The sequence below is a fragment of the Macaca nemestrina genome, chromosome X (assembly GCF_043159975.1).
Source record: "Macaca nemestrina isolate mMacNem1 chromosome X, mMacNem.hap1, whole genome shotgun sequence".
NCBI lineage: Eukaryota > Metazoa > Chordata > Mammalia > Primates > Cercopithecidae > Macaca > Macaca nemestrina.
In genome coordinates, this window is record NC_092145.1 from 70508404 (window position 1) to 70796761 (window position 288358).

The 288358-nt window shown below is 36.3% G+C and overlaps 1 protein-coding gene across 8 annotated transcripts; it reads left to right on the forward strand.

The window, feature by feature from the left end:
• Nucleotides 1-10419: 10419 nt before the first annotated feature.
• Nucleotides 10420-140713, forward strand: LOC105483642 (ribosomal protein S6 kinase A6). Of its 8 annotated transcripts, none has more exons than XM_011744598.3 (23): nt 10732-10796; nt 12445-12554; nt 34313-34372; nt 42191-42307; nt 49844-49925; nt 50907-50987; nt 52480-52559; nt 63149-63255; nt 63539-63576; nt 78453-78595; nt 81070-81140; nt 81378-81466; nt 82573-82631; nt 91157-91259; nt 91846-91976; nt 92398-92520; nt 93012-93101; nt 94244-94402; nt 96705-96866; nt 101065-101141; nt 102596-102713; nt 136997-137137; nt 137700-140713. In XM_011744598.3, the coding sequence occupies exons 2-23, from the start codon at nt 12474-12476 to the stop codon at nt 137823-137825; spliced, it is 2238 nt and encodes a 745-aa protein (XP_011742900.1). In that variant the 5' UTR covers nt 10732-10796; nt 12445-12473; the 3' UTR covers nt 137826-140713. The 8 variants fall into 8 exon arrangements, with proteins under 8 accessions (XP_011742905.1, XP_070944719.1, XP_011742896.1 ...); XM_071088617.1 differs by lacking the exon at nt 10732-10796 and adding an exon at nt 11220-11850; XM_071088618.1 differs by lacking the exon at nt 12445-12554 and having other exon boundaries at nt 10422-10796; nt 137036-137137.
• The last annotated feature ends 147645 nt before the right edge of the window (nt 140714-288358 follow it).

Here is a 288358-nt window from a genome sequence, read left to right on the forward strand (position 1 = left end):
GCAGATGATTCTGGACCAAATGTTGCAATAAGGGTATTTCCCAAATAGAAGAGTTATGCTGAAAGAACTTCGTAGCCAAATGTTGCTGGCAACAGGATGGTTAAGATCCTTTCCTTTATACACTATGCACCAAGTGAGCTGTTCTGGTTATAAAGAGTCCCAGCATTTGGGGACAAGAATCCGTGCCTTCCTTAGTCCAGTAGTTCCTGCCTTGACCCTACCCTTAAATATGACATAGTGAAAAAAGATTCTGAAAATTCTAACAGGAACTGGACAGGAGTCAAAGCAGGTGGAAGTTGTCACTTTGTTATCCTTTTGAGTCAAGTCAAACTCCTTGCAGGATCACATCTGAGCATGACACTAACAACTCAGGCTCAATGGGGAAAAGTACTGACAATGTAAACTGAGTTTTATATTCTGATATTTTAATCATAATTTTGTTTCTATAAATTATACCTTTTCATTTTATTTGGTTAGCTCCAGAGCAGACTAAAGCATGAAATAATCATAAATATGTTAGCTATAAGCAAATTCTTCCTCCCAATGATTGAAAAAAAAAAAAAGATGTGCCAGAGCACGCATCAGTGATAATACAGAGTTCATTTATATAAGACTTATAAAGTCAGCTTAAGTAAATGTTTTCTGGCAGCTTGATTTTTATCTCTGAAAACAAGGTGGAATTATTTATCATGATGAATTAATATTTCTAAATCAGAATCTTTATTCAAGTAAGTGGGACACACTATATACAATGTATCTAACTCTCATCTGTTCATTAGGTGTGTAAATCAAAATGCAGATTATTTTCGAAGTACAAGTAGAAAAGTAAAATTGTTTTTAAAATTGCAAGCATATTAGCATCTATGCTAGATGAAAATCATCTAATCTAAACAGAGCCCTGTGCTCCCGATAAAAGTTTGAGTGTTGCTTCTGATTAAGGTGAGATCAACAGTGCATTGTTACCTTTCCATAGTACACATGCAATGAATGGGTGATATTAATCAAGCCTGAGTAGACAGATAGTCGTATCAGAGTAAGACAATTAGGAGTGATAAGTATCATTATTTGAGAAGTTAACAGAGATGCAAGGATTGAATAAATAAATTCTAATGACTCCATACAATATGTTCTAAATAATTCCTTAGCATTTTTATTAAACATACTCAGCTGTTCTAGCACCACATGTTTATATGATATTCTATTGTAAGGGAAATGACAATCAGCACATATGATTATCACTGTTTATGTAAGAATGTGAACTTAGTCAAAAGCACCACGGACCATATGCCATGAGAGGTGAGTAGTTGGAGTTTAACATTCTCAGTAAAGTGAGATGGCCGCTTTGGAACAAACTTAGCTGCATATAATAAAAGACTAGAAGGCAGGTAAAACTGTCCAGAGGGCATAGTGGTAACTAGTAGGTGGTAATCCAAGTAGTATTAGGGAGGTAGTAGGTGAGTGTTCCCTGAAACCGAGGGTAGACTAAAAGTAGAAGGGCTGGGAGACAGGAGATCAGGGATGATATAAGGCATGAGTGAGAAGGGGACAAAGGGATGGGGGCTGGGCCTGGTATGAAGGGAATGAGGGTGTTAAGGAGAGGGTGCAAAGGAGGGAGAAGGGCAGTTTTATTGAGGGGGCAACAATGAGATAAGAGAGTCAATAGGGAGTGCAAAGGGGCTAATGGAGTCTGAATCCAGAGTGGGGAGAGAAGAAAGTGGGAAGGCAGAAGTGGGAGGGAATATGGAAAAGAATAAAGGGAGGTTGAAGGAGGTGGGATGTTGTGAAGGCAACCAGCTGGATATTACAATTAGATGTACTGCAAATAAAGGGAATGGATAGCATCTGTGGATAATTTAACTTCTATTAATTTAAGTCATTTATTTAATGCCCATTTCTTTGCTCCAGTGAATATAATCAATGTGGTGCCTCAAATTGTTTTTGGGTATAGGCAGGGTAAATAAATTATAAATGTAAAAATATATTAATAAATAATTCTCTTTCACTATTAATTTACTTTCCCCCCCAAAAAAGATGTATAATTAAGATTAAGCAACAGGATAACTTGCAATGGCATAAAGCCACCTGGTTGGTAGGGGTGTTCGTTACTGAACAGACTGGTATTATGGCTATCTTTTCTCTTTGAAGAAGTTTAAAATGTTGCTCTTTTTCTGAAACATGTTCATCTGCAAATTGTGATAATGTGAAAATGTAGTAATCAGAAACTCAGTAGCACAGACCCAAGTGATCATAAGGAACTCAAAATAGCAGCATTTGAGAAGCAGTATAACCTTTTACTTTAAGCAAGTGTTCTCAACATTAGTATTTGTTGTATCTACACATATGTTCATTTCTATGATACTGAACATGAATATTACATTTTAAATATATTACATTTCCCAAATATACGTTTTTATCACATATATTTTAAACACATTCCAAATAAAAGGAATCTAAGAGCACTCAAATAATGATTTCCACTCCTCTTGTATATGTTAACCGAATGTGAGTAAAATGTATTTAAGAAATGTAAGTCACTTTTCTGCCATTTACTAAAACAATCTAAGGTATGTTGTGGCCACCTCCAAATAACACATATAGATATTAAAATTTTCAAATTTGCATGTGCTTCTTTCTGAGAGTATTGATCAAAATCTGTTTAGGTGGAGCAATTGACCTTAGGGTATAGCATATCAAGACAATCACTCTGGACTCCCCATTTTCACAAGCTCTGCACTATTGCAGGGAATATGTTGCATAGATACTCTAGAATGACAGTACTCAGTATTTTCAAGGGAGGAAAAATCAGGTGAAATTATAGGCTATTGGTAAACAAGATATGAGATACTATTCTATAATTGGCACATAAACACTCCCACCCATAACAAAGGGAACCAGGGCTGGTTTGGTCACAAAGTTTCCTCACCTTTAAATATTCTCCTTGAACCTCGAAATGTCCTTTGCAAAATCTACTATTTGTACTTCTCTACCTTCAAGTCTTTTACCATTACCCTTCACTTTTGTTCATAATTTGTGCATTTATGTGTGTTTTTCCATACTTTTTGCTTGTTTGATGTCCTATTTTATAAGTGAGGTTTACTGAAGAATATTTTTTGTAGAATAAAACACATTTTTAGGATACAGTTATATGTTTTGATAAACACATACAATCATGTAACCACAACCACAGAACATTTGTATCAACCCCAAAACATGTGGCCCTTTGAACAAAACCCTTGCCTTTTATCTGCAACCCTTGACAACCACTAATCTGTTTTCTGGCCCTACAGTTTACATTTTCCTAAGATGTTATACAAATGATATCGTAGAATATCATAGAACACATGAAAAAAAAATACACCATTATAAAGTGGGATTTATCTCAGGGATTCAAGGATTTTTCAACATATGTAAATTTTTAAAAAGATACATCACATTAGCTGAATAAAGGACATAAACTATATGATCATCTGCATTTTAGATGGAGAAAATGTATTTAACAAAATTCAATATTAATTCATGATAAAACCTTCCAACAAATTAGACATAGAAGGAACATAACATAACAAAGGCCCTGTATGACAAACCCACAGCTAATATTATACTGAATGTGGAAGAGATGAAAGCCTTTTCTCCAAGAAATGTAACAAAACGAGGATGCCCACTTTTACCAGTCTTATTTAACAGAATATTATAAGTCCTAGACAGAGCATTCAGACAAGAGAAAGAAAGAAGGGGCATCAAAATTGGAAATGAGGAAGTCGAATTGTCTCTATTTGTAGTTGATATGATCATATATATAGAAAAGCCTAAAGGCTGGCTGGGAGCAGTGGCTCCCTCCTGTAATCCTAGCACTTTGGGAGGCCAAGGCGGCGGATCACCTGAGGTCGGGGGTTTGAGACCAGCCTGGCCAACATGGCGAAACCCCGTCTCTACTAAAAATACAAAAATTAGCCAGGCATGGTGGCGCATGCCTGTAATCCCAGCTACTCGGGAGGCTGAGGCAGGAGAATTGCGTGAACTTGGGAGGCAGAGGTTGCAGTGAGGCAAGATCATGCCACTGGACTCCAGCTTGGGGGACAGAATGAGACTCTATCTCAATTGGGAAGGGGGGAAGCCTAAAGGCTTCATCAATAAAGTCTTAGAAATGATTAAAATTTCAGTAAAGTTGCAGAATACAAAATCAATATTAAGAAATCAGTAGCATTTCTATGCACCAATTGTGAACTATCTGAAAAAGAAATCAAGAAAGCAATTCCATTTATAATATCTACAAAAAAATAAAGTACCTAGCAATAAATTTAATAAGGAGGAGAAGGAGCTCTACAACAAAAGCTAGAAAACACTGATAAAGTAAACTGAAGAGGACACAAACAAATGAAAATACATCTCATGTTTACAAATTGCAAGAATTAATATTATTAAAATGACCATACTATTCAAAGCAAGCTACGGATTGAATGTAATCCTTATTGAAATACCAATGATATTATTCACAGACATAGAAAATAAAAACAATTCTAAAATTTATATGGAACCACTAAAGACCCCAAATAGCCAAAGCAATACTCAACAAGAACAAAGCTGAAGGCATCACAAAACCTGACTTCAAAGTATGCTGCAAAGCTATAGTAACCCAAACAGCATGTTATTGGTATAAAAACAAACAGTAGACCAATGGAATAGATCAGCAAGTGGAGAAATAAATTCACATTTTAAAAATCAATTGATTTTTGACAAAGGTGCCAAGACCATCCATTTAAAAAAGGACACTCTCTTCAAAAGAGGGTGCTGGAAATACTGTATATCCATAATCCATATACAGAAGAGTGAAACTAGATCCTTATATTTCACCACATACAAAATTCAACTCAAAATGTGTTAGAGACTTAAAAATAAGACCAAAAACTATACAGCTACTAGAAAAAAATATAGAGGAAACACTTCATGACCTTGGTCAAGGCAAAGATTTTTATGGCAAAGACTTCAATAACACAGACAACAAAAACAAAAATAAAAAACAGGACTATAAAGCCTCTGCAAAGCAAAGGAAACAATTAACAGAGTGAAGAAACAAGCTTTAGAATGAGAGAAAACATTTTCAAGGTACTTATCCAACAAGGAATGAATATTTGCAATGTATAAGGAACTCAAGAGCAAACCGACAAACAGTCCCACTGAAAAATGGGCAAAGCATCTGAATGGACATTTTGCAAGAGAAGACATGCAAATGGCCAACTGGTATATGAAAAAAAAAATGCTCAACGTCACTAATCATCAGGGAAATGTAAATGAAAACCATAATGAGATGTCATCTTACCCCAGTTAGAATGGCTATTACAAAAATATAAAAATTAACAGATGCTGGTGAGGATGGAGAGAAGAGGGAACTCTTATTCACTGTTAGTGGAAATATAAATTAGTGCAGTCATGGAAAACAGTATGGAGGTTTCTCAAAAAATAAAAATAGAACTACCTTATGATCCAGCAATCTTACTGCTGGGTACTTACCAATTGAAAGGAAATTAGTATATCAAAGGGATACATGCACCCCTATTGTATTTCTTATTGTAGCGCTATTCACAATAGCCAAAATACAGAACCAACAAAAGTGTCCATCGATGGATTAACAGATAAAGAAAATACGGTGCATATATACAAAGGAGTACTACTATTAAGCCATAAAAAGACAAAATCCTGTGATTTTCAGCAACATGATGGAATTGGAAGCCATTATGTTAAGTGAAATAAGCAAAGGACAGAAAGACAAATAGTGCACATTCTCATTCATATATGGGAGCTAAAATTTTTATTTCTTGGGGGTAGAGAGTCCAGTGATGGTTTTCAGAAGCTAGGAGGGGTGGTGGTGTGAAGGGGTGTTGGTTAATGGGTACAAATATGCAGATAGATAAAGGGTATAAGTTCTAGTGTTCAATAGCACAATAGTGTGACTATAGTTAGTAATTTGTTGTATACTTCAAAGTAGCTAGAAGATTTGAAATGTTCCCAGTGCAGAGAAATGATGAGTCTTTGAGGTGATGGATATCCTAAATATGCTGATTTGATAATTAAACACTTTATGCATGTATCAAAATATTGTATGTACTGCATAAATATGTACAATTGTTATGTATCAATAAAAGCAAGAAAACATTTTTAAGATAAGTAATGTCTTTGTTGGACCTTCAAATAAGGGTAGGTTTTAATTTTGTTTTAATTAAATTTCCATTCGAGTATACTAGATCATACTCAAAGATGTAAATAGCAGGCAAGTTAGGTAGAAGCTGTCTTGCCTTTGGATAATTTTCATGGTTATATAAGATCAAGGTTTTTGAAAATGTCAAGAGATTATAAGATTATTTTGAACAACATTTACTTTTGAAACTTTTTATATAACATTTACTTTTAAAACCTTTCAAACCTAGTAGGTTGACTCACAAAACAATTTAGTATCCAAATGAACTTTGAATTACTAAATGCAGAATGAAAATAATGAAAGTAATTCTGAGTTTTAGTATGGAAAACCAACACTTGGTTTTAAACATCTCGTTTTGTATAAGGACTCTATCGTAGGCCTACTTGGAGAATATGTATACTCCCACATTGCTCCAAACTAGGCCAAAATATGTGCCCCTTTTATGTAATGGAGGTCCAAATGTTACTTGGGATATTGAAATAACCCTCCATTTTCTGTTTTTCAGAGACTCAAATTTACATAAATGTGTGGTCTCCCTTAATATTCAGAACCCTAGCAAGGGGTGGGACTCTAAGTCCAAAAAAGGCTCTCTTTTTGAAACCAGGCTTAGACTCAAATCATCTTATCTTCCAGGGAGCTATCCAGGGTACTAGACCATGTGTACCAAAGGTGTCATGACACCCTGGGCAAAAACTCTGCCTATTTCAATGTCTATCTATTTTCCTAATTTCAACCTGCTTATATCTGACTTATTGACCACACGTAACCTAGAAGTCTATCACCTGCCGCTTGTGTTCTCGGTCTAAACGAATACTCTGCCTCTCTGTTTCCCTTTCTCTGTCTCTCTTTCTCTCTATGGTACGTGTGAGATATATATATATATATATATATATATATATATATATATATATATATATATTCTCTTATCGACACCTCCAAATTTACCCATTTTCATAGTCTGATTCCTTAACAGGGCATCAGAATAAAAGGCATTTTAATTATGTTCAACTATATAGACTAGTAATTTGTTATTGGCATGCCAACTTTTCTTTGTATATAATGAGGTTTTAAAGTGACATGCCCTAGGGACATTTTCCCCACTATCTTGGCGATTAACATTTGGCTTCTTGTTAATTATGCAAATTTCTGCAGCCAGCTTGAATTTCTTCTTAGAAAATTGGTTTTTCTATTCTATCACATCGTCAGGTTGCAAATTTTCCAAACTTTCATGCTCTGCTTCCCTTTTAAACATAAGTTCCAAATCCAAATCGTCTCTTTGTGAATGCATAAAATTAAATGTTTCCAAGGGCACCCAAGTCACCTCTTGAATTCTTTGTTTTTTAGAAATTTTTTCCACCAGGTACCCTAACATATCTCTCTCAAGTTTAAAGTTCCACAGATCTCTAGGGCAGTGGCAAAATGCCACCAGTCTCTTTGTTAAAGCATAGCAAGAGTTACCTTTATTCCAGTTCCCAACAATTACTCATCTCCATCTGAGACCACCTCAGCCTGGACTTCATTGTATCACTATCAGCATTTTGGTCAAAGCCATCTAACAAGTCTCTAGAAAGTTTCAAACATTCCTACATCTTCCTGTCTTCTTCTGAGCCCTCCAAGCTGTTCCAACCTCTGCCTGTTACACAGTTTCAAAGTCGCTTCCACATTTTCAAGTATGTTTATAGCAGCACCCCACTACCTTGGTACCAATTTATTGTATTAGTCCGTTTTCATACTGCTACAAAGAACTGCTCAAGACTGGGTAATTTATTTAAAAAATAGAGGTTTAATTGACTCACAGTTCATCATGGCTGAGGAGCCCCAGGAAACTTACAATTAAGGCAAAGGAGAAGCAAGGTACCTTCTTCACCTGGCATCAGGAAGGAGAAGTGCCCAACAAAGGAAGAGCGCCTTATAAAACTGTCAGATCTTGTTAGAACTCACGCACTATCACAAGAACAGCATGGTGGAAACCATCCCCATGATTCACTTACCTCCACTTGGTCCCTCCCTTGACAAATGGGGATTATGGGGATTATGGGGATTACAATTAATAATGAGATTTGGGTGGGGACACGAAACCTAACCATATCAGGTCTGGATGGGATACGGGAATACCTAGAATGCTGAAAAAGAAAGAGGGTGGGACTGAACCTTGAAGTTCCAACAGGTAGCGATTGGGAAGAAGAGGGATGATCCAGTAAAGGAGACAGAAAGAAGTATAAGAGAAACAATGATGTAGGAGAAAAACAAATATTAGTTTGTTCCAGAGGCCAAGTAAAGAAAATGTTTAAAGAAAGAGTGAGTCATGAACTTCCATCAAATACCACCAAGTGTTCAAGCAAGCTGTCAATAACATGTTTTTGCTGACGGGAGAGATTCAGTAGAGAGAAAAAAAAAAATACATGATGTTAGTGGGGGGCACGGGTTGCAGAACAAAGCCTTTGAATAGGCAAGAGGAGCTGGAGGAGACCCAGCGCTCAAAAGGTTGGCCCTGCCGGGCGCAGCGGCTCACGCCTGTAATCCCAGCACTTTGAGAGGCTGAGGTGGGTGGATCACAAGGTCAGGAGTTCGATACCAGCCTGACTAACATGGTGAAAGCCCCTCTCTACTAAAAATACAACAATTAGCCAGGCATGGTGGCACACGCTTGTAATCCCAGCTACTCGGGAGGCTGAGTCAGAAGAATCGCTTGAACCCGGGAGGTGGAGGTTGTAGTGAGCTAAGATCGCGTCACTGCACTCCAGCCTGGGCAACAGAGAGAGACTCCATTTAAAAAAAAAAAAAAAAAAAAACCCAACATTGGTTGGACCTAGTTAATACTGTCAGTTCAGCCAAATATGAGTTTATGCGTGTGTGCGTGCACACACACACTCTCACACATTTTTACGATTTATAGCCCCGTGCACCCACTACTTTCAAAGCTTTGACTTTTAGAGAACCCTGTTCGTTAAGCTCACTTTCCCCTTGAGATTTTCAGCAGAGTAAGTGGGAGGACACTATCAGTTATCCTTGTTTGTAATTCAGTGCAATCTCTGTGGCCAGCTTTGCTTCATTAGCTCTTGAGACCAGATGATGAAATAAACGGAGGGCGTAGTTCAATAGCCCTAGGTGTAGAAGGGGAAAGGGGGTGGTGTGCCTTTTACGAAGAACGTTAGAAACCTCTCCAAGGTCCTGAGTTGGTTTAGCCGCTGTTACAGTTGCTCTTTTAAGTCTTTGAAGTGTCAAATGCGGAATAACTTTTAAACTTTCAGCTCTGAAGTGTTTTGATGAGAGGCATCTTGATCATCCCCCGTGTAATATTGTACTTTATCTCTGTTATATCGCCAGCTCCCAATACAGTGTGTGGCTTAGAGTAGCCAAGTAGTAAAGCTCGCTTTGAAGAAAGTAGTAAAAATTATGATTATTGTTACTACAGACGCAATATTCTCAGAGGGGACTGGAGGATGGGCAAGCTTCGGAATCATGCCTTTGTTGCCACAAGTGGAGTCCATTAAGTGGCATATGTTTGCCTGTGTGTGTGCATGTGTGAAGAAGAGTAGCATTGTGTGTCATCAATAGTGTGAGGGTAACCAGCGGGAGCATCCTGAGAGGGACAAGTGAGGTGGGGGGTAGGGAGGACAGGCATATTTATTCTTTTTTAAACGGGGGTTATCCTGCCTTTACCTCCTAGGAGGATAATGTATGATGTACTAAAATCCCCGCCCTAGTATTTGTCACTAAGTATTGAAATGGGCGTGGTTTGGCATATAAGACACCTGCTTTTCGTAAGCCCTGCAAAGAGATACTCTTGGAGTCCTACCCTGCCCCTGACTCCTCAAGTGCTCGGGAGGGTCCTCCAGTTCCAGCATCCTTTTTGAGAATCCTACCGCCCGCCAGCAGCGCTGCTCCGTGGACTTGAGAGGGCCTGCTGAGCATGTGTGAAGAGTGCTGCGCATGCTCCGTGGAGCGGGCCGGTTTACCGAGGCGCTACCAGGGGCTTTTACTACTCTTCAGCAGTCTCCTCAGCCCAGCACCCCCCCGCTCTATCCCACCACCCACCACGCGGTCCTCCGCATCCACCCCGCCCCTCTATCCCGCCCCCTTCACCCCAGGCTGGGGAATCTCCATTGACGTTTGGGTGACGCCGCTTTGCCGCCGCCGTGGGGGGGGTCCAGGCGCCGCACAGGTAACGCCGCCGCTGCCGCCATATTGACAGAGCAGGGAGCGGGGAGGGGACCCGAGAAAGCGGGGTGTTGGGGGGAGTCACCACCGAGCGGCCGTCGTGGTGGTGGCAGTGGTGAGCGCGAGCCGAGCGGCAGCTCTCGGAGAGGCAGCACAGAGTTGTCTTCTCTATGGGAATCACCGGGCGGCGGCGGCGGCGACCCCCTGCTCCCAGCCTCTGAGAGACCCGGCGGCGAGGGCAGCGGTCGCTGAAGGCGGGGCTGGGGGTCGCTGCGGCGGCGGCGAGCCAGTTCAATAGACAGGATGCGCGGCTGCGCCAGCGGTAGGCGGCAGCTCCTGTTCGAGTGCTCCTGAAGGGGAGATGCTACCATTCGCTCCTCAGGACGAGCCCTGGGACCGAGAAATGGAAGTGTTCAGCGGCGGCGGCGCGAGCAGCGGCGAGGTTAGTGTGGTGGCCGAGACGGGCTGGAGCCAACCCCCGCCTCCTTCCCCTCAAGACCTTGGCTGGGGACCGAGAGAGGAGAGGCGTGGGGCCGGGAAGCGGGCTCCCGGGCAAGCCCCCTAGATGCTGCCTCCACTGCCCTTTCGCTGGGGAGCGGGCGGGGATGAGACGGCGGGCTCGGGCATGCGGAGTGAGTGCAGCCTGGGCCCGGGCTCGGCCTTGGGCGGAGCGCCTGCCTGGCGGGCCACGCCAGAGTTGTTGTGACTAAGTTTCTTCACTTTCCGACCCGAAGGGGAACTGGGGGACTGGCGGGGTGCTGTGCCTGACTCCGCGCGTCCCTTTTTCTCCGCCGCGCCTAGTTTGCTGGCTGGGAACATTTTGGGGGACAGCTGCGGACTCCAGCTCGCTGTTGAACCCCGGGCGCTTTACGAACCCAGTGCAACAAACACACCAAGGTGACTAAGTAACTCTGGGGACATTTGCACATAGGCACGAGTGTTCCCTGGTAACAGCTTTCTCGTTTCTCTGTGGCTTGTTATGGTTCCTTGTAATGACCCATGTCGAGATACACTGGCGACCTATCTCCAGTCGCCAGGTTTCAGGTGATGTTCTACTGCTTCCTCTCAGGTCCCCTTGATTCTACTGCACTCTTGCTCCGCCCCTTCTCCTTTCCACAACCCCTGTCCCCGCCCCGTTGGTCTGTAAAAGAAGACGCAAAGTAAACCCCAGCCCTCATAAATAAGTCGAATCTTTGGTAAGACTTAGCGAGGTTCAACCAAAATATTTTGGTTCACCTCTCTTCCCACTCTTCTTACCTCTGAAACTGTTCTGGTTGGGCTTTGGTCAGCTGTGCAGTGAGAACTTAGATGTACACAGGTGCTTTGTTTTAATTGTTATAAAAGCGGGCAGCATTTAAACACAAAAACGTGTCTTTTGTGATAGAAAGTTGGATCCTTTTCTGATAACTTAATCGACTGCGTACTACTCCAGTAGAGGCCACCATACACCTCCTAAAAATAGTTGGTGAAATTGATTCACAGTAGGATATTTTGAGGTAAGACTCTCAATCCTCGACATCTAAAGGGTGCAACTTTTCTTCAAGTACTTGGTCCATTAAAAAAAAAATACACATTTGGCTGTTGTATGATTACCTTTTTTTTTTCTTTAAATTTTTTTGTTGTTTATCAACTAAACTGGGGTAAAGATTACATGCTAGAATAGGATGTGGTAAGGAATGTAGTGGAAATAAATTCAGAAATACCCTAAATCTGAACCCTCTATACTTATAGGAAATATTTTACTAGTAAACCAAGCAATTCCAATATACATTTTAATATTTTACATCTCGTAAGAACAAGATAAATGAATAGGTGTTCCTTTCTTGTTGAAATGTGGGAATGCTAACTGCACAATTGTCTAGCAAGTCTATTGAAGGGGAGAGGAACTTTGTTTTATTCATGTATGTAACTTACAGAACTTAGAGTTATAGGCATTTAGTTTATAAAAACAGTTAAATGCTTTGCCCTATAAGGATGGGATGGGAGGTGGGAAGCCTTTTGCATGCCTACTATTTTATTATTTCTGTTAACTTTGAATGTAGTATGTTTTAAATTGTAATTACCACATATGGTTTTTTTATTGTTTGCAGTATGTTTTAGGTATTGTAGAGATTTAACAATGGGTCTCTCTACCTCAGCAATTTGGAAAAATACTCGAGTGGAAATTGTTAATCCCTATGAAGTAAAACGAAAGGTGAAGGTAATGTGGTGAAGATAGTATTTCTGCCTTCTTTCTCTAAAACAGTTATGATTGGTTAGATTTAACCCTGCAAGTTACTTAATAAAAAATATTCTAGGTGAAAACTAAATGCTACATTTGAACAGACCCACTTAGTACTTAGAAGAGTTTGTTTGTTTTTAATTATATTCTTTTGATAAGAAGTAAACAAGTTTACTTTTGATAATTTATATTTATTTTAATTACAAATTTGTTGATGTTGGCTTTAGAAATGCTAATTTTGAGTACAAGGTCTACAACCCTCAATCGTGATAATTTTAGGACTAAGAGTGTTTTTGTTGTAGAATATATATTTTTAAAATGTGTTAGAATCCTTAAAGAAAATGTAGGTAAGAATCTGTTAACTTTAATGTCAAAAGAAATAATTTCCGTCCATTTCTGTGTGTGTTGAATCTGGTAAGATTAAAGATTATAGACAATACCATATATTTTGGAGTCTTTTTGTATCTTTTACCTGTCTTGCTTGCATGGACAGTTGTTAACCTTTGAATTACCATTCAGAAGTGTGTAAATTGGTTGTTTGAGACTCTTAACATGTTTTCCCACAGGAAAAACTTATCAAGGCTACTTACATTTTTAGATCAGTACACAATAGCGAGGTATAATGATGCCGAGCCTAACCACTGTTTGTAAAATTGTTCTATGGTGAAATGTGTCAGTTTTCAACCAATAATTAGCTTGATCCCAGTGAGAGGAGGAGAATGGGCCTGAGAAGGGGAAACCTGGAATCTTTTGGTTTCTGGGAAGAGAGTTCTTAGAAGAGGGGAAATAGGGTAAGCAAGAAACTGGTTGTGAGAGCTCTTGCAGGGACTGTCTCAATCAAGTCTACTGGGAATAGGAACTTCAAAGGGCATCACCCCTCATGCAGTCACAATTTTAGCTTTTGACTGGATTCTGTCAGGATCAAGAAAGAGATTTTACTTGAGATGGGATGGGTCATTCCTGGGCAAGGATCATAAAGAACAACCTATTTGACTAATGTGAACTTTTCATGATTTAATGCCATGCATGTTACAGTTTGTCCGCTTAGTTGTTTTTTGGTGAGGAACTAAGTGCTTCCTTATCGAGTTGATTATAGAATTTTCACATTTCATATCATAGTAAACATCTAGTACTTTTATATTATTTCTTTAGCAATGCTGTTTTTGTTTAAGCAAGTTAGTTTTTATTTATTTATTTATTTTTCAAGTCAGGGTCTTTCTATGTCATTGCCCATTGTCCAGGCTGGCCTCGAACTCCTGGACTCAAACAATCCTCATGCCTCAGGTTCTCGAGTAGCTGGGACTACAGGTGCTCAGAACCATGCCTGTCTAAGCAAATTAGTTTTGAGAGTATGTAGTTTACTGATAAAACCAATTTGGGAAAAACTTCTAGTTTTAATTAATTCTCATGAGACCCTATAGTGATAGAGGAAAGAACAGCTTTGAAGGCAGGTAAATCTGAGTTCTTGTCTGAGCTCCATGCCATACTCATGGTGTGACACAATCCACGTTACCTAACCTTTCTGAACCTCACTTTTTTTATCTATAAGTTGGAGAAAAAACCATCTTCAAGAGTTGTTTTGTAAAGAAAATTCAGTGCTGGGTTTAATAAACTTAGCAAGATGTTTTGCACATAGTCTCTAGTACACAATAGTTCCTTCTCTTTTCCCACAGCCATCATGCCTCTTTCCATGCCCCTAAACTCTGAACTATTGTTATCTATGTTAAAATCCTGGGATTCAGATAACCATGGCCATGACTTTCCGTTTCGTAAGCAGTTTTTCTTAAGAACCCTTCCTAAATTTGATCATTTCATCTAAGTATAGTGGTGTTCTCACTGTGAATGTTTGTAATCACAGATAGGGTGATCCAGGGATTAAATACAAAGTTATATTTAGAAACACTGGAAGGATAAGAATAGACAGATAATTTCATTTATTGTATCTGGCTGATGAGATGTTTCATTGAAAATTTTAATATTTTTAAAAATTCTGAACTCTTGTCATGGTAGGTATTGGTTCAATTCATGAAGCATTTATTGAGTACAAGGCAGTGCTGTACATAGTGCTGTAATGTGAAATGCTTACGTTACCCCCACAGGTTTACATTCAGGTAGTTAGACAGGCATGTATGGAAATTGTTATTGTAGAAGGCACAAGATTATCAACAATGGGGTGGTGGTGGTGGTGATGTGGTGGTGGTGGTTTAGGAATGGATCTGGTAAACCTTTGTGAAGGAGGTGGAATTTGAGCAGGGCATTAGAAAATGGTAATATTTTCACAGATGAAAGGAGCATATTTCACGTGGATGGGGACAATATAAGAAAAGGCATGGAAATGTTCTGAAAGAAGGAAGAGTCTGATACTGTTACAAGTCTGTGATATGGGAGGGGGGATATAGTGAGAAATAAGATAAGGAATGTATTGAAGGTAGGTTAGGCCCAGGTTGAATGGGACTTTTTAAGCAAGTTTAAGGGTTCAATTTTATCTCATAAATAGGAGTCACTGAAGGTTTTTGAGAATATGAGTGACATTAGATTTGTGCTTTGAAAAATAATTGATGGTAGTGAAGAATGGGGGAGATATGGAAGGTGGGGAATTCCAGCTAGGAGGCTATTGTGTTAGTAGAAGTAGTAGTGAGATTTTTGAACTAGTACAGAAAGGGTAGAAAAGAGATGACTGATGGGAGAGACCTGGCAGAGGTAGAATAGTTACAATTTGGTAAATGATTGGATGTTGGAAAGTAAGAAGAAATAACAAACAACTGAGATTAGAAGCGTCCTGGTAGGAATTAATTCAATGTAACAGGTATTTAATGCATGCCTGCCAATATAAGTCTCTATATTAGCCACTAGACTAATACAAAAATCAATAGATGTTTGTAGTATAGGGAGATAGAAAGCTAAAATGAACTCTCCCCTTTCTAATATTGTATTGAATAATAGCACTCCACTCTGAAGATTTCTGATCGTGCTTAGAATGCTTAAATTCTTTACTACCAAAGGTGAATACGCTTATTACTAGCTAAAACATTTTTTTATTCTTTTTAAATGGGCCTTAGGCCTGTAATTCTTGTTTCACCAATGTTCATCTTAAATAGTCAGCAGCCATGAGTACAGAGTCCTATTCTGAAAATAGTGACCATTACTTATTTCTGGAATGTAGAAAGAGAGCAGGGACATCTGTATTTTTTGTATGCTTTCACCAGGTTTATTTGGAATAGACAAGCAGGGAGGAGTCAGAGGACAGTGGCCCCTCCCTGCCACAGGTGCCTTCTCAGTTCCTCCAAATCAATCTTTCTTTAAACCAGTCTGATCTGGAAATATTCAGGTCAGTTCCTCGGGGCAGGGCCTCTGTATTTCCCTACCTTGATTAGTTCATCAAGAGAGCTAATCATTACCTCTGTGTTCCATAATAAGACCTACTGATAGTGTAGTTGCTTTTCTGGGCCATATTGTTTTAGTACCTACTCTCTCGTCTAGAATTTTGATGAGGAAATGCAAGATTTTTTTTCCTTCCTGTAATTTCTTTCTTGGTGCCACCATTGTATGTAGCAACACTTCTTAAGATTTGGTAAGCACTGGGAATCTTGAGGTATAAGCCTTTCAGTACTTTGTCAGATTTTGCTATGTAATGTTTATTCATTTATGTTATTTCCAAGGATTATTTACTGTTCCTGCCGATAATTTTTTTTGTGTGTGTGTATTTTCTTTATTTTTGTTTGTTTTTAGGTGGGAAAGGAGTTGAATGGGAGAGAGATTTAGAGAGCTGAGCTGAAGCTGGCTTTTGCAGATAAGAGATGTTTTCTAAATTGCCCTGGGAGACATTCTGTAACTGATTTCACTGCTAGATTTTAATCTGTATCTCTACTTTAGAAACATGTCCTGCTGTAATTTTGTGTGCACGTGTGTGTGTGTGTGTGTGTGTGTGTGTGTGTGTGAGAGAGAGAGAGAGAGAGAGAGATAGAGAGTGGGGAAGAGAAGAGACAGAGAAAGAGGGAGGGTGGAGTAGAGTGCATGTGTGTTACTTGTCATTTGCTTCATTTCACCAAGTATTTGAGATAGTATATGGGAAATATAATCTGATAACTATTTTGATATTGAGGATAAGGGAAAACAAAGTAGGAGATATATGAAAAGGCTGGAGGGTAGGGAGTGAAGAATAAAATAGAACACAAATAAGCAGGCCGTAAGGGTCTACGACATGTTTAAAATACAGTTGAATTATAAATTTGACCCTGAGTTTCCTTAGCTGGTTTTTCTCAACTCTGACTGTGTATTATGTGTTTACCTGGGGGTTTAAAAAAATTATCCATGCCAGTGTTCCACTCAGAGATTCACATTTAACTTATCTAGATTCCCCAGTTGCTTATGATGCACAGCCAGGGTTAAAAACCACAGCTCTAGGCCAAAGTAAAAAGAGAAATAGTCACATAGTTGTCACTATTCAATAGGAAAACAAAGAATATTAATTTTTAAGCTAGCAATTAGCTCTACAGTAAATTATCTTTGAATTGTGATATTTTTCTGTGTGTTTTATTTTGTTGTTGTTTTAAGATATGACTGGAGCCAAATGGGGTTGTTTGAACTGTCGTGTATGTTCTTGCTGTTTAGTTTTGAGGAATTTGCTTTTCCAGTAGCATTAAAAACAAAATTTTAGCACCGTAGCTAATTTGCATATAGTTTGACCATAAAACTAAGAGGTTAAATTACTTGTTCACCCATTTTAATAGCTAAGTAAGGAGATAGTGACTGTTTTGAATGACAAATATCCCATTACATCTCTAACAAAAAATTTCAAAACCCATGGGTAATTATTACTATGGATCCCTCTGCCTCTCCTGTAAAGTGATTAAAGACAAACTTTAAGAGGAAATATAGCAATTTAAACACCCAATACAAATTTTTTTAACCTGAAAAAATGTTGGAATCCATTCCATTTAAAAGTATCGAATCTTAAGGGAGAAAGAGATATAGCATTTATTGAGCATGAACTATGTACCAGCTAGTACTAGATGCATCATAGATTATCTCAGTTTTATTCACTCTTCGAAACATCTTGGTAAGACAGTTGTGTCTTTTTAACAGAATAGAAAGATACATGCAAGTTAGTGGGAAGTATGTCTGGAATTTGAAACTAGATTATTTTAAATTCATGCTTTTTCCTCTATACATTGCTATCTCCCCACTAAGGACAATATTGAAAATAAGGAGAGAATATAGATAAGTTGTTAGCAACCATATTAGATCAGCAGTCAGATGTGCTGATTCAATAGCCATGCCTGTCTATTTAAGTTAAATAAATGTCAACAAAATCCCAGCAAATCTGTTTTTTTGTTTTGTTTTGTAAACAGACAAGCATATTCTAAAATGTGTATGTAAAAGTACAAGACCTAGAAACTCTGGAACAGTTTTGAAAAAGAAGAATAAAATAAGGAATTACTCTATTGGATATTAAGTTTTACTATGTAACTATAATAAAGACAATGTGGTATCAATGGAAGAATAGATGCATAGATCAGTAGACCAGAATAGAGTACACAGAAATGGAGCCACACAAATACACTCAACTGAATTTTGAGAAAAAATGCAAAAACTAAAAAAATAAAGATGAAGATCAGTTTCTAAAATCTAAGGAAATTTTAGGGGGAAATTTGCTACCGTTTTCAAAAAAGCAGAACTTAAAATTTACACTTTCTGAAGATTCTGGGGAAATTATTACATAAAACATTTTTGCTATTTTCAATTACTACAGTTGAAATTAGTCATTAAGGCATAAGTGAAAATGGAACATGAATTATCCTAAAAATCATAAGCTTGATGAGAGTTGAGGTATAGGGATTTATTACTCTACTTAAAGGATCAGAGTGGACAAAACTTCAGAAAACAAAGGAGAAAAATGTCATATGAGGGGAAATGTGGACTGAATGTTAGGTTTCAAATGACTTTTAGTTTTTCTTAAATACAGCATCATGAGAGGGGTTTGGTGTATGTGTTAAAGAAATTGTACTAATTGAGAATAGTCAAAATTCAAAATTAAGGGAAATAGATAAACCATTAGGTCTGATTTGATAAAAAATATTTTGCATTCCTGATTGTTCACCTGGAGTAGATGCTGTGATAAATGAATGCTGTTGGAAACAATTCCATTTCAAACTTACATGGGCATATACAGAAAACCATATGTTGATTATAGAGACATATACAAGAATGACAGAACATATGTAAAATAATTTGTGTTTGATTTTGTACTTTATTTTACAGATGGAGAAGAGTAACTCTAGACCTGGCACAATCAAAACATTTATTGTGTTTATCATGTGTAGAGAAATTATGTTGGAATAAGTGAATACTTATAGAATCTCTTAAGGGAGGTCAGTCAATATGGATTTTCAAAAAAGACATGGTCATTCAGCAACTTCACATCTATAAACAATATTAATTTGATTTTATTTGGTCTTTATTCATGATGTTGTATATATCATTAGTTCTTTCTTTTTTATTGCTGTGCACTATTCTGTTATGTGAATGTACCACAGTTGATTTGTTCATTAATAAGTTGAAGGACATTTGGATTTGGGTTGTTACCAGTGTTTAGTGATTATGAATAAAGCCATTATACACATTTGTGTGAAAATTTCGGTTTGGACATAACTTTTCACTTATATTGGGTAAACACTTAGGAGTGAGGTTGGTGTATGAGAATTCCAGCTGCTCTGAATACTTGTTAGCACTTAGTGTTGTCAGATTAAGTGAAAAAAATTGGCTATTCTAATTGGAGTGTAGGGGTATCTAATTGTGATTTTAACTTGCATTTCCCTAATGACACATGTTGCTAAGCATATTTTCATATGCTTATTTGCCATCCGTATATATTCTCTGATGAGTTGTCTTTTCAAAATTTTTGAAATTGTTCAAATTGGGTTGTTTTCTTATTATTGAATTTTGAGAATTCTTTATATTCCAAATGCAAGTCCTTTATTAAATATCGATTTCCAAATATTTTTCCCATTCTGTGGTCTGTCTTTTCATTCTCTTAACAAAGAGTCGATGTTTTTCATCTTAGCAAAGTCCAGTTTATAAGTTTTTTTTTTCTTTTATGAATTGTGTTTTTGGTGTTGTATCTAAGAAATCCTAGCCTAATCCAAAGTTACAGAAATTTTCCCTTAAATTTTCTTCTAGAAGTTTTTTAGTTGTATGTCTTAATTTAGGTCTTTGATCCATTTCTAGTTAATTTTTGAATATGGTGGGTAGTGTGGTAGAAGTCTACTTTTTCCCACAGGTATGTCCAGTTGCTCTGCCACCATTTGTTGAAAAGACTACCTGTTCTCAATTGAATTGCCTTTGTACTATATCAAAACTCATTTTGTCACATATGTGTAGTTTTCATAATAATTTTAATGAATTAGTCCTGTGGAACTTCAGAATTGCACTTACTGAGCATAGATATATGGTGTTAATAAAATTAATTAACAAAATTAGTTAATGAATTCTTGAGGTTTCTGTATCGGGTTTAGTGAAATATTCTTTATTAAAAAACAAAATAATTTCTGTGGTATATTTTCTTTGCCGTCATTAATTTTCAAAACATTAAGTGACTATTCTTAGACCCTTTTATAGATGAGCAAACCTAATAGTGCTAGAAGTTTTGTGTGAACTTTCTCATTCTACAGTGATACTTCTCTGTTTATCTCCTCCCCCATATCTGTATATTACCCCTAACATTTTTTATGTAGCAGTTTGTGACCTGTTAGTTGCTTAGTACTAGACATGAAAACTACAAGACTGAATAAGCTTCAGTTCATATTCTAGAAACTATCTATTTGCCAAGAAAATGGGAGCCTGGATTGTTGGAGCTTTGTTAACCATCGTTAACATAGATTTAATTTTGCTCTTTTTAAATCAAATTATTTTGGCTTGGCATGGTGGCTCATGCCTGTAATTCCAGCACTTTGGGAGGCAGCATGAGAGGAATACTTGAGCCCAGGAGTTTGAGACCAGCCTGGGCAACATAGTGAGACCCTGTCTCTGAAAAGAATAAAAAATTAGCTGAGTGTGGTAGCGCATGCCTGTGGTCCCAGCTACTTGTGGAGCTGAGGTGGGAGGATCACTTGAGCCTGGGAAGTCAAAGCTGCTGTGAGCCATGACTAGGCCACTGCACTCCAGCCTGGGTTACAGAGCGAGACCTTGTCTCAAAAACAATTTATTTTAGTTTTTAAATTTGACAAATAGTAGTTGCATATTCCTTTTGGTTTTAAGACGAGAATGACATTCATTCTTTGAGAAACATTTTTAAACTACTTTCTTTAACCTTGGTTAATGATACTAAGTGCCTCATGCCTTCCTACGTGAAAGAGGAAATATGAGAATAACGTAGGTTGGGTTTGTATTGAGAATATTGTGCTAATTAAGTTGATTGTTAAACTTAAGGAAATATAAACAGTTGGTTAGCCATCTCAGATTCTTTAGAAATTCGGAATAGCATAGAGGATAAGGGCTGGTTCCCTAGAGCTAGAATGCCTGGAGTTTAAATTCTGGCTCTTTATTTATTTACTGCGTGACCTTGGACAAGTTACTTCTCTGTACTTTACTTGGTCGCTCTATCTGTAAAATGGGGATAACAATAGCATATAATATATATAAAGCACTTAGAAGAGTGTCTTTTCCATTGTAAGTACTCAGTAAATATTATTTTTAAATATATCACATCTGCAACCTGAGTTATTGAAGATTAACAGGCTTGGAAGTTAAAAAAATCAACTATTGTATAATGATATTTAAGTATATCTAATTATGCAGTTATTAGAATTTCATCTTATTTAAAGGTATTTATATACAAATACACATTTCTCCTTTTTGACCATCTGCTTCTACATGTGGCTTGAGTTTTGAAACATTTTATTCTTCCTTGATTAGCTGTAGTAAGGCTGCTTTTTCTTTTTTGTATTCATTTCTCAGGAGGATGGTACTGCTTTTACTGAGCTTATATTTTCTGTATTCACTGAGCTTCTGTTTTCTATAGTCTATTGACTTGTGATTTTCTCTGAGCAGTTTTTTGAGAGCAAAAATTTATTAATGGAAAAACCCCCACACATATCAGGTAGAATTTGACCTCAAGCTAAGGTTGTGTAATAGCTGTCTATTTTTGACCTTCTTCCACATAGAAACCCATTTTAGATTTTAAATTTTTTCCTTTATTCTCCATTGTTTATGAAGTGATGAAAGAATAGAGTAATATGGTGTAGGATGTTTAGGAACTGTGACTCACTGGGACAAACGAATTGCTTTATCTTGTCACTAGCTTGCTGTATGTTTTAAGGTAAATATTAATCAGTTCTTCACATATAAAATGTGAATTAACATGTTTATGATTGTTTTGAGAAGTAACACAATTGTACTTTATATATAATGTTTGTCAAGAATAATAAAGTTATTTTTCCTTTCAAAAAATAACTAAAGATTTAGGTTTTCTAGACAAAGTACTTCTTTAACCCTGATATATAACTCAGTAGACAATTTAAACTTAATTCATACCCCAAAGGCAGTATTTTAATGTGATTATATAGACTTCATATCTTGAAGAGGTTACAACAGTGAGAATTACTACCTCAGAATGTCATGTGTGTATGTAGGTTGTATATATATGGGACTTCATTTATACCACATGAATACTTATATTTTTGGAAAGTAAACTTCCCAAATTCATGTGTTGTAGCCCATATGAGACTGGCCAGACAGCCAGTGCCTTTGCATTGGGAACACTTTAGAGCTATTCAAAACCAATAAAGTCATTAGCTCTGATTTCAACTAAGCAGAGTAAACAAATTCCTGCCTGAATAGAAACTAGGGAGCTGCTTTTCTGTCATTGAAACAAGGTTGTAAAAACTCAAATGTTCTGGAAATACCTTCTAATGTTTATGTAATATTGATGTACTTAGTTTAACTCAGTAGTAACAGTAGTTACTCAGTGACTCAGTAGTAACTCAGTAGTAACTCAGTAGTAATAGTAGTAGTACAACTACTATTTTTAAAAAATAGTCCTTTTTAAAAGCATGATGATAATTGGATTTGTTTTAATTGGTTCTAAATATTATTTTGCATGCACTCACCAAATTATGATTAAATATGTATAAAGTGTTGTGTTACTAGATAGGGTTCATTTGGTTATTACTCTCAATTTCTGTCTTCATAACTGAAAACTAATTAACTGTGTATCTACCCATTTTTCCGTAATGCACAAAGAAATGTCTGAACTGAAGGACAAAATTTTATGTCACAAATACCAACAAATTTAGCCTTATAGAAAGATTTTAAGAAATATTTTGGTTGTTAATGTTTTAATTCCATACTCCTGTGGCATTATTCACAGATTCACTAATAGATCTTTCCCATTCTTTTGCTTTTCTAAAATATAATACCTGATTTCCTCCTACTCAAATAAGCTGTCAAGAAAGTAGAGCCTCGATATGTATGGCAGTTCAGTTTGTGCCATATTCTTGCTTTGCATAGCTCCCCTTACTCTTGGCTATGTAATAGCTAGCATATAAATGCTATGTAAATAGCTGTTAATAGAGATAATATTATTGCTATGTAATATCTAGCAATATAAATGCCATTTAAATAACTGTTAGTCGAGATAATTTAAAATACAGAGGAAGAGATATAACAGATAAATAATAGAATTTAAAGTGTAGAGGAGGATGTGCATAGTTATATGCAAATACTACATCATTTTATATACAAAACTTGAGCATCTGTGGATTTTGGCATCCACGAGAGGTCGTGGAACCAATGTCCTATGGATACTGAGGTTCATAATGTGATTGCCATGCAAGATATGAAATACAAAGAATTTCTAAGATTTTTTTCTTGAAAACAATTTTATGACTAACCCAAACAATATCTTTTAATGTGATTTTGAAAAAGCTGAATTCCTCTTTGCTGTTAGCATTTAAGAGTCAGAAATGAGAAGTAAAATGACTTACTGTAACTTCTTCATGAAATTATGTTTTAAAGTTGGTTTTAAACATTTTTAGTAAGAAAACTAATAAAAATCTAAGGAAAAATAATGGCCTTTACTTATTATTGAAGTTATTTTATAAATTTTATTCATTTAGATCCCAGATTTTAGTCATTCCATTTTGTAAATATTTTTCCAGTGTCTATTATGTTCCAGATATTATGCTAGGTACTGGGGTAACCAAGAGTAATATGATGTGATCCCTTTCCTCCAGGAGTTTACAGTCTGATAGAGAGATGGAACAGATACTTAACAAGTAACGCAGTGTTTATTGATAGAAGTCTGCGTAGGGTAAGGTGGAAGGAAAAAGGGAAAGTGTAACGTGAGTCTTGATAAAGATGAGTTGACATTCAAAAGGACAGGTAATTCAAAATGACAAATACTCCAAACATCATTCATATTTAACTTTGGACTTGGTTTTATGCCTTAATTTGAACATGGATATGTTTTATCAGCTAATACTTTTACAACAGAGCCTCATGATTGCATTTAAATACCTGACTAAAGTAATCGCTTGGAGGCTCTATACTCTTGTCCCATTCTGAGACTCTTTAAAAAAAAGACATCTCTTTTAAATTGATTTGAAACAGAATTGCCCTTCCTTAAGTCCTCCCTGAAGCAGTGACAATAATTAGGTGGGTATATTTCAAACCTTTTGAGGTACAAACTACAGGAATATTGTATAATTAGAAAGCCAGAAAGGATCAAAGTAGATAATTTAAAATGATTATTGTAGTTGTCATCGGATTTCTCATAAGCAGTATGTTGATAATATAATTTAAAAGTTCAAAAAGATTAAAGTGTTTTGGGGAAATGACCATAGATATTAATAAACCTTTGAAAATATTTGGTAGTATAAAAGACAGAGTACAAATTAAAATTTGCCTGGTGAATCCAAAAAAACAAACCAACTAAATCTTATTTTTGGAAATGTCTTGCTTAAAAGACTGTTAGATAAATTGATAAAGTATGTTATAGTAAAAATATACAAAGATACTTTTTTATTTCTCTCCAATTTGTATGTATTTCTTAAAGCAAGGAGTATGTTCATGAATATGTATGTACCTTTATGGGTTGGTTTGGTAGATTCATTTCACATTGACCAAAAGTGATTCTATCATAATTTTAAAAGTGATCTTTCCACAACGGTATGACATATCAAAACTAAACTAGGGCTGGGCACTGTGGCTCATGACTGTAATCCCTGTGCTTTGGGAAGCTGGGGCAGGAGGATTATTTGAGCCTAGGAGTTCGAGGTTACAATGAACTGTGATCGCACTGCCACTGCACTGCAGCCTAGGGCGACAGAGTGACATCCTATCTCAAAAAATAAATAAATGAAATAAAAAACTAAACTAAAACTATTGAGTCAATACTATTATGATAATGATATGGCAGTAAGTTTTGATTCACAGATTTATTATTCTCTATACAGGGATCATTATTCACCTCTGATGACTTATTAGCTAAAATGTTTTTATATGTTTTTTTCTGTGTTCTGTTTTTGTCAGAAAAATATTCCCCCATCAGGCATTTATTGAGCACATGTCAGACACTGTGCCAGCTGCTTTAGGAACATTGTATGAATCCTGACAATCCTAGGTTGCTTATTTTACAGATGAAGAAATCGCAACTAAGAAAGCTTAATAAACTTTTCAAAGGCAGTAAAAGTAGAGCTTTAGAGTTTGAATCTTGGTCTGCTTGACACTGAAGAATTGTTGTTTTCATGACATACTATGCCTGCCTAATGAATGAAACACAGCATCATTCCTCAAGGAGCTTTAAGTCTAGATGCACATGACAAGAAATTTACCTGATACAGTGTATTACTAATCTTATTTTTAGCATTACAATTTTAAATTGTCATATATGTAAATATATATATATATGAAACATAAAATTTACCATCTTAACCATTTTAAAGAAAACAGTTCAAAAGTGTTGAATACATTCACATTATTGTGCAGCCAATCTACAGTACTCTTTTTATCTTGCAAAACTGGAACTCTTTACATGTTACACAAAAGCTTTCCATTCTCCCCTTTCTGCCAGCCCTAGCAACCACCTTTCTACTTTCCATCTCTATGAATTTGACTATTCTAGATACCTTATATAAATGGAATCATATAGTATTTGTCATTTTATGACTGGCTTATTTCAATTCTTATAATATCATCATGGTTCATGTTGCAGTGTGCGTCAGAATTTCCTTTCTTTTTAAGGTCGAATGATATTCCATTGTATGTATATATCACATTTTGTTTAACTTGTCATCTGTCGATAAATACTTGGGTTGCTTTTACCTTTTGGCTATTTGTAAATAATGCTGCTATGAACATAGGTGTACAAATATCTTTTTGAGACCCTGCTTTTGATGTTTTGATTCTATACCCAGAAGTGGGATTACTAGGTCATATGGTAATTCTATTTTAAATTTTTAAGGAATTGCTATACTGGTTTTCATAGCAGCTATACCATTTTACGTTGTCACCAACAGTGCACAGAAGTTCCAATTTCTCCACATCCTTATGTATGGTGGAATTGTTTTGAAAAAGTAAATTCCAAGATATATTCTGCATTTAGTTTGCATTTCATCTTTCATGGCAACAAAGCCATGCTGTTGATAATTCATGTTGAGAGGGTTAGTTCTTAAGATATTAAGATATCCCTGATTGTTAAAGGAATATGAAGTTATGTTCTTGTGGTGATTCCTCAAGGATCTAGGACCAGAAATAGCATTTGACCTAGCAATCCCATTACTGGGTATATACCCAAAGGATTATAAATCATTCTATAAAGACACATGCACATGAATGTTTATTGCAGCACTATTTATTGCAGCATTATATGTAAACACTATATATAAATACACATGTTTGTTGCAGCACTATTTATTGCAGCAAACACTTGGAACTAACGCAAATGCCCATCAATGATAGACTGGATAAAGAAAATATGGCACATACATGCCATGAAATACTATGCAGACATAAAAAGAATGAGTTAATGTCCTTTGCAGGGACATGGATGAAGGTGGAAACCATCATCCTTAGCAAACTAACACAGGGACAGAAAACCAAACACCGCATGGTCTCACTCATAAGTGGGAGTTGAACAATGAGAACACGTGGACACAGGGAGGGGAACATCACGCACTGGGGTGTGTCAGGGGTTGGCGGGAAAAGGGCGGGGAGAACATTAGTACAAATACCTAATGCATGTGGGGCTTAAAACCTAGATGGTGAGTTAATAGGTGGAGCAAACTACCATGGCACATGTATACCTGTGTAACAAACCTGCATGTTCATCACATGTATCCCAGAACTTAAAAAAAAAAAAAAGAAATTATGTTCTCTATACTGTACTTAAGTTAGTGATTGATTTTTTTCAGAAAGCAGGATTAAAGGACAAAAATAGAACTGTTCAATTTTAAGTTTATTAAAACTAAAATTAAAAATTTGGCCCCACTTAAACATTTGTCCTAGGTCACTTACTGGTGTATAGTTTATAGTTTTATTTCTACCAGATGAGAACAAATATGTGAGTTTAATAAGAAAAGATCTGTTTTAAAACAATTAAACTGTAAAATATGTCTCTAGAAAGTCTGTTTCAGGGGAGAATTTTCTGTCATTGACACTTTTGATTGTATTAGCTAGTGCTGCAAAAAATTACCATAAATTTAGCAGCTTTACCAAGACACATTTATTATCTCACAGTTTCTATGGATCAGGAATCTGGGCATGGCTCAACTAGATCCTCTGCTTAGGGCCTCACAAAGCTGTGATCAACACATGGGTCAGCTTGGTCCTCTGCTTAGATTCCCACAAAAATGTAATCAAGGTTTGAGCTGTTCTGCATTGTTATATAGAGGCTTGACTGGGGGAAGAATCTACTTTTACACTCCCTCAGATTCTTGGTAGAGTTCCTTTCCTTGTGGTTGCAGGACTGAGGTCCCTGGCTTCCTGCTGAGTGTTGAGTGGAGGCTGCTTTCAACTCCTAGAGGCTGCCTGTAGTTCCTAGAGGATGGCCACAGTCCCTTGTTATGTGGACTGTCTCAACATGGTCACTTAATTACTTCAATCAAGCCAGCAAGGAGAGCCTCTAGAGTCTTATATGACATAGTGTAACCATATATGTAAAATCTTATCGCCTTTGCCATATTCTATTGGTTGGAATTCAGTGATAGGCCATGTTCACATTCAAGGGGATGGGGATTATAGAAGGGCGTAAACAGCAAGAGGTGAGGATCATGGGGACCCATCTTAGAGTGTCCAGCACATTGCTCAATTGGTAGGTTTCTTTCTGTGTTTTATTTTGTCCTGGGCTTAATATACAGGCATAGTTTTTTTTTTTTTTTTTTTTTTTTTTTTTTTTTTTTTTTTTTTTTTTTTTTTTAGCCTCTGAGCTGGAGTCTCACTCTGTTGCCCAGGTTGGAATGCAGTGGCGTGATCTTGGCTCACTGCAACCTCCACCTCCCAGGTTCAAGCAATTCTCCTATTCTCCTGCCTTAGCCTCCCCAGTAGCTGGGATTACAAGTGCACACTGCCACACCTGGCTAATTTTTGCATTTTTAGTAGAGATGGGGTTTCACTATGTTGGCCAGGTTGGTCTTGAACTCCTGACCTCAGGTGATCCACCTGCCTCGGCCCCCCAAAGTGTTGGGATTACAGACGTGAGCCACTATGCCCAGCCAGATCTTTATTTTAGGTAGATATCGACCCACCTTTATGTTTAGCTCTAATTTACTTATGTTATTTAAATAAAGTGAAAAAATTGAATAGAAGAACTCTTCTTTACAAAAGCTATCAGTGACTAATATGTAAATGTAAAGCTTATTTGAGAGATATTTTCTTTAGAATGTCACCTTCTTAAGTATATTTTTAACATTAGGTACTAAATAACTATAGTGGTGTTTTTTTTGTTGTTGTTGTTTTTGTTTTTTTTTTTTAGAAGGATTCTCACTGTGCCATCCAAGCTGGAGTGTTGTGGCACGATCTCGGCTCACTGAAACCTCCACCTCCTGGGTTCAAGCAGTTGTGCCTCAGTCTCCCATGTAGCTGGGATTACAGGCGTGTGCCATTGCGTACAGCTAAATTTTTATATTTTTAGTAGAGATGGGTTTCACCATGTTGGCTGGGCTGATCTCGAACTCCTCATTTCAGGTGATCCACCTGCCTTAGTCTCCCAAAGTGCTGGGATTACAGGCATGAGCCACTGTGCCTGGCCAATATTTTTTTTTAATAGGTTGATTTTGGAGATCCTGGAGAATACCTGAAAATATATAATCCGGTCAAATGTATTGTGGAAACTGCTGTCCTGTGTATGTTTTGTTAATCATTTACATCACCTATATTTATTCTCGCTTTCTGTCTAGTTCTTATTTGTGTATCTCTCTACTATCTTCTTCAGAAAGGTGTACCTCTCTACTTTATTCTTCAGAGGTGCACACAAATAAGGAAAAAGTAGATTTTATTCTTGTTAGATGTGGACCTACTTCTAAGTTTCAATATATCTTCCAGCACCAAGCTATTAGCTCTGTTAAATTCCTCCTTTTGTGTAACACTAAGGAACAGGTTTATGTATCATAGATAACAGTAAACTCTTTTACTAAACTATATGTATTCATATGTTCACTATCCCATACCACCTCCAATTCCAAGGATCTGAAAGGGATTTTTTTTTTTTTAATTTCTCAGTTCAGTTTTCCTTGATGAGTTGCTTTGATCAATAGTAGTAAGAAAGCAATAGATTCGAACTGCTATGCGATTTTCTGAGATCAGATGAGTACAGCAACTCAGTTTAGTATTTCTGTTTGTCCAGCATACTTGGAAGTGATTTAAGTCTTTTCTGATAAAATGTGAAAATAATATTTAAAGTATTATTCTCTAAGCCCTGGTATGAGAGTCTGTTCACTCGGATTTTGAAATATGTGAGTAAACTATTACTACCTTTATTATTGCTGGTAAACATTCCAGAATCATATGTAGATTTTTTTTTCTTACCATTTGGCACTAAAGGGGAAAGCAGCATGTCTGCTTATCTTTTTAAATTACAAATTTTATTTTTGAAATAAAGATTTATTGTCCCAGAGAATTCAGAAATTATTTTTGTTTTTATGTGGATGAAAATGATTTAAATTTTAGTAAATATCAATGAATATCCAGTGTGGTTCTCCGTAGGATGAATGTTCTTATACTGAAAACCTGGTACCTTGAGGGTAGATGAGATGGGAGTAATGGAGTGTTCTGTTTCTAAAGGCCATTTCTGACTGAAATAATTTCCAGGATAGAGTGATCTTCTTGACTCATTCACATTCATTTTATTTCTAGTTCCTTCAGACCCACAGCTTCATGATAAATTAGTCATAAGATGGTATGAATAGGAAGTAACCAGTAACTAAGGTAACAGAGGAAAGCAATATTTTTCTTTTTTTATGGATAATCCTCTTTCTATGCATAATCCTTTTTTCTATGGATAATTCTGAAAGTCATTTTATGGCAAAAATTTAATTATCACAATTCTGTCTTAATATTGATTTCTGCACTGTTTTTCTGAATGCTCTTCTTTCTATATGCTTACGATGAATCTGTCACAGTTTTTTTTTTTTTTTTTTTTAATCTCACATAATCTGTTTTGTTGAGCTAAGGTGGTAGATGATGTTATCATTTAATGAAATGGGAAACCCTGAAGAAAGAGCAGATATGAAGCAGGGGTCAAGAATTCCTTTTTGTATTGGTTATTTTTGAGAGACATCTGAGATAAACATGTGGAAATGTCAAATATGCAGTTGGATATATGGATCAGGAACTGAGAGTTAGTCACTGAGTAAACGTGAATCATGTTAGTAAATTAGCTGCCTGGGCAAAGAATGTGGAGTGGGATGCGAAGGTGATCCTAGTCCATTTCCTGAGGAATTACAGTGTTTCCAGGGTATTGAAAAAAAGCAGCAAAGGAAATTGGAGTAAAATAAAATGAGTGTATGGTGTTACAGAAGCTAAAGACTCAAATAGGAGAGTGGTCACCTGTGACATGCTGCAGAGAGATCAAATAAGATAATGACTGATGGATCTGTTAGCAAAGTAGACACCATTACTGACTTTATTGACCATTGCTGGTTTTCAATGAGATTTTTTTAGAATAAAGATGCTAGTTGAGTAAATAATGCTAATTTACTTTTTAATAAATTAGTTTCTAATTTTTCATATAGTAAAATTCGCTCTTTTTCATGTAGAGTTCTGAGATTAAAAAATGTATAGAGTTGTGTAACCATCACCACAATCCAGATAAAGAGTAGTTCGATAACCCACCCTCCCCAGCACACACACACACATACACACACTCTTCCCATGTGATGCCTCTTTGTAGTCAGCCTCTCCCCTATCCCTAACTCCTTGCACCCACTAATTTCTTCTCCTTTCCTTTTAGTTTTACCTTTTCCAGAATAACATATAAATGGAATCCTACAGAATGTAGCCTTTTGAATCTTGCTCCTTTTCTTTACAATGTGTTTGGGATTCATCCATGTTGTTGAATGTATCAATATATTATTCTTTTTAATTGCTGAGTGATATCTTCCTTTACCCCCAACCAGTTGAACCAATTATCTTAATTCTTTCCCTACAGTTTTGCTTTATTCAAAGTATCTTATACATGAAGTCATATAATATTTAGCCTTTTGGATTTGTCTTCTTTCAGTTAGCAGAAATGCTTTTAAGATTCATCGATGTTGTTACAAGTATCAACAGTTCTCTTCTTTTTATTGATGAGTAAAAAGTAGTATTCTATTTATCCACTCATCAGTTGAAGACCATCTTGATTGTTTCTGATTTATGACAATGATAAAGCTGCTGTAAAAATGTATGTACAGATTTGTGTCTTAATATGTTTCCAATGATTTCAGGTTAATGTTCTCTGTTTTCTGGTCTCCATGATTTCTTATGAGAAATCTGCAGTCTTTCAGTTTGGTGTTCCCCTTTGTGTAATGTGTGGTTTTTCTCTCACTCCTTTCAATATTTTTTACCAATTTTTCCTTTGGTTTAAAGTAGTTTACTTAAGACGTGTCTTGGGGTGGATTTCTTTAATTTTATTCTGTTTGGGGTTTACTGACCTTCTTGAAACTGTATTTTTTTTTTCCAAATTTGGAAAATGTTCAGCCATTATTTTTCTTGAAAATACAGCTTTAGTGAGATAAAATTCACATAGCATATAATTCACTCATTTAAAATATACAGTCCAATACTTTTTATTATATTCACAAATATATACAACTATCACAACAGTGAATTTTAAAAGTTCATCACATCAAAAAGGAACATTGTACCCTTTAGCTATGACCTGTGTCTCAACATACCTCACCCCTAACCAAACATTAGTCTGCGTTCTGTCTCTATACATTTCCCTGTTTTCATTATTTCATATGAATGGGATTGGCTTTATTTTGTTAAGTGATTTTTTCAGTATTACTCTGTTATTTTATGGGATGTTAATGACATGGATTTTAGAATGTCTGATAGTGTTTCATATGTCTCTGAGGCTCTGTTTATTTTTCATCATTTTCACTGTCTTCATATTGGATGACATCTGTTAATCTGTCTTAAACTTTATTTCCTCAGCCACCTCCATTCTTTTATTGAGCCTATCCATTATTTTTAAAATTTTTCATATATTATGATTTTTAGTTCTAGAATTACTTTTTTTTATAGTTTTTATTTCTCTGCTGAGAACCTTTTATCATTTCATTCAGGTGTGTTTATTTTTATCCAGAAAAGCATAGTTATAATACCTGCTTTAAGATTCTTGTCAGATAGTTCAACTTTGGAGCCATCTTGGAGTTGATACTTGTTGATGATTTGTTTGTTTGTTTCAGCAGGCAGTCTACCTAGTTAGGTTAACTCCAAAGTTATGTCTTGTCCTCTCTGGATAATGGTTCCAATGTTAATTCAGTTTTCGGAGAGTTTGGGTCAGCACTCTGCATGTGCCACTCATTGGATGTGCTAATTCAGTGGTTAGTCTGAGACGAGCAATTATAGGTATTGTAGTTCAGTACTCAAAGACTTTGTTATGTTTCTTTAGGCTTTTCTGCACACATACAGTTTGTTGTTGTGACCAGGACTTGTGTTGGTTCATATACAGAATTAGGGATCTGCTGTCTTCATTCTGTCGTCTCTGATTTCTTTCAGATTCTTCAATTCCCATGGGCCCTTTATTCTGTTCTGCTGGCCAGAAATATGAGTTTCTCTCAGAGTCTTAGCCTTTTATGCTGTAATATAACTTTACACTATTGGAGCTGCCTTTTGGATGAAGTAAAGAAGAGAGTGAAAAAAAAAATAACAGGGATTACCCTCACATTTTTCTTATAATAGGGACCTCTTTTCCTGCTTCCTCTGGCCAAAAAGATGGATTTTCTGTTGATCAGGGCTTGCCTTGGAGTTGGGCTCAGCATCAAAAAAGAGAAAGTGTGTACATGGAGAATCCTGGATTCTCCTTATGTTTACAGGCTCAAAAGTACGTCTTTTCCTGGTCCTTTGTATAGAAAATGGGATTTTCCTTGGAATTTTTGTTGATGTCTACTGTGTAATCTTGTGACTTATTCTCTCCTCGGGTCAAATTCAGGAGATAAAGGTGGAAAATAAACCTAGGGAATTCATCAGAGTTAGTTTTCAAATTTTGATTTTCCCTAATTAATTTGTTATTGTTTCATTTTAGGAATTCTTAGGTAGTTTCTTTTTGTATTCTATATAAGGATTTTAGTTTATAATCAGGGGAGAGATAGGCTTATGAGCTTATTTCATTTTGACTGTCACAAGAAACTCTAATTTACTTTTTAATTTTTTTTTCTGTTGACTTACAAATAGGCAGTGGTAAAAATCCTTTTTATCTAGGTCGTCTTCCTGTTACCTAATTTTCAAACATCTCAGGTCAGTGTTTGGCAGATTGTAAGGGTGCAGATAGGAAATATTTTAAGCTTTGCAGGCATAGGGTCTCTGTCACAACTTGTCAACTCTGCTGTTGTAGTGCAAAAGCAGCCATAGATAAGATGGAAAAAATGGGTCTGGCTGTGTTCTAGTAAAAGTTTTACAGAAACGGACAGGAGGTCAGATTTAGCTCGTGGGTTATAGTTTGTAGAACCTTGATCTAAGTCCTCTACTGTTTCTTGAATTAGTGGTTAAAAAGTGAGTAGTATTACCTACTGAGCTCTGCATGTTGAATTATTTTGTTTCCATGATTACTTATATCTTTCTCCTATAGTTTATTCTTTCTTCTTTATAGTATCTTATGATGTTTAATTAACTGAATGAAAGAGGAATTCACAACAGTGCAATTATATATAACTCTTCTTCTTATAATTTGCTTTGAATATACCCCCATGGTAGGTAGATTTCTGTGGCTTTTTTTTCCTTTCATAAATACTTGGTTGGGGACAATTTAATGAAAGTACATAGGTTATATACTTAGTGTATAGTTATCTGTTATTGCAGATCTGTAAACAATATGAAATTAAGCATAAAGCTCTGAAAATCAAAGTTTCTCAAGGAGAATCTGGGAACCATGTTAATAGTGTTCCTTTTCTAAGTACTTCTATGTGTCCTTTGTCCTTTTGTTTTTCAGTAAGTGTGGATCTTGTTAGATTGTGGAAGGAAATGCCTAGGGTTATATTTTTCTTAGTTATCACTCTTGTTTTAATACTCTTGAACCTCAATTTTTGAACAATGTTTTTCAGGTAAATGGTCTTAAAATGGTTGATGAGCCAATGGAAGAGGGAGAAGCAGATTCTTGTCATGTAAGTATTTATGTTAATTTATTAAGCCTCATTTTTAGCATATAAGGAAAAAGAATAAAGGGAAAGGAGAAAAGCTCCTATCAAGCAAACATATTCAGGTAAGTTGGTAATAGGCAAATGGAATTATTAATAACTCAACTGCAGTTTAAAATATAGGACAGGTTTTCCTGACAGAAATACTTATGCATGCATTTTTTAAAATAAACAGCTTTATTGAGACATAATTTACATGCTATTGAATTTTTAAGTGTAATGGATAAAATTTTCACTTGCCAGTGTATGAGTAACTGAATTATTATACTTAAATATAGAATCCTTTGAGAAGATTATCTTCAACCTCAGGGTAGAAAGGATATCTGACTTGGAAATACTGAACTATATAAGCATAACTTGAAATCATTTAAAATCCATTTCCTGGCTTTTAGAAAGGATTACATGTAAATTATTTCAGAAGTTTCTAACTAGTTTTAAAGACTGCTTAGCCATTGGACCATTCTATGTAATGCCTATATACTAGAGTCTTATTTTACAAGATCTAGTTTTACAGAGAGTATTCTTAAGACTTTTAGGGAGAGTCTGACTAAATCAGCATCTCCATTTGTGTTGTTATTTCATGGTTGTTATTTCTATAGATAGTTTCATAGAGTTACAGATTTTTTAAGCTGGGAAGAACCTCAGAGATATTATGTAATACTTCATTGTATGAAACCTGGAGAGTCTGTGATTTATACTAGGTGATAAAACTAGCTAGTAGCGGAATCAAGACTTAGGGCAGTGTGCTTCCTTTTCGGTCAGATATGTTGTGTAGACCCGAAGAAGTAGAAGATAAGGAAAACATTATCCTTTTTTTGTTTGGTTGTGGATGAAATCAACTTTGATGACCCCTCCACCAAAACTTGTTCATAATTGGAATTAGCTCAGTAGAAACCAGCAGAAGGATTTAAATTGGGTTTGTCTAAAACTATCCTTTGAAATGTTCTATGTAACTATTTCTGCAGATAGTAACCATGTAACAACACTTTTAATTTTGATTGACAAGATGAGAGATGCAATGTTGTCTTTGTAGCTTTTGCATTTTACTTAATATTAATAATATATTGTAATTTTGAGTATAATTAAATGTAAACTATCAAAACCATTATCTAGAGATTTGTCTACAGATCATACGGACTAATAGGCATAGTAATATTAATGTTGCCAGTTTATAAAAGATAAAGGAGTATAAGGAACTATTAAAGACAGTGGAGAAGGCTGCTTATTATATTTTAGCATTAATAAATTCACAAGGACATCATGCCTCACACCACAGGGGAACAGTGTGTGTGGTGCATAAACTCAAGGACACATACACAGGATGATTGGCAAATATTTACCTTTATAATTTTAACAGAAGATAAGTCAGGAAATTCAGTTTTCAGTGGAAAGGCAGTAAAAGTATACAGTGCTAGTTACTTATATGATCTACCTTATGCAATCAACTTCAGTGGCTAAAAGGTAGAGTGTGAAATTTTGGAGAGTAAAGGACCTAGAATCACTTCCAAGGATTTGATTTAGTTTGTGGCCTGAGTTATCTGGACTTGAAACCATGTACTTTGGGTGTGTGATGGTTAAAGTACTCAATTTGTGTTGATAAAACTATATGAGTGATTAAAAACACTATATATATTTATCCCTTAAAATTTTTAAATATATAGCTAGGATTTTTTTTTTCTTCGTGATTGCCGTGTTTTTTTTTTTTTTTGTGGTTGGCCTTTTTTTTTTTTTTTTTTAACCATTTTAAAATAGTGTAGGATTGTAGAGACTGCTCTGTGATGGTAAGTATTTGGTAACAGGCCGCTGGTAAACTATATCTAATACCACATTTCACCACCTAGTCTCCTGCTTCTTTCAATGTCAAGGTTAGAAAAAGTATGTTATGATTTGTGTCCTTTAGTAGTTGGCTGACATGAGTTAATTTTTTATTTGTTGTCAAAATAAGCATAGCTGTCTTATATTATATTTGGTAGTTTATGATCCATTTGTATTTTTTTTTAAACTCTACCCAGTATCTGTTTTTCCTGAAATAAAATACATATTTTTAATGCTATCAATATCTTTAAAATTTCAAAGAAGATTCAGTTAGCAATTAGATTCTTTGTTGATTACATTAGTGCAAGGTCAGCAACATGTTTAGTCTCTAAAGTGATTTATATTTTTATTATGCATAGATATAAGTGTCATAGTTATCTGAAAATGTATATTTTGAAAAACAAATCTGATATCCTGATAGTTTTAAGCCGTGAATTTCTTATTTTAAAAACTATTCTTGACATATATCTCTTAAGAATTATTTCAAAAATACTTTTTTACATGTGTGTTTTACTTAGACTCAGTGGAACCACGGGTAGGAACTATTTCAAGCTGAGAATGCCTGCTTCCTGTATGGTGTATATTTTTTTCCTCTATTTGTCTTTCTATTCTGATGCACATTTAGCCTTACTATGCTTCAGTATTTTTTCTCTTGCAATGCTGGTGTTTACTTCTAATTTCTATTCAGTTACTTAAAAAAGTGGAACCTTTGTCCTATAGGTATGCAAAACTCTCAGATGAATAATTATTGTTCAACTAAAAAATGTTGGTTAGCCACTATAAAGTGGAGTTATGCTGCACCATCAGGTATGCAAAGATAAGTGGTACAGAGGGTCTCTGACTCAGGATGGTTCAACTTATGAGTTTCAACTTTATAGTGATACAAAAGTGATATTCATTATGTTCCTCAACTTAAAATAGGATTATGTTTGGATAAACTCACTGTAAGCTGAAAGTGCATTTTCAACTTACAATAGGTTTATTGGGACAACACTGTCATAAGTCCAGGAACATCTGTACAAATAAGTTCAGTAACTTCAATTTTTATGGATGTTTTGTGGGTTTCAGAGTTCTCAGTTGATCCGTATGACTGAGATCTGAAGTAGAGTAGGTATTATTGCCAATTTGTAGATGAGGGAACTAAGGAGCTGACCCTCGTAAGTAGAATAAACCAAACCAAGTGGGAACTAGTTTGCCAGCATTCTTTGGTTTTCAGTCATCAATGCAAACTTTTACAAACCTAAGTCTTCTGCAGATACCTTCCATTGTGTACATAATTTTGATGTGCTTAGTTCACCCTCGTGGCATTTTGGCATTTATATTGATATTACCCTTAGCTTTCTTTCAAAGTTTGCTAATATTTGACATGGTTTTCACTGACCCGATATTATTCAGTGAATGAGAAGGGTATATCAAGCTGCTCTTCTGGGTCTTTGCATATATGTTTCAACAAATCCACAACTAAATGATTCTTGGATTTTTAGGGTGATCTTTTCAGCAAACTGGCCTGTGTACCTACAAATAAAGCAGATGTTTGAATAGATGAATGTTTTATTATTAAATAAGAATGAACAAGTTCAGGCTTTAAAAATACTTCTTTTGTTTTGATTTGTTTTCTGGAGGTTAGTTCCACAGTCATATGAAAACTGTTGTAATTGAGCTATAGTGTATTGCTATTAGGTTGTCATCAGCTTTTTCTCTTTTCAATTAACAGGTGATTTCATCTTCCTAAACAAATCAGTTATCAAATGAATGGAGCAATAGTAGATTTGACAGTTCATTTTGTACTTTAACAGTGTGTTTTCCCAGTGTTACAGCACTGTTGGCCCTCTGGATTAAAAAGATGATCACAGATTATAGAGGTCAGAGCATACTATTTTGGTTGTGGTTGAGCCTTCATACTTCTTCTATATATCACTGATTACTTTATGGTTGCGAAAAAATAATAAAACCTAATTCATAGTCTTCCTGGCCTCAGATTCAGATTTGTTATTTGATATAGAAAGACTAGGGGTCCTTATTTGGAGATTATTAAATCTTCATTTCACAGTAGCAACATTGTTTTCAAAGATCAACTAAGATTATGTACCGTGTGTAGGTTTGCTAGGGCTACCCTAACCAAATAACCACAGATGGGTGGCTTTAACAGCAGAAATTTATTTTCCCAAGATGCTGCATTCTGTAAGATTGAGATCAAGGTGTTGGCGGGGTTGGTTTTTCTGAATCGTCTCTCCTTAGCTTATAGATGAGTCTTCTCCCTGTGCCTTTACGTGGTCATTCCTCTGTGGGTGTAGGTATTCTGAATTCCTCCTCTTATAAGGATGTCAGTCATATTGGATTAGAACCCACCCATATGGCCTCATTTTACCTTCATTACTTCCTTAAGGGTCCTATCCCTAAATACAGTCATGTTCTGAGGTATTGGGAGTTAGGACTTTAATATATTAACTTTTAGGGGACATAATTTAGCCCATAGCATACTTGTAGCTTTTTGTTTCTTTGATGGATGTGATGTTTCTGACAAAGTTGTCTATCCTCAAATTCACAGTTTATTTCTGTATCCCCAGTGTGCAGCACAGTGTCTGATAATAGGATATGTGCTTAACGAATGTTGATTTGCTGGGTGAATAATAAGAGTGTATATATGGGAAGATAAGGTGATATAGCACAACTTTATCATATCAGGATAGGGAGATTTTTCAAGGATGATTTATTCTTAGGAAAAAAGAAATAAATAACTTGTAAGTACATTACCACCTATTTCAGGCTAGATTGTTGTTACTGTCAAGCTTTTGGAATGGTGCAGAACCTGAAGAAAGGGAGGTGGAGGGAAGAAAGAGAGTTTCAGTTGACAAAAAAGGACATTATAATAGTAAAAAATCAATAAACATAGCCTCGGGATGGCTGAGAAATTTTAGGCAATAGACAAGAATGGGGCAGGGAGCAGATGGAGTAAGACAGAATAAGTATTGGAAATGGCGACACAGGAGGGTATCACATACTTTGAGAGTAAAAAAGAGCTATTGGCATAGAAATGATAAAAGTAATAAGTCACTATATATAAACACATACACATATGTGTATATGTGTGTGTGCACACATGTATGCACATATGTGTATGTATTTGTGTGTATATCTATTATATATCTATATAACTATGAATCTTAGAAGCACCCAAATATTGTTTTTCAATCCTGGCCATGTGTCTGAATCAACTTGGGAGGCTTAAAAAATACACATGCTTACGTCCTCCTATAGTTCTACTGAACCACAATCTCTGAGGGTGGGACCCAAACAAGTGTAGTAAATAAATATTTCTGCTACAGGTGATTCTTATGGGCAACCAGGGCATTACAAATTGTCTGTGTGAAGGCACAGTAGTCATAATTCAGGGATATAATATGTAGTAGTTGTTGTCCTAGGAACATATGTCTTTATTTAAAAAGGCAAATGGCCAAGCATTAAGTTAATATTCAGGGGTTATTGTATCCTTTATTTGTGTTGAGTACAACACATACTCAGCACAGTGTAATAAAAATACTGACAGTGGATAATATGGAAAAAGTTTATATTCTTCACAGTGTATGGGAAGATTTGCTTATTTTATTTAGAAATATCGTTATCACAAAGTTAGTTATATTCAAAGCTGACACAATTTCATTAGCCAGAATCTCCTGTTTCCTTGTTTCCTTTATATATTTAAAAAAAGAAATTGTGGGGATATATATATTTTGTTTTGTAGACTGTATTTAAGAATAATTTTGAGATTTCTTATTAATTTTAACTTTAAAATCTTTCTTTTCTATTGTATATATTTAAGGTGTACAATGGGGTGTTTTCACATACATTGTAAAATTATTATTATTGTTAAGCAAATTAACATCCATCATCTCACAGTTGCCCTATTTGTTGGTGGTAAACACTATCTTCCTTTTAAAAAGTATGTATTTTTTCCTGTTTCTTTTATAACATTGAGCAGATTTCTTTGTCTTTCTCTGCTCTCATGAGATCAAAAAAGTATTGTGCTAAGCATTAGGAATAAAGAGATCAATGTGGTATAATACCTGAATTTAAGAAGCCCACAGTCCAGTGGGAAAGAAAGACACAGTAATTAGTTGTTAGGATACAGTGTAACATTTTATGTTGGCTGTCTCCTGGGAAAAGTGATTTTTCTCATCTAGTTGCATTTTCATATTGGGAACTTTTTAGGGTACTGCTGCTGAAAATTGAAAGATGTTGCATTTTAGAGAATGGGCATGTGTGGATTATTAATAAAAGGTAAAAGGGCATTGGACAAACATTTTCATTTGGAAAACCTGCTTAGGTTTGGTGAAACTAACTAGAGTACAATTCGTTTCCTAACTCTGAACACTTATAAAAAAACTGATGCCATTATGATCCATGCTTATAGTGATGATCTAAACATAAGCAGGGACCTGAAGTACCTTCTTGAACATAAAAAATACTATATTGTGTTCAATATAGAGTCACAGACATTGAGGGGACCTTAGAGACCCATGTAACAAAACCCCTTTGTCATGTGAGAAAACTGAAGGAGAGAGTGGTTTGTGATTTAGCTAAGGTTTCTTAGCTTATAGGCACATACAGGTATATTATACTTTAATATAGTCCGCAGATGTCAGCTAGAAAGCATATATATTTGCATTAAAAAAAGTTGTTGACTTTTTAAAACAGGGACCCTTTCAAACAGGGAAATTCACTTCCATAGCAGATTGATTTTAATTTAATTTTTGTTTTCAGAAAACATTTATAAATTGCCATCACTATTTAAAAGGGTCTGGTGGAATACTATTTTGATGTGTCAGAAACACATGATAAACTCTCAGAATCAGTTATTCGTCATTTCTTGTTGATTTGCTAGTGGTTCCTGACACCTACAATTAAAATTTCTTTGCCTAGGTAGCCCTCTTGAGATAGTGAATGTCTGACTACCTATATTCCATGGACCTTATTTTAGCTGCCATGAAGTCTCGCTCATTTGGGACCATGCTCTTGTTCACTTTGGCTACAATCACCATTGACTAATCAGTTAATTGAAGAGTGAATAGATTGAGAACATTGTTGGCATCCAGGCTAAAATTAGTATGCTCTAATGGAATGCTACCAAGATTTATAGACATTGTGATTAAGTAGTCATGTAAACTTAAATTCTGTGAGTCTTAGTTTTCTTCTTTATACAGTCAGAGAGTTGGATAAGATATCCCTTCCAACTCTGTTATTTTGTGATATACATCTGTCATCTTAGCTATTGTGCTTCTCTAGGGACTGGAATTAATTACAGCTTACTTGAATGTAGTCATCACAGCTGAGTGGAGTCCTGCATCAAGGGGAAGAACCACTCACTGGGTGGCATCCTTTCTGCTTCACCCAGGTGGTACGAAATCTGGCATATAATTTATATATAAAATTTCAGTAAACGGGACATAGCCTGGAAACATTTGTTTGGGCTGTGCAGATTTTGTTGGTCTATGCCAGGTTCTTTTTCATTGATGTGGTTAGTTGACCATTTAAACATTTAAAATAGTATAGTGAAATACTATTTAAAAGAGCTCTTGAGGTCACGTTTTTTGGTCATGCCCCACAATTTACAAGGTTTTTTCTTGACTTTTCCTGCCTCTACCTCATTAGTCACAGTCCAGTGAAGGGTCTTGAGACTGTTGTTAATAATTTTATTTTATTGCTTCCAAGCTGGAAGGGAAAGCTGAAGCATAGATTTCTTTTTACATTTTATTTACATGAAATTATGTAGTAGGGAAGGTGGTGGTAGTGCATCTGTATGTGCTGTATGTGTTAGAAAACAAGGAAATAAGGATACTGGTAGCCCATAAAACTCTCTGCTACACTGAGGAAGTTGGGTATATTATTCCTATTATGACTTCTGATTTTAAATGGAACTAATCAGAAGATGTTGAAAATGGATTCAAATATTGTTTGGATTTCTTTTTACAGGATGAAGGAGTTGTTAAAGAAATCCCTATTACTCATCATGTTAAAGAAGGCTATGAGAAAGCAGATCCTGCACAGTTTGAGTTGCTCAAGGTTCTTGGTCAGGGGTCATTTGGAAAGGTAATGAATACTTTTTTTTCCCCATTTGTTTCTCTTCTAAACATTTAGCGAAAAAAAAGTGAACACACACGTAGAAATCTGATTAATGATTTGTTTCTAAACTTCTGAAAGGATGCACACAAAGGTAATTCTTTAATTTTATTCCTTTCATTTCTGTTGTACTTTTATTACCATTTCTTTGTACTTCTCTATAACAATCAAGGTTTTCCAATTCCCTAGGCTTACTGATTTTTCTAGGGAAAAATATAGCATACTCTATTAGCTGCCTAAATCAAAGTAGCTTGATTTTTGTAAAAAATGGTATTCCTTTCTCCTTGCTCACATGCTGGCATGAATACAGCTTGTTCTCTCCTGGTAATTTAATCTACATTTCTTAGCTGTGTCACAGAAATCAGAATTTATATCTTAATTCATGTATGAATTTGTCTGTCATCTGTTAAAATAAAGTAGAACAAGGCTGTGTAAAGTAGAACGAGGGTAGTTACTGGGTGATATGTGGTTTGTGTCAAATTTAAGTCTTCAGAGAGCTTACATTTCAAGGCAGAAAGCAAAATTGGGTAAGATTAACTATTATAGTCATTACTAAAGTTGTTTATTAATCACTTAATAACATGGTTTTAGAAAAGAAGTGTATAGGTCTGGTTCCTAACCTTTATATACCTAACATCTAATACATGAAAAATATTACATACACATAGTAACAGCCTTGAGAAAAACAGCACCAACCACAATTTAAGGGGAGAAAGATGAAGAGAAACTACTAATTTCAAGTGGCTGAGATTTAGTTTTAAAGGGGGAAAATAAGGCAGTTGAACATAGATTATTTATAGTGCTCTGGAACATTTTAAAATAAATACATTTTAATTTTATTATTTTATTGGGTTTTAGAGATGGGGTCTTGCTCTGTCAGCCAGGCTGTAGTGCAGTGGCATGATTGTAGTTCACGATAGCCTTGAACTCCTGGGCTCAAGTGATCCTCCATCCCCAGCTTCCCAAGGAGCTGTTCCTACAGGCATGCACCACCACACCCAGCTAATTAAAAAAAAAATCTGGACACAAGGTTTTGCTGTGTTGCTCAGGCTGGTCTTGAACTCCTAGCCTTAAGTGATCTTACCACTTTAGCCTCCCAAGGAAAGACATTTATTGAATGCTCGGTGTGTTCACCAACAGTTGTATAAGCAGTATTAGTGACTATAAAATAGATGTCGTCTTAAAGAAACCTAATATTTATGCATTATAGAATATAAAGTGAAATATAAAGAAACATTTTTAGGGCACAAAAAGGACAAACTGAGATGAATTATGGCTTGGCAGTGAATTGGTACAGGAGATATATAAGACAAGGAGATGGGACTTGAACAGTGTTCTGAGGAGAGAAAAACTAGAAGGAACTGTTAATAGATTGGTGGTGGTGGTGGTGGTGGTGATCATGATGTCGGTGGGGAGTGTTTGTAGAACTGATCTCTAGAGTAGGCATGTATATTATATACAATTTTATTTTAGAGTTTCTAAAAGTGCAATATTCTTTTAACTATTTTGCACTTTATAGCTATTTTTATGGTGTTAATTTTAGAAGAACAGAGATGAAGTTGTTTTATATTCCAGATGCATAAATGCTTAAATATTTCACTTAAATAAAATATCACCAGGCAAACATTTCAAGCTATTAAAATTACCTACTTTGTCTTTTGGTGTATGTATTTACTCATACATGCTTTTGTTTATCTCCAGCTTTGTTCCAGAAAGGATTTAAGGCTTTCATAGATGAATACTAAATAAAATTAAAAATAAGTAGTGAAGATGATGGAAACAGAAAACGCAGAGCAGGAAAGATTAGATGAAGCCAGGAGTACACTCTGTTCACAAAAGCATGACATAAGGGTCTGTAAGTCTTTTTCTAGTAGGTCAAAAATTAAGACTTAAGTTTTCCAGCAGCCATTATAAAGAAGCTAATATATTTGAGTGTATTATAATTGACAGTATTTTAAAGGTGGAAACAGATTAAACAGACCAGAGAAATTTCTCTCATGGGTTTTCGTAAAGAAAATACTGTATAACATAATGAAATATATTCAGTAACATCTTCATGTTAAATATAGCAACATGCTGAAAAGTTGTCAATGTAGTCCTTAAATTCAGGGAAATCTCAGCTGTGTCTGTGCTGGGATTTAGTTTTAAGAAGAGTATCATTGAAACCTTTTAATTCCTAATATTAAAATACAAAATAGTGATCTTTATGTAGTTAATCAACCAAAGAAATATTAAGGAGGTGGCTTTTTTTCTCCCTAGGATGTGAACATACTTGCTTGTCAGTGTTACATCATTTGCGTAGGCATTGTGTAGGTGTGACTTGTTATATGCTGAACCTATTCAGGAATTTGGCCAAGACCGTGAATCAGATAAGTGTAGGAGCAATTCCAAGAGACTCTGAGCTGCAGAGTCTTAAGTTTTTCTTCAAAAGTTCTGTTGTTAAAATGCAGTAAATGGGATTTTAGCCCATATAAAGCCTTAAAACATTAAATGCTTTTATTGTCTATTTAACAGTGGGGGAACCCTGCTAAAGTCAACTTAAAATTGTAATTTAAGGAAGCATGCATTATTACCATGAAAGGTGCATGTAATATTCCGTCCTAAGCACACCAAGTATAATGCTATTAATGATCATTAATGTATGGGTTGAAAGGTATACTAAACAACTTACATTAATTATTTTAAAACACAAACACATGAAAATACCTTTGAAATTGTCTGATTAGTCATCGTTATATATCATGTGCCAAATAATATTTATACAAAACATACATTTTAACATTTGTGGATTATTAAAAAAAATTTGCTTTTGTGATAGTAAAGACTTTAACTACACTTAAAAATGAATTTTTGAAAATATTGAATACTTGTACTCTTAAATAAGTGATCGACTTTCAAGTGATAGTTTTTAAAAACATTTGCTTACATCTTAAAATTTCCTGAAGTTGGTTCTTTCTCTTCAATCAGCATTTAAATATGTGTGATCTTCTAGTTTACTACAATTACTGAATATTCTTATAGGAAAATATAAACGTCCGTGTGATTGAGAGAAAAGTACATTGGAGTAACTCACCCATTCTTCTGGACAATATCCCATGATTGGATTAGGGTGACTGAAAAGAAGCCTCTTTTATCAATATAGATACGGTTTTAGGTACAGTAGTTTGAAGCCATGCAACAACTTTTTTACTTTAATTATTTCTTTAAGCACCGTATCCCCAAATACAGTCATGTTCTGAGGTACTGGGAGTTAGGACTTTAACATATCAACTTTGAGGGGACATAATTTAGCCTGTAGCATACTTGTATTTGTTTCTTTAAAGGACATGATGTTTCTGACAAATTTCTCTGTCCCCAAGTTCACAGTTTATTTCTGTATTCCCCAGTGTGCAGCACAGTGTCTGATACAGAATATGTGCTTAATGAGTGTTAATTTGTTGATTGAATAACTGATGAGTACATATATGGGAAGATAAGGTGATATAGCACAACTTTATTATACCAGGTTAAGGAAATTTTTCAAGGATGATTTATCTTAGGAAAAAAGAAATAGATCACTGATAAGTATAATATCACCTTATTTCAAATTAGATTGTTACTACTGTTAAGCTTTTGGAATGGTGCAGAACCTGAAGAAAGTGAGGTGGAAGGAGGAGGGAGAATTTCAGATGACAAAAAAGACATTATAATAGTAAAGATCAATAAACATAGCCTTGGGAAGGTTGAGAAATGTTAGGCAATAGATAAGAATGGGGTGGAAAAAGAACTACTTTTGTAGTTGATTTTGGGAAGGGGGCAGTGAGATATGATATTTTCTCACGCTAGGAAAGTCACTCATAAGACCTGAAAAAAAAAAAAAAAACCAGATCAGATGATAAACAGGTTACTTCTCTAGACTGTGAATGATGCATCCTGTTAAATGCCATATTGGGATACTAGTGAATGTTAGAAGAAGTAGGGGGAAAAAGTGGCTCCTTAATGCAGCAATGTCTTCAGAAAAACTAGACTATCTCTTTCTTTCTTCCTTACTTGCCTCTTCTCACTCTTCATACTCCATTCTTTACAATCCCACTGAGGGCTATGTTTTGTAAGAGTGGTTCTGAAATTTTAGTCTGCATACCCCTGCACAATCCCAGGACCTTTTCAGGGAGTCCTCAAGTCAAAGCTACTTCACAATCATCCTAAGATACTATTTGTACAACTGCTGGCATGTTGGCCAATCAAGGCAGTGACTTCAAATGGTACCAGTAGTCATTGTATTCTTCATTTTCTTACATATACAGTTTAAGAATGTCCTTGATGAGACATTAACAGTTATTACATTTATTAAATCTCAGTCCTTGAATACCCTTTTTTTGAATAATCTGTGATGAAATAAGAAGTACATGTTAAGCCCTTTGGCCACATAACAAAATAGAATGATTGTCTCAAGGCAGAGGACTTGTGCAAACTTTTTGAGTTGTGAGCTGAACCAACCATTGTTTTCATGGATCACCACTTTTCCTTGAAAGGACAATAAACTGTGGTTACCTAAATATGCTTATTTGGTAGGTGTTTTCTCAAAAATGAATGGAGTGAGCCTGTTCATAGAAAAACAACTGATACTCTTTTTGTCAATGGTAGAAACTGAGCTTTCCAGCAAATAATTGAATTTAGGCAGATGTTTATTTGCCACATTGACGTTATCTTCTTAATGCAGCTATACTTCTTTTTATTATGCTTCACTTCATTGCACTTCACAGATATCCTTCACTTCATTGTGCTTCACAGATATTATGTATGTGTGTGAATATATATGTGTGTGTGTGTGTGTGTGTGTGTGTGTGTGTGTATATGTGTGTGTATGTGTATAGAAGGTTTGTGGTAACCCTGTGTTGAGTAAGACTTTGGGTGCCATTTTTCCTCCAGCATATGCTCACTTTCTGTCTCTGTCTCATATTTTGGTAATTCTTGCAGTGTTTTAAATGTTTTCCTTACTGTTACATCTGTTATGGTTCTTTGTGATCTGTGATCTTTGATGTTAGTGTTATCATTGTTTCAGGGTGCCGTGAACCACACACACATAAGACAGTGAGCTTCATTGATAACCGGTGTGTGTGTTCTGGCTGCTTTACTGACCAGCTGTTTCCCCATCTCTCTGTCTCCTTGGGCCCCTCTATTCCTTGACCTACAAGAATATTGAAATTGATCTAAATAGTAACTCTACAGTGGCCTTGGAGTGTTCAAGGGAAGGGAAGTGTTCTGCATTTCTTACTTTAAATCAACAGCTACAAATTATTAAGCTTGGTGAGGAAGGCATGTCAAAATCTGAGATAGGCTAAAAGCTAAGGTTCTTGTGCCAAACAGATAGCCAAGTTGTGAATGCAAGGGAATGTTCTTGAAAGAAATTAAAATTGCTACTCCAGCGAACATATGAATAATAAGAACATGAAACAGCTTTATTACTGATATGGAGAAAATTTTAGTGGTCTAAATAGAAGATCAAACCAGCCACAACACTCCCTCAAGCCAAAGCCTAGTCTAGAGCAATTCCCTAGCTCTCTTCAATTCTGTGAAGGCTGAGAGAGGTGAGGAAGCTACACAAGAAAAGTTTGAAGCTAGCAGGGGTTGGCTCATGATAAGGAAAGAAGCCATTTTTGTAACATAAAAGTTCAGGGTAATGCTACAGATGCTGATATAAAAGCTATAGCAGGTTAGCCAGAAGATCTAGCTAAGATAATTGATAAAGGTGGTTACACTAAACAACAGGTTTTAATTGTAGAAGCAGCAGCCTTCTATTGGAAGAAGATGCCATCTAGTCTTTCATAGCTAGAGCGAAGTCAGTGCCCAGCTTCATAGCTTCGAAGGACAGGCTGCCTCTCTTGATAGAGGCTAGTGATCCTGGAACCTTTAAGTTGAAGCCAGTGCTCATTTGCCATTCCAAAAATTCTAGGGCCCTTAAAAATTATGTTAAATCTACTATGCCTTTTGTCTATAAATAGAACAACAAAGCCTGAATGACAGCACATCTGTTTATAGCATGGTGTGCTGAGTATTTTAAACCCACTGTTGAGACCTACTGTTCAGGAAAAAAAAAAAAAAGACATTTTTCAGTATATTACTGCTCATTGGCAATACTCCTAGTTACCCAAGAGCCCTGATAGAGATGTACAAGGAGATTAATGTTGTTTTCATGCTTGCTATTACAATATCCATTCTGCAGCTCATGGAACAAAGAATAATTTTGACTTTCAAGTCCTATTGTTTAAGAAATACATTTTGTAAGGCTATAGTTGCTGTAGATGGTGATTGCTCTGATGAGTCTGGGCAAAGCAAATTGAAAACCTCTGGATGGGACTTGCTATTCTAGATGTCATTAAGAACATTTGTGATTCATGGGAGGAAGTCAAAATATCAACATTAACAGGAGTTTGGAAGAAGTTCATTCCAACCCTCATGGATGACTTGGAGGGGTTCAAGACATCATTGGAGGAAATCACTGCAGATGTGGTAGAAATAATAGCAAGACAACTAAAATTAGAAGTGATATACACCATGGAATACTATGCAGCCATAAAAAAGGATGAGTTTGTATCCTTTGTAGGGACATGAATGCAGCTGGAAACCATCATTCTCAGCAAACTATCGCAAGAACAGAAAACCAAACACCGCATGTTCTCACTCATAGGTGGGAACTGAACAATGAGATCACTTGGACTCGGGAAGGGGAACATCACACACCGGGGCCTATCATGGGGAGTGGGGAGGGGGGAAGGATTGCAAATGATGAACAAACTTCATCATTGTCTTATTTTAGGAAATTGCCACAGCCACCCTAACCTTCAGCATCCACCACCCTGATCACTCAGCTGCCATCAACATTGAGGCAAGACCCTCCACCAGCAATAAGATTATAGCTCACTGAAGACTCAGATGATCGTTAGCATTTTTTAGCAATAAAGCATATTTAATTAAGGTATATAGGGTCATAAGATTTGTTTGCTCTTTATTAAGGTAACAAAAAGTGGGCCTGGGTCTTAAAAGGAGGTATATAGCTCAAGTTTGTCTTTCATTGTGTTATTTATCTCTTACATCATTAAATTCTCCAAGTTCAGGACCAGGTCATCTATTTTAAAAATTTTCCTTTCTATAGTAGTACTTATATACATTATGATTTATTAAATCTAAGGAAAGTGAGAACATATTAATAATGTAAATTACAGCATAATTTACAGGAGAAAGTATAACTTTTTTCATTTTTTTTTTAATTGACAAATAGTTGTACATATTCATGGGGTACATAGTGAAGTTTCGATACATATAATGTATGGTGATCAGATCAGGGTAATTTTGCATCCTTCAACAAATCTCTCACTATCTCTCCTTTCCCTCTATGGGAAGGCATATGTTTATAAAATTAGAGAAAATGCAAGGATACAAGTGTATGCTGGTGTGTTTGTATAGAGCAAGAATGACTAGAAATGTGAATTTTCCTTTTTTTTTTTTTTTTGTTCAATTTTCTATTAGGTTTTTCTTGTTAGAAAGAAGACCGGTCCTGATGCTGGGCAACTCTATGCAATGAAGGTGTTAAAAAAAGCCTCTTTAAAAGGTAGAAAATTAGAAAGTTTATTAAAATAGAATTTGGCAAAGCGTATTTTAAGAAATATGCTGTGTATTACTTGCATAAGGTGAATAGATGTAGCTATTTTTAACATTGGTATTTGTGACAGTTTTTCTAGCCAGTAGGTAATATTACTAGATATTGATATTGGCATATGCCTTAACTTAGTGAGAGTGCACCCTAGTAAAAATTTGATGCTAGAAAAAGTGACATATTTCATTTAATTTAAGCTTATTAACTTAATTGGGCTATACTCTTTTCTTTCAAGATTCTTGACTTTTCCTTTTCTGTCTGTGTCAGTATTTTGAGAAAGCACAACCATTTGCACGCACTATCTTTTAGGGTCTGATAAAAATACTGCTTATGATCACTTTTAATCAGTAAACTCATTTGAACAATTAAAGACATCAATAGTCCAGGCATGGTGGCTCACACCTATAATCCTAGCACTTTGAGAGGCTGAGGCGGGCTGAACCCGTGAGCCCAGCCCAGGAGTTCAAGACCAGCCTGAGTAACCTGGTGAAACCCTGTCTCTACAAAAAATTCAAAAATGGGCCAGGTGTAGTGGCACGCACCTGTAGTTCCAGCTGCTTGGGAAGCTGAGATGGGAGGATTGCTTCAGCTTGGGAGGTGGAGGTTGCAGTGAGCTGAGATTTTGCCACTGCAGTCCAGCCTGGGCAAGAGAGCAATACCCTGTCTCACCACCAACAACAACCAAAAAAGATGAACACATAATAAATGCATATTCGCTACATACCTATTTATGCCACCTTAACCTGTCTCTAGATGTAATGAATATTTTTGCTTTCTGAGAATATGGTCATTATTATCTAGGAATATGAAAACTGCAAATTTAGGCATTTATGAAGTTACATTTTATATATTTATATTTGTTGTTTGGTAAATTATTGATGGACTCTTAATTGAAATGATATGAGAGTAAAAATTGTACCTTTATGTAATTTTTAGTTCGAGACAGAGTTCGGACAAAGATGGAGAGGGATATACTGGTGGAAGTAAATCATCCATTTATTGTCAAATTGCACTATGGTATGTAATCTTTCTTTTATTCTTTTATTTATTTTAATCCTTATTTATTAATATGGAATTAGAGAATTATGATTTCCTTTCACACAATACTATAACAGGAAATAAGTACTTTAGACTTATTTAGTATATTCAACTATGTAAAATGTATTTTTCTGAAATAAATACCAGTATTTAGTTATTTGTTGTATGTCCTTCATTTTTCCAAGTTGCTTAACTTGTTTAAAGTAACAAGATAGTGTTTTCCACTTACTTGTCTGGTAGTATTTATGTACTCTACTAGGCTGTAACTTCATAGTCTTAGACTATAAAGTATTGTGATAATTTACGTAAAACATTCAGTTGCTTGTTCATAATGACCACACTTATCTATTTCCTGGTTATATTCTAGAGGACCATGTAGTTATGTTAGTCTACTTGAGTTATTTTTTATACTTAATGGAAAAGAACTACTAGTAAGAAGCAGTAGATGTAATGGAAAGAACATGAGCTTTGGAGTTAGACATTTCTCAATTTGAATCATGGCTCCATTGCTAATTTAACATATGGATGAGATCAACTTTATCTATCTATCTATCTGTCTGTCTGTCTGTCTGTCTATCTATCTATCTATCTATCTATCTATCTATCTATCTATCTATCTATCTATCTATCTATCTTTCTATCTATCTATCTCAGATACAGTGTACTTTGTCACTTCCATTTTTCTATATTTAAAGTAGCAGTCGTTGATTTTATTCTTAGTGTAATTTCGACAAATGATGCATTAAAATATATACCCAATTATCACTATTAAAAACCGATAAGAAATTTCCACCCATTATTCTTTTACTCCTTGTTATACTAACAGAATAAAAAAAGTAACATCCAAAGACCTTCCCGAATCTGTAGTAGGTCAATCAGTAAATGCTTATTGTGTGCAAAAATAGTGTATTAAATTCAGTGGACACTCTTTGACCTCAAGAAATTTATAACCTACAGAGAGCACAGAGATGTAAAGAAATTAATTGTACAAATCAAAATTGAATAAGTACTATTAAAGAGGTATAAATATAATAAGATTTCAAAAGTAGCAGCAAGTAATTTCAGTGAAGAAGAGGTTAAGGAAGCTGTGGAAAAATGTGAAAAGGGAGACATCCTGGAAAGTTTAATAGAGGAAGTGGCATTTTTCTTCAGCTTTATAGAATTCGTAAATTTTCAGTAGGTTTGATAGGCTAAGTTTAGGCAATTGCAGTAGAACATGCTTCATAAATTAGGAAATTTTTGGTGGTAGAAGTTCTGTGTAAAGCCACATTCAGGGGTGATTATGTTCTGGGAAGGGGTTTATAGCTATTTCAACACTGGATTAAACACTGGGTTTAATTTTGAGATGTTATCCATTAATGGACCATGTGAGTAAATACTGTGAAATTCTAAACATATATTAATTTAAAAACATACTAAGCTTTTTAAGCCTTTGAGATTATCCTGTTACTACATTCTAATTTTTAATTAGCCTTTCAGACTGAAGGGAAACTGTACTTAATACTGGATTTTCTCAGGGGAGGAGATGTTTTCACAAGATTATCCAAAGAGGTAAGTAGCTGTACATTTTTACTGTATTTTCTTGAAACAAAACTAAGAAAAATATCACTTTTGTTCTTCCACTAATTACATTTTTCCTATTGAAATTTTAAATGGTAACTACTCTGTTTGTTTCATTGCATAGTATTTGGTAATGTGCCTGATAATGGCATTTTCTATCATCTCAATGTGCTCCTCATTTTCTTAGGCAGAAGAGCAATATGAATAACTGGATAAAGTAGATACGGGCAAGCCTAGGACTTTGGCTACTCAAGCTACCTAAACACCTCTGGGAGTAGTGTTTATTCATTTTAAAATAGCTTTATGGAGGTATAATTGACATACAATAAACTGTACATACTAAAGTATACAATTTTATAAGTTTTTACATTTGTATATAACTGTGAAACCATCATTACCATAAGAATAATTAGCATATCTGTCATTCCTTAAAGTTTTCTTGTGTCCCTTTGTGATACCGTCTTCCTGCCCTAACCCTGCTGAATCTGCTTTCTGTCACTATTTGGTTTGTATTTTCTAGGAGTTTATATAAATGGAATCATATAGTATATTCATTTTTTTTTGTCTGGCTTAACATAATTATTTTGAGATTCATCTATGTTGTATGTACTAAGTATTCATTTTTATTGATGGGTGGTATTACTGATTGTATGGATACGTCATGATTTGTTTATCATTCACCTGTTGATGGATTTTTGGGCCATTGCAGTTTTTGATATTACTAATAAAACTGCTGTAAACATTCATGTACAAGTGATTGTATCATATGTTTTCATTTCTCATGGGTAAATACCTAAGAGTATAATGACTGGGTCATGTGCTAGGTGTATGTTTAACTTTTAAAGACACTGCCAAACTGTTTTCCAAAGTGATTATATAAATTTTACATTCCCACCAGCAGCGTAAGAGAGTTTCAGTTGCTCCACATCCTTGCCAACATTTGGTATGGTCAGTCTTTTAAAATTTTTGAACATTAGATTAGTTTTTAGTGGTATCCCATTGTGGTTTTGAATTACGTCACACTAATGACTAATGATATTGAGCATCTTTTCATGAGCTCATTTGCCATCTATCCTCTTGGTAAAATGTCTGTTTAAATGTTTAGCCTGTTTTTTTAGTTGGAATGTTTGTTTTCTTATTGAGTTTTGAGAGTTCTTCATATATTTTGGATGTAAGTCCTTGATCATATATGTTATTTGGAAATATTTTCTTCTGGTCTATAGTATGTCTTTTCATTCTCTTAACACTGTATTGAAAAGCAGAAGTTCTTAATTTTGTGATAGTTTGCTAAGAATGATGGTTTCCAGCTGCATCCATGTCCCTACAAAGGACACAAACTCATCCTTTTTGATGGCTGCATAGTATTCCATGGTGTATATGTGCCACATTTTCTTAATCCAATCTGTCACTGATGGACATTTGGGTTGATTCCAAGTCTTTGCTATTGTGAATAGTGCTGCAATAAACATACGTGTGCATGTGTCTTTATAGCAGCATAATTTACAACTTAAAGTATAATAATAATAAATAAATTAAAAAAAAAGAAGTTCTTAATTTTGATGAAGTCTGATTTATAGGATTTTTTTCCTTTTATTAATTGTGTTTTTAGTGTTCTATATAAGGAATATCTGCCTAATTACAGGTAAAGATTTTCTGTTGTGTTTTCTAGAGGTTTTGTAGTTTGAATTTTACATCTAGATTTAGGATCCGTTTTGAGTTCATTTTAGTATATGGTTATAGGTATGTGCAGAAGTCCTTTTCTTTTGTTCACATAGATATCCAGTTGTTCTAGCATCATTGTTGGAAAAGTCTGTCTTTTCTTCCCTGAATCACCTTACATTTTTCTTGAAAACCAATTGATCATATATATGAAGGCCTATTTCTGGATATTCTATTCTGTTCATTGTTCCATTTGTCTATCTTTATTACAATTATACACTGTCTGAATTACTGTATCTTTATAATATGTCTTGAAGTGAGGTAGTGCAAATCCTTGAGCTTTGCTTTTCTTTTTGAAAGTTTAGCTCTTCTAGGTCCTTTGCATTTCCATATCAATTTTAAAATCAGCTTTTCACTTTGTACAAAAATGCCCTGCTGGGATATTGGTTGGGATTTTATTAAACATATAGGTCAATTTGCAGATAAGTTACATTTTAGTAATATTGAGTCTTTTAATTCATGAACATGATATCTTTCTCAGTTTATTTAGGTCATCTTTAATTTCTCACAGTATTGTTTTCAGTGTAATTCTTGCACTTCTTTTGTCAGATTTACCTCTAAGTAAATCCTGTTTTTAATGTTATTGTAAATAGAGTTGACTTCCTAATATCAGTTTTAAATTGGGTGGAAACACAGTCAATTTTTTGTGTATTGAGCTTGTTTCCCACAGTCTAGCCAAACTTAATACTTCTAGCAGCTTTTAGAAATAGATTTCAAAGGTTGAGAAAGATTTCTGTAACTGTTTTTTGAGAGTTTTATAAAAAATCAGAAATCAATTTTAGATTTATTCAAATGCTTTTTCTTCATTTATTGAGATTATAATTTTTTAATCTTACTTTGATGAATTACATTGATTGATAGATGTTGAACCAACCTTGCATTTATGGATGAACCCCACTTCATCTTGATGTATTAACCTTTTTATAAAGTTGGATGGTATTTGCTGAAAATTTGTTAAGAAGTTTTGCATCTATTTTTATGAGGGATATTTGTGATTTCCTTGTATTATTTTGTCTATTTTTGGTGTTAGAGTAATTCTGACTCCATAGAATGAGTTGGGTATAGTTTTTGCCTCTTTAACTTTCTAGGAAAGTTTGTGTAAATTCAATGATAAATTGCCCTTAAATGATTGATAGAATTCACCAGTGAAGGCATCTGAACCTGAAATTTTTCTTACGGGAAAGTATTTAACTACAAAATCAATTTATATAATAGACTTGCGTTGTTTCTTTTGGAGTGAGCTTTGATAACTTATGTCTTTTAAGGAATTTGTCTATTTCATCAAAATTACTAAATTTATTGGCATAAAAATGTTCATAATATTCCCTTATTGTCCTTTTTGTAGTTGTGGAATTGTTAGTGATGTCACTGCTCTCACTTTTGATGTTGGTAATTCATGTGTACTCTGTTTTTGTTCTGCTTAGCCTCACTAGAGATTTTATCAATTTTATTACTCTCAAAGAAACAACTTTTGGTTTCATTAATTTTTCTGTATTCTATTTCTGTTTTCTATTACATTGTTTTCTGCTTTAATCTTTTTTTCTGCTTATTTTGTGTTTCATTAGCTTTTCTTTTTCTGGTTTTTAAGATGGGAGCTGAAGTTATTAATTTGAGGCCTTTCTTCTTTTCTAATAACGTAGATGTTTTGTGTTATAAATTCCCCTCTGAGTACTGCCTTAGGGTCATCCCACAAGTTTTGATATGTGTCACTTTTATTTTCTCTCAGTTCAATGTACTTTATGATTTCCTTTCTATTTCTTTGACCCATTGGATATTTAGAAGTCCACTTAATTTACAAGTATTTGGGCATTCTTCCACATATCTTTCTATTGTTGATTTCTACCGTAATGTTGTTGTGGTCATAAGACATACATTGTATGACTTTAATTCTCTTAAACTTACTTTTATTTGCTTTATGCTTCAGAATATCATGTATCTTGGTAAATGTTGCATGTCCACTTGAGAAGAATGTGTATTCTGCTATTTTTGGGTGGTGGAAGGTTCTGTAAAGGTGGATTTTTAGTTGTTTCAAGTTGTTTGATAGTGACATTAAATTGCCTATATTCTTTCTAATTTTATGCCTATTCTACAAATTTTTGAGACAAGGATTGACACCTTTTACTTTAATTATGAATTTGTATATATCTTCTTGAATTTCTGTCAGTTTTTGTTTCATGTGTTTCAAAGTTCTGTTATTAGGTACATAAGCCTTTAGGGTTATTATTCCCTCTTGATGAATTGACCCCTTCATCATCATGAGATGACATGACTGACTTTGTCCCTGGTAATGTTCTTTTCTTCAAAATCTAATTTGATACTTATATGGTCACTCCAACTGTTTTCTAAAAAAGTATTGTTAGTTTGGTATATCTTTTTTCATATTTTAACTTTAGCCTATTTGTGTCTTTATATTTAATGTGTGGTACTTAAGGAAGCATAATTTCCTTGTTTTTAAATCCAGTCTGAGAGTGTGTCTTCTAATTGGGATATTAGACCTGTTACATTTTACGATTATTTTTGTAGTTGTATTTAAATCTACCATCTTGCTATTCGGGATTATTTTTGTCCCATTTGTTCTTTGTTCTTTTTTCCCTCTTCTCCTGGCTTCTTTTTAATTACTTTTTTTTTTTTTTTTTACAATTTCATTATTATCTCTGCTGTTGATTTATAAATATTATCCATAACACTTTATTGTGTAATTTAATAGTTGCCTTAGGATTTGTAGTATAAGTTTTAACTCAGAGGTCAGGAAAATATGGTCTTCAGGCTAAATTTGGCCACTTTTCTTTGTAAATAATGTTTCATTGGAACATAACCATACTCATTTGTTTAAGTATTGTCTGTTCCTTATGTTGTACTTCAATGGAATCATACTTGCATAGTCATTTTTACTGGATAGCAGGCATGGTGGATTTAATTTTCTTACATACTGGATACCTTTATTTTCATATAAGTAGCATTTAGCTTTTTTCTAGGATGCAGTTCATTGTCTTGTAAACACTTTGATCATTTTGGGCCTTGTATTTAAGCTTTAGTCATGTGGGACTAGGGAAGTATTTCGTTTAAGATTAATTTTTCCTCAGTAGTGAAGCATGTCCTTTCTTATACTCTAACAAACACTCTTTGAATTATGAGGCTTTTCACTCTCCCTTTTGGGAAGAGGAGCTATCTTAGTCGTTTGTGAGCTGAGTGGGCTCTTTCTTTTAATCTTTTAAGGTTTTTCTCTTCCTGGACTTGGGCTTGGGTAGTTTCCTCGGATCCATGTTTGACTATGTATATGTGTATATATATGTGTGTGTGTGTGTGTGTGTGTGTGTGTGTGTGTGTTTTGAGATGGAGTCTCAGTCTGTTGCCTCGGCTGGAGTGCAGTGGCGTGGTCTCAGCTCACTGCAACCTCTGCCTCCCGGCTTCAGGTGATTCTCCTGCCTCAGCCTCCTGCATAGTTGGGACTACAGGTGCACAATTAGCCTGGCTAATTCTTGTAATTTTAGTAGAGATGGGGTTTCACCATGTTGGCCAGGCTGGTCTCAAACTCCTGACCTCAAGTGATCTACCCGCCTTTGCCTCCGAAAATGCTGGGATTACAGGCATGAGCCCCAGTACCCGGCCCATGATTGACAATTTTTTTTATTGGATAGCAGGCATTGTGACATTTAGCTTGTTAAGGTGATGAACATTTTTGTATTTCTGTAACTATTATTGTTCTCTGTTCTGAGACATAAAACTAGTTTGATCCCTATAGGTCTTACTTTTAAAGTTTGTTAGATTGGACCAACACAGCTTTCAGTCAGGGGTTAATTTTGCTCCACTACTGAAGCAAAATCCTTCTGATTACTTTGTCTGATGTCCTATGAATTATGAGATTTTCTGCTCTGGCCGAAGGCAACAGGAACTATTCCTGGCCATGGTGAGTTCATCGATTGGTTCCTCTAACCTTTCATTCCTTTCCTGGTTTAGGGTAATGTCCTCACTCACATGTGCTGAATATTTCTCTGCTGAATGCTTGAAGGAGACTGTCTGCATATCTACAGAGTTCTCTTTGTGCAGTTTACTCTTCTCTAATACTCGATCCTGTGAATTTTGTCCTCCTTCTCCAAGACTCTCTATTCTGGCTTATCTACTCAGGAAGTCTTTCAGGCTCCACCTGACTTAGCCCTCCCTGTACTACCACTTGGAAACTCTTTCCAGGTAGTAAGCTAAGGCAGTTGTGGGGCATACTTCATTTGTTCCCTGTCTCTCAGTATTCAGTGTCCTTTGTTGCCTGATGTCCAGTGTCCTGAAAAGTATCATTTCATATGTTTTGTCCTGTGTTTTAGATTTTTCAGGCATGAGATTAAATCCTGTCTTTGTCTGCTTCATTTTTTCTTTAAGTAGTAGTCTGGGAGTAGCATTTTAATTGGGTGATAGTAGTTCAATGTCTTACTTCCAGAATTTACAGTGTAGAATGTGGGAGAGCTACTGTTGATTCCCAGAGCTTTGGAACTTGCTGTGATAAAGGAACAGTGTGTTTCTGGTATGCTAGCCAGTGCTTAAGTGGCTAAGGTCTCTGGCTTATATCTGTCTACCTCCAGTGTAGAATGTGCCATGCGTGAGCATAGGGTGTGTTATTGGTATATTATTAACTATAGAACATAAATCAATACGTGAAAGGGATTGTCTAGGACCCCCTTCTAAGGAGGGTCTTTAAAGGACCTTGTTAAAAACTGGTACCAAGGCATAGAAGGACAACAGTGTAATAAGGCTCCATTATTCATGATTTCTTGCGTTAGATTTTAGAAGTGTCACAAATATGTTTGAGAAATTCTTGTAGTCATTTCTAATTTTCTTTTAAACTCTTCAGACCTCCATTCTCGATGTGGGACTATCTAAACCCATACTAGCACAGAGATGCAGTCAGTAAGTTTTGATTCCTAAGTCTGGAATATTAGGTAAGAGCAAGCATTTTAAATGCATTACCCGAAAGATAATAAATTAGTACATTGATTGAGCAGCCTTTTAAAAAATGGTTCAATGGTTACTTCTGTAGACAGCTTATTAATAATCAGATGTTTGTTGGTTATACTTCACTTGTGTGTACAAAAAATTGTTAAATAATCCAAAATGAGGACATGTTTTTATACCTTAGAAAAAGACTTTTTAAGTATATTTTTGTATGTTTTAAAGAATTTTATAATGTATGTAATTTGTATTTTAAAGGGAAAGATACCCATCCAAATTTCCCTTCCTCAAAATGTACACACACACACACACACACACACACACACACACACAAATACACAGGTAAACAAAGAGAACTCTTAAGCTGTGCTTTATTTTGCTTATATCAAGAAAATGTAGTAGAATGAATGGCTGATTATTGTAACGCTGTCAGTTCTTCTAATTTTAATTTATTGGCTTAACAAAATTCCAAATAAAGCCACAATAGGGATTTTTGTTTGATGTTGACAGAATTATTTTATAGTTTCCTTGGAAAAATAAACAAATGCAAAGAAATAACATTTTTTGTTTGTTTGTTTGTTTTTTGAGACAGGGTCTTGCTCTATCAGCAGGCTGGAGTGCAGTGGCACTATCCTGGCTCATTGCAACCTCAACCTCCCAGGCTCAGGCAATCCTCATGCCTCAGCCTCCCGAGTAGCTTGGACTACAGAAGCATGCGCCACTATACCCGGCTACCTTTTTTTTCAGTAGAGATGAGATCTTGCTTTGTTGCCCAGGCTGTTCTCAAACTCCTGGGCTCCAGTGATCCTCATGCATTGGCCTCCCCAAATTCTCTTGTTTAAAACTTTATAAAGTGTGCATAAGCAAAACATTATAGTATCAACACGAGATTAGAAACATACTATATATCCCCAAAATATCCTGTTATAGATTACTTACCATATATCATTATGATAAAGGAAGAATCACAAATTGCGGCAAAGAGATTTTTCAATAAATAGTATTTGAGAAATCGCTTAAATATTTCAAAAAATCGTTTTAAAATGCCGTCTCTACCATATACAAAAATAAATCTTACTTACATAAAAGAGCTAAATCTTGAAAACCCAGCTAAATATTTTGTTGGCCATTGGATGGTGAATGTCTCCTTAAATCATCTATATATTTGACTAGCAAAAATTAAGGATTACTGAGCATAAAAAACTAGCACAAAATTGGATAAGTATTTGCAGCTAATATGATAGAAAACTGACATTTTTAATATTTAAGTGACTCGTGCCAATTGACAAAACAGTAAGTCAGTAATAGAAAATAAGCACAAACATTACTGATAATTCACAAAAAAAGTAGAAAGACTACTAAACATGAAAAACAGTGTTCAGCCTAAAAATCAAAACTTAAATTTAAAAAATAATGCCATTTTCGCACACCAAATTTGAAAAGGCTTTTACAGGGTATATTCCATGCTATCAAGGATGTGGTAAGACAAATGCTTTCATAAACTGCTGATGGGAGTGGAAATTACTATAACCTTTTTGGAAAATAATTTTGTTGTGTATGTCAGGAATCTTTGACTATTTATGCTCCTTGACCCAGCATTTCATTTTTTTAAAAAAATTCTTAATTCATTTTGAGAAAATAATCATAAATATCAGTAATATGTACATATGCATATTGCAGAGTTATTTCAAATAGTGAAAAACTGGAAATAACCTAAATGTCAAGAAGGGGAATGTTTAGGTAACTTACAGTAAATTGGTATGGTTATATTGTACAGCTATTGGAAACTATTTATAAATAAATTTTAAAGACATAGAATGCTTATTATATAATATCAACTGGGGATAAAGGAGGCCACTAAATAGTACTTATACGGTAGTCTGATTTCAACTCTATTAAAACACACATTCATAGACACATTCAAACACAGATATGCACAAAAAATTGAAAAGCAGATGACAAAATATTAAAAGTGCTTAGCTCAAGAGTACTGGAGTTTAGGATGATTTTCATTTTGTTGGGGGGGAGGGCGATTTATGAGTAGGACGATTAGTGGTTTGGAAAGCATTATTGGCAGTGAACCTAAAATTTGTTTTTAGAAAAGCAAACATTGCAGCATAGCATGTGGCAGAAGTGGCTTCTAGGGAAGAGTTCATTCTTATGGACAAGTATCCCTGAGTTCACATCTTGGGCCTCCTTCTTACTAGCTGTGTTATTTTGGACAAGTTACTTAATCACTCTGAGTTTCTTTCTCCATTTGCAAGATGTTCCTAATACCTACCTCATAGAGTTTGGAAGCTATAATAACATAATGATTGTACAGTGCCTGGCACATAATTTCTACTTAGTAATGTTTTATTTGCATCTATCATGAGGCTTTCCACCAAGACAACTTCATGACAAGGTGATAGGCTTGCATAACTATAACTAGGCAAAGTTTTTTCTAATTTAGTTCTAAATAGTTTTTATTTAGCCTTTTCTTATGTATTAGCTTTCAGAGAACTTTCTTATTATCCTTGGTTAGAAGTTGAATAGGCAACAGTTATTTTTATTCTTAATAAAAAGTCAAGTGAAAGTGATGTTTTTATACTTTTACCATTATAATATTCAAATTAATGCTCCCAAAACTTAGATAATAAACAATCTTTGTTTTTCTGTTGATCATTTTAAAAAGTAGTTAGCATATCAGAAGTTATTAACTGCTCATTCTCTGCAATTTTACTAGTAACCTGGATCTGCATTGTGAAATGCAGGGGCCCTGAATGGGCAAGCAGGTTGTAAGCTATTATGACATGTACTTTATGCAGTTTTGAGCCTTCTTAATAATCCAGAGGTTTCTTTATGAAAATAACCCATTTTGAGAAAAATATTTGATTTCACCAATCTGGAGTTCTTGCTAAACCTTAAAAATTACATCTCATGGCTGATTAGTGTCCAATTCTATGTGTAAATGAATACTCACTAGTGAATGGATTTAGATATAAATCTATAATAATAATACCTTAAGGTTGTTTAAAGTTTTTTATGTTTAATATGGTTTTAAGTTTAATATGGTTATATTAAAGTTTTTTAAAGTTTACAAAGCTTTTTTTCCACATAAACTGATTTGATTCTTACAACAACCTTGTTAGGTATATACAGCAGATATTATTGTTCTGTTTTACAGATTTAGAAACTGAGGCCCAAAGGGCTAAGTGACATGTCTGATATTACACTGCCAATTCTGATTCAAGTTCATTACTCTTCACTTCATCATAGCAGCCGTATTTCCAGGCACAAAATGATTGAGTAATACAGTGCCATTACACTCATATACATTACTAACAGAAGAGGCTTGGATCCACCCCTTAGGTCAGAGATGAGTTCACAATTGTGTGTAAGATAAGAGTTACTAAATTAACAACTTGTGGTAGTGTAGTAAAAGCTTTGGGTTTGTAGAGCCCCTAAAAGTGAAATTTCTGAGAAATGATAGTAGACAGTAAAAGAGAGAATGGTAGAAATAGTGGAATTCCCAGAGCTAAAACAAAATACCTTCTATATTTCAAATACCCTAAGGGTAACTGTATTATAGCAGAGTACTAAAATTAATATTGGTATTATGGGACTAAGTCACTTTCAAAAAGGTGAATCTTGTGCTGTGCATTTAGTGTGAGAAGACATACAAACAACATAATGTTTTGGAAAGATTTACATTAAAATGGTTAATATTGAAGAGACGCATTCTTAAAGAGTTTCGTTTCATTTATATAGAAATCTTATTTCTCTGGTATTGCCAATAATTATGCCAGTCAAATAAGAATTGACTATGCTTATTATCTTATTATTTTCCTAGATTTGTCTGTCTACTCATTTTGAAAGAAGTATTTTTAAATATACTGAATACTGAAAGAAAGATCAAATGATAATTCATTATTTTGTTCTAGGTTCTGTTTACAGAGGAAGATGTGAAATTCTACCTCGCAGAACTGGCCCTTGCTTTGGATCATCTGCACCAATTAGGAATTGTTTATAGAGACCTGAAGCCAGAAAAGTAAAGTTGTATTCTTCTTTTGTATTCATGTTGTCTGTGTTTCTGGAAGTACTTTTTGTCAAACTCTATTAGGTCTTTTAAATATTATAGGGAATTCTATATGAATTACATGAAACTTGTTTGTAAAAAGTAATCTTTGTAAGACATACATTGACTTTAAGTTAATCATTTAAATTTTTTAAATATATTAAATAGATACTGACCTTAGTTTTATGATTTTTATGTAAATGTTTTATGTAAAATATTTTATTCCATCTTGTTGAATGTGAATTTTGATTTACAGCATTTTGCTTGATGAAATAGGACATATCAAATTAACAGGTATGCAGATTTTCTTATTATACCCTTAGCTGCTTGATTCATATTTTTTATTATTTTAATATAAATTTGTCTAAGCCTGTTTTTTTCTCTTTCTGAATTTGATTTGCAATTTATTCGTCTCTTTAGTGAATTAAATGTTATTTGATGGTTAGACTGCTCTCAATATGTTCTAATTGTAATATTAAAAAATTGTACATTAGATACACTTATTGTAAATAATTAATGATAGTTTTTTAGGTAACAATACGTCATCTGAGTTTCAGTCTAGACAGAATGATGTATCACAAGTAGTCATCACATTTGAAATATAGTGACAACCTTCCCTCTGCCTTCCCTGACTCCTGGCAACCACTTATATGTTCTACATGTCTATAATTTTGTTATTTTGAGAATGATATAGAAATAGAATCATACAGTTGTCACACTACTGAGCATTTATCCTAGAAAAATAAAAACCTATGTTCACATAAAAGCCTATATATGAATGTTCATAACAACCCTACTTGTAATAGCCCGACTGGAAGTTACCTAAATGTTCTTCAAAAGGGGAATGAATAAATATAAATTGTCATACGTCCATGTGATGGCATGCTACTCAGCAGTAAAAAGGAAAGACCTGTTGAGACATCCAGCAACTTGGATGGATCTCAAGGGCATTGTGCTGAGTGAGCCAGTCTCAAAAGGTTACATGTGTTTTCAATAGATAGTAAATTCTGTATTTTATTATTTGAATGTTAGAACAGAGGTAAAATGAAGATGTGGTCTTTACAGATAATTTTAAATAGGTACAGTTTAAAGGTAAGTTGCTTTAAATTCCTGTGCATACTGCATCAATGCAAAAATAAAATATCAGTTACCTCAAAAGCGGACATAAATATGAAAAAGTTCAAATAAAGTTTAGTAACTCTTACTGAGTCACAGCCTGATTATCTTTTTCATGTACAAAAGAAATGATGTGGGTTCGAAGATATTTAAAGAGAAAAAGGAAAGGAAAATAACAATCGGGAACAGTAGAGTTTCGAGATTTTTATATAATACATAAATTTGTATTTTACAGCAATTAAAAAGATAATTAAAAATTAATTCCTCTTTTCATTTTTGCTTAATAAAGTATACCTGTTTTGTCAGAGGTGAGAAAGAGAGGTGGGAAAGAGTAGAAAAAAACCCTATTTTTCTCTCTCTACGTTAAGGTTAGTTACGTAAATAATGATGCCAAGTTGATTTGTATTTAGTATTCTCATTTTAATTCTGCTTTTGATAGATTTTAGAGACTTAAACTGTCTGAGGAGGGAAGAATAGATAGAATCAATATTAATTTATAAGCAAGGGACACAAAGCATGTAACAGGAAGAAATGTGATTCATAATTTTTTTGACAACTCAATTTATTTTCCTTGCAATGGCACAAACATTTCTGTTAAAGACTGTGTACAATAATAAATATTAGATAATTTACAGTTTTGTGATTATAACTTAGGTCAAGGTTTTATAATGACTACATTTATGGATTTACCCCGACAGCATTCCAATGAGGTTGGCTAAAGTATGACCACTCACAGCAAGTATTTTAACCCATTTATGCCGGAGGCTGCAACTTTTTGAATTTTTGCAGTCAGACTTTGATGATGACCTTGAGCAGTAGGATATAAATAACTCCCACATGCTTAGCGTTCCAATAATGGAACACTAGGCATAAATTGGTTTAAGAATTCTTTTATAATGTTTCTTTTATGTTCTTTATCTCTCTCTTTAATTTTTCTTGTTTACTTTCTTTCTTTCTTAACCTCCTGTGTATCTTTCCTCCCTGCTATACGTCTCTTCCTATCTCCTTCTTTCCTTCCATATTGAATAGTACAGTAAAAAATACCAGATTGATTGCTATTTGCTGTTGACACCAGGGAGCTGTGTACATGTTGTTATGATTTAGCAATGTCTCACCTAGGGAGGGTCTTTGCTAGCATTCTGTTTTCCAAGAATAATTGCAGGAGAATGACAATACTTTTTTTTTTTTTTTCCACCAGTCCACTTTAGAAATTCTCCAGACATGAGGAATGGACCTAATATCTGAAATGACAGGCTACTGTGAAATTACAATGGACTATAGAAAGTTTCGTGTTATAACTGTGCTTTGAGTCTGATTGGCCTCATTCTGAGTTTATGATTTTTATAGCGGATCAGTAGAATGAGAGTGGATGAGAGTGGATATCCCCAAATATCTACATCCTTGCTAATATATTATTTATATTATATATTATTATAAGATTTAAGTTTTTTTTTCTGAAATCCTGCATCCTTTTCATACTCTGTACAAAATCCCTCCCATAGTTTATATAAAAATAACTTTATAATATGACTTGCCTCTTTAGAAAAATTATTTAAATCATAATATCCCATTAAAAAGTATAGCTTGAATACAGAATCTATTTGAACTGTGATTAATCTGTTGCACTTTTTAAATTTTTTTTTTTTTAAGAGACAGAGTCTTACTCTGTCACCCAGGCTGGAGGGCTGTGGCATGATCACATCTTATCACAGCCTTTATTTAACTCCTAGGCTCAAGCCATCCTCCCACCCCAACCTTCTGAGTAGCTGGGACTTCAGGAACGTGCCACCACATCCAGCTATTTTTTTTGTAGAGACAGAGTCTTGCTATATTGCCCAGGCTGGTCTTGAACTCCTGGCCTCAAGCAATCCTCCTGCTACAGCTCCCCAAAGTGTTGGGGTAACAGTTGTGAGCCACTGTGCCCAGCCTATAATGTGTTTTCTGAGAGACGTAATTCAGAAGCAACTTCTACAAAGAGATGGAAGAAAAATATACAGTGGTCAGAGATGTAAATCACACAGTACTTAAGCTGAGTATTTAAGAGAAGAATGTATACTTGAGAAAATAATTCTATGTAGTTTTTATAGTTACTTGCAAACTAATCACTGAGATTGCTTTTATTTATAGTAAATATTCATCAAATTATTATATTCTGAGTGTGCTTTTAAAGTTTAAAGTCTTATAAAAGAGTCTTTTAGATTACAAAGATGTGAAACACTGACACTCAAACCTACCCCCCAAAATAACCCTTCCATTATATAGTTGAATTGTACATTTTCTTCTATTTTCAAATTAGTGATTTGGAAAAACCACTGTATAACATATGGCTTATCTAATCTTGTAGCTAGTTTTATAGTTGTACAATTTTTGTTAGTTGATTGCTGAACAAATTATACTTGTTAAATAACAGTTTAGTCAGAAATAGTATGGCAAAGGAACTCTGTGGATTGGCATAAATCTCTGAAAGGTTAACAGGTGAATAAGAAAATTCTTCTCTCCCCACTTCTCTGGAATGGCCAAAGAAACCAGTGTTCTTCTCCACAAGCTATGTTATATTCAGCTGAACTGACCTGGAAGACTAGATGTAATTATATTTACTTTTGTAAATGGAATGTGCAGAGTTTACAAGTTTCAATATACAGAGAAAGAACATAGTAGCACAGTGAAAAGATTTTTAAAGATTATACTGAAAGTTAAAATACATTAAGCTATTATCTCAGGATAAGTGATTTTTTAAATGAAAATATTGAGCAGAGTTAGAAAATCAGTTTTGAGGGGACCTAAAATTAAGAGTTAATGTTGATGTTTTGTTGTAAACGAGCAATATAGGGCTTATAGATTTTTAATTTTTAAAATGAAAGTATACTTTACATATGTTAAAACTCATCCTTCTGATGTCTTTTGGTGATGGAACTATCCTGTGTCTTGACTGCATCAATGTCAGTGTCCTGGCTGTGGTTATAGTACTATAGTTTTGCAAGATTTTAGCATGGGGGACACTGGATAAACAGAATCCCTGTAGTTTTTCATGTAACAGCATACGAATCTGCAATCATCTCAAAATATAAAGTTTAATTTTTAAAAATCACTTTTTTGTGTATAGTTCTGCAAGTTTCGACAAATGCGTACAGCCTTGTAACTATCACCAAAATAAAAATATGGAACAGTTCCATAACCCTCCTCCTCCAAATTCTCCCCTTATAAGTCAATCCTCCCTTTACCCCAAGCCAACTACCAGTCTACTTTCTGTTCCCGTATATATGCTTTTCCCACAATGTAATTATGAACAGAGGCATACAGTATACAGCCTTTTGAGACTGGCTTCATTTAATTAGCATAGGGCATTTGAGATTCATCCATATTGTTGGCTGTATCAATGAATATTTTTTTAAATTGCTAAGTAGTGTTTCATTTTATGGTGGTACCATAATTTGTTTATCCATTCCTCAATGAGGAGGCATTTGAGTTGTTTCCTCTTTTGGGCAATGATGAATAAAGCCACTGTAAACCTTCATGTATAGGTTTTTTGACCATAAATTTTTATTTCCTTTAAGTAAATACATAAGGAGTGAGATTAGTTGATCATATGTTGAGTGTATTTAACTAAGTGAGAAAACTTCAAACTGATTCCCAAAGTGGTTGTAATATTTCATATACCCACCCGCAATGTCTAGTGGATCTGTATCCTCACTAGCATTTTGTATTGTTAGTATTTTTTATTTTATCTATTCAAATAGGCATTAGGTAGAATTATCATGGTTTTATTTTGTATTTTTCTAAAACTAATGACACTAAGCACATTTTCATGTATTTATTTCTTTGAAGAAGTGTCTATTCAGATCTTTTGCCCATTAAAAAATGGATTGTTTGATTTTCAACCTATAATATTTTATATTTTTTAAATTTAAATTTTAATTTTGTAGGTACATACTTGTATATATTTATGTGTTGTATGAGATATTTTGATACAGGCATGCAGTGCCTAATAATCACATCAGGGTAAATGGGGTATATACATCATCTCAAGCATTTATCCTTTGTGTTACAAGCAATCCAGTCATATGCATTTAGTTATTTTAAAATGTATAATTATATTATTTTGGACTATACTCACCCTGTTGTGCTAGCTAATATTAAGTCTTATTTATTCTCTCCAACTGTTTTTCACACCCATTATCCATCCCCCATCCTCTAAGTCCCTTCCCCTTGTACCCTTCCTAGCCACTGGTAACCATCCTTCTACTCTCTATTTCCATGAGTTCAATTATTTTAATTTTCATCTTTCATAAATAAGTGAGAACATAAGTTTATTTTCCTGTGCCTGGCTTATTTCAGTTAACACAATGACCTCCAGTTCCACCCACAATGCAGATGAAAGGTTCTTACTCTTTTTTATGGATGAATAGTACTCTGTTGTGTTTAAGTGCCTCATTTTCTTTATCCATTTGTCTGTCAGTGGGCATTTAGATTGCTTTCTTACCATGGTTATTAAAAACAGTGCTGCAGCAAACATGGGAGTACAGATATCTCTTCATTGTACTGATTTCCTTTCTTTTACATATGTACCCAGCAGTGGGATTAATGGATCGTATGGTAGCTCTATTTTTAGTTTTTTTGAGGAACCTCTAAACTGTTCTCCATAGTGGTTGTGCAAATTTACATTCCCACCAACAGCGTATGAGATTTCCTTTTTCTCCGCATCCTCATCAGCATTTTTTTATTGCCTGACTTTTGAATAGAGGCCTCATTTTAGGGAGAAATTATATCTTACTGTAGTTTTGATTTGCTTTTCTCTGATGATCAGTGATGTTGAGCACCTTTTCATATGCCTGTTTGCCATTTGTATGCTTTCTTTTGAGAAATGTCTATTCAGATCTTGTGCTCATTTTTTAATTGGATTATTAGACTTTTTCCTGTAGAGTTGTTTGAGCTCCTTGTATATTCCTGTTATTAATCCCTTGTCAGATGGGCAGTTTGCAAATATTTTCCCTTATTCCGTGAATTGTCTCCTCATGTTATTGATTGTTTCCTTTGCCATGCAGAAGCTTTTTAACTTGATGTGATCCAGTTTGTACATATTTGCTTTGATCACCTGTGCTTGTGGGCTATTACTTAAGAAATCTTTGCCCAGTCCAATGTCCTGGCAAGTTTATCCAATGTTTTCTTGTAGTAGTTATATTGTTCAAGGTCTTAGATGTAAATTTTTAATCTATTTTGTTTTTATTTTTGTATATAGCAAGAGCTAGCAATATAGTTTCATTCATCTGTATATGCATATCCAGTTTTCCTAGCACCATTTACTGAACACGCCGTCCTTTACCCATTGTATGTTCTTGGCACCTTGTCAAAAAGGAATTTACTGTAGATACATGGATTTATCTCTGGGTTCTCGATTCCATTCCCCTGTCCTATGTTTCTGTTTTCATGACAGTACCATGTTACTATAGCTTTGTAGTATAATTTGAAGTCAATAATGTGATTCCTCCAGTTTTGTTCTTTTCTCATAGGTAGCTTTATCTATACTGGGTATTTTGTGGATCCATATAAATTTTAGGACTTTTTTTTCTATTTTTGTGTAGAATCTCATTCTATTTTGAAAGGTATTCTATTTTGAAAGGTATTGTGTTTAATCTGTAGATTGCTTTGGGTAGTATGGACAATTTGAACAATACTGATTCTTTCAATTCATGAACTTGGAATACCTTTCCATTTTTTGTGTGTCTTTCTCAATTTCTTGCATCATTTTAGTATGTTCCTTTTTACATGTCTTCTTTAATTTCTTTTTATCAATGTTTTGTAGTTTCATTGTAGAGATACTTTACTTCTTGTTTAATTACTAGGTATTTGATTTTCTTTTTAGCTATTATAAGTGGGATCACTTTCTGGATTTCATTTTCAGATTGTTCTCTGTCGGCCTGTAGAAATGCTACTGATTTTTGTATGTTCATTTTGTATCCTGCAACTTTGTTGAGTTTGTCAGTTCTAATAGTTTCTTGGAGGAGTCTTTTGGTTTTTCCAAATGTAAGATAATACCATCTGTAAAAAAGGATAATTTGACTTCTTCCTTTCTCACTTGGATACCCTTTATTTCTTTCTCTTGTCTGATTGCTCTGGTTAGGACTTGCAGTACTATGTTGATTAACAGTAGTGAAATCAGGCATCCTTGTTGTGTTCCGGGTCTCAGAGGAAAGGATGTCAGTTTTTCCCAATTCGTTATGGTACTAACAGTGGGTTTGTCATATATGGCTTTGATTATGTTGATGCATGTTCCTTCTATACCCAGTTTTTTGAGGTTTTTTTTTTTTTTTATCATGAAGAGATGTTGAATTTCATCAGGTGCTTTTTCAACATCAGTTGAAATCATCATGTGGTTTTTGTCCTTCATTTTGTTGGTATGATGTATCATATTATGTGATTTGCATATGGTGAACCATCCTTGCATACCTGGGACAAATCCCACTTGGTCTTGATGAACAGTCTTTTTGATGTATTATTGAATTCAATTTGCTAGTATCTTGTTGAGGATTTTTGCATTATTATTCATCAGAGATGTTGGCCTGTAGTTTTTTGTTGTTGTTGTATCTTTGTCTGGTTTGGGTATCAGGGTAATACTTGCCTCATAGAATGGGACTTTGGGAGTATTCCCTCCTGCTCTATTTTTTGTAATATTATGAGCAGGATTGGTATTAATTCTTCTTTAAATGTTTGGAGGAATGTAGCACTGAAGCCATCAGGCCCTGGGCTGTTCATTACTGAGAGACTTTTTATTATTGTGTTGATCTTACTACTTGTTATTGACCTCTTCAGGTTTTGGATTTCTTGGTAGGTTTTATGTGACAAGGAATTTGTCCATTTTCTTTAGATTTTCCCATTTATTGGCATGTAGTTGCTCATAGTAGCCACTAATGACCCTTTGAATTTTTGTGGTATCAGTCATAATGCTTCCTTTTTCATCTCTAATTTTAATTATTGGGGTCTTCTCCCTGTATTTCTTTGATAGTCTGGCTAATGGTTTGTCAATTTTGTTTATTTTTTCAAAAAGCAAGTTTTTATTTCATTGATGTTTTATATTATTTTCCTCATTTCAAATTCATTTATTTCTGCCCTGATATTTATTACTTCTTTTCTCCTATTAATTTTGGGTTCAATTTGCTTGCTTCTCTGGTTCTTCAAGATACATCATAAAGCTATTTGAAGTTTTTTTTTTTTTGATATAAGCACTTTCAGCTATAAATTTCCATCTTAGTACTGCTTTCACTGTATTCCATAGGATTTTTTATGTTGTATTTCTATTATCATTTGTTTCAAGAATTTTTAAAATTTCTTTTTTAATTTTTTTATTGACTCTTTGGTCATTCAGGAACATATTGTTTTATTTCTATGTATTTATATAGTTTCCAAAATTCCTCTTGTTGTTGATGTCTAGTTGTATTCAATGTGGTCACAGAAGATGCTTGATGTTATTTCAGATTTTTGAATATATTAAGACTTGTTTTGTGATGTAACATATGGTCTATTCTTGAGAATGATCCATGTGCTGAGGAGAAGAGTGTGTATTCTGCAGCCTTTGGATGAAATGTTCTGTAAGTATCTATTAGGTCCACTTCTTCTATGGTGCAGATTAAGTCTGATGTTTCATTGTTGAGTTTTCTGTCTGGGAGGTCTGTCCACTGCTGAAAGTGGGGTGTTGAAGTCACTGGCTGTTACTGTATTGAGTTCTATATCCCTCTTTATCTATAATATTATTTGCTCTCTATATATGGATGCTCCAGTTTGGGGTACATAGATATTTATAATTTTTCTGTCTTCTTGCAAGATTGACCCCTTTATCATTCATTATATAATGACCTCCATTTCCCTTCTTGCAATTTTTGCCTTCAAATCTATTTTGTATGATATGACTGCTCCTGCTCCTTTGTGGTTTCCATTGGCATGGAATATCTTTTCCCATTCCTTTATTTTCAGTCTGTATGTGTCTTTATGCGTGAAGCGTGTTTCTTGTAGGCAGCAGATCATTGTTTCTTGTTTTTTCATGGGTTCATCCAGTCTATGTATTTTTATTGTTTAGTCCATTTATATTCAGTGTTGTTATTAATGAATAGGGACTTACTCCTGCCATTTTTTTAGTTGTTTTCTGGTCCGCTCTTCCTTGTTTTCTTCCTCCCTGCCCTCCTTTTACTGAAGGTGATTTTCTGTGGTGCTGTGATTTAGTTTCTATTTATTTATTTATTTATTTATTTATTTATTTATTTATTTAGAGATGGAGTCTCACTCTGTCGCCCAAGCTGGAGTGCAGTGGCACGATCTCGGCTCACTGCAAGCTCCACTTCCCAGGTTCATGGCATTCTCCTTCCTCAGCCTCCCAAGTAGCTGGGACTCCAGGTGCCTGTCACCACACCCGGCTAATTTTTTGGTATTTTAGTAGAGATGGGGCTTCACCGTGTTAGGCAGGATGGTCTCGATCTCTTGACCTTGTGATCCGCCTGCCTCGACCTCCCAAAGTGCTGAGATTACAGGCATGAGCCACTGCACCTGGCCTCTTTCTCTTTATTTTTTGCATATTGTATGTTTTTCGGTTTGAGATTACCATGAGGCTTGCCAATATGATCTAATACCCCTTATTTTAAACTGATGGAAACTTAACACTGATTGTCTAAACAAACATGCAAAAAAAACCTGCTGAAAAACACTACACTTTGACTTCGTCTCCCCACTTTTCAACTTTTTATTGCTTCTCTTTATGTCTTATTGTACTATGTTTTGAAAAGTTTTTGTAGTTATTGTTTGATTGGTTCGTCATTTAGTCTTTCTACTTAAGAGGAATTTACACCCCACAATGACAATGAAATAATATTCCCTGCATTTTTCTTTGTGCTTACTATTATAGAGAGTTTTGTACCTTCAGATGATTTCTTCTTGCTCATTACATACTTTTCTTTCAGATTGAAGAACTCCCTTTAGCATTTCTTATAAGCCAGGTCTGGTGTTGATGAAATCTCTGTTTTTGTTTTTCTGGGAAAGTCTTTATTTCTCCATCATGCATGAAGAATACTTTTTGCCAGTTATAATAGTGTAGACTAATTTTTTTTCAGTGCTTTAAATATGTTATGCCCCTCTATCCTAACCTATAATGTTTTCACTGAAAAGTATGCTGCCAGGTGTATTGGGGCTCCATTATGTGATTTGTTTATTTTCTCTTGCTGTTTTTAGGATAATTTATCATTGAACTTTTGGAGTTTGATTATTAAATGCCTTGAGGTGATCTTCTTTAGTTTAAATCTGTTGGGTGTTGTATAACTTTCTTGTACTTGTATGTTTATTTCTTTCTCTAGGTTTCGGGAATTATCTGATAGTATCCCTTTGAATACACTTCTTACCCCTCTTTCTCTCTCTACTTTCTATTCAAGTCCAGTAGCTCTTAGACTTGCCCCTCTTAGGCTATTTTCTAGATCTTGTAGGCATGCTTTATTCTTTTCCTTTTTTTAAAATTTTGTCTCCTCTGTGTATTTTCAAATAGCCTGTCTTGAAGCTCACAAATTATTTTCACTTCTTGATCAGTTCTTCTATTAAGAGACTGTCATGCATTCTTCAGTATATCAAGTTGCATTTTTCAGCTCTAGAATTTCCACTTGATTCTTTTTAATTATTTTAATCTCTTTATTAAAGTTATCTGATAGAATTGTAAATTCCTTCTCTTTGTTATCTTTAGTTTCGTTGAGTTTCCTCAACAGAGCTATTTTGAATTATCTGTCTGAAAGCCTGCATATCTATCTCTGTTTCTCCAGAATTGATTCCTGGTTCCTTATTTAGTTCATTTGGTGAGGTCATGTTTTTCTGGATGGTCTTGCTGCTTGTAGATGCTTGGGAGTGTATGGGCATTGATGAGTTAGATTTTTAATTTGGTCTTCGCACTCCAGGCTTATTTGTACCTGTCCTTCTTGGGAAGACTTTACAGGTATTCGCTGGGAGTTGAACCCCAAGCCCAATAATGCTACAGTTTTATAGGCTCCTAGAGGTAACCCATTGGTGGCCTTGGATAAATTCTGGAAGAATTCTCTGTATTACCAGTTGGAGAACCTCATTCTTTTCCCTTATTTTCTCCCAAACAAATGGAGTCTATCTCTGTGCTGAGCCACCTGGAATGGGGATGTGGTTATGCAATCACTCCTATGGCTGCCACCACTCAGACTGTATTAAATCAAACTGCAAGCCAGCACAACACTGGGTCTTGCCCTTGGCTCACTATAACTATTACCTGGGTAAAACCTATTTTCACTCAAGACCATAGTGCTCTACAATCAGCAGATGTTAAGGCCAAACAGGTTTGTGTCTTTCCTTTCAGGGCAGTGAGTTCCCCCTGGCCCCAGGTAGGACCAGACATGCTGTCTGGGAGCCAAGGATTAGAGTCACATACCTTAGAAATTTACCTGAAGTTCTATTCTACTGCAACTAAGGTGGCACTCAGACCATAACCCAGAATCTTTGTTGCACTTCCCTCCCCTTTCCACAGGCAGAGGAACCTCTCCCTGTAGCCATCAGCACCAGCAGCCCATAGCAGGGGTTCTCCCAGGCCACTGGCAACGTTCACTTAAAGCCCAGTGGTTCTTCAGTCAACAACTGGTGAATGCTGCCAGGCTGGGAATTCACTCTTCGGAGCACTGGGCTCCCGTATGCCCCAGGGCAGATCTAGAAATGATATTCAAGAGCCTAGGCTTAGACTCAGAGATCTCAAGAGCCTGCTTATTGGCCTACCCCACTGTGGCCAAGCTGGTGCCTAAGGTGCATTACCTTTCTGTCTGCTTTTCTCAAACAGAAGGATTTTTTTTTTTCTGTAGCTACCACATCTCTCAATTTTTGGGTCACACCTGAAGCCAGCATGTCTCAGAGCCCAAGGTCCATGGTGTACTACCTGGGTATATTGCTGCTGGTGGTTGTTTGTGGTGCAAGAGCTCTTTAATCAGCAGGCAATTAATCCTGCCAGGACTGGGTTCTTCTTTTCAAGACAGTGGGTTTCCTTTTGGCCCAAGGTGTGTCTAGAAATATCATCCATGAGCTAGGGCCTGGAATGGGAACCTCACAACTCTGCACAGTGTCCTGTCCTACTATGGCTGAGCTGATATCCAAGATGCAAGACAAAGTCCTCTTTACTTTTTGCTCCTTCCTCCTTAAGCGGAAGGAAGGAGTCACTTTTGTTGCTGTGCTGTCTGGGTTTGGGGGAATGGTGGCACAAGTACTCCCTTAGCCACCCTGACTGGTATTTACCTAGGTCACATGCCACCCTAGTCCACTGGCTCTAATTCCAGTTCAACACTAGTAGTTGCCTAGGAATTGCAGAGTTTACATCTTAGACTGCCTTTTAAGTTTACCTAGGACCCCAGAGCACTTTGGCCCAAGATGGTGAGGCTTGCTGAGGAGTTCAAATTTAGACCACTGGGATGGGCAATTCCCTTCTGTCTAGTTCTTGTCCAAAAACTTCCTCCGGCCGGGTGCAGTGGCTCATGTCTATAAACCCAGCACTTTGGGAGGCTGAGGTGAATGGATCATCTGAGGTCAGGAGTTCGAGACCAGCCTGACCAACATGGTGAAACCCTGCCTCTACTAAAAGCACGAAATAAATTAGCCACCCATGGTGGCAGATTCCTGTAATCCTAGCTACTCAGGAGGCTGAGGCAGGAGAATCACTTGAACCCGAGAGGCAGAGGTTGCAGTGAGCAAGACTTTGTCTCAAAAAAAAAAAAAAAACTTAAAAAATAAAAAATAACAAAACCTTCCTCCATATGTGGGTGCTGGCTGAGGCGAGCATGACTTTGCTCTCTGCTGTAACAGGGCAGCACTGAATTCAATGTAAAGCCCCCCATTTGCTGAGTTTTTCCTCCCCTATCTGCAAAGACTCTCCTCATTGCATGACTGCTGCTGGGGCATGGGGAGGGGGTGTCATCAGTGATTCATGACTGTCTCTTCTACCCTCTCCAATGCCTCTTTCAGCAATATGAAGTTACAACTAAGTACTGTGATCACTCACCTGATTTTTGATTCTTGTGATGGTGCTTTTCTGTGTGCAGAGAATTGCTGAACTTTGGTGTTCCTGCAGAAGCTACAAATGGTATAGGCTTCTATTTCGCCATCTTGCTCCATCCTCTCCTCCTGTAGCTTCTTTTTCATTTTCTTAATACCATTTTCTGAAGAACAGTTTTGTTTATTTCGATGATATCTAGTTTATCATTTTTCTTTTATGGATTATACTTTTCATGTATAACCCAAGATCACAAAGATTTTCTATTCTTTTTGTAAATTTTATATTAGGTTTTACATGGTTTACGATCCATTTTGAGTTAATTATTTATGGTAAGAGGATGAACTTTTCTATATCTCTATCCTACTTGTTCTGGTACCATTTGTTGAAAAGACTGCTTTTTCTCCATAGAATTGTTTTTGCACCTTTGTGATAAATTAAGTGACATTGTAGAGCCAGTTATAATGTGATGTATGTGATCTAAATCACTGCAGTATGCATAAATCCATAGTATATAAACCACAGAACTTATGGGGAAAATGGGGCAAGGGGCATAACTTTAAAATGTTTAATCAGTGATACTCAAAAGAGAAGAAAGTAAAAAGGGTAGCATTGTTTTATATGTTCTAAATGATTAAGAAATACATAAAGACTGCAATAAATACAGTTCCTTACCTTGAAAAAGACCTGAAGTTTGCTTGTGGAAGTGGGTGTCAGAAAAGTTACAGTTTGTAAATTATAGTGATGTAGTGGAAGTTAGACTATCTGGAACTGGAAGGAAAATTTTAACACTAGAGGTGGACAGGAGTGGCTCATAACAAATACAGTGAAGTAGCTGGTAGATGTTTGAGGTGTGTGCATATGTGTATTTTATGTATTTCTACTTTCTTAAGCTCAGCTGGTTCAGTTTTCTGTGCTCATATGATGTTTCCTGCAGACAAAATCACCCATAAGCCAGTGTGAAATTCCTGTTATACTTAGATTGTTTGCTAAGATATCAGTTGCATTAGAACAAATTTGCATTTTCAAAAGAAGCATTATAGCAAAATTAACTGTATATGTTAGTCTATTATTGTACACTCTTCTGTTCCGTTGATATATATGTCCAACCTTTTTCTGGTACCCCACTGTCTTGATTACTGTAGCTTTATAGTAAGTGTTGAAGTCAGGTGTAGTAGAAGTCCTTTAACTTTCTTCTAACTTTTCAAAATTGTTTGGACTATTTTATTTTCTTGACTTTTCTATACAACTTGTAGAATCAGCTTATTGATTTCTACAAAAGAAATTTTGCTGGGATTTTATTAAAGTTTCATTGAATTGGTATATCAGTTTGGGGAGAATTCATACCTTAACAACATTAAATCTTCCAATTCATGAACATGGTATATCTTCCCATTTATTTAGGTCTACTTTGATTTGTTTCATCAGTGTTTCCAGTTTTCAGCATATGATTCTTACATATATATTTTATAGCTGTAGTTGTATATTTATACCTGTAGATTTCATGTTTGATATTTTTGGTGGTATTATAAATGGTATTTTTAAAATTTCGTCTTCCAGTTGTTCATTAGTAATACCAGGAAATAAGATTGACTTTTATATATTGATATCTTTAGCTCTTTGAAGGCTTTGAACAAAAATGGAAGCTCACCAAAGCCAAAGCAAAATTTGTTTTTTTAGTATTTTAAAAAGTATAAGTTACTATTTCTGTTTTGTCTTAGTCTATTTTAAAACTTAGATCAATATGGCAGCTTTGATTTAATTGTTGTTCCCTCACATTTTTTGCATTGTATTCTAGTGCAGACCTGAAAGCATGTATTTTGAAGATGAGATTTAATGGAGGGATCTTTAAATGACCTTAAAGAGTATTGTTATGAAATACAAGCTACTTTCTCTTATTGATCTCACAGGAACTTTCTTAAGAATAATTGTAGGCCATCCATAAATAATTGTAATGTTTAATACATTATTTTGTTTCTTTTGATGTTTTCTGTTTTCTGAAGTTTTTCAGACACATTTTTTGGTAATACTGTTATTATAGATTTTGGACTCAGCAAGGAGTCAGTAGATCAAGAAAAGAAGGCTTACTCATTTTGTGGTACAGTAGAGTATATGGCTCCTGAAGTAGTAAATAGGAGAGGCCATTCCCAGAGTGCTGATTGGTGGTCATATGGTGTTCTTATGGTAAGTAGCAGTATTTGTTTTAATTATACCAACCTGTGATTGATATATAAATTATTTTATTTTATTTCAAAATATAAAAATAATTTTATTTCAAATTTTGGGACTTAGCAGGTCAGAAAGGGGTTCTGATAATTTATAATTAATACCAAAAACCTTGTGATTGGCTAGCTGTTATACAATAAAAATTAAGGTTTTGGTGTTCTGATTTATTTTAAAGTTGCTAGTAAAAAGGTAAATGGCAGCATTGTTATTATAAACTATTCATATTTGATACGTATGAAAAGGTCTGTCAGATTCTATATTTCAGAATGATGAGTTTATCAGTTACATGGTATTTTAATTGAATGTTACAGAACTTAGCACCTTACCATATAGTGTCCTATTGTCAGATTGTTCCGTGCATTCCCTGGAAAGGTTATAAACCTGTTGAACAGAGGAATCATGTCTTATACTACTTTTCATCTCCCATAGTACCAAGCATAGTGAGCATTTCAGTAGATGCTTAATACAGTAGATGCTTAATGACCATTGGTATGAGATTAAGCATAGAATTTGCAGTAGTCAGTAGGATGATAGATAAATAGCTGTTGAATTAGATATAATTTGCTTTTGAGGGCTGATCCATTTTGTCCATTTATCACTGAGTAGCATACCAAATGACACATCAGCATGTTAAGTGCCTATTATAAGCCTGACATATTAGGAGGCCTGTGGGGTAAGGACTGATTCTAAGTACAATATTTGGTCTTTTTCAATTGGAGTAGCTAAATAAACTCTCAAGAAGTACCTTAGGAGTTCAGGGAAGATTTAATGTAAGCTGATGTAGGCAAACTGGAAGAGTTGGAACTTAAATTAAGCCCTGAAGGATGGATAAAATTTAAATAGTTGTGTGTCAAGAAGGAGAGTATTGTGATCATATTAGCAAAGACTTGGAGAACCAGTTTGACTAGAGAAGTGGAGAAAGAGGGCAAAGGTGGAGGAAGTGAAGCTATAAACCTATAAGCATTTACACATGATTCTTTGGGTAGGAGGAAACTTTTAGATTCTTAAACAGGATGGAAATTAGAGAAGATTGTATTTTAGGAAGATTAGCCTTGACAGCATTATGTAAGTGGATTGTATTGGAAGAAACTAGAAATAGGAAGACAAAAGAGATCTTAAAAGACAATTGTAAGATTATAGAGATTTCAAAGTAATCTGTTACTAACCTTGGTAGCAAATTAGATGACACAGGTGAAAAAGAGATGAATTGTCAAAGATAAAAATGCCTATAAAATTTGTGAGTTTTAGGGGGATGAAAGAATGGTAAGTTAATAGAAGAGATAGCTGAGGAGGACAGCTGATTTTGGAAGTGGGAAAAAATAATTTCTAACATGTAGCATAGGTTACTGTCGGTTAATGACTCACCACTGGGTGGTGATAAACTAGAAGGGGTAGTGGAGAGAGAATCAGAATCATTTGGAGACCTTAATATGTATATATTAACTACCCAACCTATAGTTTCTTTGAGGGAAGATGTGAGTCCTGTATATGATCCTTCATTCTCTCCCTGAAGTTGTCACCTCTACTCCTCCAGTCTTTGGTGGTCTACCATTACTTAAGATTTGGGAAGGAAAGCTGGAGTTTGAGAAAGATTAAGGCTTGAACAGCAGATTTTGGGAGACATTAAGATACAGGGAAGACTTGAACGTATAAGCTCACTTAGATTGTGAGTTCAGATAAATGAGTAGAAGACTAAAGGACAAATCTATTATTGAATCTAAGTTTGAGATTTAAATACTGGAGATACAAAAACTTCTCTTTAATGTACTATAATGGTTTTTAGAGGTAGTCTGTTTATACCATTATTTAATGTTCTAGTTAGTCACATTGCAGTCAGTTCTCTATGAGAAAATGTTTTCCTTCTTCTCTGTACAACTAAGGTGTATGTTTCTTTTTTAAAGCTATTGGCATGCGTGTCGGGGGGTGGGGTAGTGGTGCTGGTGTGTTCTGCTGCTTCTACCTCTTTTTTGGGTCCTGTTTTGGGGGCCGTGGAGGGAATGAGAATGGTTAAATCTTTGTTGGGCATGTATGAATTCGAAATGCTTTTCTGCTTATTTTTCCTTTTCCTTTATTATTAAACATTTGCTTCAAAAGAATATCTTTGTTTTAACAGAAAATGCATTGTGTGTATTTTCAAATTGCTTTGGCTTTGAGAACATAGCCAAATTAGAACTGAGGAAGAATTGGTTGGTTTCATCTGCTACAAGTCACCATCAGTTGAGCTATATATATATAGAGAGAGAGAGAGAGTGGGATACCAGAAGTATATTTCTTTAAGTAACCGAATTTTCTGGTCCCATTTTGATCTACTATCATGTAGATCTTACAGTTTGATGATTATATAGTAGAAGTCTCAATTTTTTTCTAAAGAATCTTACTATATATTCTAAGGTGTTCTAATTGTGTGGTGATGTTTTGTTTGTTTGTTTTAGTTTGAAATGCTTACTGGTACTCTGCCATTTCAAGGTAAAGACAGAAATGAGACCATGAATATGATATTAAAGTAAGTGTAAACAGTATGTTTTTCTTTTGGGAAAAAAATCTCTTGCTTTCAGTTTTGAGAAAATTATTGCGGTTTTAAAATAACACGAGAACATTTTTCTCACTGTCTTGTTCCCTTCTACCATATACAGGACTTTATTTACCCTTGTAAAAGCACTTTTAAAAATTCTTTTTGAGGTTTTTCAAATCAAATGTGTGGCTAAATTGAAGTGAAACTTTCTAAAATCCTCTGTTTCAGAGCAAAACTTGGAATGCCTCAATTTCTTAGTGCTGAAGCACAAAGTCTTCTAAGGATGTTATTCAAAAGGAATCCAGCAAATAGATTGGGTATTGCTTATTTTCTTAGCTTTTATAGAAGTAACTGCATGTTTTGGGAGGATAATTAAATCTTTATATTTTCTTGTTTGATTTGAGCACATTACTTCTATACATAGAATTCTTCATTTTGTGTATGCATTTCAGATGAAGTAAACTCTGTTATGTCCATGATTTAAAACTGAAGTAGTCTAGTTAATGAAAGCTTCTGTTCAACCTATTATTAGGTATATATTATGGGTTACTTCTTTTGAAATAATACACAGATTCTCCCTTATACAGGTAGTCTTTTATATATTTGAAGATAGATATTTTGCCCCTCCCAATATTCTTCGAAGTAAGCATTATGTTTCTGTAACTACTTTTTTTAACCCCTTTCTGGTAGCCTTTCCCTGTATCCAGATGCGATCCTATTATTTATGCCCTCGTGTGAAAATTTCGGTGTCCGTTTATTCCTTTGTACCTTTTTTTTTTTTTTTTTTTTTTTTTTTGAGACGGAGTCTTGCTCTGTCGCCCAGGCTGGAGTGCAGTGGCCAGATCTCAGCTCACTGCAAGCTCCGCCTCCCGGGTTCACGCCATTCTCCTGCCTCAGCTTCCTGAGTAGCTGGGCCTACAGGCACCCGCCACCTCGCCCGGCTAATTTTTTATGTTTTTTAGTAGAGACGGGGTTTCACCGTGTTAGCCAGGATGGTCTCGATCTCCTGACCTCGTGATCCACCTATCTCGGCCTCCCAAAGTGCTGGGATTACAGGCTTGAGCCACCGCGCCCGGCCTCCTTTGTACCTTTTAATTTGGCATATAAATATAAGGTCATAAGATAAATTGGAAGTGAAAAAATATGTATTTAAGTTTAAGTATTATGTTTAATACTATTTTGATTTGAGAGACAGTTTAATATTTCATGATACTCTTTGTAGTTCAGTATGAACATTAGTTATTTTTTATCGCAATAAAATGAAAGGACCAGCTAATAAAATGCCAGATAAGAAATCAAATAATTTTCTTTTCAAGGAATGTATGAAATATGTGTGTTCCTGTTTACAGATAGCAGTCTGGAAGCCAGTGAGCAAGATTTAAAAAAAATCATAAAATTAAAATATCATTTCTTTTTTTTATAGGATCAGAAGGAGTTGAAGAAATCAAAAGACATCTGTTTTTTGCAAATATTGACTGGGATGTAAGTTAAGTAGAAAGCTTGTTATTGAATAACTTCATATGACCAACACAGGAGAGTAAAGGTTTATTGCTTTTAATTTAAATAACAAATCAGTGGAATGTTTACATATGTATTTATTTTTCTTTTTCTTAAAAAAAATTTAGATCTGGGGGTGCATTTGTGGGTTTTTTACATGGATATTGCATAATGGTAGGTTTGGATTTCTAATGTATCCATCAACAAAACAGTGACCATTAGGTAATTTTTCAACCCTCAACCCCCTTTTAACTTCTCCCTTTTGGAGTCCTTGGTGTCTGTTATTTCCATCTGTATGTCCATGTGTTTCCATTGTGTAGCTCCCACTTATAAGTGAGAACATGGGATATTTGATTTTCTGAGTTATTTCACATAGGATAATGATCTCCACCTCCATCCATGTTGCTGCAAAGATAATGATTTTGTTCTTTCTTACAGATGTGTAGTGTTCCATGGTGTCTATATACCATATTCTCTTTATCGAATTAACCATTGATGGACACTTAGGTTGATTCCATGACTTTGCTATTGTGAACAGTGCTGTGATAGACATACAAGTGCAGGTGTCCTTTTTATATAATGATTGATTTTCCTTTGGGTACATTCCTGTTAGTGGGATTGCTGGGTCAAATTTTTTTGCTTATTATACCTTTGAGAAATTTTCATATGGTTTTTCATAGAGGTTGTACTAATTTACATTCCCATCAACAGTGTATAAGTGTACCCATTTTTTTCCCACATCCATGCCAACATCTGTTATTTTCTAACTTTTTAATAATAGCCCTCCTGACTGATATAAAATCATATTTCATTGTGGTTTTAATTTGCATTTTTCTGATGATTAGTAATATTGAACATTTTTCCATGTTTGTTGGCTGCTTTATGTCTTCTTTTGTAAAATGTGTGTTCATATCCTTTGCCTACCTTTTAATAGGTCTGTTTGTTTGTTTACCTGTTGAGTTGTTTGAGTTCCTTGTAGATTCTGGATATTAGTCTTTTGTCAGAGACATAGTTTGCAAATATTTTATCCCATTCTGTAGGTCATCTTTTTACTCTACTGATTATTTCTTTGGCTGTGCAGGAAATTAATTAAGTCCAATTTGTCTACTTTTGTTTTTGTTGCATTTGCTTTTGGGATCTTAGTCATAAATTCTTTGTATAGATCAATGTCCAGAAGAGTTTTGGCTAGGTTTTCTTCTAGTACCTTTGTAGTTTCACATCTTATGTTTAAATCTTCAAACCATCTTGAGTTAATTATTGTGAATAGTGAGAGATAGGGGTCCAGTTTTATTCTTCTTCATGTGGCTAGACAATTTTCCCAACACCATTTATTGAATAGAGTGTTCTCTCCTCATTGTTTATTGTTTTTGATTTTGTAGAAAATCAGATGGCTATAGGTATGCAGCTTTATTGCTGGGATCTCTGTTTTGTTACATTGATCTATGTGCCTATTTTTGTACAAGTACTGTGCTGTTTAAGTTACTATGGCCTTGTAGTATAATTTGAAATTAGGAAATGTGATGCCTCTGGATTTGTTAATTTTACTTAAGGTTGCTTTGGCTATTCAGGCTATTTTTTTGATTCCGTGTAAACATTAGGATTGTTATTTCTAATTCTCTGAAGGATGACTGATGTTCATAGTTTGATAGGAATTGTACTGAATGTGGATATTGCTTTGGTCAGTATGTTTTTTTGTTTGTTTGTTTTTGTTTTTTTTGTTTTTGTTTTTGTTTTTGTTTTTTTGACAGCATCTCTCTCTATTGCCCAGGCTGGAATGCAGTGGCACAATCACTGCTCACTGCAGCTTTGACCTCCTAGGCTTAAGCAATCCTCCCACTTCAGCCTCCTGAGTAGCTGGGGATACAGGTGTATGCCACCATGCCTGGCTAATGTAAATTTTTTTGGTAAAGATGAGGTCTCGCTATGTTAACTAGGATGGTCTGGAATTTCTGGGTTCAAGTGAGTCTCCTGCCTCAGCCTCCCAAAGTACTGGGATTATAGACGTGAACCACTGTGCCCGGACTGGTATGGTCATTTTAATGATATTGATTCTTCCAATTCATGAGCATGAGATATTTCTCCATTCGTCCATTTGATCTAGTTTCTTTCATCTGTGTTTTATAGTTCTCCTTGTAGAACTCTTTCACATTCTTGGTTAAATGTATTTGTAGGTATTTTACTTTTTGCGGCTGTTGTTAATGAGATCGTTAATGATAAACTTCATTTGGTTTTCAGTTAGAACATCATTGTTGTATAGAAAAGCTACTGATTTTTGTATGTTGATTTTATTTTTTGAAACATTACTGAATTTGTTTATCAAGTCTAGGAGTCTGTTGGAGGAGTCTTGGTTTTTCTCAGTATCTTATATCATCAATGAACAGAGGTACTTTGACTTCCTCTTTTCCAATTTGGATGTCTTTCGTTTCTTTCTCTTGCTTGATTGCTCTGGCTAGGACTTTCCAGTACTATGTTGACTAGGAGTGGTAAAAGTAGACATCCTTGACCTGTTTCAGTTCCTGAAGGGAATGCTTTCAACTTTCCCACATTTGGTATGATGTTGGAGTATGTTCTTTCTATGCCTATTATATGGAGGGTTTTTATCATCAAGTGATGTTGAATTGTCTCTAATGCTTTTTCTGCATCTATTGAGATGATCACATGATTTGTGTTTATAATTTTATGTGGTGATTTGCATTTATTGATTAGTAAATGTCGATCCATCTTTTCATCCCTAGAATAAAATCCACTTGATCATGATTAACTATTTTTTTGCACGTGCTGTTGGATTTGGTTTGCTAGTATTTCGTTGAGGATTTTTGCATCTATGTTCATCTGGAATATTGGCTGGCAGTTTTCTTTTTTGGTTGTGTCCTTACTTGATTTTGCTTTCAGGATGATACTGGTTTTGTATAATTAATTAGGAAGGATTCCCAACTCCTCAATTTTTGGGAACAGTTTTAGTAAGATTGGCACCAGCTCTTCTTTGCATGTCTGGAAAAACTTGTTTGTAGACTTATGTGATCCTGGCTTTTTTTGATGTAACATTTTTTATTGCTGGCTCAGTTTCACTATTCCTTTGGTCTGTTTGTATTTTCTGTTTCATCCTGGTTCAGTCTTGGGAGACTGTATGTTTCCAGGAATTTGTCCAACATCTAGCTTTTCTAGTTTGTATGTATATACATGTTCATAGTTATCACTGATCATCTTATATATATTTCTGTGGTATCCATTGCAATGTGTGCCCTTTTCAGTTTCTGATTGTACTTGTTACAGTCTTCTGTTTTTTCTTCTTAGTTAAGCCATCTAGTGATCTATCAACTTTATTATTTCAAAGAACCAGCTTCTCATTTTGTTGATCCTTTGTGTCTTTTTTTGATCGCAATCTCATTTAGTTCAGCTAAATGAGACTTAGTTATTTTTTGTTTTCTGCTAGCTTTGGGTCTGGTTTTTCTTGTTATTCTAGTTTCATGTAGTGTAACAATAGGTCATTGATTTGAGATCTTTCTGTGTTTTTGATTTAGGCATTTAACACTAAAAACTTTCCTCTTGGCACTGCATTGGCTGTATCTCCAACGTTTCGCTATGTTGTGTCTCTATTTTCATTCATTGCAGTTTTTTTTATTCCTGCCTTGATTTTGTTGTTCACCCAAAAGTCATTCATGAGCAACTTGTTTCATTTCCATGTACTTGTGTAGCTTTGAGAGTTCCCCTTGGTATTCATTTCTAATTTTATTCTACTGTGGTCCAATGGGATACTTGATGTGATTTTGATTTTCTTGAATTTATTGAAATTTGCTTTATGGTTAAGCATATGTTCAATTTTGGAGAGTGTTACATGTGCAGATGAGAAAAATGTCTATGCTGTAGTTGTTGATTAGAATATTCTGTAAAAGTCCATTTGGTCTAGTGTCCAGTTTAAGTCCAGAGTTTCTTTGTTGGCATTTGCCTTGATGACCTGTCTAGTATTGTCATTTGGTATTGAAGTCCCACACTATTATTGTATTGCCATCAATCTCTTTTCTTAGGTCTAGTAGTATTTGTTTTTGAATCTGAGCACTCTGGTGTTGGATGCATATATATTTAGGATAATTAAATCTTTTGGTTTAATTGAGCCCTTATCATTTCATTGTATAATGCCCTTCTTTGCCTTTTGTTACTGTTGCTGGTTTAAAGTCTGTTTTATCTGATATAAGAATGGCTACTTCAGCTCTGCTGTGTTTTTTATTTGCATGCTATATGTTTTTCCTCCCATTTACTTTAAGTCTGTAGATGTGCTTACTATTCTATGGGTCTCTTTTTGGTAGCAAATGGTTGGTTTTTGTCTGTTACCCAACTTGCTGGTCTACATATTGTGGATGGGACATTTATGCCATTTATGTTGAAGGTTATATTGATATATGAGGTTTTAATCCTGTCATAATGTTGCTAGCTAGTTGCCTTGGATTCTCAATTGTATGATTGTTTTATAGGATCTTTGAGCTTTCTACTTATGTGTGCCTTTATGATGGTGAGTGACATACTTTTGTTTTCATTTTTAGAACTTCTTTGAGCATTTCTTATGGGGTCTATTTAATGGTGATAAATTCCTCTAGTGTTTTCTGTTCATGACTTTATGTCTTCATTTTATGAAGCTGATTTTGGCTGGATATAAAATTCTTGGATGCCATTTTTTAAAGGAAGCTAAAATTAGGTCCCCATTCTCTTCTGGCTTGTTAAAATTTCTGCTGAGAGGTTCACTGTCAGTTTGATGAGGTTTCCTTTATTCGTGATTTGATGCTTTTCTCTAGCTTCTTTTATGATTTATTCTTTCACATTGAACTTGGATAGTCTGGCGACTATATCCCTAGGTCACGTTTGTATTCTATAGTGTCTCCTAGGTGTTCCCTGAATTGCTTATATCTAGATATCTGCATCTCTAACAAGATTGGGTATATTTTCCTGAATTAGTTCCTCAATTATGCTTTCCAAACTTCTTTTCTTTTTTTCTTTCTGTCTATAAGTTGTAAGTTTGGTCACTTTACATTATCCCATATTTCTCAAAGACTTTGTTCATTTTTTAAAAAGTTATTTGTTATTTAATTTTATCTGATTTAATTCAAAAGACCAGGCCTCATGCTCAAAATTATTTCTTATGCGTGGTCTAGCATGTTATTAAAGTTTTCAACTCTGTTTTGAAATTCCTTTCATCTTTTTTTTCACTTCCAGAATTTTAAAATATATATATATTTATCTTTTATCTCCTGAATTGTTTTCTGATTTTTTTGTTTGTTTGTATGTTTTTGACTTTCTTTTGGATTTCATTGAGCTTCCTTACAATCCATATTTTGAATGTTTTATCTGCCATTTCGGAGTTTTCATTTGATTAAGATTCATTGGTAGGTAGCTACTATGACCCTTTGGGGATGTCATTACATTCTTTTTCTTCATAGTCCTGAAGTTCTTATGTTAGTTCCTTCTTATCTGTAGAAGCTGTCACATATTGCTTTTGAATTTGTTTCATTTAGATGTGGTTCACCCCCTGCTGCCATCCCTCTTGGGGGATGTGACTGTAGAGTAGGTTGGGAAGTAGCCAAAAGTCTCTTGGCTTTGTTTCTGTAGGCCCGTGCACTTCTTATCAGGTTTTTACGTTGGGTTTTACAGTTCAATCTATAGGGCAGTAGGTGGCATTTACCAGTAGAAGCCAGCTGTGGCAAAAGCAGATCAGTATGCAGTTGATATTTGTTTATTGTGTGGTGATCTCTGTTGTTTCAGATGATGGGCTGGACAGTGGAATGCCAGGTTCCTTGACCTTCTTGTCCCATGAGGGGTGAGGGGAAAGAGAGCTAGGCAGAGCTTGACTGCCTGGCTTGCACACAAATACCCCAATGATGAACTGGGGAACCAGCCCTGACAGGCATGGTTGGAAGAGTACCTGGTAAACAGTGCCAAGGTCTCAGCAGAGAGTAGGGGGACTAGCTTCACATCCTAGACGGGTAGCAATATGTTCTATTTACCTGTCACACCCCTAACTCAGAGTTCATGGCTCTCAGTTCAGATGCACAACTGCCGTGTATCTCTAGACCACAGTATAGCTGATAGCCACAGAAGACACTTGCCTTGCAGTTGTCTATGGGAGTGGTTTCTGGGTGGAACCTCTTGAATCAGTCCAATACACACAGCTTTGTGACTCACCTGTTTGCCAGTGGGTAATGCTACTGCTTTCTGTAGATATCACAGAGGGGATCCACTTTCTAGCACACACAGTTGGGTATTAGCTGTGGGAGTATCGTCTGGTTGGGTCCATCTGAGCTCAGACCCCAGGTTGGGGCATGGTCATGTACTAGCAGTGGTGGATAGGACTAGGCAAACTTCCAATTCCTTATCCCCCGGATTGCCCAACGGACAGCATGTATGAGTCCTGTAAGAAGTGGACCAGGACCAGGACAGTGGACTTGTTAAGTCTCTAGAATCCTGCTGCTGGCTATGATAGGGAGTGATGGGCTGGTTCTCGGAGTCACAGGCAGAACGCTCAAGCAGAGGCAGGGAAAGTACTCTGGAAGTGGGAGTCCTAGAGTACATCATGTGCCTGTGGGGGCTGGGATCTCAGAAGGGCCTACAAAACGCTTAGGCAGTTGCAGAATGCTCAGGCAGTTGGCGCATCAATGCATATTGCAGACCTGTGGTGACTGGGCTCTCAGAAGCACCCACAGAATGCTCAGAATATAGCAAAACACTCAGGTGATTGGGTCCCTATGGCTGATCACAGGCCTGTGGGAGCTGGTCTCTTAAAAGGGCCCACGGGATTCTCAGATTACGGCAGAATGCTCTGGTGGTGGGATTCCCATGGCTGATCACATGCTTTGGGGTCTGGGCTCTCAGAACAGCCTGTAGAATGCTTATGTGGTCGAAGTCCCAAGGCCCGTCACAGGCCTATGGGGGCTAGGCTCTCAGAAGACCTCCAGGTAACAAGTGAAATAGTCAGTTGGGAGCAGGGCTGCTGGCCTTTCACTGGGGAAGGCAGACCCCTTCAGCTGAAGCAATGAAGGTTGGCAGCCATGGGGTGCTTGGCCCACCTGCACTTCCCTCCTGATGGAGCGGCAGTGGATTTCACTTTGGGGGGCACACAGAGGTGCCCAGTTTCCCCACTGTCTCCTTGGCTCAGGAGTGACAAATGTGATGGTGGTGTCGGGCACAACTATTGAGGGAGCTTAAGAGTGGGTCACCAGCCTCTGGGAGCTGAGCTGTAAGAAGAACGCCAGGCTGTGGCCAGTATATACACGTAGGGGCAGGGCAGCTGTGCTGTAGACCCAACACTGAAGAAGGGAAGCCTCATTTAGAAGGGAACAGCTGAGGTCAGCAGTCTTTGCAGCGTGCATTCTGCTCACTCTTCTGTACTGCAGCTGCAGTATCTGTCTTTGAGGTGTGCACAAGTGCCGACCTACCTGCTCCCTGCCTAGTGGGGTGGCAGCAGACGGTGCCAAGCTGCTCAGGGATCAAAAGTTCATGGGATTCCACATGGGCTTGAGCAGTACCTTTGCACAGATTCCAGGCAGCTCCATGTATTAAACTGGAGGCCTAGGGGATTCAAGGGGCTTACCTATAGTTAGTATTGAAAGTCTGTGACAGAATCGTGAATTGTGGAATCCTGGAGGTCTCTCACCCAATCTTCCCTTCCCTGCATCAAAGATCTCCTGGCTCCACACCAGTCTCAGTTCACCTGATGGCATGGCTTTGTTCTCTTCTTTTTGTGATTCCCAATTCCATCGCTTCTCTGATGAATTCCAGTGTGGCCTCTTAGAAAATATACTTGAAGTGTCAATATTTACTTGCTATTTTGATTACTCATCATGAGAGAGGCACCCACTAGCTGTTTCTAGTAAGCCATATTGAACCAGAAGTCGTGTTTACATATTTAAATAAATGAAAATTACTCAAAAGTAATTCCCTATTTATTTTTCCCCACTGTGGGACTGTAAGCTTTTTAAAAAATAGATTTCAAAAAAAGTGGCTTTTTATGTATTATTAGAAACTTTCTATGCCTTTCAAAAGCGTAGATTTTAGCAAGGTAGATTGTTAAACAAGACTAAACTTTTCAATTATCTGATACAAGCCTAAACAGTACATTTAATGTATGTTTTTATGTGAAAACAATATTTTAGATGAAATATGTACTTCTTAAAAATAATCTATTGATTTTGAAAGCCTTGAGCATTTTAGTTGTTATTGTGCTGTATTTGCATGGCTATATTATCAATGAGCATTCAAAAACTTCTAATATCCAAAATTGACCTTTCCTTGTGAATTCAGCTTGTGGCATCATTGCTATGTTTCTTGGCCTCATTACATTTTGAACATTAGCTCTCAAAATTTTAGAATTTGGTTAACAGGTATCTGAAACCTGTTGAAATTTATTTTATGAAATCGTTAGTCTTCTATTATGTACTGTGAATATTATGTTCTGCTTTCTTTTACAAAGTATAATAATTTTTAAAGTCTTAATATGTTTTGTGTTATCTGGTTGCCCCTTCTAGAAGTTATATAAAAGAGAAGTTCAACCTCCTTTCAAACCTGCTTCTGGAAAACCAGATGATACTTTTTGTTTTGATCCTGAATTTACTGCAAAAACACCTAAAGGTAATGCATGTTTATCTGTAAAATCAGAGATTTTAAGTAGATAGTTTAAAAATAAACTGTCTTCTGAAGTAAAAACTAAAAGAATGGTAAATTTGCAGAGACTTGGTTTGTCCATGGGAAATATGGATCCTATACAAAACATTGCTTGGGCAGCTGTCAAGTAGATGTTTTAAATGGGAAATATTTATTAGGAAGGCAGGAACTTGGTCAAAGGGTGGCAAGTTTCTTTCTTTCTTTGCATTATAAGTCCTTTGGTATGCTAATGATTTACAGGATGGGGTAGGAGGTAAGACATCAGATATTTTACTCGGTCTTTTACAGTTTCATATATACATTCAAGAAATATTGAATACCTACCATGTACTAAGCAATGAGTATGCAGCAATGAAAAGAACAGACAAAAATTACTTACCAAAATGGAGCATGTATACAGATGGGAGGAGACAGATAATATATAATAAATCAAATATGTAATATGTTAGATAGCAGCATTGAATGGTTTCCTTTATAGTTAAAGAAATTCTGACACTTTATATCATAGAATTCTGCGTGTAGTTATAATTAAATGTAATTATTTGGACATTAGATTCTCCTGGTTTGCCAGCCAGTGCAAACGCTCATCAGCTCTTCAAAGGATTCAGCTTTGTTGCAACTTCTATTGCAGAAGAATATAAAATCACTCCTATCACAAGTGCAAATGTATTACCAATTGTTCAGGTAAATTCCACTTAATCACATTATTCAGTTTTGGGATAATTATTTCTCTGTTATTGCTGATGTATTTTTAATAGTTTTTTTCAGTGATTTTTAACTACTTTGTTTATCTCTTGGTATAAATCATGAATTAAATATGTCCCTGTATGTTTTGGAAAAGAGCAGACAGTGGTAACTTTTAAATTATATTTATGTGGCCTCTTTTGAATAAAATAGAAAGGTGATGTATAAGCTAGCTGATTTATTATATTGCCTGTGGGTATCAAGAAAGGATTGGTTCACGCCATTTATAAATGTTGATAAAACTTTTGTAGAATGAATTATTCTAGTTAAAGATTTAAGATGAATGTATATTTAGGACAAAAGACAGAAAATGTGAAAATATTTCATTCTCCTTAGTATTTTACTTTTTAAAAATAAACAGATAAATGGAAATGCTGCACAATTTGGTGAAGTATATGAATTGAAAGAGGATATTGGTGTTGGCTCCTATTCTGTTTGCAAGCGATGCGTACATGCAACTACCAACATGGAATTTGCAGTGAAGGTATTGTCTCTGAGCCTAGGTTTCTTGTTTGTTTTATGCATGTAATTTAAATTATGAGTCAACTGACAAACATTTTCAGTTGAGTAAATGAAGATAGGAAATATAAGATGATGAGAAAGAACTCTGAGACTTAATATTTTCATTTTTGAATTTCTTTTCAAGCCTTTATTATGTAGGAACAGTATATTTCATGAATTTTTGCATTTGAAAAATTTTGTTATACATGTATTATGTTAAGATTGAGCAATTGTGACAATTATAATTACGTCATCATTGGTACAGTTTCAGTGAAATAGGATATAATGTTAAAATGTTCTTTTCTTTTGTTAAGTTTTTAACTTATAAGATGTTTTTAAATGTTAAAATAATATAAGGTAAGCATTGTTCTTGAGGTTTTAAGCATTTCTTCAAAAATATAACCAAATTGAAAATATTCATTTTTAGACAAAATAATTTGTTTGCCTCAGATATTTTTTGTTCTTATTTCTTAGATCATTGACAAAAGTAAGCGAGACCCTTCAGAAGAGATTGAAATACTGATGCGCTATGGACAACATCCCAACATTATTACTTTGAAGGATGTAGGTATTTCTAAATCTAGGTATCAGCTAAGCTAATGAAGTTATGAATTGGAACTTTATTTTTCTTATTGAAACTTTTAATGTCTTTAGCATATTTAATTTCATGCCTCAAAAATCTCAAGACTCTTAAATTGCCACTTTAATTTTTTTTTTCCCCATGATTCTATACTCCTGGTCTTATAGAATATCAAAAATAACTGTGATGATTGGTAAATGAGAATTTCTGGATTACTTGAATATATTCTGGCTGGTTAACTAACATTGTAACTAACACCATTTATTATTCTGTAGTGCTATCAATATAGAAGATACAGGACATTGGGGATCTGCCAAATTCTTGAATATTTTACTTTCTTTATTGTATGGTAATTGGCTATAGCGTTATGGATTGTTTCTGGAGTGAAATAGTGTTAGTCTACAGTTTTGTAAAATGAATATATAACTCATTAATATGTTACCGAATGCTCACTTTTCACATAAGGAGATAATGTTCTTTTCTCTTTATACCAGACAGAAAAAACTATCACCTTGATCACTTTGTGTCAGAAAATGATATGCACTTTGATTTGTAATCTTTAAACTACCGTGTGGTGTGTGTGTGTGTGTGTGTGTGTGTGTGTGTGTGTGTATCATACATGCCCTGAGTGAAAAGTGTATAAATACTTTTCTTATTTGTTTTCTTTGGTATACTATTGGAATTCAACCAATATTTAAGATACCACATCAGATAATGGCCTGAGGGAAGGATATAAAATTAAATAATACATTTACTTTCAGAAAGAAGCTTACGTTTGGGGAAGAGAAGTAGCTATAATACAGTAAAAAAATGAGATAGAGGTCATTTGAGAGGCACAGAGTTCTATTTTTTTAATTTATATTCTTTGATGAACTGCAACCTGTAACTTCAAAAGGTAATACAATTATATGTTTAACATGGTTTCATGGGACTGTGTAGGTGATTGTTTAGCCAATTCAACCTTTAGTACAGCCTGTACTGCATTAACAGTAAAGGAATAATGTCTTTTTTGTTTTTAATACTAGAGGCAGGTTTAGTAGAAAGGTAAATATAACTAAAATATAATTTAAGAATTATAGAATTGTAATTATAAATAATAACATTTTAAAACTGCATTCTTTCGTAGGTCTTTGATGATGGTAGATATGTTTACCTTGTTACGGATTTAATGAAAGGAGGAGAGTTACTTGACCGTATTCTCAAACAAAAATGTTTCTCGGAACGGGAGGCTAGTGATATACTATATGTAATAAGTAAGACAGTTGACTATCTTCATTGTCAAGGAGTAAGTTGTAGTTAACTTTTTTCTTTCTATTCTGGGACCTATATCTTCATAAAAATATAGGAGAAAATGCCCCCTAAAATAAACTGCTTTTATTCACATATATGTCTATAGAGAATATCCTAATAGAACTCACAATGTAGTGAAGTTTATGGATTTAGGAAATAATTATTTTCTCTCTGCCAATTGGCCCTGATTTAATAGCATATTCATTTAAAAAGTGGTTTGAATTACATAAAGGTACCTAACTTTGACCTGGAAATTATGAAACTTAATTAGACTTAAAAGTCAAACATAAAAGAATTAACCAAAGACATACAGTGACTATTATTCAAGTTACCTAACATAGAGAGTTCAGGTTACCTAACATGTATCTTGAACCTTGCCAGCTCCTCCCCTAACTACAGTAAGAAATGTGTATTCTAAACATTTGAAGTATTACTATATTAAATTTTGTGGTGAAGGGGCAGGCTTGTTATTTTGCTTCCTGTCCTTTCATAAAGAAAGCAAATGAACTGAGTTACCAAAAAAGGCAACTTTTAATATATATAACTGTATAAAAAAACAAAGTAGGAAGTAATTTAAAAATTTAAGTTTGAATCAGTTGTGATAGTAGATATGTACCAACTTAATAAATTAAAAATGGCAATTGAGAATTGACGTAATGAAAACTCTGCATGAGGCCCTTATAATTAATAAAAATAAACTAGTACTCCATTTTGTGTGTGGTTTAATAAAGTATATTTTCAGTATTTTGAAATATATGATGCTAAAGCAGTAGCTTTTTGATAATTTAATTATTTGATTGTCTTTGCCAGCACTCTCTAAAGTAAAGCATGAAGAGAATTTTTGAGAAGAGAATCATAGGCATCTCTTCTTTATTATTGTATGAACCTTCCGGTTCTTACATCAATTAACTAAATTAATAAGACACATATCAAGCATTTCTACATGCCAGGCATTGTAAAAAGTGTTGTGGATTCAAACATGAGTGAGACTTGGTCCTTGCCCTTAAAGAACTTTAGCATAGTAAACTCTGATTAAAGGTAAGAGTAACTTACATGAAGTAGATAGTACTAGTAGGAAACCTATCACATGGGGGAATTTCAGCATTTTTTTTTTTTTACCAGTCCTACATTTTATTTGTTTCTTCTTTATTGTTTCTATTTTTCTGCTGAGACTTCCCTTTTTTTGCTGAGAGTTTAATGCATTGAAAGTATGTTTTGTTTTCTTTGTTGAAGATCATTATAATAGTCACTTTAAAATCCTTATCTATTTTAGCATGATTCATCTTGGAATCAGAATTCATTGATTTTCTTAAGACTGTGTTCCATTTTCTTGGTTCTTTGTATATTACATAATTTGGGATTGTATCCTAAGCATTATGATAATCAGTTATAGAGATTTTCATATTTTGTTATTTTTCTCCAATAGTTATTATTGTTTCATTTGTTTAAGTGAGTAATTTTCTTGGCTGAGCTTGAACTGAAAACTAGTTTTGGGGCCAGCAGCTCTGGTTTTTGTTCATATTATTTGTCTTTATACAAACTATTTTGATCCTGTTCCATACATTTTTGATTCAAGGATCAGTTCTGGCTCTTTCCTTTATAATGTTTCTCCACTCAGCATTCAGAGTTTTCCAGCATCTCCTTTCTGGTCCTCTAAACCAGAAGGACTGTGGGTTTTTCCACATGTCTTTACCACCACTGTGTGCCATAGGGATTGCAATTAAACCCAGGCTAAAAGCCACAGATATGGATACGTCCTTGTATAGGTTCCTGTGTTCCCTCCTTCAACAAAGTGCGTACTCCTCATCAGAGTATATCTGCTTCTGTTCATTATCCAGTGCCTCCAGATAGTTGATTTTTGTATTATATCCAGGTTTTATGGTTGTTTGCTACAAGGAGGAGGGTGTTGAGTAGGGTCTTAGTCCATTATGGACTAAGTCCAAACTTAGTTTAGTTTGTAAGTCAGGAACTGTTCTTATATGTTAAGCATAATGCTAAGTGATATAAATTATGGCATGTCCAAAAGTGGATCTGAGAATTGAGCTTAGATATATTGAGATTAGAAATGGTTAACAAAACTAGTGGCTTGAATAGAAACTGGAACATCTATCTGACAGAGATAATTTCCTGTGTATATTTTAGGCTCTTAAGCTTGAGCAAAATGTCATTTTCAAAATTTTGTAATTCAGAAAGTTTCTTTTTATCAGATATTTAGTTAATTATGTAGATATAATGTTTTATTTCTCAGATATTTAGTTAATTATATAGATATAATGCTTTTTTCCTTTATATTCAAGGTTGTTCATCGTGATCTTAAACCTAGTAATATTTTATACATGGATGAATCAGCCAGTGCAGATTCAATCAGGATATGTGATTTTGGGTTTGCAAAACAACTTCGAGGAGAAAATGGACTTCTCTTAACTCCATGCTACACTGCAAACTTTGTTGCACCTGAGGTATTCCTTAAAAACTTCACCATTTGCCTTTCATTCTTTTCCTTTAGTTGAATCTATATGATGCCATGTGTATGTTATGGTAGGCAGATAAAAGCTATTATCTTGCCCTTTTCAGTTTTAAAGTTCTTTAAATCCATGAATTCTCATAGCCCCTAATATAAATATTTACACTGGTAACTAGCATCTAAAATCAACCAGAATGTAATAATCAGGCTATTCTGTTCTCTTGGGTTATATACTAATTTCAGAATCATACCATTTTAGAGTTGGGTGGTAGGGTAAAGATAGCCACAGCTTCAAGGTATTATGTATTCTAAATGAGGAAACTGTGGCTCGAGGTACTTCAATGACTTATTCAAGACCCAGCATTCACTTAATAACAAAACTAGGATAGATTCATCAGGTATGTTAAATTGTACTGAACATTAGGTAATTTATCGATTAGCATTATAAATAACATATAAGGGCAGTGCCATCCTTGATTGTCTTTAGGATCTTCTAACTCCCGGAGAAAATAGCCACACAGGGGTTTTTGTAAGCCGTGTGGATTTTTCTCAGAAAATAATATTTGTATCTAAATCTTAGGGTGAAGAGTCAGGAAAGGTGATGCTCTTAGGGAGAAGAGTAAGGAAAGGGGAGGCTCTGGTACAGATTTCACATTTGGGAAACTGTAACATTCATTCTAACCCTGGGGATGGGAGTTTTGACAGTAGCAATTTCCATAGCAGTGAAAGTAAAGTTGGGGAAAAATGAATCAACAGATGGCATTGGCCATATAAGTTCTAGATAAGCTTTCTTTGTTAAGTCAATAGCTGTTCTTATATGTTATGGATAATACCAACTGACATGTAATTACATATTCAACAAAAATCAAAATACCTAAAACTCTTTAGGTTTGAAAAAATAAAATGTGTCTAATCAAAGGAGAAGCAGAGTAAAATAATTTGAGAAGAATTCCTCTCTTCTATATATTTTATAATTTTACTTTTATATCAAATGCTAGCTTTTTCAGGGAAATATTGCACATCAGATATATTAACAATAAGCTATTTGTATTTTAATGTAAATCAGTCTATTTTAAAGTAGCTACTATAAAAATAACTTTCATAATGAAAGTAGAAATATAGAAAATACTGTACTGATATTGAAGAACAGGCAGAACATCTGTTTTATAAGCTTTTTATGATAAGAGATTTGACTAATAAGAAATTATGGAAATATCCAGAGAATGTGATTTAATCTATATTTTAATAAAATTCATAAAATAATATACAAGTTTTTATCTCTTACAAGATATTGTACTGCCCTAAGGTGTATGAGATAATAGCCTGAACATACAAAATATTAGCCTTTTTAGGACATTTCAGTGGTTTTACAGGATAGGAGGACAGAATATTTGAGATAGTGCTCTTCTGTTATGTATAGCATATATGTTCATCATAAAGGTCATCATAAATATTGTAACAGATTTATACAATAGACATAAGAGCAGAGTATAGAATAACCATTTTAATAGCCAAATATTTAATGTTGACTTAATCTTGTGGACCTAAACTACTTAGTATTATGGCAACTTCTCACTGGAAAAGGGTTAGAGATGAATATGTACCATATGAAAATATCAAAAATGGACATTAAAATGAAAAATATATAATATGTCCGTGTTTAGATTAATGGTTAGGTAAACAGTTATAGATTAATGGTTAGGTAAGCAAATCCAGAGAGTAGAATACAGCTCATTGATGTTTTTTTTTTTTCCCCAACAGACGTACACTGTAGTAAGACACTATTACCATTGTAGTAGTGAGGGTTTTCAGGTGGGCATCTGGAGACCACTTCTCTCTAGTGCTTGAACTACCTTTGACTAGTATTTGTATTTTCAAAATACTTTGAAAGTTTTATTTTTGAGTGATGAAGTCCATGCTAGGAATCAATAATATATTTGTACATTGTTATTAATGAACCACAGAGAGTACTTTTAGTGCAGTTTGTTTCTAAAATTTCAGACGCTTTCAAAAGGTAAAATATAAAAATGCATTCTTTTTTAAACTAGAATCAGAAAGATTCAAGTGTTAGTACAGACATTTCAATAAAAAATGGCATTTATGGGGGTATACATTCATTATTTCACAATGCATAAACAGTTTTTGTTTGCTAAGAGGTACACTGATTATTGCAATTTTAGCTTAATAAGGAGAGAATATTCTTTTAGTTTTTAGATTATGCATCAGTTTGATCAACATCTTAGGGTTTATTAGGTAGATGTGCTTTTCTACTATACCTGTGTTGCCAAAAGTGAATATATCTCTAAAATATTTTATTCTTTGATAAAGGCAAATCCACTATGTTATATTATTCAACTGATATTATAAGCCTACTGAGGTTAAAGAATGCTCCTGAATTAATGGGGCTTATAAAAAAGTTGAGGGATACTGTGTGTGCAGCTTTTTATAAACTAATTTTGAAGTTAACTCTCCTTTGCTCTTTTCTCTGGGCTGTCAAATAGTTTGCCCCAAACGTTAATTGATTTGAGCAACAGGAATGAGGAGCTCTGTGTATGTTACTTTCTGCTGACTTGGGAAGCCAAGTGAGAGAGAGACTTATGCCACTGACTACTTTAATTGTGACTTCTATCTTTGTATTTAACTTGATACAAGTAAAAAGGTGTGAAACATACCCTCTGTACTCTTTCATTCATCCTACCACTCTGCCTTGTTTCTTTTATGATTATATGCTCACTTTTATAAGGGCATTGAAACTAGCGCTAGAAAAAAAGTGGACCATTTCTTCTTTACCTAAAACAAGTTTTTCGTGTTTGGCCCTAATTAAGCAATATGACACCTCCTGCGCAAGACTGTCCTCATAACTAGGAAGGTTATAGGAGTATACGGTACCTACAGCCGAATTGATTAACTCTCACCTGTCCACGTGGTTTCTACGCAGTGACCCTCAACCTTAGCTATGCATTGGATCACTTGAGAAACTTTAAAAAGCTTCCTAAGGGAATCAGGGAAAACATGGTGATGTCTGGAACTGTAAGATGTGATGAGAAAAATAAACAGATGAGGGAATAAAATCAGTAGAAGTCTGTGTTTTACTAGAGTATGCCAACTTAATATTTACCATGATGTGAGTGGTTTAGCTATACCTTATTTGTTAAGTACTTCATAGTTCCCTACTTGTATTATTTATATAAGCCAATTATATTTTTATATCCTCTTTACCCTCTTAATTTTGCACATATGTGTGTTTTTATAAATACACTAAGACTAGAAAAAAGCGTATTTCAAATTTTAAGTTTGTTACATACTCTTTATTCATGTTTGGGAGTTGTCAAAGCCAAACACTAACATTTTTAGCCTTTTATAGATGAGAAATTCGTGCTGGTGGTTATATAATCCCCAGTGTTAATGCATTAATAATGTTTCTATTTTGTTCCTATGCCTAGAGGCTGTAGCAGTGGGCTTGTTTTTCTAAATGAAAAGAAAATGGCCTTATTTCATCTCTTTATTTTTCTAATGAACTCAATAATTTTGTAGCTAAATCTCACATGAATACATAACAAACATATTGTTTGATTTTTATTAACACTGGCACCAAAAAACAGCTTCCTAAATTGTTGTATGAAAAATTAATGAAGCCATTCAGTATTTATCGAATGTATACTTGTGGTCCAGAAATATACTGCTCTTTTCAAGACATTGGCCTTGTATGGTAAAATATAAATTCATTCTGCTTTTGTGAGATCATATATTATCTTGCCATATCTTGTGTAGTAAAGAGGCAGTTATAGATGTTAAAAACACAGGCTTAAGTAAGACTTCGTGTTCTGCTACTTACTAGTTTTGTAATGTTGGGTAAGTTACTTAACATTCACTTCAGTTTCCTCATCTTCAAAACTGGAATATTATCTACCTCATAGAATCAGTGACAGAATTAAAAGCCTCAGTACTGTATATAGTATACATTAAAATCACTGTGCATATTAATCTTAAGTTTAGATTTCTCTATATCTGGTTTCCTAAGAGGAGGAGAGAAAACTCATTGAGGTGTCAGGGATTATGTCTTTACTACAAGTGCATAAAATGGTTGAAGTTTTTATATAATGAACTTTTGTGAGATTATTAGAAGTAAAACAACTTCTTTAGGAGAAAATTGAGTTTATACTAACACCATATAATGAGTATTTCTTTCTTAGGTTCTTATGCAACAGGGATATGATGCTGCTTGTGATATCTGGAGTTTAGGAGTCCTTTTTTACACAATGTTGGCTGGGTAAGAAACATATATTCAAAAGCATTAACATTGTTATTTGAATTTCATCTGTATATCTTCATCTAGAAAGAGAATAGATTAAAATAACTTTAAGGAAAATGCCATTTACATTTCAAAATATCTATATTGATTGTTACTTATAAAATTAAAAAAACATAAAGCAAGGTGTAGAATGAGGCACTACTAATTTATGACATAATAATTTTAAAAGGCAATTGTCACCCGGAACTAAAACTTTTAAAAATAAAGTGCATTTCTATTTTGATCTTGAAAATATTTACTTAATCATAAAATAATTTCATGTTTCACCAACAACTTGCCCCCTGAACTTGTTGATACTGTGTTGATTTTTTTCTAAGCACTTGAATTCTAACTATTCTGGCACTACAGGTTTAGTAAGATTGTGCAAATCTATATAGTAACAATAATAAACTGCAGAAACACACACAACTACCTTCCCTTGAAATCATAAAGAAAAGCTCACAACAAATGTAATAACAATTGGACTATGTTAATGTTGATACTTTACGAATAATACGAGTACTATTTTACTCTCAATAATGAGCAGCACTTTTATTTAGAAGTGAAAACTTATGACTGTAGAAATTATTCTGTGAGGGTTGTGATAGAAAAAATGGCCAAGTTTAGCAAGTAATTATAATGTACTTAGACATAATATTTTAAAGAGTGCATTTAGTGTAATTTAAATATGCTTGACATACCAAGAACTCTATGAATATGTTATAAAAATGGTGACTCTAAATTGTTTAATGGCTTGGTGATAATTACACATCTCAGTACATTTAATATACTTTTAGGTATTACAAATTTATGCAGAATATTTAGTTTTAGACCACAGTAAATTTAAGGGTAGCTAAAGTTTGCATATCAAATACAATTAATCTACATGATTCATCTACATAATAAATGTAATGGCTATGGAGTTTTGTGTCGATATAAATATTTACGCAACCAAGTTTTCATAGATATTAATAAAAAGTAATGATAACCATTTCCACTGATGATAATGATGAAATGTTAATGACTACATTGAAACAAAACAATAAATACATTATGAATATGTGAAATTAATATTTTCTTTGTACTAGGTATATTTGTTTGCTAACCTATGCTGGAATATGTGTGTTTTAGTATTGTCTAGTTTTAAGACTGAAGCTTTACATGAAAAGCCACCTTTATTTTATTTTACATTGATTAGCTGATCAATGACAAAAGAAAGATTGATGTAAGCAATATTCTCCATTTTATTAAAAATTTTATTAAGGTTAGATTTATGGTTTGAAATATAAAATTTGACCTTAACAGTGAAAGAAAATGTGAGATGATATTCTTACTCGCTGAAGTAAATATTTGCATGTAGTAAATATTTGTATCTCTTTCATTTTTGGGGTATGTTACCCTCTAGTGTCTATTAAAATCTGTTTTATTAATAGCTACACTCCATTTGCTAATGGCCCCAATGATACTCCTGAAGAGATACTGCTGCGTATAGGCAATGGAAAGTTCTCTTTGAGTGGTGGAAACTGGGACAATATTTCAGGTGGAGCAAAGGTATAAATTATAACGTTTTGTTTTGTTGCACTCATGTTAAATTGCTAAAATCCCTAAGTTACAGCTTGTGTGTGTTTGCAGGGTATCTAATGGTATCATATGTGTTTTTAATTAACACATCTATGAGTGAATTGAACAATGTACAAAGGATAACTTTTGGTTTTACCATGTTTCTGGGCCACCTTCCTTTCTGATCAGTTTACATATGTGCAGGGAATATTAACTAGTTCCTGTATTAACCAAAACCAAAAATATAAATTTTGGAAACAGGATATATTTAAAGCCAACTAAAATTTATTTCTAGATTTACCATGTATTTCCATATCATTTTCTTTTCACTCAGAAATTGACTTATGTAGACAATTTTTATAATGCTAACAACTTCTTAGAGAATGAATGGACTGTGTATCTGTAGCATCTGGATATTCATTCCTGATGTCTTAGAGTGGTCCAATAGAAATATAATGCAGGTCAAATACATACTTTAAAAATTTCTAGTAGCCACATTAAAATTTTTTTAAGTGAAATTAAATTTAATAATATATGTTGTTTAATCTAATATATCCAAAATACTATTACTTCAACATCTAATCAATATAAAAATTTAGGTATTCTATATTTATTCATACTGAGTCTTCAAAATGTACTATATATTTTATACTTATAGCCATGTGAATATGGACTACCCACATTTTAAGTACTTAATAGCCACATATGGCCAGTGGCTGTCATGGTAGTGAAGGTTCAACATAACTGGCCTTATTTATTTTGGGGAAAAAATAGTCAATCAAGGCTTGAAAACTAATTTCTTACATTTGTAATTTTTAAATTTTAAGTTTTAAATGAAAACTCATCGCTTGTCACCATGTGGCTTTTAGGTCCCGGAAGCTTTTAAGCTACAATTTGAAGTAGAACACATTTTATGACAAAAGTAATTGCTTATAGTTAATATGTGCTAATTATCTCAAGAACACTAGCCAATTTGTAGAATATATTGCAAAGTAACTCCAGCATCCTGATCATTGTCAGGATAAATAAACTGGGGATTTGTCACTAAATTGTAAACATTAGAAAAACAAACAAGGGATTCTGTTTGGATCTTAACCTTAGTACAAGTATGCCGTGTGGTATAGTAGAAGGAACACTTGAATAGAAGCCAGGAAAACTGAGTGGTAATCTTTCTTTGGTTCCTTATAACTCCAAAATTCATTTCTATTCAATTTGGTTTATTTGTAATTTGCAAAATTTCCTCATGTAATGTGATTAGAACTATTAGTATTATTCATTAAATATGTATTTTCTAGTCATCCAGCTTATGCTTCAGAAAATACAGTTTACCAAGGATCAATTTTAATGTTTAAAGCCATGCATATGATTCTCCTGTGTTCCTTTTAAAAACGTCTGCTGAGATCAGGCTGTTGACAGTTCCTGGTTGGCCCACAGTTACCCATGTCAGTTACCCTCCGTTAACATTTCCAAGAATCTTTGTCGGACAAGTTCTGCACTTGCAAGGTCTTTTATTTATCTATCTATCTATTCATTTATTTATTTATTATATATTTTTATATATACACATATATTTACTATATATTATATATTTACATATATTTATATATATATTTATATATATATATATATATATATATTTTTTTTTTGAGACAGAGTCTCACTCTGTCGCCCAGGTTGGAGTGCAGTGGCGCGATCTTGGCTCACTGCAAGCTCCGCCTCCCAGATTCACGCCATTCTCCTGCCTCAGCCTCCCGAGTAGTTGGGACTACAGGTACCCACCACCACGCCTGAATAATTTTTTGTATTTTTTTTAGTAGAGATGTGGTTTCACTGTGTTTGCCAGGATGGTCTCGATCTCCTGACCTCGTGATCTGCCCACCTCGGCTTCCAAAGTGCTAGGATTACAGGCGTGAACCACTGCGTCCGGTCTCCACTTGCAAGGTCTTTAAAGTAGAACTCTTTTTTTATTTTTTATTTTTCTTTAAGGGAGTTAGCCCATTGCCAAAAGGTTTACTGACTTAAAGCTGGAAATGTCTTTCTAAGATCTAGTTCCAAGGACTTCTCCACAGCTAGGTGAGACTGCCTCACACCAGTATTAGGTGATTCTTTGTTTGGATAGAATAGAGCATTTTCATCTTGTGTTTAAAGCAATTTGTTTGCCTCGGCTCCTCACCACTTTCTATACCAGTCTCCCATTACTAACCTAGTTATGCCTATGCAAAACAAACAAACAATCAGAAAAAGAAAAAGCTGATGGTGATTCCTATAGGTTTAAGGGCTTAAATCTCAAACTTTGGGTTAGGAGTAATGGGAGTGTGCTGAAAGGGCAAGCAATAAAACAAGTCATACCAAAAAGCCACATTGTTCTCTCCTAAGCCCCAACCTCACTCCACTCCTGTGGCCAGTGGTCCCAACAGAAAATAACTGGAGAAATTGAGCAGGTCAAAGGATTAGGGAACTAAGCGTTATGTGAATTCACTAGCAAGATGTACAGAATGCTTGTGTTTACATTGTTTTTTATGGAACTAGCAGAATAAAACTGATCTATTTTAAAAATGCAAAAACAATCTGCTGAAATAGATGGGGACTTAAATGCCAATTGTGCTCAAATTTTCAATTTTCTATGTTCCATGAATTTTAAGTTTAGGCCTGTCTGGTGTTTAAGTAATAATACATATTAAAACTTAGTTTTATTCTTATGTCCTCTTTTAGCCTGGTAATCTGGAAAACTTCTCATAGAAAAAGATATTAGGGATATTGTTTACATATCTCATAAGGTCTCTTAGATAATCCCTTTTTATGGATCCGGTGACTTTAGTTCTGTCTTTGAAACTTTTCTAGGAGCTATGAGGACCTTTTAAGAAACTATCTCATGTACATTTTAACAGTTCTACTGCTTACCTTTGTTTTAAACTAGCCATGAAAGTAAACTGTTGTTCAGTTTCCCATAACCTCTTAAACTAGTACCCTTTAGTTGTGAGAACTGTGACATTTGCTGTCCATCAGACATAAATTATTTATTGCCTCTTCGTTTGTCTCTTTTAAAAAGATTAACTTCTACCCATTGAACAATCTCTCACCATCTCCTCACCCACCACTCCCCATCCTCTGGTAACCACTATTCTACTCTCTATTTCTATGAGAACAATGTTTTAGATTCTCCATATAAGTGACATCATATGGTATTTGTCTTTCTGTGCCTGACTATTTCACTTAACACAGTGTCCTCCAGGTTAATCCATGTTGCCACAAATGACAGGATTTCATTCTTTTTTATGGCTGAACGATATTTCATTGTGTATATACACACCATATTTTCTTTATCAGTCCATGTGTTGATAGACACTTAGGTTGATTCCATATCTTGGCTATTGTGAATAATGCTGCAGTGAACATGAGCATACAGATAGCTCTTCTACATACCGATTCCATTTCCTTTGAATATATATCCAACAGTGGGATTACTGGATAATATGGTAGAATTTTTTGAGGAACCGCTCTACCGTTTTCCATAATAACTGTACTAATTTGCATTCTCACCAGCAGTGTGTAAGGGTTCCCATTTCTCCACATCTTTGTCAACACTTATCGTTTGATTTTTTTGATAGTAACCACTCTGATTGGAGTGAGGTGATGTCTCATTGCATTTTTTTTTTTTTTTTTTTTTTTTTTTTTGAGACCGAGTCTCACTCTTTCTCCAGGCTGCAGTGCAGTGGCGCGATCTTGGCTCACTGCAACCTCTGCCTCCCAGGTTCAAGCAATTCTTCCACCTCAGGCTCCCAAGTAGATGGCATTACAGGCAGGTGCCACCACACCCAGCTAATTTTTGTATTTTTAGTAGAGATGAGCTTTCACCATGTTGGCCAGGGTGGTCTCGATCTCCTGACTTCGTGATCCGCCCACCTCGGCCTCCCAAAGTGCTGGGATTACACGCTTGAGTCACCGTGCCCAGCCCCCATTGCAGTTTTGATTTCCATTTTCCAGATGATTAGTGATTTTGAGCACCTGTTCATGTAGCACCTGATGCTTTATTTTGTCTATTTGGTGAGGTCATGGTTCCCTGAATATTTTTTTTTTTTGAAAAGTATAATGTTTTTATAAATTTTAAGTTCTGGGATACATGTGCAGGATGTGAAGATTTGTTACATAGGTAAACGTGTGCCGTGGTGGTTTGCTGCACCTGTCAACCCATCACCTAGGTAATAAGCCCTGCATGCATTAGCTATTTATCCTGATGCTGTCTCTCCTCCCGCCCCTCCCCCAACAGTCCCAGGTCCTGGTGTGTGTGGTTGCCTTACCTGTGCCCATGTGTTCTCATTGTTCAGCTCCCACTTATGAGTGAGAACGTGGAGTATTTGGTTTTCTGTTCACCTGCGTTAGTTTGCTGAGGATAATAGCTTCCAACTCCATCCACGTCCCTGCAATGGACATGATAGTTTTGTTTTGTTTTGTTTTGTTTTGTTGTTTTTTTTTTATGGCTGCATAGTATTCCATGGTGTATATTTACCTCATTTTCTTTAGTCTACCATTGGTGGGCATATGGGTTGATTCCATGTCTTTGCTATTAATAGTGCTGCAGTGAACATACACGTGTATGTATCTTTATAATAGAATAATTTGTATTCCTTTGGGTATATACCCAGTAATGGGATTGATGGATCAAATGGTATTTATGGTTCTAGATCCTTTAGGAATCACCACACTGTCTTCCACAATGGTTGAACTAATTTATGTTCCCATCAACAGTGTAAAAGCATTCCTGTTTCTCCACAGCCTCACCAGCATCTGTTGTTTCTTCTACTTTTCCTCTACTGTTTTCCCATTACTATTTGGTATGTACTTTATAACAGCACTTACCACATTCTGCCTGGTCATATATTCACTTGGGTACATTTTTGTTCTTCACACTTAGGGAGCCTTAAATAACATATTTATTTTTGCATTTTCTATCACATCTAGCATAATGAGTACTCAATTGGATACACTTTCATAAGCTAATCATTTCTTCTGGTATATCTTGCATTGTTAATTTACACAGCAAGTGTTTTTGATACATTTTATACAGCCGTTATCCTATTATGAGTGACTATAATTTGCAGTAAGCAGTGAGGTTTTACATAAATACTTATTTTTCATTTTGGCTTGAAGTTGCTTTTAATAGAAGATGCTTTTTTCGTGTATTTACAGGTTATAGATTTATAGAGCTAGAAGGCAAATAGTCCATCACCTCATCATTTTGCAGATAAACCAAGGCATATAGAATTTAACTTACACATTAATGAGTGGCAGAGTTGGAACTGATTTTCAGTTTAGTACTCTTTTCAATCCACTCACATTAGGGAAAACTTCCTAGAGGAAAAAAGGATTTGTTAGCTTTTTTCATGCAGATTAAATGGAGGAATGAGAGGTCTGTAACCCTTTAACAATTGAAGGCTCGAAAGAAAGGTATTATTGTTGACTCACTTTGTTTCTGTAGTAATGGACATGAAGTATACAGAACCTTATTACCTGATACATTTTGGCTGTGTCCAAACTCAAAATCTCATCTTGAATTGTAATCCCCATAATCCCCATGTGTCAAGGGAAACACCAGGTGGAGGTAAGTGAATCATGGGGGCAATTTCCCCCATGTTGTTCTCATGATAGTGAATGAGTTATCATGAGATCTGATAGTTTTGTAAGTGTTTGGTAGTTCCCCCTGCATCCATTCCCCTTCCTGATGCCTTGGGAAGAAGGAGCCTTGCTTGTTCTTCTCCTTCTGCCCTGATTGTAAGTTTCCTGAGGCTATCCCAGCCATGCAAAACTGTGAGTCAATTAAACCTCTTTATACATTTCCCAGTTTTGGGTCTGTCTTCATAGCAGTGTGAGAATGGACTAATACATTATCCTTTACATGATCTGTACTACAGAGCAGTTTTCCAGTTAAAATAATACATTGAAGTTCATCTAGAACTTATAGTAGTACCATAGTTTTCAAATGCCTCATGCCAAATTATACTCTTGAAAGACTACACTATCTAAACCAAGCTAGGAAGGTACATTAGCAAATACAATAATTAGAAATCTACCCTTGTTTTTTTCTGAGAGATAATTATTTATTATTATTCATGATCAAAGCAGGCATTGCTTAAGTAGGTATGGAAGTTATTCATTTATACTGAGGATATATGAATTGTTACACATCTGACCAAATAAACATGCTTACAGTAATAATAATAAAGAAGTTTTACCTCAGACACATGATTACATTGAAAATAGAAGTGATTCATTATTAATCAGTATTTTCCAAACTTCGATTTGGAATTAAATTTGAATATTGTGAGAATAGGAAAATTGCTATGCTCCTATATTCATGTGTGTTCAAAGTATTTGGAGTTTTGCTGGCTTTTATCCACTTAAAATGAACATTAAAAATAAGAAACCTGAGTACATTGAGAGGGGCCAAGATGGCCAACTAGAAGTAGGTGCAGTCCACAGCTTTCATGGACAGGAATGAACGTGGTGTGTAAATTCAGCACCTTCAGCTGAAATATATAGTTTCTTGTATTGAGACTGATTAGGCAGACAACTCGACCCATGGAGAACAAAGAATAGCAGGGTGGGATGATGACCCACGCTCAGAGTGGCACGGAGACAAAGGAACCCCCACCCCCAGCCAAGGCAAGTGGTGAGCAATTGTGTGACCCCCACCTAGAGAACCGTGCTTCTCCCATGGATCTTGGCAACCCATGGATCAGTAGATCCCCTCATGAGCCTATGCCACCAGGGCCTTTGGTTCGATATATAGAGCTTTCAGGAGTCTCAGTGGGGCAGCTGCTCAGGCACACACAGAGACCCAAGACCCAAGAGTTTTGCATACTCTGGCTCCTGGAATTCTAGCAAGGCAGAAGACCCATCCATACTTCCATCCTAGAAAGGTAATTGAATCCAGAGAGCCAGGGAGCATCATTCTGTGGGACCCACTTCCATGGCACCTCACAAGTTAAGACCCACTGGCTTGGAATTCCAGCCAACCAGCAGCAACAGGCTGGAAGTGGCCTGAGGTGGACCAAGTTCTGGGGGGAGGGGTGGCTACCAACTCTCTGGTTTGGTTGGGTCAGTCATTCTAACCTGCCAGCTCCAGGGAGTCGAGGCAGTCCAGACGAGGAGGAGTCCCTGATGAAGCAGCACAGCAGCTGTGACAGATTGTGGCCACCACTGCTTCTTTGAGTGGGACCCCAATCCATCTCTCCTCACTGGGCAGGTCCTCCCTGGAGGACTTCAGCACTTCCAGCCAGGGTTATAGAGGAAGAAATTTGATGTTTCCCTAGGATGGAGCCCCTTGGGGGAGGGGTGGCGCCAGTTACTGCAGTTCAGTCAACAGCCATTCTAGCCTGCCTGCTTTGGGAAGTCCAGGCAGTCCAGAGGAGGAGGAGTTCCCCACAACCCAGCACAGCTGCTGTGCCAGATCATAGCCAGACTGCTTCTGTACCTGGGACCCCTATCTATCCCTCTTCACTGGGTGGGGCCTCCCTATGGGAATTTCAGCCACTCCAGCCAAGGTTATTGGGACAGAACTCTTGATTTCTCCCTGAGATCAGTCCCCAGGGGGAGGGGTAGGCAACATCTCTGCAGGTCGTTGGACTCAGTCTTTCCAGCCTGCTGTCTCTGGGGAGGCCAAGCAGTCAGGACAAGGAAGGGTTCCCCCGATGCAGCACACCTGCTCTACCAAAAAGCAGCCAGACTGCTTCTTAAAGTGGGATCCTGATCCCATCCCTCCTGACTGAGTGAGACCTCCCAACAGGGATCTCCAGACACCTCCTACAGGAGCATACAGGTCAGCAACAGGTCAGTATCCCCATGGGACAGAACTCCCAGAGTAAGGAGCAGATTGTCATCTTTGCTATTTCACAGCCTTCACCAGTGATATTTCCAGGTAAGGGAAAATCAATGAAAGCTAGGGTGTGGAGCAGTACCCCAGCAAACTGCAGCAGCTCTATGGAAAAGTGGCTTGACTTTTAAAAGAACAACAAACAGAAAGCAACACAAAACAACAGCATAAAAAAAAAAAAAAACACAAAAACCTCACTCGAAAGTCAGCAACCTAAAAGATGAAAGGTAGATAAGCCCACAAAGATGAGAAATAAGGCAAAAATGCTGAAAACTCAAAAAGCCAGAGGACCTCTTCCCCTTCAAATGACTGAGATGGCTGAATTGACAGAAGTGGGCTTCAGAAGGTGGGTAATAACAAGCCTTGTTGAGCTACAGGAGCATGTTGTAACCCGATGCAAAGAAGCTATGAATCATGATAACGTAATAGCTGGTAACAGGAGCTGATAACTAGAATAGCCAGTTTAAAGAGGAGCATAAGTGACCTGATGGAGCTGAAAAATACAAGAACTTCACAATGCAATCACAAGTATCAATAGCAGAATAGATTAAGCAGAGGAAAGAAAACTCAGAGCTTCAAGACTATCTTTCTGAAATAAGACAGGCAAAGAAAAATAGAGAAAAAAAGAATGAAAACAAATGAAAAATACTTCAGAGAAATATGGGACTATGTAAAAAGACCAAGCCTCCAACTAATTGGGGTACCAGAAGGAGATGGGGAGATTGGAACCAAGTTGGAAAACACACTTCAGGATATTATCCAGGAGAACTTCTCCAACCTAGCAAGAAAGACCAACATTCAAATTCAGGAAATCCAGAGAACCCCAGTAAGATACTCCACCAGAAGATCAGCTGCAAGGCACATAATCATCAGATTCTCCAAGGTTAAAATGAAAGAAAAAACATTAAGAGTAACCAGAGAGAAAAGGCCAGGTCACCTACAAAAGGAAACTCATCAGACTAACAGCTGATCTCTCTGTGGAAACCCTACAAGCCAAAAGAGCTTGGGGGCCAATATTTAACATTCTTAAAAGAATTTCCAACCCAGAATTTCATACCTGAGGAAAATAAACTTCACAAGCGAAGGAGAAATAAGGTCTCTTTCAGATGAGTAAATGGTAAGGGAGTTCGTCACCACCAGGCCTGCCTTGCAAGAGCTCCTGAAGGAAGCACTAAATATGAAAAGAAAAAACTGGTACCAGTCACTATAAAAACACATTGAATTACGCAGACCAGTTACGCTATGAAACAACCACATAAACAAGTATGCAAAAGAAACAACTAGCATCATAATGACAAGATCAAATTCACACATAACAATATTAACCTTAAATGTAAATAGGCTAAATTCCTCGATTAAAAGACACAAAATGCCAAGCTGGATAAACAGTCAAGACCCATTGGTATGCAGTCTTTAAGAGACGCATCTCACCTGCAAAGACACACATAGACTCAAAAGGATGGAGGAAAATTTACCAAGCAAATAGAAAACAGAAAAAAGCAGGGGTCGCAATCCTAGTTTCTGACAAAATACACTTTAACAAAACAAAGATAAAAGACAAAGAAGGGCATTATGTAATGTTAAAGGGTTCATGTCAACAAGGAGAGCTAACTATCCTAAATATATATGCACCCAATACAGGAGCATCCAGATTCATCAAGTTATTAGAGACCTATGAAGAGACTTAGACTCCCACACAATAATAGTGGGTGACTTTAGAACTCCTGTGACAATATTATACAGATTATCAAGATAGACAATTAACAAAAACCTTCAGGACTTGAACTCAGCTCTATATCAAGAGAACCTGATAGGTATCTTTGGAACTCTCCACCAAAAAACAACAGAATATGCATTCTTCTTCTTGTCAGGTGGCATTTCCTTTAAAATTGATCACACAAATGGAAGTAAAACATTCCTCAGCAAATGCAGAAAAAAAAAAAAAAGAAAAACTAAAATCATAACAGTCCTCTGACTACAACACAATCAAATTAGAACTCAAGATTAAGATGTTTACTCAAAACCACATAACTACACAGAAATGGAACAAACTATTCCTGCATGACTCCTGGATAAATAATGAAATTAAGACAGAAATCAAGAAGTTCTTTGAAACTAATGAGAACAAAGAGACAATGTACTAGAATCTCTGAGACTCAGCTAAAACTGTGTTGAGGGAAATTTATAGCATTAAATGTCCACATCAAAAAGCTAGAGAGATCTCAGATTAACAACTAACATCACATCAGAAAGAACTAGAGAACCAAGGGCAAAGACACACAAAGCTATGAGAATACAGGAAATCACCAAAATCAGAGCTGAACTGAAGGATATAGAAACACAAACCCTTTTGTCAACAAAACCAGGGGCTGATTTTTAAAAAAACAAAATTAATAAAATAGACTACTAGCTAGACAGAAGAAAAGAGAGAAAAATCAAATAGACAGTAGACACAATCAGAAATGATAAGGGGGATATCACCAGTGATCCCACAAAAATAAAAACAACCATCAGAGAATACTATAAACACCTCTATGCACATAAACTAGAATGTCTAGAAAAATGGATAAATTCCTGGAACATGCACCCTCCTGTGACAACCAGGAAGAAATTGAATCCCTGAATAGACCAATAATGAGTTCTGAAATTGAGGCAGTAATAGCCTACCAACCAAGAAAAGCCCAGGACCAGATGGATTCACAGCTGAATTCTACCAGAGGTACAAAGAGGAGCTGGTACCATTCCTTCTGAAACTATTCCAAAAAATCAAACAGGAGGGACTCCTCCCCAACTCATTTTATGAGGCTAGATTCATCCTGATACCAAACCTGGCAGAGATATAACAACAACAAATAACTCCAGTATCCCTGGTGAACATCAACACAAAAATCATCAGTAAAAACTGGCAGATTGAATTCAGCAGCACATCAAAAAGCTTATCCACCACAATCTAGTTGGTTTCATCCGTAGGATGTAAGGTTGGTTCAACATATGCAAATCAATAATTGTGATTCATCACATAAACAGAACTAAAGACAAAACCACAATTGTCTCAATAGATGCAGAAAAGGCCTTTGATAAAATTCAACATCACTTCATGTTAAAAAAAAATGCTCAATAAACTGGATACTGAAGGAGCATGCCTCAAAATATTAAGAGAATAATATGAGAAACCAACAGCCAATAGCATACTGAATGGGCAAAAGCTGGAAGAATTCCCCTTGAAAACAGGCACAAGACAAAGATGCCCTCTCTCACCACTCCTATTCAGCATATAATTGGAAGTTCTGGCCAGGGCAGTCAGGCAAGAGAACAAAACAAAGGGTATTCAAATAGAAAGAGAAGTCAAATTTTCTTTCTTTGCAGATAACTTGATCTTATATCTAGAAAACCGCATCATCTCAGCCCAAAAGCTTCTTAAACTGATGCAACTTCAGCAAATCTCAGGATACAAAATCAATCTGCAAAAATTGCTAGCATTTCTATACCCCAACAAGAGGCAAGCAGAGGGGCAAATCATGAATGAACTCCCATTCACAATTGCTACAAAAACAATAAAATATCTAGGAATACAGCTAACAAGGGAAGTGAAGGACCTCTTCAAGGAGAAGTACAAACCACTGCTCATGGAAATTAGGACACAAACGAGTGGAAAAACGTTCCATGCTCATTGTTAGGAAGAATCAAAATCAAGAAAATGGCCATACTGACCAAAGCAATATATAGATTAAAGGGTATTCCCACTAAACTGCCATTGATGTTCTTCACAGAATTAGAAGAAACCATTTTAAAACTTATATGGAACCAAAAAATAGCCCAAATATCTAAGACAATCCTAAGCAAAAAGAACAAAGCTGGAGGCATCACACTACTTGACTTCAAACAATACTACAAGGCTCCGGTAACCAGTACAGCATGATACTTGTACAAAAACAGATGCGTAGACCAGTGGAACAAAATAGAGAACTCAGAAATAAGACCACATCTACAACCATCTGATCTTTGACAAAACTGACAAAAACAAGCAATGGAGAAACGATTCCTTCTTTAATAAAGAGTGCTGGGGAACTGGCTAGCCATATGCAGAAAATTGAAACTGGACCCCTTCCTTACACCTTATACAAAAATTAACTCTAGATGGATTAAGGACTTGAATGTTAACCCCAAAACTATAAACACCCTAGAAGAAAATTTAGGCAATACCATTCAGGACATAGAAACAGGCAAATATTTCAATGACAAAAATGACAAAAGCAATTGCAACAAAAGCAAACAATTGACAAATGGGATCTAATTAAACTAAAGAGCTTCTGCACAACAAAATAAACTATCATCAGAGTGAACAGAGAGACTACAGAGTGGGAGAAAAATTTTTCAATCTATCCATCTGACAAAGGCCTAGTATTTACAATCTACAAGGAACTTAAACAAATTTACAAGAAAAGAAAACATTCAAAAGTGGGCAAAGGACAAGAACAGACACTTCTCAAAAGAAGGTATTTATGTAGCCAGAAATATAGATAAAAAAGCTCAACATCACTGAACATTAGAGAAATGCAAATCAAAACCACAATGAGATACCATTTCACAGCAGTTAGAATAGCAATTATTAAAAGGTCAAGAAACAACAAATGCTGGCAAGGCTGTGCAGAAATAGGAACACTTTTACGTTGTTGGTTGGAATGTAAATTAGTTCAACCATTGTGGAAGACAGTGTGGTGATTTCTCAATGAACTAGAACCAGAAATACCACTTGACCCAACAATCTATTACTGGGTATATACCCAAGAGAATATAAATAATTTTCTTATAAAGATACATGCATGCATATGTTCACTGCAGCACTATTTATGATAGCAAGATCATGGAATCAACCCACATGCCCATCAGTGATAGACTGGTTAAAGAAAATGTGGTACATATATACCATGGAATACTCTGCAGCCATAAATGGATGTTCTTTGCAGGGACATGGATGTAGCTGGAAGCCATTAATTTTGGCAAACTGACTCAGGAACATAAAGCCAGACACTGAGTATTCTCACTTATCAGGGAGCTGAACAATGAGAACCCATGGACACATATCGGGGAACAATACACACTGGGGCCTGTTACAGGGATCAGGGGAGGCAGAGCCTCAGGATAAATAGCTAATGCATGCTGGGCTTGATACCTAAGTAATGGGTTAATCTGTGCAGCAAACCACCATGGCAGCCATTTACCTATGTAACAAACCTGCACATGGTGCACATGTACCCCAGAACTTAAAATCTGAAGAAAAAGAAATAAATCAATGGAACAAAAATAAAGTCAAGAAATGGACCAACTTAAAATATTTGAGGTCCAAGTTAGATTAAATTAGTAATTTTGGGTAATAATGGTTTTCTTCCAATTAGGTCATCTAACTAAATGTCTGATTATGTATAAGTGATTATTTTTGTCATAGCTCAGTATATTTCTTTTTTAACTGGCCAGCACTAACATATCTACTTCAAAAAAAAAGTTATTCATATGAAAATGACAAATTTTTTTAAAATATAGATGAGCTTATTTTTCTCTTATTTACCAAGAAAATTTAGGGAGTATTATTTAATACCTCAGATAATGGCACTTTCTCTTTCATTTGTCATTCATCCTCTGCTTTTCATTCAGTGAAGGAGAGTTTGTTATATAATATTGAGGGAGGTTAAAAAGAAATATATTATGTACTCTTAAAACTACTTTAGCCTCCATTAAAGAAAGTAACAAAATATTGATACTTTTGCTATGAAGTCATTTGATGAGTTCAACATTCTTTAATAATATCTTTGAACTAATCAGCATTCTGTTAATATCTTAGGAAACAGTGATTATAAAATTTTGTTTTGTATTTATGACAGGGTGACATTTACTACATTATCATTTTGAGCTACACATCAGGATAATCTACTTTGCTTTTGTAAGTCAGTCTTTTTTGACCAGTCTAAATTGACCATCTTGTAAGTTAACGTACCTGTAGAACATCTGTAAATGTAACTTAGTCATATATAACTTAGCTGAATTTTAGTCCAAGAGTAATTATATCCCTTTTTTTTTTTTTTTTTTTTTAACAAAAATGACCATGTATCACAGTTTGCCTGGGAGAGTCCTGGTTTATGCCTTTCACTATTTAAATGACAAATTTTATGGCCATCCTAGCATTAACTGTACCTAATTTATTTTAAGTGCATTTAGTGGATATATAATAAAATTTAACATTTTATACTTCATCATCATTGATTTTTTTCTGGAACAGGGATTTTTATATTTTCCAAGAATGCTGTCTTAATGCTACAAACATTGAGCACTTGCTGTGTCTGTGTGATAGTGGTTACTTTAAAAAGAAATAATTATATAAAGTTCAGGCATCATATTTGAGTTTAATGGGGGAAGAATGAGAGCTGGTATAGTTTACCAATTAAGATTATGACTCAGGAGTCGGACTGCCTGGATTTATAGCCTGACCCTGTTACTTATGAGCCATGTAAGCTGTGTGACCTTGGGAATGTTGATTAAGCTTTTGTACCTCGGTTTCCACATCTGTAAACTGAAGATAGTATACTACCTACCTCAGTGTTATTAGAAAGATTAAACAGCTTGTCTGTAGTATATAAATGTGTATGTGTATAAAAATAGATTATATATGTGATGCATAGTAAGTGTTCAGTAACTGTTAGGTGATATTGTTAAAAATGTATAAAAGCACTCTGATAGACAATCAAATGTTACTTTTTCAAATTCTCATTACCAATAGACACCTCCAGGAGTAAAATTTAAGACATAGAAGTACATTTTAATATTTGAAGAGGCCCATCTCATAAAACTCTTATTTATTATCTCACTTCTATCACTAACTATACTTTTCAAGAATCCCTCAGAATACTCAGGCAAATACATAGAAAAAGTCAGATAAGGTTTAATGATGAGCAGAGTACGACTTTTTTCCTTACTAAATTTTAGTATGTATAGGTGATATATGTTGAAACATATTTTTGATGAGTGGAAGTGTAGGAACTTACACTTATTCTTTTTTTTTTTTTTCCTTTTGGTGAGGACCTCCTATAATTCATTCGTTTTTTATTATTATACTGTAAGTTCTGGTATACATGTGCAGAACATGCAGATTTGTTTCATAGTTATACACATGTTATAGTAGTTTCCTGCACCCATCAGCCCGTCATCTACATTAAGTATTTCTCCTAATGCTATCCCTCCCCTAGTCCCCCACCCCCAACCGGCCCCGGTGAGTGATGGTTCCCTCCCTATGTCTATGTGTTCTCATACTTATGAGTGAGAACATGTGGTGTTTGGATTTCTGTTCCTGTATTAGTTTGTGGGGAGTGATGGTTTCCAGCTTCATCCATGTCCCCGCAAAAGCCATGAACTCATTCTTTTTTATGGTTGCATAGTATTCCATAGTGTTTATGTGCCACATTTTCTTTATCCAGTCTATCATTGATGGGCATTTGGGTTGGTTCCAAGTCTTTGCTCTTGTGAATAAGGCTGCAATAAACATACATGTGCATGTGTCTTTATAGCAGAATGATTTATAATCCCTATAAACCCAGTAGTGGGATTGCTAGGTCAATGGTATTTCTGGTTCTAGATCCTTGAGGAATTGCCACACTGTCTTCCACAGTGGTTGAACTAATTTACACTCCCACCAACAGTGTAGAAACGTTCCTATTTCACCACATCTTATCCAGCATCTTTTGTTTCCTGACATTTTAATGATTGGCATTCTAACTGGCGTTAGATGATACGTCATTGTTGTTTTGATTTGCATTTCTCTAATGACCAGTGATAATGAGCTTTCTTTCATATGTTTGTTGGTCACATAAATGTCTTCTTTTGAGAAGTGTCTGTTCATATCTTACACCCATTTTTTGATGGGGTTGTTTTTTATTCTAAATTTGTTTAAGTTCCTTGTAAATTCTGGATATTAGCCCTTTGTCAGATGGATAGATTGCAAACGTTTTCTCCCATTCTGTAGGTTGCCTGTTCACTATGATGATAGTTTCTTTTGCTCTGCAAAAGCTCTTTAGTTTAATTAGATCCCATTCGTCAATTTTGGCTTTGGTTGCTATTGCTTTTCGTGTTTTTGTCATGAAGTCTTTGCCCATGCCTATGTCCTGAATGATATTGCCTAGGTTTTCTTCTAGCGTTTTTATGGTTTTCAGTTTTACGTTTAAGTCTTTAATCCATCCTTTTTTTTTTTGTTTTGTTTTGTTTTGTTTTGTTTTTTGAGACAGAGTCTCGCTCTGTCGCCCAGGCTGGAGTGCAGTGGCGCGATCTCGGCTCACTGCAAGCTCCGCCTCCTGGGTTTACGCCATTCTCCTGCCTCAGCCTCCTGAGTAGCTGGGACTACAGGCGCCCGCCACCGCGCCCGGCTAATTTTTTGTATTTTTAGTAGAGACGGGGTTTCACCGTGGTCTCGATCTCCTGACCTTGTGATCCGCCTGCCTCGGCCTCCCAAAGTGCTGGGATTACAGGCGTGAGCCACCGCACCCGGCCTTTAATCCATCTTGAGTTAATTTTTGTATAAGGTGTGATGAAAGGATCCAGTTTCAGTTTTCTGCATATGGCTAGCCAACTTTTTTAACACCATTTATTAAATAGGGAATCCTTTCCTCATTGCTTGTTTTTGTCAGGATTGTCAAAGATCAGATGTTTGTAGATATGGATATGTTGTTTCTCTGCCAGGTTTGCTATCAGGATGATGCTGGCCTCATAAAAAGAGTTAGGGAGGAGTCCCTCTTTTTCTATGATTTGGAACAGTTTCAGAAGGAATGGCAGCAGCTCCTCTTTGTGTCTTTGGTAGAACTTGGCTGTGAATTTTTCTTGTCCTGGACTTTTTTTGGTTGGTAGGCTATTACTGCCTCAATTTTAAAACTTGTTGTTGGTGTATTCAGGCATTCGACTTCTTCATGGTTTAGTCTTGGGAGGGTGTATGTTTCCAGGAATTTCTCTATTTCTTCTAGATTTTCTAGTTTATTTGCATAGAGGTGTTTATAGTATTCTCTGATGGTAGTTTGTATTTCTGTGAGATCAATGGTTATATCCCCTTTATCATTTTTTATTGTGTCTATTTGATTCTTCTCTCTTTTCCTGTTTAATAGTGTGGCTAGCAGTCTATTTTCTTAATCTTTTCAAAAAACCATCAGAGAAAATTCAACACCCCTTCATGCTCAAACTCTCAATGAACACAGAGCCAATGGGCATCACTTATAAGTTCTTGTAACAACACATCCCAGATGAACATCGATGCAAAAATCCTTAATAAATACTGGCAAAACAAGTCCAGCTGCACATCAAAAAGCTTATCCACCACGATCAAGACAGCTTCATCTCTGGGATGTAAGGTTGGTTCAACATATGCCAATCAATAAACATGATCCATCACATAAACAGAACCAATGACAAAAAACACATGATTATCTCAATAGATCCAGAAAAGACCTTCAACAAAATTCAACACCCCTTCATGCTAAAAACTCTCAATAAACTAGGTATTGATGGAACATATCTCAAAATAGCAAGAGCTATTTATGACGAACCCATAGCCAATATCATACTGAATGGGCAAAAGGTGGAAGCATTCCCATTGTTATGTGTGAATTTGATCCTGTCATTATGATTCTAGCTGGTACTTTTGCCCATTAGTTCATGCAGTTGCTTCATAGTGTTGGTGGTCTTCACAATTTGGTATGTATTTGCAGTGGCAGTTACTGGATTTTTCTTTCCATATTTAGTGCTTACCTCAGGAGCTCTTGTAAGGCAGGCCTGGTGGTGACAAAATCTCTCAGCATTTGTTTATCTGTAAAGAATTTTATTTCTCCTTCACTTATGAAGCTTAGTTTGGCTAAATATGAAATTCTAGGTTGAAAATTCTTTCCTTTAAGAATGTTGAATATTGGCCCCCACTCTCTTCTGCCTTGTAGGGTTTCTGCAGAGAGATTTGCTGTTAGTCTGATGTGCTTCCCTTTTTGGGTAACCTAGCCTTTCTCTGTGGCTGCCCTTAACATTTTTTCTTTCATTTCAACCTTGGTGAATCTGACGATTATGTGTCTTGGGGTTGCTCTTCTCAAGGAGTATCTTTTTGGTGTTCTCTGTATTTCCTGAACTTGAGTGTTGGTCTTTCTTGCTAGGTTGGGGAATTTCTCCTGGATAATATCCTGAAGAGTGTTTTCCATCTTGGTTCCATTCTCTTCATCTCTTTCAGGTATACCAATCAAACGTAGGTTTGGTCTTTTCACATAGTCCCATATTTCTTGGAGGCTTTGTTGGTTACTTTTCATTCTTTTTTCTCCAAACTTGTCTTCACACTTTATTTCATTAAGTTGATCTTCCATCTCTGATATCCTTTCTTCCACTTGATCAATTCGGCTATTGATATTTGTGTACGCTTCACAAAGTTCTCACACTGTGTTTTTCAGCTCCTTCAGGTCACTTATGTTCTCTAAACTAGTTATTCTAGTTAGCAGTTCCTCTAACATTTTTCAAGGTTCTTAGGTTCCTTGCATTGGGTTGGAACATGATCCTTTAGCTCAGAGGAGTTTGTTATTACCCACCTCCTGAAGCCTACTTCTATCTATTTGTCAGGCTCATTCTCCATCCAGTTTTACTCCCTTGCTGGCGAGTAGTTGTGATCTTTTGGAGGAGAAAAGGCATTCTGGTTTTTGGAATTTTCAGCCTTTTTGCACTGGTTTTTCCTCAGCTTCATGGATTTATCTACCTTTGACCTTTGATGTCGGTGACCTTTGGATGGGGTTTTTGTCTGGACGTCCTATTTGTTGATGTTGATGCTATTCCTTTCTGTTTATTAGTTTTCCTTCTGACAGTCAGGCCCCTCTGCTGCAGGTCTGCTGGAGTTTGCTGGAGGTCCACTCCATACCTTGTTTGCCTGGGTATCACCAGTGGAGGCTGCAGAATAGCAAATATTGCTGCTTGTTCCTTCCTCTGGAAGCTTCCTCCCAGAGGGGCATCTGCCAGACGCCAGAGCTCTCCTGTATGAGGTGTTAGGGGCACTTGCCAAATGCCAACCAGAGCTCTCTTGTATGAGGTGTTTGTCGACCCCTGCTGAGAGGTGTCTCCCACTCTGGAGGCATGAGGGCCAGGGACCTACTTGAGGAGGCAATCTGTCCCTTAGTAGAGCTCGAGCACTGTGCTAGGAGATCCGCTGCTCTCTTCGGAGCAGGCAGGTAGGAACGTTTAAGTCTGCTGAAGCTGCACCCACAGCTGCCCCTTCCCCTAGGTGCTATGTCCCAGGGAGATGTGAGTTTTATATATAAGCCCCTGACTGGGGCTGCTGCCTTTCTTTCAGAGATGCTCTGCTTAGAGAGGAGGAATCTAGAGAGGCAGTCTGGCTACAGCTGCTTTGCCAAGCTGCAGTGGGCTCTGCCCGGTTTGAACTTCCTGGTGGTTTTGTTTACACTGTCAGGGGAAAACTGCCTACTCAAGCCTCAATAATGGTGGATGCCCCTCCCTCCACCAAGTGTCCCAGTTTAACTTCAGACTGCTGTGCTGGCAGAGAGAATTTCAAGCCAATGGATCTTAGCTTGCTGGGTTCTGTGGGGGTTGGCATCTGCTGAGCTAGACCACTTGGCTCCCTGGCTTCAGCCCCCTTTCCGGAGGAGTGAATAGTTCTGGATCGGTGGCGTTCCAGGCACCACTGAGGTATGAAAAAGAAAAAAAAAAAAAAACTGCAACTAGCTCAGTGTCAGCCAAAAAATGACTGCCCAGTTTTATGCTTGAAACATAGGGCCCTGGTGGTTTAGGCACCCAAGGGAATCTCCTGGTCTATAGGTTGCAAAGACGGTGAGAAAACTGTAGTATCTGGGCCGGAATGCTTCGTTTCTCCTGGCTCAGTCCCTCATGGCTTCCCTTGGATAGGGGAGGGAGTTCCCTGACCCCTTGCCCTTCTTGAGTGAGGTGATGCCCCATCCTGCTTCAGCTCGCCCTCTGTGGGCTGCACCCACTGTCTAATCAGTCCCAATGAGATCAACTACGGGTACCTCAGTTGGAAATGCAGAAATCACCTACCTTTTGTATTGATCTAGCTGGGAGCTGCAGACTTGAGCTGTTCCCATTCGGCCATCTTACCAGCCCTCAAGAACTTACTCTTATATGCTAGACTGTTGAGTTTTTTTGTTTTGTTTTGTTTTTAAGCAACTATAGTGGGGTAGAATTGATACCAAATGAAATGCATGTAGAGTATATAATGTTAGGACATATATACACACCCATGAAACCACCATGAAAATCAAGATAATGAACATATCTATTACCATAAACATTTCCTCATGCTGTTTTGTAATTCCCTTCCTCCTGCCCTATATCTTCCATTTATAATCTTCCACGCCCCTCATTCTCTGGCACATAATTGTGCTGTCTGCCACTACAGGTTTATATATTTTTTGAAATGTTTATAAATTAAATCATAAGTCTGCAGTCTTTTGATCTCTTTTATATATGATAATTATTTTGAGATTTATCTATGTTGAAGTACAGCAACGGTTAATTATTTTTTATTGCTGAATAGTATTTCTTTTTATGGATACATCATTGTTCATCTATTCACCTGTTGATGGACATTTGTTTTGTGTTGTTACCAATAAAGCTGCTATGAATATGTGCCAGTGGTTTTATGTGTGCATATCTTTTTATTTTTTTGTATAAATACCTAGGAGCAGAATGATTGAGTCATGTGTTTAACATTTTAAGAAACCACTCAATTGATTTACAAATTACCTGAACTATTTTACATATTCACTATTAGCATATGAAAATTTTAGTCTTCCACATCTTCAGCAACACTGGATATGGTCCTTTAAAAAAAATTAGCTATTTTGAAAGGTGTGTAATACTATTTGAAAGTAGTTTTAATTCTCATTTCCCTAGCTGTTCAGCATTTTTCATGTGTTTATTTGCCATCCATTTATCTTTTACCTTTCTCTTTTTCACTGGGTTTTTGAGTGTTCCTAAAATATTTTAAATGCAAGTTCTCTGTCAGATCTATGCTTTGCAATTATTTTCTTTTTATGGATTGTCTCTTAATTCTCTTGTCTTTCAAAGAACAGTCCTTTCTAATGTGATAGAGATTATTCTTTTTCTTTCGTATATCATGTTTTTGATATTAGAGCTAATAAACTTTTGCCTTACCAAAGATTTCAAATACAGAAGTTTCCCAACTTAGGATCGTTTGATGATTTTTTGACTTATGATAGAGCGAAACCAATATGCATTCAATAGAAACTTTACTTTGGACTTTGAATTGTTATCTTTTCCTGGGCTAGCAATGTGCAGTAAAAATACTCTTTGGCAATGCTAGGTAGTTGCAGCCAGCCACAGCTCCCAGTCAGCTATGTGATTATGAGGATTAACAATCAATAGTCTGTATTTTTCAAGGCCGTAACCCCTTAATAAATTAGAGCATGTGTATTTTCCCCTGTGTTTTCTTTTTGTTGTATCATTTTAGGTTTTATCTTTAGGTCAATGTTCTTTTTTGATTTAACATATGTATATGGTACAACATATGGTCAAAGTTCATTTTTACATGTGAATATGCAGTTGTTCCAGTACCACTTTTTGAAAATAATATCCTTTCTTCACCAAATTGCATTTGTATTTATATCAGTTGTTCAAATATCCATGGTTCTCTTTCTACACTTTTATTCTGTTTCACTGATCTACTTGTCTATCTTTACACTTTTACCATACTATCTTAATTACTGTTGCTTTATAATTAAATTTTGAAATCAGGTACCATGAGTGTTTCAGCTTTTTTCTTATTCAGAGTTTTTTGAGGTTTTTTTGTTGTTGTTTTGCTCTTTGGGGTCCTTTGCCATATGAATTTTATAATCAGCTTCTCAATTTCTGTCAGAAAAAAAGTCCTCTAGTATTTTGAATGAGATGATGATGGAGCTATAGATCAATTTGGGAAGAATTGACATTTTAACAGCATTGACATTTCTTATCTATAAACACAGTATCTCTTTCCAATTAGGTCTTTACTTTCTCTCAACAATGTTTTATATGTTTAAATATACAGGTCTTAAACATCTTTTATCATATATTTTCCCCAAATATTTTGTTTTTAATCATATTAATGGCATTAAAATTTTATTTTCTATTTATTGTTGCTAGCATGCATAAATATTTTTATTATATTGATCTTATACGTTATAAGCTTGCTAAACTCACTTATGAATTCTAGTAGCTTTTTTCTAGATTTCATCAGTTTTTCTACATAGATGGTAATATTTTCATAAGGAAGTTTTAGTGCTTGATTTCTAATATGGATGTCTTTTTTCTTAATTTTCAATGACTAGAACTTCCAGTATAGTGTTGTAGAAGTGGAAGGAATGGATATTCTTGTTTTGTTCCTGATCTTGAGTATAAGCATTTATTTTTCACCATTAAGGATGATGTTAGCTGTAGGTTTTCCATGGATGCTTCTAATTACATAGAGGCAGTTCCATTTTGTTTCTGGTTTGATGAAAATTTGTATTGGAGATGAATGTTGGATTTTGTCAAAGGCTTTTCCTATGTCTGCTGTGATAATCACATAATTTTCTATATTGTTGTTGTTACATTGATATACATTTGAATTACCTTTATTTTCAAATGCTAAGCCAACCTTCTATTCCCAGGATGAGTACCACTTGATTGTAATAGACTGTATATAGCTAAATTTGATTTGCTAAAATTTTCTTGACAATTTTTGCATCTGTGTTCATGAGGGATATGAATGTACTATTATAAGTATCTTTGTCTGATTTTGATTTCAGTGTAATACTGGCCTTAAATGAGTTGAGAAACATTGCCTCCTCTTCAAATTTCTGAAAAAATTATTTAGAATTAGAATTTCTTATTTTTAAATGTTTATTGGAATTAATCAGTAAAGCCGTCTGGACCTACAGTTCTCTTTGTTGGAAATATTTAACTATAAATTCAATTTCTTAAAAACGTATAAGGCTATTTAGGTTGTTTCTTCTTGAGTGAGCACTGGCATTTTTTTTATTTCAAAGGATTTGTCCATTGTCAAACACATTGGCATGAAGTTTTTCTTATAATATTTTCTTACTAACTGGTTAATATCTGCTGTTAACCACTGTAATCTATACTGATGTCTACTTTCTCATTTCAGCTATCATTATGGATTTGTGTATGTCTCTTTGCAGTTATAATGGTTTTTGCTTCATGTGTTTTGAAGCTTTGTTTTTACATGAATAAACGTTTATAATTTTCTTCTCTTGATTACTTATCCCATCTATGTTATGAAATGACCTTCTTTATACCTTGTAATATTTGCCATTATTTTTGAAAGATGTGTTCATACAATATAAAATTCTTGGTTTACTTTTTTTTCAGTATGTTAAATATATTGCTCCATAGTCTTCCCATTCAAATTTATTTTTTTCTGACAGGAAATCTGTTGTTATCCTTATCTTTGTTTCACATCTAACATGTCCTTTTTTTCTCTAGCTACTTTTAATGTTTTCTGTGTGTCTTGGGTTTTGAGTGATTTGGTTTTGATGTGCCTTGATGTAGTGTTCTTGATTTTTCTTGTACTTGGATTTTATTGACTTTATTGTATCTGTGAATTTATGGTTTTCATCAAATTTGGACATTTGGGGGCAATTATTTATTTAAATATTCTTTTCTAATCCCAATTTTCTTCTGGGACTTCAACTGCATGTATATATTAGACCATGTGAAGTTGTCTCACAGCTCACTCAAATAGCTCTTTTGTTGTTTTATACTCTTGTTTCTTTTTGGAAAGTGTCTGTTGTGTCTATTTGATTTAGTTTCATTATTTATTATCTCACATTTTAGTTTTTATCTCTAGAAGTTTGAGTCTCTCTCTTTTTTTTTTTTTTTCTGAGATGGAGTCTTGCTCTGTCTCCCAGACTGGGGTGCAGTGGCACAGTCTTGGCTCACTGCAGCCTCTGCCTCCCGGGTTCAAGCAATTCTCCTGCCTCAACTTCCTGAGCAGCTAGGATTCAGGGGTATACCACCATGCCCAGCTAATTTGTGTATATTTACTTAGTAGAGATGGGGTTTCACCATGTTGGCCAGGCTGGTCTCGAACTCCTGACCTCATGATCTGCCAGCCTTGGCCTCCCAAAGTGCTGTGATTACAGGCGTGAGCCACCATGCCCGGCTTTCAGTCTTTTTTTTTTTTTTTTATATCTTCTCTATCTCTACTTAATTTTTGAACATCAGGAATACAGTTGTAATAACTATTGAATATCCTTGTCTGCTAATTCTGGCATCTGTGTCAGTTCTGGGTCAGTTTTGATTGATTGTTTTCTTTCTCCTCATTTTTGTGCTTTTTGCCTGCCCACTAATTTTTGAGAAGACACCAAATGTGGAGAATTTTACCTTGGTGGGTGCTAGATACTTTTATATTCCTATAAGTATTCTATTTTCTTTCTTTATTTTTTATTTTATTTTATTTTTTTTTATTTTTGAGACGGAGTCTCGCTCTGTCGCCCAGGCTGGAGTGCAATGGCTGGATCTCCGCTCACTGCAAGCTCTGCCTCCCCGGTTCACGCCATTCTCCTGCCTCAGCCTCCCGAGTAGCTGGGACTACAGGCGCCTGCCACCATGCCTGGCTAATTTTTTGTATTTTTAGTAGAGATGGGGTTTCACCATGTTAGCCAGGGTGGTCTAGATCTCCTGACCTTGTGATCCGCCCGCCTCGGCCTCCCAAAGTGCTGGGATTACAGGCGTGAGCCACCACGCCCAGCTCTATTTTCTTAATGTCAAATGTGTTTTTCTTAAGATTTATTTTTAATTAACACATAAAAATTGTACATATTTATGAGGTATAGTGTGATGTTTCAATACATGTGTACATTAAATGATGATCAAATCAGGGTAATTAACTTATCCATCACCTTAAACATTTAGCATTTCTTTGTGATGAGAACATTCAAAAATCCTCTTTTTTAGCTGTTTTGAAATATATAATACAGTGTTGTTAATTATATTTACTCTACTCTGCAATAGAACACCAGAACTTCTCCTGTCTGTAATTTTGTACCCATTCAGTAATCTCTCCCCATCCCTCCCTCAGCCCTAACCTCCTCAATCCCTAGTAACCACTGTTCTACTCTGTACCTCTATGAGATCAGCTTTTGTAAATTCCACAAATGAGTGGATCATGTGGTATTTGTATTTCTGTACCTGGCTTATTTTATTTAACATAATGTCTTCCAGGTTTATCTATAGTGCCACAAATGACAGCATTTCTTTTGGCCAATAGTATTTCATTGTTTGTATGTACCACATTTTATAATCCACTATCTGTTGGTGAACACATAGGTTGCTTTTATATCTTGTCTATTGTGAATCGTGCTGCGGTAAATATAGGAGTGCAGATATCTTTTCAATATACTGTTCTCATTTCGCTTGGGTAAACAGCCAGTAGTGGGACTGCTGGATCATATGTTAGTACTGTTTTTAATTTTTTGAGGGAACTCCATACAGTTTTCCATAGTGGCTGTACTAGTTTATGTTCCCACCAATAGTATAGCACATTTCCCAGTTCTTCACATCCATGGCAGCATTTGTCATTTTTGTACTAGCCATTCTAATTGGTATCCCATTATGGTTTTGATTTGTATTTCTGTGATAATTAGTGATATTGAGCATTTTTCCATATACCTATTGGATATTTGTATTTATTCTTTTGAAAAATGTCTATTTAGATTTTTTGACCATTTTTTAATCAAATTATGTATTTTTTTGCTATTAAGTTGTTTGAATGTTTCATATATTCTGGATATTAATCCCTTTTCAGATATATACTTTGCAAATATTTTCTACTATTCTATAGATTGTTTCTTTCCTCTGTTGATTATTTCCTTTGTTGGGCAGTAACTTTTTCGTTTGAGGTAATCCCATTTGTCTGTTTTTGCTTTTCTTGCCTGTATTTTTGAATTCTTACCCAAAAATTCTTATCCAGACCAATGTCATAAAGCATTTCCCCCATGTTTTCTTCTAGTAGTTTTATAGTTTCAGGTCTTACATTTAAGTGTTCAATCCATTTTGTGTTGATTTTTATATATGGTAAAAGATGGTGGTCTAGTTTTATTCTTCCACATATAGATGTCCAGTTTTCTTGGCACTGTCTATTGAAGAGACTGTCCTTTACCCATTGTGTGTTCCTGGTGCCTTTATTGAAAATCAGTTGGTTGTAAGAGCATCAATACATTTCTGTGTTGTTTGTTCTGTTCCATTGGTCTATATGTTTATTTTTATGCCAACACCATCCTGTTTTCGTTACTGTAGCTTTATAGAATACTTTGAAGTCAGTGTTATGCCTCCAGCTTTGTTCTTTTTGCTCAAAATGGCTTTGGCTATTTGGAGTCTTTTGTGCTTCCATACGAATTTTGTAATTGTTTTCTGTGTCTGTGAAGAATTCCATTGATACCTTGATAGAGATTGCATTGAATCTATAGATTGATTTGGGTAGTATAGATATATCAACAATATTAATTATTGCTATCCATGAAAATGGAATATTTTTCCATTTATTTGTATCCTCTTCTGTTTCTTCCATCAGTGTTTTATAGTTTTCATTGTAGAGATCATTCACATCCTTAGTTAAATTTATTCCTGTCTACTTTATTTTTTTGCAGCACCTAAATGGAATTGCTCTCTCGATTTCTTTTTCAGACAGTTCACTATTGTCATATAGAAATGCTAGTGATTTATGTATGTTGCTTTTGTATCCTGCAACTTTACTGCACTTTGTTTATTCTAACAATTTTTGGTCGCATCTTTAGGGTTTTCTATAAATAAGATAATGTCATCTGTAAACAGTAACAGTATTACTTCCTTCTTTCCAATTTGCATGCCCCTTACTTCTTTTGCCCAATTATTCTGGCTAGGACTTCCAGTACTATGCTGAATAAAAGTGGTAAAAGTGGGCATATTTGTCTTATTCCAGATCATACAGGAAAAGCTTTCAACCTCCCCCGATTCAGTATGATGTTACTTGTGGGTTTGTCATATGTGACCTTTATTATGTTGAGGTATGTTTCTTCTGTACCTAATTTGTTTAATTTTTTTTTTATTATGAATGGATGTTGAATTTTATCAAATGCTTTTTCTGCATTTTAAATTTATCCTATGGCGTTTGTCCTTGATTCTGTTGATGTGATGTATTATGTGTATTCATTTGCATATGTTGAGCCATCCTTTTATTCCTGAGATAAATTATTCGTGATAATGTTGAATGATGTTTTTAATGTGCTGTTAAACTTAGTTTGCTGGTATTTTGTTGGGGATTTTTGCATCTATGTTCTTAAAGGCTATCGGCCTATAGTTTTTGTTGTTGTTATGTTCTTTCTGTCTGGTTAGAACAGTAGGGTTAATCTGGCTTCATACAATGAGTTTGGAAGGATTCTCTCCTCTTTAATTCTTTAGAATCGTTTGAAAAGGATTGGTATTTGTTCTTAAGTATTCATCAGTGAAGGCATCAGATAACGGAATTTGCATTGATGGGAGACTTTTTGTAACTGATTTAATCCTGCTACTTGTTATTGGTCTGTTCATATTTTCTATTTTATCGATTCGATTTTGATAGATTTTATTTATCCAGAAATGTATCAATTTCTTCTAGGTGTTCCAATTTGTTGGCATATAGTTGTTTGTAATAGTCTCATAATTCTATTTCTGTGATATCATTGTAATGTCTTCTTTTCCATTGGATTTTATTTATTTCAATCATCTCTCTTTTTTCTTAGTCCCATTAAAGGTTGGTCAATTGTGTTTATCTTTTCATAAAACCAACTCTTTTTCATTTATCATTTGTTTTTTTCTCTATTTTGTTTATTTCTTCTGTGATGTTTATTATTTATTTTCTTCTAATTTTTGGTTTAGGTTGCTCTTCATTTTCCTGTGAGTATGCTTGAACTTTATTCTGGGCAGCAGTTAAGTTATTGGAAACAGTTTCATACTTTTGAGTCCTCCTTTTAAATTTTTTTAGGCAGGGCCAGACTAGTGTTTAGGGCTACTCACTATTTAGGCAAAATGCTTCGAAATACTCTGTAATATACTTCATGAATTATGATGTTTTCCATTTTGGCGAGTGGAAACAGGCAATACACCCCACCTCTGTGAGTCCTGATTTTCATCCAATCCTTTCAGATAGTTCTTTCCAAGGTCTTGGGTTGTTTCCTCACATGTCTTTATTAGTAGTAATCTGCTAGATACTTTAGTGAGACCTTTTATAGAGCCTTGTAATTCTCTCTGTCTGCTCCTCTCATCCCTTTCATACCCTGTCCTGCTAACTATGTCTGCCTTGGTCTCCCCTGAGTCTCAGTTCTATCTCCTCAGCTCAAACCAACCAGGCTTCACCTGAGTTTCCCTTACCTGCACAGCAGCTAGAAAACTCTCTCAGGTTGGTAAGCAGAAGCAATCACAATGCTAACCAGATTGTTTCCTACTGTTAGGAATCACTTTCTTTTATTACCTAACATCTGATAACCTGAAAACTATTGACATATTCTATATTTTATGTTCTTTTTTTAATTGGTTGTTTTGGGCAGATAGGTACATCCAGTCCTTGGCATTTCATCTTGCCCAGAAGAAGAAATCCTCGGACTATTGAAATTTTATCATTTTTCCAATAACCATTTAGGTTTGTTTCATTGAAATCTTGGTTATCTTCTTTTTAGTATTAATTGTCCATTTATTTTTGCACATTTTTCCCCAGTATGGCTTTTGATTGGTTGCCCTAGTCCCTTACATGGTTTCAACCAATTACATTATTCTTCAGAATCTGATAGTACTACTTAGAGTCTTTAGTTTCACTGCTTCTGCGATTGATGAAACATTTGCATACAATGATTTTGTTTCTATATTAGAACAGTTTTTTTTTTTTTAATTTTACTTTAAGTTCTGGGATACATGTGCAGAATGTGCAGATTTGTTATGTAGGTATACATGTGCCATGGTGGTTTGTTGCACCTAGCAACCCGTCATCTAGGCTTTAAGCCCCGCAAGCATTAGGTATTTGTCCTAATGCTCTCCCCCACCCGTCTCCCTCCCCTTGCCTCTACCCCTGATAGGCTGCAGTTTGTGATGTTCCCCTCCCCGTGTCCATATGTTCTCATTGTTCAACTCCCACTTATGAGTGAGAATACCCACTGTTTGGTTTTCTGTTCCTGTGTTAGCTTGCTGAGAATGATGGTTTCCATCTTCATCCATGTGCCTGCAAAGGACATGATGGCTGCATAATATTCCATGTTGTATATATGCCATCTATTCTTTATCCAGTCTGTCATCGATGGGCATTTGGGTTGGTTCCAAGTTTGTACTATTGTAAATAGTGCTGCAATAAACATACATGTGCATATGTCTTTATACAAGAATGATTTATAATCTTTGGGTATATACCCAGTAATGGGATTGCTTGGTCAAATGGTATTTCTGGTTCTAGATCCTTGAGGAATTGCCACACTGTCTTCCACAATGGTTGAACTAATTTACACTCCCACCAACAGTGTAAAAGCATTCCTGTTTCTCCACATCCTCGCCAGCATCTGTTCTTTCCTGACTTTTTAATGACTGCCACTCTAACTGGCATGAGATGGTATCTCATTGTGGTTTCAATTTGCATTTCTCTAATGACCAGTGATGGTGAGCTTTTTTTCATATGTTTTTGGCCACATAAATGTCTTCTTTTGAGAAGTGTCTGTTCATATCCTTTGCCCACTTTTTGATGGGGTGGTTTTCTTCTTCTAAATTTGTTTAAGTTTCTTGTAGATTGTGGATATTAGACCTTTGTCAGATGGATAGATGGCAAAAATTTTAGCCCCTTCTGTAGGTTGCCTGTTCATGCCGATGATAGTTTCTTTTGCTGTGCAAAAGCTCTTTAATTACATCCCATTTTTCAAATTTGGCTTCTGTTGCAAGTACTTTTGGTGTTTTAGTCATAAAGTCTTTGCCCATGCCTGTGTCCTTAATGGTATAACCCAGGTTTTCTTGTAGGGCTTTTATGGTTTTAGGTTTTATCTTTAAGTCTTTAATCCATCTTGAGTTAATTTTTATATAAGGTATAAGGAAGGGGTCCAATTTCTGTTTTCTAAATATGGCTAGCCAGTTTTCCCAGCACCATTTGTTAAATAGGGACTCCTTTTCCCATTGCTTATTTTTGTCAGGTTTGTCAAAAATCAAATGGTTGTAGATGTTTGGTGTTATTTCTGAGGTCTCTGTTCTGTTCCATTGGTCTATATATCTGTTTTGGTACCAGCACCATGCTGTTTTGGTTACTGTAGCCTTGTAGTATACTTTGAAATCAGGTAGCCTGATGCCTCCAGATTTATTCTTTTTGCTTAGGATTGTTTTGGCTATAGGGTCTCTTTTTTGGTTCCATATGAAACTTAAATTAGTATTTTCTAATTCTGCAAAGAAAGTCAGTGGTAGCTTGATGGGGATAGCATTGAATGTATAAATTACTTTGGGCACTATGGCCATTTTCACGATATTGATTCTTCCTATCCATGAGCATGGAATGTTTTTCCATTTGTTTGTGTCCTCTCATTTCTTTGAGCAGTGGTTTGTGGTTCTCCTTGAAGAGGTCCTTCATATCCCTTGTAAGTTGTATTCCTTTATTCACTTTATAGCAATTGTGAATGGGAGTTTACTTACGATTTGGCTCTCTGCTTGTCTATTATTGGTGTATAGGAATGTTTGTGGGTTTTGCACATTGATTTTGTATCCTGAGACTTTGCTGAAGTTGCTTATCAGCTTAAAGAGTTTTTAGGCAGAGACGATGGGGTTTTCTAAATATACAATTATGTGATTTGTGAACAGAGACAATTTGACTTCCTCTCTTCCTATTTGAATACCTTTATTTCTTTTTCTTGCCTGATTTCCCTGGCCAGAACTTCCAATACTATGTTGAATAGGAATGATGAGAGAGGGCATCCTTGTCTTGTGTCGGTATTCAGTGGGAATGCTTCCAGCTTTTTCCCATTCAATATGATATTGGCTATGCGTTTGTCATAAATAGCTCTTACTATTTCTAGGTATGTTTCATCCATACTTAGTTTATTGAGAGTTTTTAGCATGAAGTGGTGTTGCATTTTATTGAAGGCCTTTTTCGCATCTATTGAGATAATCGTGGTTTTCGTCATTGGTTCTGTTTATGGAAAGCATTTAGCCCATATACATTAAAGATTAATATTGTTATGTGTGAATTTGATCCTGTCATCATGATGCCAGCTGGTTATTTTATACATTAGTTGTTGCAGTTTCCTCATATTGTCATTGGTCTTTATATTTTGGTGTGTTTTTACAGTGGCTGGTACCAGTTTTTCCTTTCCATATTTAATGCTTCCTTCAGGAACTCTTTTAAGCAGACCTGGTGGTGACAAAATCTCATAGCATTTGCTTGTCTGGAAAGGATTTTATTTCTCCTTTGCTTATGAAGCTTAGTTTGACTGTATATGAAATTTTGGTTTGAAAATTCTTTTCTTTAAGAATGTTGAATATTGGCCCTCACTGTCTTCAGGCTTGTAGGGTTTCTGCAGAGAGATCTACTGTTAGTCTGATGAGCTTCCCTTTGTAGGTTAACCCGACCTTTCTCTCGGGCTACCCTTAACATTTTTTCCTTTGTTTCAAACTTGGAGTAGCTGATGATTATGTGTCCTGGGATTGCTCTTCTCAAGGAGTATCTTAGTGGTGTTCTCTGTATTTCCTGAATTTGAATGTTGGCCTGTCTCGCTAGGTTGGGGAAGTTCTCCTTGATGATATCCTGAATTGTGTTTTCCAACTTGGTTCCATTCTCCCCACCATTACTTTCAGGTACATCAGTCAATTGTAGATTTGGTCTTTTCACATAGTCTCATATTTGTTGGAGGCTTTGTTCGTTCCTTTTAATTATTTTTTCTCTAATCGTCACGTTTTGTTTCATTAATTTGATTTTCAATCTCTGATATCATTTCTTCCACTTGATCGATTCAACTAGATCCATTCAACTATCCATACTTGTGAATGCTTCACGAAGTTCTCATGCTGTTTTTCAGCTCCATCAGGTCATTTATGTTCCTCTCTAGACTGATTATTCTAGTTAGCAGTTCCTGTAACCTTTTATCAAGTTTCTTACCTTCCTGGGATTGGGTTAGAACATGCTCCTTTATCTCAGAGGACTTTATTACCACCCACCTTCTGAAGCCTACTTCTGTCAATTCATCAGTATCATTCTCTGTCCAGTTTTATGCCCTTGCTGGAGAGGAGTTGCGGTCATTTGGAGGAAAATAGGAATTCTGTTTTTTGGAATTTTCAGCGTTTTTGTGCTGGTTTTTCCTCATTTTTGTGGATTTTTCTGTCTTTGATGTTTGAGGCTAATGACTTTTGAATGGAGTTTTTGTGTGGGGGTTCTTTTTGTTGATGTTGATGTTGTTGCTTTCTGTTTGTTAGTTTTTCTTCTAACAGTCTGGCCCCTCTTCTGCAAGTCTGCTGCAGCTTTCTGGAGGTCCACTCCAGCCCCTGTTCACCTGGGTATCACCAGTGGAGGCTGCAGAACAGCAAAGATTGCTTCCTACTCCTTCCTCTGGAAGCTTCGTCCCAGAGTGGCACCAGCCTGATGCCAGCTGGTGCTCTCCTGTATGATGTGTCTGTTGATCCCCTGTTGGGAGGTCTCTCCCAGTCAGGAGGCACAGGGGTCAGGGACCCACTTTAGGAGGCAGTCTGTCCCTTAGCAGAGCTAGAGCGCTGTGCTGGGAGAATCCTCCTTGTCAGGATCAGCTACTCTCTTCAGAGCCGGGGGGCAGGAAAGTTTAAGTCTGCTGAAGCTGCGCCCACAGTTGCCCCTTCCCCCAGGTGCTCTGTCCCAGGGAAAAGGGGGTTTTATCTATAAGCCCCTGACTGGGGCTGCTGCCTTTCAGAGATGCCCTGCCCAGAGAGGAGGAATTTAGAGAGGCAATCTGGTCACAGCCGCTTTGCTGCGCTGTGGTGAATTCTGCCCAGTCCAAACCTCCTGGCCCCCTTAGTATTGTCAGGGGAAAACCGCCTACTCAAGCCTCGGTAATGGTGGACACCTCTCCCCCCACCAAATTCAGTTGTCCCAGTTTGACTTCAGACTGCTGTGCTGGCAGTAAGAATGTCAAGCCAGTGGTTCTTAGCTTGCTGGGCTCCGTGGGAGTGGGACCCACTGAGCGAGACCACTTGGCTCCCTGGCTTCGGCCCCATTTCCAGAGGAGTGAATGGTTCTGTCTCGCTGGGATTCCAGGCACTACTGGGGTATGAAAAAAAAAAAATGCAGCTAGCTCAGTGTTTGCCCAAACAGTTGCCCCGTATTGTCCTTGAAACCCAGGGCCCTGGTGGTGTAGGCACACCAGGAAATCTCCTGATTTGTGGATTGCAAAAACCGTGGGAAAAGCGTAGTATCTGGGCTGGGTAGCACAGTCCTTCAAGGCTTTGCTTGGCTAAGGGAGAGAGGTCCCCTGGCTCCTTGCATTTCTCGTGTGGGGCAATGCTCCCACCCTACTTCTGCTCACCCTCTGTGGGTTGGACCCACTGGCTAACCAGTCCCAATGAGATGAACTGGGTACCTCAGTTGTAAATGGAAAAATCACCCACCTTCTGTGTTAGTCTCGCTGGGAGCTGCAGACCAGAGCTGTTATTTGGCCATCTTGCCAGATTCTCCGAAAATGCTTCTTAAGGAGTTTACTTCTCATTTCTCTAAAAGACACTTTGGAGAGACAGTTTATTTAAAAGTATTACATCTCTTTATATACTGAAAACTTCCTGTGTGGTTGTATTAAATTTACAACTTTTTTTGTTACAACAGAGATAACATAAGCAAACTCACACTTACTCTGATGAAAAACTTACAATGCTCTGAGCACTGCTATGATAGAAGCCAGTTGCTAACATTGGATTTATGGTTTGCTTTCTTAATATGTTATATAGTAAGCCACCATTTATTGAATGGATTAACTACATGGGGCCCTCCCTTCTGTGTTTTATCTGTGTACACGTACCCTTACACCTTGGGGCCCAGCTTAACAGCAAAGTTCAGTAGCTGCTGTCTCCTGCTGAACATTTAGCATATTCCAGGATAACTTCTGCCATTTTACGTTTTCCTCCTCCCTCATTAATCACACATCTAATTCCACAGATTTGGCATCTTCCGATTTAAAAGTGTTGTATAGGGATTTAATATATATTGAAAAATCTCTCTCAAGATTCTCTTGAGAGTTAACTGTGTAGAGTATAGATTTTACTTTGCATAAATGTAGGTAAAATAAATAGATCGCAAGGCTATCAATGCTGTCACATTTTCAGTAAATGTAAAATATGTATGTATGTATATGTGTGTGTATATATATATACACACACGCTTTTTTAAATTTTAATTTAGGATTTGCTTTCCCATATGCTTCATATGGACCCACGTCAGCGGTATACTACTGAACAAATATTAAAGCACCCATGGATAACTCACAGAGACCAGTTGCCAAATGATCAGCCAAAGAGAAATGATGTGTCACATGTTGTTAAGGTAAAACAAACATACTTTTATGTGCCTTCAAAATATCAGATACGTAATAAACCCATTGTGTGCCACTTGCTAATGATACTTAAATAATTCCTTAAAATATCTTTATTTTTTAAAGATAGATTTTTTTATATTAACAACCATGTGCTTTTCTTAGCTTACTTTACCACTGCCTTTCAGATGAAACAATAAAAATTTCTTGATTGTACCCGCCTTGCTTTTGAGAGATGCTGGAATTAGGATTGGGCTAAATGCAAGTTTCATATTGAAACAAAAGATTGCTGTTCTTAATTTATAACTGTTCATGAAACCATTCCTATATCTATATACATTGAACCAAGGTTTTAAATATTAGTGTTTTAACAATTTTTTGTAAAATGCATAGTTATTGAAATGAAAAACATACAAGTAATATTGATTCATCAGTGCACAGATCTAATATATTCAATTATTTTCCTAGGAAAAGACATTTTGTTCTAGATGTATGTCTCATAATATCATGTGAATGGTTTTTTTTTAACTCCAGAATTTGTACTTAGTTTGTGACATTTTCTCATTACTTTAGGGAGCAATGGTTGCAACATACTCTGCCCTGACTCACAAGACCTTTCAACCAGTCCTAGAGCCTGTAGCTGCTTCAAGCTTAGCCCAGCGACGGAGCATGAAAAAGCGAACATCAACTGGCCTGTAAGATTTGTGGTGTTCCTAGGCCAAACTGGATGAAGATGAAATTAAATGTGTGGCTTTTTTCCTAATCTTATCAAAGGCATCGTTTTCTGCTTAATTACTTGAATATTAAGTAATATTAAATCCCCATTTTTAGGGGAAGTGAGATTTAAAAAACCATGCACAGGTCCACAATATTCATACTCTGTGTTTGCAGTAGTGTTCAAGTGTTTATTTAAGCATATAATTGGTGTCCACCAGGTCCTCACAACTTCTCTGCACACTAGCTTCTAAAATTCCTTTCAAATAAAGTTACTTTAATATTTTTTTCTTGTTTCATACAATTATGGTTTGGGGCGTCATTACCAACAATCAGTATATATATATATATAGTAGTATAATGACAAGCAATGTTAGTATTTTTTAACATCAGATCCTGAATGATAGACTTTTTTAAAAAAAGAAAAACAATAAAAACATATTATAAAAGCTAGTTATTCTGTAAAACCAAAGGACTCCATTCATTTGACTCACTGTACTAAAATGTAAACATAGTGGTTTGGTGCCAGAGCAAAATACATTTGTGCTAATATATGAATTCTTGATATAGTTGGTGCCAAAGTTTTTATAGAAGAATTACATCTCAGATAATGTGTGCAGGCAGATCTGTATATTATCCATAAGTGGCCTCATTTAGAAATAAAGGTTTTTATAAGGCTTCTGTAAATTTTACATCACATGGAAATTTAGTACAAGTGAAGCTTTTTTTTTTTTCCAAAGGCTTTATACTGTTGGTGTAATCTTATAAATAGGTCATAGTTAAGCCTTTGAAAATAAAGTATGTGGTGTTGACACTATCCTGGTGTTATATAAACCGACTTTCAAGTTAACCAATTGGATTTAATCATCATCTATCCCCTTTATAAATGAACTACACTGTTGTTTTTCTGACTTCGATGTGCTTTGAAGTACAGTGTAGCATATTATTCTACCTTGAATCCTATGATAATACAGTTGACATCTTACTGTAGTGGACTTGTGCATATAGCACACATGATATAGTATATTGTATTACAGTAAATTTTAGACAATGCTACTTAATCATTTTACTTCATAAAGATAAACTAACATTTTAAATATGAATAATAATAATGGTCTACATAAAATTTGAGCACATTTCAAAATCATATTTATAAAAAAAACTGGCCAAATTGGTCTTATTTAATGTATAATTCAGAACCACTGTGTAGTATGTATTCTTTTCTCTAAATGATGAAATGCTAAAGAATAATTTCACGTTGTTGAAGAAAATACCATTACTACAACAACAGCAGCAGCAACTACTACTACTACTACTACTACTACTACTACTACTACTACTACTACTGCTGACAGAAAGAATTCATGAATGTAAACTGGAGGATATCACAGTTTTCTTTAGTGAATATAAGTGAACTACTTGTGTGCGTTAGGTGTACTATTTGCTATGTATTTTACTTTGCTTCATTCAGAGAGAAAGTTGATTACTGAGTGCTGAATTATACAATTTAGACTAGGAAACTTGTAACTTTGGTATTTAATAAAAGAAACTATACATATTCTCTTTGTAATGTAAATAATCTATACCCCATGCACAAAGATCTTTTTCCTGGGTGTGATATATAAAAGTATGTATTCTTATTTTGAGGTATCTTTTGGAAATAATTGAAAGAGATTAAAGAACAATTTATGCCACATGAAAAATAATTACTTAGAAGTAGGTATCATGTCTTATGGCTTTTTATGTTCCATTTGGCTTTTTTTTTCTCATTTGCTTTATTACTATATGTACTTGCATGTAACAGTTTGTATGTATATATTCTGACTTATTTTCCTTCTGTCATTATCTTGTGCTGTTATACCTTCTTCCTATCAGAATTGATACGTCAAACTCAGAGGTGTGAATTTGGTGTTGAAGTTTTCAGGACAGAGCTACTATTTCCATCGATGTATTTTAAGTAATAAAATTAGGGGAAGTGAAATTGGAAAATGAAAAATGATTACAAAATAACTTCCAAGTTTTCTATAATCAATGGCTTTAAAAAGTAGACAGTCTTAATTAATTTTAAATTAGCTTGCTCAGAAAGATCATGCCATACAGTCCTATCATAAAAGGAACACTATAAGAATTAAACAATGAACAGCATGATTTCTGATCACCCAGTGAGGATCGACAGTGTATAAAAGACACAGATATGCTACTGGATGTACCCGATAATTGTTTGAGGGTTTTCTGCTGAAAAACTCAAATATGCTAGCTTAACAACAGTAGTAGGGGGAAACCTTATTATATGGGAAAGCTTCAAAATATACTGCAATTTTGTAGAAGGAGCCCAGGTAAGGATGCCTAATCCTGTCCAGTTTGGCTAGAATTCTATAGCCAAAAATGCAGATTTGAACATTTTTTGATGGGCCTTCTATCAATGCTTAACTAGTAAAAACACATCTTTTCTATAAGACTTTAGGATACTGTGGTTTCTAATGGGTTCTTGAATAATTATTTTGCGTTGTGTTTTTCTAGTTAATGGTTTTTGGTAGTATTTAATGATAGCACAGTTTGGGGTTTTATTGTTCTTGAAGGGGGAGGATATTGAATTTGTTTTTCTTAGAGAAAACATCAGGTTTGCTCAAATAGACTAACAACCTGTTGTCCTTAAGCACATACTACCAGGAATAAACTCAGGAAACAATTTTCAAGAAAATTAGAATGCAGTGCTGGTGATGGGGATTTTTGTGGGGGGAAAAAAATGGTTTCAAGTCCTTTCACAAAGATCAAACTTCAGCCTATTTTGTTAGACTCAGCAATGTCTAAACATTGTTTTTTGTAATTTATTGTCATTGGTAATTCAACACAATAAAGCAGTTTTGATAGCACCTGTGTTTGGCTCAAAGGGATTCCATATGTTTAGGCAACCCACAACCTTAAGAACAGATGCTTGGTATTTATAATGTCTGCCCATTGGAACAACATGTTAAAATAGTAGTGCCCAGAGAAACTTGCATACAGATTGACTAGTATTTTCTAGATAGAAGTCTTTCATATATGAAGAAGGAAAACAACCATTTATATTGACCCGAAGGCCCACGAGAAAACTTAGGCTTTAAAGTAGGCAAAGCATATTTGTGGTATTCTGTACATTCTCTTTCTGCTGGCTTTCCAGCCCCTTCATGCTATCTATCCTCCCTGAGCACCTCACGGCAATACTCCATCAACGAAGTTTACCCTATCCCCAGAAAGATTCTGTGTGGTTGTGGTCATTACTCCTTGTTCCTTCCTCTTCCTCTTCCCCAAATCAGGATATCCATTCTCTCAGAACAGATATTTCCAGCTAAAAAGTTGAAAGGAAAACTATCCTATTAAATTAATTTACATTTTTCTGTCAGTGGCTAATAGTTAATTGGCATTTTTAAGGAAGTTGTGCATTAATCAAGTTTCTAGTTGCTGGATCTTCAGGCAATCTAACAAGGTGAGAATAATTTTAAATTCAGTTCTTATCAGGGAAGATATTTTTGGGGAAAGGAACAGTGTGTCCCAGGGTCAGAGTATCTAATAAACTGTTTATTTTATTTTATTTTTTTTTTTGCACAATTTCCTTCCTACTTCCTTTCTACTTCTCAAACTACCTTTTCTCTTAAAATCTTTTAAGCTTTTTAATCACAATTAATGAACTTCTATGATAAAGTGATGTGGAGGTAGACAGAGATTGGTGGTTATTTCTGCATATGTTGTTTTTAAATCCATAGTTTTGTGTTATTTCTCACAGTACATGACCTATATAGCATAAGAAGTTTTATTCCCCCCAACTGCCATCCCATTCCTGTTATAAAGAAAAAAAAAAGCACAAAAAGATTGAATCCCAAATTAATCATGGAGTCCAAATTTTTCTAGATCCCTTTTCCAGATTTTAGGACCTAGAAATCCTTTAAGTCACAATACTATTTCAAAATAAAAATGCAAACCATATTAAATATATATTGGCCAACTGCAATTAAACTTCTTCAAAACATTTTTGTTTTACATTTCAAAGCTTATTCAGGCATTTTTGGCATGTACCTCAAGATCAATGATTGTTGAAATTAGCAGAATAAATCAATAGTGGGCTATTTGCCTTTTTATGTGGGAATATAGTGGCATTGATAGTGATTATTCACAACATATACTAATGGATGCACTGTTCCTGGTTTTAGTCTTACAGTATAGTGAATTCCATCATATACTTTGAATAAAATGTTATGCTTGATCACCTAAAATTCAGTTTGGTTGCTAATACATAAGAGAGAAAGGAACTATACTTGAAGATATTAAATTATAGACATAAGTTTCTTTGAAATATTTAGAAAAACATAAAAGTACTTTTAGAATATGGAAATCCAAGCTTACATTATATTGGCAAATTATGTATGTTTCAATTATTCACTAAATAAATTTTAGCTAAATGCTTATAAATATATATATATATATATATATATATATATATATATATATATATATATATGTAATTGCCAAGTTAGGGTTTGCTTTGTATTCACATTTCTAAACGCTGGGCAATAGAGCTTCTGTGGATGACTGTTTTGCTGTAATTCCAACTGTCTAGTTATGGGAACTAACTTACTCTTCAAAAGATATTAAGCATCTAATTTTAGGTGGACAATTATAGAGAATGTACTAACTGCATTCGTTTCTTAAAAATTGTCAAAATGTTACCAATTAGGTTATTTACTTTTATGTTTCCTATGAACTAATATTGCTCAGGTCACTTTTTCTTTCTCTTTCCAAATTCATTCTCTCTGAAGTTGCTACCATTTATAACAAATATGTAGGTTTGCTTTTTAGTATGATAAAATTATTTTTAGCAGCAGGAAAGCAGTCTATCAAGAAACAGCCGGCCGGGCACAGTGGCTCATGCCTGTAATCCCAGCACTTTGGGAGGCTGAGGCGGTGGATCACCTGAGGTCAGGGGAATTTGAGACTAGCCTGACCAACATGTAGAAACCCCGTCTCTACTAAAAATACAAAATTAGCTGGGGGTAGTGGTGCATGCCTGTAATCCCAGCTACTCGGGAGGCTGAGACAGGAGAATCATTTGAACCCAGGAGGCAGAGGTTGCAGTGAGCCAAGATTGCGCCAATTTCACTCCAGCCTGGGCAACAAGAGTGAAACTCCGTCTCAAAAAAAAAAAAAAAAAAAAGAAACAGCGATTTAAAAAGTTACACATGAAACCTTAAATATCCAAATGCCAGCATGGTTTGTAAGTTAGAATTTATCTTGCATTAAATTCCATAGTACAAAAAAGGGAGAAGGTGATTTTTCTGTTTGATTAAAAAAAAAAAAAAAAAAAAAAAAAAAACAGGAAGTACTGTTGGTAGTGGAGAGTTACATAGGCTTTATGAAGCGACCACAGTTTGCCGTAGCCACATTTTTAAAAAATTAGTTTGCCAACACGTCCCAAGCACTTTTGAATTCCTAAACTTATTTCTGATATTAAATATAGTATATATATATATACACACTATATATAGTGTATATATATATACACTATATAGTATATATATATACACACTATATATACACACACTGACATTTCATTGCATTTCTGAAGACTGAAATGGCATTAAATAAAAGTGTGTAAATTTGATTTACATGTACTTAAAAGCTGCAGTTAAACAATCCCCAATGTTCAAAAACTATTTTATTTTTCTGACTATATTATGAATTTTATGTTACCATTTATTTTATTAATGTTTTCTTTAAACCATTGGGTTTTTTGACATTAAAGTTTTCATTTATTATACTACATTTTTTATCATGTAAGACCAAATCCAGTACTGCATTTTACAATGTTTTTTTTCTCACAATGCTGCTAAAGAAATGGCTATCATTCTGAATTTACAACATGCCAAAGAAGGCATAGAAGTTATATTTATTTTTGTTCTTGTCAAAACTCTGTGAGCAACAATTATCAAGATGTGTTAAATTACTGGCATTCTCTGGGTACTAAATAAAAAGGCTGCAACTTTCTAACATTTTTACCATTGACCTTGCTTGATCATTTTTGGATATAAAATTTTGTGTCTGCTTTTATTAAACATAACATCTAATTGCAGAATTCATTGGAAATGATATACCTTGTTCAGGGGCCAGATGTAACAGGTGTTTCAGGATATTGGTTTTTTATGCCTATACGCTGATATGTCCTAAACTCTAGTATTTTTCCCACTTTTCTAATATTCTCATAAGGCAAGGAAATTCAATAAAATGAACATTAAAGCTTACAGTATTTTTAGGACTTATCAGGAAAATGCATTTGTTTGCAAGTTAAATAAGGTGACAACCTTTTCTACAGCAAAAAAAAAAAAAAAAATAGCCTAAAGATTGGCAAAAATTTTTAAAGCTCAGAATCAAGTAGAGTAACAGAAATTTATGAAAAAAGTCACATGTGTATGCCATGTTAATTTATAACAGCTGTACATATACACAGAAATTTTATTTCATATGCGGGTCAAAAATGCGTTTGGAGCCTGGTGATTGAGAGTGCCATGTACTTCTGCTTCTCTCAATCAACTTCTTAAGGTAAACAGGACTGACACTAGGCCAACTTTGGTAAGTGCAAAAATTGCTTTCCTACTGGCCACCTCTTTTTAATCTCTTTTCTGCTTTTGCTGTGTCTTCCATCTCACAACCCCTTAATAAAATATCTGATCACCATTTATACCTAATAGTTTAAGAAACTTATTCTTACAAAAGTATGACTACATTCTGCAGTTTTAAGCATTAGCTACCAAAATAGGTAATGCAATTTTTTGATCAATGAGACCCTTAAATAATTTAGGTTTACCAAACTAAGCATGATACAGGGTTTTTGTTTGTTTGTTTGTTTGTTTTTTCTTTTTTTTTCCTTTTTTTTTTTTTTTTTTTTTTTTTTTTTTGAGACGGAGTCTCCGTCTGCCGCCCAGGCTGGAGTGCAGTGGCGCGATCTTGGCTCACTGCAAGCTCTGCCTCCCGGGTTCACATCATCCTGCTTCAGCCTCCCGAGTAGCTGGGACTACAGGCGCCCGCCACCACGCCCGGCTATTTATTTATTTATTTATTTATTTATTTATTTATTTATTTGTATTTTTTAGTGGAGACAGGTTTTCACCACGTTAGCCAGGATGGTTAACTTTGAGGTACCCTCAAAGTACCTCAAAGTGAGAGATAGAAGTATCAGACGACAATTTGCTTCTCCCATGATTCCCCACGTGTCCTCTTGAACAAACAGATTGAAACTGCTGGGGACATATTTCTGAAGATGGAGTTTACATTCTTTTACTATTGGCTTCTTCTAGAACTAGAACCTACTCTACCCAAGCACAAAACAACCTATTTGTAGGTCTGTTATTTCCTCATCCCTCTGGCCCACCTCCATGCCTAAGCATAGGTTAGAACCCAGGTTTTGCCTTTTTCTTTCCTTTTGCTTTAAGACTCTCAGATACATTTGGTATATTTTCCGAATGTAGGTACGGTGATCTCCACTTTTTTTTTTTTTTAAAGAAAGTATTGTAAAGTACACCACCATATGTGATATCTCTGATTGTTCCATTTCTGACAGAAATACTTTGCTAATAGATGCATTTTTTTTTTTTTTTTTTTTTTTTTTACTGAACAAATGTGTATTCTGTTTCTGTGCCAGACACTGATTTTATTCTCTTTCTAAAAGAGATTTAAGGTTGTTTATGGTAACAGCCTTATATACAATAAGGATGCTAAAGTGAAACATAAAATCATGAAAATTAAAGGAAAAACAAAAAGTATGCCAAGAGCCAGGGATAATAAGGAATTTACTTGAACATTAATTTAACTCTGAGCTTCCTGACAGGAAAGGCAAGAAGAGAAATTTAGCAGGTTACATAATTATGTGAGAGGAAGAATGCTAATTCTTCAACAGATACTTTTTGCTGATATTAAGATTTTTAAAGCATTTAACAAAGAAGAACCTTATACAAGGGGCATGGAACTGGATAATGTCTTTAACCATGATTTTGCAACAAATCCATTAGGACTTTTTTGGTTGCAAGTACTAGTTCCATAGCTGAACTGGTTTAAAAAGCATAGGGGATTACTGGCGGATTCATATCTTAGTCAAAATCATGGGGACATTTTCTTCTCCATCTCTCAGATCTGTTTTCAATTTGGCTGGCCCTTTCTCAGGCATTACAATGGCAAGATGGAAATAGCAGGTCAAAACTTTACCTCCCCTCTCATGTGTAGCTCCTCGGGGTTGAGTCAACACTGAAGAAATAATTGAACTGAAAGGGGGGAAAGGGGTGATCCCTCTGAAGGAAAGTAATGCATTGTAACCAGAATAAGGGCAAATAGGTGGTGGATAGCAAACTAAATTTCCGATTCTCTTTTTGGCTACTCAGTGTCCTTCCCATATGTACAATTTTTAAATGCCTATGCCTACATATAATGCATATACCACCATTACCCAAAAAGAATACCTGAATTATGATCCATCTCTGTAATGTAACTTCAGAACAAAGAACTAGGTGATTTGTAGTTCCCTCAGGGAGGGATGATGGCTGACTTATAGATAAGTTTTGTTGTAGTTTCTCTTCAGTATCATTGTGTTTTCCATTTGAAATTTAGTTGGGTTTATTTGTTTACATTTAATTTCAGTTTTAGCCCCATTTTTCTATTCTTACTGATTTGTTTTTTGAATATGTAGAAGATATTAACATATTTTCAAAAGTAAAAACCATACAGAAAGGTATACTCCTGTCACTTTCTTCTTTGTCTTCCCCACCCCATTTTCCCACACTCCTTGTAGGTAACCAACTTCATTGTTTTGGGGTTCATGCTTTATGTGTTAATCCAAAGATAAGCAAATGTATATGTATACTTCCTTATACATTTTAAAAGCTGCATAGTACTTCATTGTGTATATGTGCTATAGTTTATCCAACCAAACTCCTGTGCTTTGACAGGTAATTTCCAGTATTTCACAATTACAAATAATGCTGCAATAAATAACCTTATGTGTATACATTTTCATACTGCTGATGTATCATTTTAAGAAATTTCTGAAATTGAGATTGCTCTATTGGAGAATAAGTACATATGTAATTTTGTTAGCTATTGCCAAAATCCCCTCCATAAATATTATGCCATTTTATATCTTTCCCAACAGTATATGAGAGCACCTGATTTTCCCTAGCCTCACCAACAGAGTGCATAGACAGACTTTGATATTTTTGCCAACTTGCAGAGTAAGAAATGGCACCTCATTGTAGTTTTAGTTTGTATTTTTCTTATTATGAGTGAGATTGAGTATGTTTTCATATTTTTGTGTCTATAAGATGTGGCACTGTTCACAGTAGCAAGGAGTTGGAGCCAGCCCAAATGTCCATCAATGATAGAATGGAATAAGAGGGTATGGCTCATGTTCACCATGGAATACTATGCAGCCATGAGAGGAAATGAGTTCGTGTCCTTTGCAGGGACGTGGATGAAGCTGGAAACCATGATTCTCAGCAAACTATCACAGGATCAGAAAACCAAACACCACATGTTCTCCTGAGTGGGAGTTGAACAGTGAGAACACATGGACACAGGGAGCCTGTTGGGGGGATGGGGGCTAGGGGAGCGATAACATTAGAAGAAATACCTAATGTAGGTGACGGGTTAGTGGGTGAAGTGAACCACCATGGCACGTGTATACCTATGTAACAAAACTTCACGTTCTGCCCATGTAACCCAGAACTTAAAGTATAAATAAAAAAAAAGATTTTGGTCTCTTTTCCTCAACTTTGAGAAGTCTTTTCTGTAAATTAGGGCTGTTAACCATTTATCTCTGATATATGTTGCAAATTTGTTCTCACAGATTTTTCATTTTTTTTTTACTTATGGTACTTTTACATGCAAATTTTTCAAACTTGTTTTATGTAATCAAAACCATATTTTTATTTTATTCTATCCGGATTTTTACTCATAGTTAGAAAACTTTTCTCAATATGTAAATTATATAATAATATGCTTTCTTCTACTATTTGTATAGTTTTATACTTTACATTTAGCTCTATCATGTTTTGGTTTTATTCTTGTGTGGTGTTAGGAATGTATCTAATTGTATACTTTTCCAAAGTGATTTGAGAAATACTACCCTTCTTATACACTACATTTTTATATGTAGCTGGCTTTTTTTCCCTTGAACTTATTATTCTATCACATTGATTTATCTGTATAATGTTCCAATGCTATTCTGTTTGACTTATGGAGGCTTTCTGGTAGTGTGCTTAAATATCTGACGGGGCTAGTTCTCTCCTGCCTCAAGACCTTCCTTTTCAGTGTTTTCTTAGCCATTCTTCTGTGTTTATTTTTCAATATGAACTTTAGAATCAACTTGTCTATGCCTCATAGAAAAGGAGCAAAATTTTAACTACCTCAACATGCAGTGGTGGAGAGAGAACAAAAGTATTGCAATAAAATTTATCATTTGGATTATGAGACAATGGGAAACAACACTCCGTGGTCCTCAGTCCATAAAACATGACACACTTCTGGACTGGAATAGGATATATTGCCCTAGCAATAAGAATGAGACCCTCAATCACCTGACCTGTGAGCCTCTGGTTTTGCTTCCTTGGAGTATGTTCGTTTTCCTCCATGGGCACATCTGAGATAGGCATTTGGATTATCTTAATAAAGCTACTCTCATTAGCAGCGTGCTTTCTCTCGGTGCCTCTAGGAACTAGAGATTGACTTAGGTCAGTGGTTCTCGAAGTGTGGCCCCTGGACAAACAGCACCAATATCATCTGGGAACTTGTTAGAAATGCCGATTTTTGAGCCTACTTCACATCTACTGAATCAGAAACTCTGGTACCTAGGGATCCGTAGTTTAACAAGGTAATTTTGATGCATGCTCAAATCTGAAATTTACTGGTTTAGGGATTGAATAAGTACATGTTACTTACCAAGTCTGAGAATTCTCTGATAATATAGCAGCTTTAAAAGTTCCACCTTACTTTTCTTATTTGTATTTGACAGACACCATGAATTAGTAACCCAACCAAGATAGTTTGTTAAGTCATTGTATTAGTCTATTTTCATGCTGCTGATAAAGACACACTCGACTGGGCAATTTACAAAAGAAAAAGCTTTAATGGACTTACAGTTCCATGTGGCTGGGGTGGCAGAAGGCAAGGAGAAACAAGTCATATCTTACATGGATGGCAGCAGGCAAAGAGAGAAGCTTGTGCAGGGAAACTCCCATTTTTAAAACCATCAGATCTCATGAGACTTATTCACTATCAGGAGAATAGCATAGGAAAGAACCGCCCCCATGATTCAATTACCTCCAACTGGGTTCCTTCCATGGAACATGGGAATTGTAGGAGTTACAATTCAAGATGAGATTTAAGTGGGGACATAGCCACACCATATCATTCCACCTCTGGTTCCTCCCAAATCTCATGTCCTCACATTTCAAAACCAATCACAAGTTCCCAATAGTCCCACAAAATCTTAACTCATTTCAGCATTAACTCAAAAGTCCACAATCCAAAGTCTCACCTGAGACAAGGCAAGTCCCTTCCACCTATGAGCCTGTAAAATCAAAAGCAAGTTAGTTACTTCCTAGATACAATGAGAGTACAGGCATCGGGTAAATACAGCCATTCCAAATGGGAATAATGTAGACTGATTGAAAGTAAAATGATTGAAAAAAGATATATTACGTATAAAGTAATGAAAGTAGGAATGGCTATATTAATATGAGGTAAAATAGACTCCAGAGCAAAGAAATAGAATGGACATTACACCACAATTAAGAAATCCACCAAGAAGACATAGCAATCCTAAATGTGTATGCACCTAGTAACAGAGATAAAAAATATGTGGAGCAAAAATTAATAGAATTTAACAGTGAAATAGAAAAATTTATAATTATAGTACAGTTTTAGTTGGATATTTCAACATATATCTCTCGATAATTAAGAAAACAACTAAAAACAAAATTTGCAGCATTATAAAAGAACTCACAAATACCATCAACCAACATGATCTAATCTACATTTATACAGCATTCTTTTCAAGTGTTCACAGAACATAAATAGATTATATATTGATCTATGAAACAAACTTCAACACATTTTTAAAAATTAAGTCATACAGAGAGTGTTCTCTGACCACAATGAAATCAAACTAGAGTTCAACAAGACCAATATAACAGAAAAATATACAAACACTTGCAAAGAAAACAGCACATTTCTAAGCAGTTTATGGGCCCAACAAAAGTCTCAAATGTAATACAAAAATTCGGTAAACTTAATTTTTCAAAATGTGACATAAAATTTGTGGGACACAAATAAAGCATTACTTAGAGAAGAATGAATAGCATTGAATGCATACCTTAAAATAGAGAAAGTCTCAAATCCTTAAGCTTGTACCCAAATAACCTGTAGAAAGAAGAGCCTAATAAGATAAAACCAAGCAGACAGAAAAATAATAAAAATAAGAGTAGAAGTCAGTAAAATTGGATCAGGGAAACAATAGATAAAATCAGTGAAATGAATAGTGTATTTTTTGAAATGATGAATAAAATTGATTCACCTCTAGCAAGGCTACCAAAGAGAAAAGAGTGAAAACACAAATTATCAACATTAACAGTGATAGAGGGAATATAAATACATACCCTGCAGGCATCAGAATAATAAGGACTACTAAAAACAACTCCACACACATAAACTTGACAATTTTGATGAAATGGATGAAGTCCTTGAAGAACACAAACTACCACAACCCACTCAATATGTAATAGATAATCTCAACGGTTTTATAACTATTCAGTGAATTAACCACATAATTTAAATCACACAACTCAGTTCCTTTTATGAAGGTAGAATTACTTTGTTACCAAAAGCAGACAAGGGTAATACAAAAAAAGAGAAAACTATAAAATTTATAGTTGAAAATAAGTCCAAAATACCAAAACTACATGAAGATTGAAGAAAATTCCTTACCAAAATATTAACAAAATTTGGCAACGTATGCAAATAATTATACACCATGACCAAGTGAGGATTATTTTGTGAGTGCCAGGTTGGTTCAATGTTCAAAAATCAATCAATGTAATTAACCGTTTTAACAAGCAAAAGAAGAAAAATCACATGATAATATAAATTGATGCAAAGAAAAATTTGACAAAATTTAATACATTTTTATGAATAAAATTATCAGAAAAATAGTAATGGAGGAGAACTTTCTTAATCTGATAAAGAGTATGTACAAAAACTATAACATACTCCCTAAGATTGGGATTAAGACAAGGATTTTTATGTGTTCACTCTCACTGTTGTTATTCAACATAATGAAGGAAGTTTTAATCAGTGAAATAAAACAAGAAAAAGAACATAAAACTGTCAATTTGAAGATGACATTATTGTTTTCATGGAAAATCCTAAGGAGTCTGCAAAAGAAAGTACTCCTCTTGGAAATAGTAAATGAGTAGCACTATGGCAGATACAATATCAACATATAAAAATCCATTGCATTTCTATATACTACTAATAAACATATGCACATCAAAATTAAAAGTATAATACCACTTATAATCTCTCAAAAGTTGAAATACTGAGTTGGAAATCTAACAACATGTACAAGTGTGTACGCTGAAAACTACAAAAGAACAATAAAAGAAATAAAATGGTCAAATAAATTAAGAGAAATATGGTGTTTATGGATTTAAAAACTAAAATAATAAAGACTTTAGTTCATCCCAAGTTTATTTACAAGTCTAATGACATGCCTATCAAAATTCCAGCAAAATCTTCACAGTATAGATGAAATTATTCTAATATTTATGTGGAAAATCAAAGGAACTAGAATAGCAAGAACAATTTGAAAAGAAAGAATAAAGTAAGAAGGACCCACTCACCTGATTTCAAGACTTATGTAGCTACAGTACCAAAGACTGTTGGTATTGGTGGAGGGATAGACACGCAGATCAATGGAATAGAATAGATAACCTGGAAATAGAGCCACACGTATATGTTCAACTGATTTTGACAAAGATGTAAAAACAATTAAATGGGGGCATGATAGACTTTTCAACAAATGGAGCCAGAACAACTAGACATGTATAGGCCCCCCCCCAAAAAAATGTAAAAATAAGAAATAAAGAAGAGAAGAGAAAAGAAATAAAAAGAACCTCAACCGACATCTCACACATTATACAAAATTAAATCAAAATACATAGTAGATTCAAATAAAAAATATACAAATATAAAACTTTTTGAAAAAAATAGAGAATTTTTAGAATCTAAGACTAAGTAAAGATTTCTTAGTCTTTTCACCAAAAGCATTGTCCTTAAGAGAAAAAAATATACATAAATTGAACTTCATCAAAATAAAAAATAAAACTTTAGTCTACAAAAGACTCTGATCATAGGATGAAATGACAAGCTATATTTTGGGAACTAATATTTTGCAAACCTCATATTTCACAAAGGTCTAATAAGTAGAATATGTTTTTTAAAAATCTCTAAAAACTTAACCAAAACAATTTAATAAAAGAATGGGCAAATGACATGAAGAAACATTTCAATTGAAGAAGATATACAGATGGCAGATAAAAGCATGAAAAAAAGGAATCAACATCATTAGCCATTAGGAAAATGCAAATTAAAATCACAATAGTGTTTTGATTCAAGATAAATGACTAGATGCAGCTAGTGGGCACCTCTTGCCTGGAGAGGAATCAATATAGTGAGTAAATATTCACACTTAGAATTGATTATCTAAGGGAGAACACTGGAATTCACCAGGGAAAGCAATGGGAATTATAGAAAGCAAAGGAGAGTGAAACCAGGCAAGCTGCTGAGCTGGGATTGATATGGAGTCAGGCGAGGTTCCCTGACATTGAGAAGGGGTGAATGTGGAACCCTCAATGCTCCACACTTTTGCCAGGGAGTTTTATCATTCATGATTACAGGAGAGCTTTTTGACTCCCACGGGCCTCCAGATAAACACGGGAAACTGCCTACAGTAATTGTTTGAATTCACATAGAGTCTTATAGCTCTTGACCCCTGAACAGCTGCTGCCCAGCACCACCCTGACAGTCCCATCTGCCTGTGTTCTGCCCTGGGGCTGCGGCTGACACTGCCTCTCCTGCCACCAGTGGGCTGGGAGGGGAGTGGGGAGACCAGGCACCTTTACACCAACCAGGGACAGATACTATAACCACTGTGGCCAGACAGAGGTGTGAGCAAGTCATGCCCCTGCACAGCTGCCTGCCTGTACATCTCCGAGTGAGAGGGGTCTGCCTTCCCTGGTGGTGAGCCTGCAGTGCAGCTACTCTTCTCCTGCCTGAGCATTCTACTGGTATCCTGGCAACCAGTCCACCTGTCCCTATTACAATCAGCACGTGAAGAAAAGTCTTCTGGTCCAGTCCCTGATCTAGTCCCTCTAGGACAGAACATACTGTTGGGGGGCCTCTCTAAGGGCCTGGAGATTGAGGGATTGCCTAGAACACTTTATCACTACTGGTACCTGATCACTCCCCCAAACATCTGAGGTCAGACTGACCCAAACAGCCAACACCATCACATATGGCACCAACCCACATGTGCCAAAAGGTACAGCCTCTTTCTGTCTCTACACAAAGCAGCAGTGTTCTTGCACTGGAGAAAAGGTGACCCACAAAGATATTTGTATTAGGCTTAGGAAAGAGGATTCTCCCTGAAACCATTTCCATGAAGAACTGTGATACAATCATTTTCTGTGACTACTAGCTGCATTGTGGCCTGGAGATAGACTATGGTGTCTAACTGAATTAAGAATCATGATTCCTGGGACAGAGGTAGGATAGAAAAACAGATCTTATCCCTGCTTCCCTTGGATGTTAAGCTGGTGCACACCCTCCCACTGTGTGGAGACCTTGGTACATTTCAAAAGGAACTTCCACTGCCACCCCCATCAGAGTTGGTGCCTATGCTGCTTGTCATTGGGGGTATTTGTGGGCAAGCATGGTAGTCCAGCTCTGTCTATCTTTGTCTCTCAAGCCCACACTGAGGTGGGAGGGGACAAGAACTCAGGCCACCTGAGCATTCCACAGACCCGCCCAGCACCCATCACCTGAAACAACAGGGCACCTCCCAGTAAACAAAGATCAAACACATATCCATCTGTTTCAGCTGCAGGTGGTTTTTGCCATAAACGCCACCTACTGGCCTACAAATTAAACTGCACAACCCAATACAAAACCTGCTAACACAAGCACACAGTACTGAGGAAAGAGATAAGCTTTCTGAGACCTCCACAATCCTGGTACTTCAGAAGTCAGCGAGCCTGCTCATATGCCCAGTAAATCACTAGTACAAGAAGCGTTTGAGAAAGCCACTCGACAACATCTATCTATAGTGAAGGAACTCATGCAGAGCCTTGGCCACCTGAAAGCAACATAGAAGTGAAGCCAAATGACCATACACAAAAAATATTACAGTCACATATTTGAGGGAAAAATAGTCCCATCCAAATGAAAGTAAATTCAAAAATAAGAAGAGACAGTTTTTACAGTGAGAAGGAACCAATGTAAGAACTCTGGCAGTATGAAAAAAACATAGTGTTATGATCCCCACAAAGCATCACCACCTCTCTAGCAATAGATCTAATCAAAAAGAGAATTCCAAAATAGAGATAAAGAATTCAAAATATCGATTGGAAGGAAACTCAATGAGATCCAAGGGAAAGTTAAAAACCAACACAAGTAAATCAGAAAAACAATTCATAATATGAAAGAAGGCATAAATATTTTTAAGTGAAAACAGATAGGCATTTGGATTATCTGACAAAACAGACAGGCAATTGGATTATTATTTTTATAGAAATAAAAAATTTTTGAAGAAATTATAAAACACATTTTAAAGCTTTAACAATATGTTAGACTAAACAGATGAAGGAATTTCAGAGCTGGAAGACAGGTGTTTTGAATTAACCCAGTCAGATAAAAATAAAGAGAAACAATTTTTAAAAAATGAACAAAGCCTTTGTGAAATAGAGGATTATGTAAAGTATCCAAAGTATGATTTACAGGTATTCTAGAGGAAGAAAAAAATAAAAAGTATAAAAAACCTATTTAAGGAAATAATTCAAGAAAATTTCCCTGGTCTTGCTAGAGTTTCAGAATTCCAGATGCAAGAAGCTCACAGAACATCTGAACTCCTGGAAGATATATTGCAAGAAGAACCTCATCAAGGTATATTGTCTTCATAATACCCCAAATCAATGTGAAGGGGAAAAAATCCAAAAGCAGCAAGAGAGAAGTAGTCTATCACCAATGAAGGAAGTCTTATCAGACTGATAGTGGACTTCTCAGCAAAAACCTAAAAGAAAAGCAGAAGACACTGGGTTTCTATTTCCAGCATTCTAAAAGAAAAACTTCCAGCCAAGAATATTGTATTCAGCTAAACTAAACTTTATAAATAAAAGAGAAATAAAACCTTTTCCAGTTAAGCAAACACTAAAGGAGTTCATTACAACTAGACCAGTCTTACAAGAAATGCTCAAGGGACTTCTAAACATGGTAGTGAAAGGTCACTACCCACAATCATCAAAACATATAAAAGTTTAAAACTAACATATTATAAAACAATTACACAATTGAGACTACAAAGGAAGAAGGTAAAAATTAACATTAAGACAGGAACAAAACCTCACATTTCAATATTAACTTTGAACATAAGTGGGTTAAATGCTCCACTAAAAAACATAGGTTGATGAAATGGATTAAAACAAACAAATGAACAAAAAAAAAAAAAACAGAATCAGAGTATATCCTGCTTATAAAAAAAAACCTGGTTAACTGGTAAAGACACTGCAGACACAAATTTAAAGGGTCAAAAACATATTCCACACAAATAGAAACAAAAAGCAAGAAGAAGTAGCTATGCTTATATTGGATAAAACAGACTTTAAATCAACAACAGTAAAAAAGAAAAAAAATGGTTTTTATCATTTGGATATTTGTCCCCTCCAAATGTCACATTGAAATGTATTCCTGGAGCTTCTGCAGATAATGGCAGACAGGAGGTAGGACTAGATTGCAGCTCCAGATACAGCAGCATTGCAAAGGCTTGCACTGTGAATTTTAGCTCCAGATCGACTGCAAGAAGAAATCAGTAATCCTGAGAGTACCCACAGACCCTCTGAAGGCAGCAGATTGCTCCTGCAGAACCCAGGAGAGATCTCAAATACTGCGAGTGCCCCAACTGTGGAAGTGGGAATGGGAGACCCCCGTTTTTCAAACATACACCCCCACTAGAGAAGCTGAAGGTCTGTTTGGAGGAGAAGTTCTCAACATTACCTGGAGCTAAATCAAGTTAGAGAGCCCAGCCAAGCGAAATACAGGGGTGGAGGAGGCAGCAGTGAGGCCCTGGGAGCTCACTGAATCCAGGCAGCCCATTCCTGCCTGGCACCACAGGGATCCATCAGGAGGGAGGCCAGAGGAGCAGGCGGTAAAACCCCACCAGTGAGAAGGACTTCCTTAGCTGAACTTTGTAACAGTTTGGGCGGGGTGAGAAGCCTCCTGGCCAGACCTTGGGAAAGGGTGCGAATTCGGCTGGGTAAGAACTAAAGTCCTTTTCCTTCACAGCTGGGGGAAGAAAGCCTCCAGAGGGTTTTCAAGCCCACCTTCCACCTGGAAACACACTCAGGGCTGTTTTGGGTGACATGGTGTTAGTAAGACCAGCCCTTCAGTTCGTGTGGGAGCTGGGCGAGGCCTGTGACTGCTGGCTTTCCCCACTTCCCTGACAACCTGCATGACTCAGCAGAGGTAGCCATAATCTTCCTAGGTACCCAACTATAGTGACTGGGAATCTCACCCCATCCCCAAAAGCAGCTGCAGCAAGACCTGCCCAAAGAATCTGAGCTCAGACACACATAGCCCCACCGCCACCTGATGGTCCTTCCCTACCCACCCTGGTAGTGCAAGACAAATGACATATAATCTTGGGATATTCAGGGCCCACCCACTGCCAGTCCCTCTCCACACTACTACAGCTGATGCTTTCTGGAAAGTGCCACCTCCTGGCAGGAAGTCAACCAGCACAAAAATAGAGCATCAAACCACCAAAGCTAAAAACCCTCATGGAGTCCGTTGCACCCTCTGCCACCTCCACCAGAACAGGCACTGGTATCCGTGACTGAGAGACCCACACATGGTTCACATCACAGGACTTTGTACAGAAATCCCCAGCACCAGCCAGGAGCTGGGTAGACTCACTGGGTGGCTAGATCCAGAAGGGAGACAACAATCACTGCAGTTCAGCTCACAGAAAGCCACAACCACAGGAGAAGGGGGCAAGTACTACATCAAGGGAACACCTTGTGTGACAAAAAAAAAAAAAAAAAAAAAAAAAAAAAAAAAAAAAAAAAAAAAAAAAAAAAAAAAACCTGAACAGCAGCCTTCAGCCCTAGACTTTCCTTTTGACATAGCCTACCCAAATGGGAAGGAACCAGAAAAGCATCCCTGGTAATATGACAAAACAAGGCTCAACAACACTCACCAAAAATCACACTAGTTCACCAACAATGGATCCAAACCAAGAAGAAAACCCTGACTCACCTGAAAAAGTATTCAGGAAGTTAGTTATTAAGCTAATAAGGGAGGGACCAGAGAAAGGTGAAGCCCAATGCAAGGAAATCCAAAAAAAGGATACAAGAAATAGAGGAAAAAATTATTCAACAAAATAGATAGCTTAAAAAAAAAACAATTAAAAATTCAGGATACTCCTTTATAAATTTCCAACCACTGGTATTCTTTTACAGCAATGTAAAATGAACTAAGACACAGGTCATTATGTAAAGAGATTGATTCAATACTTCTTATATAACAAGACTATATAGCAAGCTACTAAAAAACCAGAGCACCCAGATTCATTAAAAAAAATTCTGCTAGACCTCAGAAAACAGATTGATATTAATACAAAAATAGTGGGAGACTTCAAACCGCACTGACCACACTGACAGCAATAGACAGACGATTAAGGCAGAATACCAACAAAGAAATGCCAGACTTTAATTGGACTCTAGAAGATATGGGCCTAGCCACAATGTGTCTCAATAAATTTTATTTTAAAAATTGAAATGATATTGTGAATCCTCTTGGACCATAATGGAATATAACTAGATTTTATAGATATAACTATAATTCCAAGAGGAACTCTCAAAAATACACAAATACATGAAAATTAAACAGCCTTCTCATGAATAATCATTGAGTCAAAAATAAAATTAAGGCAGATATAATTTTTTTAGAAAGGAATAAAAATAAGAATACAACATGCCAAAACCTCTGGGATACAACCAAAGCAGTGCTAAGAGGAAAGAATATAACAATAAATGCATGCATTTAAAAGATAGAAAGGACTCAAATTAACAACCTAATGTTGCAACTCGAGAAAATAGAAAAAGAAGAACAAACTATACCCCATCTAGCAGAAGAAAACAAGAAACAAAGACTAGAGTGGAACTAAATGAAATTAAGACCAAAAAAAGGGTCAATAAAATGAAAAGTTGGTTCTGTGAAAAAATTTTTTTAAAAAATAGACTGCTAGCTAGATTACCTAAAAAAGAGAAGATTCAAATAAGCAGAATCAGAAATGATAAGGTGACATTAGAGCTGACAACACAGAAATACTAAAGATCATCAGAGGCTACTATGAAAAACTATACATTCATAAACTGGAAAAACTAGAGTGAAAGAATAGATTCCTAGAAGCATACGACCTCCCAAGATTGAACCAGAAATATAAATAATGAACAGACCAATAATGAGTAGTAAAATTGAATCAGTAATTAAAAAAAAACCTCTCAAGAAAAAAATGTCCAGGACCAGACACATTGACAGCTGCTTTCTACCAAATGTACAAGGAAGAACTGATACCAATTCTGAAACTGTTCTAACAAACCAAGAAAGAGGTAATGCTTTCAAACTCAGTCTATGAAATTGGCATCATCCATATAACAAAGGCATGCCAGGACAAGAAAAATAGGAAAACTATAGGCCAACCTCTTTGATGAACACAGATGCAAAATATTAGCAAACCAAATTCAATAGCACATTAAAATAATGCAATATGATCAAGTGGGTTTTATCTCAGGGATGGGAGAAGGGTTCAACATACACAACCCAATAAATGTGATTCACCACATAAATATAATTAAATTTAAAAAGCATATAATCAACTCAATAGATGCAGAAAAAAACATTTGATTAAGCGAAACATCCCATCATGAATGAAACCCTCCACAAACTAGGAATGAAAGGAACATACCTCAAAATAATAAAAGCCATATATGATAAACGAAAGCTAGCATCATACTGATTGGGGAAACTGTGAAATCTTTCCCTCTAAGAACTAGAACAAGACAAAGATGCCTACCTTCAGCTCTCCTATTCGACATAGTACCAGAAGTCCTAGCTAGAGCAATTAGGCAAGAGAAAGAAATAAAGGGCATTCAGATCGAAGAAGTCAAATTATCTCTGCTCACTGAAAACATAATTGTATTCTTCAAAAACGATAAAGACTCCTATAGAAGACTCTGAGATTTGATTAGCAACTTCAGTAAAGTCTCAGGATACAAAATAAATGTACAAAAATTGGTAGCATTTCTATACACCAATAACATTCAAGCAAATAACAAAATTAAGAACTCAGTCCCATTTGTAATAGCTACCAAAAAAAAAAAATACCTAGGAATATAGCAAAAAATATAAAAGGTGTCTATAAGGATAACTACAAAATACTGATAAAAGAAATCATAGATGGCATGGTTTGGGTCTGTGTCCCCACCCAAATCTCATGTCAAATTGTAATCCCCAATGTTGGTGGTAGGACCTGGTGGGAGGTGATTGGTTCTCATAATATTGAACGAGTGCTCATGAGATCTGGTTGTATAAAAAGTGTGTGGCACCTGTCTGTTCTCTCTTTTTCTCCTGCTACAGCAATGTAAGACATGCTTTCCCTTCACCTTCTGTCATAATTGAAAGTTTCCTGAATCCTCCCCAGCCATGCTTCCTGTACTGCTTGTGCAACTGTGACCCAATTAAACCTCTTTTCTTCATAAATTACCCAGTCTCAGGTGTTTCTTTATAGCAGTGCAAGAACAGACTAATACAGAAAATTGGTACCAGGAGTGGGGCATTGCTGTAAAGATACCTGGAAATGTGGAAGCAGCTTTGGAACTGGGTAATGAGCAGAGGTTGGAACAGTTTGGAAGGCTCAGAAAAAGACAGGATGATGAGGAAAAGTTTGGAACTTCCTAGAGACTTGTTATGACCAAAATGCTGATAGTGATATGGACAGTAAAGGCCAGACTGATGAGGTCTGAGATGGAAAAGAGGAACTTATTGGGACCCGGAGAAAAGGCTACTTTTGTTGTAGGTTAGCAAATAAGTTGGCTTCATTGTGCCCCTGATCTAGGGATCTCTGGAAATTTGAAGTTGAGAGTGATGATTGAGATCATCTGGCAGAAGAAATTTCTAAGCAGCAACACTCAAGATGTGGCCTGCCTGTTTTTAGCAAACTATGCTCATATTCATGAACAAATAAGTGACATAGAACTAAAACTTATATTTAAAAGGGAAGTGCAGTGCAAAAGTTTGAAAACTTTACAGCCCAGTCATGTTGTAGAAGGAAAAACTCATTTTCAGGGAGGAATTCAAGCAGGCCGTGGAAATTTGCGTAACTAAATGGAAGGCAAATGTTGATAGCCAAGACAATGGAGAAAAGACCTTGAAGTCATTTGAGAGACCAGCGTGGGAGCCCCTTGCATCACAGGCCCAGAGGCCTAGGAGAACAGTATGGTTTCATGTTCTGGGACCAGGGCCCCACTGCCCTGTGCAGCCTTGGGACCCACATCCCAAGCAATTCAGCTCTAGCTGTGGCTGAAAGGGGCCAAGTACAGCTCAAGCCACTGCTTTGGAGGGTGCAAGTCATAAGCCTTGGCAGCTTCCATGTAGTGTTAAGCCTGCAGTGCACAGAGTGCCAGAGTTGAGGCTTGGAAGCCTCTGTCTAGATTTCAGAGGATGTATGGAAAAGCCTGGATGTCCAAGCAGAAGCCTGATGCAGGGGTGGAGCCCTCAAGGAGAACTTCCTCTATGGCAATGCAGAGGGAAAATGTGGTATTGAAGTCTCCACACAGTCCCCACTGAGGCACTTCCTAATGAGGGTGTGAGAAAAGGGCCACCATACTCCAGACCCCAGAATGGTAAATACACCAGCAGTTTGAACTCTGCACTTGGAGGAGCCATAGACACTAAATGCCTGCCCATGATAGCAGCTGTGGGGGCTGAACCTTATGAAGTCACAGGAGCAGAACTACCCAAGACTTTGGGAGCCCACTCGTTGCATCAGTGTGCTCTGGGTGACAGACATGGAGTCAAAGGAGTTGTTCTGGAGCTGTGAGGTTTAATAACTGAACTGCTGGTTTTCAGACTTGCATGGAGCTTGTTGCACCCTTCTTTTGGCCATTTTTCCCCTTTGGAATGGTAGTATTTACACAATGGCTATACACCCATTGTATCTTGAGAGTAACAAACTGTTTTTGATTTTATAGGTTCATAGATGTAGGGGATTAGCCTTATCCCAGATGAGATTTTGGACTGAGGACTTTTGAGTTAGTATTGGAATGAGTTAAGACTTTGGGGGATTGTTGAGAAGGGATGATTTTATTTTGCAATGTAAGAAGGACATGAGGTTTAGGAGAGGAGAGGAACACAATGATATGGCTTGTGTCTGTGTCCCCACACAAATCTCATGTCAAATTACAATCCCCAATGTTGGAGGTAGGGCCTGGTGGGAGGTAATTGGATAATGGAAGTGGATTTCCCCCTTAGTGCTGCTCTCATGATAGTGAGTCCTCAAGAGATCTGGTTGTTTAAAAAGTGTGGCACCTTTCCCACTCAATTTTCCCCCTGTTCTGGTCATGTAAGGCATGCCTGTTTTCCCTTCATCCTCTGCCATTATTGAAAGACTCCTAAGGCCTCTCCAGCCAAGCTTCCTGTACAGCCTGTGAAGCCATGCACCCATTAAGCCTCTTCTCTTTATAAATTACCCAGTCTCAGGTATTTCCTTATAGCAGTGCAAGGATGGTCTAAAACAATAGATGGCACAAACAAATGAAAAAACATCAAATGCTCATGGACTGGAAGAATCAATATCACTGATATATCCATACTGCCCAAAGTATTCTACAAATTCAATGTAATTCCTGTCAAACTACCATGTGATTTTTCTCAGAATTATAAAATGATTCTTAAATTTATATGGAACCATATAAGAGCCTGAATAGCCAAAGAAAATCCTAAGCCAAAAGAACAAAGCTGGAGGCATCACATTAGCTGAATTCAAATTATAGTATAAGGCTACATAATAACTAAAACATTATGGTACTGGTATAAAAGTAGACATGTAGACCCATGGAACAGAATAGAGAACCCAGAAATAAAGCTACATACTTACAGCCAACTCACGTTTGATGAAGTAAACAAAAATATACACTGGGGAAATGATATCCTATTCAGTTAATGGTGCTGGAAAAATTAAAATAATAAAACTGGACCCCTGTCTCTCACCATATAAAAATTAACTAAACAGGCCAGGCGCGGTGGCTCAAGCCTGTAATCCCAGCACTTTGGGAGGCCGAGGCGGGCGGATCACGAGGTCAGGAGATCGAGACCATCCTGGCTAACACAGTGAAACCCCGTCTCTACTAAAAATACAAAAAAACTAGCCGGGTGCGGTGGCGGGCGCCTGTAGTCCCAGCTACTCGGGAGACTGAGACAGGAGAATGGCATAAACCCGGGAGGCGGAGCTTGCAGTGAGCTGAGATCCGGCCACTGCACTCCAGCCTGGGTGACAGAGCAAGACTCCGTCTCAAAAAAAAAAAAAAAAAAAAAATTAACTAAACATTTATTAAACTTACATGCATGACCTAACACTATAAAAATACTGGAAGAAAATCTTGGGAAAACTCTTCTGAACATTGGCCTATGCAAATAATTCATGACTAAAAGGGAAATTTATGTCCTCAAAAGGAAATGCAACAAAACCAAAAATAGACTAATAATGGGACTTAATTAAACTAAAACTTTCTGCACAGAAAAAGAAGCAAATAATTTATGACTAAGTCTTTAAAATGAAATGCAACAAAACAAAAAATAGACAAATAAGACTTAAACTACAAATCTTCTGCACTGCACAAGAAATAATATCTTGCAGAATGAAAAAAAAATGCAAACAATTCATCAACGAAGGGCTAATCTCCAGAATCAATAAGGAACAAAAACAAGTCAACAAGCAAATGAACAAATATTTTATTACAAAGTGGGCAAAAGACACAAACAGATATTTTTCAAAAGAACAAATACGACTGGCCAACAAACATATAAAAAATGCTAATCATCACTAATCATCAGAGAAATGCAAATTAAACCCACAATGACATACCATTTTACACCAGTTAGTATGGCCATTATTAAAAAGTCAAAAAACACATTTGTGAGGGTGCAAAGAGAAAGGAACAATTAAACACTTGTTAGTGGGAATTTAAATTACTACAACTTTTTTGAAAATCAGTACAGTGATTTCTCAAATAACTAAAAATATAACTACCATTCAATTCAGCAATGCCACTACTGGGTAACTACCCAGAGGGAAATAAATTATATCAAAAAGACCCCTGCATTTAAATGTTTATTGCAGCACTATTTATAATAGAAAAGTCATGGAATCAATCTAAGTGTCCATCAATGGATAATTGGATAAAGAAAATGTGGTACATATACACAATGGAATACTACTCAGTCATAAAAAATAATTAAATCACGTATTTTGCAGCAACATGGATAGAGCTGAAGGCCATTATTCTAAGTGAAACAGCTTAGAAATGGAAATTCAAAAACCATGTGTTCTCACTTATTAGCGGGAGCTAAACAATGGGTACATATGAACATGCAGAGTGGACCATTAACCATTGCAGATTCCAAAAGGTGGTAATGTGGAAAGGGGGTGAGGGATGAAATATTACCTATTGGGTACAATGTATACTGCTCAGATGGTGGGTACACTAAAAGCCCAGACTTAACCACTATGCAATATAGCCATGTAACACAACTGCATTTTTACCCTTAAATCTGTTTTTAAAAATCCCAATGACATATTACTACACATACGTATGAGAACAGGTACAATAAGAAGGTGTTATGCAGAGAAGCTGGAACTGTCATATATTGCTGGTAATAATGTAAAAAGATACAGAAACTCTTAAGAACAATTTGACAGGTTTTTTTTTTTTAATTTCATGAGGGTAATGTTTAATATTTAAGAATCAATGCAATTCACCACATTGAGGTTAAAGGAAAAACATTAGACGATCTTCTTTTTTTTTTTTTTTGTAAAGATGCCTAATTTTTTTTTTTTTTTTTTGATTATACTTTAAGTTCTAGGGTACATGTGGATAACGTGCAGGTTTGTTACATATGTATACTTGTGCCATGTTGCTGTGCTGCACCCATCAACTCGTCAGCACCCATCAACTCGTCATTTACATCAGGTATAACTCCCAATGCAATCCCTCCCCCCTCCCACCTCCCCTCGATAGGCCCTGGTGTGTGATGTTCCCCTTCCCGAGTCCAAGTGATCTCATTGTTCAGTTCCCACCTATGAGTGAGAACATACAGTGTTTGGTTTTCTGTTCTTGCGATAGTTTGCTGAGAATGATGGTTTCCAGCTGCATCCATGTCCCTACAAAGGACACAAATTCATCCTTTTTTATGGCTGCATAGTATTCCACGGTGTATATGTGCCACATTTTCTTAATCCAGTCTGTCACTGATGGACATTTGGGTTGATTCCAAGTCTTTGTTATTGTGAATAGTGCCACAATAAACATACGTGTGCATGTGTCTTTATAGCAGCATGATTTATAATCCTTTGGGTATATACCCAGTAATGGGATGGCTGGGTCATATGGTACTTCTAGTTCTAGATCCTTGAGGAATCGCCGTACTGTTTTCCATAATGGTTGAACTAGTTTACAATCCCACCAACAGTGTAAAATTGTTCCTATTTCTCCACATCCTCTCCAGCACGTGTTGTTTCCTGACTTTTTAATGATTGCCATTCTAACTGGTGTGAGATGGTATCTCATTGTGGTTTTGATTTGCATTTCTCTGATGGCCAGTGATGATGAGCATTTTTTCATGTGTCTGTTGGCTGTATGAATGTCTTCTTTGGAGAACTGTTTGTTCATATCCTTTGCCCACTTTTTGATGGGGTTGTTTGTTTTTTTCTTGTAAATTTGTTTGAGTTCTTTGTAGGTTCTGGATATTAGCCCTTTGTCAGATGAGTAGATTGCAAAAATTTTCTCCCATTCTGTAGGTTGCCTGTTCACTCTGATGGTAGTTTCTTTTTCTGTGCAGAAGCTCTTTAGTTTAATTAGATCCTGTTTATCAATTTTGGCTTTTGTTGCCATTGCTTTTGGTGTTTTAGACATGAAGTCCTTGGCCATGCCTATGTCCTGAATGGTATTACCTAGGTTTTCTTCTAGGGTTTTTATGGTATTAGGTCTAACATTTAAGTCTCTAATCCATCTTGAATTAATTTTTGTATAAGGAGTAAGGAAAGGATCCAGTTTCAGCTTTCTACTTATGGCTAGCCAATTTTCCCAGCACCATTTATTAAATAGGGAATCCTTTCCCCATTTCTTGTTTCTCTCAGGTTTGTCAAAGATCAGATGGCTGTAGATGTGTGGTATTTTTTCTGAGAACTCTGTTCTGTTCCATTGTTCTATATCTCTGTTGTGGTACCAGTACCATGCTGTTTTGGTTACTTTAGCCTTGTAGTATAGTTTGAAGTCAGGTAGCATGATGCCTCCAGCTTTGTTCTTTTGACTTAGGATTGTCTTGGCAATGTGGGCTTTTTTTTGGTCCCATCTGAACTTTAAAGCAGTTTTTTCCAATTCTGTGAAGAAACTCATTGGTAGTTTGATGGGGATGGCATTGAATCCATAAATTACCTTGGGCAGTATGGCCACTTTCACAATATTGATTCTTCCTATCCATGAGCATGGTATGTTCTTCCATTTGTTTGTGTCCTCTTTGATTTCACTGAGCAGTGGTTTGTAGTTCTCCTTGAAGAGGTCCTTTACATCCCTTGGAAGTTGGATTCCTAGGTATTTCATTCTCTTTGAAGCAATTGTGAATGGAAGTTCATTCATGATTTGGCTCTATGTTTGTCTGTTACTGGTGTATAAGAATGCTTGTGATTTTTGCACATTAATTTTGTATCCTGACACTGTGCTGAAGTTTCTTATCAGCTTAAGGAGATTTTGGGCTGAGACAATGGGGTTTTCTAAATATACAATCATGTCATCTGCAAACGGGGACAATTTGACTTCTTCTTTTCCTAACTGAATACCCTTGATTTCTTTCTCTTGCCTGATTGCCCTAGACAGAACTTCCAACACTATGTTGAATAGGAGTAGTGAGAGAGGGCATCCCTGCCTTGTGCCAGTTTTCAAAGGGAATTTTTCCAGTTTTTGCCCATTCAGTATGATATTGGCTGTGAGTTTGTCATAAATAGCTCTTATGATTTTGAGGTATGTTCCATCAATATCGAATTTATTGAGCGTTTTTAGCATGAAGGGCTGTTGAATTTTGTCAAAGGCCTTTTCTGCATCTATTGAGATAATCATGTGGTTCTTGTCTTTGGTTCTGTTTATATGCTGGATTACATTCATTGATTTGCATATGTTGAACCAGCCTTGCATCCCAGGGATGAAGCCCACTTGATCATGGTGGATAAGCTTTTTGATGTGCTGCTGAATCCGGTTTGCCAGTATTTTATTGAGGATTTTTGCATCGATGTTCATCAGGGATATTGGTCTAAAATTCTCTTTTTTTGTTGTGTCTCTGTCAGGCTTTGGTATCAGGATGATGTTGGCCTCATAAAATGAATTAGGGGGGATTCCATTTTTCTATTGATTGGAACAGTTTCAGAAGGAATGGTACCAGCTCCTCCTTGTACCTCTGGTAGAATTCAGCTGTGAATCCATCTGGTCCTGGACTTTTTTTGGTTCATAGGCTATTAATTATTGCCTCAATTTCAGAGCTTGCTATTGGTCTATTCTGGAATTCAGCTTCTCCTGGTTTATTCTTGGGAGAGTGTAAGCGTCCAGGAAGTTATCCATTTCTTCTAGATTTTCTAGTTTATTTGCGTAGAGGTGTTTATAGTATTCTCTGATGGTAGTTTGTATTTCTACGGGGTCGGTGGTGATATCCCCTTTATCATTTTTTTTTTTTTTTTTGCGTCTATTTGATTCTTCTCTCTTTTCTTCTTTATTAGTCTTGCTAGCGGTCTGTCAATTTTGTTGATCTTTTCAAAAAACCAACTCCTGGATTCATTGATTTTTTGGAGGGTTTTTTGTGTCTCTATCTCCTTCAGTTCTGCTCTGATCTTAGTTATTTCTTGCCTTCTGCTAGCGTTTGAATGTGTTTGTTCTTGCTTCTCTAGTTCTTTTAATTGTGATGTTAGAGTGTCAATTTTAGATCTTTCCTGATTTCTCTTGTGGGCATTTAGTGCTATAAATTTCCATCTACGCACTGCTTTTAATGTGTCCCAGAGATTCTGGTATGTTGTATCTTTGTTCTCATTGGTTTCAAAGAACATCTTTATTTCTGCCTTCATTTCGTTATGTGCCCAGTAGTCATTCAGGAGCAGGTTGATCAGTTTCCATGTAGTTGAGCGGTTTTGATTGAGTGTCTTAGTCCTGAATTCTAGTTTGATTGCACTGTGGTCTGAGAGACAGTTTGTTATAATTTCTGTTCTTGCACATTTGCTGAGGAGTGCTTTACTTCCAATTATGTGGTCAATTTTGGAATAAGTGTGATATGGTGCTGAGTAGAATGTATATTCTGTTGATCTGGGGTAGAGAGTTCTGTAGATGTCTATTAGGTCTGCTTGCTGCAGAGATGAGTTCAATTCCTGGATATCCTTGTTAACTTTCTATCTCGTTGATCTGTCTAATGTTGACAGTGGGGTGTTGAAGTCTCCCATTATTATTGCATGGGAGTCTAAGTCTCTTTGTAAGTCTTTAAGGACTTGCTTTATGAATCTGGGTGCTCCTGTATTGGGTGCATATATATTTAGGATAGTTAGCTCTTCCGGTTGAATTGATCCCTTTACCATTATGTAATGGCCTTCTTTGTCTCTTTTGATCTTTGATGGTTTAAAGTCTGTTTTATCAGAGACTAGTATTGCAACCACTGCTTTTTTTTGTTCTCCATTTGCTTGGTAGTTTTTCCTCCATCCCTTTATTTTGAGTCTATATATGCTTCTGCATGTGAGATGGGTCTCCTGAATACAGCAAACTGATGGATCTTGACTCTTTATCCAATTTGCCAGTCTGTGTCTTTTAATTGGAGCATTTAGTCCATTTACATTTAAGGTTAATATTGTTATGTGTGAACTTGATCTTGCCATTATCATATTAACTGGTTATTTTGCTCATTAGTTGATGCATTTTCTTCCTAGCCTCGATGGTCTTTACATTTTGGCATGTTTTGCAATGGCTGGTACTGGTTGTTCCTTTCCATGTTTAGTGCTCCATTCAGTGTCTCTTGTAAGGCAGGCCTGGTGGTGACCAAATCTCTAAGCATTTGCTTGTCTGTAAAGGTTTTTATTTCTCCTTCACTGATGAAACTTAGTTTGGCTGGATATGAAATTCTGGGTTTAAAATTCTTTTCTTTAAGAATGTTGAATATTGGCCCCCACTCTCTCCTGGCTTGTAGAGTTTCTGCCGAGAGGTCTGCTGTTAGTCTGATGGGCTTCCCTTTGTGGATAACCTGACCTTTCTCTCTGGCTGCCCTTAACAGTTTTTCCTTCATTTCAACTTTGGTGAATCTGGCAATTATGTGTCTTGGAATTGCTCTTCTCGAGGAGTATCTTTGTGGCGTGCTCTGTATTTCCTGAATTTGAATGTTGGCCTGCCCTACTAGGTTGGGGAAGTTCTCCTGGATGATATCCTGAAGAGTGTTTTCCAACTTGGTTCCATTTTCCCCCTCACTTTCAGGCACCCCAATCAGTCGTAGATTTGGTCTTTTTACATAATCCCATACTTCTTGCAGGCTTTGTTCATTTCTTTTCCTTCTTTTTTCTTTAGGTTTCTCTTCTCGCTTCATTTCATTCATTTGTTCCTCAATTGCTGATACTCTTTCTTCCAGTTGATCGAGTCGGTTACTGAAGCTTGTGCATTTGTCACGTATTTCTTGTGTCATGGTTTTCGTCTCTGCCCATTCATTTTTGGCCTTCTCTGCACTAATTTTTCTAGTTATCAATTCTTCCACTCTTTTTTCAAGATTTTTAGTTTCTTTGTGCTGGGTACGTAATTCTTCCTTTTAGCTCTGAGAAGTTTGATGGACTGAAGCCTTCTTCTCTTATCTCGTCAATGTCATTCTCCGTCAAGCTTTGATCCGTTGCTGGCGATGAGGCTGCTTTCCTTTGCAGGGGGTGATGCGTTCTTATTTTTTGAATTTCCAGCTTTTCTGCCCTGCTTTTTCCCCATCTTTGTGGTTTTATCTGCCTCTGGTCTTTGATGATGGTGATGTACTGATGGGGTTTTGGTGTAGGTGTCCTTCCTGTTTGTTAGTTTTCCTTCTAACAGTCAGGACCCTCAGCTGTAGGTCTGTTGGAGATTGCTTGAGGTCCACTCCAGACCCTGTTTGCCTGGGTATCAGCAGCAGAGGCTGCAGAAGATAGAATATTTCTGAACAGCGAGTGTACCTGTCTGATTCTTGCTTTGGAAGCTTCGTCTCAGGGGTGTACCCCACCGTGTGAGGTGGGGGGTGTCAGTCTGCCCCTAGTGGGGGATGTCTCCCAGTTAGGCTACTCAGGGGTCAGGGACTCTCTTGAGCAGACATTCTGTCCCTTCTCATATCTCAACCTCCGTGTTGGGAGATCCACTGCTCTCTTCAAAGCTGTCAGACAGAGTCGTTTGCGTCTGCAGAGGTTTCAGCTGCTTTTTGTTGTTGTTGTTGTTGTTGTTTAGCTGTGCCCTGACCCCAGAGGTGGAGTCTACAGAGACAGGCAGGACTCTTTAAACTGCTGTGAGCTCCACCCAGTTCGAGCTTCCCAGGGCTTTGTTTATCTACTTAAGCTTCAGCAATGGCGGGCCCCACCCCCAGCCTCACTGCTGCCTTGCTGCGAGATGGCAGACTGCTGTGCTAGCAATGAGGGATGCTCCGTGGGCATGGGACCCTCCCGGCCAGGTGTGGGATATAGTCTCCTGGCATGCCCGTTTGCTAAGATCCTTGGTAGAGCGCAGTATTGGGGTGGGAGTTACCAGATTTTCCTGGTGTTTTGTGTCTCAGTTCCCCTGGCTAGGAAAAGGGATTCCCTTCCCCCTTGCGCTTCCCAGGTGAGGCGATGCCTCGCCCTGCTTCAGCTCTCACTGGTCAGGCTGCAGCAGCTGACCAGCACTGATTGTCAGGCACTCCCTAGTGAGATAAACCCAGTACCTCAGTTGAAAATGCAGAAATCACCTGTCTTCTGTCTTGCTCGTGCTGGGAGTTGGAGACTGGAGCTCTTCCTATTCCGCCATCTTGCTCCGCCAAGATCCTCCACAGTTTCTTAAAACAACTAAATATGCAACTACCATGTGACCCAGCAATTTCACTCGTGGGGATTTATCCCAGAAAACTTATATTTACATAACAATTTGTATGCAAATGTTAGTAGCAGCTTTATTCATAATGGCCCCAAACTGGAGACAATCCAGATGTTCTTCAGTGCATACATTTTTGTAAACAAACATCCATACCACGGAATACTATCCAGCAATTTTAAAAAGGAAATGAAATGACATGTACAACTTTGATGAACTTCCATATAATTATGTTGAGTCAATAAAACCAATTCTAAAATGTTGCATAATCTATAATTTAATTCCATTTATATAACATTTTTATTTATTTATTTATTTATTTATTTATTTATTTATTTATTTTGAGATGGAGTCTCGCTCTGTCACCCAGGCTGGAGTGCAGTGGTGCTATCTTGGCTAACTGCTACCTCCATCTCCCAGATTCAAGCAATTCTCCGGCCTCAGCCTCCCTAGTAGCTGGGACTACAGGCGTGCACTATGCCTGGCTAATTTTTGTATTTTTAGGAGAGACAAAGTTTCACCATGTTGGCCAGGCTGTTCTAGAACTCCTGACCTCAGGTGATCCACTTGCCTCAGCCTCTCAAAGTGCTGGAATTACAGGCAGAAGCCACCAAGCCTGGCCCATTTATATAACATTCTTGAAATAAGAAAATTATAGAGATGGGAAATATATCAATTGTTTCCAGGGATTAGAGATGGTACTGGCAGTAGGCAGGAGAGATGTGACTGTGGCTATAAAAGACCAACATGGGAGGCCAAGTGCAGTGACTCATGCCTGTAATCCAAGCACTTTGAGAGGCCGATGCAGGCAGATCACTTGAAATCAGGAGTCAAGACCAGCCTGGCCAACATGATGAAACCCTGTCTCTACTAAAAATACAAAAATTAGCTGGGTGTGGTGGCATGTACCTGTAATCTTAGCTCCTAGGGAGGCTGTGACACAAGAATCACTTGAACCAGGAGGCAGAGGTTGCAGTGAGCCAAGATAACACCACTGCACTCTGACCTGGGGGACAGAGTGACACTTCATCTCACACAAACAAAAAAGCAACTGGTATGGTACTTTAAGTGTTCTCTATCTTGACTTTATCAATATCAATTTCTTGGCTGTGATGTACCATAATTTTACAAGATGTTACTATTCAGGGAAAATGGTAAAGGATACATACAATTTATCCATATTATTTTGTACAACTGCGTGTGAATCTACAATAATCTCAAAATAAAAAGTTTAATTAAAAATTTGCCTTATAAGTGCTATAGAGCTGTACATGTTATAAAATCAGAATCAAAAATTACTTTAAGAAGTGACATAATTTTTGGAGAGTTCATACTGGAGAAACTTTCCATTGAGAACTTTCTCATCAAAGTTTACTGAACTAGTTGGTAGCAATAAACAAAGCAGATTAAAAACTGCTAGTAAAATCGTGTAAGACTATGTGCCAGAGTACCGACTCTGTGTGCATGGTGTTGTGGCCACAGAGAGATTGGTTTAACATAATTGTTAATGACAAAATACCCTGATATTTCTCCTTCCTAAATAACACCCCTACAGTTTACTAGAACAGACAATGATCAGTGTGGAAGAAAGATTCACGGTTATAATCACGTTTTCTTGAATGCATTCTTCTTTCCTCCTCATCACAGGAAAATAAAAACAGTACAAAAATTAAAGAAATTAGAAAAAGAGAGAAGAAATGAACATGAGAAAAAAATTGAGCATCTTTTTGAGCAAATAAAACTTTCTTTAAATTTGAGGATTGGGGGAAGTATACTCAGCTCTGTTTGAGAAGCAAAATTCTTCATTCTTAGGCACCAGTGAAAGTCACTGCAAAGTAGGCATTGGCTCAGGACACTGAACTTGGAAGCGTAAGTTATCCCTCATTAATCTAATAAGCAAAACAGTAGCTTTTATGGGAGAGGGAAGGGAAAATTATCTGTATTTTTTTTTCTGAGGAATAAACCAGTAATCAGAGTTTCCCCTTCAGTAGTTAGTGCCCTTTACTACATCTCCTGGGTGTGTTTTTGCTTTTGGAGAAAAGGTTGCATTTTAGAAACAATTCCCTTTAACTTTCTTACTATATTTGAGAAATAAATAATTTCAGTGGTAATTTAAGAAGAATGAAACCCCACTTACCTCTTCCTGCTTGTTTTAGCTTTCCCTGGCTCTGAAACTTAGGCTAGGGTAAGGTTCGGGAGAAGTGCAACCATGTGCATGGAAGCTCTCCATACCAGAGAAGTGAGTTCTACCAATTATTTCCAACATATATCCTTTAGCTCCCCAATCCTAAACAGCAGAATGTTTGGCATCCCCAGTGCCCCTTCACCCTCTCTTTTAACAATCCTATACTTTTAATATTTTTCTCTCCACTCCTTCAGGTCTCTGTCCCCAAAACCTTGCCTTAGTCTATTCTCTCATGAAGAAGGGAGGTGGTTTGATTGTCCTTTTTTTTCTAAAGGAGACGTTTGACACTTGCTTGGGACTTCTAGGGTGCTCCATAACCTAGGGGACCAAAGTGACAAATGAGGTTACTTAGATTGGCCCGGGGTAAAAAAGGGTATCTAGAAAGGTGTTGAGTACATTGATGAAATTGTAAACCTTGATATATAGACTGAACAGGAGGGAAAAACTAGGCCAGAAGCAGAATAATCTGGTGGGAAAATAAGGAATGTGCAAGGCACTAGATGTAAATGTGAGGGTGGAGTGGGAGTGAGGGTGGTTAAGAAAGAGAGACAGGAGGGAGTGGATTGAGTGTGAAAATAACAAGTTGGATATCTTGGAGGTGTGATGTGAATGCTTCAAATTTCTTCACAATGTGAAAAGATATTGGTTTAACTCAAGATTCTTTATGATACTCATTATAGTGGTTTTACTAAGCAAGTGAGCTATGGATTATTTTTCAGAGTCACAAGTTCTGGAAAACATCATAAGGGCCAACCCTTTGTAAAACTGTGAAACACCTTTGTTTTCAATGTCCTTTCTAATCTGTGCCTCACCTTGAGCGGTTCCCATCCCTTTAATCCCAGTGCCCTCAGCTAGTAGGACCATCTTCCTAGAAACTCCATTCTATTTACCCAGTTCCTCAAATTAGGCCTAGACTTATCTCTATCTATTCTTCTAACTAAACCATGAGTTTCAGGTTCTAGTCTTATTAAACAACAGATTAATCTGATAAATGCGCCACTGCAATTTGTTTCTCTCCAGCAATCACTCTTACTTCAATCTTAATAACCATTTGTATTTCAAGCACCTGGTTTGGCCAGTGAAGGAATTAATTTTTTCATTAGGGTGTGGTCTTTCCTTTTCCCTCTGTCATTCCATCACACCACTTACATAGTCATTTTGTGCAAATAAAGCTATCTGAAAATCATTATCTAGGGCTTCCAGGTATCATCAAATGTAGCAAAAATGTTTACCTGACCCTGATGACCCATATGCATTCAGCAAACTTTAAGACTCTGTGTACTAAATTGTTCTTCTCCAGCTACTTTGCTCCTGATTCTCCTTTCCCCAAGATATTTGCAAAGTTCAAGCTTTTGGAGCCTTAACGAAGTAAGGATATCTAGCAGGTAAATGCATTCTTGTAATTTCAAGGCCAGGTATACAAATGAAAACAGTACTTACCTTCCCTGTAGCCATTACCCTGGCAAAATTATATGAATATGTTTGTTCATAGTCTGTGAGTTTCTTCTCAGATATTCCTTGGTTAAGACCTTACAGCCACTGGATTGCTGCCAGGCCAGAAAAGACACATTAGTTATTAATTGATAGTGTTTTCCTTAGAAGATTTCACATTAAAAGATAGATGACACGTAAGGAAAACATATCCAAATTTTGTCATTAAATATTGGCTTATGTGACCAATTTGTACCTTCTTGGATGTGTCAGAAGTAAAAACCCTATTACAACTTCATTTAGACAAAAATTTTTGAAAGATTATATTAACACAGGACATAGAAGATGATGCAAGACAGAAAATATAAAATAAATTGTATTGAAAAACTCGTAAATAGGACGCCTGAATGAGTAGAAACCTTCAAAAAAAAAACCTATAAACCTATAACTTGAAATGGGTAACAATAATGCTGACCATTAGTAAGTGCTTTTTATATAAAAATGTGAGATACCATGGAATCTAAAAATCAAAACAATTAAACTCATGGACATAGTAGAAGGATGGTTATCAGTGGCAGGGAAGGGCAGTGGGGCAGGGGTGAGGGGGTGATGGTGAGAAAGGTTAATGGGTATAAAAAAATAGAAAGACCAAATAAGATATAGAATTTACTAGCACAACAGGGTAGCTATAGTCAATAATAATTTAATTGTACATTTTAAACTATCTATAATAATATAGTTGGATTGTTTTTAACACAACAGATAAATTGAGAGGATGGATAGTCCATTTTTCATTATGGCTTATTCCACACCGCATGCCTGTATCAAAACATCTCTTGTACCCCATAAATACATATACCTACCATGTACCCAGAAAAATTGAATGTTAAAAATTATACAAATAAAAAATATTTAAAAATAAAGTGTGGTATTGAAAAATAAAGTACCATTATACCAGCTGCAAGCAAGGATAATTTGACTTATTCCTTTCCAATTTGTATGTCCTTTATTTCTTACTCTTGTCTCATTGATCTAGCTAGGACTTTCAATACTATGTTGAATTACAATGATGAAAGTGGGCCTTCTTGTTATGTTTCAGATCTTAGAAAAAAGCCTTTCAGATTTTCCCTATTCAGTATAATACTAGCTGTGAGTCTGTGGTATACAGCTTTTATGATGTTGAGATATGTTCTTTCTCTACCCAGTTTTTTTTATTGCTTTTATCGTGAAGGAAGTTGAATTTTATCAATTGCTTTTTCAGCATCAATTGAAATACTCATATGGCTTTTGTCCTTCTTTCTGTTGATATGATGTACATATTAATTGATTTGTATATGTTGAACCATCCATGCATCCCAGTGACAAATCACACTGGGACGTGATAATAATTGTTTAATGTATTGTTGAATTCAGCTTCCAAGTATTTTGTTGCGAATTTTTGCAACAATATTATTTGGAGATACAGGCCTGTAGTTTTCTGGGTTTTTGTTGTTGTTGTTGTTTTGTTTGTTTGTTTTTATGAGTTTTTGATTTTGGTATCACGTAATACTTGGTTGTACAACGAGTTTGGATGTATTCCCTCTTCTGCCATTTTGGGAATACTTTGAGTAGTGTTTATATGAGTTCTTCTTTAAATGTTTGGTAGAATTCAGCAGTGAAGCTATCGGGTTCCAGGCTTTTCTTTACCTGAAGGTATTTTATTGCAGTTTTTATCTCACCACTTGTTACTTGTGTGTTCAGGTTTTGGATTTCTTCATGGTTTAATCTTCGTAGGTTTTATGTGTCTAGGAGTTTGTACATTTCTTCTAGATTTTCCAATTTATTGGCATATTGTTCACATTAGCCACAAATGATCTATTAAATTTTTTCAGTATCAGTTGAAATGTCTTGTTTTTCATCTCTGATTTATTTATTGGGATCTTCTCTGCATTATTCTTGGTCTGGATAAAGGTTTGTCAATGTTGTTTAACTTTTCATAAAACCAACTTTTTATTTCATTAATCTTTTGTATGAATTTCTTCATTTTAATTTCATTAATTTCTGCTCTGATATTTATTCTTTTGTTGTTTCTACTAATTTTGCATTTACTTTTTCTTGCTTTTCTACTTCTCTAAGATGCATTGTTAGGTTGTTTCTGTGATGCTTTTCTTTTTTTGATGTAGGCTCCATAGCTTTTAACTTATCTCTTAGTACTCTTTTTGCTGTATCACATAGGTTTTGGGATGTTGGGTTTTCTTTCTCATTTATTTCAAAAAAATTTTCACTTTCCTTCTTAATTTCTTCATTGACACACTGGTCATTCAGAAGCATATTTTTAAATTTCCATGTATTTGCATAGTTTCCAAAAGTATTGTTCTTCTTTAATTTCTATTTTTATTCCATCGTGGTCAGAGAAGATGCTTGATATTATCTCATTTTTTTTTGAGTGTTTTAAGACTTACTTTGTTACCTAACATATGCTCTATCCTTCAGAATGATCCATGTACTGAGGAAAAAATGTGTATTATTCAGCTTTTGAATATAATGTTCTGTAAATACCTATTGAGTTCGTTTGTTCCATAGTATAGATTAAGGCCAAATTTTTGTTGTTGACTTCCTGTCTGGGAGTTCTGTCCAACTCTAAAAGTGGGATGCCAAAGTCTCCAGCTATTATCACATTGGAGTCCTTCTCTCTCTTTAGTTCTACCAATATTTGCCTTACATATATGGATGATCCAATGTTAGGTGCATAGATATTAAAATTTTTTATAACCTCTTGTGAAATTGACTTCACTAGTGAATTCTACCAAACATTTTAATGATACTTCATATAAATTCTTTACACACTCTTCCAAATAATAGAAGAGAAAGGAGCACTACTTAATTCATTTAGTATTATCCAGATGCTAGAGCCAGATAAGAAAAAAAAAGCTGCAAACCAATATCCCTCATGTATACACACATAAAAATCATAAATAAAATTATAGCAAACAAATCCAAAAGCATATATATAAAAGATTGTACACTATTACCATGCAGTATTTGTTCCTGGATTGCAAGGTTGGTGAAACATATGCAAATCAATTAATGTTACATAACATATTATGATCATCTCATTAGGACAGAAAAAGCATTTGGCATAATCCAACATGCTTTAATGGTAAAAGAAAAAAAAAACATAAACCTCAACACACTAGGAATAGAAAGAAACTTTATCAATCTGATATTAATAGCATGTACAAAAAACCCAAAGCTAACATTATATTTAACAATGAAAGTCTGAATGCTTTAAAAATAATTTCCAGAACAAGACAGGATGTACACTTTCACCATATTTATTAAACATTGTACTGGAGATTCTGGCTAGACCAATTATAAAGTAAAATGAAATTTAAAAAATGAAAAAAATAATGTTTATTAAACATTGTACAGATTCTGGCTAGACCAATTATAAAGTAAAATGAAATAAAAATAATTTAAGATCAGTAATGAAGAAAAACTACCTCTATTTGCAGATCATGTGATCTTGTATATAGAAAATATTATAGGATCAACTAAGAAACTCTTAGTGCTAACAAGTGAGTTCACCAACATTCCTCAATAGATCAAGATACAAAAGTTAATTTTATTTCTATATATTAGCAATGAACACTCCAAAAAATTTTTTAAAAATTTTATTTACAATAAGATCAACTGAAATCATATGAACCAGAAGAGATTGAGGGGCTATATTCAACATTCTTAAAGAAAAAAAAAATCTTCAACCAAGAATTTTATATCCAGCCACACTAAGCTTTCTCAGTGAAGGAGAAATAAGATTCTTTTCATATAACTAAATGCTGAGGAAATTTGATACCATCAGACCTGCCTTACAAGAGATCTTGAAAGCAGTAATAAATATAGAAAGACCATTACCAGCTAATACAAAAACACACTTAAATACACAGACCAGTGACACTATAAAACAACCACACAATCAAGTCTGCCCAATAACAAGCCAACAACACAATGACAGGATCAAATCCACACATATGAATAATAACGTTGAATGTAAATGGGCCAAATGCCCCACTTAAAAGACACAGAGTGGTAAGCTGGATAAAAAAGCAAGAACCAATGGCATGTTGTCTTCAGGAGACTCATCTCCCACATAATGACGCCCATATGCTCAAAATTAAGGAATGAAGAACATCTATCAAGCAAATGGAAAACAGGAAAAAGCTGTGGTTGCAATCCTAATGGCAGACAAAACAGACTTTAAATGAAGAAAAATTTTGAAAAAAGACAAAGAAGGGTATTATATAATTCAAAAAGAAAGGATAAAGGGTTCAATTCAACAAGAAAATGTAACTTTCCTAAATTTATATGTACCCAACACAAGAGCACCCAGATTTATAATGCAAGTTCTTAGAGATTTACACAGAGACACAGACTTCCAGAAAATAATAGTGGGAGACTTCAATGATCCACTGACAGCATTAGACAAGTCATTGTGGCAGAAAATTAACAAAGATATTCAGAACCTCAACTCAATACTGGACAAATGGATCTGATAGACTTGTATGGAACTCTCATCCCCAAAACAATAAAATGTGCATTCTTCTCATCACCACATGGCACATACTCTAAAAAATTGTCTACATAATTAGACATACAACAATACTCAGCAAATGCAAAAGAACCAAAATAATACCAAACATACTCTTGGACCACAGCAAAATAAAAATGACATTAATACTAAGACAATCACTCAAAGCCATGCAATTACATGAAAATTAAACAATCTGCTCTTGAATAACTTTCAGGAAAATAAAGAAATTAAGGCATAAATCAAGAAGTTCTTTGAAACTATTGAGAACAAAGATATAACAAATGAGAATTTCTGGGATGCAGCTAAGACAATGTTAAGAAGTGAAAGTCATAGCTACTAAACCTGTCAGAAAACAAGAAATAACCAATATCAGAGCTGGATTTAGGGAATTCAAGACACACACACACACACACACACACACACACACACACACACACACAGATTCAAAAGATCAATCAATCCAAGAGTTGGTTTTTTGAAAAAAATAACAAGATAGGCTGTTAGCTAGAGTAATAAAGAAGAAAAGAGAGAAGATCCAAATAAACACAATTAGAAATTAGGAAGGAATGTTACCAATGACCCCACAGAAATAAAAATAACCACCAGAAACTACTATGAACACCTCTATGCACACAAACTGGGAAACCTAGAACAGATGGAAAAATTCCTGGACACATACACTCTCCCAAGACTGAACCATAAAGAAACTGATTTCCCAAACAGACCAATAACCAATAACAATCTCCAAAATTGAATCATTAATACAAAGTCCTCAACAGAAAACTTGCAAACTAAATTCAGCAGTACATCAAAAATCTAATCCACCATGACCAAGAAGACTTCATCCCTGTGATAAAAGGTAGATTCAGCACACATAAATCAATTATAATAATGTGATTTATTACATAGAACTAAAGACAAAACCAAATTATTATCTCAATAAATGCAGAAAATGCTTTTGATAAAATCTAACACCCTTTGTGTTAAAAACTCTCAATAAACTAGGTATTGAAGAAACATGCCTTGAAAAATAAGAACCATCTATGACAAACCCACAGCCAACATACTGAAAGTGCAAATGCTAGAAGCATTCCATTTGAAAACTGAGAGAAGACAATGATGTCCTCTCTCACTACTTCTTTTCAGTTCATATTGGAAGTCCTGGCCAGAGCAATTAGGCAAGAGAAAGAAAAAAAAAAGGTATCCAAATAAAAAAAGAGGAAGTCAAGATATCCCTGTTTGCAGACAACATGATTCTATATTGAGAAAACCTCATAGTCTTGGCCCAAATATTCTTCAGCTGATAAACAACTTCAGCAATTTCAGGATGCAAAGACACAAAACCATGTAGAAAAATTACTAGCATCCTTATACATCAACAACAGCCAAGCCAAGAGCCAAATCAGGAAGGCAATCCCATTCACAGTTGCCACAAAGGAATAAAATACCTAGGAACACAGCTAACCAGGGAGGTAAGCAATCTCTACAATGAGAATTACAAAACACTGCTTAAAGAAATTAGAGAAGGCACAAACCAATAAAAACAATGATGCTCACAGATAAAAAAGAATCGATATTATTAAAACAGTCATACTGCCTAAAGCAATTTACAGATTTTATGCTATTCCTCTCAAACTACCAACAACATTATTCACAGGACTAGAAAATAACTATTTCAAAATTCTTATGCAACCAAAAAAAGAACCTGAATAGCCAAGGCTACCCTAAGCAAAAACATCAAAGCTGAAGCCATTATGTTACCCAACTTCAAACTATACTACAGTGCTTTAGTAACCAAAACAGCATGCTACTGGTACAAAAACAGGCACATAGACCTGTGAAACACAATAGAGAGCCCGAAAATAATGCTACCAACCTATATCATCTGATCTTTGACAAATTTGACCAAAAAAAAAAAAAAAAAAAAAAAAGGCAGTGGGAAAAAGAGTAAAAGAGTTCCTATTCAATAAACGGTGGTAAAATAACTGGCTAGCCATATGCAGAAGATTAAACTGGACTCCTTTCTTACACGATGTAAAAAAAAATCAACTCAATATGGATTAAAGACTTAAATGTAAAACACAAAATTATAAAATCCCTGGGAGACAACTTAGGAACTACCATCCTTTATATAGGAATGGGCAAAGATTTCTTGACAAAGACAGCATAAGCAATCACAACTAAAACCAAAAAATGACAAATGGGATCTAAGTAAACTTAAAAGTTTCTGCACAGCAAAAGAAACTATGAACAGATTAAACAGACAATCTGCATATTGAGAGGAAATATTTGCAAACTATGCATCTGAAAAAGGTCTAGTATCTAGTATCTATAAGCTACTTAAATTTACAAGAGAAAAATAAACAACCCCATCAAAGTGGGCAAAGGACATGAACAGACACTTTTCAAAAGAAGACATACATGCAAGCAACAGCATATGAAAAAAGCTTAATATCACTGATTATTAGAGAATTGCAAATCAAAACCACAATGAGATACAGTCTCACACCAGTCAGAATGGCTATTACTAAAAGTAAAAACAAACAAACAAAAGAAAACAGATGCTGGTGAGATTATAGAGATGAGGGAACACTCATATGCTCTTGGTGAGTGTATAAATTAGTTCAACCATTGTGGAAAACAGTATGGTGATTTCTCAAAGACCTAAAGACAGAACTAACATTTGGCCCAGCAATCTCGAGGTATATACCCAGAGGAATATAAATCATTCTACCAAAAAGACATATGCATGTGAATGTTCATTGCAGCACTATTCACAATTGCAAAGATATGAATCAACCTAAATGCCTGTATATCACAGATAAAATGAGGGAAATGTGGTACTTAATCACCAGGGAATACTTTGCAGTCATAAAAAAGAATGATGTTGTGTATTATGTATCAACATGAATGGAACTGAAGGCTATTATCCTTAATAAACTAATGTAGGACAAGAAATCCAAATACCACATATTTTAACTTATAAGTGGGAGCTAAATAATGAGAACTCATGAGCACAAAGAAGGGAACAACAGACACGGGTCTACTTAAGGGTGAAGTGTGAGAGAAAACAGAGGAGCAGAAAAGATGACTATTCTGTACTAGGCTTAATATCTGTGTGAAAAAATCTATGCAAAAAACCTTTGTGACATGAGTTTACCTATGTAAGAAACCCTCACACATACCCCAAACCTAAAATAAAAATTTTAAAAGAACAACATACTTAATCATAAATTTAAGAAAAGAAGTGAAAGACAGGTACACTGAATAGTACAGATTTTGTTGAAATAAATTAAATAAGACCTACAAAAATGGAAAAGCAGCCCATGCTCATGTATTGAAAGACTTAATATTGTTAAGATGGCAATCTTCCCCCAAATTCATCTGCAAATTCAACACAAGACCTATTAAATCCCCAGCTGACTTTTATTCATAAACTGAAATCTGATTCTAAAATTTATATAAAAATGAATGAAAGCCAGAATAGCCAAAGCAAACTTGAAAAGTGAGAATAAAATTATAGCATTCATACTTTCTAGTTTCAAAACTTAATACAAAGCTATAGTAATGAAGACAGTGTGGCACTGGCATAAGAATAGACATACAGATGAATGCAATAGAACTGAGAGCCCAAAATTTAACTCATATATTTGTAATAAATTTGAAACAAGGATGCTCAAACAATTCAATGGAGGAAAGAATAGTCTTTCAATAAATGGTGCTGCAGCAAGTGGATATGAAGTACTAATACATGGTACAATAAAGATGAACCCTAGAAACACACTAAGTGAACACAGGCAAACACAAAAGGCAACACATTATTTGGTTTTATTTTTGTGAAATGTTCAAAATAGATAACTCCATAGAAACAGAATGTAGATCGATGTTTGCCAGAGAATGGGGGTCGAAAAGAATGGAATGTGCTGCTAATGGTATGGGGTTTCTTTTGGGAATAATAAAAAATGTTTTCAAATTAGATAATGGTTATGATTACGTAATGGGAATTACATAATGTGATTGTATATTGTGAATATACTAAAAACCACTGAATTTTACAGTTCAAATGGGCAAATTATATAATATGGGAATCATATGTCAATGAAAAAAAAGCATTTTGGGCATCTACTTTATGACAGACATTGTACTAAACTTAGTCTAGCATGATTGGCTGAGAAGGGTCTCAGACATTTGGGGTTCACATTTTGGTAACCACAAAGGGGTTCTGAATGGAGGTGCCCCTGACCTTTCACAAATCTCCTATCAGTGCTTGGCATGAGGTTGAGCTATCTTTATGGCTCAAATCAACAGGACAATTTGCTAAGGCCTGAAGGTTTCGCCTTCAGAGAATCCATGACCTCTCCAAATTTGGTTGAGATCTAAAGTTTATTTTGCTGTACAACTCCTTTTTTTTTTTTTTTTTTTCAATGTTTCTTGCTTTCAATACAAGGAAGGCAAGTTTTCCAGCTTCCATGATAATGGAAGGCAGATAACTCCTTTATGGAATTTGAGCTCACTTCCAATAAAGAAGATGAGTTTGTGTTTTTTCCTTCTTCTAGGATGGTAGGGAGCAGTCTTCAGCCTGAGACTTATCCCTAGGTAAGTAACTGAATTGGGATTTTTCTTGGCTAAAGTTCAGATTAAAAATCTGCTAGTCTTAATTTCACTTTACCGTTAACAACACTCAGTAATCATATAAGTTGTGTGATTGTTTTGCTTAACTGCTTTGTTTGTTTCTGTTTTTGATGTTGTTTCAGTCTTTTTTTCCATTGGTTTTGACCAACTCTATTTGACTTAATCAAATCCAAAGGAAAGTTCCAAATTATGGGGAAGAAGGCCTCTGAAGTGGCTAAATTCCACCTTCTCCCCTCACACAAAGGTGATGTGGTAAGGGGGAGAAAAACAGCTAGCAAAAGAAAAAATAAGAAAGTTATTATATTTTGACTACTTCAAGGGTTTTACTTACATAAGAAGTGCACCTCTTTGCTAGCACACGTGGTCTAGGCTCATATTAATTCTCCCATTTTGAAGACCGATGGTTTCAGTGTGGGCTTTTCCCAGATCTCAGACATTCAGTTGTAAGATAGGTAGTTCCTATCTAAATAAAATTGGGCTCCTTATACAATCCTATGATAGATTTCTATAATTGTATATTTGATTTGGTATCCACCATTAATCTCTCCAGCACTACCAGACTTTTCTCTGTACCTTGAGATGCAACTTTTGCTATCTGATTTTTCACCTAAGAGTTGTTTCCTTCAATATGAAGATTTAAGGTTATTTAGCTAACAACTGCTAGGGTAATGAAACAGGTTATCAAGAGTTTGCAAGCCTATGATAGAAAAAAACAAAAGGCTGGACACAGTGGCTCATGCCTGTAATCCCAGCACTTTGGGAGGCCAAGGTAGGTGGATCACCTGAGGTCAGGAGTTTGAGACCAGCCTGGCCAACATGGCAAAACCCCATCTCAACTAAAATTAAAAAAACATTAGCTGGGCTTGGTGGCAAATGCCTGTAATTCCAGCTACTTGGGAGGCTGAGGCAGGAGAATTGCTTGAACCTGGGAGGCAGAGGTTGCAGTGAGCCTAGATCATACCATTGCAATCCAGCCTGGGTGAAAGAGCAAGACTCTGTCTCAGTAAAATAAAATAAAATAAAATAAAATAAAATAAAATAAAATAAAATAAAATAAAATAAAATAAAATAAAATAAAATAGGAGGTCTTATGAACCCATACGATGTACTTCTATCGGTATGCCTAGTAGGTCTATGTATTTATGTGTTGTGTACAGAATGTTTCACTACCCAAAATATATAAAAGAGCTCTAATTTGCTTAAGAAAAAAAAAAGCTCTTAAGTCAAATGCTTTATCAGAAAAAAGGAAAGACTAGTCAAATGCTTTTTCAAGTTTATGTAACTTAAGTAAAATCTTTAATAAATGAGCTGTCTTTAAAATTATTGGTAAAGTAATATTAGAAATGTCTTAAAAATTGTCAGCATATATTTTTGCTTGCATTTATTGATCAAGCAATTTTATTCTTATACTTGCCAAATACTATGAGGTGTCAAAATTTGGCATAAGGGTTACAAAACTATAAACTCAGCCCGTAACAGAATGATCTCTGCTTGTGTAATTTTTAATAAATAAGACATTGATATTGGTTTAATGGAAATAGCTACATCTTGAATTATTTAATAAATTACTATAACTTCTAATCTTTTGGCTTTAGGCAGTCTAGTCCACAGGAAGAAAGGAGGTTTGTTTTGAGAAAGGACTGTTATTGTCTTTGTTTCAAAACTAAACTATAAACTAAGTTCCTCCCAAAGTTGATTCAGCCTATGCCCAAGAATGAATAAAGACAGCTTGGAGGTTAGCAACAAGATGGAGTCAGTTAGGTCAGATGTTTTTTCCTGTCTGAGTTATAATTTTGCAATGGTGCTTTTATAACTTTAAATTATGACTATCACAGTTTTCATAAATAATCTAGGTAAATGATTAAAATGAAATAATTAGGTAAATGTAATGGGATAAATACTTGTAGATAAATGTCATAATTTAGAATCTAAAGTAATTTAAATAAAATAAAAGAGACTTTATTTTGGGGGTATTTTCTGATAAAGCATATATTATGGAATTTTTTTGTTTTGTTTTGTTTTGTTTTTTGTTTTTTGAGATGGAGTCTTGCTCTGTCACTCAGGCTGGAGTGCTGTGGCACGATCTCCGCTCACTGCAACCTCCACCTCCCGAGTTCAAGTGATTCTCCTGCCTCAGCCTCCCGAGTAGCTGAGACTACAGGCGCCTGCCACAATGCCCAGCTAATTTTTTGTATTTTTTTTTTTTTAGTAGAGATATGATTTCACCGTATTAGCCAGGATGGTCTTGATCTCCTGACCTCGTCATCCGCCCGCCTCAGCCTCCCAAAGTGCTGGGATTACAGGCATGAGCCACGGCGCCCAGCAGGAAATTTTTTTTTCTAAAATAAAATGTGTCCTTTTTAAAAAGGTGAATTATTTTTGTATAATTCAAAGCGTATTTAAAGGTTGTGTATAAAACAATGTAAAAGGAACCAGGAAATAAGGGAGATATAAATAAAGTTATAAAAATAAAGAGGTATGTTTTGATAAAAAAGCTTGAAGAAAAATAATTTTATATTAGATAGAATCTTGTATGGGGCTGGGCGTGGTAGCTCACGCCTATAATCCGATCACTTTGAGAGGCCGAGGTAGGTGGATGACCTGAGGTCAGGAGTTTGAGACCAGCTTGGCCAACATGGCAAAACCCCATCTCTACTAAAAAATTAAAAAAAAAAAAAAAGTACCTGGGTGTGGTGTTGTGCACCTATAATCCCAGCTACTCAGGAGGCTGAGGCAGGAGAATCACTTGAACCCAGGAGGCGAAGGTTGCAGCGAGTAGAAATCATGCCATTGCACTCTAGCCTGGGTGACAAGAGTGAAACTCCACCTCCATCATTTATATGATCAAGTTGTCTATAATTAAAGGGAAATTATAATGGTCTTTCTAGAGACTGAGTTTGATGTAACAAAGCACTTATATACTAAAGAATTGGTTAGAACAATAAAATTTTCTTAAGGGATTTCTTTACTCTTAATTAATTATAAGAGAGTTTAATTTTTTTAACCTAAAGTTCAAGTTTCATTGAATCTCACTGTTTTTTGTTTTCTCTCCCCTTTTAAAGGTATAAAACACTAAAACTCTCTTTCACCTCATTTTCAGTTCGTATAAGGTTTTGTTTTGTTTTGTTTTGTTTTTCCTCAGGTTCTGTTTTTTTGTTGCCTGATGCTAACAATGTTTTTTTAAAGGTCTGAAGGTGCAACATCATACTCTGTGCACTGCAGAAGGTCTTTTCTTTTGCCTTTTGGTAATTGGCCTAACAGATTACATGTGTTATCAAAATAATTCATATGCCATTATTATTACATTTTTGTTTGCTTAGAAAATCACTAGATTAAACAATAATTAATTAAGGTTATTACATCAGTATATCTTTCTGTATGTGCTTTTAAATCTTTGTGACATTGAATTACAGAGATTTGGCTCATGAGTATCAAAAGGACATTAAGTACTGCTAAATCTTAAACACTGACAGCAATTAAAGTCTCATCATCAGGCCCAGTAGGAGATGACAATCAAGATAAACTGAGACATAGGGCCAGAAATTAAAGCTATTCAACACCTTGAGACCAAGAGACTATTGTGGAAAAGGTCAGCATGTGAGGCTGTAAGGGCTGATCTATAGGAATACAATAAGTTCAGTTTTTCTATAAATTAACTATTAATGTCAAAGGCACACTGATGCAAGATCAGTATTTGATCCCCAGTGTCAGATTAAAAAGGTTTTTCTTGAAGCATTAACTGACTCCTTAATAAGGATTATAAAGGTTATAAAAGGCTTATGAGAGTTATATCTTATAGTCAAGATTAAAATTTTATAGATTATAAAATTTTGAAAAACAAAATTTAATTTGCTTCATGCTGTTTTTATTAGGGCTTATTGTTTGGAAAAGTATGTCTGCTCTCTAAAGAATGAAGTTTTTTGCCTTTTCATTGAGATCTTTGAGCTATCTCTTTGGTTAAATAAATGACTTATTTTACAATGACTTGTGATTCTATTTTGTGATATCAAGTGTTTTAAATCTTTGATATTTGACAAACTTTCCAAAATAAAATTATAAATTATGTATTTTTCTGACCTAATTAATCCTTTATTAGGATTCCTAAAGTCCAAAAATGACATATTTGGCTTATTTGGTTTAAAAATCTTACAGGAAACATTGTCAAATATGAAATGGTGTTTTGTTTCCTTTGGGCTATATTTGCATAAATATGTTATTGCTATGTGTTCCACAATCATGAGAAACTCCTGTAATTCTAGTATAACTTAGTGTATGATATCAGTAATAATTATAATCATTACATTAAATTATTGTGTGCCACAGAAGTAACAAATTTACTTGCAAATTGTGTCTTTGACTATGGCTGCCCTAAAACATTTGTCATCCACAGACAGTTCTCTTATTTTGGTCCTCTTTAGAAATTGGTTTTATAATTAGCTATAAAACTCTAACAAGTGTTCTTGAATGCAGGTTTCTGATAATTTTGGAGATTGTGACAACAGAATAGAGGAGAAACTTTCAGGACTCATGGAGAGTTAAAATGTTCATGAATATCAAGCAGAACAGGAATTAACTTCATGGATTGAACTAATATAAGACCGAAGTAATCTTTTTTACTTTTGTCTTAAAACGTTGCTCATCCCTTGTTTTGTTTTTCAGAGCCAAGAAAACTTTCGAGTTGTTGACAGTTTTTAACAATTAAGTAAAGTATACTCCTATGAACAACATTTGGAGCACATTTCTCACTACCTGATGTCTCCAGAATTTGGAAACTATCTGAGTATTCTTAACTTATGGCAATAAAGTTATTTGCACAAGTGCAATAAGAATCTGTTTTTCTTTGTAACAGGACACAATTGGAAGAACTGGTTATTTTACTAAGGTTTTGACTGGAATGGTGTTCTTTCCTTTAAGGAATCAAATTTGATTTATAGAGCCAATAAAAGCCCATTGGGAAAACTGACCTCACACCTTGTCTACACAATTCCTGTACAGGGTTCCTGATCTGTGGTTAGTAAAAATCATCACTTTCTGATAGGCCCAGGAGCCCCAAGTTTTCCTGGGGCCCCAAGAGAAGAGGAATTTACCCAACTCATAGATACTCAATGGTACAAATCCATGGCTGGGCTCAACTTTAAAAAGTCTTATCTGAAATTCTTTCTATGGAACAAAGTTCCATCAAAGCCAATTGAAAAAGCCCATGTGAATAATAATTATTCTTGCTGCAATGTATACAAATAATTTGGCCAAGTATAATAAAGCAAATCAGTCCTACTATGACTTGTCTTCCATAAAAATAAAAAACAGGAGAGAGAAAAAATGTTTCAAAAATTATAGTATATCTGTTGTTAGATTCTAGTCTTTTCTAATGTTTTTCAATTGTTATTATTTTCTACAATTTGGACTTCATTCTAACTTTAAATGCAAAAGTATCCAAAATAATGTTTTTATTTTTTTCTTCTTTCATTTTTTTCCCTCATTTATTCTAATATTAAACCACTGAAAACTAAGCTGTGCTTTCTTAAAGCCTTGCAAACTGAAGCCAGACAAATTAAACTTCAGAAGAAAATAACAGCAACCTATTTACATATATAAGCCACTTTTATACCTGCCTACTTGTGTACGGACCCCAGAGTAATGTGGCCGATATCAATTTTCCAGGGTTGTTCTTTTGTTTGTTGTTGTTTTTCTCTCTTCCCCTAATTTCTCTTCATAGGACGTAAGACTTCACATCCTGCTAAAATGAGCTTTTCTAATAACTTGCTACATACCCATGTCAATCAAGAAAATAACATGACAAGTCTCAATCATTTTTGGAGATTTATTTGCAAAAGTTAAGGATGCATCTGGGAGACAAGTCTATGGCCTTTCTTTGAAGATGATTTTGAGGGCTCCAAATTTAAAGGGAAAAGGGAAGGATATTGGGAAGCACAGAGTTTTCACATAAACAAAAGGGGCAAAGGAAAAATGTGTGGAATCTGCATTTTACATAAGATGACACAGACAAAATGGGGTAGGGAGCAATCAGATATGCATTTTTGTCTGGCAGGCCAGGATGACTGTACCTGTAAAGATAAGCTATCGGTTTGCATTGTCCTGGTGAAGTTTTGAACAGCTCACCAGAAATTTCCTTGTGGGCAAAATATGGGAGAGGCAGGTCGCTTTTCATCTTGTAGTCATCTTATTTAGGAACCAAAAGGTGGAGGCAAGTTTGCGTGACCCAGTTCTCAGCTTGACTTTTCCCTTTTGAGAAATGAGTTTGGGGTCCCAAAATGTATTTTCCTTTCACATTCCGCCCCCCAACCGTTTTCTTTAGAATCTTTTGGAGAAAAGCATTTTAAAATGAATATGGGTTATTCGCCTCAGGTTTTTTTTTTTTTTTTTTCTCCTTTTTTGCTAGTTTCTCATTGCTAGGATGGCTTATTCCTAGAAGTTTAGGTCCCATGTCACTAGGAAGGCTCATTCCTAGAAGTTCAAGTCCCACATTGCTAGGAAGGCTTATTCCTATAAGTTCAGGTCTCATGTAACTAGGAAGGCTCGTTCCTAGATGTTCAGGTCCCACATCACTATGAGGGCTCGTTTCTAGGAAGTCTTGTCCCATGAAGGTAAAAAAACAAACAAACAACAACAAAAAAAAAAAATAGGGGGAGAAAAAAGGAAAAAAGGAAGGAAAGAAGAAAGAAAGAAAAATTATTATATAGGAACCTAGGTCAGATTTATGGCAATGAAAGGAAAGCAAACCTAGAAGTTGGGTTAGGCTATATCACTGCCTCCTCAGAGCAATTTTCTGGGCAATTATTACCCTCGCCCTTCCAGTTGCACATCGACTTATTTGCAAGCACATACAATAACAACATTGTAAGTAAAAACAGGACAGAACACAAATCATTATTATTATTCATATTATAAGCAAGAGTTTCTGTCACTGAATTCCCCAGGGTTCAAACCAACTGCTCAACCAATCAATTAGTAATGGTTTTTGATCTGGCAGTTTGGTTTTCTAGGTTTTCATATCAGTCGTAAGTTGGGTTATATTCTTCGATTCATCTGGAATATACACACAACATTCAGTTTTTATAATGGCACAATTCCCCCCTTGTGTTGCCATTAGTATATCCAAAGCCATACAGTTTTGTAGCTCAGCTTTCCTCATAAGCATAACCTCATCATTTAGCAAAGAGATAGATACTCATGCAACTATCATTCAGGGCCTTTTGAGTATAATTCTTTAAGGCCTCTATATGCCATATAACATCTTAAATACCTATCTGTGGTATAAAGATTGAAACAAAATGATTATACCGTTGGAATACCAAACATGTCCAACAAGATTTTTAAATGAAAACGGTTTGCTGGTTTTGGCAGGGTTTGAATTATTCATTCTCATACCCAAGCATAACCTAGGGAACATTATCCTAGCCACCCTGGAGGTAACCACAGCCATAAATTAGTGCCACAAAACCAACATATTTCATTTGGAGCTAGCCAATAAATACTTGGTCACTGCACCAAATTGATGGCATGCCAGTCAGTGTCTTGTGATATGATAATGTGGTCACAATGTCTTTTAGATATCCACCTCATATCTCACGTAGTGTTTGGGCATAGGTCCTTGGTGTGATTTCTTTGATCCCAGCACAAAAGAGCATTTTGGCTGAGTTGGCCAAACAAAGGGGTGAGCCAGATAAATCCATCTCACATTTGCATTATTCCATTTTGAAAATGGGCCATTGTTTGGGGCGTGGTTACCACCTTCTGTTTTAGTTGGGAGAATGCTAAAGTGAGAGCTAATGAGATGGTCCTTTACACTGAAAATCTTTTCCCATGTCCCTTCTCCTTAAGAATATTTTTATGAGCCAACTATAAATATTGTCTTTTGTTATGCCAGCACTAAGAATACCAGACCATTTTATATATATATATATATATACACACATATATATATATATATACACACATATATATATATATATATTTTGGGGTACATGTGCACAACGTGAAGGTTTGATACATAGGTATACATGTGCCATGGTGGTTTGCTGTACCAATCAACCCGTCATCTAGGTTCCAAGTCCTATATGAATTAGGTATTTGTCCTAATGCTATCCCTCCTCCAGGCTCCCACCGCCCAACCGGCCCTAGTGTGTGATGCTCCCCACACTGTGTCCAAGTGTTTGCATTGCTCAATTCCCACCTATGAGTGAGAACATGTGGGGTCTGGTTTTCTGTCCTTGTGATAGTTTGCTGAGAATGATGGTTTCCAGCTTCATCCATGTCCCTGTAAAGGACATGAACTCATCCTTTTTTATGGTTGCATAGTATTCCATGGTGTATATGTGCCACATTTTCTTAATCCAGTCTACCACTGATGGACATTTGGGTTGGTTCCAAGTCTTTGCTATTGTGAATAGTGCTGCAATAAACATACATGTGCATGTGTCTTTATAGTAGCATGATTTATAATCCTTTGGGTATATACACAGTAATGGGATGGCTGGGTCAAATGGTATTTCTAGTTCTAGATCCTTGAGGAATCACCAAACTGTTTTGCACAATGGTTGGACTAATTTACACTCCCACCAACAGTATGAAAGTGTTTCTATTTCTTCACATCCTCTCCAGCATCTGTTGTTTCCTGACTTTTTAATGATTGCCATTCTAACTGGTGTGAAATGGTATCTCCTTGTGGCTTTGATTTGCATTGTTCTGATGACCAATGATGATGAGCATTTTTCATATGTCTATTGGCTGCATAGATGTCTTCTTTTGAGAAGTGTCTGTTCATATCCTTTGCCCAATTTTTGATGGGATTGTTTTTTCTTGTAAATTTATTTGAGTTCTTTGTAGATTCTGGATATTAGCCCTTTGTCAGATGGGTAGATTGCAGAAATTTTCTCTTATTCTGTGGATTGCCTGTTCACTCTGATGGTAGTTTCTTTTACTGTGCAGAAGCTCTTTAGTTTAATTAGATCCCATTTGTGAAGTTTGGCTTTTGTTGCCATTGCTTTTGGTGTTTTAGACATGAAGTCCTTGCCCATGCCTATGTCCTGAATGGTATTACCTAGGTTTTCTTCTAGGGTTTTTATGGTATTAGGTCTAACATTTAAGTCTCTAATCCATCTTGAATTAATTTTCATATAAGGAGTAAGGAAAGGATCCAGTTTCAGCTTTCTACTTATGGCTAGCCAGTTTTCCCAGCACCATTTATTAAACAGGGAATCCTTCCCCATTTCTTGTTTTTGTCAGGTTTGTCAAAGATCAGAGGGTTGTAGATGTGTGGAATTATTTCTGAGGCCTCTGTTCTGTTCCATTGGTCTATATATCTGTTTTGGTACCAGTACCATTCTGTTTTGGTTAGTATAGCCTTGTAGTATAGTTTGAAGTCAGGCAGCATGATGCCTCCAACTTTGTTCCTTTTACTTAGGATTGTCTTGGCAATGTGGGCTCTTTTTTGGTTCCATACGAACTTTGAAGTAGTTTTTTTCCAATTCTGTGGAGAAAGTCATTGGAAGCTTGATGGGGATGGCATTGAATCAATCAATTACCTTGGGCAGTATGGTTGCTTGCACTATGTTGATTCTTTCTATCCATGAGCATGGAATGTTCTTCCATTGGAGTGTTCTTCCAATGTTGTTTGTGTCCTCTTTATTTTGGTGAGCAGTGGTTTGTACTTCTCCTTGAAGAGGTCCTTCACATCCCTTGTAAGTTGGATTCCTAGGTATTTTATTCTCTTTTTAGCAATTGTGAATGGGAGTTCACTCATGATTTGACTCTCTGTCTGTTATTGGTATATAGGAATGCTTGTGACTTTTGCACATTTATTTTGTATCCTGAGAGTTTGCTGAAGTTGCTTATCAGCTTAAGGAGATTTTGGGCTGAGATGATGGGTTTTTCTAAATATACAACCATGTCATCCACAAACAAGGAAAATTTGACTTCCTCTTTTCCCAATTGAATGCCCTTTATTTCTTTCTCTTGCCTGAGTGCCCTGGCCAGAACTTCCAACACTATGTTGAAGAGGTGTGGTAAGAGAGGGCATTATTGTCTTGTGCTGGTTTTCAAAGAGAATGTGTGCAGTTTTGCCCATTCAGTATGATATTGGCTATGGGTTTGTCATAAACAGCTCTTATTATTTTGAGATATGTTCTATCAATACCTAGTTTATTGAGAGTTTTTAGCATGAAGAGCTGTTGAATTTTGTTGAAGGCCTTTTCTGCATCTATTGAGATAATCATGTAGTTTTTGTCTTTGGTTCTGTTTATGTGATGGATTACATTTATTGACTTGTATATGTCGAACCAGCCTTGCATCCCAGGGATGAAGCCAACTTGTTCGTGGTGGATAAGTTTTTTGATGTGCTGCTGGATCCGGTTTGCCAGTATTTTACTGAGGATTTTTGTATTGATGTTCATCAGGGATATTGGTCTAAAATTCTCTTTTTGTTGTGTTTCTGCCAGGCTTTTGTATCAGGATGATGCTGGCCTCATAAAATGAATTGGGGGGATTCACTCTTTTTCTATTGATTGGAATAGTTTCAGAAGGAATGTTAGCAGCTCCTCTTTGTATCTCTGGTAGAATTTGGCTGTGAATCTGTCTGGTCCTTGACTAGTTTTTGGTTGGTAGGCTATTAATTATTACCTCAATTTCAGAACCTGTTATTGGTCTATTCAGAGATTCAGCTTCTTCCTGGTTTAGTCTTGGGAGGGTGTATGGGTCCAGAAATTTATCCATTTCTTCTAGATTTACTAGTTTATTTGTGTAGAGGTGTTTATAGTATTCTCTGATGCTATTTTGTATTTCTGTGGGATTGGTGGTTATATTCCCTTTATCATTTTTCATTGCATCTACTTGATTCTTTTCTCTTTTTTTCTTTATTAGTCTTGCTAGCAGTCCATAAATTTTGTTGATCTTTTTGAAAAACCAGCTCCTGGATTCTTTGATTTTTTGGAGGGTTTATTGTGTCTCTGTCTCTTTCAGTTCTGCTCTGATCTTAGTTATTTCTTGCCTTCTGCTAGCTTTTGAATGTGTTTGGTCTTGCTTCTCCAGTTCTTTTAATTGTGATGTTAGGGTGCCGATTTTAGAATTTTCCTGCTTTGTCTTGTGGGCATTTAGTGCTATAAATTTCCCTCTACATACTGCTTTAAATGTGTCCCAGAGACTCTAGTACATTGTGTCTTTGTTCTCATTGGTTTCAAAGAACATCTTTATTTCTGCCTTCATTTAGTTTTGTACCCACTAGTCCTTCAGGAGCATGTTGTTCAGTTTCCATGTACTTGTGCAGTTTTGAGTGAGTATCTTAATCCTAAGTTCTAATTTGATGGCACTCTGGTCTGAGACAGTTTGTTGTGAGTTCTGTTCTTTTACATTTGCTGAGGAGTACTTTACTTCCAATTATGTGGTCAATTTTAAAATAATTGCAATGTGGTGGTGAGAAGAATGTACATTCTCTTGATTTGGGGTGGAGAGTTCTGTAGATGTCCCTTAGGTCTGCTTGGTGCAGAGCTGAGTTCAAGTCCTGTAAATCCTTGTTAACCTTCTGTCTCATTGATCTGTCTAATATTGACAGTGGGGTGTTAAAGTCTCCCATTATTATTTTGTGGGAGTCTAAGTCTCTTTGCAAGTCTCTAAGGACTTACTTTATGAATCTGGGTGCTCCTGTATTGGGTGCATATATATTTAGAATATTTAGAATAGTTCGCTCTTCTTGTTGAATTGATCCCTTTATCATTCTGTAATGGCCTTCTTTGCCTCTTTTGATCTTTGTTGGTTTAAAGTTTGTTTAATCAGAGACTAGGATTGCAACCCCTGCTTTTTTTTTTTTTTTTTTTTTTTTTTTGCTTTCCATTTGCTTGGTAGATCTTCCTCCATCCCCTTATTTTGATCCCATGTGTGTCTCTACACATGAGATGGTCTCCTGAATACAGCACACTGATGGATCTTGACTCCTAATCCATTTTGCCAGTCTGTGTCTTTTAATTGGGGCATTTAGCCCATATACATTTAAGGTTAATATTGTTATGTGTGAATTTGATCCTGTCATTATGATGTTAGCTGATTATTTTGCCCATTAATTGATGCAGTTTCTTCATAGCACTGATGGTCTTTACAATTTGGCATGTTTTTGCAGTGGCTGGTACTGGTTGTTCCTTTCCGTGTTTAGTGCTTCCTTCAGGAACTCTTGTAAGGCAAGACTGGTAACAAAATCTCTCATCATTTGCTTGTCTGTAAAGGATTTTATTTCTCCTTCACTTCTGAAACTTAGTTTGGCTGGATATGAAATTCTGTGTTGAAAATTATTTTCTTTAAGAATGTTGATTATTGGCCCCCACTCTCTTCTGGCTTATAGAGCTTCTGCCAAGAGATCTGCTGTTAGTCTGATGGGCTTCCCTTTGTGGGTAACCTGACCTTTCTCTCTGGCTGCCCTTAACAGTTTTTCCTTCATTTCAACTTTGGTGAATCTGGCAATTATGTGTCTTTGAGTTGCTCTTCTCGAGGAGTATCTTTGTGGCGTGCTCTGTATTTCCTGAATTTGAATGTTGGCCTGCCCTACTAGGTTGGGGAAGTTCTCCTGGATGATATCCTGAAGAGTGTTTTCCAACTTGGTTCCATTTTCCCCCTCACTTTCAGGCACCCCAATCAGACCCAGATTTAGTCTTTTCACATAATCCCATACTTCTTGAAGGCTTTGTTCATTTATTTTTCCTCTTTTTTCTTTAGACTTCTCTTCTCACTTCATTTCATTCATTTGATCCTCAATCGCTGATACTCTTTCTTCCAGTTGATCGAGTCGGTTACTGAAGCTTGTGCATTTGTCACGTATTTCTTGTGTCATGGTTTTTATCTCTGTCAGTTCATTTATGGCCTTCTCTCCATTGATTATTCTAGTTATCCATTCTTCCATTCCCTTTTCAAGATTTTTAGTTTCTTTGCGCTGGGTACATAATTCTTCCTTTAGCTCTGAGAAGTTTGATGGACTGAAGCCTTCTTCTCTCAACTCATCAAAGTCATTCTCCATCCAGCTTTGATCCGTTGCTGGTGATGAGCTGTGTTCCTTTGGAGGGGGAGATGCTCTCTTATTTTTTGAATTTCCAGCTTTTCTGCCCTGCTTTTTCCCCATCTTTGTGGTTTTTTCTGCCTTTGGTCTTTGAGGCTGGTGACGTACTGATGGGATTTTGGTGTGGGTGTCGTTCCTGTTTGTTAGTTCTCCTTCTAGCAGTCAGGACCCTCAGCTGTAGGTCTGTTGGAGATTGCTTGAGGTCCACTCCAGACCCTGTTTGCCTGGGTATCAGCAGCAGAGGCTGCAGAAGATAGAATATTGCTGAACAACGAATGTTCCTGTCTGATTCTTGCTTTGGAAGCTTCGTCTCAGGGGTGTACCCCACCATGTGAGGTGTGGGGTGTCAGTCTGCCCCTAGTGGGGGATGTCTCCCATTTGGCTACTCAGGGATCAGGGATCCACTTGAGCAGGCAGTCTGTCCGTTCTCAGATCTCAACCTCCACGTTGGGAGATGTACTGCTCTCTTCAAAGCTGTCAGACAGGTCTTTTGAGTCGGCAGATCTTTCTGCTGCTTTTTTGTTTGTTTGTTTAGCTATGCTCTGTCCCCAGAGGTGGAGTCTACAGAGACAGGCAGGCCTCCTTCAGCTGCTTTGGGCTCCACCCATTTAGAGCTTCCCAGTGGCTTTGTTTACCTACTTAAGCCTCAGCAATGATGGACGCCCCTCCCCCCACCTTGCTGCTGCCTTGCCCTTAGATCACAGACTGCTGTGCTAGCAATGAGGGAGGCTCCGTGGGCATGGGACCCTCCCGGCCACGTGTGGGATATAATCTCCTGATGTGCCATTTGCTAAGACCCTTGGTAAAGCACAGTATTGGGGTGGGAGTTACCCGATTTTCCAGATGCTGTGTGTCTCTGTTCCCCTGGATAGGAAAAGGGATTCCCTTCCCCTTTGCACTTCCCAGGTGCGGTGATGCCTCACCCTGCTTCAGCTCTGGCTGGTCGGGCTGCAGCAGCTGACCAGCACCGATTGTCTGGCACTCCCTAGTGAGATGAACTCAGTACCTCAGGTGAATATGCAGAAATCACCTGTCTTCTGTGTCGCTCGCGCTGGGAGCTAGAGACTGGAGGTGTTCCTATTCGGCCATCTTGCTCCACCCCCTCTTTTCCAAATATTAAAAGCTGATTTAGGTAATATAATTTTTCCCCAGGGCTCAACAATCATTTAGTACATGAATGACCTTCTTATTTGTTCAGACACACTATCTTCCTCCCAGGAAGATAGTCTATATTTACTCAGTTAGCCACCAAGGGACACAAGGTGTTAAAAGACAAACTTCAGCTATGCTTACCGCAATTTAAATATTTGGGTTATATTATCTCAGTCAAAGGACTGAGTATTAACCCTGACAGAGGGAGAGAAATTGTAGCTCCACCAGTGCCCATCACTAGAAAATAACTTAGAGAAATTTGGGGCCTGGCAGGCTATTGTAGAATCTGGATACCAAATTTCTCCCTTATGGCTCAACCTCTGTCTGCGTACCTAAAAAATGAACCATCTGGTCCCATCATGTGGACTCCAGAGAGACAATCAGCTGTACAACAAATAAAGGAAATTCTAACTAATGCCTCAGCCTTAGGGCACCCAAACTACAAATTGCCTTTCTCCTTTTTTATATACAAAATTGGAGGTACTGCACCTGTGGTACCAACCCAGAAGCATGGTGATCATCAGAGACCTATAGGCTATTGTAGCCAATGGCTGGACCCTGTAGCTTGAGGGCTGTCTCCTTGTGTGAGAGCAATAGCAGCCACATGCCTTCTGTACAAGTCTGTTGAAGAAATAATTATGGGTTTCCCCCTCCCCATTTTTGTGCTACATTCTCTTGAGACCCTTTGAACTCTCATTATAGTAACATCTGTCTGTTGAACAGTTAGCCTCTTGTGAAATTTTGCTTTTATCATCTCCCAATATTACTATTTGCTATTGTAATATTAACCTGGACACTGTCTTTCTGGGTCCTGCCAACAAAATCCCTCATGACTGTGTTGTGATGACTGACAGAGTTCCCACCCCCAGGACAGACCTACAAGAGACACCACTGGATAATGCTAAGATAGAATGGTATACAGATGGGTCTTATATAAGAGGAGAGGATGGAAATTTTACAGCAGGATATGCTGTGGTTTTATTACTAGAGGTAATTGAAGTCAGTCCTCTTCCCCAAACCAGATCAGCTCAAGTGGCTGAATTGATTGCCCTGACCCGAGTTTGTCAACTGGCAAAAGACAAGACTGCAAACATTTATACTGACAGCCACTATGGGGTTGCTCATGACTTTGGGATGTTATGAAAAGAGAGAGTATATTTAACCTCCTCAGGGCAACCCATAAAAATGGACAACAGTATCGCAGCTGTTAGAAGCTATTCTAAAACCAAAAATGTTTGGCAATTAAAAAAATTCCAGGTCACTCAAAATTAGACACCACAGAAAGTCATGGTAACAAATTGGGTGATGGCACTGCTAAAAGAGCAGCATCCAAGCCACCAGAACCAGTCCAAGAAATGGCCATAAAACCTGAGACACTTAGAAACACATTGAAAGAAACCAAGAATATAGCTCCTACAAAAGAGAAATCTACTTGGAAACAGGCAGCTGGATACTTGTCTCCTGAAACAAATATGGTGTGGACCAAATAATAAACCCATTATTTCAATGGGATTTCAGGTGCCCCTTATGGAATATGTCCATAATCTAAACCATTGGAATCCAGATAAAATGATATGCTGGTGTAAACAAAATTACTTGGAAATCATCCTTCACAGTGGCACAAAAAGTTTACTTTCAATGTGTTATTTGTCCCAAATATAACCCAGGAAATCCCCTCCATGTGGCCCAGGATCATTTTTCCCTCCTGGCTGAACTTTCTGAGGTATGGAAGCTTGATTTTATCCAGTTGCCATCATCTCGAGTTTACAAGTATGTTTTAGTAATGGTCTACGTGTTTTCCCATTGGGTTGAACCTTTTCCCTGCAGGTAAACAATGGCCATGGCAGTTGAAAAAAATCCTACTAGAAAAAAAAGTATCCCACTGTGGGGAGTCCCCTGTGAACTGTGTCATACCTGTCACAGCGACAGGAGAACTCACTTTACTAGCCAGGTTTTTCAAAATACTTGTAAAATTTGAGCCATATTTCAACATTTCCATTGTGCCTACCATCTGCAATCCTCAGACCTGCTGGAGAGGAACAATGGAATAATTAAGACACAATTGGCTAAGTTCACAGAGAGATTTTATCTCTCCTGGCCCAAAGCTCTTCCCCTAGTGCTACTTACACTCCAATCCACCCCTTTCAGAAAACATCAGCTGTCTCCAATACAGGAGCACCCAGATTCATAAAGCAAGTCCTTAGAGACTTACAAAGAGACTTAGACTCCCATACAATAGTAATGGGAGACTTCAACACCCCACTGTCAACATTAGACAGATCAACAAGACAGAATAAGGATATCCAGGAATTGAACTCATCTCTGCACCAAGCAGATCTAATAGACATCTACAAAACTCTCCACCCCAAACCAACAGAATATACATTCCTCTCAGCACCACATCACACTTATTCCAAAATTGACCACATAATTGGAAGTAAAGCACTCCTCAGCAAATGTGCAAGAACAGAAATTATAACAAACTGTCTCTCAGACCACAGTGCAATCAAACTAGAACTCAGGACTAAGACACTCAATCAAAAGCGCTCAACTACATGGAAACTGATCAACCTGCTCCTGAATGACTACTGGGTACATAACGAAATGAAGGCAGAAATAAAGATGTTCTTTGAAACCAATGAGAACAAAGATACAACATACCAGAATCTCTGGGGCACATTTAAGCAGTGTGTAGAGGGAAATTTATAGCACTAAATGCCCACAAGAGAAAGCTGGAAAGATCTAAAATGGACACTCTAACATCACAATTAAAAGAACTAGAGAAGCAAGAGCAAACACATTCGAAAGCTAGCAGAAGGCAAGAAATAACTAAGATCAGAGCAGAATTGAAAGAGATAGAGACACAAAAACCCTCCAAAAAAATGAATGAATCCAGGAGTTGGTTTTTTGAAAACATCAACAAAAATGATAGACCCTTAGCAAGACTAATAAAGAAGAAAAGAGAGAAGAATCAAATAGATGCAATAAAAAATGATAAAGGGGATATCACCACCGACCTCACAGAAATACAAACTGCCATCAGAGAATACTATAAACACCTCTACGCAAATAAACTAGAAAACCTAGAAGAAATGGATAATTTCCTGGACACTTACACTCTCCCAAGACTAAACCAGGAGGAAGTTGAATCCCTGAATAGACCAATAGCAGGCTCTGAAATTGAGGCAATAATTAATAGCCTACCAACCAAAAAAAGTCCAGGACCAGACGGATTCACAGCTGAATTCTACCAGAGGTAAAAGGAGGAGCTGGTACCATTCCTTCTGAAGCTAGTCAAACCAATAGAAAAAGAGGAAGTCCTCCCTAATTCATTTTATGAGGCCAACATCATCTTGATACCAAAGCCTGGCAGAGGCACACACACAAAAAGAGAATTTTAGACCAATATCCCTGATGAACATCGATGCAAAAATCCTCAATAAAATACCAGCAAACCTAATCCAGCAGCACATCAAAAAGCTTATCCACCATGATCAAGTGGGCTTCATCCCTGGGATGCAAGGCTGGTTCAACATATGCAAAGCAATGAATGTAATCCAGCATATAAACAGAACCAAAGACAAAAACCACATGATTATCTCAATAGATGCAGAAAAGGCCTTTGACAAAATTCAACAGCCCTTCATGCGAAAAACGCTCAATAAATTCGGTATTGATGGAATGTATCTCAAAATAATAAGAGCTATTTATGACAAACCCACAGCCAATATCATACTGAATGGGCAAAAACTGGAAGTATTCCCTTTGAAAACTGGCACAAGACAGGGATGCCCTCTCTCACCAATTCTATTCAACATAGTGTTGGAAGTTCTAGCTAGGGCAATCAGGCAAGAGGAAGAAAACAAGGGTATTCAGTTAGGAAAAGAAGAAGTAAAATTGTCCCTGTTTGCAGATGACATGATTGTATATTTAGAAAACCTCATCATCTCAGCCCCAAATCTCCTTAAGCTGATTAACAACTTCAGCAAAGTGTCAAGATACAAAATTAATGTGCAAAAATCACAAGCATTCTTATACACCAGTAACAGACAAACAGAGAGCCAAATCATGAATGAACTTCCATTCACAATTGCTTCAAAGAGAATAAAATACCTAGGAATCCAACTTACAAGGGATGTAAAGGACCTCTTCAAGGAGAACTACAAACCACTGCTCAGTGAAATCAAAGAGGACACAAACAAATGGAAGAACATACCATGCTCATGGATAGGAAGAATCAATATTGTGAAAGTGGCCATACTGCCCAAGGTAATTTATGGATTCAATGCCATCCCCATCAAACTACCAATGAGTTTCTTCACAGAATTGGAAAAAACTGCTTTAAAGTTCAGATGGGACCAAAAAAAAGCCCACATTGCCAAGACAATCCTAAGTGAAAAGAACAAAGCTGGAGGCATCATGCTACCTGACTTCAAACTATACTACAAGGCTAAAGTAACCAAAACAGCATGGTACTGGTACCACAACAGAGATATAGACAAATGGAACAGAACAGAGCCCTCAGAAAAAATACCACACATCTACAGCCATCTGATCTTTGACAAACCTGAGAGAAACAAGAAATGGGGAAAGGATTCCCTATTTAATAAATGGTGCTGGGAAAATTGGCTAGCCATAAGTAGAAAGCTGAAACTGGATCCTTTCCTTACTCCTTATACGAAAATTAATTCAAGATGGATTAGAGACTTAAATGTTAGACCTAAAACAAGAAAAACCCTAGAAGAAAACCTAGGTAATACCATTCAGGACATAGGCATGGGCAAGAACTTCATGTCTAAAACACCAAAAGCAACGGCAGCAAAAGCCAAAATTGACAAATGGGCTCTCATTAAACTGAAGAGCTTCTGCACGGTAAAAGAAACTACCATCAGAGTGAGCAGGCGACCTATAGAATGGGAGAAAATTTTTGCAATCTACTCATCTGACAAAGGGCTAATATCCAGAACCTATAAAGAACTCAAACAAATTTACAAGAAAAAAAAAAAACAACCCTATCCAAAATTGGGCAAAGGATATGTACAGACATTTCTCAAAAGAAGACATGCATACAGCCAACAGAAACATGAAGAAATGCTCATCATCACTGGCCATCAGAGAAATGCAAATCAAAACCACAATGAGATACCATCTCACACCAGTTAGAATGGCAATCATTAAAAAGTCAGGAAACAACACGTGCTGGAGAGGATGTGGAGAAACAGGAACACTTTTACACTGTTGGTGGGATTGTAAACTAGGTCAATCATTATGGAAAACAGTATGGCGATTCCTCAAGGATCTAGAACTAGAAGTACCATATGACCCAGCCATCCCATTACTGGGTGTATACCCAAAGGAATATAAATCATGCTGCTATAAAGACACATGTACACGTATGTTCATTGTGGCACTATTCACAATAGCAAAGACTTGGAATCAACCCAAATGTCCATCAGTGACAGACTGGATTAAGAAAATGTGGCACATATACACCATGGAATACTATGCAGCCATGAAAAAGGATGAGTTTGTGTCCTTTGTAGGAACATGGATGCAGCTGGAAACCATCATTCTCAGCAAACTATCACAAGAACAGAAAACCAAACACTGTATGTTCTCACTCATAGGTGGGAACTGAACATTGAGATCACTTGGACTCGGGAAGGGGAACATCATACACCGGGGCCTATTATGGGGAAGGGATGGGGGAGGGATTGCATTGGAAGTTATACCTGATGTAAATGACGAGTTGATGGGTGCTGACGAGTTGATGGGTGTAGCACACCAACATGGCTCAAGTACACATATGTAACAAACCTGCACATTATGCACATGTACCCTAGAACTTAAAGTATACTAATAATAAATAATAATAATATTAATAACAATAATATTTGGAAAAATAAGTGGGACTTTCTGTATACCCTTGGGGAATTACAGTCCACACATTTTGCCATTCTTTCCAAGTAAAAGCAAACAAATACTGACTGTCTGAATCTATAGGAATATTAAAAAGGGCACAGCAGAGATCCACAACTGAGAAATACTGGCTGGTAGTAGGTATAGCTGATAGAAGGGTGTGTGGGTTGGGGACTACTGGGAGCCTGGGTATCACGATATAGCTTATTGCACTCAAGTCCTGCAAAAACCTCCATCCTCTCCCTCTTGGTTTCTTTGCAGGGAATATAGGACAGTTGCAGGGGCTTGTGCAGGGAATAATGAGCCAGCCCATTTTTCAGATAATCTTGTATGATAGGGGCAATTCCATTTATGGTGTTCTTCATAGAAGATATTGTTTAAGGTTGGGCAGGGGTTTCTTTGGGTTTATCTCTACCTTTACTAGAGTGGGTGAGAATATTTTTCCTATATCTGTATTTGACTGAGACCGTAAGTGGGAGGGGACATCCTTGAGCAAGTATTCCACTTCTGGTATTAATAGGAAAATTGGGAAGCTAAAAGAAGTTTTATTGTTTTCCGATGTTTATTCCATTGTTTCTTATTCTCTCCTAAAATTTCCTTCTCTGTCTCCATTTTATTTTCCTGGTCCCAAGATGATGTTTTAACATTAGTAGTATTAAACTGTGGAACAATGTCAGGACAGTTTTGAATTTGGTATTTTTGGTCTCTTGGCTCAAATTCTAATAAAAGTTCACCTTTTGATGAAAAAGAGACACGGGCATCATGGATTTGAGATCATGGCCCAAAATATTGACAGGGGCCGCAGGGCATATAAGAAAGATATGGAGGCCAGGCGTGGTGGTTGACACCTGTAATCCCAGTACTTTGGGAGGCCAAGGCGGGCAGATCATCTGAGGTCAGGAGTTCGAGACCAGTCTGGTCAACATGGTGACACCCTATCTCTTCTAAAAATACAAAAATTAGGCAGGCACAGTGGCGGATGCCTGTAATCCCAGCTACTTGGGAGGCTGAGGCAGGAGTATTGCTTGCACCTGGGAGGTGGAGATTGTGGTGAGCCAAGACTGTGCCATTGCACTCCAGCCTGGGCAACAAGAGTGAAACTCAGTCTCAAAAAAAAAAAAAATAGATATGGGACCTACTGAGCCTGTCACACTTAGAACCCGGGGGCGGGGGGTGGCTGAACCTGATGAAATGGTAAGGTATAGGTTTTGACTTAAAACATGAGATTGTTTTATTAGACACACCAACCATGTTAATTCTTTCATTACTCCAAGGAATGGGGTTTCTTAATAAGGTGGAATTTATCAGAGATATAGTCGTGCCTGTGTCAATAAAGGCATTTGTAAGCTCATGGGTTATTATTATATTAATCTCTCCCAATTTGTTTGTCAGGGTAGAATATTTGGAGAAGTGAAACCCCTGTACTTCCTCGGAGCACACCTAGTCTTCCTGAGTTTCATTCTCCTGCCTTTTCTTTTGTTTCAACCTAAGACCATCTGTTTTAAGGTGTCCTGGTCTTTTACAGTAGTAGCAGACTGGGAGGGAAGGGTTCTCAGACTGAGGGAGCCTAAAATCTATCTGAGGCTCAGCGGTTTGAGAAGTTAATTGCTTTAGTTATAAATGCATAACCTGGGCAATCTTCTGTTTTTTCTTTTTTATTATAGTGCAGGATAATTGGTCAGCTAAGTTAACTTGCTAATTAGTTCTGGCTGTGGCCCAATTTGTCATGTTTCATTTTATAAGGGTTTTCATTTTACATTCATCTAGTCCATGTAAGAAATTCGCATTTAATAACGTATCGTTTTTCTTGTTTTCAAAGCAATCAGCTGACATCCCGCAATACTGTCTTAAAGTTTTATCAAAACATGTGAAATAATCTAAAATTGATTCGTTTGTGTTCTGGTGGCATTTTTGGATTTTATTCCAATCCACAACTCTTTGGAACACTGAAGGAATAATATTTAACAGAGTGGCCGCTCGTTCCTGCACATCTTTGTGCCTGTCTCCTGGATTTTGGCGGGGACTGGTTATTGGGGCCCTATTGGACCTTCAGGAGTCAAATCTGCTATGGGGTCTGACCATTGTGCTTTCTCCAGCCATTCCTTAGCTTTAACTTCTAAGACCAACATATGGACTAGCTGATAAAGGTCAGAATGACCTGAGTCATAGGTTCTAATCAGCTCAAATTCTCGGGCAAACCCAATTGGATCTTTATGGCGGTCAGGAGATGCTTTAACTATGCCGTGTAATTCAGCCTTTGGCCAGGGTTGGTAAACAATCGCTGGGGTTCCCCTATCTGTTACCAGTTGTTCTCAAAAAGGGGCAATCATGAGAGAAATCCCTGTGGAATCCCCCTTTTCCATATCTCCTGGATAAAACTGGCCACTGGGGCTGTCAGGGAATCGTCAGCAGATGGGGTCTTTGAAGTTAGATTCCCAACTGCCTCCTGTTGAGCAAGTGTTAAACATGGAGGAGAAGGGGAAAACAAATCTTGCCCCAGAAGTTCAGAGAGGTCATGATAGAGTGCGGGTATAGGTGGAGGCGGAAGAGGTGCCAAGGGGGAAGTAAGGGACTCTGAGGATTTCTTTAAGAGAGATGAAAAATTAGGGAGTTCTTGATTAGCATTTCTAAGTTGCTTGTTTGCCTCCTATAGGGAGATGACGCGGCCTTTGCCTATACTACTCTCCAAATACCACTGAAAATAACTCTCCCATTCTGATTGCTTAGTTTTTGTGCCTGCGTTGTTATCCATACTGGTTCACAGGTACATTAATTTGGGCATCTCAAAAGATCCCCATTTAGGCCATTGTAACTTAGAATCTGCTTTAGTTATAGTGGTCCACTTGGTTAAACATTTGCATGACAATTCGCCTAAGTATTTTGCATATACCTGGCCAGAGGTTCTAAAGCGGAAACCTTATGTTCCACAGCTGTTGGGGTCTTAGAGGCCTTGTTCCCCGTAATTTAGAGGCCCTCTTTGGATTTGACCAAGGCAGGACATATGTCGAACCCAAAATGTGCTGCTTGAGAACTTAGCTTTTCAAGGTCATTCCCCGCTGAACAGGTTTGGTCCACCCGTGTCATGGCTACCTGGCACCATTGTGCCAGGAGCTCAAGGTGTGAGAGGGGCTGGCTCCTTATATGCACCTGCTGGCTGAGATTAGACCCTAAATATGTTCTTCTGAAAGGGGAAACTTATTTAGAACTGCTGCATGTCTTAGGGAGCATTTCTCCTAGACACCCTCATGAGATTCTCAGTTACCTGAGAATGCCCCGAAAGGCTGAATGAAGGGAGTAAGGTGCTCTACTTCTTTGGAGTAGATGATTCCACACTCATGAGCTAGAGGGTTCTGAGTTGGTCAAATTTGATAGGGGAAGGGACTGAAACATACAAATATACACATACACAAAAACAGAAACAAACAACAAAACTGTTAAGCAAAACTTATAATAACCACACAAAATGTATAATTTCTGAGCACTCTAAGTGTAAGCAGGAAATTAATACCAGCTGGTTGTTAATGCTAATTTTAGTCATTTAGGGAATTTGCAAGACAGAATCTCAAACCAGTTTCTTACCTAGTGATGGGTTCCAAGCTGGAGACCACTGTCTGCCGATGCAGAAGCAGATGAGTTTGCCTTTCTTGGTGGAAGCGGGTGGGAAAACTCCCACAAAAAAAATGATTTTTTTTAAACAGCCAATAAACTTCAGACCCCCAACCGAAAAACGTTGGAAGATCAGGAATCCCTGGAGGAAATAGGTCCCAAACTTCAGGAAATTCATCCTGTTGGTTCAAGGTGTCCAAGCCAGTACCAAGCGCCAATAGGGTAATTGCTGCAGGCCAGGTCAGTTTCACTCAGGATCCCTCCGTGGTTACCAGATGTCAATCAAAGAAAATGACGAGCCAAGTCTCAGTCATCTTTGAAGGTTTATTTGCCAAGGTTAAGGACATACCTGGGAGACAGATCTATGCCTTTCTTTGAAGATGATTTTGAGGGCTCCAAATTTAAAGGGGAAAGAGCGGGATATTGGGAAGCAAAGAGTTTTCATATAAACAAAAGGGGCAAAGGAAAAATGTGCAAAATCTGCATTTTATGTAAGATAACACAGACAAAATGGGGCAGCGGAACAATTAGATATGCATTTGTGTCTAACAGGCCAGGGTGTCTGTAAAGATAAGCTATCAATTTGCATTGCCCTAGTGAAGTTTCAACAGCTCACCAGGAATTTCCTTGTGGGCAAAATATGGGGGAGATGGGTAGCTTTTTATCTTGTAGCCATCTTATTTAGGAACCAAAAGGTGGAGGCATGTCTGTGTGACCCAGTTCCCAGCTTGACTTTTCCCTTTGGCTAAATGAGCTGGGGTCCCAAAAGTTAATTTTCTTTCACACCGTCTAGGAATAAACTTTTCTAGACTTGAGAGATCAGACAAAACCTGAGACCAGTGACTCATTTTCTTTTTAAATGCTTTTTCCAAAAGATTTTTTTTAATGGGGAAAATATGAAAGGAAAATAAATCTTGGGTCCCCCAAATCACTAAGCTAAAGGGTAAAGTCAAGCTGGGAACTGCTTAGGGAATACCTGTCTCCCATTCCATTCAAAGTCATCCCTCTGCTCACTGAGACAAATGTATATCTAATTGCCTCCTTTGGAAAGGCTAATCAGAAACTCAAAAGAATGCAACCATTTGTCTCTCACGAACCTGTGACATGAAAGCCTCCTTTCTGCTTTTCTCGCCTTTCTGGGGGCAACCAATATACATCTTACATATATTTATTGGTGTCTCATTTCTCTCTAAAATGTATAAAACCAGGGTGTGCCCTGACGACCTTGGGCACATGTCATTAGAATCTCTGAGGCTTTCATGGGTGTGTGTCCTCAACCTTGGCAAAATAAACTTTCTCAATTAACCTGTCTCAGATATTCAGGGTTCACAGCTATATCTGGACAGAGGAACAGGGAAAATATGGGAGGTTTATCTTTCAGGATAAACTCTTTTGAACTGCTTAATATTTTTTACCATGTTTGTGTATTTTAAGAAATTATTTCTATTACATTAGTTTAAGGCGGTCATCAGTGCTATCATATATAGAATCAAATGGGCAGGCTTTAAAATGCAGTTTTGACAGCACTACTGCTAGGGGGTTTCATTCAGTAGGTCTGGGGTGGGGTCTGTGCATTGTCATTTTAACACGCTCTTAGGTAATTTTGATACAGGTAATGTTAAGACTACATTTTGAGAGGCAATTTTGTCAGAAATGCACGGAACATATGAGAAACTTTGCCCCAGGAGCAAGGGACAGAATGACAGAACACTGAAAGTTTCCTGAATGGCTGTTAATTTTAGGATATGGAAGGAAAATAAATTACTAAGCAAAAGGAAATGTCAGACTGGGAACTGTGAGGTTGGGCCAACCTGCCTCCCACTCTATTCCTAATAAGATAGCTACAAATATTTTAAAAAGCTACATGCCTCTTTCACAATTTTCCCACAAGGAAATATCTTGTGGACCTCAAAATCTTTACCCTAAAGCAATTCTGTTGAATTTTACTCTGGCAATGTAACCTGATAACTTATCTTCCCAGGTGTGAGACAGAAAGTCATCACTCTGCTCACCTGAGACAAATGCATATCTGATTGCTTCCTCTGCCCTATTGTTTATGTAAAAATACAGATTCATTGAGCTAGACTAAGTTGTGTATTCAGTGAAAGGCTGATCAAGGGCTGAAAAGAATGCAGCTTTTTACTCTTATCTACATATGACCTGGAAGCCCCCACCTCAAGCTGTCCTGTCTTTCTAAACTGAACCAATGTACGTCATGTATTGATTACTGTCTCATGTCTCCCTAAAATGTGTAAGAGCAAGCTGTACCCCGACCACATTGGGCACATGTCATCAGGACCTCCTGATGCTGTGTCATGGGCATGTCCTTAACCTTGGCATAATAAACTTTCTAAATTGATTGAGAATTTTGGGTTCATAACTTAGAGGAAAAAATGGCCTGAAATTCAAACTTTTCCAATAAATGAAGTGTTTAAAACAGTGATTGACATTCCAGACACTTACGCATACCCCTCAATTATCCTCCCCAGCACATACACAGGGCAGCTGATATCTTCATTAAGCTGTAAAAGCATTTTCATCAGCAACGACAGCAGGTTTGACTCATTCTATTAGGAAATAAATTTAGTAGGGGAGAAGCCTGACTAAGGGCACTTTCAGAATCGCAATTACCAGATAGCTTCCTTGTAATTCTAGAAGCACTGTTCAGCATTCAAATAATAACATCTTACATTTCCATGCGCACTATGGTTTTGCAGAGTGCTTTTTAATTCTCTCATCCATTTTGCCCTGGAGCCTTCCCAACATTTTAAGATAAGTAGTTGACATCTTCTGACTCCTAAACGCTGTCTTCTTTGAATCTTATGAAAAGAGTCAGAAGGAAGATAACTCATGCTTGTTGGGTACACACTCTTCCATGCACTTTATATTCATGCCATTAAACTTTCAAAACAATCTTATGAAGCAGGTGTTATTATTCTCTCCATTTTGCAGATTGGGAAAGTAAATTATCCAAGGTCATAGAGCTAATAAATGACAAAAACACCAACAATGAAGCAAAAAAAGCTGTGCAGTGTATAAAAATATATTTTTCTGACTGACTACCATTTTATAATTGGGAAAATCAGAGAAGCAGGAAAAACATAGCCAAAAAATATAATGAATTCAAATTTAGGAATGAAAGCAACAACAAAACTAAAATGCTATCTCCAATGCTTTTTACACCACTTTGGAGAACAATTAACAGGACAATAGATGGCCAAAAGGTTCAGAAACTGCAGAAATGCCAATTGGAGGTGCCTCTAATAAATTCTAGAACTCCCACGGTGAGCAGTGTGGTAGCAAAAAGGACCTTTATGATTTACTTTTCCCTGTGATTTTTGCTATAGCTCAGTGACTCCTGCTTCTCTTGACCTCCCAGAAAACACACTCTTTATGCTCTCTACCTTGTATGATCGTTATTAATGTAGCTATCTAAGCTCCCAGACCATGAGCTCCCTGTCTTACCTACCCACTAAGCACAGCTCTCCACATAATAGTCACCCAGGAAAGGTTTGTTGAATAGCACAAATGAATAAATAATAGTTGAATGAGTGATTCAGGCTAGGCTTCCACAGTGGAAAAAAAAAGGGGGAAGTTTATGGTTTTCTCTGTATCTGGGCATCTCAGTAACATTTTTGTTTTGTGCTTGTTTTACTCCAACTCTATTGCATTTTTGTAAAACTTTTGGCAATTTTTAATTCTTTCTTATTTGCTTACTTGTTCTTTCTCTCTTGTCTGTTGAATGAAAAGAAACATATTAGACTGGAAACCTTTAAGCTCCTAGGACAAAAGACTATGCTTATGAAAGAACCACCTTATACATACATGGTAGGTTCTCCATAAACATTTTTGATCAAAGAAATACATATCTCAAAATATTTTCAACAAGCTTTCTATCTTCTTTGTTCTAGGACACATTCAACAGTCCCCTGCCTCCAATCAAAGTACCTTAACAATAAAATTCTAAGAAATAAGCTTAGGAATTAGTCTAGTATTCTAGTTGTAAATATCAGGGCTTCAATTTAACAAGTTGATATTGATCACCTATTAAGGGCTTAGCACTGTAGAGAAAAAAAGACAATGTTCCTGCCTTAAGCAGCTTATTGTCTCATAAAGGATAGCACACATATGCAAATACTGCAATTTTACTTTAGGGGAGGCACTAAGCACATCCATCCATTTGGGGAAACCAAGAAACTTTGCTTGAAACAGATGGCATTTGAGCCAGACTTGCATAAATTTTGCTAGGTAGAGATAAAATGAGAAGTATTTCAAGCAAGAAAGAATAGTTTAAGTAAGTGTGTACAAAAGGGAAAGTGACAAACACATTCACAAAACAGCAAGGAGCCCAAGCTGTAGGAGTAGGCATTCATGTAGACAAGGCTGAAAGGGTAATTTGTAATAAGAGAGTTGAAAGCCTTAAAATGCTATGCTGAATTTGGACTTAATTTTGTAGTGATGGGGAAATACAGAAGATTATTTAGTAGAGATGGAGAAAGAGAATCAGCAAATCTATCATTCGGAAGATGAGTCTCAAAGCAGTATAGAAGACGAAGTAGGGACAGAGAGTGATTTGGAAACAGAAGGAAGATCACAGTTATCTTGGTGAGAGGTGAGAATAACTAGAATTGATTAAGCCATTAATACATATTTGGAACTTCTAACAGTGCTTTGTAAGTATGAATAATTTAACAATTACAAAAACCTTTTGAGGTAGACATTCTTATAATCATCTTAATAGAGATGACATAATGAAGACACAGAGTGTTTAGTTAACTCAAACTCACAAAGTCAGTGGTACAGTCAGAATTCAGACTCAGATTCTCTGACATGAGAGCCCAAGTTTTGTTTGCTTGATTATTTAAAATGAAGAATTTATACAAATCACTAAGAGAAACCCTAAGATAATGTTTTGTTTTCTACAGGAAAAAAAGATATAGGCATAAATAGATTATTCACAAAATATATATTGGAAATATACATTGGTGAACGTATACATACACATATGTATTAATATGTATTAATAGATTAATACAAATTCTAACCTATTAATCCTTACAACAACCCCATAAGGTTATATTATTAATATTAGCTCCACTTTATAGATAAGAAAACTAAGACAGAGAAAGGTCAAGTAACTTACCTAAAGTTATCAGCTAATATCAAGCAGAGGAGAAATACCATCCATGTAGACTGTCTCCAAAATACACCTTCAACTATTCAACCACATCATTGGAAAGAAAAATGAGATAGCCATTTTCTTATGGACTGCTAATGAGATTTTGTTCATTTATTAAACAAACAAGTATTAACAACCTCATATGGGACAGGCAGTATCTCAGGTGGTGGAAATGTAGTGATATAATAGGAATGACATGATATCTCCCTGTGTAACTTGTACAAGCTCATAAAAAGATGCAGCTTTTGTAATGAGATATTTGGCAATTTATATTCAAACCTTAAAATACTCATATCCTCTAACTTTGGAATTCCACTTTTAAGTAGCTATGCAAAAGAAATACTGAGACATGGCAGAGGCATATTTATTCCCAAAGTTGTTTGTTGCAGCGTTATTTATAATAGCTTGAATTTAAGCTTCATGAAGTCCACATACATGCATGAATACACACACAAACACACATGTACATGTGTATATATATATATATCTGTTGTATTTGCAGTGACATGTACAGGAACTGGCACTTGATAAATAATAAATATTTGTTAAATGAATGATTGAAGAGCAAACATTACGAGAAAACTGAATGCTCAACAAGACAGCTTAATTAAGTATATTGTGGTATATTTATATAATGAAGACAACTATTATGATACCTATTAAGGGTTAAAATATGAAGAGGAATATTTATAATACAAAATTTAAAAAGCAAAATATAAATCTGTATGTATGTTATAATCTCAACTATATTTTTTTTAAAAAAGCAAATTGTAGAAGACTAAATATAGAATAATCCATTTGATATAAAACATGATAAATATGCTTATGTATGCACAGACCAATTTTTGAGGGACAAACAATACAATGCTCATAGTAATTATCTCTGACAAAAGAAAATTGAGGAAGATATTAACTTTTCACATTTCATTTTCTGTACCAGTTGAAATTTTTCTATGAGCGTATTTTTTTGTACTTAAAAAATAAAGTTTCTGACCAGGAATAGTGATGGATCCCTGTAGTCCCAGCCATTCAGGAGGCTGAGGTAGGAGCATCACTTGAGCCCAGAAGTTTGAGGCTCTAGTGCACTATGATCACACTATGAGTAGTCACTGGACTCCATCCGGGGCAACACACATCTCATCTCTAATAAGTAAGTAAGTAAGTAAGTAAATAAATAAATAAATAAATAAATACATAGATAAAGCATGCTTGAAACATTTACCAAATAAGGAAAGGTTTACAGTTATTTTGTGTTGGGTGTTTGAGCCCAGTTTTTTCCAATTTTTTTGAAAATAAACATTGTTTTTAAAATAGAAAAAACTGTTAAAATGTACAATGGGTAAGGTGTGAAATGCAAAGGGCTTGAAAGTTGTCACTCCTCTTCTCACAACAAGCAAACAGCTGAAAAAACCAGATGTCAGCAACTCTTCTTAGATTTGTCAGAGAATTGAAGTTATAGAGTAAGTTATGACCTCCAAAACTGGAGAAGCTGGTTTATACAGACTATACTGGCTTCCTTGAATAAAAAGCTGCTGCTGGATCCTGGTAGGAGCTTTTAAGGCACAATTGACTAATTGCTGGAAACTGAGCATGGACCACCTCGAGAGATAAAAACTTCTAGGTAATGGGTCTTAGGAGGTCCCCACACTTTTGTGAGTTTTACCACCAGGAACCCCACCTGGTGTTCAGCATTAACATTAGACTAAAAGCTTCTTATGCTTTGGTCAGAAGAAGGGGAAAAGTAACCATTTTTTAAAATGCAATCTGTTTTTCTTGAAAAAGGCTGTCCTCAAAAAAAGGTATTTTATCAGCGCCTAACCAAGGTTGGTTTTGCCAGAGTATAGCCAACATGGGAGAAAGAAAATACTCAACTCTAATTCCTTCTAGCCTTTCGTCTTACTTAACTTGAGGCTGGATGTTGGGGAACAGTCAAGAAGAACTTGTGAAGGAAACAGTCCAGAAGCACAGGCTTACTAAAAGATGGAAAGATGGAGATCTAATCATAGGATTATAGACTACTTTCTCTCCCCTACACTTTACCATCATACCAATAAGCCTCTCATATAATAATAGGGAATTATAAACGAAAGAACTGTAAGGCTCAGATGCTATTTAAGAAGGAATCTTTAGATAAATCCAAATACAAAAAAGGGGGGGGGGTGCAAAAACTAGAATACCAGAGGAAATTTTAGCATCTGACCCTTCCAGGTAAAGAAAACGTTAAACACAGCTTTACTCTTAGACAGATGAACATAAAACCCCACACTTAAATATTATTTAACTCAGTTCCTTTTACCCAATGCATTATGTCTAGCTTTCAACAACAATGAAATTACAAACTGTGTTTTACCAGAAAAAAATCGTTTGAAGAGAGAAAGTAAGCATCAAATTCAGACTCAGATATGGCTGAAAATTTGAAAACATTACATTGGAAATTTCAAATAACGGTGATCAACATGCTAAGATCTCTAATAGAAAAAGTAGACAACATGAAAAAACAGATAGATAATGTGAGCAGAAAGATGAAAACTTTAAAAAAAATTGTAAAAAAATGTTACAAACTGGCATGCACCTGTAATCCCAACTACTCAGGAAGCTGAGGCACGAGAATTGCTTGAACCCGGGAGATGGAGGTTGCAGTGATCTGAGATCACGCCATTGCACTCCAGGCTGGGTGACGGAGCAAGACTCTGTATTTAAAAAAAAAAAAAAAAGTCAGACATGGTGGTTCCCACCTGTAATCCCAGCACTGCACTTTGGGAGGCCAAGGCAGGTGGATCACCTGAGGTCAGGAGTTCCAGACCAGCCTGGTCAACATGGAGAAACATGGAGAAACCATGTCTCTAATAAAAATACAAAAATTAGCCGGGCATGGTGGTGCACGCCTGTTATCCCAGCTACTCAGGAGGCTGAGGCAGGAAAATCGCTGGAACCCAGGAGGCAGAGGTTGCAATGAGCCAAGATCAAGGCACTGCACTCCAGCCTGGGCGACAGAGAAAGAACCCACCTCAAAAACAAACAAGCAAACAAAACAAATAAACAGATCTTACAAAAACTCACTATCATGATAACAGCACCAAGGGGGATTGTGTTTAACTATGAGAAACCATTTCCATGATCCAATCACCTCTCACCAGGCATCAGCTCCAACATTGAATATTACAATTCAACATGAGATTTTGGTGGGGACACAGATCCAAACCATATCAAGTAGTATGTGAGATTTCATATTCCTTACTGTATTGGTAAATACATTTGTGGTATTGATATTGGTAGTATTGGTGGTATTTTTAAAAACTTTTCAAACATGAATGATAAAAATAAGTTGTTTTATCGATTTTTGGATAACTAATAAGGTTTAAGAGTTTTTAATGCATTTATATCTCTTTTGTATTTTCTCTTCTAAAAATTATCTGTGATCTTTTATATATTTTTATTGGGTATCTTTATTTTATTTTATTTTATTTTATTTTTTTAAATTTATTTATTATTATTATACTTTAAGTTGTAGGGTACATGTGCATAATGTGCAGGTTTGTTACATATGTATACTTGTGCCATGTTTGTGTGCTGCACCCATCAACTCGTCATTTACATCAGGTATAACTCCCAATGCAATCCCTCCCCCCTCCCCCCTCCCCATGATAGGCCCGGGTGTGTGATGTTCCCCTTCCTGAGTCCAAGTGATCTCACTGTTCAGTTCCCACCTATGAGTGAGAACATGCGGTGATTGGTTTTCTGTTCTTGTGATAGTTTGCTAAGAATGATGGTTTCCAGCTGCATCCATGTCCCTACAAAGGACACAAACTCATCCTTTTTGATGGCTGCATAGTATTCCATGGTGTATATGTGCCACATTTTCTTAATCCAATCTGTCACTGATGGACATTTGGGTTGATTCCAAGTCTTTGCTATTGTGAATAGTGCCGCAATAAACATACGTGTGCATGTGTCTTTATAGCAGCATAATTTATAATCCTTTGGGTATATACCCAGTAATGGGATGGCTGGGTCATATGGTACATCTAGTTCTAGATCCTTGAGGAATCACCACACTGTTTTCCATAATGGTTGAACTAGTTTACAATCCCACCAACAGTGTAGAAGTGTTCCTATTTCTCCACATCCTCTCCAGCACCTGTTGTTTCCTGACTTTTTAATGATCGCCATTCTAACTGGTGTGAGATGGTATCTCATTGTGGTTTTGATTTGCATTTCTCTGATGGCCAGTGATGATGAGCATTTTTTCATGTGTCTGTTGGCTGTATGCATGTCTTCTTTGGAGAAATGTCTGTTCATATCCTTTGCCCACTTTTTGATGGGGTTGTTTGTTTTTTTCTTGTAAATTTGTTTGAGTTCTTTGTAGGTTCTGGATATTAGCCCTTTGACAGATGAGTAGATTGCAAAAATTTTCTCCCATTCTCTAGGTTGCCTGTTCACTCTGATGGTAGTTTCTTTTGCTGTGCAGAAGCTCTTTAGTTCAATGAGATCCCATTTGTCAATTTTGGCTTTTGCTGCCGTTGCTTTTGGTGTTTTAGACATGAAGTCTTTGCCCATGCCTATGTCCTGAATGGTACTACCTAGGTTTTCCTCTAGGATTTTTATGGTATTAGGTCTAACATTTAAGTCTCTAATCCATCTTGAATTAATTTTCGTATAAGGAGTAAGGAAAGGATCCAGTTTCAGCTTTCTACTTATGGCTAGCCAATTTTCCCAGCACCATTTATTAAATAGGGAATCCTTTCCCCATTTCTTGTTTCTCTCAGGTTTGTCAAAGATCAGATGGCTGTAGATGTGTGGTATTATTTCTGAGGACTCTGTTCTGTTCCATTGGTCTATATCTCTGTTTTGGTACCAGTACCATGCTGTTTTGGTTACTGTAGCCTTGTAGTATAGTTGGAAGTCAGGTAGCGTGATGCCTCCAGCTTTGTTCTTTTGACTTAGGATTGTCTTGGAGATGCGGGCTATTTTTTGGTTCCATATGAACTTTAAAGCAGTTTTTTCCAATTCTGTGAAGAAACTCATTGGTAGCTTGATGGGGATGGCATTGAATCTATAAATTACCTTGGGCAGTATGGCCATTTTCACGATATTGATTCTTCCTATCCATGAGCATGGTATGTTCTTCCATTTGTTTGTGTCCTCTTTGATTTCACTGAGCAGTGGTTTGTAGTTCTCCTTGAAGAGGTCCTTTACATCCCTTGTAAGTTGGATTCCTAGGTATTTGATTCTCTTTGAAGCAATTGTGAATGGAAGTTCATTCATGATTTGGCTCTCTGTTTGTCTGTTACTGGTGTATAAGAATGCTTGTGATTTTTGCACATTAATTTTGTATCCTGAAACTTTGCTGAAGTTGTTTATCAGCTTAAGGAGATATTGGGCTGAGACAATGGGGTTTTCTAAATATACAATCATGTCATCTGCAAACAGGGACAGTTTGACTTCTTCTTTTCCTAACTGAATACCCTTGATTTCTTTCTCTTGCCTAATTGCCCTAGCCAGAACTTCCAACACTATGTTGAATAGGAGTGGTGAGAGAGGGCATCCCTGTCTTGTGCCAGTTTTCAAAGGGAATTTTTCGTTTTTGCCCATTCAGTATGATATTGGCTGTGGGTTTGTCATAAATAGCTCTTATTATTTTGAGGTACGTTCCATCAATACCGAATTTATTGAGCGTTTTTAGCATGAAGGGCTGTTGAATTTTGTCAAAAGCCTTTTCTGCATCTATTGAGATAATCATGTGGTTCTTGTGTTTGGTTCTGTTTATATGCTGGATTATGTTTATTGATTTGTGAATGTTGAACCAGCCTTGCATCCCAGGGATGAAGCCCACTTGGTCATGGTGGATAAGCTTTTTGATGTGTTGCTGAATCCGGTTTGCCAGTATTTTATTGAGGATTTTTGCATCGATGTTCATCAGGGATATTGGTCTAAAATTCTCTTTTTTTGTTGTGTCTCTGCCAGGCTTTGGTATCAGGATGATGTTGGCCTCATAAAATGAGTTAGGGAGGATTCCCTCTTTTTCTATTGATTGGAATAGTTTCAGAAGGAATGGTACCAACTCCTCCTTGTACCTCTGGTAGAATTCAGCTGTGAATCCATCTGGTCCTGGACTTTTTTTGGTTCATAGGCTATTAATTATTGCCTCAATTTCACAGCCTGCTATTGGTCTATTCAGGGATTCAACTTCTTCCTGGTGTAGTCTTGAAAGAGTGTAAGTGTCCAGGAAATTATCCATTTCTTCTAGATTTTCCAGTTTATTTGCGTAGAGGTGTTTATAGTATTCTCTGATGGTAGCTTGTATTTCTGTGGGGTGGGTGGTGATATCCCCTTTATCATTTTTAATTGCGTCGATTTGATTCTTCTCTCTTTTCTTCTTTATTAGTCTTGCTAGTGGTCTGTCAATTTTGTTGATCTTTTCAAAAACCAACTCCTGGATTCATTGATTTTTTGGAGGGTTTTTGTGTCTCTATCTCCTTCAGTTCTGCTCTGATCTTAGTTATTTCTAGCCTTCTGCTAGCTTTCAAAAGTGTTTGCTCTTGCTTCTCTAGTTCTTTTAATTGCGATGTTAGAGTGTCAATTTTAGATCTTTCCTGCTTTCTCTTGTGGGCATTTAGTGCTATAAATTTCCCTCTACACACTGCTTTAAATGTGTCCCAGAGATTCTGGTATGTTGTATCTTTGTTCTCATTGGTTTCAAAGAACATCTTTATTTCTGCCTTCATTTCGTTATGTACCCAGTAGTCATTCAGGAGCAGGTTGTTCAGTTTCCATGTAGTTGAGCGGTTTTGATTGAGTTTCTTAGTCCTGAGTTCTAGTTTGATTGCACTGTGGTCTGAGAGACAGTTTGTTATAATTTCTGTTCTTTTACATTTGCTGAGGAGTGCTTTACTTCCAATTACGTGGTCGATTTTGGAGTAAGTACGATGTGGCGCTGAGAAGAATGTATATTCTGTTGATTTGGGGTGGAGAGTTCTGTAGATGTCTATTAGGTCTGCTTGCTGCAGAGATGAGTTCAATTCCTGGATATCCTTGTTAACTTTCTGTCTCGTTGATCTGTCTAATGTTGACAGTGGAGTGTTGAAGTCTCCCATTATTATTGTATGGGAGTCTAAGTCTCTTTGTAAGTCTCTAAGTACTTGCTTGATGAATCTGGGTGCTCCTGTATTGGGTGCATATATATTTAGGATAGTTAGCTCTTCCTGTTGAATTGATCCCTTTACCATTATGTAATGGCCTTCTTTGTCTCTTTTGATCTTTGATGGTTTAAAGTCTGTTTTATCAGAGACTAGTATTGCAACCCCCGCTTTTTTTTCTTCTCCATTTGCTTGGTAAATCTTCCTCCATCCCTTTATTTTGAGCCTATGTATGTCTCTGCGTGTGAGATGGGTCTCCTGAATACAGCAGACTGATGGGTCTTGACTCTTTATCCAGTTTGCCAGTCTGTGTCTTTTAATTGGAGCATTTAGTCCATTTACATTTAAGGTTAAGATTGTTATGTGTGAACTTGATCCTGCCATTATGATATTAACTGGTTATTTTGCTCGTTAGTTGATGCAGTTTCTTCCTAGCCTCGATGGTCTTTACATTTTGGCATGTTTTTGCAAAGGCTGGTGCCAGTTGTTCCTTTCCATGTTTAGTGCTTCCTTCAGGGTCTCTTGTAAGGCAGGCCTAGTGGTGGCAAAATCTCTACGCATTTGCTTGTCTGTAAAGGATTTTATTTCTCCTTCACTTATGAAACTTAGTTTGGCTGGATATGAAATTCTGGGTTTAAAATTCTTTTCTTTAAGAATGTTGAATATTGGCCCCCACTCTCTTCTGGCTTGGAGAGTTCCTGCCGAGAGATCTGCTGTTAGTCTGATGGGCTTCCCTTTGTGGGTAACCCGACCTTTCTCTCTGGCTGCCCTTAAGATTTTTTCCTTCATTTCAACTTTGGTGAATCTGGCAATGATGTGTCTTGGAGTTGCTCTTCTCGAGGAGTATCTTTGTGGCGTTCTCTGTATTTCCTGGATTTGAATGTTGGCCTGCCCTACTAGGTTGGGGAAGTTCTCCTGGATGATATCCTGAAGAGGGTTTTCCAACTTGGTTCCATTTTCCCCCTCACTTTCAGGCACCCCAATCAGACGTAGATTTGGTCTTTTTACATAATCCCATACTTCTTGCAGGCTTTGTTCATTTCTTTTTCTTCTTTTTTCTTTTGGTTTCTCTTCTTGCTTCATTTCATTCATTTGATCCTCAATCGCTGATACTCTTTCTTCCAGTGGATCGAGTCGGTTACTGAAGCTTGTGCATTTGTCACGTATTTCTCGTGTCATGGTTTTCATCTCTTTCATTTCGTTTATGACCTTCTCTGCATTAATTACTCTAGCCATCAATTCTTCCACTTTTTTTTCAAGATTTTTAGTTTCTTTGTGCTGGGTACGTAATTCCTCCTTTAGCTCTGAGAAATTTGATGGACTGAAGCCTTCTTCTCTCATCTCGTCAAAGTCATTCTCCGTCCAGCTTTGATCCGTTGCTGGCGATGAGCTGCGCTCCTTTGCCGGGGGAGATGCGCTCTTATTTTTTGAATTTCCAGCTTTTCTGCCCTGCTTTTTCCCCATCTTTGTGGTTTTATCTGCCTCTGGTCTTTGATGATGGTGATGTTCTGATGGGGTTTTGGTGTAGGTGTCCTTCCTGTTTGATAGTTTTCCTTCTAACAGTCAGGACCCTCAGCTGTAGGTCTGTTGGAGATTGCTTGAGGTCCACTCCAGACCCTGTTTGCCTGGGTATCAGCAGCAGAGGCTGCAGAAGATAGAATATTTCTGAACAGCGATTGTACCTGTCTGATTCTTGCTTTGGAAGCTTCCTCTCAGGGGTGTACTCTAGCCTGTGAGGTGTGGGGTGTCAGACTGCCCCTAGTGGGGGATGTCTCCCAGTTAGGCTACTCAGGGGTCAGGGACCCACTTGAGCAGGCAGTCTGTCCCTTCTCAGCTCTCAGCCTCCGTGTTGGGAGATCCACTGCTCTCTTCAAAGCTATCAGACAGAGTCCTTTGCGTCTGCAGAGGTTTTGGCTGCTTTTGTTGTTATCTGTGCCCTGTCCCCAGAGGTGGAGTCTACAGAGACAGGCAGGTTTCCTTGAGCTGCTGTGATCTCCACCCAGTTCGAGCTTCCCAGCAGCTTTGTTTACCTACTTAAGCCTCAGCAGTGGCGGGCGCCCCTCCCCCAGCCTCGCTGCTGCCTTGCTGGTAGATCACAGACTGCTGTGCTAGCAATGAGGGAGGCTCCGTGGGCGTGGGACCCTCCCGGCCAGGTGTGGGATATGATCTCCTGGTATGCCTGTTTGCTTAAAGTGCAGTATTGGGGTGGGAGTTACCCGATTTTCCAGGTGTTGTGTGTCTCAGTTCCCCTGGCTAGGAAAAGGGATTCCCTTCCCCCTTGCGCTTCCCAGGTGAGGCAATGCCTCGCCCTGCTGCAGCTCTCGCTGGTCGGGCTGCAGCAGCTGACCAGCACCGATCGTCCGGCACTCCCCAGTGAGATGAACCCAGTACCTCAGTTGAAAATGCAGAAATCACCGGTCTTCTGTGTCGCTCGCGCTGGGAGTTGGAGACTGGAGCTGTTCCTATTCGGCCATATTGCTCCGCCCCCTATTGGGTATCTTAATGTTATTACTACTGGTTTGTAAAAACTGCTCAAATATTTTTCTGTTTTATAATTGGCTTTTATCTGTATATATTTTGACAATAAAATTGGTAATTTGAATTTTAATTGCTAATGCATAGGCTAAAAGTATTAACATATTTAAATTTCAAAAAGAAGAAAAGTGTGTCTATTGAAAAGTCTCCATGGCAAATGTGTCTCAAATTATTCAGTTCCCCTTGCCACAGGCATCCAGTGTTAAGTTTCTCATAATTCCTTTTACATACATTGTACATATACATGCATCCATATTATAAATAGATGTATGTACATGTTTCCCAGCCCACTTTTTCTGTCAAAATTCTCTGCACTTTAAGTTTTACACTTAATGCATTTTGGACATGATGTCAATATAAAAATAATTTCTCATTCATTTTTATGGATGCTTAGTATTTCACTGTATGGCTGTACAATAATTTATTAATTTTTCCTCTGAATATTTTAATTGTGATATAATTCATACATCAAAAAAAAACCCTTTAGAATGGTATTATTCAGTGGTTTTAGTGCATTTATAAAATTATCCAAGCATTACCATTAATTTGAGAACATTTTATCACCCCAGATAGAAACTTCATACTCAGTATTTTTTTTTCCATTCCCCTGCCCCTGCAGTCCCTTGAAACCACCAATCTACTTTTTGTATTTATGATGTTACCTATTTTGAACATTTTGTGTAAATGAATTCACACATAAATGGCTATTTTTATTTTTCCCTTAGTGTAATATTTTTGAGGTTTATCCATGTTGCAATTAATGCATTTTATAACTCATTTATTTTTATTGCTGAATATTATTCCTTTGTATGGATACTTTTTGCTTACCTGCTTATTAGTGTTTCAACATTTAGGTTGTTTTCTTTTTCTGGCTATTATGAATAATGCTATAATAAGCATCAATGTGTAAATATTTCTGTGTAGACATGTGTGTTAAATTATTGTTGGTATATAACTAGGTGTGGAATATGGTAACTCTATGTTGAATACTTTGAGGAGCTGCCAACATTTTTTCCCAAAGTAACTGTGCTGTTTTATGTCCCTATCTGCAATGTATGAAGGTTTCTGTTTCTCCACATCTCTGTCATTGGAATTTAGATAGGGATTGCCTTGAATATACAGATTAATTTGGGGACTGATGCCATTTTAACTAGATTTGTAGACACAGTTTTCTTTAGTCCTTTAGAAATATTTACAATGGCTAATTTAAAGGTATTTCTTGAATAAACCCTCCCAAAATTGCTGCAAGTCTCTGATTAATTTTTAGAATTTGGAAAAAGTTTATTCTGACAAATTTTGCCAGTTTCTTATAGCTTTTACTGAGTGGAGACTTTTTAGAGGTCTTTACTCCATTAATTTTATTGGCATGTGGTACCACCATATTAACTAGTTCACCATTCATGGTAATTTAGGTTGTCTTTACTATAAAAATACTATAGTAAATAATCTCATAAATTTATAATTAATACCATGACAGTATATCTGTAGAATATATTTTTATAAGTTGGGTTTGTCGAAGGGCATGGTGATTTGTAATTTTGTCAAACATTTCTTTCAGGAATGAAGGTTTTTCAGAAGTGAAGTTTTGTGGCACCCCATCAGGTAAAGAGCCATGGCCAGCTGGGATGCTTGCTGAGTTAAAAAGGGAATATGGATTGTTTAGTGGAAGAAGGAAATTATAAACATCAGTTATGGCTATGTCATTAGTTACAGAAAGAACTGTAATTGTTATGAATATTTCTTTCCTTAATTTGTTGTGAATACATGTGCATGCATATTAGAAGATTTTTGAATTTATATATAGTATGTAAGTATTGTTAACTTTACATCACAGTATATAATTTATAGACCATGAAATAGAAGAATGAATGTAACTAAAGGACTTTTCATCCTTTCCTAGAGTAGAGGCTAGTGTATGTTCAGTTGTGTATATAATGGTTGTATAACATTAGGTGGTAGCATGATCTTGCAATTATCATTATTCTATGTTAAATATAATTTAATATGATGTATATAAATTCCAGGTAGTCAAGGGATGAACTTGTGATTTTTGACGTCATGTATCACCTTGGCTAGGAAACAGCATCCAGATATTTGTTTAAACATGTCTGGAAGTTGCTGTGAAGGTTGGTTTTTATGCTTATTTATTATTATTATTATTTTAACTTTTAGGTTCAGAGGTACATGGGCAGGTTCATCACGCTAGTAATGTGTATGCCATGGGGAATTGGTAAACAGATTATTTTGTCACTCAGATAATAAACATAGAATCTAGTAGGTAGTTTTTCTATCCACACCCTTGTCCCACCTTTGGCCTCGAGTAGGCCCTGGCATCTGTTTTCTCTTCTTTAGGTTTAACTCCAACTTATATGTGAGAACATGTGGTATTTAGTTTTCTGTTCCTGTGTTATTTCACATGGAATAATTGCCTCCAGCTCCATCTATGTTGCTGCAAAAGAATTGATCTTGTTCTTTCTTATGACTGTGTAGTATTCCATGGTGTATATGTACCACATTCTGTTTATCCAGTCTACCATTGATGGGCCTTTAATTTGATTCTATGTCTTTGCTCTTGTGAATAGTGCTGCAGTAAATCTATGATTGCATGTGTATTTATATAGAAAAATTTATATTCCTTTGGGTAAATACTCAATAATGAGGTTGCTGGGTTGAAAGGGGAATCTGTTTTAAATTACTCAAAAAATTGTCAAACTGCTTTCTGCAATGACTGAACTCATTTTTATTCCCACCAGCAAGGTATAAGTGTTCCCTTTTCTATGCAAACTCATTAGCATATGCTATTTTTTTAAAATTTTAATAACAGCTATTCTGACTGCTGTGATATGGTATCTCACTGTGTGTTTTTAAAATTATTATTATACTTTAAGTTCTGGGATACATGTGCAGAACAGGCAGTTTTGTTACATAGGTACACATGTGCCATGGTGGTTTGCTGCACCCATCAACCTGTCATCTATATTAGGTATTTCTCCTAATGCTATCTCTCCCCTAGCCCCCAACTCCCTGACAGACGCTAGGGTGTGATGTTCCCCTCCCTGGGTCCATGTGTTCTCATTGTTCAACTCCCACTTATGAGTGAGAGCATGCGGTGTTTGGTTTTTAGTTCCTGTGTTAGTTTGCTGAGAATGATGGTTTCCATCTTTATCCATGTCCCTGCAAAGGACATGAACTCATCCTTTTTTATAGCTGCATAGTATTCCATGTTGTATATGTGCCACATTTTCTTTATCCAGTCTGTCATTGAAGGGCATTTGGGTTGGTTTCAAGCCTTTGCTATTGTGAATAGTGCTGCAATAAACATACTTGTGCATATGTCTTTAGAGTAGAATGATTTATAATCCTTTGGGTATATACCCAGTAATGGGATTGCTGGGTCAAATGGCATTTCTGGTTCTAGATCCTTGAGGAATTGCCAAACTGTCTTCCACAGTGGTTGAACTAATTTACACTCCCACCAACAGTGTAAAATCATTCCTATTTCTCCACATCCTCTCCAGGATCTGTTGTTTCCTGATATTTTAATGATTGCCATTCTAACTGGCGTGAGATGGTATCTCAATGTGGTTTTGATTTGTATTTCTCTAATCACCAGTGGTGATGAGCTATTTTTCATACATTTGTTGGCCGCATAAATGCCTTCCTTTGAGAAGTGTCTGTTCGTATGCTTCATCCACTTTTTCATGGAGTTGTTTGTTTTTTCTTATACATTTGTTTAAGGTTCTTGTAGATTCTGGATATTAGCCCTTTGTCAGATGGATAGATTGCAATTTTTTTCTCCCATTCTGTACGTTGCCTGTTCACTCTGATGATAGTTTATTTTGCTGTGCAGAAGCTCTTTAGTTTAATTAGATCTCATTTGTCAATTTTGGCTTTTGTTGCCATTGCTTTTGGTGTTTTAGTCATGACATATTTGCCCAGGCCTATGTCCTGAATGGTATTGCCTAGGTTTTCTTCTAGGGTTTTCACGGTTTTAGGTCTTACATTTAAGTCTTTAATCCATCTTGAGTTAATTTTTGTATAAAGTGTAAGGAAATTGTCCAGTTCCAGTTTTCTGCATACAGCTAGTCAATTTTCCCAACACCATTTATTAAATAGGGGATAGTTACCCCATTGCTTGTTTTTGTCAGGTTTGTCAAAGATCAGATGGTTGTAGATGTGTGGTGTTATTTCTGAGACATCTGATCTATTATTTTAGTCTATATATCTGTTTTGGTACCAGTACCATGCTGTTTTTGTTACTGTAGCCTTGTAGTATAGTTTGAAGTCAGGTATCATGATGTCTCCAGCTTTGTTCTCTTTGCTTAACATTGTCTTGGCTATACGGGCTCTTTTTGGTTCCATATGAGATGTAAAGTAGATTTTTCTAATTCTGCAAAGAAAGTCACTGGGTAGCTTGATGGGAATAACATTGAATCTATAAATTACTTTGGTCAGTATTGCCATTTTTACAATATTGATTCTTCCTATCCATGATCATGGAGTGTTTTTCCATTTGTTTGTGTCTTCTCTTATTTCCTCGAGCAGTGGTTTGTAGTTTTCCTTGAAGAGATCCTTCACGACCTTTGTTAAGTTGTATTCCTTGGTATCTTATTCTCTTTGTAGCAATTATGAATGGGAGTTCATTCATGATTTATCTCTCTGCTTGTCTATTGTTGGTATAAAGGAATTCTTGTGATTTTTGCACATTGATTTTGTATACCGAGACATTTTTGAAGTTGCTTATCAGCTTAAGGTGTTTTTAGGCTGAGATGATGGGGTTTTCTAAATATACATTTATGTCATTTGCGAGCAGAGACAATTTGACTTCCTCTCTTCCTATTTGAATACCTTTATTTCTTCCTCTTGCCTGATTGCCCTGGCTGGAATTTCCAATGCTGTGTTGACTAGGAGTGGTGAGACAGGGCATCCTTGTCTTGTGCCAGTATTCAAAGGGAATGTTTCCAGCCTTTTCCTTTTCAGTATGATATTGGCTATGGGTTTGTCATAAATAGTTCTTACTATTTTGAGACATGTTTCATCAATACTTAGTTTATTGGGAGTTTTTAGCATGGAGTGGTGTTGAATTTTATTGAATGTCTTTTCTGCATTTATTGAGATAATCATGTGGTTTATGTCATTGTTTCTGTTTATGTGATGGATCACATTTACTGATTTGCATATGTTGTGTATGTTGAGTGTTTTGCATCTATGATTATGAAGGATATTGGCATGAGGTTGTCTTTTTTTTTGTTGTGTCCCTGCCAGGTTTTGGTACTAGGATGATGCTGACCTCATAGAATGCATTAGGTAGGAGTCTAACTCCTTTTGAAACTATTACAATTTATTTTCTAATTTTTTGGAATAGTTGCAGTGGGAATGGTAGCAGCTCTTCTTTACACACCTTGTAGAATTGGGCTGTAAATTTGTCTGGTCCTGGGATTTTGCCTGTTGGTGGGCTTTTTATTACTGATTTAATTTTGCAACTCATTATTACTTTGTTTGGGGATTCAATTTCTTCCTGGTTGAATCTTGGGAGGTAATGTTTTCATGAATTTACTAATTTCTTCTGGGTTTTCTAGCAAATAAACCTAGAGGTGTTTATGGTAGTATCTGAGGGTCTTTTTGTATTCTTGTGGCTTTGGTGTTATTGTCTCCTTTGTAATTTCTGATTGTGTTATTAGAATTTTCTCTCTTTTTAAATTAGTATAATTAGTGGTCTATCTGTCTTATTTATTTTTTGAAATAACCAAATCCTAGATTCTTTAATATTTTCTACAGTTTTCTGTGTCTCACTTTTCTTCAGTTCAATTCTGATTATGGTTATTATTTGTCTTCTGCTATCTATGGGGTTGATTGGCTCTTGTTTCTATAGTTACTTCAGCTATGATATTAGGTTGTTAATCTGAGATCTTTCTACCTTTTGATTTGGGTGCTTAGTCCTATAAACTTCCTTTTTAACACTGCTTTAGCTGTGTCCAAGAGATTCTGAAACATTTTATCTCTGTTTTAATTAACTTTAATGAATTCCTTGATTTCTGCTTTAATTTTATTGTTTACCCCAGAATAATTCAGGAGCAAGTTGCTTAATTTGTAAGTAATTCTGTGGTTTCAAGCAGTATTGTAAGCATTGATTTCTATTTTTATTGTGCTGTGGTCTGATAATTTGGTTGGTTTGATTTTGGTCTTTGAATTTTCTCATGAGTGTTTTATGGGTGATTGTGGTATTGATTCTAGAGTATGTGCCATATACAGATGAGAAGAATATGCATTCTGTTGATTTTGGGTAATGAATTGTGGAGATGTCTATTAGGTCAATTTGGTTCAGGTCCTGAATTTCTTTATGTTAGCGTTTTGCCTTGATGATCTGTCTACTACTCTCTGTGGTGTGTTGAAGCTCTTCACTGTTATTATTTGGTTATATAAGTATTTTTGTAGATTTCTAAGAACTCACTTTATGAATCTGGGTGCTCTTATGAATATTGGGTACACATACATTTAGGATACTTAGATCTTATGTTGAATTAAACCATTTACAATTATGTAATGCCCCTCTTTGTTTTTTTTTTTTTACCATTGATCATTTAAAGTTTGTTTTGTCTAAAATTAGAAGAGCAATGCCTGCCTTTTTTGTTTGTTTGTTTTCTGTTTACTTGGTAGATTTTTCTCCATATCATTACTTTGAGTTTATATGTGTCATTGCATGTAACATGGGTCTCTTGAAGACAGCATACCACTGGGTCTTGCTTCATTATCCAACTTGCAACTCCGTGCCTTTTAATTGAGGTGCTTAGCCCATTTACACTCAAGGTTAGTATTGATATATATGGATTTCAACCTGTCATCATCTTGTTAGCTGCTCATTATGCAGACTTGTTTATATGGTTTCCTTGTAGTGTCAATGGTCTTTGTATTTAATTGTGTTTTGAGATGGCTGGGAATAATCTTTTCTTTTCATATTTAGAATTTTCTTCAGAACCTCTTGTAATGCAGGTCTCATGGTAGCAAAATCTCTTAGCATTTACTTGCTGAAAAGGATCTTTTTTTTTCTTCTTTAATAAGAAAGCTTAGTTTGGGTGGATATTAATTATTTGGTTGGAATTTGTTTTCTTTAAGAATACTGAATATAATCCCTCAATATCTTCTGGCTTGGAGGGTTTCTGTTAAAAGATTCCCTGTTAGTCTGGTGGAGTCCCTTTGTAGCTGATCTTTCCCTTCTCTATAGCTGCCTTTAACATTTTTTTTTCTTTTATTTCAATTTCGGAGAATCTAATAGCTATGTTCCTTGGGAATGGTCACCTTATGTAGTATCTTGGAGGAGTTTTCTGCATTTTCTGAATTTTTAAATTGTTGGCTTCTTTAGCAAGGTTGAATAAATTTTCATGTACAATAGTCTCAAATGTTTTCCAAGTTGCTTGCTTTCTCTCTCCTTCAGATCAATATGATATAGATTTGGTATCTCTACATAATTTAATATTTCTCAGAGGGTTTGTTCATTTTTTTTTTTTTTTTTTTTTTTTGAGACAGAGTCTCGCTCAGTGCAGTGGCCGGATCTCAGCTCACTGCAAGCTCTGCCTCCCGGGTTTACGCCATTCTCCTGCCTCAGCCTCCCTAGTAGCTGGGACTACAGGCGCCCGCCACCTCGCCCAGCTAGTCTTTTGTATTTTTAGTAGAGACGGGGTTTCACTGTGTTAGCCAGGATGGTCTCGATCTCCTGCTCTTGTGATCCGCCTGTCTCAGCCTCCCAAAGTGCTGGGATTACAGGCTTGAGCCACCGCGTCCGGCCTGTTCATTCTTCTTTAATTTTTTATTCTTATTTTTTTCTGACAGTGTTATTTTGTAGAACTGGTCTTCGAAACTCTGATTTTTTTCCTAAGCTTGGTTGATTCTACTGTTAATACCTGTGATTGTATTCTGAAATTCTTGAAGTAAGTTTTTTAGCTTTATCAGATCATTTTGGTCCTTTCTAAAATGGTCATTTCATCTTTCATCTTCTGTATTTTTTATTATATTCCTTAGAATTATTTGATTAGATTTTGACCTTTTCCTGAATCTCAATGATCTTTGTTCCTATCTATATTCTGAATTCTATTTCTGTCATTTCAGCCATCTCAACCTTGTCAAAAACTCTTGCTGGGGAATTAGTGTGGTTGTTTGGAGGTAAGAAGACACCCCGGCTTTTTTAGTTGCCAGAGTTCTTGTACTATTTTTTTCTCACCTGTATGAGCTGATGTTCCTTCAATCTTGATGAAGCTGTACTTTGGATGGGTTATTTTGCTTTTATCTTCTTTGATTCCCTTGGGATTTTAATTGCAGTACAGGGTTAGTTCAGTTAACTGGCTTCATTTCTTAAAGATTTTAGAGGGCAAGGCTCAGGGCAGCACTTCTGGCTTTGAACTCTAACTCTGTGGCACTGGTGTTGGGCTCCCATGTTTGTTATCTGGCCCTTTAAGGTTAGCAACTTGCTGCACTGGATGAGCCAATGTTTCCCAGAAAGGTAGCCACAATACTCCAAAGGGTGGCGCTAGCCAAAATGCTTTGTCAGGCAGTGGCAATGGAATCTATGCTTGTTGGTATGTGCCAGCTGTGGCAGCAGTGTGGCAGGATGCACATCCACCAGCTGTGGTGAGCCACCAGTGGGTGCAGGGCTGCTGTCTTCCATGTACAAATTAATATCAGTAACCTTAGTGGCATGGAATGTGGGGCAGGGCTGGCAATCTCCATGTTGTGTTCATACCAGTGGTGGCATTGGCATGGGGATGGAGAACTGGTGAGCTCAGGGCCGTCAGCCTCTGCACATGCATTTGTGCTGTTGGTGGCAGCAGGGAGGGGCTTGGTGGGCAGAGAGCAGGGCTGCTGGCCTCTCTGTGAACATTTGTTTGGCAATGTTTGTGCACTGAGGAGGTTTGTGCTCATGCCAACATCAGTGGTGCAGTACACATGCATGCCAGTGTGGAAGGAGAGGAAAGGTCTCTCTATGTGCCCATGCAAGGGGACAGTGGTGAAGGAGGTGGCTATGGATGAATGCATGCGGGCAAAGTGGTGTGGGGCAGCCTGTGGTGGGAAATATGTGTTGGTAGGCTTGTGCATGTTGACGAGGGACACTTTGCTGTTGCTCCCTTATAGTCAGGTACAATCTGCTGGTGAAGAAACTTTAATGCACGCTGTAGGAGACACCCCAGTTGAGCATCCAGTGCTCCATTTCAAGTGGGCATGGCCACACTGGGGCCACAGGAGAGGTCCTCAGGTAGAGGGGTGCTTAGATCTGAATGGACCCATTTCATGAGCAAGACGGCCCTGCTCTGTTGAGGTCCAACAGTTCCCCTAAGGCTAAAATTTTCTAGGAGAGCATGGCAAGCTTTGGGGAATGGGTATTCCAGCCTGCGCTCCACTGCAGATATTCCTACACCAAACCCTGTCTGCTCTTCACAGGCTGAAGTCCTGCAGTACCATGTCTCTAAGGAGCTCTCCCTGCCAGCCCAAGGGTTCATGGAGATCATGGCTGCTTCTGTTGCTAGGATACCAGAAGTCCATGCCAAGAGTGGACCACTCAACGCCTGTACCACTAATTGCTTTCCCAGGAATCATTGGGGGCCAGTGTGTTGTAGTCTTGGCAAAGTTTCCAGCTTCTTCCATCTTTAGCCCAGTATCTGTTTACTCCTTCTGCCCACTCTCAGTGCCTTTCTTCTCAAGATCTGCTTGCCATGCAGTCTTCACAATTTCCCAGTCTCTTGGTGGCAGATATTCTTCTTGGCTGCATCTAGTCTACCATTTTGCTGTGCCCTCCCCATTTTTATTTGTAACTGTATAAATTTAAAGTGTATAATATGATATTTTGATATACATATACATAGTAAAATGATTACTAAAGTCAAGTCAATTAATAAATTCATCATCTCAAAAAGTTATTTTTGTGTGTGTGAGGGGAGTAAGAGTACATAAAATTTACTCCCTTAGCAAATCAGTATAAAATATAATACTAACTATAATTTATATGCTTCACATTAGATTTCTGGACTTATTTATCCTACATAACTACAATTTCATACCTTCTGACTTACGTCTTTAAAATTATCCACATGGTTAAAATGATCAATTTTATAGTATGATTTTGGCACAATTAAAAATTAAAAAAATAATTTATTAAGTGCTCAAAAGTGTTTCTAGCATATAGTCAAGGTTTAATAAATTTTAACTATTTACATATAATAATGATTGATATGGTTTAGCTGTGTCCCCACCAAAAATCTCATTTTGAATTGTAATCTCCATAATCTACACATGTCAAGGACAGAACCAGGTGGAGGTAATTGGATCATGGGGGCAGTTTGCCCCATGCTGTTCTCATGATAATAAGTGAATCTCACATGATCTAATGGTTTTGCAAGCATCTGGCATTTCTACTGCTTGTGTTCACTCTATCCTGCCACCCTGTGAAGAGGTGCCTGCTTCTCTTTTGCCTTCTGCCATGATTGTAAGTTTCCTGAAGCCTCCCTAGCAATGTGGAACTGTGAGTCAATTAAACTTCTTTCCTTTATGAATTACCCAGTCTTGGATATTACTTCATAGCAGTGTGAGAATGAACTAGTACAATTATAATATGTAGTAACATTGTTATTTTTGTACTTAAAATCTGCAAGATGTGTTGGCAAGGGCATCTGCTTTGTTCTACCCTACTTTATTTGAATACAAACTTGTAAATGTCTCCAGTTTTGTTTTCAGAATATTGGGATCTACAGAATTAATTGAGGATCAACCGGAGAGGTAGTGATTCCCAATGCCTTAAAAAGTGACTGCATTTAATCTACAGTAGTACCAATGTAGATCCCCAGGATTGTTGAGGGGTAATGGAGGGCACAAGATGAGCAGGGTAGTAAATTAGCTTGTATTACCTGTTTATATTTACAGAGCCTTGAAAGCTTTGGCTTTGAACTTGCAATATGCACCTTTTGGTAGTTTCAAATGTTCCAGATGTAGGGCTCACTGTATATTCACACTCACTGCTTGAGGTAATGGCCTCTGTTTTCTGGTTTAAAAATTATTGAATAGGTACAGGTTTGTTTATAATTTAAATAATGAAAAGGGACAAGAAGGAAGTAAAATAAAGTGGAGGCTTGTTTGGGCTTGCACACAGTGCTAATGGTAGTACTTCCAGGTAAAGTGTAAAGTGTGGGTTTCCAGGAAACGGGGTGGAAGATCATAGAGGAACTATATGATCTACAGGTTGGAGAGAAGTAGACAGTCATGCCCAGCTCAGCTGGAGCTATTTAGCTGATCATTACATTTTACCATTCCCACTAAATAGAGGCTATTGAGTACTTTAGGCACTCTTCTAAATGACATGGATTAAATAATAGAAAAAGACAAATGTACCACTTCGTGAAGAATACATTTTAAGTGGGAATGAATACACCATGGATAAATTTGTGGCAATACTGGACCAAAACCCAGTCCATAAAATGAACCAATGCTCTTAAATCTATCAAAATTTAAATTTTAATACAGATATTAGTTACATTTAGTCCTTTTTGGATTCAGGATGTCTGGATGAAAATATCCTGCAGTTGGGAGTTCCAGAGCAATGATGGTAGAGAATGGGTGTTGGCTGGATCTCCCACTTTTAGAAAGTTTGTGCACAAAGTAACTTTTACTGCTCCAGTAGAGAACTATCGGTAGTGTCTCCATTGCTGAGAGTTAAGTGGGAGATGATTCTGTTATTGAATTGCGTGGATTTCTCACACGAGTCACTACCAGGGTGCTAGGACTCTTTTTAAAGGTAGAAATGGGACTGAACAAATTGCATGAGTTACTTGGTATTTGTAACTTTCTTTTATGTACCAGATGTTGTAAGGTACTTGGGTGACTTTATTTGACTTAAATTGTCAAGGATGAGATCAAGACTATTTACATGGTGACCTACTTTTGAATAAAAAATAAAAGACTGAAAACAAATTGGCTTTTAAAAAGTTTTTTTGTGTAGAAATTTAAGGAGTACAAGTATAGTTTTGTCACATGGATTCATTGCACAGTGGTACATTCTGGGCTTTTTGTGTAATCATCACTCAAATAATGTATATTATACCCACTAAGAAATTTCTCATTTATTTTCTACTTTTTAAAAAATTATACTTTATGTTCTAGGGTACATATGCACAACGTGCAGGTTTGTTACATATGTATACACGTGCCATGTTGGTCATTCTTTACTCTCTTCCACTCCTGCACATTTTTGAGTCTCCAATGTCTATTATTCCACACTCTATGTCCATATGTGCATGTTATTTACTTACTACTTATGAGTAGGAATATATATTTGACATTTTGTTCTAAGTTGTTTACCTAAGATAATGGCCTCCAGTTCCATTCATGTTTCTGCAAAATAAATGATTTTATTTTTTGTGACTGAATAGTATTCATGTGTGTGTGTGTTTGGATAGATACCTAGATGTCTGTGTGTGTGTGTATGTGTGCATGTGTGTGTGTTTAGATAGATAGATTGATAGACAGAAATATTGATCACTTTTTTTATCCAATTAAGCATTGATGGAAATTTAGGTTGGCTCCATATCTGTGCTATTGTTAATAGTACTGTGATAAACATACAAGTGCAGATTTTCTTTCTTTCTTTCTTTCTTTCTTTCTTTCTTTCTTTCTTTCTTTCTTTCTTTCTTTCCTTTTCCTTCCTTCCTTCCTTCCTTCCTTCTTTCTCTTTCTTTCTTTCTTTCTTTCTTTCTTTCTTTCTTTCTTTCTTTCTTTCTTTCTTTCTTTCTTTCTTTCTTTCTCTCTTTCTCTCTTTCTCTCTTTCTCTCTTTCTCTCTTTTTCTCTCTCTCTCTATCAGGATCTTTCTCTGTCACCCAGGCTGCAGGACAGTAGTGTGATTATAGTTCATTGTTAACCTCAAAAAACTGCACTCAATCAATCTTCCCACCTCAGAGTCCCAAGTAACTAAGACTACAGGAGTGAAATAACATGCCCAGCATGTAGAGATGAAGTCTTGCTACCGTTCTGTGTTTGTTTTCATTGATATAAAGAAATACTTGAGACTAGTAATTTATATTAAAAAAAGAGGTTTAATTGGTTCACGATTTTGCAGGCTGTAGAGGAAGCATGGCACCAACATATGCTTGATTTCTGTTGAGAGCCTCAGGAAGCTTACAGTCATGGTTAAAGATAAAGGGAGACTAGTTGTATCACATAGTGAGAGTGGAAGTAGGAGAGGGAAGAGGGAACGTCAAAGCATTTTAAACAACCAAATCTTATGTAAACTAACTGAGTGAGAACACACTTATCACTAAGGGGATGGTGCTAAACCATTCTTGAGGAATCCGCCCCCATAATCCAATCACCTCCCACCAGGCCCCAACTTCAACACTGGGAATTACATTTCAACATGGAATTGGGAGGAGACAAACGTCCAAATCATACAAGTTGCCAAGACCGGTCTCAAATTCCTGGCTCAGACAATATTCCCTCACCAAGCCTCTCCCAAATTTCTGGAATTAGAGGTGCAAGACACTGTTTCTAGCCAAGGTATCTTTTTGATACAACATTTTATTTTTTGAAGGGTGGATACCCCATAGTGGGATTGCTAAATTGAATGATAATTATATTTTTAGTTCTTTGAGAAATCTCCATACTGTTTTCCATAGAAGTTGTGGTAGTTTACATTCCCATCAACAGTGTATACACATTTCCTTTTCTTCACATCCTTTCCAACATCTGCTACTTTTTGACTATTTAATAATACAATTTTGACAGGTTTAAGACAATATCCTATTGTAGTTTTGATTTCCATTTCTCCGATGTAGTGATGTTGAGCATTTTTCAGCTGCTTGTTGGCTATTTTTATGTCTTTTTAAAAATATCTGTTCATGTCTTTCAACCATTTATTTGGAGTTAATTGTTTTGTTGTTGCCATGGTTGTTGTTTGAATTCCTTATAAATTCTGGATATTAGTCTCCTGTTGAATGCATAGTTTACAAATATTTTCTCTCATTATGCAGGTTGTCCATTCACTCTATTGATTATCTCCTTTGCTATGCTGAAGCATTTTATTTTAATTAAATCTCATTTATCTGTGTTTTGGTTTTGGTGCTTGTGCTTTTGAGGTCTTAATCATGATTTCCTTGTGTAGGCTAACGACAACTCCAGAAGAGTTTTCCACAGGTTTTTTCTTTTTGTTTAAATTTTAACTTCAATAGTTTTGGGGGAATAGGTGGATTTTCATTACACAGATATGTTCTGTAGTGGTTATTTCTGAGATTTTGGTGCACCCGTCACCCAAGCAGTGTACACTGTGTCCAATGGGTAGTTTTTTATTCCTCTCTCCTCTCCTACATGTTCCCCGGGGTCCCCAAAGTCTATTATATTATTCTTATGCCTTTGTATCTTCATAGCTTAGCTCTCACTTATAAGTGAGAACATATGATATTTGATTTTCCATTCCTGCATTACTTCACTTAGAATAATTATCTCCAACTCCATCCGGATTGTGGTAAATGCCATTATTTTGTTCTTTTTTATGCCTGAGTAGTATTCCATGGTGTATAGATACATTTTGTTTATCCACTTGATGGTTGATGGGCACTTAGGCTGATTCCATATCTCTGTAATTGCAGATTGTGCTGCTATACACATGCATGTGCATATGTCCTTTTCATATAATAAATTATTTTCCTTTGCGTAATTACCCAGTACATAAATTGCTGGATTGAATGGTAGTTCTACTTTTAGTTCTTTATGGACTCTCCATACTGTTTTCCACAGTGGTTGTACTAGTTTGCATTTCAACCAGCGGTGTAAAAGTGTTCTCTTTTCACCACATCCATGCCAACATCTATTGTTTTTTGACATTTTAATTATGGCCGTTCTTGCAGGAGTAAGGTGGTATCTCATTGTGGTTTCAATTTGCATTTCTCTGATAATTAGTGATGTTGAGTACTTTTTAAATATGTTTTTGGGCTGCTTGAATATCTTCTTCTGCAAACTGTCTTTTCATATCCACTGCCTACTTCTTGATTGGGTTTTTTTTTTGTTTTTTTTCTGATTTGTTTGTGCTCCTTATAGATTCTGGATGTTAGTCCTTTGTCAAATGGATAGTTTGTGATTATTTTCTTCTGTTCTGTGGGTTTTCTATTTACTCTCCTAAATATTTCTTTGGCTGTGCAGAAGCTTTTTAGTTCAATTAAGTCCCATTTATTTATTTTTATTTTTATTGCATTTGCTTTTGAGTCCCAAGTAATAAATTCTTTGCCTAAGCCAATGTCTGGAAGAGTTTTTCTTAATGCTATCTTCAATAATTTTTATGGTCTCAGGTCTTAGATTTGAGTTCATTCCATCTTGAGTTGATTGTTGTATAAGAGGAGAGATGAAAATCTAGCTTCATTCTTCTACATATGGTTTGCCAATTATCCCAGCACCATTTGTTGAATAAGGTGTCTTTTCCTCACTTTATGTTTTTATATGCGTTGCCAAAGATCAGATGGTGGTATATGTATTTGGCTTTACCTCTGGGTTCTCTATTGTGTTCCATCGGTCTACATGCCTGTCTTTATAACAGTACCAAACCATTTTGGTGACTATATCCTTGTAGTATAGCTTGAAGTTGGGTAATGTGATGCCTCCAGATTTGTTATTTTAACTTAGTATTGCTCTGGTTATGCCTGATTTTTTTTTTGTGAGGGGGACAGTTTCATAAGAATTTTTTTTTCTAGTTCCGTAAAGAATGATGATGGTTTTTTCCTGAAATTGCACTGAATTTGTGGATTGCTTTTGGCAGTGTGATTATTTTAACAATATTGACTCTATTCATCCATGAGCATGATATGTGTTTCCATTTGTTTGTGTCATTTCTGATTTATTTCAGTAGTGTTGTGTAGGTTTCCTTGTAGATATTTTTCACCTTTTGGGTTAGGTATATATCTAATTATTTTAATTTTCTTGTCACTGTAGTAAAAGGGATTGAATTCTTGATTTTAATCTCAACTTGGTTGTTGTTGGTGTATATCTATGCTACTGATTTGTGTACATTGATTTTGTACCCTGAGACTTCACTAAAATTATTTATCAGATCTAGGAGCTTTTTGAATGAATCTGTAGGATTTTCTAGGTATTCAATTGTATCATTGGTGATTAGCGATAGTTTTACTACTTCTTCTTCTTCCTCTTCTTCTTCTTCTTCTTCTTCTTCTTCTTCTTCTTCTTCTTCTTCTTCTTCTTCTTCTTCTTCTTCTTCTTCTTCTTCTTTTTCCAATTTGAATGCTTGTATTTCTTTTTCTTGTCTGATTTCTCTGGGTAGGACTTCCAGTACTATGTTGAAGAGAAATAGTAAAAGTGGGCATCCTTGTCTTTTTCCAGTTCTCAGGAGGAAAGCTTTCAACTTTTTCCCATTCAGTATGGTAGTTCCTGTGGGTTTGTCATACATGGCTTTTACTACTTTGAAGTATGTCCCATTTATGCCTATTGTCCTGATGGTTTTAACAATAAAAGGATGTTGGATTTTGTCAAATTCCTTTTCTGCATCTATTAAGATGATTATGTAATTTTTGTTTTCAATTATGTTTTTATAATGTATCTCATTTATTGACTTGTGTATGTTAAAACATCATTGCACCCCTGGTATGAAACCCACTTGCTCATTATGTATATTATCTTTTTTATATGCTGTTTGATTCAGCTAGCGTGTATTTTGTTGAGAATTTTAGCATCAGAAATATTGGTCCGTAGTTCACTTTTTAATGTATTTTCCTGGTTTTGGTATTAGGGTAATGTTGGCTTCAGAGAATAATTTAGGGAGGATTCCTTCTTTCTCTGTTTATTGGAATAATTTCGGTAGGATTGGTACCAATTCTTTAAATATCTAACGGAATTTAGCTGTAAATCCATCCATTCTTGTACTTTTTGGCAATAATTTTATTACTTTATTATTATTTATTACTGTTGCAATGTCACTACTTGTTATTGGTTTGCTCAGAGTTTTATTTCTTATTTAATCTAGGAAAGTCATATATTTCTAGGAATTTATACATCTCTAGATCTTCCAGTTTGTGTGCATGAAGGTGCTCATAGTTGTCTTGAATAATCTTTTTCTAAAAAATTTATTTATTTATTTATTTATTATTATACTTTATGTTCTAGGGTACATGTGCACAATGTGCAGGTTTGTTACATATGTATACATGTGCCATGTTGGTGTGCTGCACCCATTAACTCGTCATTTACATTAGGTATATCTCCCAGTGCTATCACTCCCCCCTCCCCCACCCCGTAACAGGCCCCGGTGTGTGATGTTCCCCTTACTGTGTCCAAGTGCTCTCATTGTTCAATTCCCACCTATGAGTGAGAACATGCGGTGTTTGGTTTTCTGTTCTTGCGATAGTTTGCTGACAATAGCAAAGACTTGAATAATCTCTCATATTTCTGTGGTATCAGTTGTAATATCTCCTTTTTTACTGAGCTTATTTTTATTTTTCTTTTTCTTGGTTAATCTCACTAATAATCTATTAATCTTGTTTATCTTTTCAAATAACCGGCTTTTATTTATTTATTTTTTGTTTTGCTTCGATTTTATTTAATTCTGCTCTGATCTTTGTTATTATTATTATTATTATTGTTTTTTTTTTTTTTTTTTTGCTAGGTTTTTTCTTTTTCTTGTTTCTCTAGTTCTTTGAGGTGTGACACTGGGTTGTCTCTTTGTGCTTTTTCAGACTTTTTGATGTAGGAATTTAAAGCTATGAACTTTTCTCTTAGCACCACTTCTGCTGTATCAGAAGTTTTGATGAGTTGTGTCATGATTTTCATTCAGTTCACACTATTTTTAAATTTTCATTTTGATTTCATTGTTGTTGGCCCAAAGATCATTCAAGAGCAGGTTATTTAATTTCCATGTATTTGTACAGTTTTGAGGGTCCCTTTGGGAGTTAATTGCTAGTTTTATTCCACTGTCATCTTAGATAATACTAAATATAATATTTTAAAAAGTTATTAATAATTGTTTTGTGCCCTATTGTATGGTCTATCTTGGATAATATTCTATGTGCTAGTGAAATGAGTGTATATTTTGCAGTATTTGAGAAGAACGTTCTATAAATATCTGTTAAGTACATTTATTCTAATTTATGGTTTAAGTCCATTGCTTCTTTTTTGATTTCTGTCTTGATTATGTGTCTAGTGCTATCAGTAGAGTACTAAAGTCCCCTACTATTATTCTGTTGCTGTCTATCTCATTTCTTAGGTCTAGTAGTAATTGTTTTATAAATTTTGGAGCTCCAGTGATAAAAGCATATATATTTAGAATTGTCCACTTTAATAAGCCTCCCTTCAGGCTGAGCTGTTTTACCACTAGAGAGAACCCAAGAGAACTTAGCAATCCTGATAACAATCAACATTGAGGAGGCTCTGAGGGATTCTCTGGTAAATTGCTCTCTGTAATACTTTTACATTAACATGAAGAAACAGATTTAAGTGTGGAGTCATGTACAGTCCTGTTGGATACCAGCTCTACCCTATCTACCATAAACTCCACTTTAATGAGCTAGCAAATCCCTCAGAAGAAAGAGGTCATTTCTGTAATGGGGATTTTAAATCAATTTCAAAGGTTCCCGTATCTGAAACCATCCAGTTAACTTTGGGGATCTTTTCAGAAAAATACCCTTTTTTTTTCCCAATGTAATAGTGCTCCAGTTAATTTTCTAGGGTGAGATTTACTTTCAAAACTAAAAGGGCTTATACAAATTTCCTCAAAGGGACAAATAATCTTGGAATTTCCTGATACAATTGAATGAAAATTTTTTATGCTGTCTACAGGCAGACATTGATAAGATTGAAACTCAGGTCTGTAATACCCCTAATCATTCAAAAATACCTAAAAGTTTATGAGCCTCTTCCTCAACTGGTGTAGGAAAAATTAAAAGTGTGGAACCTGTGAGAGTCCAAATAGATTATTCTAAACCTTTACATAAATTACCCCAATACTCACTAACACCCAAAGGAATTCAAAGGTTCTCACTAATTGTAAAATAATTTAATTGAACAGGGACTCATAATTTTATACAATAGCCTTATAACACTCCCTACCAGTTAAAAAACCTATCAGTTAAAAAACCAAATAGACAAGGTTAGATATTTGTCCAAGATTTATGTAAAATTAATATAATTGTAATACCAAGGTTTCCTGTAGTCCCAAATTCTAATACTTTATTGTTTAATGTACTCACTAATTTCAAGCGTACTTGTACTGTAATATATCTCTGCTCAGCCTCCTTTAGCATTCCAGTTTATAAAGAGAATAAATACTTGTTTGCCTTTACTTGGAAATATCAGCGGTACACCCGGACTGTGATGGCATACGGGTTTACTGAAGCCCTTTTATATTTTTCCCAGGCATTGAATCAGGACTTAATTACCCTACAGTTTTCTCAAAATTCTACTATCATTTAGTATGTAGATGACTTATTGTTATGTTCTCCCACTAAAGAGCACTCCGAAATTGACTCAGTTTACTTTTCACAGCAACTCACATATAAAAGTCACAAGGCTTCACTGGAAAAACTTCAGTTTTCAAGAGAAAAAGTCCAGTATTCGAAATATGACTTGACTACTGAAGGAGTTTCCCTCTCAGATGAGAGAATAAAAACTGTTCAAAGTTTTCCTTAGCCCACAACCAGATGACATTTAAGAGGCTTCTTTGGTCTTGCAGGATATTGCAAATCTTTGGTTCCAAATTTTTTGCTTAATTACTTCATCATTGTATGAGCTCACTAAAAATATTGTACCAGAGACTTTACCTAGGGAAGATAGTCATGATCAGGCTTTTAGCCAAATGAAATTGACATTACAACAGCCCCCAGCTTTAGGACTTCAAAATTACATGAAACCTTTTACTTTGTTGGCTCATTAATGTAACAATTAGACATAAGGAGTCCTTACCCAAGATCATGATAGTAATCATAGACCCAATGCATACTACACCATGAAATTAGACTCCGTAGCTAAAGCATATCAATTGTTTAAAAGCAGTAGCAGCATGAGCCAAGCTGTTAGAACCTTCATCAGATCAGGTCTTAGAAAATGAACTTAATTTGCAAGCCCCAAATACTGTGAAAAACCTATTAAATTCCAACCAAACACAGCATTTCTTAGGTCCTTGAACCTTGGATACACATTTCACAACTCAGTAGGGCCCCTTCAGACTCTTGGATCTGTACACCTGTTAGGTACTTTAAGGTAAAGATGACTAGGGAAATCTCTCCCCAGAAGGAGATGGCATCTTAGTGGTAGACAGCTTTCCCAAGATCATCATGAAAGCTTTATTTTTCTTTCCTCATTTTTTTATCACCCCAATTCTTTCCTTTTCCTTTCAGGAAAATCAATGGGACCATAATCAGTGGATGGCTTTAGCCCAAGCTTATGCTGTAGCACAAAACCAGAGTAATTGTTGGGTTTATGGGTTAATGTCAAAAAAATCAGGAAACAATTCCACTGATGTAAACGCCTCTCCGTGTTCCCAGTAAAAGTCGCCCTAAACTCCAAGGAAAGAATAGGAAGCTATTCTTGATATTCTAAACATCACTGCTACTTGCTTTCCTATACTCACTAAGAACAATACTATTTTGTAATTGATAACTCAATTATTACCAAATATGAAATACCAATTCAAGTGATGCCTGCAAAAGATACATTGTGCTTTCAGGCATCATGCACTCAAGATTTGGGTATTACCTATATTGGTACAAGTAATTGCTTGTATATTGTCACCAGATTAGATACATTGGTCTTTTTTTAAAAATAGATATTGCTATACATGCTTACAATATGCTATAAAAGGGCCACAAAAAAAGTCAATTTCCCACTTGACCTTGTTCAGGAGCTACAGATTTATGAATGAACAAACCTGACTGACTCTTGCTCAAATGTAACTAGGTGGCCCTCTTTTTCAACCCCTGAGGGTCTATACTGAGTCTGTGGAGAATCTGTTTATTTTATTCTGCCTTTTCATTGGTTTGGATCTTGTTATTTGGCCTGGCTCACTCCCATCTTTTGAATAGCTTCCCCTGAATATTCTCATAATAGCCCTTATAATTAGAAGTCAAAATGATCAATAACTGAAATTAGCACTAGCCTTGAAATAGATGAGGATAAGCTTGTTTTCACTGAGGAAATATTTCCTGAGTGGGTTCCTTCGGAGCTCACTTTTGGTGGTAGTGTGGGGCCAGCCATATGGAATTTAAAGCTGATTTATAAATTGGGAAAAATTTTGGATTTGGTAGCAAATCAGACCGCCCAGGGTTTCAGACTGGTAGAAACTACTCTCCAAAATGTAGATGATAACAAATATATTTAACAAAAACACATAATAGAACATCATGAAGCTGTAGATCTTATTTTAGCCCAAGCTGGGGGCCCATGTTTGGTGTTGAATAAAACTAAATGTTGTACTTATCTCTCTTCTGATTTTGTTACTGCAAAAAGCTTAATTAAAAAGGTGGTTAATACTGCTGTTTTCTTAGACATTGCCACAAAATGCATTAAAGAAATTGCTCAGGAGAAAGGAACACATGATATGTTTACAGGAGCAACTAACAGTTGGTTGACAGGCATTCTGAGTGGTACATGGTAAGCTTGGGTTTTTCAAGTGTTTCTAATCATTATATTTCTTTTAGTAGGTTTCCAGGTTATTACGACTTGTGTTACCAGAGTAACGATGAAGGTGAGTACTTCTTTGAATCAGGTCACTTTACAGTAAACTATGGTCCTCAATCACTATTACACTCCAAACAAGAACTATGACCAATTAGACCCTAGTATTGTTGAGTTGTCTATATTGTCTGAATCTTGACTTGTTTAATTTTGTTCAGTTAATTTTCATAACTCTTGGTGTGAAATACACCTTGGTGTTTTTATATTCTCCTTTTGATAATCATAATAGTCCTCCTGATGCACTGTATTCTTTCAAGTCTTAAGTGTTTTGCATGCAGCCATCCATTGCAAATTGAATGGTCTCACTCCATTCTACTCAATTCTTTAGGTCAGCAAAAATATAAAGACTCATTCAGTTGGTACAAAGTTGTGATTTGTGATTCCATCATGACACAACACAAGACTTGTAAACTACATACTGCAGCTAAAGAAGACTTGCGAATTCCATACTGAGACCAACTAAGTATTTTAGGATGGTGACAGGGAGTGGCATCAATGACTAAAGTTTTGTTCAATCTCTGTAAATTGAGAGGTTGACCAAATGGGGTATTGTTAAATTGAACTAAATACGGCTGAAGACATCCGTACTTGAGTCTTTTTGGACAAACTGTAACTTAACTTAGGAGTATGCTTTTGTGGCGATAGCTGAGTCTCAGTCAATCCTAGCAGCTATAGTTCAACCACTCATAGGTCACTGACTGTTCAAACTGTGTTCAAATAAGTCAAACACCAAGCTGTAGGCAATCCAGCTGTTTCTGAAACTCACCTCCATTTCCTGTATGTCACTTTTCTTTTTCCTTCTATAAATTTGCTCTGTTCATGAGGCATCCCTGGTGTCTTTCTGAATCTGCTGTGATTCTGGAGGCTGGCTGATTTGCAAATTCATTTTTTTCTTGTTCAATTAAATTAAATTAAACTTAATTTGTCTAAACTTTTTCTTTTAATACGCTGCAATGCCCCTTTCAGGAAAACAACCTTAAATCTAGGTACTATGAGTACTCACCTGACTTGCTTATTATAAAGGTGTTTTTGTTTGTTTGTTTGTTTGTTTGTTTTCCTGTGTAGGTTGTTAACTTGGTGTCCTTGTGGAGGGGATGATCTGTGGGGCATTCTATTCTGCTATCTTGCTCCACCTCTTTCTCATTTGTCTTCATGTATGTTTTGTATCACTTTATTGGACTCAGTATTAGTTAGTTCTGCTCTTATCTTTATTATTATTTTCCTATTCTAGCTTTGGGTTTTTCTTTGTTGATTCAGTTCTTTGAGGTGTCATGTTAGGTTGTCAATTTGGTTTTTCTCAATGTGTTTGATGTAGTCATTCAAGACTATATAATTTCCTTTTAGCACTACTGTAGTGAAAAAAACCCAAAGGTCTTGTTATATAATGATTTCATTTTTTTCTTCAACTTATATTTTAAGTTCTGGGGTACATGTGCTGGATGGGTAGGTTTGTTACATAAGTAAATGTGTGCCATGGTAGTTTGCTGCACCGATCAGCTTATCACCTAGGTATTAAGCCCATCATCTGTTTGCTATTCTTCCTGAGGCTCTCTCTCCCACCACCCTTCTGACAGGCTCCAGTGTGTGTTGTTCACCTATCATGTGCCCATGTTTTCTCATCATTCAGCTCCCACTTATAAGTCAGAACTTGTGGTGTTTGGTTTTCTTTCCCTATGTTAGTTTGCTGAGGATAAGAGCTTCCAGCTTTATCCATGTCCCTACAGACGACATCATCTCCTTTTTATGGCTGCATGGTATTCCATGGTGTGTATGTACTACATTTTCTTTATGTAGTCTATCATTGATGGGAATTTGGGCAGATTCCATGTCTTTACTATTGTCAATAGTGCTGCAATAAACATATGTGTGCATGTATCTTTACAATAGAATGATTTATATTCCCTTGGGTATATACTCCATAATGGGATACTAGGTCAAATGGTATTTTTTGTTCTAGATTTTTGAAAATTCACCACACTCTCTTCCACAATGGTTGAACTAATTTACATTTCCACTGAGAGTGTAAAAGTGTTCCTCTTTCTCTGCAATCTCACCTGCATCTGTTGTTTCTTGAAATTTTAATAATTGCCATTCTGACTGGCATGAGATAGTATCTCATTGTGGTTTTGATTTACATATATGTAATGATCAGTGACATTGAGCTTTTTTTCATATGTTTGTTAACAACATCAATGTCTGTTTTTGAGAAGTGTTCGTTCATGTCCCTTGCCCCCTTGTTAATAGATTTGTTTTTGTTTTGTATATTCAATTCCTTGTAGACTCTGGATATTAGACCTTTGCCAAACAAATAGATTGCTACAATTTTCTCCCATTATGTAGGTTGCCTGTTCACTCTGATAATAGGATTTTTTTGTTTGTTTTGCTATGCAGCAGCTCTTTAGTTCAATTAGATCCCATTTGTCAATTTTAGCTTTTGTTGTAATTGCATTTGGCATTTTCATTATGAAATCTTTGCCCATGCCTATGTCCTGAAAAGTATTGCCTAGATTTTCTTCTAGGGTTTTTTATATTTGGCATTATACATTTAAGTCTTTTCTCTGTCTTAAGTTAATTATTGTATACGGTATAAGAAAGGAGTCCAGTTTCAATTATCTGCATATGGCTAACCAGTTTTTCCAGCACAATTTATTAAGTAGAAAATCTCTTCCTCATTCATTGTTTTTGTTGAGTTTGTCAAATATCATATAATTGTAGGTGTGTGGTCTTATTTCTGCTTTCCCTATTCTGTTCCATTGGTCTATGTGTCTGTTTTTGTACCCGTCCTATGCTATTTTGGTTACGTAGACTTGTAGTATAGTTTGAAGTCTGGTAGCATGATGTTTCCAGCTTTGTTCTTTTTGCTTGTCTTGGCTATTTGGGCACATTTTTGGTTACATATGAATATTAGAATAATTTTTTACTAATTCTGTGAAGAATGTCAATGGTAGTTTAATGGAGAAAGCATTGAATCTATAAATTACTTTGGGCATATGGCCATTTTCACAATATTGATTCTTTATATCTATGAGCAAAGATTTTTTTTTTAATTTATTTGTGTCCACTTTGATTTCCTTGAGCAGTGGTCTGTAGTTTTCTTTGAAGAGGCTCTTTGCTTCCTTTGTTAGCTATATTCCTAGGTATTTTGTTCTCTTAGTAGCAGTTGTGAATGGGAGTTCTTTCATGATTTGTCTCTCTGCTTGCCTGTTGTTGGTGTGTAGGAATGTTAGCAATTTTTGCACATCAATTTTGTATACTGAGACTTTGCTGAAGTTGCTTATCAGGTTAAGAATCTTTTGGGTTGAGAATGTGGGGTTTGCTAGATACAAGGTTGTTGCACCTGCAAACAAAGATAATTCGACTTCCTCTCTTCCTATCTGAATAACATTTATTTCTTACTCTTGCCTGATTCACCCAGCCAGAACTTCCAATATTATGTTGAATAGGAGTGATGGTACAAGGCATCCTTGTTTTTTGCTGGTTTTCATTCCCCTAATGCTTCCAGTTTTTGCCCATTTAGTATGATATTGGCTGCGGAATTGTCATATATTGCTCTTATTATTTTGAGGTAAGTTTCTTCAATACCTAATTTATTGAGAGATTTTAACATGAAGGGATGTTTAATTTTATTAATGGCCATTTCTGCATCTACTGAGATAATCATGTGGTTTTTGTCTTTAGTTCTGTAAATGTGATCAATTTTACTTATTGATTTGTGTATGTTGAACCAACCTCACATCCTGAGGATACAACTTGATCATTGTGGATAAGCTTTTTGATGTGCTGCTGGATTTGGTTTGCCAGTATTTTGCTGAGGATTTTTATATTGATGTTTATCAGAAATAATGAACTGAAGTTTTCTTTTTTCTTGTATCTCTGCCATGTTTTGGTATCAGGATGATGCTGGCTTCATAAAATTAGTTGGGGAGGAATCTCTTCTTTTTAATTGTTTGGAATGGTTTCAACAGAAATGGCACAAACTCTTCTTTGTACCTCTGGTACAATTCATTGGTGAATCTGACTGGTCTTGGGCTCTTTTTTGTTGGTAAGCTATTTATTACTGCCTCAATTTTAGAACACATTATTGGTCTATTCAGAGACTGAATTTCTTCCTGGTTCAGTCTTGGGAGGCTATATATGTTCAGAGATTTATCCATTTCATCAGGATTTTCTAGTTCATGGGCACAGAGGTGTTTACAGTATTCTCTGATGGTTGTTTTTATTTCCGTGGGGTCAGTGGTAATATCCCCTTTATCATTTCTGATTGTGCCTATTTGATTCTTCTCTGTTTTCTTATGAGCATAGTTAGTGGTCTATTTTATTAACTTTTTCAAACAAACAAACAAACAAACAAACAAAAACGGCTCTTGGATTCTTTGATTTTTTGAAAGTATTCTTGTGATTCTATCTTTTTAAGTTCCACTCTGATCTTGGTTATTTCTTGTCTTGTCTTCTGCTAATTTTTAGTTTGTTTGCTCTTGGTTGCCTAGTTCTTTTATGCGTGATGTCAGGTTGTCGATTTGAGATATTTCTAGCTTTTTGATGTGGACATTTAGTGCTTTATATATATTTTAGCACTGCTTAGCTGTGTACCAGAGATTCTGGTATGTTGTCTCTTTGTTCTCATTAATTTCAAAGAACTTCTTGATTTCTGCCTTAATTTTATTATGAACTCAGGAGTCATTCAGAAGCATATTTTTCAATATCCATGTAGTTGTGTGGTTTTGAGTGAGTTTGTTTACTTTGAGTTCTCATTTGATTTTGCTGTGGTCTGAGAGATATTTTCTTATGATTTTGGGTTTTTAATTTGCATTTTCTTAGGAGTGTTTTACTTCCAATTACGTGATCAATTTTAGAGTAAGTGCCATGTGGTGATAAAAAGAATGTATATTCTGTTGTTTTTTGGTGAAAAGTTTTGTAGATGTCTATCAGGTTCCCTTGATTCAGAGCTAAGTTCAGGTCCTGAATCTTTTTAAATTTTCTGTCTCTATGACCCGTGTAATATTTTCTGTGGGGTGTTAAAGCCTCCCACTGTTATTGTGTGGAAATCTAGGTCTTTTTGTAGGCATCTAAGAACTTGCTTTATGAATCTGGGTGCTCCTGTATTGGGCACATGTGTATTTAGGATAGTCAGTTTTTCTTGTTGAATTGAATCCTTTACCATTATGTAATGACCATCTTTGTGTTTTTTGATCTTTGTTGGTTTAAAATCTGTTTTATAAGAAACTAGGATTGCAACTTTTTTTTCTGTTTTCCATTTGCTTGGTACCTTTTCCTCCATTATTTTATTTTGAGCCTATGTGTGTCTTTGCATGTGAGATGTGTTTCTTCAAGACAACATACCAATGGGTCTTGAGTCTTTAACCAGCTTGCCATTCTGTGTCTTTTATTTGGGACATTTAGCCCATTTACATTTAAGGTTAGTGTTATTATATGTGAATTTGATTTTGTCATCCTGATCTTAGCTTGTTATTTTTCAGAATTCTTTATGTAGTTGCTTCATACTGTCACTGGTCTGTGTATTTCAATGTGTTTTTGTAGTAGCTATTAACAATTTTTCTTTTCTATAGTCCGTGCTTCCTCCAGGAGCTCTTACAAGGCAGGCCTGGTGGTGATGAATTCCCTCAGAATTTGTATATCTGAAAAAGATGTTATTTCTCTGTTTATGAGGTTTAGTTTGGCCAAATATGAAATTCTGGGTTGAAAATTCCTTTCTTTAAAAATGTTGAATTTTGCCCTCTAATCTCTTCTGGCTTCTAGGGTTTCTACTGAGAGGTCTGCTGTTAGTCTAATGGACTTCGCTTTGCAGGTGACCTGGCCTTTTTCTTTGGCTGCCCTTAATATATATATTTTTTAATTTCAAACTTGGAGAATCTGATGATTATATATATGTCTTATGGTTGATATTCTCCTGGAGTATCTTACAGGGATTCTCTATATTTTATGAATTTGAATTTTGGCCTGTTTTGCTAAGTTGGGAAAGTTATCTTTGATGATATTCTGAAGTATGTTTTCCAACTTGGTTTTATTCATCTTGTCTCTTTCAGGTACACCAATCAGTTGTGGGTTTGGTCTTATTACATAATCTCATGTTTACATAATCTCATGTTTACATAATCTCATGTTTCTCAGAGGATTTGTTCATTCTTTTTTAGTCTATGTTTCCATTCTTGTCTGTCTTATTTCAGTAAGATAGTCTTCAAGCTCTGAAATTTTTCCTTTCTTTGTCGATACTGCTATTGATATTTATAATTGCATTGTGAAGTCTTCATGTTGTGTTTTTTAACTCCATCAGGTCAGTATGATCCTCTCTAATCTGGTTATTCTAGTTATCAGCTCATGTATTGTTTTATTAGGATTCTTACCTTCTTTGCATTGGGTTAGAACATGATCTTTTAGCCCAGCAAAGTCCATTATTACACACCTTCTGAAGCTTACTTCTGTCACTTCAGTCATCTTAGACATCCCAGTTCCATGCCCTTTCTGGAGAGGTGTTGCAGTAATTTGGAGAAGAGACAGCTGGCTTGCTGAGTTTTCAATGTTTTTGCCTTGATTCTTTCTCATCTTTGTGGGCTTATCTACCTTCATTCTTCAAGATTGCTAACCTTTGAATGGGGTTTTTGTGGGGTCTTTTTTTGATGTTGTTGTTGTTTTTCTTTTAACAGGCCACTCTTTTGTAGGGCTGCTGTGGTTCACTGGGGTGTCCACTCCAGACCCTAGTTGACTCAGACCCTTTCGCACCTGGAGATATCACCAGTGAAGGCTGCAAAACAGCATATAAGGCAGCCTGCTCTTTCCTTTGGGAACTCCATCCCAGGAGGTTGCCAACCTGATGATGGCCCAAATGCTCCTGTAGGAGGTGTCTGGAGACCCCTGTTGGGAGGTCTCATCCAGTCAGGAGGAACAGGATCAAGGACCTGCTTAAAGAAGCATTCTGGGTGCCCCTTGGCAGAGCAGGTGCACTGTGCTGTGGAGAACCCTCATTGTCCAGAGTACCTGGACACTCCAGAGCCAGCAGGCTCCAAAGACTAAATCTGCTGAACTGCAGAAATTGCGGGTGCTCCTCCCCCTGGGGGCTCTGTTTCAGGGAGATATCAGAGATCGGTTTGTATAATCTTGGCTGGTGTTGCTGAAATTCCCACAGGAAGGCACTACCCAGTGAGTAGGGTGAATTGAGATTCCACATAAAGGAGCAGCCTGGCCAACATTTGGCACATCAGCCACGCTGTGTGGTGGGGAATTGCTCCGGAACCACTGGGCTTCTTGGAGCCAGCAGGCTAGAATGGCTGACTCAAACTGCAGAGATGGCCACTGTACCTCCCAGTGGGAACTGAGTCTGTCTCAGGCAGTCTCCTGACTGCTACCACTGGTCACCTAGAATTCCAAGCCAGTGAGTGTTAACTTGTGAGATGCCATGGGGGTGCGACTTGCAGAATGACGTTGCTTGACTTCCTGGATTCAGACCCCTTCCAAGGGGAATACATGGATGGATCTTCCTTTTTGCTACAAATTTCCAGGGCCGGAGTATGCAAAACAACTCCTGGGTCTTCATGCAATCCTAAGTGGCCACCCCACTGAGACTCCACACAACTCTGTGCTCCTAACCCAAAGCCCTGGTAGCAGGGACTCATGAGGGTATCTCCTGATCTGTGGGTTACAAAGATCAGTGAGAAAAGTGTGGTTTTTTAGGCAGAGTCGCATAACCACTCACTGTCTCCCTTGGCTGAAAATGGAAGCTTCCCTGGCTCCATGCTGCTCCTGGCAGGGTGGGGGTGGGTGGGATCATTACATACCCCCGCTTTTCCTAACTCTGTGGATTGAGCTGCCCATCTAGTCAATTCCAATGCAAGAATCCGAATACCTCAGTTGAAAGTGCAAAATTCACTCAGTTTTCATTCTTCTCAGTGAGAACCACGGACTGAAGCAGCCATCTTGGCCCAAACTCACCAGTGTTTTCATCTTTATTCATTTCTAAAAAGTTTTAAATTTCCATTTTAATTTTATTTTTTTCCAAAAGATCCTGAAGTATGTTTTTCTATTTGTGTGCATTTGTATATTTTTCAGAGTTTTGCTTGGAATTGATTTCTACTTTTATTCATCTATCATCTGAGAAAATACTTAATATTACTTGACTTTTCAAAAATTTATTAAGATTTGTTTTGTGACCTAACTTGTAGTCTATCTTGGAATATCTTTCATGTGCTGATAAGAATAATGTGTATTCTGCAACTGTTGGGTAGAATGTTCTGTCTATGTCTCTTAGGTCCATTGGGCCTAAAGTTCAAGTTAAGTCCAAGGATTCTTTTTTGGTTTTCTGACTTGATCTTTCTACTGCTGTGAGTGAGGTCCTTACCTACCCTACTCTTATTACATTTCTGTCTATCTCTTTCATTAGGTCTAGTAACATTTGTTTTATGAATCTGCATGCCCCATTGTTAAGTGAATATGTATATACATATTGGATTGTTATATTGTCTTGCTGAATTGACCACCTTATTATGTAATGACCTGCTTTTTTTTTCACCATTTTTTATTTAAAGTGTCTTTTATTTTACATAAGTTTAACTACTCCCACTCACTTATGATTTGCACTTGTATGAATTATCATTTTCAACTCTTTCATTTATATTTGTCTTTACATGTAATATGAATTTCTTGTAATAAGTATATAATTGGATAATTATTAAAATTCATTCCACCTGTATATATTTTTAAGTGGGCATTTAATTTATCTGTGTTCATGGTTAATATTGATATGTGGAGTTTTGTTCCAGTCATGTTGTTAGTATTATTTAGTTGTTTTATGTACTTTTTGTTTGTTTGTTTCTTCTTTTGCTTTCTCTCTGTGTGTCTTTGTGGTTTGGTGGAGTTCTGTCATGGTGCCATTTAATTTCTTTCTCTTTCTCCTTATAATTGTTTTATGAGATCCTTGAGTTTTATACTCCGTGTGTTTTAGTATTGGTGAATATTGATCTTTCATTTCCATGCTTACAATTCCATTGAGCATTTCTTATAGGGCTGAATTAGTGGTGATAAATTTTCTCAGCATTTATTTGTCTGGGAGATACTTTATTTCTCTTTTATTTCTAAAGTATTTTTTTCTGTCATGGAACAGAATTCTTGCTTGGCACTATTTTTTATTTACTACTTTAAAATAGGGTCTCAACCTTTTCTGCCTTATACGGCTTCTGCTGAGAAGTCCACTGTTAGTCTGATGAGATTTGCTTTATAAGTGACTAAGCACTTTTGCCTCACAAATTTTAGGGTTTTTTTTTTTTTTTTAATTGCACATTGACATTACACAGTTTGATGACTGTGTAATGTCATGGTGAATTTCATCTTACATTGTATATTTTTTCTGATTTTTGTTGGGCCTCTTGTTTCTGGGTATCTAAGTCTCTTGCTAGAATAATAGAATTTTCATTAATTATTTCTTTAAATAGGTTTTCTAAAATTTATTTTTCTTCTCCCTCAGGAATACTGATGATTTATATATTTGGTCATTTTATGTAGTCCCATACTTCTGGAAAGCTTTGTTAATTTCTTTTAATTCTTTTTTCTTTATTTTTGTCTGACAGAATTAATTCAATTAATTAAGCTAAACCTTTCTTTCAGTTCTTATATTCTCCTTCTTCTTGGTACAGTCTATTATTGATGTTTTTCATGTATTTTGTAATTCCACTATAATTTTTTACTTCCCAGAAGTTTCATTTTTTAAAAAGATATCTAACTCACTGGGAAATTTCTCATTTATGTCTGTCATTTATTTTATTGATAAAATAAATGTGTGTATATATATTTAGTGGAGGGGATAAGGGCCAATATCAGCTTCTCCACCGTCTTGTTGATGTCAAACCTTAGTACCACTTATTTATTGTAGATTTTGTGGCGTGTGTTTTTGGTGTCCTATCAAATACTTTATTACCAAGACCAATGCCAAAGACATGTTTTCCTATTTTTTTAAAGGCATTTTAAGGTTTTGGAACTTACAGTCAAGTGTTTTTAAATTTTTTATAGATGCAGCAGATACAAGTGCAGATTTGTTGCATGTATATATTGCATAGCAGAAAAGTCTCTGAAAGGGTACATTTTATTAATTAATTTATAATCTCTCACCCACTTCCAACTTTCCTGCCCTTCTGAGTCCCCAGTGTCTTTTATTCCATTTTCTGTATTAATGTGTACACATTATTTAGCTCCTGTCTAGAATTGAGAACTTGTGATATTTGACTTTCTGTTTATGGGTTATTTCACTTAAGATAATGATCTCCACTATTGTACATGTTGCTGTAAAACATACAAGTTTGTTATTTTTATGGCAGAATAGTGTTTTATTATATACCACATTTACTTTATCAAATCATCCATTGATGGACACTTAAGCAGATTCCATATCTTTGTACTGTGAGTAGTGCTGGGATGAACATACAGATGTAGGTATTTTAATTTATTTTTTTAAAATTTTAAATGAAGCAGACCTTGCACGCACTTTCCTTTCAGTTCTTATCTAGCTGAAAAAATGGTGTGCACTGCTGCCTTGACTTTCCCCACTGCCCATTTTTAATCATTTCCATCCTTTTATTTTATTTTCTTAATTTATTTTTTATATTTATTTTTATTTCAATAGTTTTGGGGAAACAGGTGGTGTTTGGTTGCATGGAAAAGTTCTTTAGTGGTGATTTCTGAGATTTTGATGCATCCGTCACACAAGTAGTGTACACTGTATTCAATGTGTAGTCTTTTATCCAGCACCCTCCTCCCATCCTTCCCACTGAGTTCCCAGAGTCAGTTGTATCATTCTTGTGCCTTTGCAGTCTCATAGCTTAGGTCCTGCTCATAAGTGAGAATATACGTTTGATTTGCCATTTCTGAGTTACTTCACTTAGAATAATGGTCTCCAACTCCATCTAGGTAGCTGCAAATACAATTATTTTATTTCTTTATATAAATGAGTAGTATCCCATGGTGTGTGTGTGTGCATATATATATATATATATTATATATATATATATTATATATATATATATAAAATATCTATCTATCTATCTATATACATACCACATTTCTTTATCCACTTGTTGGTTGATGGGCATTTAGGCTGGTTCCACATTTTTGAATTGTGAATTATGCTGCTATACACATCCATGTGCAAGTGTCTTTTTCATATAATGACTTCTTTACCTCTGGGTTGACTACTAGTAATGAAATTGCTGGATCAAACAGTAGTTCTACCTTTAGTACTTTAAGGAATCTCCATAATGTTTTCCACAGTGGTTGTACTAGTTTACATTTCCACCAGCGGTGCAAAAGTATTCCCTTTTCACCACATTCATATGAACATCTGTTATTTTTTTATTTTTAAAATTATGGCCATTTTTTGCAGGAGTATGGTAATATCTCATTGTGGTTTTAATGTGCATTTCTCTGATAATTAGTGATGTAGAGCATTTATTCCTATGTTTGTTTGCCATTTGTTTGTCTGCTTGGCAAAATGTTTATTCATGTCCTTTGCCCACTTTTTGATGGAATTTTTTTTCTTGCTGATTTGCTTGAGTTCTGCATAGATTCTGCATATTAATCCTTTGTAGAATTCATAGTTTGCAAAGATTTTTTCCCACTCTGTGGGTTGTCTGTTTACCCTGCTGATTATTTATTTTTCTGTGCTGAAGCTTTTTAGTTTAATTAGGTCCCATCTCTTTATTTTTGTTTTTGTTGCATTTGCTTTGGGGTTTTTGTCATAAACTCTTTACCTAAGCCGATATCTAGAAGAGTTTTTTTCAGTGTTAACTTCTAGAATTTTTATGGTTTTTGTCTTAGATTTAATTATTTGATCCATTTTGAGTTGATTTTTTATAAGGTGAGAGATGAGTATCCAGCTTCATTCTTCTACATTTGGCTCATTCTTCTACATTTGGCTTGCCAATTTTCTCAGCACCATTTATTGTGTAGGATGTCCTTTTTCCACTTTATGTTTTTGTTTGCTTTGTTGAAGGTCAGTTGGCTGTAAGTATTTGGTTTTATTTTTTGTTTCTCTCCTCTATTCTGTTCCATTTGTCTACGTGCTTATTTCTATACCAGTACCATGCTGTCTTGGTAACTATAGCCTTGCAGTATAGTCTGAAGTTGGGTTTTGTGATACTTGTAGATTTGTTTTCTTAGCTTAGAATTGCTTTAAATATGGAGGCTCTTTATTTGTTCCATTTCAATTTTAGAATTGTTTTTTTTTTTTTTCTAGTCCTGTGAAGAATGATGATAGTGCTTTGATGGAAATTGCATTGAATTTGTAGATTGAATTTGGGAGGGCGGACATTTTCAGAATATTGATTCTACCCATCTATGAGCATGGGATGTGTTTCCTATGGTTTGTGCCTTCTGTGATCTTTTTAAGCATTGTTTTGTAGTTTCCCTTGTAGAAATCTTTCACCTCTTTGGTTAGGTATATTTCCAAGTATTTTATTTTATTTTATTTTTGCAGATGTTTTAAAAGGGGTTATTTTTTATTTAACTCTCAGCTTCTTTCTTGCTGGTGTATAACAGTGCTACTAATTTGTGTATACTGATTTTGTATCTTGAGACTTCACTTTATTTATCAGTTCTAGGAGAATTTGGATGAGTCTTTAAGCTTTTCTAGGTATACAATCGTATCATGAGTGAGCAGCAACAGTTCGAACTCCTCTTTAATGATTTAGATGCCCTACATTTATTTTTATTGTCTGATTGCTCTGACAAGGACTTCCAGTACTATATTAAATTGAAGTGAAAGTGGGCATCCTTCTTGTATTCCAGTCCTCAGGGTGAATGCTTTCAACTTTTCCCCATTCAATATAATATTGGCCCTGAGTTTTTCACAGATGGCTTTTATTACCTTGAGTTCTGTCTTTCCATGCTGATTTTGCTGAGGGTTTTAATCATAAAGCGATGCTAGCTTTTGTCAAATGCTTTTTCTGCATCTATTGAGATGATCATATAATTTTTGTTTTTAATTCTGTTTATATGATATATTACATTTTACTGATTTATACTCCCACGAACAGTGTAAAACTATTCCAATTTCTCCACAGCCTCGCCAGTATCTGTTGTTGCCTGACTTTTTAATGATCACTATTCTAACTGGTGTGAGATTTGAATTTCTCATTGTGGTTTTGATTTGAATTTCTCTAATAACCAGGGATGATGAACTTTTTTCATATATTTTTTGGCTGCACAAATGTCTTCTTTTTAGAAGTGTCTGTTCATATCCTTTGCCCACTTTTTGATGGGATTTTTTTTTCTTGTAAATTTGTTTAAGTTCCTTGTAGATTGTGGATATTAGACCTTTGTCAGATGGATAGATTGCAAAAGTTTTCTTCCATTCTGTAGGTTGCCTGTTCACTCTGATGATAGTTTATTTTGCTGTGCAGAAATTCTTCAGTTTGATTAGATCCCATTTGTCAATTTTGGCTTCTGCTGCAATTGCTTTTGGTGTTTTAGTCATAAAGTCCTTGCCCATGCCTATGTCCTGAATGGTATTGCCTAGGTTTTCTACTAGGGTTTTTATGGTTTTAGGTTTTATGTTTAAGTCTTTAATCCATCTTGAGTTAATTTTTGTATAAGATGAAGGAAGGGGTTCAGATTCAGTTTTCTGCATATGGCTAGCCAGTTTTCCAGGTACCATTTACTAAATAGGGAATCCAGTCCCTGTTGCTTGTTTTTGCCATGTTTCTCAAATATCAGATGGTTGTGGATGTGTGGTGTTATTTCTGTGGCCTCTATTCTGTTCCATTGGTCTATATATCTACTTTGTACCAGTAACATGCTATTTTTGTTACTGTAGCCTTGTAGCATAGTTTGAAGTCAGGTAACGTGATGCCTCCAGCTTTGTCCTTTTTGCTTCATATTGTCTTGGCTATGCAAGCTCCTTTTTGGTCCCACATGAAATATGAAGATTTTTTTCTAATTCTGTGAATAAAGTCAAAGGTAGCTTGATGTGGAATAGCATTGAATCTATAAATTACTTTGAGCAGTACGGCCATTTTCATAATATTGATTCTTCCTATCCATGAGCATGGAATGATTTTCCATTTGTTTGTGTCCTCTCTTATTTCCTGAGCAGTGGTTTGTAGTTCTCTTTGAAGAGGTCCTTCACGTCCCTTGTAAGTTGTATTACTAAGTATTTTATTTTCTTTGGAGCAATTGTGAATGGGAGTTCACTCATGATTTGGCTCTCGGCTTGTCTATTGCTGGTTTATAGGAATGCTTGTGATTTTTGCACATTGATTTTTTATCCTGAGATTTTGCTGAAGTTGCTTATCAGCTTAAGGAGATTTTGGGTTGAGATGATGGAGTTTTCTAAATATACAATCATGTCATCTGCAAACGGAGACAATTCGACTTCCACTCTTCCTATTTGAATACCTTTATTTCTTTTTCTTGCCTGATTGCCCTGACAGAACTTCCAATACTTTGTTGAATAGGAGTGGTTAGAGAGGACATTCTTGTCTTGTGCGGGTTTTCTAAGGAAGTGCTTCCAGCTTTTTCCCATTCAGTATGATATTGGCTATGGGTTTGTCATAAATAGCTCTTATTATTTTGAGATATGTTCCATCAATACCAGTTTATTGAGTGTTTTTAGCATGAAGTGGTGTTGAATTTTATCGAAGGCCTTTTCAGCATTTATTGAGATAATCATGTGGTTTTTGCCATTGGTTCTGTTTTTGTGATGTATTATGTTTATTTATTTGCATATGTTCAACCAGCCTTGCATCCCAGGGATGAAGCCGACTTGTTCGTAGTGGATAAACTTTTTGATGTGCTGCTGTATTCAGTTTGCAAGTATTTTATTGAGGGTTATTGCATTGATTTTCATCTGGGATATTGGCCTGAAATTTTTGTTGTTGTTGTTGTTGCTTTCTATATGATGCTGGCCTCATGAAATGAGTTAGGGAGGAGTTCCTCTTTTGCTATTTTTTGTAATACTTTCAGAAAGAATAGTACCAGCTCCTCTTTGTACCTCTGGTAGAATTCAACTGTGAATCTATCTGGTCCTGGGCCTTTTTTGGTTGGTAGGCTGTTAATTACTGCCTCAATTTCAGAACTTGTGATTGTTCTATTCAGGGATTCGATTTCATCCTGGTTTAGTCTTGGGAGAGTGTATGTGTCCAGGAGTTTATCCATTTCTTTTAGATTTTCTAACTTATTTGCGTAGAGGTGTTTATCATATTCTCTGGAGGTAGTTTGTATTTCTGTGGAATCAGTGGTAATATACCCTTTATCATTTTTTATTGTGTCTATTTGATTGTTCTCTCTCTTTTCTTCTTTTTTGTAGTCTGGCTAGCAATCTATCTATTTTGTTAATCTTTTCAAAAAAACAGCTCCTGGATTCACTGATTTTTTGGAGGGTTTTTTGTGTCTATATCTCTTTCAGTTCTGCTCTGATCTTATTTATTTTCTTCAGTCAGCTTTTGAACATATTTGATCTTGCTTCTCTAGCTCTTTTAATTGTGATGTTAGGGTATCAACTTTAGATCTTCCTACTTTCTGATGTGGGTATTTAGTGCTATAAATTTTCCTCTTAACACTGTTCTGTCCCAGAGATTCTGTCTCTTAGTTCTAATTGGTTTCAAAGAACTTCTTTATTTCTGCCTTAATTTCCTTATTTACCCAGAGTCAATCTGGAGCAGGTTGTTTAGTTTCCATGTAGTTGTGCAGTTCTGAGTGAGTTTCTTAATCTTGAGTTCTAATTCGATCACACTGTGGTCAGAGAGACTGTTTGTTATGATTTCCACTCTTTTGCATTTTGCTGAGGAGTGTTTTACCTCTAATTATGTGGTCGGTTTTAGAATAAGTGCTATGTGGTGCTGGGAAGAATGTATATTCTGTTGATTTGGGGTGGAGAGTTCTGTAGATGTCTATTATGTCTGCTTGGTCCATAGCTCAGTTTAAGTCCTGCATATCCTTGTTAATTTTCTGTCTCATTGATCTGTCTAATATTGAAAGTGGGGTGTTAAACTCTCCCACTATTATCTTGTGGGAGTCTAAGTCTCTTTGTAGGTCTCTAAGAACTTGCTTCATAAATCTTGGTGCTCCTGTATTGGGTGCTTATATATTTAGGATAGTTAGCTCTTCTTGTTGCATTGATCCCCTTACCATTATGTAATACCCTTCTTTGTCTCTTTTGATCTTTGTTGGTTTTTCTCTTTGCCCATGAGGTGTGTCTTTTGAATACAGCACACTGATGGGTCTTGACTCTTTATCAAATTTGCCAGTTTGTGTCTTCTAACTAGAGTATTTAGCCCATTTACATTTAAGATTAATGTTTTTTGAGTGAATTTGATCCTGTCATCATGATGCTAGCTGGTTATTTTGCACATTAGTTGATGCAGTGGCATTTTTTTTATTGTACTTTAAGTTCTAGGGTACATGTGCACAACGCGTAGGTTTGTTTGTTGCATATGTATACTTGTGCCATGTTGGTGTGCTGCACCCATCAACTCATCAGCACCCATCAACTCGTCATTTACATCAGGTATAACTCCCAATGCAATCCCTCCCCCCTCCCCCTCCCCATAATAGGCCCCAGGGTGTGATGTTCCCCTTCCTGTGTCCAAGTGATGTCATTGTTCAATTCTAACCTATGAGTGAGAATATGTGGTGTTTGGTTTACTGTTCTTGTGATCGTTTGCTGAGAATGATGGTTGCCAGCTGCATCCATGTCCCTACAAAGGACACAAATTCATCCTTTTTTTATGGCTGCATAGTATCCCGTGGTGTATATGTGCCACATTTTCTTAATCCAGTCTGTCACTGATGGATATTTGGGTTGATTCCAAGTCTTTGCTATTGTGAATAGTACCGCAATGAACATACATGTGCATGTGTCTTTATAGCAGCATGATTTATAATCCTTTGGGTATATACCCAATAATGGGATGGCTGAGTCAAATGGTATTTCTAGTTCTAGATCCTTGAGGAATCGCCATACTGTTTTCCATAATGATTGAACTAGTTTACAATCCCACCAACAGTGTAAAAGTGTTCCTATTTCTCCAGCACCTGTGGTTTTCTGACTTTTTAATGATTGCCATTCTAACTGGTGTGAGATGGTATTTCCTTGTGGTTTTGATTTGCATTTCTCTGAAGGCCAGTGATGATGGGCATTTTTTCATGTGTCTGTTGGTTGTATGCATGTCTTCTTTTGAGAAATGTTTGTTCATATCCTTTGCCCAATTTTTGATGGGATTGTTTGTTTTTTTCTTGTAAATTTGTTTCAGTACTTTGTAGGTTCTGGATATTAGCCCGTTGTCAGATGAGTAGATTGCAAAAATTTTCTCCCATTCTGTAGGTTGCCTGTTCACTCTGATGGTAGTTTCTTTTGCTGTGCAGAAGTTCTTTAGTTTAATTAGGTCCCATTTGTCAATTTTGGCTTTTGTTGCCATTGCTTTTGGTGTTTTAGATATGAAGTCCTTGCCCATGCCCATGTCCTGAATGGTATTCCCTAGGTTTTCTTCTACGGTTTTTATGATATTAGGTCTAACATTTAAATATCTAGTTCATCTTGAATTTATTTTCGTATAAGGAAAGGATCTAGATGGCTAGCCAATTTTTCCAGCATCATTTATTAAATAGGGAATCCTTTCCCCGTTTCCTGTTTTTCTCAGGTTTGTCAAAGATCAGATGGCTATAGATGTGTGGTATTATGTCTGAGGACTCTGTTCTGTTCCATTGGTCTATATCTCTGTTGTGGTACCAGTACCATGCTATTTTGGTTACTGTAGCCTTGTAGTATAGTTTGAAGTCAGGTAGCGTGATGCCTCCAGCTTTGTTCTTTTGATTTAGGATTGTCATGGCAATGCGGGCTCTTTTTTGGTTCCATATGAACTTTAAAGCAGTTTTTTCCAATTCTGTGAAGAAAATCATTGGTAGCTTCATGGGGATGGCATTGAATCTATAAATTACCTTGGGCAGTATGGCCATTTTCACGATATTGATTCTTCCTATCCATGAGCATGGTATGTTCTTCCATTTGTTTGTGTCCTCTTTGATTTCACTGAGCAGTGGTTTGTTGTTCTCCTTGAAGAGGTCCTTCACATCCCTTGTAAGTTGGATTCCTAGGTATTTTATTCTCTTTGAAGCAATTGTGAATGGAAGTTCACTCATGATTTGCCTCTCTGTTTGTCTGTTACTGGTGTATAAGAATGCTTATGATTTTTGCACATTGATTTTGTATCTTGAGACTTTGCTGAAGTTGTTTATCAGCTTAAGGAGATTTTGGGCTGAGACGATGGGGTTTTCCAAATACACAATCATGTCATCTACATACAGGGACAATTTGATTTCTTCTTTTCCTAACTGAATACCCTTTATTTCTTGTGCCAGTTTTCAGCGGGAATGCTTCCAATTTTTGCCCATTCAGTATGATATTGGCTGTGGGTTTGTCATAAATAGCTCTTATTATTTTGAGATATGTTCCATCAATACTGAATTTATTGAGACTTTTTAGCATGAAGCGCTGTTGAATTTTGTCAAAGGCCTTTTCTGCATCTATTGAGATAATCATGTGGTTTTTGTCTTTGGTTCTGTTTATATGCTGGATTACATTCATTGATTTGCATATGTTGAATCAGTCTTGCATCCCAGGGATGAAGCCCACTTGATCATGGTGGATTAGCTTTTTGATGTGCTGCTGGATTAGGTTTGCCGGTATTTTATTGAGGATTTTTGCATTGATGTTCATCAGGGATATTGGTCTAAAATTCTCTTTGTGTGTGTGTCCCTCTGCCAGGCTTTGGTATCAAGATGATGTTGGCCTCATAAAATGAATTAGGGAGGATTTCATCTTTTTCTATTGGTTGGAATAGCTTCAGAAGGAATGGTACCAGCTCCTCCTTGTACCTCTGGTAGAATTCAGCTGAGAATCCGTCTGGTCCTGGACTTTTTTTGGTTGGTATGCTATTAATTATTGCCTCAATTTCAGAGCCTGCTATTGGTCTATTCAGGGATTCAACTTCTTCCTGGTTTAGTCTTGGGAGAGTGTAAGTGTCCAGGAAATTATCCATTTCTTCTAGGTTTTCCAGTTTATTTGCGTAGAGGTTTTTATAGTATTCTCTGATGGTAGTTTGTATTTCTGTGGGGTTGGTGATGATATCCCCTTTATCATTTTTTATTGCGTCTATTTGATTCTTCTCTCTTTTCTTCTTTATCAGTCTTGCTAGTGGTCTGTCAATTTTGTTGATCTTTTCAAAAAAACAACTCCTGGATTCATTGATTTTTTGGAGGGATTTTTGTGTCTCTATCTCCTTCAGTTCTGCTCTGATCTTAGTTATTTCTTGCCTTCTGCTAGCTTTTGAATGTGTTTGCTCTTGCTTCTCTAGTTCTTTTAATTGTGATGTTAGAGTGTCAATTTTAGATCTTTCCAACTTTCTCTTGTGGGCAGTTAGTGCTATAAATTTCCCTCTACACACTGCTTTAAATGTGTCCCAGAGATTCTGGTATGTTGTATCTTTGTTCTCATTGGTTTCAAAGAACATCTTTATTTCTGCCTTCATTTTGTTATGTACCCAGTAGTCATTCAGGAGCAGGTTGATCAGTTTCCATGTAGTTGAGTGGTTTTGATTGAGTTTCTTAGTCCTGAGTTCTAGTTTGATTGCACTGTGGTCTGAGAGACAGTTTGTTATAATTCGGTTCTTGCACATTTGCTGAGGAGTGCTTTACTTCCAATTATGTGGTCAATTTTGGAATAAGTGTGATGTGGTGCTGAGAGGAATGTATATTCTCTTGGTTTGGGGTGGAGAGTTTTGTAGATGTCTATTAGATCTGCTTGGTGCAGAGATGAGTTCAATTCCTGGATATCCTTGTTAACTTTCTGTCTCGTTGATCTGTCTAATGTTGACAGTGGAGTGTTGAAGTCTCCCATTATTATTGTATGGGAGTCTAAGTCTCTTTGTAAGTCTCTAAGGACTTGCTTTATGAATCTTGGTGCTCCTGTATTGGGTGCATATATATTTAGGATTGTTAGCTCTTCCTGTTGAATTGATCCCTTTACCATTATGTAATGGCCTTCTTTGTCTCTATTGTTCTTTGATGGTTTGAAGTCTGTTTTATCTTTGATTATGATTGCAACCTCTGCTTTTTTTTTGTTCTCCATTTGCTTGGTAGGTCTTCCTCCATCCCTTTATTTTGAGCCTATGTATGTCTCTGCATGTGAGATGGGTCTCCTGAACACAGCAAACTGATGGGTCTTGACTCTTTATCCAATTTGCCAGTCTGTGTCTTTTAATTGGAGCATTTAGTCCATTTTCGTTTAAGATTAATATTGTTATGTGAACTTGATCCTGTCATTGTGATATTAGCTGGTTATTTTGCTCATTAGTTGATGCAGTTTCTTCCTAGCCTCGATGGTCTTTACATTTTCACATGTTTTTGCAAGGGCTGGTACTGATTGTTCCTTTCCATGTTTAGTGCTTCCTTCAGGGTCTCTTGTAGGGCAGGTCTGGTGGTGACAAAATCTCTAAGCATTTGCTTGTCTGTAAAGGATTTTATTTCTCCTTCACTGATGACACTTAGTTTGGCTGGATATGAAATTCTGTGTTGAAAATTCTTTTCTTTAAGTATGTTGAATATTGGCTTCCACTCTCTTCTGACTTGTAGAGTTTCTGCCGAGGGGTCTGCTGTTAGTCTGATGGGCTTCCCTCTGTGGTTAACCCGACCTTTCTCTCTGGCTGCCCTTAACAGTTTTTCCTTCATTTTATCTTTGGTGAATCTGACAATTATGTGTCTTGGAGTTGCTCTTCTCGAGGAGTATCTTTGTGGCATTCTCTGTATTTCCTGAATTTGAATGTTGGCCTGCCTTACTAGGTTGGGGAAGTTCTCCTCAATGATATTCTGGAGAGTGTTTTCCAACTCGGTTCCATTTTCCCCCTCACTTTCAGGCACCCCAATCAGATGTAGATTTGGCCTTTTCACATAATCCCATACTTCTTGAAGGCTTTGTTCATTTCTTTTTCCTCTAGACTTCTCTTCTTGCTTCATTTCATTGATTTGATCCTCAATCGTTGATACTCTTTCTTCCAGTTGATCGAGTTGGTTACTGAAGCTTGTGCATTTGTCACGTATTCCTCGTGTCACGGTTTTTATCTCTGTCATTTCGTTTATGGCCTTCTCTCCATTGATTATTCTAGTTATCCATTCTTCCATTCCTTTTTCAAGATTTTTAGTTTCTTTGTGCTGGGTATGTAATTCCTCCTTTAGCTGTGAGAAGTTTGATTGACTGAAGCCTTCTTCTCTCAACTCGTCAAAGCCATTCTCCATCCAACTTTGATCCGTTGCTGCGTTCCTTTTGGGGGGAGATGTGCTCTTATTTTTTGAGTTTCCAGCTTTCCTGCCCTGCTTTTTCCTATCTTTGTGTTTTATCTGCCTTTGATCTTTGATGATGGTGACATACTGATGGGGTTTTGGTGTGGGTGTCCTTTCTGTTTGTTAGTTTTCCTTCTAGCAGTCAGGACCCTCAGCTGTAGGTCTGTTGGAGATTGCTTGAGGTCCACTCCAGACCCTGTTTGCCTGGGTATCAGCAGCGGAGGCTGCAGAAGATAGAATATTGCTGAACAGCGAGTGTTCCTGTCTGATTCTTGCTCTGGAAACTTCATCTCAGGGCTGTACCCTGCCGTGTGAGCTGTGGGATATCAGTCTGCACCTAGTGAGGGATGTCTCCCAGTTAGGCTACTCAGGGATCAGGGACCCACTTGAGCAGGCAGTCTGTCCATTCTCAGATCTCAACCTCTGTGTTGGGAGATCCACTGCTCTCTTCAAAGCTGTCAGACAGGGTCATTTGCATCTGAAGAGGTTTCTGCTGCTTTTTGTTTAGCTATGCCCTGTCCCCAGAGTTGGAGTCTACAGAGACAGGCAGGCCTCCTTGAGTTGCAGTGGGCTCCACCCAGTTCGAGCTTCCCAGCGGCTTTGTTTACCTATTTAAGCCTCAGCAATGGCAGGCACCCCTCCTGCAGCCTCGCTGCTGCCTTGCAGTTAGATTGCAGACTGTTGTGCTAGCAATGAGGGAGACTCCGTGGTCATGGGACCCTCCCGGCCAGTTGTGGCATATAATCTCCTGGTGTGCCATTTGCTAAGACCCTTGGTAAAGCACAGTATGAGGCTGGGAGTTACCAGATTTTTCAGGTGTTGTGTGTCTCAGTTCCCCTGGCTAGGAAAAGGGATTCCCTTTCCCCTTGCGCTTCCCAGGTGAGGCGATGTCTCGCCCTGCTTCAGCTCTCACTCGTTGGGCTGCAGCAGCTGACCAGCACTGATTGTCAGGCACTCCCCAGTGAGATGCACCCGGTACCTCAGTTGAAAATGCAGAAATCACCCATCTTCTGTGTCGCTCGCACTGGACACTAGAGACTGCAGCTGTTCCTATTTGGCCATCTTGCTCCGGGTCTCCATCGATGCAGTTCCTTTATGGTGTCATTGGTCTTTATATTTTTACGTGTTTTTGCAGTAGCTGGTACCCTTATATATATACATATATATATATTTAAATGTATTTATATATATAATGTGTATATATATTATATATATTAAAAATGTGTATATATATATAAATGTATTTAGTGCTTCCTTCAGGAACTCTTGTAAGGCAGGCCTGGTGGTGACAAAATTCCTCAGCATTTGTTGTCTGTAATGGATTTTATTTCTCCTTCACTTAAGAAGCTTAGTTTTGCTGGGTATGAAATTCTGGGTTGAATATTCTTTTCTTTAAGAATGTTGAATATTGTCCCCCACTCTCTTCTGGCTTGTAGGGTTTCTGCTGAGAGATTCACTGTTAGTCTGGTAAGCTTCCCTTTGTAGTTAATCTGACCTTTCTCTGTGGCTGCCATTAACTTTTTTCCTTCATTTCAACCTTGGAGTTTCTGATGATTATGTATATTGGGATTTTTCTTCTTGTGGAGTGTCTTTGTGGCATTCTTTGTATTTCCTGAATTTGAATCTTGGACTGTCTTGCTAGGTTGGGGAAGTTCTCCTTCATAATATCCTAAAGTGGTTTTTCCGAATTGATTGCATCCACCCTGTCATTTTCACATATACCAATCAATTGTAGGGTTGTTTTTTCCACATAGTCCCCTATTTCTTGGAGACATTGTTTATTCATTTTCATTCTTTTTTCTGTAATCTTGTCTTCATGCTTTATTTCATTAAGTTGATCTTCAATCTCTGATATCCTCTTTCTGCTTGATTGATTTGGCTATTGATACTTGCGTATGCTTTGCGAAGTTCTTGTGCTGTGTTTTTCAGCTCCATCACGTCATTTATGTTCTTCTCTAAACTGGTTGTTCTGGTTAGCAATTCCTGTAACCTTTTATGAGGATTCTTAGCTTCCTTGCATTGGATTAGAACATGCTCCTTTAGCTCAGAGGAGTTTGTTATTACCCACCTTCTGAAGACTACTTCTCTCAATTCATCAAACTCATTATCCAACCAGTTTTCTGCCCTTGCTGGAGAGGATTTATGATCATTTGGAAGAGAAGAGGCATTCTGGTTTTTGGAATTTTCAGCATTTTTGCACGGATTTTTCTTTTTCTTCATGGATTTATCTACCATTGATCTTTGATGCTGATGGCCTTTGGATGGGGTTTTTTTGTGGGCATCCTTTTTGTTGATGTTGATGTTACTCCTTTATGTTTGTTACTTTTCCTTCTAATAGTCAGGCCCCTCTTCTGCAGGTCTGCTGGAGTTTGTTGGAAGTCCACTCCAAACCCTGTTTTACTGGGTATCAACAGCGGAGACTGCAGAACTGCAAAGATTGCTGCCTGCTCTTTCCTCTAGAAGCTGCATCTCATGGGGCACCCACCTGATGTGAGCTGGAGCGCTCCTGTATGAGGTGTCTGTTGACCCCTGATGGTGGGTGTCTCCAAGTCAGGTGTTTGCCTCCTTTTTAAAGGGATTACTTCTTTTTTGTTGTTGCCATTGTTGAATTGTTTAAGTTATTTGAAGATTCTTTGAATCGGTACTTGCAGATGCATAGTTTACAAATATTGACCTCACAGAAATTGAGAATAGAATGAGGTACCAGGGGCAAGGAAGAGTGTGATGGTGGGAGGTGAAAATGAAGAGAGGTCAGTGAATGGGTACCAACCTACAACTACATAGAAGAAATAAGTGCTAACACTAGATATTAGACTAGAGTGACTACAGTTAACAACAGTATTATCATATATTTCAAAACTGCTAGAAGAGGGGACTTAAAATATTACCAACACATAGAAATGATAAATCATCAAGGTGATGATACCATAAATATCCTGACTTGATCATTACACATTTCATGTATGTAAACATACTTACATGTACCCCATAAATACATAACATATTATGAATCATTAAAAGAAATGTTAAAAATCTTCAAAAAAATTGTCTCTAATTCTGTAGATTGTTTATCACTCTGTTGATTACTTCTTTTTTCAGCACTTTTTGTTAATTAACTCTCATTTGTCCATTTTTGTTTTTGATACTTTTGTTTTTTATGCATGAGTTGTAAATAATTTGCCTTTACTGAATCAAAAATGTTTTTTCCTAAATTTTAATGTCTAATGGTAATAGCTTCAGGTGTTACATTTAGAACTGTAGCTTGAGTTAATTTTTGTATATGGTCAGAGATATGGGTCCAGTTTTATTCTTCTGTCTATAGCTATCCAATTCTCTTAGCACCATTTATTGAAACAAGTGTTCTTTCCTCAGTGTAGGTTTTGATCTACTTTATCAAAGATCAGCTAACAAAAAATATGTGAATTCATTTCTGAGTTTTCTATTCTTTTCAAGTAAAATATGTGTGTATTTTTATATCAATAACCTGTTGTTTTAGTTGCTGGAGCCCTTGGTATATCATGAAGGTAATTTGATGCCTCCAAATTAGTTAGTTCTTGTGGGTTAGAATTCCTTTACTATTTTGTCTCCTTGTGGTTCCATATGAATTTTACTATTGTTGTGTCTAGTTCAGAGAAAAATAACATTGGTATATTTTGATAGGAATTGGATTCAATCTGTACATTTGTTTGGGTAGTTTGATCATTTTGATAATATTGTTACTTACAATCAGTGAGCATGAGATATTCTTGGTGCCAGGCCCAATGGGCAGCTGCTGTTGCCCATGCCAAAAAATTATGCTGGCAGCTTGGGGCCAGCCAAGCTTTCCCTATCACAATCAGTGCCTGAACCCAGTGGGTCTGAGGACAATTCCAGTGGCCTGATTCTGCACCCCAGGAGTCATACACTCCATCCTGGAGCCTGGGGTTGAGATTTGCAGTCTAATTTCAAGTGAAGGAGAAGTTCCCACAGCCAGAAATGAGAGGAAACTGATGTGGGTTCATGCTATGGTATAGGAGTTGGGAACCCTGCCCTTCATGAAACTGTGCCAGGAAGTATGTGTCCTGGGACCTACAGATTTTATCCTGGTAAGGGGATCTCATGATCTGGAACAATTTTGTGAAATAAAAACAGACTTCTTGGGATTCAGAGTACTCGTTTGTTTGCCTTGTTCACAGAGGCTGGCTCCCAGTGGAAGACTTGCCAGGTCAAGGGCATGTGAGCTGTTCCTGGCCCTGAACAGCTCCTGCGGAAGGGTTGAGTTAAATAGAAGTGAAGTGACCCACTCTCACCATGGACCTCTGCGATCCCAGCTGTGGGAGACCCCATGACACCCATGGAAATCTGAACTGGAAAAGAGAACTGCTCAGAGAGTTGGCAGACACAGAACTTCAGCTTGCACGCATCCCAGAATATTTGGCACATAAATGGCTGCAGTGGAGCAAGACCTAGAGTGTGAACCCTCCAAGGTTCTTCATACTCTTCTAGGTGGCTTTAGACTTTGTTAGCTTTGGGAACTGGACAGAGCAGAATTATCTTGCCCATAGAATAGTGCAATTCTGACCCGAGCACCACCATGTCTATTGGATAATCCCAGGGATCCTACCTGGCAACATTCACTTGCAGCACAGCCTCAGCTGGCCAGACAAAGTGCTTTCCAGTGGCCAATTCCATAGCTCTTTCACCAACAGACCTCACATACAGGTTGAAGCACATTAGCGGACAGACTCCCAACAGCGGCACCTGCCCACAGCCTTCCCCTACCTCCATGCACTTGCTTGCAACCTCCGCTTCTGCCTTAATGGTGTGCACATGCATGTGGATACCCTTCTGTCCCACTGGCACACACTCAAAGCAGTACCTGCTACTGCAACACTCGAGCACTTTTGCCAACAGCCACTGTTGGAGTGCTGTTTACAGCAGACTAAAAGATTTTTGACTCCTCAAGTGCAATTGGTGCTTAACCTTGAGGAACCAGAGAACAAAGCCACGGGCTTGATCTCAGTCCACCAGGGTTATAGTATGAAGTTGTGAAATGCTGAGTTGAGCCTTGATCCTGTGAAAGCATGTAGAAATAAAGCCAATCAGCTAACTCAACTTGTACCACAGGGAAACCCTCAAAGGCATCAAAGAGTATCAAAGCAAAAAGCCAAATTCCAAAGACAGCTACCTCAAAGATGAGAGGAATATCAGCTCACAGATGAGAAGGAACCAGTGCAAGAACTCTGGCAACTCTAAAGGCCAGAGTGTCTATTTACCTCCAAGTTAGCACACTAATTCCCCAGCAATGGTTCTTAATCAGACTAAAATATCTAAAAAGAAGACATAGAATGCAAAATCTGAATGGCAAGGTAGCCCATTGAGATATAGGGAGAGGTTGAAAGCTAATCCAAGGAAAACAGTAAAATGGTCTAAGAGTTTAAAGGCGACATAGCCAATTTAAGAAACAATAAAACTAAACTTTTAGAATAAAAAAACTACTACATGAATTTTAGAATGCAACAGGAAGGATTAATAACAGAATAGACCAAGCTGAGAAAAGAATCTCAGAGCTCAAAGATGTCTTCTTTGAATCAACACAGACAGACAAAAATAAAGAAAAGGAAACTTTTTAAATGAATAACATGTTTGAGAAATATGGAATTGTGTAAATAAACCAAATCTATGACTCATTGGCATTCAAGAAAGAGAGGGATAGAGAACAAGCAACTTGGAAAACATATTTGAGGGTACGGTTCATGAAAATTTTTCCAATGTTTTCGGAGATATGACATACAAATTTAGGAAATTCAGAGAACACCTGAGAGATAATATACAATATGGCTATACCCAAGGCAAGCAGGCATTAGATACTCCAAAGTTAACGTGAAAAAAACCTTAGAGATGGCTAGACAGAAGGGTAAGTCACTTACAAAGGGAAACTCATCAGGTTAACAGTGGACCTTTCAGCAGAAAGTTTAGAAGCCAAAAGAGATTAAGGCCTATATTCAGCATTCTTAAAGACAATAACCCTCAACTAATAATTTTATATCTAGCCAAACTTAACTCCAGGAGGGAAGGAGAAATAAGATTATTTTCAGACAAACAAATGCTAAGAATTTTTTTTTTTTTAACCACCAGACATACCTTACAATAGATTCTCAAGGGAGTGCTAAATACAGAAATGAAACACTGTCACCAGCCGCCACAAAAGCACACTTAAATACATAGACCATTGACACTATCAAGAAACCACACAGGCCGGGCACGGTGGCTCACGCCTGTAATCCCAGCAGTTTGGGAGGCTGGGGCAGGCAAGTCACCTGAGGTCAGAAGTTTGAGACCAGCCTGACCAATATGATGAAACCCCATCTCTACTAAAAGTGCAAAATTAGCCGGGCGTGGTTGTATGTACCTGTGATCCCAGCTACTCAGGAGGCCGAGACAGGAGAATCGCTTGACCCCGGGAGGTGGAGGTTGCAGTGAGCCGAGATTGTGCCATTGCACTTCAGCCTGAGCAACAAGAGTGAAACTCTGTCAAAAAAAAAAAAAAAAAAAAAAGACACAAATAAGTCTGCATAATAAACAGCTAGCAACACAATGAGAAGATCAAATCTGCACTTATCAATATTAATTTCCAATATCAGAGGGCTATGTGCCCAAAATAAGAGGCAGAGAATGGCAAGCTGGATTCAACTGTATACTGTCTTCAAGAGACCTGTCTCAAATGCAATGACACCCACAGGTTTAAAGCAAAGGGGTGGAGAAAAATCTACCAAGAAAACAGAAAACAAAAAAGTGGGGTTGCTATTCTATTTTCATGCAGAACAAACTTTAACCTGCAATGATCAAAAAGACAAAAAGTGGGCTGGGTGCGGTGGCTCACACCTGTAATCCCAACATTTTGAGAGGCTGAGGTGGGCAGATAACCTGAGGTCAGGAGTTTGAGACCAGCCTGGCCTACATGGTGAAACCTCATCTCTACTAAAAATACAAAAATTAGTTGGGCATGGTGGCGGGTGCCTGTCATCTCAGCTACCCAGGAGGCTGAGGCAAGAGAATCGCTTGAACCTGGGAGTCAGAGGTTGCAGTGAGCCAAGATCACACAATTGCACTCCAGCCTGGGCAACAAGAGTGAAACTCCATCTCAAAGCAAAACAAAACAAAACAAAAAAGGGCATTGCATTACCTAATGGTAAAGGGTTAAATTCAATAACAAGACTTAACTATTCTAAATATATTTGCACCCAACACAGGAGTAGCCAGATTCACAAAACAAGTTCTTAGAGACCTATGAAGAGATTTAGGTAATCACACAATAGGAGTGGGAGACCTCAACACTCCATTGCCAGTGCTAGACAGACTATCTGCACAGAAACCTAACAAAGATATTCAGGACCTAAACGTGACATTTGACTAAATGGGCCTAATAAATGTCTACAGGATACTCCATCCAACAACAACAGAATATACAGTTTTCTAATGTGCACATGATGTACTCTAAGATCAACCACATGCCTGGCCATAATGCAATTCTCAACAACAACAACAACAACAACAACAACAAAACCACTAAAATTGTGCCAGCCACACTGAAGGACCAGAGCACAATAAAAAAGAAGTTGATACAAAGGAGATCTCTCAAAAGCATACAATTAAATTGAAAGTGAACAATCTCCTCCTGAATGACTCTTAGGTAAAGAAGAAAATTAGCCGGATGCAGTGGCTCACACCTGTAATTCCAGCACTTTGAGAGGCCGAGGTGGGCAGATCATAAGGTCAGGAGATTGAGACCAGCCTGGCCAACATGGTGAAATTCCATCTCTACTAAAAATACAAAAATATTAGCCGGGTATGGTGGTGCATGCTTGTAATCCCAGCTACTCAGGCAGCTAAGGCAGGAGAATGGCTTGAACCCAGGAGGTGCAGGTTGCAGTGAGCCGAGATCACGTTATTGCACTCCAGCCTGGGCAATAAAGTGAGACTCCGTCTAGAAAAAAAAAAAATATATATTAAGCAGACATCAAAAAGTCTTTGAAACAAATTAAAATAAAGATACAACATACCAGAATTTTTATGACCCAGCTAAAGCAATGTTAAGAGGAAAGATTATAATGCTAAAGATCTACTTAAAGAAGCTTGAAAGATATCAAATCTACAACATAGCAAACTTCTTTTCACAAGATGGCTGACTAGACAAAACCAGGGATAACATTTCTTACTGAGAGACTAGGACATCATGAAGACTGGCACAATCCTAGCAGTTCTTCAGAGGAAATGCATAGAGAGCAGACAGAGAAAAAACAGATGCAGAGCTGAAGGGGGGAAAGCTAGGAACCCAGCACAGTGCTACTGCACAATCGGACTTGTTCTTTCCCCCAGTGACTCTTATGGAAGGAATGAGCTGAACAGGCAAGGAGCAGCCCACTCTCATGGGCCTCTAGAATCCCAGTAAAAGGACACCTTTTGACCACTATGGATAATTGAGTTGACAGGCAGAGCTACTTGGAGAAGTTGTGGCAGCAAACTTCAGTCCATGTGAAGCTCAGAGGGTTTGATGGTGGAGCATCTATAGTGGAGTATGGCCAGGGAAGCCCATAAACCCAGGCTTAACTGGCCTCCATAGGAGAGTTTAGCCCTAGAGCAACTGGCAGACCTGAACTCTGCATGGTAGTCTTGCCCATGAGACAGGGCTAGTCCAAGCTGAGAACCATTTGGTATGTTGGCCTGTCCTGGGGCCCCAACCTTGCTGCATCTGCTCACAGTGTACTCCCTAGGTACCTTGGATCCTTGTATCATAGCTCTTGCACAGGTTGACCACCTGACTGGCAGAGTGCTCCAACAGAGTGGCACACACAAACACACACCAGCCTTCTTGCACCCTTTCCTGACAGCAGCCTTCTATTTGCTGCTTTGTCTGAATGCACTCACCCAAGGCCACCCCCAACATCACTTTGCTGGCACATATGGGCACATATGTGTGCGAGTGGACCTTGTCTTCTCTTTTCTGCCAGTGAGGGTGTGCACATGCACCCTGCTGTACCACTGCTGCTGGCATGAGTGCATCCTACCTCTCTCCCACTGCTGTAACACCATTCCTGTACCACCATGGAGCCCACCAGCACCCACCTTTGCATGTACACTGTCGCCAGCACAAAACTATGCATGGAAGAGAGCTAACCTGCCCCTGCATTAACCTGCCACTGCTGTCTGTGTGAACAAGCACAGAAGACACACACACTTCTGTCCTCACAAGTGTGTTACCCCAATGCTAACACTACAACTGATGTGAACACAGACAGTCACTTGTGGAGGCCCCTTGTCCCCCCTAGCTGAGTTGTCACTGTCACTGCCATGAACACCCACAAAGAGATTGGTACCTCAGCACCCAATAACACCCTGTTGCAGCTGACATTGCCACTACTCCTGGCACATGTGAACAATGATGGATCCCACTGCCACTGCCCTATGAAGTGCATTGCATGGCACCACACATTTAAGTGTTCTGACTAGAGATCCAGGAGCTGCTTAGTCCCTCCAGAACAGCAGGTTGCCAACCTTGAGGAGCCAGAGAACAAAGCCGGGGCCCAGTACCAATCTCCCAGAGTTACAACATGCAGCACAGTAGTCCTGAGCTGACATATAACCTCATAAAATCTTCCAGCAATTAAGCCAGTTGAATGGACCCAAATCATACTACAATGAAACCCCCAAGGTCATCAAATAGGACAAAATTAAAAAAAAAAAAAAACTCATCCAAAGGACAGCAACTTCAAAGATTAAAGGAATGTCAGCCCAGAAAGATGTAAAGAACCAGTGCAAAAACTTTAACAGCCCAAAAATCCAGAGTGTCTTCTTTCCTCCAAACAACCACAGTAGTTCTTTTAACCAGGTCAAGATGGCTTAAATGACAGAAGTATAATTCACAATGTGGGTAGGAATGAAGATCATTGAGATTAGGAGAACATTGAAACCCAATGTAAAAATGATAAGAATCACAAGAAAATGATAAAGGAACTGACAGACAAAAGAGGCAGTATAGAAAAAAGAGCAACCAAACTGATAGAGTTTGAAAACACACTACAAAAATTTCATAATGCAATTGCAAGTATTAATAGTAGAATAGACCAAGCAGACGAAAGAATCTCAGTGCTTAAGGCTGGCTTTCTAAAATAAAATAGATAAATTTTTTTTAAAAAAATGAATAGAAAATAACAACACTTCCAGGAAATATGGGCTTGTGTAAAAAGACAAAATCTATAAAACGTTGGCATCTCTTAAAGAGATGAGGAGAATGGAAGCAACTTGGAAAACATATTTCAGACTATTATCCATGAGAACTTCCCCAAGCTACTGAGAGAGGCCAACATTAAAATTTAGGAAATGTAGAGAAACTCAGCAAAATACTTCACAAAAATATCATCCCCAGAGCACATAATCATCAGGCTGCCCAAAGTCAAAATGAAAGAAAAAATGTTAAGGGCAGCTAGGGACAAAGGGCGGGTCACCTACAAATGGAAATCCATTAAACTAACAGCAGCCTTCTCAGTAGAAACCCTACAAGCCAGAACAAACTGGGGGCCTATATTCAACATTCTTAAAGAAAATAAATTCCAAATGAGAATTTTATATCTGACCAAACTAATGCTCATAAACAAAGGAGAAATAAGATATTTTTCAGACAACCATATGTTGAGGGAATTTGTTACCACCAGACCTTCCTTACAGGAGCTCATAAAAAAAAGCACAAAATATGGAAGGAAAACAACACTAGCAGTCATTACAAAAGCATACTTCAATACACAAACCAGTGACACCATAAAACAACCACACAATCAAGTCTGCATAAGCACCAACTAATGGCAAAATGGCAGAATCAAGTCCGCACATATCAATACCAACATTGAATTTAAATGGGCTAAATGCACCAACTGAAAGGCACAGAGTGGCAAGCTGAATAAATAAGAAAATCCCAAAGGTATGCTGTCATCAAGAGACCAATCTCACATTCAATGACACTCATAGGCTCAAAATAGACGGATGGAGAAAAATCTAACAAACAAATGGATATCAAAAAAAATGCAGGGATTGCAATCCCAATTTCAGAAAAAAACAGTCTTTAAATGAACAAAGATCAAAATAGACAAAGAAAGTCATTACAAAATGGTAAAGTACTCAATTCAGCAAGAAGTCATAACTTTTCTAAATATATATGCACTTAACATAGGCGCACCAAGATTCATAAAACAAGTTCTTAGAGACCTACAAAGAGTTTAGCATCCAACACAATACTAGGCGATTTCAACACTCCACCAACAGTATTAGACAGATCATCAAGTTTGAAAATAATGTTCAGGATGTAAAATCAACATTGAATTAAATGGATCTGATAGAGCTCTACAGAATTCTCCAGCCAAAACCAACAGAATACACATTCTTCTCATTGCCATATGGCACATACTCTAAAATTGACCATATATCTAACAACAACAACAACAAAAAACCCTCAGCAAATTCAAAATAACTGAAATCATACCAACCACTCTCTCAGACTACAGAGCAATAAAAATAGAATTCAAGACTAAAAAATCCATAGAATTATATGTATATTAGACAACCTGCCCCTAAATGACTTCTGAGTAAATAGTGAAACTAAGGCAGACAGAAATCAGAAGTTTTTTGAAACTAGTGAGAACAAAAGCACAACATATCAGAATCTCCTGGAAAGGCAAAGGCATTGTTTAGAGAGAAAGTTATCACAGTAAATACTGTCATCGAAAAGTTTAAAAGATCACAAATTAACAGCCTAACATTATCACTGAAAACCTAGAGTAGCAAGAGAATACCAAACTGGAAGCTAACAGAAGATGAGAAATAAACAAAATCATTGCTGAGCTGAAATCGATTGATGCACAACATTCATGCAAATATTAATGAAGCCAGAAGCTGTTGTTTTAGATGTTAATAAGGTAGATAGACTGCTAGCTAGATTAATACAGAATAAAAGAGTGAAGTTCCAAATAAACAAAATTAGAAATGACAAAGGGATATTACCAGTGACCCTACAGAAATACTAATAACAATCAGATACTATTATGAAAATTTTTATGCACATAAACTTGAAAATTTAGAAGAAATGAATAAATTCCTGGACATATACTCCCTTTGAAGATGGAACCAGAAAGAATTGAATCCCCGAATAGACAAATAATGAGCTCTGAAATTCCATCTGTAATATGTAGCCTACCAACCAAACAAAGCCCAGGACACGGTGGATTCATGTCAAATTCCACCATATTTACAAAAACGAGCTGGTACTATTTCTATGGATACTATTCCAAAAATTCAAGGAAAAACGACTTCTTTCTAACTCATTCTATGAGGCCAGCATCCTCCTGATGCCAAAATCTGGCAGGCACACACACACAAAATAAAACTTTAGGTCAGTAACTTTGATAAACATTGATGCAAAAATCCTCAACAGACTTCTAGCAAATCAAATCTAGAAGCACATTGAAAACCTTATTTACCAAACTAAAGTAGAGCTTTTTCCTGAGTTGCAAGTTTGGTTCAACATACACAAATCAATAAATGTGGTTCATTACATAAAAAGAACTAAAGAAGAAAATTACCTGATCATCTCATATAGTTTTCAGAAAAAGTTTTTAATAAAATTCAACATCCCTTTATGTTAAAAATTCTCAATAAACTAGGTATTGAAAGAATGCGCCTTGAAATAATAGAAGCCATCTATGATAAACTCTCAGTCAACATCATCTTGAACGAACAAAAGCCGGAAGCATTCATCTTGAAAACTGGCACATGACAGGGATGCCCTGTCTCATCACTCCTATTTCACATATTATTGGAAGACCTGGCCAGAGGAATTAGGCAAGAGAAATAAAGCCATCCAAACAGGAAGAGGGAAAGTCTAACTATCCCTGTTTGCAGATGACATAATTCTATATCTAGAAAACACCATAGTCCTGGTCCCAAAGCTCCTTTAGCTAGTAAACAACTTCAGTAAAGTTTCAGAATGCAAAATCAGTGTACAGAAATGAATGGAATTCCTATACACCAATGAGGTGTAAAAGATCTTTTACCACCCTAATGAGGGTGGTAAAAGATCTCTATAATGAGAAATACAAAACACTAATCAAAGAAATCAGAGATGACACAAACAAATAGAAAAACATTCCATGCTCATGAATAGAAAATATTAATCTTGATAAAATGGCCAAACAGCCCAAAGCAATTTACAGATTCAATGCTATTGCTATTAAACTATTAATGACATTATTTGCATAATAAGAAAAAGAAACTATTTTAAAAAGGCATATAGTACCAAAAACAAAAACAAAAAAGGCACAAATAGGCAAGGCAATCCTAGGCAAAAAGAATTAATTAGAAGACATCATGCTATCTGACTTCAAACTATACTATGGGGCTACAGTAACAACAGCAAAATCCAGCCTGGTATCGGTACAAAAACAGATACATAGACCTGTGCAACAGAATGTCCAGAAATAAGGCCACACACATACAACCATCTGAACTTCAATAAAGCTGACAAAAACAATCAATGGGGAAAAGACTCTTTACTCAATAAATGGTTCTGAGATAACTGGCTCGCCATATGCAAAATATTGAAACTGGACCCCTTTATTACACCATGAAATACACAAATCAACTCAAAATAAATTAAAGACTTACATGTACAACCCAAAGCTATAAAAACACTAGAAGACAACCTAGGCAATATCATTATGAACATAAGAACTGGCAAAGATTTCATGATGAAGACATTAAAAGCAATTGCAACAAAAGAAAAAATTGACAGATGTGATCTAATTAAACTTAAGAGCTTCTACACAGCAAAAGAAACAGAGTAAACAGACACTTACACAATGGGAGAATCTATTTGCAAACTGTGCATCTGACAAAGGACTGTTATCCAGCATCTATAGGGAACTTAAACAAATTTACAAAAAAGACAAACTACCCCACTAAAAAGTGAAGAAAAAAACATGAACAGTCAATTTTCAAAGTAAGATATGCTTGTGGCCAGCAAGCATATAAAAAAGATCAATATTACTAATCATTAGAGAAATGCAAATCGAAACCCCAATGAGATACTATCTCACATCAGTCAAAATGGCTAATATTTAGAAGATAAAAAACAAGAGATCCTGATAAGGTTGCAGATAAAAGTAACATTTACACACTATTGGGAGTGTAAATTTGTTCATCCATTGTGGAAAGCCTGGGGGACAGAGCGAGACTCCATCTCAAAAAAAAAAAAAAAAAAAAGGAAAGCAGTGTGGTGATTCCTGAAAGAACTGAAAACAGAACTACCATTCAACTCGGCAACCCCATTGCTGGGTATATTCCCCAAAGAATATAATCATTCTGTTATAAAAACACATGTGTGCATATGTTTATTGTAGCATTATTCACAATAGTAAAGACATGGAATCAACTTAAATGTGCATCAATTTTAGACTGGCTAAAGAAAATGTGGTACATATATATCATGGAATATTATGCAACCATAAAAGAGATCATGCCCTTTGCAGAAACATAGATGGAGCTGATTGCCATTATTCTTAGCAAACTAATGCAGGAACAGAAAACCAAATACCACATGTTTACACTTATAAGTCAGAGATTAATAATGAAAACTCATAGACACCAATAAGCAAAACAAAAACAAAAAACAGACACTAAGACTCATCTGAGGGTGGAGGTTACGAGGAAAGAGAAGAGCAGAAACAAATTATAAGGTATCAGGTTTAACACCTGTGTAACAGAATAATCTGTACAACAAATCTGCACATGTACACCTGAACCTAAAATAAAGGTTAAATAAATCAACATAACAGCACACCTGTGGAAAGTAGAGAAAGAAGAGCAAACCAACCCCAAAGGTAGCAGAAGAGGAGAAATAACCAGAATCAGAGCTTCACAGAATGAAACTGAGATGTGAAAATCCACATCAACAATTAAAAAGAAAAACAAAGTTTGTTTATTTAAAAGAATAAATAAAATCAATAGACAGCTGACTTCATTAATAAAGTCCAAGTAAACATGATCATAAATGAGAAATGTGATATTTTGCCGACCCCACAGATATACAAAAATCTCTTAGAGACTGTCTAAAACAACTCTATACGCACAAACTAGAAAACCTAGAACAAATAGATAAACTCCTAAAAGCATACAACCTCCTAATATTGAACCAGGAAGAAATTAAAATTCTGAATAGACCAATGATGAGTTCTGTAATTGAATCAGTAATTAAATATTTAACAACCAGAAAAGCCTTGGATCGGAGAGATTCACAGATTAATTCTATAAGATATATTAAGAAGAGCTAGTACCAATTCTACTACAACTATTCAAAAAAACTGACAAGAAGCTACTGCTCCCTAACTCATTTTATGAGGCATCATCCTGATACCAAAATGTGGCAGAGACACAATGAAAAGGAAAACATCAGGCCAACATTCTTGATGAACATAGACACAAAAACCTCAACAAATTACTAGCATGAATCCAGAAGGGCAACAAAAAGCTAATACACCATGATCAAGTAGGCTTATATTCCTTGAATGCGAGGTTGGTTCAATCAATACATGTGATTTAACACCTAAACATAACTAAAAACCAAAACCACATGTTCATCTCAATATACGCAGAAAAGACTTTTGATAAAATTCAACATCCCTTCATGTGAAAAACCCTCAACAAATTAGACATTGAAGAAACACACCTAAACATAGTAAGAGTCATCTATGAAAACCTCACAGTAAACATCAATAAATAGGAAAAAGCTGGAAGCATTTTATTTGAGAACTGGAACAAGACATGGATTCTCATTCTCACCAGTCTCATTCAACATACTACTGGAAGTCTTCAGCCAAATCAATTTGGTAACAGAAAAAAATAAATAAATAAAATGCATTCAAATAAGCATAATGAAAGCCAAACTATCTCTTTTCACAGATAATATGATTAAATACCTAGAAAACCCCATAGTCTCTATTCAAAGGCCCCTAGAACTAATAAGCAACTTCCATAAAGTTTGACACTAAAATATTAGTTCACAGAAAACCACTAGAATTTGTATACACAAATTATGTCTAAACTGAGAGCCAAATCAGAATGCAATCTCATTCACTATAGCCACAAAAAGAATAAAATATCTAGGAATACAGCTAACCAGGGAGGTGAAACATCACAACAATGAGAATTACAAAACACTGCTAAAAAAAAAAATACATTTTACAAACAAATGGAAAACATGCCATACTCATGGATAGAAAGAATTAACATTGTTAAAATACCTATATTTCCCAAAGCAACTTACAGATTCAATAGTATGATTAGTAAACTGCCAAGGTAATTATTTACAGAATTGGGAAAAAATTGTTCTACAATTCATATCAATTCAAAAAAGAGCCCAAATAGCCAAAGAAATTCCAAGCAAAAAGAACAAAGGCAGAGGCTTTACACTACCTGACTTCAAACTGTAGTAGAAGGCTACAGTAACCAAACAGCAAGGTACTGGTACAAAAACAGACACATAGGCCAATTGATCAGAATAGAGAGCACGTAAATAAAGCTGCACACCTACAACCATCTGATCTTTTAGTAAGTTGACGAAAAGAAGGAATAAGGAAGGAAACCCTATTCAGTCAATGGTGCTGAAATAGCTAGCCATAAGCAGAAGATCAAAACTGAATCCCTTCCTTTCACTATACAGAAAACAACTCAAAATTAATGAAAGACCTAAATGTAAGATCTAAAATTTTCAAAACCCTAGAACAAAACCTAGGAAATATCATTGTGAACATAGGCCTTCGTAAAGATTCCATGATCAATTCACCAAGAGCAATTGCAACAGAAACAAAAATTTACAAGTGGGATCTAATTAAACCAAAGAAGTTTGGCACAAAAGAAGAAATTATTAGCAAAGTACACAGACAACCTACAGAATAAAATAAAATACTTGCAAACCATGCGTCTTACAAAGCCTAATGTCCAGAATTTACAAGAAACTTTAACAAACCTTCAAGCAAAAAACAACTGCATTAAAAATGAGCAATGGATATGAACAGATACTTCTCAAAGGAAGACTTACACACAGTCAGCAAGTATATGAAAAAATGTACAACATCACTAATTATTAAAGAAATGGAAATAAAAACTGCAATGAGGTATCATCTCACATCAATTAGAATGGCTACTATTGAAGGATAAAAAAAAAAGATGTTTGTGAAGCTGTAGAGATAAAGGAACACTTATACACTATTAGTGGGAATGCAAATTAGTTTAGCCACTACAAAAAGCAGCTTGGAGATTAAAAACAACAACAACAACAACTTAAAACAGAACCATCATTTAATCCAGCATTCTCTTTATTTGATAGATACCCAAAGTAATATAAGTCATTCTACCTAAAAGGTATATGCACTCATATGTTCCATTCACAATAGTATTCACACCAGTATTCACAATGGTGAAGACATGGAATCAGCCTAGTTTGCCCACCAATGGTATACTGGATAAATGATATGTGGTATACATACATCATGGAATGCTACAGAGCCACAAAATAGAATGAAATCGTATTCCTTTCTCAAACATGGAACTGGAGGCCATTATCTTAAGCAAATTAATGCAGGAACAGAAAACCAAATACTGCATGCTCACTGTGTGAGCTAAATATTGAGTACACATGGACACCAAGAGAGGAACAATAGACACCATGGCCTACTTGAGGGTGAAGAGTTGGCAAAGAGTGTGGGTCAAGAAACTTCATATTGACTACTATGTTCATTACTGGGTGATGGAATCATTTTAACACCAAACCCCAGGGACAAGCAGTTGACCCATGTAACATACTTGCACATATATCCCCTGAACTTATAATACAAGTTGAAAGAAAAAAATAGTAAAAATTAAAACACGAATAAAATAATAAATTAAAATAAAATAAGAGTTCATAAGTAAGTCAGTAGCCATCTGAGGAACATTCACTTTGAGCAGGTTCTGAGTCATGAAGTTATAAATGAACATCTGTTGCCTACTTAATAGGTCATTGAGTAGCTGTGACCCATTCTTAATATGTATGTAACCATTTTCTTTACATATTTGTACCTACTTCATTTTCCCGTGAAACTTGCCAAATTGGTACACTTCAGTTTGAACTGATGTCTCTTATATGCTGTACCCCCTTTTTAAAAATTGAATTATCTTTCCTTCCACCTAGATTGTTCTCAAAGCATTTGTTTTTGCTGGACTTCCCCAACTTGACCATAAGATGGTAGCATTCCCTAACATATTACAGTGCAGTATAATTCCACTGTTGTCATCTACAGTTAAATCGCAAATAAAAAATAATAATAAGCAGCAACTGATTGCTCAAGATGTTTCTTAGCCCCTACTTTATTAAATCAGGAAAGTTTGAAGATTCTGGATCTATTTAAAGTAGAACATTTTCTGAAACCACTCACAATTCCAATTTAAACATTAAAGTCTGAGTTTTCCCTTGAAGAAAAGACTCATTCCCTCCCCGCTCCAAACTGCTCCCTAATAGAGATAATTAAATGTGTTTATATTAGGATTCAGTCCTGTTTTGTAAGATATAAGCTAAACTAGTGATTGATTGCGTGTGTTTAATTTGATCAATGATCCTAAGTGAGTTAATGTCTAGTTCCAAGATTGGAATGAGAGCAGATAATCTATTTTTTCACAAAAGTGAGTTAACGTCTAGTTCCAAGATAGGGATGAGAGCAGATAATGTACCTTTTTACAAATATACTAAAAATAATAAAAAGTCATTAAACATATATATTAACTTCTCTCATTTCCAGGGGAGGCATGCAGTGCCATGGATAAATATAGTTTCTTAATCATCCAGTATTTGTTTAGAATCTACTCCTTATTCAAAAATAATTTCTTTATTTCAGGGGTCACAATATTTATATTCATTATGGTAATGTACTTACACTAAAATAATGTATTGATTTGCATTTTTCTAATGATCGGTGATGTTGAGCTTTCTCTTATATGATTGTTGGCGGTATGTGTTTCTTCTTTTGAAATGTGTCTGTTTCTGTTCTTTGCCAACTTTTTTATGGTTCTTTTTTATTTTCTTGTAAACTTGCTTACATTCCTCAGAGATGCTGGATATTAGACCTTTGCCAGATGAATAGTTTGCAAAAGTTTTATCTCATTCTGTAGGTTGCTTGGTCACTTTGTTGACAGTTTTATTTGCTATTCAGAAACTCTTTAGTTTTATTATATTCCATTTATCAATTGCTGCTTTTATTGTAATTGCTTTTGGCATCTTCATTATGAAATCTTTGCTTATTCCTATGTCCAGAATGATATTGCCTAGGTTGTCATCCAAAGTTTTCATAAATTTGGATTTCATATTTATGTATTTAATCTATCTTGAGTTAATTTTTGTATACGGTATAAGGAAGGACTCCAGTTCAATCTTCTGTGTATGGCTAGCCAGTTATCCCAGCACCAATTATTGAATAGCGAGTAATTTCCCCATTGTTTGCTTTTGTCAGGTTTGTGAAAAATCATATAGAATATAAATTGTTCTACTATAGAGACACATGCATGTGCCTGCTCATTGCAGCAGTATTAACAATAGCAAAGACATGGAGTCAACCTAAATGCACATTAATGATAAACTGGATAAAGAAAATATGGTACATATACACCATGGAATACTATACAGCCACATAAAAGGAGATTATATTATTTGCAGGAACATGGATGGAGCTGGAGGCCATTATTCTTAGCTAACTAACATAGGAGCAGAACACCAAATACTGCAGTTCTCACTTATAAGTGGGAGTTAAATGATGATAAAACATGGACACATAGAGGGAGACAACACACTGGGACCTATCAGAGGGTGGAGGTTGGGAGAAGCAGGAAGATTAGGAAAAATAACTAATGGCTACCAGGCTTAATACATCAGTGACAAAATAATCTGTACAACAATCCCTCATGACACAAATTTACCTATCTAAAACATCTGCACATGTACCCTGAATTTAAAAGTTAAATAAAATAATAGTGTATGCTTATGACAAATAGAAACAGACAATGTATAAAAGAGAAAATGTAAACCTTCTTTTCTCAAATCTCATTCTCCAGACATATTCACTATTAATATTTGGCATGTAGTCTGAGCAATAAAACTATACATGTAGATTTGTTCTTTAAAAGTTTAAAATCACATACACTATCATGTGCCTATATACAGTATATCTGTTTGTATATAGAATATATACTTTTGCAAATTACAGTTTTATTTATAAAGTGAAATATTATTTATTTGTGTCTTAATTATAGCTAAATAGTGTATTACTGAACATGTAATGAGAAAAAGTACATATACCTAGCTTACTAAATTTTCAGGTCCTCATCCCAGCATTAATCTAATCTTTACAATTATTTACTACTGTCTTTTGCTTTCGGTCTTTATATTAGTCCATTCTCGCAATGCTATAAAAATATTTGAGACTGGGTAATTTATAAATAAAAAAGACATAATTGGCTCATGGTTCCACAGGCTGTACAGGTAGCATGGCTGGGGAGGCCTCAGGAAACTTTCAATCATGGCGGAAGGCAAAGGGGAAGCTGGCATATCCTACGTGGCCAGAGCAGGAGGAAAACAGAGAACAGGGTGAAGTACCATGAACTTTTAGACAATCACATCTCATGAGAACTCACTCATTATCACAAGAACAGCAAGGAGAAAATCTGCCTCCATGATCCAATCACCTTCCACCAGACCCCTTCTCCAACAATGAGGATTACAATTCCACATGAGATTTGGGCAGGGACAAAAATCCAAACCATATCAGTCTCTTCAGTGTTTGACTCTAGTTTCGCTAAATTATGTTAGCATTCTTCAGGCCTCTTGCTCTTCCCACTCTGGACCTCCCTAGGTAGGTGAGGCCCTGATCCAATCAGCTACCTTAGAATCTTAATATTTATTCTCTTACTTGGCTAATACCTTGGTCATGATAGCCATAGCATATTATGAAAGAGAAAGTTAGACATTCTGGTAAACCAATAATTGTAAGAGTCCCTGTGAAAAGCAGAGGAGAAAGGAGAACATACCATAAAGGGATGTATGCATTTCTGCCTAATTAGTGTAAATAATGGTGAAACTTATCACCATTACCTAGAAGTAAACTTTGCCCTACTCTTCTGTGCTATTTACGAGAAGCTTGGGAGTAAATAAACAAAAACTATTTGTGTAAGTGCAGCTGCAATTCTTTATAGACAATCAGGTTTATTTCTATTTGCCAAGTGGCTTGAGAAAGTATATTTTTTGTCCAGTTGAGGAAAATGGTAGGTCTGTCTTCTCAGCAACCCAGTAGCTCTAGACAAGATACTATGTTTTCCTGTTACCACTGGATGTTATTATAGGAGTTGATATGGTTTGTTTCTGTGTCCCCACCCAAATCTCATTTTCAATTGTAATCCTCAAGTGTTTAGGGGGGGACCTGTAATCCCCACGCGTCCAGGGAGAAAGTGATAGGTTCTTGGGGGAAGTTTTCCCCATGCTGTTCTTATGAAAATGAGTCAATTCTCACAAGATCCAATGGTTTAAAAGTGGGAGTTTCCTCTGCACTATCGCTCTCTCTCCTGCCACCTTGTGAAGAAGGTGCTTGCCTCCCCTTCACCTTCCCCCATGATTGTAAGCTCCCTGAGGTCTCCCCAGCCATGTGGAACTGTGAGTCAATTAAACTTCTTTTGTTTATAAACTAACCAGTCTCAGGTAGTGTATTTATAGCAGTGTGAAAACAAACTAATATGGGAGCATTGAAATTTTTTCTGAAAAAAAGAGTGATGTCGTTTAGTTTCTCTTTTATAAAGATAGCTTTGGCAGCAGTACAGTATATGAATTAGAGGAAAGCAATACTGGGATGCAGGAAACTGTCGGAATAGCTTATGAAGGAGAATCTGAAGACCTATACTAGGGCAGTGATGCTAAGAATAGAGAGGATAGAATGTATATCAGAGATATCATGAAGTTAAGATCAACAGAGGAGTGGCATCACCATTTATGTTCTTGATCAAGCAAAAATCTAGATATCATCTTGGTATCTCCCTTTCCTTAATCACCACATTCTGTCAATTAATATTTCCTCAATCTTGTCTTATAAACAAAATTTCAAATCCATACATTTTTGATTTCATTTCATGATTCATAAATTCTTTTGGGGGCATTTTAAATAAACCCATCTAAGTGAAAAGGGTATACCAATTACAACTATCCTTTTACTCTGCCAGAAATAGGCACCATTCTCCTGCCAAGTCATAATTCCAAGATCTGTCAGAAAATGACACACAATGACTACATTTAGCATTTATGGCTATAAACTCCAAAAGCACAGAGATCATTCAATGGATTCTAGCCATAATACAATCTTTGAAACACCAAATAAAGAATTCGAGACACTGAATTTTAAGAAGCCCCAAACCAACACAAACAAATAAAAATCAGAATATAAATGGAAAATGTACTAAGGAGATAGATATTTATCTAAAAAATAACACTTCTGGAAATAAAAAAGATTAAAGGAATTACAAAATACAGGTGCAAGTCTTAACAATAGATCAAGTGAAAGAATCTTGGAGGGCTTGAAGACAGATTTTTGAAATTAACTGAAACAAAAATGAAGGGAAAAAAATCAGGAACTTCAGAGAACTCAAGTAAGATACATTGCAAGATGGACTTCATAAAGAACTATAGTCATCAAAGAATCTAAAGTTAATATGAAGGAAAAAACCATAAAAACTGCAAGAGAAAATTGTCTAATTACCAATAAAGGAAATCCCACTAGATTAACAGCACATTTTGCATCATAAAACTTACAATTCAGGAAAGATTGAGGTACCTTTTTAGACTTTTTATAAAGCCAACCATGAATTCTGTATCCTACTATAAGATTCCAAATGAAAAAATAAAATAAAATGAAATATTTTCCAGACACACAAATGCTAAGGGAATTTAAAAGCACTACACTGATCCGACAAGAAATGCTCAAGGGACTTCTAAACAAGGAATTGAAAAGTCTATATTAACCATAATCAAAACACATAAAAGTATAAAACTCACAGATCTTATAAAACAATTATACAATTAAGGCTACAAAGTAACTAGGTAACAGTTAACATCATGACAGGAACCAAACCTTACATGTCAATGTGAACTTAGAACACAAATTAAATCAATACCCAACTTAAAAGATATAGACTAACAGAATGGACTAAAAAATAGGATTAAACCATATTCTCTTTACAAAAAAAATACATCTAACTGGTAAAGATGCTTATTGATGCGTGGAAAAGTGGTGAAAAAAATACCAAAGCAAAAG

Excerpts from the sequence above, each read along its gene's own strand:
- LOC105483642 (XM_011744594.3), top strand. The coding sequence starts at position 10,716 with ATGCTACCATTCGCTCCTCAGGACGAGCCCTGGGACCGAGAAATGGAA. Across the intron at positions 10,797-34,312 it reads GCGGCGCGAGCAGCGGCGAG|GTAAATGGTCTTAAAATGGT; the intron begins GTTAGTGTGGTG and ends AATGTTTTTCAG. Across the intron at positions 137,138-137,699 it reads ATGTGTCACATGTTGTTAAG|GGAGCAATGGTTGCAACATA; the intron begins GTAAAACAAACA and ends TCATTACTTTAG.